We start from the raw sequence: 288,358 nt of genomic DNA, 5'->3' as shown, positions 1-288,358 counted from the left end.
AATGTCCTTTTAGCTTCTCAGTATGCTTTTTCCCTCCTGTCACATCTTGCTGTCTCCATTCTGCTTTGGGTTTCAGCAATTGTAAATTCCCTGGCATAGAGTAAGCCCTCCTAGCAGAACCAGTGTGGCTCCGGACTGTTCTATCCCCATTCGGCACAGGGAAGAAGACAAAGCTGGTCTTGTTCCCAGCCAGATAGGCTGCAGGTTTAGGACACAGGGACTTCAAATCTTTCCACGATTTTGTTTTGGCACCAGTACGTCTGTGTTTAATTCTGTGTCTCCTGCCAGACTTGGGAAGCCGAAGGGATAATATCAGCGTGTGGAGAGACGGAGCACACAGCATGCCATCGACGGGGTCGCCAGGGGTCGCCATCTTATTCTGCTCAGGGCTGGGGGATCACTCGAGCACACCCAGACACACACTCATAAGGACACACTCTTGTACATATGGATACACAAACATAGACTCACTCACACTCAACCACTCACACACACTCATCCGCTCACACACACCCATCCACTCACACATGCACTCATCCACTCACACACACTCATCCACTCACACACACACTCATCTGCTCACACTCATCCACTCACACACACACTCATCTGCTCACACACACACTCATCCACTCACACACACACTCATCCACTCACACACACTCATCCGCTCACATACTCATCCACTCACACACGCACTCATCCACTCACACACTCATCCACACACGCACTCATCCGCTCACACACGCACTCATCCGCTCACACACACTCATCCGCTCACACACACTCATCTGCTCACACCCATTCATCCGCTCACACCCACTCATCCGCTCACACCCACACATCCGCTCACACCCACTCATCCGCTCACACCCACTCATCCGCTCACACCCACACATCCACTCTCACACACTCATCCACACACACTCATCCACTCACACACACTCATCCGCTCACACCCACACATTCGTTCACACATGCACTCATCCGCTGACACACGCACTCATCCACTCACACACGCATTCATCCACTCATACACACACTCATCCACTCACGCACTCACCCGCTCACACACACTCATCCGCTCACACTCATCCACTCACACACACACTCATCCGCTCACGCACACACTCATCCACTCACACACACTCATCCACTCACATACTCATCCACTCCCATACACACTCATCTGCTCACACACACCCATCCACTCACACACACACTCATCCACTCACACACGCACTCATCCACTCACACACGCACTCATCCACTCACACACGCACTCATCCACTCACACACGTACTCATCCACTCACACACACACTCATCCGCTCACACCCACTCATCCGCTCACAACCACACATCCGCTCACACCCACTCATCCGCTCACACCCACACATCCGTTCACACACGCACTCATCTGCTGACACACACTCATCCACACACACACTCATCCGCTCACACCCACTCATCCGCTCACACACACTCATCCGCTCACACCCACTCATCCGCTCACACCCACACATCCGCTCACCCACACTCATCCGCTCACACACTCATCCATTCACACACACACTCATCCATTCACACACGCACTCATCCATTCACACACACACTCACACACACACTCATCCGCTCACACGCACACTCATCCATTCACATGCACACTCACCCATTTACACACATACTCATCCACAGAAATGCACATACTCACACTCATCCACTCACACACACATACTCGCACTCATACATGCATACACACACTCAACATTTGCCCATGCACACAGACACACGTGTGCATATAAGACAAACACTGACACATCCTCACAAACACAGTCACACTCACACGTAAAGACACAATCTCACACTCATGCATGGACACAGACATGTATACTCACACCCAAATACACACACATACGGGCACACAACTGCACACGCTGATACATATTCACACATAATCACGCAAGCACACAGATACACACAGACATCCACCCATGTGGAGACACATGCTCACAGCTACACAGAGACACACATCTGCATACACTGATACAGTCACACACTCACACTCAACCACACATACATGCTCACCTATGTACACACACACATGCATAGACTAATACACTCTCATAGACACACAGTCACACTCACACACACAGACACGCAATCACAAACTCACCAGTGCAGAGACATCCCGCTGCATACACAGAACCATTCACATATACAGATGCCCACGTGTGCACACTGACATACATATTTCCAGAAACACACACCCTCGCACCCAACCACTCACACACTCATCCACATACAGTCAGAGACACACTCAACATGCAGGCACACATGTGCACTGACATACACACTCACAGACACAGAGCCTCACACACACACAGACACATTCACCCACCGCAAACACAGAGGCACAACTCAATATGCAGACACACGTGCACACACTGATACAAACTGACACACACTCGCACACACACAGACAGGAAAAGAAAGAAGTAGGGGCCCTGTGCTGTGCACAGCAAGAGGGCAGTAATATCCCAGGGTAGAGAAAGACCCCTACCCTCCAGACCTGAGAAAACAGCTCTGATCACAAGGCCTCTCCAGGAGGGCCCATTAGAAAGTTCAACCAATTAAGCAGACAGTTTCCATGGACACATTCACTTTTCTCAGCTCTGAAGTTGAGCAGTGCCTCTGTCCTGGCACAAGCGCTGGTCATCTGTGGCAAACTGAGGGGCCACTAATCTCTTCAGATTACTCTCCACAGATAACCAAGTCGCCTTAAAGAGAGAGAGAAACATGGGCGTGAGATGGCATCACCTGACCTGCAGCACATGACAGCTGCCCAGATCCGATTAGCAAGGACCCCCAGGAAGGCTACTTCCCCAAATGTGAGGTCATCCTGAGGGCCTGCCCTGAGTCAGACATGCCCAGGCCCTAGGTGCCCCTCTGTGATCCAAAGACAGAATGCTTGTCCTTCTGGATCCTATATGCCCAAAGGAGGTGATTGTCAATCCAACAGTCACACAAGAGGATGTAAAAGGACAAGTGGGATAAGAGCTTCATTCCTGCACAGAGTAAGTTCAGATAACCACACCCTGCCTCATCCTACTGTGGGGAGGCTGGGCGTGAGGTGAGTGTGGACCAGAAGTATCTGCAGACAGCCTGGCCCACAACAGGGACTCCCTAAGTAAGCTTCGTTATTGTTGCTGCTGTTTTCTGGCCTCTGATACCAGGATCCTGGAGAGAAGGAGATTCAGACCATCTAAAAACTCATGCTCAACACATATGCCTACTTGGGGTGTGTGTGCACACGCGTATGCATTCGTGTGTGTGTGCATACATGTCCGTGCATCTGTGTGTATGCACGTATGTGTTCATGTGCATGCACACGTGTGTGCATGTATCATGCCGGTATGTGTTCATGCATGCATATGTGTGCGTGCACGCATGCATGTGACTGTGTTCGTGTGTGTGTGTGCTTATGTGTGCACACATATGCCTTCGTGTGTTCACGCATGTGTGCATTCATGTGTGTGCATGTGCATGTATGTGTTGAGGGGGTGGGCAGTAGGAGAAAGGGATGGATAAATAAAGCCACCCCAGGTGTCCCACATGCTGATGACACAGGGCAGACCACCCCACAGCCCCTATGCTTGGTTCTAAGTTTCTCCTGTTCCAGTATCTGCAAGCTCAGGACACACCAGTTGTTGAGCAGGAATGCTATCTTTCTTACTGATCAGGTCAAACAGAAGTTTCTCCCAGGGTCACTTTTTTTTTCTTAATAAACATATTCCATTCGATGCCGTACAATCAAAATGGAATTCAAATGATCTTTTGCAATGGTCATTTAAAACTTATTAATTGCTGTAAATTATTTTGACATCTAAGTGAAAAGTCCTCTGTAATGCTTTTAGAATCCCATTTTCATTAACGTTAATTAAAGGCCACTAACCGTTAAGTATTAATGACATCCAATTCCCAAAAAGTGGCTCCCAATGGACAGACTTCGGCTCTCAGCGAGTTATGAGACTCTGAGCAAAACACAGGCCATAATGAGATTTTAACCATGGAAATGTAATCAGCAAGATGACGATAAAGAGAGGGCATCTCACAGGAAGATAATACGTAGTTTCAATAATGAATTTTATGATCATCATTAGCCTATGTCCAGAAGTCTGGGAGAATTATGGCTGTTTAGCAAAAGCGTTTCAAATGAAACAACTTTACGGGCACACTATATCATTGTTTAGTGGCTCTATATGATTATCCTGTAAGTGTCAGACCCAGGGTACATGCTGGGGGCCAAGGGTCCCAGCAGGGGTCCCTGGGTAGTGCAAATGATTAAGCTCTAAGCTACTAATTGAAAGGTTGGAAATTCAAACTGACCCAGAGACACCTCAGAAGAAAGACCTAGTGGTCTGCTTCCAAAAAATCAGCCATTGAAAACCCTATGGTTTACCCTGGTTCTACTCTGACACCCACAGGGTTGCCATGAGTGAGAATCAACTCCATGGCAACTGGCTTTTTAAAGCATGTCTAGTAAGGTGCTAAGTACGCGGTAAGCATTGATAGATGTTTGCTAGTATTGTGATTGTTACCCTTCCAACCTTCTCTTAAGACATGATTGGATCCCCTTTTACAAGGGATTACAAGCCTCAGTGAGTACAGGCTACCAGTCACCCAAATCATTTCCCATCTTATTTCCAGGAGCTACTGGGAGCACATTATGCAAATTAAGGAATACAACCACAGTCGTGCGTTAATGTGGTAAAGAATAATGGCAAGGGATGCTTTTACCCAGTGTCTTCCAGAGCACAATGGAAATGACAAATCTTCTACTAAAGTCTGCCTAGCTATACCATGATAAAAAAAAAAAAAAAAAATTTAATGGTAGCTGAGGGTAATCATCTGGCCTCGATTTCTTCATTTTACTGTGGCAGAAATAATGCTAGGTGCTCACCAAGCCTTTTTCTCTTCCTAGTCAGCACACAAAAGCTGCATTCCCAACATCCTTTGCAGCTTGGTTGGGACCACATAACTGCTGGTGCCATCTTCTGTGCTTCAGCTCTCTCTCTCTCTCTCTTCCTCTCCCAGGTTGGAAGCATAGACCCTAAGGTGAAATCATACAATGAAGGAAGCTTGGGTCACAGCCCGGAGAAGAGGCTGTCTTCCCAGTAGAGGCACCAGACTAGGGACAACGATATTAGACTTTGTGTGTGCAAGCATTACAAGTTTCTTGTGCTAAGCCCCTGAAATTTGGGGGAGGGGGGTATGCTTATTAAAGCAACTAGTATGACATATACTAGTTAATACAGTTACCTTTTCTGCTAAATTTTAAGACAACTTCCAACTTGAAAGAAACCACTTCAGATATGAAAAACCCAGGTAGAGAGGTAGAGTTAGAGAAGACCCAGGCAAGGTCCCTGTCATGGATTAAATTGTGTCCCCCAGAATATGTGTCAACGTGGCTAGGCCATGATTCCCAGTATTGTGTGATTGTCCATCATTTTGTCATCTGATGTGATCTTCCCATGTGTAGCAAATTCTAGCTCTATGATGTTAATGAGGCGGGATTAGAGGCAGCTATGTTAATGAGGCAGGACTCAATCTACAAGATTAACTTTTGTTTTAAATCAATCTCTTTTAAGATATAAAAGAGAGAAGCGAGCAGAGAGACAGGTGGGGGGACCTCATACCACCAAGAAAGTAGTGCCAGGAGCAGAGCATATCCTTTGGACCCAGGGTCCCTGTGCTGAGAAGCTCCTAGTCCAGGGGAAGATTGATGACAAGAACCTTCCTCCAGAGCCCACAGAGACAGAAAGCCCTCCCCTGGAGCTGACGCCCTGAATTTGCACTTCTAGCCTACCAGACTGTGAGAGAACAAACTTCTGTTTGTTAAAGCCATCCTCTTGCGGTATTTCTGTTACAGCAGCACCAGATAGCCGAGACAACCTGCGATGTTCACCCTCTAAAGCAACCGGGAGCTCTAAGGCAATTCTGCTTCTGGTCTGCTGAGAAGCATTGGATGAGTAGAGAATGGTGGGTATCTCTGCAGATGGGTATCCAAACCAGTTTCGCAAGTAGTTCAGGTAAAGATATCGATCCTAGAAACTTAATTTTAGAGCCAGGAATGAGCCTTAGAATCACCGGAAGCACGGAGATGGGGGCACTGAAGTCCAGCGAAATTGAAGTGACATATCTGAGGCCACTCACCAGTTAAGCCTGGGGGCGAGGACCTGGGCCTTCATCTCCCCATACAAATCAGTTCCGCCCTTTCCTTTATAGACTGAAGAACTAAAACCCAGACCCTTAAGTGAGGGAAAGAAGGTAGACTCAGATCTCTTCATTTCTACTTCAGGCCCCAGGTGGCTCCAGGGGATTCTTCATGAACCGAACACTTTCAAACTCATTTAATGCTTGATTCAGGACTGTCGGACCTTGACTTAAACCAAAGAAAAGTCAATAAATAAAGTGATGACGGAAACAAACAAAAGGGAAAGCTTCTGCAAAGCAGCTGCCCACCTTGCATCTGGCGTATTAGGATTTCAGCGCTAAAATGACCCCGACTTGACACAGAACAAATAAGAACCACCTTTGCAAAAGAAAAGGATATTCTTTCCCACCACCTGTCTGCCAGTTTGTCATACTGTGGTGGCTCGTGTGTTGCTATGATGCTGGAAGCTATGTCACCAGTATTTCAAATACCAGCAGGGTCACCTATGGTGGACAGGTTTCAGTGGAGCTTCCAGACTAAGACCGGGAAGAAAGGCCTGATAACTCACTTCTAAAAATTAGCCAGTGAAAACCTATGAATCATAACAGAATATTGTCTGATATAGACATGCCACCAGGAAAGACCAATTGCTAGAAAAGGACGTCATGTTTGGTAAAGCAGAGGGCCAGCAAAAACGAGGGAAAACCTCAGTGAAATGAATTGACGCCATACCTGCAACAATGGACATAAACATACCAACAATCGTGAAGATGGTGCAGAACCAGGCAACGCTTCGTTCTGTTATACGTAAGTTCGTCACGAGTCAGAGCCAACTCAAAGGCAACTAACGAGAACAACCTCATTATTTGTTTTTTAATGCCTAGACTTTAGTTCACAGGCTGGCGTAAATAAAAAGGCATTTCCCAAATTGTCTGTATATAAATAATTAATACATTATTAAGTAATAAATTATTAAGTAAGGAGGCATTTTTTTCAGTTGCATATTCACAAGTAGTTAGCAACTAATGTGGATGTTTGCCTCTGTCCCTCAGGGAAAAGGCTCCATGTTAAAACAAGTAGCATAGACTGGAAACAAAAGGAAAAGTCAAAACCATGCTTCTCCTCTTTGTGAATGGGGAAGAGTGTGTGGGATGGGAGGGAGGGGGCCTGAGACGGTCCTGGTCCTTCACCACCAACTTGGCAGAACCAAATTCCTGTTCAACCAAAAGCCATAAACCTCAGAAAACCAGACTGCTTCTCTCAACCCAGCCACCTTCTGCAGAACTCAGGTTGGGGGAATGTCTTAGTTATCTAGTGCTGTTATGGCAGAAATACCACAAGCAGGTGGCTTTAAGGAACAGAAATTGTCTCACAGTTTAGGAGGCTAGAAGCCCAAATTCAGGACATCGGCTCTAGTGGAAGGCTTTCTCTCTCTGTGGGCTCAGGGGATGTTCCTTGTCGCTTTAGCTTCTGTTCTTTGGCTCCGTAGTGATCTTCATGTGGTGTGGTATCTCTCTTCCCCCGTTTCTGCTTCCTAGCTTGCTTGTTTAATCTCTTTTCTATCTCAAAAGAGATTGACTCAAAATACTCTCCGCTAATCCTACCTCCTTAACATAACAAAGACAACTCATTCCTAAATGAGATTATAAGCACAGGCATAAAGGTTAGGATTTGCAACACATATTTTGGGAGGACATGGTTCAATCCATAACACTCCCCAAGAGCCTTCAGAGGGAGAACAGCCCTGCCAACATCTTGATTTCAGACTTCTGGCATCCAGGACTGTGAGAGAATACATTTCTGTTGTCTTAAGCCACCAAATGTGCGGTAATTTGTTACAGCAGTCACAGGAAATTAATACAGGGAGCTGCTGGGCGAGAAGGTCTGTTGAGTATCTCTCAACCTCCTCAACTCAAACCAGGAAGCCCCAGCTTCATCTCTTCGTACAGGCATTGAGAGACACGAATCAAAGATATGTTTATTTATTCATTCGACAATCATTTCCTGAGCACAATTAATAATGGCAAATGTTTTGGTACATGTATATTTGGCACAATTTTCTTTTAAAATCTGCTGATCAAGACATCTCTTTACCCTCAACTAGTTCGTAGTTTAGTGGGAGAGGCGGGCTTGTGAAGAAATACTGAGTAGAGTGAGGCAAACATCAAGAGTGATAGAAAATGTATGAAAGCCTGGAGTGGGGTTCTCAGTCTCCAAAAAATGGAGTGTTCACTTTTCTCATCTGAAATCCCACTAGGAACGGAGTTTTTCTGACCCAAGGATTCCAGTGTTGTGAGCAATATGCTTACTACGTCTTTTTACACCTTCTCTTCCCTCCCTCCCTAAATCTGGGTAGGGCAGGAGGGGTGAAGGATGTCAAGGCAGATTACAAGGTGGTCTCTGTAGGACAGGACAAGTCTTCGGTTCTCCCAAAATTCTCTCCCAAGTCTTGGGTTGCGACCACAACTCCGCTTGGCATGGTAAACCAAACAGAAACCAAATCAGTTGCCGTAAAGGCAACTCCAGCTTATGGCGACCCCGTGTGTGCAGAGTAGAACTGAGCTCCATAGGGTTTTCAAGGCTGTGACCTTTGGGAAGATCTCCTGAAGCACCTCTGAGTGGACGTCAACCTCCAACCTTCAGTTAGCAACCACTCACGTTAACCATTTGTACTACCAGGGACTCTGTTGCATGGTACACCCAGTGCCCAGTGCCATCGAGTCGAATCCGACTCATAGCGACCTGATAAGACAGAGTAGAACTGCCCCATAGAGTTTCCAAGGAGCGCCATTGTAGCCACTCCTAATACCTGTAATTTCACACGGTCAAAGAAGGATTCTGTCCAACAGTATTTAGAGCACGAGCACCTATACCAGCAAGGGCCACTATGAGCAAGCCTTCCATCTGAGCTCCATCTTTTCCAGCCCTAGATTAAACATGAGGGGCAAAAAGGAATAAAAATCCCCCAGAAAACCCACACTTTCCACTTGGTTTTCTTTGAATTAAAAAATGAAAGGCTAGTGATAATCTAGTAAAAATAAACTGTTGGGAGAATTTATAGATTCTGCGTGTGGAAGATCAAATGTTGCAATCGAAGGAAATGAGGATGTTTAATCTAAGCGGAAAAGAAAGCTCCACATTGCAAAAACACCCAGAATCCACTGAGTCTGTGCTTCTCGGACAGGAAACCACCAAGTTTAACATTAGAAATGTTCATTCCGAAACCCAAATTCTTGGTTTTTCATGGCTTGGGTCCTTCAAAAATAATGGCAGGAGCTGGACCAGTGCTGAGTGGAGGCTGCAGAGCTGAGAGCAGACGAGACAGAGATAGAATGCGGGCACATGCCCACATGACATCCAGAGTCAAATTCAAATAGGAGCTAGGGTAAGAGACCCCAGATGAAATCCTACAACTTGTCAGCAACCTTTGACTGAAATCAGTTCTGGGAAAGAGACAGTCCCCCTGGCAATGTTTATTAACACATACTGGCTCCATCCTTCTCTGCTCTCCAAGGAGGACTGAATCCATTCTGCTCAACGCAGCATTTTTTAGACAATGTGGGTTTTATGGTTTTCGTGAAACAGAGGGAGGAATGAATTGCAAAACCAAATATAGCTGGAAATGTCTTTGTAATTTCTAAACAAAATAAATGAAAACAGTTCAGACCAAGGATTGCCCTCCAAGAGTGGAAACCCAAACACAATCATTTTCTGCTGAAATATGGGGGAAGGAGCAGAAGTGAACCCAAAGGGACTGAGATCCAAAACTTAAACCCAATAATTTCAGTGGTAGGAATTACATACAAATTATTAAAATCTTACCAGCCCTAGAGGCTAGGGGTAACACAAAAAAATCTACTGTCTGTTCAAATTTTTATGAGCGAGCATCAAATTTAGATTTTAAAGGTTTCCTGCTGTGGTGAGACTACAGATGTTTACGTTGTGAGAAGCAGTTCTATCCCAGCAATCCTGTGTCCACTAACAAAAGAACCGAATGAACTGCAAACGGTTTGTAAATTCACCACCAAGACAAGTCTCAGAGTTATCCAAATTGTTTCCCACAGCTGCAAATAAGTCTTCTTCTAGCAGGACAAGTGTAGGTATAAAATCTGGGGATCCTATATGTGCTCAACCTGTCTAAATGTCCACAAAGAGAATAGCCAGGTAAATATAAAATTGCCGCATAATAAGATAATATGCAGCCCTTTAGGGGATGGTTATCAAGCCTGTATTACCCATATAAAAAATAAAGGCCTGCTTATTATATAAAGTTAAATGAAAAGCAAGCTTACATATACACTATTATTTATTAAAAGTGTATAAACAATATTATTAATAAAAAAAAAAATAACACATTAAAATCCGTAAGAAAGGAGCCACACCAAAATAACAGGATTTGTCTTTGGGTGTTAGGATCAGGTATGTTTTTTTATTCTCTATTTTGCAAATTTACTAATGTGATTATAATGAAGCAACATGAAACATGATGGATGGACGGATGGATGGATGGTTGTACAGATGGACAGATAATTACACAGACAGAGTAAAGCTTTATAGAAACTCCTAGAAAAATGTGATCCTAAATTATTCTGTTAGATGTCGTCTTTCTCCTAAAGATGTCAGATGACAATTTAAAAAAATTGATTTTGCTATATGCTCACTTGTCTTTTGAGTGCTATTTCATATCTTTGCTTATAGATGTATAATCATTTGAGGAGGTCAAAAAAAAAGCATCAACTTAACTGAGTTCTATTAGCATAATCATTTTGTGGATCTACTTTTTCCTTTAAAGGTTTTATCTGCAAGTCTTCCATGCAGTGGCTATGTATTATCTTCAATTTGACGTAATTGTTTAAGCGTAATGAGTTACAACCACAAAACAAAATAAATGTAGAAAAAGACGGGGAAACAGGAAATAAAAGTGAAGACTCAGAACAATAAAAGAACTTGAATGAAATGAAAAATAAATAAATACAGATGCCAGGTGAGAAGTGTAACAGAGTTAAAATGAGGAGTTATTTCTTACTCTGAACTCTCTTCTGTTCGGCTCCCTGGGGACCAAGTTTGGAGGAAACTGGGAGTCTTGTTTTAGACACTTTGAGTCTGGGGTGTCCATGAGACAAGCAAGTGGCAACGCCAATTGAGTAGCTGAGTCCATAAATCTACAATGAAGATAATTCTTTTTACTTAAAATATTACAACCAGGTGACTATCCAAGGGGAGAAAAATATCTTCAATCTTCAGTTAATGCTTCTTTTGATCATTGTTAGTATATATGCAATTATAATACAATAAAAGAACCTGGGCAACCTTTCAGATCTCACTATAATGCATCTTGAGTTTATCTTTAAGGTTCCATCCAACTGAAATGCTAATGATTCTAAGACAAACATAAATAAACATCCTGAGACAGAATTGTTGTTTGCAAGTAGTCAAAGCCAACAAGAGGTAAGTTAAGCAAAAAGAGACATCATTGGGAAGATAAAGGTGAGCACACAGAAGTGAAGAAAGGGGTGAAATACCAGGCATCAGAGAATAAAGAACCAGAGAAACTTCAAAAGTCAGATTAGCAGGAAATAATGACAATGTCTTTAGGGGCAACTGTCAAGAAGAATCAGCTCCAAGTGCTTCCATCCTGGTAGTCAACACGCAGAATCCAGGAGAAAGAATTCTGATTGTCTATGCTTGATCATGTGCCCATATCTTGGCCAAGAGAGGTCAGGGCATCTCAATTGGCAGTGCCACCAAGACTGCACAGAAGGTAGGAAGGGTGTCACCAAAGCTGGAGAAACAGATGCCAGGCAGGAAGGTAACCAACGTCCCTCTCACATTCCAAGCCTGAGAGCATGGACTTTATGCATGGTGTTTAACGTCGATGTCGTACGGAAAGAAAACATGAGCGACACTTACCGTTGGATCAGTGGAAGTTTCTCTGGGCTACGGCCCATGTGTGCAACCACTGACACATGGATCACCTCGACTGGCGACTTCAAGTACACATACCGCGCACCAAATCCATGACTCAGAGCTATAGAAAAATAAACATGGAATTAATGACAAAGACAGTGACTTTTCCAGTTACATTTATAAGCAAATAGTTCAAAAATAAATGAGCCAAATAGTGGCGGTGGGCGGTGGTGGGGGGTTCTTTTGAGCTAAATGCCTTGAACAGTAAAATTAACAACAGAAAAGATCTCATTGTACCATTAGGCTGTTTTATTGACTTGTTTTCTAACTCTGCTTTGAACACAATGAAAGTTGTGTGTTCTTTAAAGAAAGCAAATATTTATTTTCCTTTCCCAATACTGCATAGAAACCTCCAGGGCAAAGTAAAATAAAACCTCATTATTTCAGATTCCACTCATTCCAGAATTATAATAATTTGGTTTGGGCTTCATTGAAGCCTGCCTTTGTACTCTCTTTGAGTAATGGTTTTACTAAACAAATCAATAATATAAACAAGATTGCTGGGAGTCCTGTTTAACCAGCTCAAGAGGCGCTTCAGCACGCAGTTTACATGGTTGCTTGTTAAAAAGGCGTCTTTATCGTTCATGAAATCAAAACTGGCAGGGCTTCTTAGCAACTAGTTCACATTGCTACAGTTGGTGCAAACGGTTATCACCAGCTCTACTACTAACCAAAAGGTTGCAGGCTTGAGTCCCCCCACAGGCACCTTGAAAGAAAGTCCTGGCAATCTATTTCTAAAAGATGACAGCCACTGAAAACCCTAGGGAGAGTGGTTCTACTCTGACACACGTAGGGTCATCATGAATCGGAGTCGAATCAACAGCAACCCGTTACAGTTGAATTCTACCACTCCTTCCAACGTGTTTTCACTCTTAGTCTGATCAAATGGCGTTTGACCCCACCGTTTAGGCACAAAAGGTAGAAACGGAAGAACCTGTCCACCATCCAGCCTTGGAAAAAAGTCGCAGACACTGTGTCTACTTCAAATTGAAACCAAAAACCAAACCCGTTGCCGTCGAGTCAATTTCAGCTCATAGTGACCCTATAGGGCAGAGTAGAACTGCCCCATAGGGTTTCCAAGGAGTGACTTATGGATTTGAACTGCCAGCCTTTTGGTTAGCAGCCAAGCTCTTAACCACTGTGCCTCACTTCAAAGTGAGGCAACAGTATAAAACGATCTTTAAGTACAAACGCCCACAAACATATTTAAATCAGCACGTCTTGCATATAAAGAACCTTGAAAACCAGAATTGTATAAAATGGAAACCTGTCAGAGAAGGAAAACTCATTTATTTTCCTCCACTAAAACAAGTGATAGAAAAGTGGTAAGACTGCACCCTGTCAAAGGTGGGAAACTTGTGACACCAGGAAAAGCAAGGCAGTCCCGCTGAGTTCTGGCTCTGTTGGTTTTCACAGTATAAAGTAATATAATCCCGTTATAAACAACATATTAGAAGGCGCTTTAATCTGTTACCTCATTTGAGCATTAGGAAATATGCGTGAGCCACACATGGCAAAGACAGAAAGTCCTTGCCAATACTTCATGTGATCCCCGTGTTCCCAGCCTTGCAAGAGACACATGACTCCTGTGGACGGTGAGCAGAGATGATGAGGGTCAGTTCCAGGTCAGGGCTGTAAAGATCCAGTGTGCCTCCTCCTCACCTTCTCTTCCCCTATCGTGATAATTTTGGAAGGCCCTGATTGAGATGGCAAGGATAAGATGAAGAGAGCTTGGAACCTGGAGCACCAGGTAGAAGAGACCCAGAAGACCAGCACCAGGCGTTCTAGAATTAAATTTTGGTTAGATTAAGCCACAAAGATCAGAGGTTGTATTGGCTACTGCAACATAGGTTAGCCTGTTCTGACTGACACACTAGGTAATATTGTTTCCATCCTGCAGTCAAGAAAACAGAGACTCAAAAAGGACATATGACATGCCAAAAATGATATTGACTATAAGGTCCAGGGCCCAGAATCTAATACAAACCTTCTAATTCCAACTTCGGTGCTCTTTCCCCTAAGACCCGCTTGTTGGCATGTTTCCTGAATGCCTAAATTCACGACCAGCTGGTATTCAACGACAATCTCTGCAATTCATATGCAATGCCACTCCTGACTTGTTCGTTGAATCCAGCGTCTCTGCACCTTCTTCACTTACAGGCTTTGGAGAGGAGAGAAGTGCTATCCTCAATGATGCTTAGAACATGCCATGGACCTCGGTCACATTTTGTGCTTTTTTGAAAGGGCAGCTTAATAAAATCAAAAGAGTACTGTTGGGGACAAATACTCAGAATGGCCTTGGGAACAAAAAAGGTAAACATAAGTCCAATTTTTCATTCTGCCACATTCAAATGAACACCATTTTAATGACCTGGCAGCCCCCACAAAGTCAGCAGCCACCAGTTAAATAAAAAGCCCATTCATTTAAGAGAAGTGTCAACACAGGCATTTAGCATAAGTCAGGTCAATAGCAGAGTGACCCTGTGTAGGTCAACAGGCACAAGTGGGCTGGGATTAGCTAAACAGCATCACTTGAAATAAATGCAAGGAACCTCCTTTCTATTCTGGATCCAACTCATACACCATCCCAGGGACAGATGCCCTTATAACTATGGGGAACTTAGTTGGGATTTTCGAAGGTCTCCAAAATTTATCAATCTGGGAGGTCATGCCTCCACCAGTGTCCATGAGATAATAAAAAGAACTGACTACCACCTTTTCTTGGTAAGAAATATAAATTGGCACAGACTATCTCGAACAATCCAGAGTAGATCTCATAAAACTACAAAGCTCCTAACAGAAATCTGAGGAGTATACCTTCAGGACATTGGGGTAGGCAAAGATTATTTAGAGAGTATACAGGAAGCACTAAACATCAAAAAAAAAAAAAAAAAAAGGAAAGGGAAAAGAAAGGAAGGAAGGAGGAATTATTGAACAAAGTCAAAATTAAAAAAGATGCTGTTGAGAAAATGCATAGGCAAGCCACAGACTGGGAGAAAACATTTGCAACACATAATATCTGACAAAGAGCTTGATTCTGAAATATGTAAAGAACTTTTATAACTCAATAATAAAAAGACAACCCAATAAAAATGGGCAAAAGATATCACAAAAGAATACATTCCAGTGGCCAACAGACACATAAAGAAGAGCTCAACATCATTAGTCACCAGGTAAATGCAAATTAAAACTATAATGAAATCCTATTGAAAAACCACCAGAATGGCTAAAGTGATAAAAACTGGTAACACCAAAGATTGGCAAGGATACCAGAACTCCCACACGCTGCTGGTGGAACTAAAAAATGTTACAACCCCTTTTGTTATATAGTTATATATACTTCTATCCTATGACCCAGCAATTCATCTGCTAGGTATTTACCCAAGAGAAATAAAAACATGTGTCTACATAAAGTCTTATTCATAGCAGCTTTATTCGTGATAGCTAAACATTGGAACCCACCCAGATACCCATCGACAGGAGAATGGATAAAGAAACTGTAGTAGATTCATACAACGGAATACTAAACAGCAATAAAAAAGGGACAAACTGAATACACTTGCAAAAATATGGGTGAATTTAAAAAATATGCTGAGTGGAAGAAGCCAGACACAAAATAATACATAGTGTATGATTCCATCAACGTGGCATTTTTAGAGCTGAAAAAATTAATATGCAGTGTTAGAAATCAGAGCAGTGATTGTTTCCAGGCTGTGGGGTAATGACTAAGAAGGGGCACAAGGATCCCTTCTGGGGTGATGAAAATATTCTGTTTCTTGATAAAGGTGTGGGTTATTCAAATATACGCATTTTTTTTTTCAAAATTGAAAGAAAAAAACACTTAATATGTGTGCATTTTACTATTTGTAAATTATACTTCAATTTTTTTTAAACCACTGAAAAAATAGTATCCTTTCTATTTCAGGCCACAACCAAGGATGGACCTCTAAAAAAGCTCTCAAAACATTAGAGGACAAAATCCCACCAGAGAACAAGGACCTCATCTAAACCACAGGATGCAGCAGGGTGGTTCTCTTCTCCTATCGACCCATTTGCAGTCTTGGACCAAGATAGGATATAAGGGTGGAATTAACCAACACACAAATCTACGGTAAACGTAGACCTTAAATGGCATTAGTTAGACTAAGGCTGGTATCAAACACCTCCTGGGTACTGTCTTAAACCTTCTTGGCCAACCTTTTGCTCCTGGCACTGCTGTGGTGACGAGCTCAACACAGGCTTTGTCCAGCTTCACTCTAGAACAGCTTAAGGGTACCTACTTTGCCCTGTACCTCACATCTCTCACTTTCTGCCCTAAAGCTTCTCTGATGCCTTGGGGTGGGACCTGGGATGGCCATGTGCATCCAGGGGATACAGTGATATAGAGCCCTTGGGGTTAGCCATGGCCAGTTTCAGGCGGGGGCTGGGGGCCAATGCGTCTTTCTGCATTGCTTGGACAGCCATTTCTGAGATGCACATCCTAAGGCTCCTTAGAAGGTCCCTTGGGATGCAGCACTCCTTGGCCACCAAAAAAAACCAAAAACCCATTGCCGTAGCTTTTGGTTAGCAGCCGGAGCTCTTAACCACTACGCCACCAGGGTTTCCTCCTTGCCCACACAGTGTTCAATTCTACAACACATCCTTATACCACCACCTTGTGCTCCTTTCTTCTTTCCCTTTCTCCATTCCTCACTCTTGCTCCCTGGGATCACTCCCAAGTAAACCCCCTGCACACAAGCCTTTGTCTCAGGCTCTGTTTTCAGAGGAACTGAGACTACGGAAAGGTTTGTGAATATGTATGTACGGGAATACACGTCTCCATACACCAGTGCTCCCCTGGGTGCCAAAACCTTGTATAACACAGACCCCCATTCCCCTGGCTTCTTGCCTGGAATGCTGTCCCTCGTATAAACTGGGAAGAGATCGATGGCTGCCTGCTAACAGAGTCAGCTCATGCTAAGATACACACCTTGATAGGAAACATAACCAGAATCATTACCCAGCACCCAGAACCTCTGCCTTTCTACGTAAATAACAAATCTGTCCCTGGGCTGTATTCAGCCCACGAGTATTTCATCACTGGCGCTGTCCGTTGAGTCTACCACCAATGACCAAAAACCACGTGATGGGTGGGATAACATCACTTCCGAACCAAAAAATCCAACCCCACTGTCGTCGAGTTGATTCCAACTCATAGCAACTCTATAGGACAGAATAGAACCATGCGGCTTCAGAAAAACACTCTCAAACCAGGAATTTTGCGTTTTGTATTTCTGTCTTTCTCCTGGGCAATAACTCACCTTTTTGGCTTAGAAAGATACTAGTTAGCGAAAGACATAGTGTCAATCCGAGAAAACTCCTTCAGTGAGGATAGTTCATTAAAATCACATGGCTTGTTACAACAGGTTTTCAACTGAATTGCTTAGTGTATGTTTTATAAAACTTTACAAGGCATCTGCCAACGTTTAACCGGAGTGGCGGGTTGGTGTGTTGGTTTTTCTCTGCAGGGAAGATTCAAGAAAACGGTAATGGGATGTGAACACAATACTTAGAAGCATGCTGATGAAGATGGGAAAAATAAGTGAGGAGCTATTAAATCTGCTGGAATCGTGGCCAGGCTCTATACTCAAAGACAGGCAGGATTGGGCTCCGTCAAGGCATGTTGAGATCAAGGCTGTGAAGAATTTGTCAGCTTCCATCATAATTACAGCCACTGCTAAGAGTTCCACATAGCTTTCCCCCAACCCCAGCCCCAAATACAGGCAGAAACAGAAACCCAGAGCATCCTGACAGAACTTTTGGGGTTCGTATTTTGGAATTCTCGTGTGTTTGGAGGGGGGAGAATGAAACGTATCCTGACTTTGATTGTGTTTTCTCTAGTTTACACAACAGCCTAAAGGAGACTCTGGGCTTCGTTACAGGCAAAAGGAGTACAACTCTCTGCTGGGAGGAAAACCTGCCATGCAGGACTTGCTATTGTTGTTGTTAGCTGCTGTCGAGTTAGCCCCTGACTCATGGCGACCCCATGCACAACAGAAGAAAACGCTGCCCGGTCCTGAGCTATACCCATGATGGGGTGCAGATTGGTACCTTTGTGACCCATAGTGTTTCCACTGGCTGATTTTCAGAAGAAGAACGCCAGGCCTTTCTTCTAGTCCATCTTAGTCTGGAAGCTCTGCTGAAACCTGTTCAGCATCAGAGCAACACACAAGGGTCCAGTGACAGACAAGTGGTAGCTGCGCATGAGATGCGCCGGCTGGGAATAGAACCTGGGTCTCCTGTATGGAAAACGAGAATTCTACCACCGAACCACTACTGCGCCTCCATTCATGCCTTAAGCCACCCAAATTTAAATAGTAAGAAATGTTGGTGAGTGTGGCCTCTGAGGCCATTCACTGTCTGGTCCCTGCTACCTCTCCAGCCACCTTCACCAAAATAAGCATGCATGCCAGTCTTTCGGAGCCACCTGCTGCTCCCTGAACACACCAGGTGGCTCATGCGCCCATGTTTTTCTCGTCCTGCCATTACACTCCGCAATTCCACTTCTTGTCTCCAGGTTGACAGCAAAGCATCTCTCATGACACAGCTCTGGGTCGGCTTCTCTGGGAAACCCAAGGTTTTCCACTTTAAACTAGACTTGTCTCCTTCCTCTTTGCCATTCCCACTATACTAAGCCCATCCTTCCATCTTTGATCCCAGAATTTTGGAGAGCAAATTCTTTGGGGGCAGGTGCTATGGCTGATTCACTCGTGTATCTTCACTGCTTAACTCAGTATTGAACACATAGCATGTTTTATGGCTAAAGGAATTAATATTCTATAAGACAAGCTGATCGCCTTACTCGTGAGAGTGAGAAAATGTTGGAAGCTTGCTGCCTTGAAAAACATTTGGGAGTATTCAGGGCTGAGTCCAACTATAGACTCCAGAATACTACATGCAAAGCCCTGATAAAGCCATAGAGAAAACACAGTCTGCGAAATCACAAAGGCCTCCCTACGCAGCCAGCCAATGTTGATGCAGCCTTAATCCACAAGCTTCAGCTATGCCACTTCTCATTTCCCTGACTAAAATGCACACCGCATTTCAAAAAGGAAAAACACGTTGGGACGGAGGAGTGAGGAAGATGAGGGGATAGCACACAACGAAGGCTCTCGGAGCTTGGACTTCTCCAACTTGTTGTGAACGTATTTCTTCTGGAAGGGCCTTTCCAAGAGAAGTGCACTTTGATCCTAAGCACAACCTCATTTGGAACCCAAAGGGTGGTGTTTGAAACCTCAGAGTTCCTAATAACCCACAATCCACAGAACCCTTACTGATATTTCCACTTCCTCCTGTCATCTTCTGAACCAGACAATCATGATGCAACAAGGCTTATTCAAAGCACAAAAAATGTACTGTGAGCAAAATTCAGGGGTAAAGTAGGGAAGAATCTAGCACAGAGAAGAGAATGTAATTCAGAAAAAATTTCTCCTACCGATTATTTCACCACATAAAAACAATCGTTTCTTGCAATGCATCAAGGAGAGAAATCTGGACACTCCAGCTCTTCATTACATCCCTGCTCTGGTAAACCTCGAAGGACAATGGCAGCCAAATTTCTGAGCAGGCAAAGGGATTTGGGCTGTGGACTCCACGGAGGAGGGAAGGCTAATCACCCGGGAAAGGTGAAGCCAGACCGCTGGGTAAGCAGAGTGCAGATGAGCGTGGGTAATTCGAACTCCCAATACAGCTGGACCAACCACTGAACTGTCACCTCATATCCAGCTTGTAACTGAGAAACCACAATTACCCATTTGAGCACATTTACGAGGAAAAGCAGGGAGCCGAAGGCATTATGGGGAGACTGTTTAGAGCAGAAGAATTGGGGCAATGAGCAGGGATGATCACATGTGCTTCCCTGCGGGAGCTTGGAAGGGAAGCCAGAAGGCCAGCTCCGGGGTAGCCCTTCGTATGAAAGGCAAAGAGAAGAGGAGAGGCAGGACTGAAAAGGAGAAGGAAAAAAAATCAGGATGGAGGGAGGCAAGCCACAACCACCGATTTATTTAGAAGCAACAACTCCCAAACTCTAATACTGATAAGGCTTTGAGGTCAAAGAGGTGTTCCTACAGGGATAGAAAAGCCTTGTGTTTATTTTTTGGTTTTTGTCGTTTGTTTTTATTTTCTTTTTTCCTTGCACAGGAAAAATTAGAAAAAAAAAAAAAAAGAACCTGTTGCCTTCTAAATCAATTCTGACTCATAGCTACCTTACAGGACAGAGTAGAACTGCCCCACAGGGTTTCCAAGGCTGTAATCTTTGGAGAAGCAGACTGCCACATCTTTCTTCTGCGGAGAAGCTAGTGGGCTTAAATCACTGACCTTTTAGTTAGCAGCCAAGTGCTTAGCCACTCTGCAATCAGGGCTCCTTACAGAAGAAGCACCCCCAACTAAATCTGACTCTCCCCCCTCCTTTCCATTTCTAAGCCTCAGGCAGCAACACATGCAGTTTTATTTACAGCGCCATTCAATATTCAAACCCAAGCTCAGAATCTGATATGGATTGCTGACACTTGCTGACATGTTTTGGATCATTAAGGCAATACATCCTTTACATTCTGCAAATTCCTTCAAAACTTTTCCAAAGAAATAATTCCTGCACACTACCCCCCAGTTCTGGAAGCACACACAGGTCCTGTCTCAACTTGTCTCCAAGTCCTTCGATTCCACTTTTGACCGCTAATCAAGCAGTGAAAATCTCTGCTGCTTTCACCACAGTGGGCTTTCCTTGCAGTGACTCTACTGTGCCTGCTTAGAAGCGCCGGTCCGGGAGGATCCCACAGGTTTCACTTGGATCTTAAATACTTTTTGGGGGGAGGGGGCAACACTGAACTTGGGAGATTGACACACCAGGCCTCTGGTTCATTTTACAGAACCTGAGGCCTCAAATGCAGGGCATTTTGGGGGCATGGCAAAAGAATTGGGTGCCAGATTCTACAAATGAAATCAGACATTAAATATTTACAAATGTCAGCTATTAAAAAACTCAGGTGATGGGGTTGGGGGACCATGGTTTCAGGGGACATCTAATTCAATTGGCATAATAAAATCTGTTAAGAAAACATTCTGCGTCCCACTTTGGAGAGTGGCGTCGGGGTCTTAAATGCTAGCAAGCAGCCATCTAAGATACATCAATTGGTCTCAACCCACCTGGATCAAAGGAGAATGAAGAACACCAAGGACACAAGGTAATTATGAGCCCAAGAGACAGAAAGGGCCACATAAACCAGAGACTACATCAGCCTGAGACCAGAAGAACTAGATGGTGCCCGGCTACAACCAATGACTGCCCTGACAGGGAACACAACAGAGACCCCTGAGGGAGCAGGAGAGCAGTGGGATGCAGACCCCATAGTCTCATAAAAAGACCAGACTTAATAGTCTGACTGAGACTAGAAGGACCCCAGTGGTCATGGCCCCCAGAACTTCTGTTAGCCCAGGACAGAAACCATTCCCAAAGCTAACTCATCAGAGAGGGATTGGACTGGACAATGGGATAGAAAAAGATGCCGGTGAATAATGAGCTTCTTGGATCAAGTAGACAGTTGAGACTATGTTGGCAACTCCTAACTGGAGGGGAGATGAGAAGGCAGAGGGGGTTAAAAGCTGGCGGAATGGACATGAAAAGAGAGAGTGGAGGGAGGGAGCCAGTCGTCTCATTAGGGGGAGAGCAATTAGGAGTATATAGCAAGGTGTATATAAATGTTTATATGAGAGACTGACTTGATTTGTAAACTTTCACTTAAAGCACAATAAAAATTTTTTAAAAAATAAAGAAAAAAAAATCAGGTGACAGGAGGAGAGTTAAGTTCTAAGAGTGTGTCACAGAATCAGCCAACCACAGGGACAGGAGAAATTTCTATTGATTGGTGAATGCTGACCCTCAAGGCAGAATAACAAGGTACAAAGAAGGCAGGAAGAAGAGATCATAGAATTAAGAAAATGGTGCAGTACCAACCCCAGGACCCTATCCCCAGAGAGCCATGAGTGTGACATTGAACCTCTTCCTTGTCCAACTGTTCTTACTTAGCTCTTCTGGGAAATTTCGTTTTTAAGGTAATTCTGTCTCTGACTTGACAGTGGAGATCAGCCAGCAAATAGGATTCATTTTTACAGAGATTGCTTTGTTGGAATGCATCTATTCCATGAAGCCGGGAATGTCTGTTTTCACATTTCAAACAACAACAGAGGATTTTCCTTTAATAAGATGGCTCCCCCTTTAAATGGGACAAGAGAATTGAAATATTACGTCCAGCATGTTTGGCCCCCTTCCTGCATCATCTAGGTCCCTGGGTAGCATGAACAGTTTGCGCTCGACTACTGACCTAAAGGTTGGCAGTTCAAACCCACCCAGCAGCATCATGGAAGAAGGGCCTGGCGATCTGCTTCCGTGAAGATTATAAACAAAAAAACCCCGTGAAGCAGCTCTACTCTATAACACATGGGGTTGCCATGAGTCAGAATCAACTCTTCAGCAACACGTTTGGCTTGGTTTTTCCTTTTATCTGTATCAGTGGTTTTCACGATGTGATCCTTGGACCCACAGTATCAGTATCATCTGAGAACTTACTAGAAATCCAAATTTTCAGGGCCCACCCAGGCCTTCTGAGTCAGCAGCTCTGAGGGTGGTCGGCAACACTTCAATAAACCTTCCCAATGATTCTGGTGCTTACTAAGGAATGGTCACGACTCCTTCTTTCAAATTTCCCTGTCTACTACCTGTAAGCTAATTCTTGCTGTAATGGGGCAAACTGGGATATCTCTCCATAATACAGGGAAACCTGCGAAAGCCGGAAACTGTGTAAGGCAGAAACCTGTCAGAGAAGGAAAACTCAAATCTTTTCCACTGATAGAGAGCGATAGAAAAATGGTAAGACTGTACTCTGTCAAAGGCGGGAAACTTGGGAGACCCAGAAAAACGAGGCAGTCCCACCCAGTTCCAGCTCTCACAGGTTTCACACTGTTAGGTAAATGCTAACAACTGGGTTTCCCTCTTGGTCTGTTACAGGTTGGCTTTATTCTTCCCATTTCTTTGATGTGTATATGTTTAACCTAGAACGATATTTCTCTATAAACAACATCAGCATCTTGCACTTACTTTGAAAAAACTTTTAGCCATTTCAGGTAACAATCCCCCACGTGGCTTATAGCACCCAGAACTCTGGTGAATGTTATGAGTATTTTGCAGCCAGGAAGTGAGTGCAACATTAACACTGTCCAGAAGTGACTGGTGATAAACTCCGGCGCTGCTACACAAAGGAAAAACCAGGCTCCGAGATGCAGGCACTCGCAGGATACATTCTGCAGTCGAGAGGAAAAACCCACACAAACTCCAAACAAAACCAGTTCAAATAAACCTTGTTCCTTGCCATCTATAAACAGAGTCAAGTTCAAGAGAGAATCTTTTGGCCCCAGCAAGAGCTATGGAATGAGATAAGATGTTTTCGCCTTGATTTCAGTGTGCGGACTGCATCGACGCCCCATTATAGAGGCATTTCAAATATCCATTAATGATTTAATTGACTAAGTCTCATTCTTCCCGGGCTACCATATTGGGCTTATCTGTACAGAACTTCCTGCTATTATCTTAAGTCTCTGGCAGCTTAATGAAGGCTGTATGTCAGCAAACACTATTTTTTTTTTAATTGGAGGATAAACTTACAAGGAGTAAATGCTCCCTTAGATGCTGAGAGGTCATACTTGCCCCAACTTGACGTGAATGTCTGACAGCTGCTTCAAGGAGTCCACGTGGCCCTGGGCAATGGAGCTGTTTAATCATGTTCACGTAGGACACTCTTCTTAGGGCTGGAAAGACAAGTCAGTTAATGAATTTACCTTCCTCACATCCCAGGTACCTACCGGTCAGAAGACGAAACGTGAAAATCTTCACACTGTCTATTTTCAAGTCCATGTCATACTGAACGTCTACAGGGAAGTCAGTGCTTTGTTTCGTTGCTTTTAAAAAGGAATGCTAGCTTTCCAGTTTGTGGTGACATCTCTGAACTGCGAGACCTGGTGGTGTTTTTCAGGAGCAGTCATTGAAATTCGCTCTAACCCAACCAAACTCCTTTTAACGAGTTCAGGGGAATCGGGGTGTTTGTGTTGGCTTGCTGGGCCTTCGAGACTCCCAGATTTAGCCGGCTGAGGCACAAACCAGCAGCCGGAGAAGGCATTAGTCTCCCCCCACACCCACATATCTACCCTGTAAGCCAATGGCCAAGAGCAATGCCAAGGAGTTCAAGCAATTACTTATTTTAGGGAAACAAAAGCCAACAACCCAAAAATCAACGTCCCCGGGAAAAGGTCAATAGACCTCAGTACTTTAATGGATGTAACAAATATTTAAATAAGGATAATATAAAAATGCATTTGGTCATTTTGATTCATTTCCAGTGACTTGGCTCCTACTCCACTGAGCGGTTCCCAAAATCAGGCTGGATTTCTGCTGACATATTCAGCCATGCCACTTCTGTTTTCTCTCCTTCTGCGTGCCTTTCAATCTTACGTCAGACTCTTCCAAAAGGACCGCAAAGTACAACACCAAAGAGATCCTCAGTCTATCAAGTGACTACTACATATTAAGTGGCTTTATAAAGCAGGGCACCCCACCAAGCTTCCCTCACAATGCTCTAGGAGATTGGTCTGGGCCACGGTGGCACCCAGGTCCTGATCAATCCCAACCATCAGAGCAACCTTTTCCCTTTTCAAAGCTAGAGCCCCACAGGGATGAAGACAACCTTCCCTGAATTCTAAATTCAAGACCCAGTCAATATCCAATCTATAGGAAGAATATTAGGTTCATCAGAAAAACTACTGTTGTTGTTAGGTGCCTTTGAGTCAGTTCCCACTCATAGTGACACCATGTACAACAGAACAAAACACTGCCTGCTTGTGCACCATCTTCACAATCATTTTTATGCTTGAGCCCATTGTTGCAGCCACTGTGTCAATCTACCTCATTGAGAGTCTTCCTCTTTTTCTCTGACCCTCTACTCCACCAAGCATGACATCCTTCTTCAGCGACTGATCCCTCCTAATAACCTCTCCAAAGTATGTGAGACGAAGTCTCGCCATCCTTGCTTCTAAGGAGCATTCCGGGTGTACTTCTTCCAAGGTAAACTATAGCTATGACAAATTCCATTTGTGCCCATAATAACAAAATGGGCTGTTGTTAGGAAATCTGCTAAACACCTAGAGTCACAACCTTCCATGGTGACACCATCATCAGAAATGTGGCTATCACAGAAATTGATTAGGGAGAGAAATGAGGACTACTTGGGGAACTATTAACAGGTTTTAGGTTCATGAGCATTTATTGAACAAAGAATATTCTCCAGATGCTGTGTCTAATAACTAAAGCCAAAATCTGTGGCGTGAAGGAAGTGAGATTGCTATAAAATGGGAACTCCCTGATGAAGGAGCCAAATAGAGATGGGAGAAGTATGATGACCAAGGGTTTTCTGGACATAAGTCCAATACCACCAGGACAACTTAGATAAAACCTAAGCTCAAGGCATGGGTTAGATGAGCTGGCCTACCTGGGGCCCTATCATTATTTATTTGTTACCGTAGAAGGGGAAAATAGCCCCCTCAAAAAAGAGAGTCCCTGACATTCAATTAATCTGCTCCGTACCATGTTACAAATAAAATTTAAGGAATCTAACACCTCTTAATGAAAAAAATAAATCTTCAGAAGTTATTGTCTGGGAAACCTGGACATTGTCTGAGGACCTGGTTGCCTGTGACAACCTACATTTGCCTGGTGGGATTGCCAGGGGATCAAATACCAGCCCATAAAGTTGCTAATATAATTGATGCCGGTGATGGGAGGAAAAGCATTCATCAGTTAGAAAGCCTGTGTAGGCAAAACAGAGGCGGGGGTGGGGTGCCTTTTCTGAAGACTTGATTCTGAAAACAGAAGGTCTCTGAGGAATTTTCTCTAGGCTACAACTGGAGGCCAAGTAAAACCAGGTGCGCAGAACAGGTGATGAGCCCTAGACTAGACCTTCCTCAATTACAGATGGAGACCACCCGTTTCCTCCAAATCACAGCAACCGGAAATTTAGTTCTTCCTTTCAATGGTGACCTCAAAGTTTAAAACCACTCATGCTAAGTTGACTGTGTTTGGTGGCAAACAAGAAAATAAAGCCCCAACACATGGACAGCATCGTATAAATATGAAGTTATTTTGCCTTTTTTTCTGAATCTCAGGAGCAGACAGTTGAGTTAATCTTATGCCTCGGTTCCTGGCCTGTGATCGTCATCAGCCCAAGCAAGACTTCTCTTTAGTTTATTTTGTTTTATTTTATTGACTTCTTTCTTTCTTTTTCTTCTCATTCCCACTCCTGCCCCCATCCCCTCACAGACAGCAGTTCTAATGCATTTAATATACATCCTCGAATTTGTAAGTATCTCTGTAAAATGTAGTATTGTATGTTTATACCAGGGCTTCAGACAGGTTTGTTCTGCTTCGAACCCCTGCTGAGAATTTACATTTTCTAACAAGTTTCCAACAATGCTTATGCTGCTGGTTAGGGACTAATTCTGAGGACAGCAGTGGTTCTCAAAATTTATTATTCATAAGAGTTGACTGGGGATCTCATTAAAGAGATCTCATTAAACTGTAGATTCTGATTCACTATATCTGGGGTGGAAATGCAGATTCTCAGCAGGGGCACAAACTGGAATGAACTGGTTTGAAGCCCTGATACATACATTTCAATGTACATAAGGGGTATTAAGGAATGGACCTTTTTTTTTTTAACCCAGCAATGTTTTAAAGATCTATCCCACAATCATGAGAATGTAATCAGTCACTAATTATGCATGTAGAAATGTGTATGTTGACAATACTCAATACATAGAAGGTCAGCTCAACTGGACTGGACCAAAAGCAAAGAAGTTTCCGGGATAAATGGAATGCTTCATAGATCAGTGGAGCAAGGGCGGGGGTTTGGGGACTAGGGCTTAAGGGGACTTCTAAGTCAATTGGCAAAATCATTCTATTATGAAAACATTCTGCATCCCACTTTGAAATGTGGCGTCTGGGGTCTTAAATGCTAACAAGCGGCCATCTAAGATGCATCAATTGGTCTCAACCCACCTGGATCAAAGGAGAATGAAGAACACCAAGGTCCCATGATAACTATGAGCCCAAGAGACAGAAGGGGCCACGTGAACCAGAGACTTACATTGTCCTGAGACCAAAAGAACTAGATTGTGCCCAGCCACAACCGATGACTGCCCTGACAAGGAGCACAACAGAGAACTCCTGAGGGAGCAGGAGATCAGTGGGATGCAGACCCCAAATTCTCATAAAAAGACCAGACTTAATGGTGTCTGACTGAGACTAGAGGAATCCCGGCAGTCATGGTCCCCAAACCTTCTGTTGGCCCAGGACAGGAACCATTCCTGGAGACAACTCATCAGACATGGAAGGGACTGGACAATGGGTGGGAGAGAGATGCTGACGAAGAGTGAGTTACTTGTATCAGGTGGGCACTTGAGACTGTGTTGGCATCTTCTGTCTGGAGGGGAGATAGGAGGGTAGAGAGGGTTAGAAACTGGCAAAATTGACACAAAAGGAGAGACCGGAAGGAGGGAGCAGGCTGACTCATTAGGGGGAGAGTAAGTGGGAGTATGGAGTAAGGTATATATAAGCTTATATGTGAGAGACTGACTTGATTTGTAAACTTTTGCTTAAAGCACAATAAAAATTATTAAAAAAAAAGAAATTGTGTATGTTGAGTTTCAGCAGATATGTAGAATTGTCATGTTTTGTATATTTTCACCACAGTAATAATGATGATAAAATCTATCCCTGTCACAACCTGCATTATGCAGATGACACAACATCGCTTGCCGAAAGTGAAGAGAACTTGAAGCACTTACTGATGAAGATCAAAAACCACAGCCTTCAATGTGGATTGCAGCTCAACATAAAGAAAACAAAAATCCTCACAACTGGACCAATATGCAACATTATGATAAAAGGAGAAAAGATTGACTTTTGTCAAGGATTTCATTTTACCTGGGTCCACAATCAACACCCATGGAAGCAGCAGTCAAGAAATCAAAAGATACATTGCATTGAGCAAATTTGCTGCAAAAGACCTCTTTAAAGAGTTGAAAAGCAATAAAGTCACCTTGAAGACCAAGGTGCACCTAACCCAAGGCATGGTGTTTTCAATTACCTCATATGCATGCGAAAGGTGGAAGATGAATAAGGAGACCAAAGAAGAATTGATGCATTTGAACTGTGCTGTTGGGGAAGAATATAGAATATACCATGGACTGCTAAAAGAAGGAACAAATCTGTCTTGAAAGAAGTTCAACCAGAACTCTCCTGAGAAGCAAGGATGGCGGGACTATATGTCACATACTGTGATGGTTAAGATTGTGTGTCAACTTGATTGGACCATGATCCTCAGTGTTTATTTGTGATCACTCCAATGATTGAATCTGCTGTGAGTAGCCAATCAGTTGAAAGGGAGTTTCCTTGGGGGTGTGGCCTGCATCTGAATATAAGCAGACTTTCCAGTTTTTTTGCGCACTCTGGGTCCTGTGGCTGCCTCCTATTCGTCTGACCTCTAGCTCTTGGGACTTGAGATCTTAGAATTCATTGATCTTCACAGACTGAGAGCAGGAACCCTGTTGTCTGACCTGCCAATTCTGGGCTCGCCAGCCCCTGAGGCTACATGAATGGAGAGAAGCCTCTATCCCGATCCAAGGACTTGGGATATTCCAGCCTCTACAATCACGTGAGCCGTTTCCTTGGTATAAATATGTATGTATTTATTTATTTATTTATATGCTTTACTTCTCTAGAGAACCCAGCCTAAGACACATATTTTGGACATGTTATCAGGAGGGATCAGTCCCTGGAGAAGGACATGATGCTTGGTAAAGTAGAGAGTCAGTGAAAAAGAAGAAGACTCTCAACAAGATGGGTTGACACAGTGGCTTCATGAATGGGCTCAAGCATGACAAAGATTGTGAAAACAGAGCAGGACCAAGCGGTGTTTCATTTTGTTGTATATAGGGTCACTATGGGTCAGAACCAACTTGACGGTACCCAACAACATCCCTGTAACTATGAGCATGCCAAATCTGTGGCCTCTAACTACTGCACAGTGTCCCATGATGCCCATCCACCACATTTCACTGCATATGTCCCCTGCAATTGACACTCTGGCTGCCTCTGTTTCCCTCACAACACAAACTGCAAGCAGCAAACATTTGTATCTATGCCTTCCTCTGGGTTCACGCAAAAACATTTTTCTGAGATTACCAATGAGTGGGATTCTGCACCCCTGTGTAAACACATGCTTTGTCTGGGTAAGCCCTACCCCAATTTCTCTCCTGGGTGTCTGATTAGTTCATATTCCCTCCAGGAGAACACAGGGGTTCCTGCTATTCCACCTCCTGCCAACCCATGCATTATCCAAGTCTCTAATTTTTGCCAATAAAGATAAGTAAGAAAAAATGAATAAGGAAGACTGAAGAAGAATTGATGCATTTGAATTATGGTGTTTGCGAAGAATATTAAATATACTATGGACTGCCAGAAGAACAAACAAGTCTGTCTTGGAAGAAGTAAAGCCAGAATGCTCTTTAGAAGTGAGGATGGTGAGACTTAGTCTCGAGTACTCTGGACACGTTATCAGGAGGGATCAGTTGCTGGAGAAGGACATCACACTTGGCAAAGTAAAGGGTCAGTGAAATAGAGGAAGACTCTCAACAAGATGGATTGACACAGTGGCTGCAACACTGGGCTCGAACTTAGCAACGATCATGAGGATGGCGCAGTACTGGGGATTCGTTCTGTTGTGCGTATGGTTGCTATAAGTCAGAACCTACTCAACAGCACATAACAACAACGACAAGGTGCAAACGGTTAAGGGCATTACAGCTAGCCGAAAAGTTGGCGGTTCAAGCTCACCCACCGGCTCTGCAGGAGGAAGACCTGGCGATCTGCTTCCATAAAGATTACAGCCAACAAAATCCTATGGGGCAGTTGTATTCTGTCACATGGGATCACTACAGTCAGAATCGACTTGAAGGCACCTAACAACAAAGTGCTATCCCATTCTTATTTTAATTTGCAGTTCTCTGAATATTACTGAATTTGAGCATTTTTCATCTATCTGTTAGCCATTCAGGTTTCCTCTTCTGTGACTTGCTAATCATGTCCTGCATCCATTTTTTTTCCATGGAGTTGTCTGACTTTTTCTTGTTAATCCAGAGTTCCTTGTCTTAGATATTGCAAATATGTTTTCCTAATCTCTCATTTGTCTGTTTACTTTGCCTATGTTGTTTTCGTTAAGCATAAAAAAGCATAGCTCTTTAATTTTTACATAATCAGAACCATCAATTATTCACCTAATGATTTATCCATTTGAGGTCATGTTTAAGAAGTCCTTCCTCTTTCCTGTCAACGCTCTCCTTTTATTTTCACGTTTAGTTTTCCTTCCATCCAGAGTCCACCTTTCATATGGTGTAAGGTAGGGATCTAGCTTTGTGTTTCTCTGTATACTTGTTACCGTCAAGCTGGTTCCAACTCACGGAGACCCTATATGGCAAGGTAGAACTACCCCACAGAGTTTCCAAAGCTGTAATCTTTACAGAAGCAGACTGCCACATAGTCTGCTTCCGTAAAGTTTATAGCCTTGGAAGCTCTATGGGGCAGTTCTGCCAGTATATTTTCTTTTGTTTAGTTCTAAGTATTTCATAATTTCCCTTATGTTTTCTCATTTTATTAATCCTATTCAGTTGGTGTATTTGTCTGTTCTTGTTCAAATAGCATGGTTTTGTTTCTATTGCTTTGTAATATATCTTAATATCTAGTAGTGGATGTCTGTCTTCTTTTTTAAAAGTAATTTAGCTATTCATGGACCTACACTCTTCACTACATAAAATAAATCTGAAATATTCTGGAAAAAAAAAATCCAAAGGGAATTTTGTTTTGGATCACACTGAAATTATGGATTAGTTTGGAGAGAATTAATATCTTTATAATTTTAAACCATCCCATTCATAAGCACGGAGTCGTTGTTAGGTGTCATCGAGGCAGTTCCCACTATACTGACTCTAAGAATGGAGTAGCTTTCCTTTTATCCATATTTTCTTAAAATGTTATCCATAGGTATTATATTTTTATTAATTCCTGGATAATTTATAGTTTTTTTGTTGCCATAATGAAGGCATATGGTGTTCCATTTTATTTTCTGATTGCTTACTGCTGGTATGGAGAAACTATCGATTTTCCTGAGTTGATCTGTGTCTTGCAAATTTCCTGAACTCTGTAATTGTTTTCTGTTGATTCCGATAGTTTTCTGTTTAGACCATATCATGGGCAAATGACAGTTTAATATCCTCCCTCCCTATCGTCACACTGGCTCTGTTTTGTTTTCTTTTACCGCATAGAGCTGGCCAGGATCTTTGATACTATATTAAAGAGCAGTTATGTTTCTAACCTGAAAGGGAATGAGTCCAAAGTTTCTGCGAAGTATATCGTCTTCTGTAGGCCTGGGGCATAAAGCTTCATCACAATAAGGAAGTTCTTTTCTATACGTAGTTTGCTAAGAGGTTTTATCAAAAATGGATGTCAAACTTTATATAAAAATGCTTTCTGTATATATATTGAGATGATCGAGTGTTTTTCTCCTTTAGATTAATGTAATAACACATTTTCTGAGGTTGAACCATCTTTGCTTTTCTGGGCTAAACCCTCTGTGTCTTTTGATTTTTATGTCCATATATTCGAAGGAGCCCTGGTGGCATAGTGATTAAGAGTTACATATTCAAAAGTCAAATGAGGAGCAAGGGCGGGGGTCTGGGGACCATGGTTTGAGGGGACTTCTAAGTCAATTGGCAAAATAATTCTATTATGAAAACATTCTGCATCCCACTTTGAAATGTGGCGTCTGGGGTCTTAAATGCTAACAAGCGGCCATCTAAGATGCATCAATTGGTCTCAACCCTCCTGGAGCAAAGGAAAATGAAGAACACCAAGGTCACATGACAACTAAGAGCCCAAGAGACAGAAAGGGCCACATGAACCAGAGACCTACATCATCCTGAGACCAGAAGAACTAGTTGGTGCCTGGCCACAATCGATAACTGCCTGACAGGGAGCACAACAGAGAATTCCTAAGGGAGCAGGAGATCAGTGGGATGCAGACCCCAAATTCTCATAAAAAGACCAGACTTAATGGTCTGACTGAGACTAGAGGAATCCCGGCAGCCATGGTCCCCAGACCTTCCGTTGGCACAGGACAGGAACCATCCCCGAAGACAACTCATCAGACATGAAAGGGACTGGACAGTGGAGGGGAGAGAGATGCTGATGAAGAGTGAGCTAATTATATCAGGTGGACACTTGAGATTGTGTTGGCATCTCTTGTCTGGAGGGGGAATGGGAGGATAGAGAGAGAGGGAAGCTGGCAAAATTGTCACGAAAGGAGAGACTGAAAGGGCTGACTCATTAGGGGGAGAGCAAGTGGGAGTACGGAGTAAGATGTATGTAAAATTATATGTGACAGACTGATTGGCTTTGTAAACGTTCACTTGAAGCTTAATAAAAGTTAATAAAAAATAAAATAAAAAAAGACAAGCTAAAGACTGGGAGAAAATATCTACACACCACAAACTCAGCAAAGGACTAGTATCTAGAATACATAAAGAACTCTCAAAACTCAACTGTAAAATAAACAATTCAATTAGAAATGAACAAAAGACACAACAGGCATCTCACAGAAGAGAATATACAGATGGCAAACAAGCACAGAAAAAAGATGTTCAACATCATTAGCCATTAGCAAAACACAAATTAAAACCACGGTGAGATATCAAGATATCACTACACACTTATCAGAATGGCTAAAATAAAAAATAATGACAACACCAAAGGCTGGTGAGAATACAGAGAAACTGGATCACTCAGACATTGTTGATAGGAATGTAAAATGGAAAACACTTTGACAGTTTCTTAAAAAAATAAACATGCAGCTACCGTATGACGCAGCAATTGTGCTCTTGGGTATTTATCCCAAAGAAATGAAAGCTTATGTTCACACAAAAACCCATACACAAATTTTTGTAGCAACTTTATTCATGAGAGGCAAAAACTGGAAACAATCCAGGTATCCTTCAATGGGTGAATGGTTAAACAAACCATGGTACATCCACACTACAAAATACTACTCAGCAATAAAAAGGAACGAACTACCGGTACCTGCAACAATGCAGATGACTCTCCAGAGAATTTCGCTGACTGAAGAAAGCCAATTCTAAAAGGCTATGTACTGTATGATTCCATTTATATAAGATTTTTGAAATGACAACATTATAGAAATAGAGAACAGACTAGTGGTTGCCACAGGTTAAGAAGGGGGTGGAGGTGGGAGGGAAGTAGGTGTGGCTATAAAAAGGCAACATGAGTGATCCTTGTGGCACTAGACATGTTCTGTATCTCGACTGTATCAATGTTGATATCCTGATTGTGATATTATACTATAGGTTTGCAAGAAGTTACCATTGGCAGTAAGTGGTTAAAGGGGATACAGGATCTGTAGGTATTATTTCTTACAAATGCATGTGAAATTTACAATGATCTCAAAATAAAAAGTTTATTTAAACTTCCATAAAAAAAAAAAAGTCAAATGATCCTTTTGTCCTGCCTTCCATTGCTGGAATCAAGAATACACTAGTCTCATAAGATGACTTCTAATAGTTTCACTCTTTTTTCTGTTTCCCAGAATTTTCTATTTCTTAAAGTGTTGGTAGAACTTACCTATGAAACCATTGGACCTGGGACATTTGCAGAAGAAGAAAGCTTGATTACCATTTTAATTTCGTTATTGCTTATTGGTCTATTTAATGTTTTCATTTCTTCTTATGCCAATTTGGACATTTTATATTTTTCCAGAAATGTACCCATTTCATGTAAATTTTCAAATCTATTAATGGATAGTTGTTCTTAATATTCTTTCACAATTTTTTTCTAAGTGTCTATTTTATTTCCGTCTTTCCTTCTATACATTTGTTCTTTGTTTTGTCCGTTTTTCCCCTGATCAGTCTTGCCAATTGGTGTTTTCCAATTACCACATTTTGGGTTTAATCTTCTCTATTATTTTTAGTTTCTCTTAAATTTCTTATCTTAAAAAAGTATTGTTTCCCTCCTTCTTGTTTCTTCGGGTTGTTCTTTTTCCAACTTCTTGATTTGGACCCTTAGAACATTTGTTTTCAAAGGAATGTGTCTAAAGCTGTAATTTCCCTCTGAGTGCTAAGTTAGGTGTGTCTTGTAGCTTAAGGAAAACATGGGTAGTGTATTTACTTTTGTTTAGTTCTAAGTATTTCATAATTTCCCTTATGTTTTCTCATTTTATTGCATTTTGATCAGAGAACATATCCTGTATTCAGTGGGATTCTTTGGAATACAGAAGCTTCCTCTGTGATCTAATAAATGGTCATTCTCATAAATAATGTGGTTTTATTGTTGCTGGTTATAGAATTCTATATGTATTTATTAATTTTTTAACTTAATGTATTATTCAGACCTTTTATATCTTTTCCTACCTGTAGTCTGCTCAACCTATCACTTCACGACAACTGTTTTAAAATTCCTGACCACAATTGTTGACTTATCCATTTCTTCCCATACAAAAAACCAGACCAAACCCGTTGCTGTAGAGCCGATTCCCACTCATAGCAACCCTTAAGACAGAGCAGAACTGCTGCATAGGGTTTCCAAGGAGCGCCTGGAGGATTTGAACTGCCGGCCTTTTGGTTAACAGCCATAGCTCTTGCCCACTACACTACCAGGGTTTCCATTTCTTTCTATAGTGCTGCCAATTATTGTTTTATCCATTTTGAAGATGAAATTAGATAAATTTATGTTCATTATGACTATGTATGTGTTTGTATGTATTTTTGCCTTTAATTCTATTTTTCCATATATTAATATTGCTATTCCAGCTTTTTTTTTTTTTTTTTTTTTGGCTCACATGTGCCTAACCAAAAAACCAGCCTAGTACAGATATTTTCATCCTCTTGCTGTTAACCTAACCAAATTCTTTTCTTTCACTACTCTTTTATTCACAAAATATTGCAAGATGTTATATTCTGTATCCAATCTGAGTACTTTTGTCTTTGATTGGTGAGTTTCTATGTATTATAATTACTATTACATTTGGGTTCATTTCTGCCATCTCATTTTCTTTTTTTTCCACTATTTACTGTATTTTTTCTTCTCCTTTCCTGCCTTCCATTGGATAGATCAAATTCTTCAACTGTTTAAAGGCTATGTTTTCTATTTTTGTGTTCTGATAGTTGCTCCTAACTTATTAACTTGGTACCTTCTGCTCATGAAACCACCTGAGGAAGGTATGCCAGCAGGGTCCATAATTGTTCCCCCCTCCTCCCCATGCATTTCTTAAATATAGCAACACTTACATTGCAATGAACAAGCCAAGGGCATTGGCACACCTTCACCTGCTTCTAGTCTCCCCTGCACCTCCTTGTCCATCATCACTGGGTTCATTATGGCTCCAATTTGAGTTCTGAATTGTTCTGGATGTCAACACTGGTAGTATTGGGGACATGCATAAGTCTCTCTTCTGGAGGTTGATGGCTTCAGCAACACTTCTCTGGGCACTTCTTTCTCTACAGAAAGAAATGTTAAAGTGCGTTCTTTGGAGAATGAGCTGCCTTCTCCTGGTAGAGTATGTTGTGGTGGTTGACTCCCAGGCAATTAACAAAAATAAACTTTACCACATGGATGAACATCACATTACCACAAACAGCACTTCAGCCTTGGAAACCTCATGAGTGAGAAGGGAATATTTCACCATTGTCCCACAGACAAGCAATCCCACCTCATTGCTTGAGAATAGCTAAGAGTGTTGTTTGCCCAAAGTTCCAGGCCACCCTTTTCAGAACCTATGCTTATAAAGGCACCTATGTTTATAAAGGGCTGTAAATAGAAGGTGCGTCTAAAGCGAGTATACATAAACCAAGTCATGCCCATAGTACATGATTTCGCACATGTATATAAACCATTGCAATCAAATCAATTCCAACTCATAGAAACCCTATCGGACAGAGTAGAACATAGGGTTTCCAAGGAGCGGCTGGTGGATTCAAACCACCGACCTTTTGGTTAGCAGCTGAGTTCTTAACCAGTGTGCCCCCGGGGCTCCTCACATATGTATACTATAGTATAAAACAAAAACCAATCCCGTTGCCATTGAGTTGGATCCAATACTATAAAAAAAAAAAAAAAATAGATATACCTAAATGGTAATTATCTGCGTGTTTCCACACACACACGTTTTAAGCTATACCTTTGCTGCAGAATACAGCAGTTAAACCAAACCATCCTAGCTTCATGTCTTAATGTAACATTGAACGGTACTGCTAACACTGAGATTTAATAGTGAATGAAAGCTGCCCTGCCCAAGGGAGTACCAACTCCTAACCTTAAGAACCCTCTTCCTGAGGTGCTGCTGCACAGATCTTCAAGTCAGCCCACCTGTCTACCCCCATTCTGCCCTTCCATGTGTCCTTTGAATCCTTCCTTACGTCCTCCTGTAACTGCAATTTCCCCAGGCTTCAGAAGCCTTTGGATATAAAGGAGGTCTTATCAAATTAAGGCCCAAATTATGGTGGCTCTTCAACTGTTACCTGCTTATCTGCAAGAAACCAGCCCTTTGCTTGGTCTTCCCTGGTTACTTCCGGGAGACCCTAGGGGCATGTCACCTGCTTCCTACTCTAGTCTTCCACTGATACCTTCTGCCTACTAAGCCACCTGAGGAAGATGCGCCAACGTGGCCATTCCTCCTCCTTCACAGCCAGGATGCTGTTATTTGGTGCTGTAAAACCCTCAAGGAGCCACACCCGCTTTGATAGGATCACACTGTGTATCTGAGGAGGAATGAGGAAGCGGCTACTCATCTTCACTCCATGGTGCTCTATCCTCCTCTAGGCATCCAAGCTACCCTACTTAGATGCAGAATTGTACAAAGTACTTTGTTGAAAAAACTCCTTCAGCCCTTCATTTATAAATTTCTCCCTCCTCAGTGCTCAGGCCCCTTGGTCCACAGGGACAGGTGACTATAGGTTCCATCTCTCCTCCCAGGGCCATACATACAAAAGTCTTCGTAGCGTTTCCACCCCACAGGCTTCTCTGATACAGAGAGATATTATAGATACATGAACACTTATTACATGTAATGTGTCCCAGAAGGGGCTCAAAATAAATGTGGATCACAAGAAGATGGTAATACACTCAAAGACACAAGAGGCACATGTGATATGATGGAACAAGGCTAGGTAGCATCTGAGACAATAGGGCAATCAAAGGTTTTCATACTGCGTTCTGTTAAACCCAAGCAGCCCATGAAAGTCTGGTCTAGATTTGTTTAAATGTATTTTAACTATTTTTAAAACTGTCATAAAAAGCAACACAATCCCTCAGATGTCTTCCATAACCTGGCACGCAGAGGATCAAAAACGCACGGGTTTACATTGGGTTCTAGGAACAAAGCTTCTTCTGCCATCCCTGAGTATGTATTTGAGTGTCTTATAGAGTGGCATTAATTAGGAGGGTGGAGCTTCATGCTCATCTCTTTTAAAACAGAGTGTTTTCCTGCATATAATTGTACAAGTTGAGGTTCTGAAGCCTAGGGGACAGTGGTTTACATTAATGGTGGTGAAATAATTTGGAAAAGGCTAGTGAGAATGGTTGTCAAACTTGAAGAATGCAACCAATGTCACTAAATTGTACACGTGGAATTTCCCAAGTTGGTGTATGTTTTGCTATGTATATCTTCACCAAAAAAACAAAAGTATGTATACATACTTTTTAAAAGATTCTGTACAACATTGGACAAAATCCTTTCCCTCACTCTCAGGTTCCTCACCAGTAAAACTGGAGGAAAAAATCATAGGATTGTTGGGAGGATTAAATGGCCTACCACTGTTACTATTAGGTGCTGTCAAGTTAGTTCCAACTCATAGTCGGTCCCTACGTATAAACAGAAAAAAATGCTGCCATTCTCACAATCATTGTTACGTTTGAGCCCATTGTTGCAGCCACTATGTCAATCCATCTCATCGAGGGTCTTCCTCATTTTCACTGACCCTCTACTTTACCAAGCATGAAGTCCTTCTCCAGGGACTGATCCCTCCTGGTAATATGTCCCAAGTACGTGAGATGCAGTCTCGCCATTCTTGCTTCTAAGGAGCATTCTTCCAAGACAGAACTGTTGGTTCTTCTGGCAGTCCATGGTACATCCAATATTCTTCGCCAACACCGTAATTCAAAGGCGTCAATTCTTCTTTGGCCTTCCTTATCCATTGTCCAGCTTTTACACGCATATGAGGCTTATTGAAAACGATATGGATTGGGTCAGGAGCACCTTAGTCCTTAAAGTGACATCTTTGCTTTTTAACACTTTAAAGAGGTCTTTTGCAGCAGATTTGCCCAAGGCAATTTGCCCGTGGGTGTTGGTTGTGGATTCAGGTAAAATGAAATCCTTGACAACTTCAATCTTTTCTCCATTTATCATGATGTTGCTTATTGGTCCAGTTGTGAGGATTTTTGTTTTCATTATTTTGAGCTGTAATCCATACTGAAGGCTGTGGTCTTTGATCTTCACCAGTAAGTGCTTCAAAGTGCTCCTCTTCACCTTCTTAAGCAAGTTTTGTCATGTGCATATTGCAGGTTGTTAATGAGTCTTCCTCCAATCCTGACTCCCCATTCTTCTTCATATAGTCCATCTTCTAGGACGATTTGCTCAGCATACAGATTGAATAGGTATGGTGAAAGGATACAACCCTGACGCACACCTTTTCTGACTTTAAACCACGCAGTTTCCCCTTGCTCTGTTCGAATGACTGCCTCTTGTACAGGTTCCCCATGAGCACAATTAAGTGTTCTGGAATTCACATGCTTAGCAATGTTATCCATAATTTAGCGTGCTGACTGGCACATAGTTAAAAATAATAATAATAAAACTAAACGGTTGACATCCAGTCAATTCTGACTCACGGCAACCCCATTTGTGTCAGAAAAGAACTGCTCCATGGGGTTTTCGACGACTGATTTTTCTAAAGCAGATCACCAGGACCTTCTTCCAAGGTGTCTCTGGGTAAACGCAAACCAACCTTTCAGTTAGCAACCAAGACTGTTAACCACTTGCACTGCCCAGGGACTCCTGGTACAGTAAGAGCTCAGTAAACATTAGTTTGCTGTTTTTGTTTTTGTTTTTTTAATTACACTAGCTCCAGCCTATCCTACTCACTCAACCTTGTAGGAAGATTCATACCCCCAAAACAAACCAAGCTTTTTCACATTTCCATACTTTTACCTGGGTTGCTCCCGCTACCTGGAACACACTCCCTTCTTCTTCAATATCCTGCATGAGTGAGGCCACCTCCTTGGAGAATCATATTCTCCCCATTTCTTGCAGACAGGGCAGTCTCTCCCCGGCATGTTCACCCAGTGCTGGGACGCCCCTCTCCATTTCTTACAGGCCTTATAAAGTGCAGAACGGTAATGGGCTTTCATATCGACCTTCCTCTCCAGACTGTGAGCTTCTCATCAGTGGGGTGCACCCCTCCTTCTCTGGACCTTCAGTGCAAAGGGCAGCCCCTGGTACACAGCAGACACTCCAGGAAAAAAAAAAAAAAAAAAAGCCCTACTGTTTTAAAAACAGACTGAATGAAGGAAAGGCTTTAAGGACATGAGTAAAGAAAAACCCAAACGATTCTCACAGATCATAGGAGCTGTGAGAAAGCCAGGTGTCATTGAGTTGGCTCGAACTTGTGGATATCTGTGTATGTCAGAGTCGGCCTGTGCTTCATAGGGTTTTCAGTAGCTGATTTCTTTTCTTTTTTTTTTTTGATACCTTGGATCACTGGGACTTTCTTGCTAGGTGCCTCTGGGTGGGCTTGAACCTCAACCTTCCAGTTAGCAGCTGAGAATGTCAACTGTTTGCAGTATCCAGGGACTCCGGAACCTGCAAGAACCAGGATGGAAAGGACGAGTCAGGTGGAAAGACTGTACGGATGAGGTAAGAGTTATGATGGGACTTGAAGAATGAGCAGAATTTGATTCTAGGTCCCCGTGTCCTCATTTTGTCTCCATCTATCTGTTCATTCACCCATGCAGAAACAGGAACTGAGTGTGATTACGTCGTGTTAGGAGCTCTCCTGGGCCCCCATATGTTTGAGATGGGGGTGTCTGCCCGAGAGACCTCACACCTGCCTTTGGTCCTCGCCCTCCTGCAACCCCCTCCCAGTGTCCTGGTCTATAGCTGCTCCTCATCAACAGATGCTTCTCTCCCCATGGAGGGAGCTGTTTATCATCCCAAGCTGATGGGCCTGTAATACGTGGAAATGAGAACAATATGAGGGTCTCAAAGTACTTTGTTGGCTTACGGGGTTCAAAGCCACATCAGATCTAAAGCTGTTGTAGATTTGTTCTCATCTTAGTTTTCGTGCCTTTGGTCACAATCTGCTTCCCACCATCTTCCAAACACACTCCCCAAGAGTGGGAGCTGAAAAATTAGCCCCGGCATTTTTTCTTTGATTAGTCAATTAAATACCCCTAGGAATTTTCAAGGATGTTAAAATTCTTATTTCCTGAGTCTTTATAACTACAGCTCTCAATAATGATCCTCAGCTCATCATTGTCATCAATAAGAGCTAGAATAAAAAAAAATTTGCAAACACTTTTGAGTGTGCAAATTCCTTTTGAAAACATGATCTCTTTTGATCTTCTCAAAAACCTGTGAGTTGTACACTATTACTCCCAGTTTGCAGCCAAGTAAACTAAGGCCCAGAGAAGTAAAATGGCTTGCCCAAGCTCAGATGTTCATAATTTATGGAGTCAAGATTATATCTTAGCCCTTTTATTTCCCAAGCTTCTGATATTTCTACTCATCTGTAAGAGCTTTACCAAAATCATGGCATAGGAACAAGTTATATATTATTAATGTGATTGAATTACTCAACAATATTATTCGCCAACAGGTTAGTAATGGTTAAAATTTGGTGAGCAGAGCCCCCTGCCTTGGTTTCTAATTCTCTTTTAACTTTTTTCATATTTAATTTCTTGGACGCCAACTACTTGGCAAGCGATCCAAACAAAATTTCAAACCAAAGCTGTACCCTTGATGAAATGACTCTTTTCCCAAAATAGCACACGGGCAAACTGTTACACGTTGTGCTCAATGACCAGGGACACAGCTGGTGAAAAGCTCCATATAAAGTTCTTCTATTTGCTGAGATGTTTTTGTGATTGGTCCTTGTGGATTGCGCTTAATAATTTAGTCACGCAAACTTAGGCAGTATATTGCTTCCACGATGCTAATTTAAACCATGTCGGTGTGCTTGCAATATGACTGACAATAGCCCAAATTTAAAAAACAAACAAAAAAAAAGAATCCATTCTTCAAATTAAATGTACTATCCATCTGTGAACATCAAGCTTGAGTTGCTAGTTAAAAATTTTCTCTCTCCCTGTCTCCGTTTCTCTCTTCTCGGTCTCTCTCTCTCTCTCTCACCATCTTTCTCCTCCTTCCTTCCTCTCTCCATTTCTCTCTCCTCTCTCCCTCCCTCACTATCTCCCTCTTCCTTTCCTCCTGTCTCTCCCTCTTCTCTCTCCCCCTCTTTCACACGCACACACAATGCCTGCTGGATAACTTCCAAGCGTCTAACATACACTTTACTGAAACAGGCTGGATTGGACCACACACACAATAGCAAATTGCCTAAATAAGTCAGATGCATAAGCAACAGCCACTCAAGTGCAGAGAATGTTTAAACTTCAGAGGGGGAAAAAAAAACAATAAATTGAGGCACAACCTTCCTTCCTAAGTGATTCCTTATTGAGGCTTCTGCTCTGAGTTAGGAGAGGGATGTCGGAGAGCCGTACATAACTGGGGCCCATCCTGAATTCTCCCTTTCTCCAGGACAACTACAGTGGCTCCCTGGGAAGGTCAGCCCTGGGTGACAGAGAGGCCATACTCTGCACCAGGGGAAGGGCCAGAAGCTGGGTTACATCGTCCTTCAACGTACTAGAGTATCCTTGAGACCCCTGAGAAAGACCAGCCTCCAGGTTTCAAGGCTATTCTCATGCCCTCCCATTTGTTCTTCATTACCTGCCAGGCAACAGATATCAGACACAGCCAGAGACAGGCGGTCCCACTCTTGTTCCTTCTCTTTATTGGAATCTAGACTTGAATGGCACCTACTCTAGGTGTTTCCCAAGCTCTCTGTGGAGGACCAGACTGTGGTTCCCAATGCTCTGTTCCCTGGTAGTAGGATCTCCCATCCACACCCTCGCCAGGTGACATCCTCTCCCTTCTGATGTCAGCTTGGGGACTTGCTATGGTCAGTGGAATGGAGACATAAGTGAGAGTGGGCCAGTTCCAAGCTCAGCTCCTGAGCTAGTACATGTTTATTCTCACCCTCTTGCTTCACTGTGAGCCACCACAAGAAGAACATGCCCAGATTATCCCTGGTCCAAGGTGAATGAAGAGCCCTATTGGTAGCCTGGAGCCTGGCCAGGTTAATCCCATAAGTGAAAAAACTCAATCTTTTTTCGTTGTAAGTCACTGAGATTTTACAGTTGCTTGTTATAGAGCCAAAAAAAAAAAAAAACTAATACACTAATCTAAAATAGCCCATCAGGCTTTCTATTACAGAATGAAAACTTTTGTATTTGTAGAATGTTTTTTCTGATTTACTTATCTATTGCCCACTTTCTTCCACTATGATATAAGCTCCATGAGGGCACTGTATTCCCTGCTCTTAACAGTTCCTGACACATAGCAGACACTCAAAAATTTTTCTTAAGTGAATTAATGGAATCCCCTTTCTTAACATTTGAAAGGATTTGTATGTTCTGCAACCTGAAGGCTCAAATCCTCTGAGGTCTGACACAAAAACCCTATATTTTCTTTTGGTTTTTTTTTTGGTTTTAAAATCAGCCAGCGGTATTTCAGGCAAACTCATCAGAAATATAGACGCTCCCATGAAACCAATAACCAAATGGTTACGTACTATAATAGGAAAATATCAACTGGTCTTATTGTGACACCAGGGTTAAGATTATCATGATGATGATGGTGGTAGCGATGGTGATGATGGTGGTGATACTGATGATTGTGATGGCAGTGATAGTGTTGATGGTGATGGTGGTGGTGGTGGTGATGGAAAAAACCATGACAAGTATAATAGATGGTGGTTACTGTGGTTGCTGATACTCAGAGAAATGGGCTGCGGGACCTGTTTCAGACCCAGGCTGGGCACAGCAGCTCAGTGTGAATTAAGACCTCAATCCCAACTCCTTTTAGCAGCCATGGAATTCCAGAAAAACACTGAAGTTACGTCAACATGTACACAGCAAAGTGCCACATTAAAGCAATTAACTGGGTGATGTAGGCATTAATTCTCAATTCTCTGATATGTCACTCAAACGAGGCAGATAATTTATTTGAACTATGTGGCCTCATGAAAAAAAATGACTGTCGAACCAGAAAGAAGGACTTTGATTTCTAGTCCTGCCTCTTCCTAGCACTATAGCCATGGGCAAGTCACTTAACTTCTGGGACCCTCGGAGTTCTTAGAAGTAAAGCGGAGATAACTGACTGGAAAAAGTAGTTCCCTCTAGTCACTATTTATTGCTGTGTCTTCCTTCTTAGTGCTTCTCACTGCTTAAACCTATCTTATTCCTTTCACTTGTTTTTAACTGAACACCTTCCCCAACAAGACCGAAGTTTCATGAAGGCAGGAAAACCTCAAGGGTCCTACTCATGGATATATCTGCAGGGCCTGGTACATAGCAGAGATGCAATGAGTATTTGTGGGACAAAAGAGCAAAGGACTGAATAAATCTCATTAAACGCATTAATCCTATTTTGTAGCTGCAGTATCCAAGGCCCACAGAGATGAAAGACTTGTTTACTGTCACACTTGGTAGGAGGTGGAGGAGATTCAAACCAAGGTCTGTTTGATTCTGAAGCCCATGATTTTTTGAGGACACCACTCGGTCTACCAGGAGAAATCAGTAGCCTATGTGTCTGTGAAAGGCACAGCATCGCTCAGGGAAAAAAGAAAAAAAAAAAAAAAGCAGGATCCTATAAGGCCTAGAAGGTCCTGCCTGCTTTAGCCCCGCTTCTTTTTTCACCTCTTCTCATACCACGCTCCTCACTCATTAACTTCCGGGTGCATCAGCCTTCTCTCTGTCCCTTAAACACACAGAACTTGTTCCTACCTCTGGGCCTTTGCCCTGGCTTTTGTCTATACCTGGAGTATTCTTGTCCCAGGTCTTCCCAGGTGTGGCATTTTCTTATCACTTGATTTTCAGTTCAAATAGCAGGTTCTCAAAAAGGCATTCCCTGATGACATCACCTACAGGAGCCTCTTACCTCCACCTGTCCCCTCACGTATTTTCTGGCTCTCACCTGTTTTAATTTCTTCACAGCATTTTCAATACCTGAACTGATCTGATGTGTTCTTACACGTGTATTGTCTGAGCTTGCCTTCCCAGCAGAATAAAAGACTCTCGAGAGACAGATGCATCTGCAGCACTGGGGGCCTCACCCAGCACATAGTAGGTGCTCAGTTACCACTTACTGTGTGACTAGTACTATACCACAAATCTACTGCAAGCCAATTTCTGCTCTAGATTTTAAAGAGAAAAAGTCCTTCCTCACAAGCAGTCGCTGTATGTTGAAACCATAAAAAATGGATTTAAAAGGCTGCCGTCAAGTCAATTTTCGACTCATGGCAACCCCTCGTGACACAGCAGAACTGCCCTCATAGGGTTTTCTAGGCTTTTTTCTTAATCTTTATGGGACCAGATTACCAGGTCTTTCCCCTACAGAGTTGCTGGGTGGGTTCGAACTATCAACCTTTTAGCCAGCAGCTAAGCACTTAACCATTGTGTCACGAGGGCTCCTTCAAAAAGTTGTTACTAAGGCCCAAATGAAACAGCACTTCCTTATAATTTTTATCCAAAATCCAGATTACCACAGTGACATCATTCATGCTTTTGTCTATCCAAAAAAGATTGACTGCACACTTACTGTGTCCTGGGGCAGAAGTTATGGCAATGAAAAGATAGTTACTGCCCTCATAGAACTTGGAGCCAAAGGCAGAGGTGGGACCACGTGATTATGAGAAAACGGGGCATGGCCGTGACGGGAAAAGCTGTGGCAGCACAGAGCAGGGCCACCTAATCTGACACAGGAGTCAGGGAAAGTCAGAGGTGGAGGATGACATTGAAGCTGAGAACTCACAGAAGTCATAAGGAGGTTTACTTCAGGTAGAGGGGACATGCGTGTGAAGATGACAAACAATGAATCCAGCGGCCCTGGGAGCACTGCAAATGAGCCTGGGCGTCAGGTGTCCGCATTCGAAACACAGAGCCATGTTCTTCACTCCACACTTTTGTTACGTATACAGCCATCTGGGTAATTTTCTATATTTCCATTTTTGATAAAGACATGACTGCAGAGATAGTTCTCTCCTCTAAGAAAAACAGCAGCAATATGACACATTACAAATGGACACGCAGTCTCGGGGCAGGGAGGACCATAGGGAGTGGTGTGGACTGTGGATTCGGGTGAGCACGGGCTCTGTCTAAAGGCAGCATCTGATTATTGCCATGTGGGGATGCAAACCCAGTGTTGCCAGAGCTTTTGAGTTTTCAAGAGAATCTAGAAATCCAGACTCTTATGTGAAAATCTCTTTTTTATGTTAACTCAGAAAGTATTTAAACAGTATATACAAACCAAACAAATCACATTTATAGGCAGCATCAGGCCTGTGGACCCATAAAATGGGATACAAAATTAAAAAATTCGGAACACGCTCATTTTGAATTTGATAGGATTGATAATGTTTGAAACTACCATTCCCCACCTTGAAAATGTCTACCAGTTACCAGTTGCTATTGAGTTGACTCCAACTCGTGGTGACCCCATGTGTGTCAGAGTCGAACTCTGCTCCACAGGGTTTTCAGTGGCTGATATTTTGGAAGTAGATCACCAGACCTTTCATCCGAGGCACCCCTGGGTAGACTCAGACCTCAACCTCTCAGCAGCAGAGGATGTTAACCTTTTGCACCACCCTGAAAGTGCCTACCGGACAGTAACAACAATAACCTACTCTACAATAGAAAGTAGGTAACAAGGATTTTACCACAAGCTTAAATAATGGCATAATACTGATAACATATTTTTTTCAGAATTACTATAATTATTATTATTATTACTATAATTATTACTTAGGTATGAACTAAGTTGAATGGACAATTGCTAGGGTTCTAAGTGCAAAAACGTGTTCATTTTTTAAATTTATCATTGCAAAAATGTAGATTTACAGGAAACCTGATGAGGTTAATGTGAAATGTATCAGCCTAGCATCACAAATTTAAATGTGATACGGAATGCCGCAAGAAAATAATGTAAACCCCTCCCTGCCTTCTTAGCCTGGGGGTGGTCTTTTCTTATATATTTTCCCCCATTTTGCAAGTAAGAAATCCACTGAGCAAATGGTTTTCGTTCAACTGTCCAACTCAAACACCCTTGTCATTCTTCAGCAAGAGCTTTATTTAGAAGTTCCCAGAGAAATGAAAGTGAGAAAACCCAGTTCAGAAAGGGACTGGATAGAAAGAGCTCCATTAACACAGCTGCTGGGCCTGGAAAGTCAACAAAGCCTGAGAATGTGTTTTATTTGGACCTATCCTCTACTGCGCGCGGGTGATAAGGAGGCACTCGAAGCTCAGACGCTCCCTGTGCTACCCGTATCCAGCCCCTTGGTGACTCTGAAACAATGCTCCCTTTCAGATCACACAAGCTTAAGTGAATAATAATGAGGCAATACAGGGCGAAGACGGGATGTACTTCAAGCACAAGGAGGGAAGACAGTAGGGCTTTATTTCAGGTACTGCTCACCGCCCTTGTTGAGTTATTTCGGTGAACTCATTAAACCTCACTGTACCCTTGTTTCCCTGTTTGGAAAGTGGGTCTGGAGCAGTTGCTTGCAGCCATGAGACTTCTATACATCTGCCTGAGGACCTCTGTTAGATTGGAGTTGTTGTCATATGGAAAGTTTGGTGGCCAGTCTTCATACAGCCCATGCAGGCAACAGCCAGTTTCAGAATCAGATTTGGAAGGATATCAACAGTCACGCAGTCCTGCCTTGGGTATCATAACCAGAATTTGCTCCAGGATCCCTCCAATGGCTTCCATGACCTGACCCCAGTCTGCAAAGACCATGACTCGACTGCCATCATCTCTGCAGTTCACGTCTCACTGTTTCTGCAGCCGCTCTGGGCTTTGGCAATCTCATTCCTGCCTCTGCACTTTGCACTTGCTATTCCCTGTGCCTGGAACACTCTTCCCACAGAGTGTCACAGGGCTCAGCTCAAGGTCACCCTCACAGTGACCTTCCCTCACCATCCTGTGCAATGTCCTTCCCCAGTCATCCGCTACTACAATGCTGTAGTTTAGGTGCCATCGAGTCAGTTCTGACTTATAGTGACCCTATGTACAACAGAAGGAAACTCTGTCCAGTCCTTCACCAGCCTTACAATCCTTGTTTTGCTTGAGCCCATTGTTGCAGCCACTGTGTCAACCCATCTCATTGACAGTCTCCCTCCTTTTTGCTGACCCCACATTAAAAAACGAAAAACAAACATGGCCATTGAGTTGATTCTGACACATAGCAACCCTGTAGGACAGAGTAGAACTTTCCTATAGGTTTCCAAGGAGTAGCCGGTAGAGTCCAACTACCGACCTTTCAGTTAGCAGGTGAGCTCTTAAGCACTGTGCCACCAGGGCTTTTCTATCACATTGCCCTCTCTTCTTTTCTATAGAGCATACATCACTATCAGAAACCATCTTGCAGATTATTTGTTGGGCTGCTGAGTTTCCATCTCTTCTCCTAGCTTCATGAGGGCAGGGGTCTTGTCTGTCTTACTCACTTTTATGTGTCCCCAGTGCCTGGAACTATGTCTGGTAGAAACACAAACGGCTTCAGACGTCAGGCAAGCAGCATCAAGGACGGATGACAACCAGGTGTGAGGCAAGAGAAGGAGCGTGGACTTGTGTGAACCGGTGAGTCTATGATGGACTAAAACCACCCAGTATTTAAACCCAGTGTTTAAATCATGGTGCAGGTGACAATAGAACACACAAGAGGTGGAACGCCATCTCTGCCAGCAGCTCCAGCTGGGCAAAGGTTATCTTCAAACACAGGTCCCAGTATGGTACCTGACACATTAGACGATGTCTGACAAACCTGGAACAGACTGGCACTCTTTCTCCTTGGGATCCAGAGCCCTCCTGGTTTTTTGGGCTTTCTTTATCGTTGACTGTGTCTCACCATTACCAAATATTATATTCAGTGAAAGACCCAGTGGGGTTTGCTTCCAAACTTGCCCCCAAAACACAACTACTTCCATTCAGAAAATAAAATACAACTAGAATTTTAAATCAAATTTTAATTAAGAGAGCTCAAGAATGAGAACAGAAAGAAGTCAAGAATAGCAGCTGGGAGGGGGCAGAATGTATTCCCTGGTTATTTTTCAGCATAATTTCTCCTCTGAATCCCATCTGGTTTAAGCTAGCCATGGAAAGAAATTTCTTTCCCTGCATCTTGGAGTGCATGCTGGCTGACACACGCCGCCCAGCAGCAGACAATCCATGTCAACTGGGAGTCAGCATTTTGCTGTAAGTAACCTGCAATCAGTGTAGCCCCATGGAGACCTCTGCAATAAACTTCTATAATCACCAGGAGCAGCAAAACCCCCAGAGATAAGAAATTCTTGGCTCTCAAGCAAATTTCAAGCAGGTCTAAATTATTCTTTTTGAGGTTGGAAAATTCAGGCATTTCTCTAGCTGGGGAAAAAAAAATAATAATTGAGAAGTAGAAGTATATGCCTGCAGAAAGACTGTTTATTCTGGGCGTTCTGTTCGATCCAAACCAAAAAGCTATGGAAACACATCAGAAAGAGGGCTATATGTTTCATCCCAATTTCCAATGCGGTTGGGTACTTTCAGCCTTTCAAGTCCCAGGATCGACTTCTCCAAAGAAAGCAAAACCTCTGTGGCTCTCCCATCACTAACCGTTAGAATACATGAATGGAATTCATCGGAAACTTCAGTTCTCCACATTTCTCAAATCAGAAATGGATGCGAAGGGAGAAAAGCTAAACTTGCTGAAAATCAAAACACTGACTACCCAACAGCGTACCCCATCGCTCCCAAATACTTTGGTTGGGAGAACTTGGGAGAGTCAGCTCTTTAACAGGAACGATTTGGGTACTACCTAGCCCTCTTGTAATTTCCCCAACGTAGAGTGATGACTAAAAGTATTTGTGATGTGCAGACTTCAGTCACCTTCAAAGCAATACCCTTAGTAGCCTGGGACGGCCAATGGGGCACAGCCAGCCATCTCCAAGTCTTTCAGAGAAAATCAGAAACTCCTGAGATCATGACGCCTCTCACTGACAAAAGTATCAACCCATTTCAAGTGGCCCAACGTTGTTACTCTATCTACACTGAGACCCCCTCCCTTCGACCCCGTTCTTCGGTCTGGAACCAAGACTTCCAGCAGAAATGTAACAGCCCTGGCGAAGCTGCGGGGATTTGGGCATTCCCACAACTTCATTGTTTGGCCCAATTGCGGAAGTCAGAAGAGGAGAGCTGGGGGGGGGGGGGGGGCCGGGTTCTGAGTGAGGAAGCCACAGCCCATTGTTGCCAGGGCTGGCTCAGTCTCTCCTCCCCTCTGAAGTGGCAGTCCCCAAGGCCCCCTGCCCACCCTCAGCTCTGTTTCACATAATGCCGTAGGGGGAGCGTTTAGGCTCCGGAGACAAACAGCTCCACGCCCTCTCTCCAGGACTGAACATCAAACAAGAAAAGGGCCAGCCTGTCTCAAAGCCCCTGTCCTGCTGGCAGACTTTTAAATAAAGTCCTCTGGTGTCACTGTCCCTTTGGACCTGTTTAATCAAATGGGTTAACCGTTGGTAGTGACTCTATTACTGCGCTGTGCTGTCCTGGGCGCATCCTGGAGGGAAAGGTGGGGCCTCTCAATGCCGCTGCCCGTTACCTCCCCTCGTGTCCGGAGCTGCAAATCCTGACCTGGAGAAAGACATCTGAAGTCGACACAGCCTCCCATTGTCCCTTCAGGAGCTTCTAAGAAAGCAGCCAGCTCAGCGCAATTTGAAAGGAATGAATCCCAGCCTGCGGGAAGGGGAGACAAACCGTTGCAAAGCCATAAAGCCTTCTCTTGGTTGTAGATTATAAAAAGAGGGCACATTTAGGGGTCTCCTTGGCAGGGGCTTTGTGAAGATTCATGTTGGGTCTGCGGCAGATGGTTGGCAGTTAGGTTGAGTTTTTACAATTTACAGGATGGAATAGTCAATGAGTCCTGAAAACATTCCAAACCCCCTTGTTAACTGGGAATAGATGTATTATTGAGTCTCAGGCACTTCTCTCCAACAAAGACGTCTTTATTAGAGGAAAAATACAAGTATATTTTACATATACATGTACACACACGCACCAAACAATTCCCTTGCCGTCAAGCCGATCCCAACTCACAGCGACCCCATGTGTTACAGAGTGGAACTGCTCCATAGGGTTTTCTTGGCTGTAATTTTTATGGAAGCCGATCTCTAGGCCTTTCTTTTGTAGCGCCGCTGGGTGTGTCCGAACCTACAACCTTTAGGTTAGTCGTCGAGCACAAACTGTTTGTTACAAAAATTTTGCTGATTCTAAAAAAAAGTAGTCAATATGCTTTAACCGATTACCCAGAAAAATGATGGCGGAAGGGAGCACTCGCTGTCAGGCTGACCCAAGGCTGTCTGACTCCTTCGCCCAGATACTCCACAAAAAGTGCCAACCTGTCTTACTTTGTTTGGGACTGACCCCAAGATAGTGACACCAGGGTGACCTCTGGGAAGTTTCCTGCAGTGTGAATGGACATGAGTCTGTGAAAGACCCCCAGGGGCCTTTTCTCTGGACGGTCCCCTGCTGTGACCCATTCTGCCTCTAAATGATACAGGAGGCCAGCTGATGACACAAAAACGGGCGAGATAGGAAAGGGAGAGCAAGAGCCAAGAGGAGCTCAAGACACCGGCTCCTCTGTGCATGTCTGCTGCCACAGAGCAGCTGAAATCGAGTCCGGAGCGCTGTAAATCAGGTACAGAGATGCCGCTCAGGAGAAGGCGAGTCAAAATGATCAAAAGCAGAAGGACTTAATACCAATGGACACCTTGATAAAACAACTGTAAAATCTGAGCCGCTGCCAGGAACGTAGAGGTATCTGAGGATCTATCTACGTTTATAGTTAGAACCTGACTAACCCTGTGAACCCAGTGCCGTCGAGTCGATTCCGACTCATAGTGACCTGAACCTGAAGTGCAGGCAATAAAGCTGGTTTTGTTTTTTTCGTTGTGGTTTTCAATCCAGCCTGTGACAAAAAAAAAAAAAAGAAAGAAAAAAAAAATTTTTTTTTTTTTAATTCTACATTGATTCATCTTTAAATCTCGGAGAATCAGCCAGCAAAATAGAACGTGCTCAAGCCTCTCCTGATTCTTAAGGTTCATTCCACATATAATTAGTAGCATTATAGAAATCAGGAAAGGTGTGCATCAGGCTTGTATCCTTTCCCCATACTTATTCAATCTGTACACTGAGCAAATAATCCGAGAAACTGAGCTATATGAAGGACACAGCATCAGGATTGGAAAAAGACTCATCTAACAACTTGCAATATGCGGATGACACAGCCTTGCCTGCAGAAAAGTGAAGAGGACTTGAAGCACTTACTGATGAAGATCAAAGACCACAGCCTTCAGTATGGATTACACCTCAACGTAAAGAAAACAAAAAATCCTCACAAGTGGACCAATAAGCAATATCATGATAAACAGAGAAAAGATTGAATTTGTCAAGGATTTCATTTTACTTGGATCCACAATCAACATCTATGGACGCAGCAGTCAAGAAATCGAACCACATATTGGGCAAATCTGCTGCAAACGACCTCTTTAAAGTGTTAAAAAGCAAAGATGTCACCTTGAGGACTAAGGTATGCCTGGCCCAAGACTTGGTATTTTCAATCACCTCATATGCATGGGAAAGCTGGGCAACGAATAAGGGAGACCAAAGAAGAACTGATGTCTTTGAATTATGGTGTTGGTGAAGAATGTTGAATATACCACAGACTGCTAGAAGAATGGACAAATCTGTCTTGGAAGAAGTACAGCCAGAACATTCCTTAGAAGCAAGGATAGCAAGACTTCATCTCGTGGTACTTGGGAAATGTTATCAGAAGGGATCAGTACCTGGAGAAGGACATCATGCTTGGTAGAGGGTCATAAAAAAAAGACGACCCTCAATGAGATGGATTGACAGAGTGGCTGCAACAATGGGCTCAAACATAGCAACAATTGTGGGCATGGTGTAGTACCAGGCAGTGTTTCGTTCTGCTGTTCATAAGGTCACTACGAGTTGGAACTGATTCGACTGCACCTAGTAACAACAACAACATCATTACAGAGAATCAGGTACTTGAATTACGGAAGATGAACACACGAAACAATCATTTCTTTTAATTATCTGAATATTGGGTGTTTTCCAGAAGGGAAGAGGTAGGAAAGAGGGGCACTGGCAACCACCTAAAGCCCTAGTGACAGATGAGTTTGACTCTGTTCTGAGTTCAGGCAGGCACTTCCGGGAAAGAAGCTGCTCAACCATGTGAGATGAATTAACTGTTTAGAGCAAAGGAACCTGATACTGTTAGTTTCTTCTCACACCGGAGCGGGACTGCCAAATTGGAGTTGAGGGCAAGGCAATGAACCATATGATTTAGAGATGGGGGTGGGGAGCTTGTTTGGATGCATGCTTTAAGGCTAAAGACCATACAAAGGCTACTGTCCAAGGTAGGCTGAAACAACCAGAAATGAATGAGTGAGGAATGTTCTGTGCAGCCTTCTCTTTGGGCAGATAATTATTTCTTTAAGGAAAATATAATCTGTTGATTGGAGACCTCAGCACTTGAGAATGATGACTCAGCCTGCTAATTTTAAGATTGTAATCTGCTTCTAGGAAGACAGACGGATCTTCACATCCTTATGATGGCTAGTGTCCTTAAAAAGGAGCCGAATGGCAAAGCCAGTCATCTCTTGGTTTGCTGGGAGACAACACCATGGAGATAGAATATTGGGTATGTAGGGAGCAGGCATCTTGTTTTTCATTTCCAGGTACACGACTCTACTAGACCATATTTACTGATGACCTACTTATACTTTGCTGAATTTCCCATTTAAAACTGGTGGTGCTTTTGCAAGTCTCTGCTGGAAAGCAAAGTTTATAAAGCCTGGCCTGTGCCTACTCCTCCTTCTCCACTGGGCACAAGCTTGCCTATTTCTCCTTCGAATCCCAATGCAAGTCTCACTTCCTTGGAGGGGTCTTCCCTGACTAGTTTCATATCCCTGTCCCTAACAGAATGAACACACTCTCTTCTGTACCCTTATATTACTATTAGCAATAGCTCGTCACTGTATCTTTCTGAGCCTCAGTTTCTTCATCTGTAGAATGGAGATCAAGCCTTACAGTGGTAATACAAGGAAAGCATACCACATGGCAGACACTGAACACACCATCTAGTGCATAGCAGGCATTCGATAAATGTGGTTTATTCCTACCTTCTATCCATATCACTAAGTATTATAGAATATATGCTTTTATTATTTTACCTGTTCCCCAACATATAAGATTAGTTTCCTGAGGGCAAAGGGCATGTCTTATTCATTTTTCTATACCCAGAATCTAGTATAAAGTCTAGAACATAGTAGGTGTACAGCAACTGGTTTATGAATAAATTACAAAATGGTAGCAAGTAAATAAATTTATTTAGCAAATATTTATTTAGCACCTATTACGCACCGGGCAGTTCCCTAGGGATGGGAGATACAGTGGTGAATAAGACAGAGATAGTCCATACTCTCATGGAATTTATATCCTAAGGGATAGATGGGAGGGTTGGTAAGGACATTAAATAAGCAAATATACAACAATACTTTCATTTAGGAAGCGAATTATCATATACAGTGTTCAGAGGTGGATGGATGGGTGGATGGATGGATGGATGAGTGGGTGGGCGGGTGGGTGAGTAGGTGGAAAGATGGAGAGGTGGATGGAGAGAGGGAGGGAGGGATGGAAGAGATGCAAGGATGTACAACGAATGGAGGGACGAATGGCAAATGGCACTGTTCGAGTGAAGTTAAGAACAAATCTACTGGTAATCTCAACTAGACTCAGACAAAAATTACCTGTAAATCTGGATCTTCACTTGCTGCTCATTGGCAATTACTAACACAATTTATACTTCTGCCTTTAAAGATCATGGTTCACGCAAAAGCCTTTCTGGTAATAAAGGAAAGTGCTCCAGTCTTGACTGCTGCCTGTGGTCTCAACCTTCCTCCCTGCCCAGACCTTGGGGTGGCCTTCAACATACTTTCCAGCTCTCCTTGCTTAAGCAGTCCTCTTGCCTTTATCCCAGAACCCTTTTCAGAATCCAACACCCATCTTCATCACCTCGTCCAGTTTGAATAATGTGGGTAACACCTAAAATAAAAGGTGATGGAGATGAAATTTCCTGGGTGTCAACATAGTTCTCTCCTATTTGGCTTTCACTCATCAGATGCTAAAGAGGAACTCGCTGCCAGAGAATAGTTTCTTTCAATTCACCACAAAATCACAGCCTCAAATAAAATGAGAATCGCTTTATTTTTAAATAAAAGAAGTGTCTTTTAAGTCCAGATTTCTAAGTTCTCTTAGAACATGTCATATTTCTCCCTCCTCTTAAAGCCTTTTGTTAGAAAGGAAGAAGAGTAAAGCAAAGCGGCTCGAACAACAGTTGGTGTCCTTGGCAGACCCCAAAGAGGAGGAAGACCCAGAATGCTCAGTCCAATAAGCCCTTACAAAAGCCATGCCTGTAACTCAATTTCTGACTCAAGACCCTCCTAGATCCAGCTCCATCCTGCTTTTCTGGGCTTGTGCGCCATTTTGCTTTTGTCTGGTCTCACGTTGCATTCTACTCTTTCAGGAGCTCCATGCTGCAGTCAAATGGGAGTAGCCATCATTCCTCAAGCAGACCATAATCTGTCTACTCTCTTGCTACTTCCATACTTTGTTATTTCCTTCACATAAAATGCCCTTTCTCATCTGTACCTATCGAAGGGCCACCTACCTTTCGAAGGCTAACTATACTATCATCACTTTTTCTGTAATATCTTTTCTAATTTCTCCAGCAAGTAAGCACCTTTACCCTTTATGTAGAATTTGTTGCACTACTTGTAGGGTTGCTATGACTTGGAATTGATTCAACAGCAATGGGTTTGGTTTTCTTGTTTGTTTGTTTTTGTTTAATTACAGGCCTATTCCTATCTGCTTTGTATTGATACTACTAATTTATGTGCTTTGAATTCTCAATAGGAGCCCCAATGTCAAAAACTGTCTCTTACAGTCTTTGTATCAATGGAGCTTAGTGTGGAGCAAGACAGACACCGCAGAGTAAATGCTAATGCATGAATGAATGGGTAAATGAATGACTCAGTCATTGTTTGGTGATGGGGAAGCCTCTTCTTTAGCACAGGCCTTTCTCCATCACAAATCTAGTCACCAAAAAGATGAGAGAGTTAATTTTCTTTTAATCTTTGAGGTTTAATTCAAGAAAGGAGAGCCAGGAGTGAAATGTGTCCTTTGGACCCAGGGTCCCTGCGCTAAGAACCTCCTAGGCCCAGAAGACAGAGTGAGAGAGAGCTGTAACACTGAAGACAGCAGAAGACAGTGAGAAGCAGCAGCAGAGAAATGGTGGCAGCAGAACAAGGGGATTGGCAAGAGATGGCATGGTGGGCTTCCCAGAAAGGCAGCTACAGTGGACATGCTGACCCACAGAGTGAGACAGGTGAGAGCCTTCAGGCAGGAGTCTCCCTGGCAGAGTGGGGTTCCTCTGGGCACTTGTTAGGTGAGCTAGGCTTGCCAACCCACAGAGTGGAGCAAGAGAGCTGAACACCTTCAGCTTACTGGCAGAGTAGGGGTGTCTCTGGGCACTTATCCACAGAGCTAAAGAGCTTTGTAACACTTGCCCAAGCAGGACAGAGGCCAGACCTGAGTGGGGCCAAGAGCCTAGAGAAGAGTCTGTCCTAAAGGGTCCAAGAGGAGCCCTGCATGGCCAAGAGGAGCTGAGAGAGCTGTCCTGCCCTGAAGGACGGAGACTTTGCCTACATGCTTCCTGATCCCAATCCTGAGTTGTAGCCTGTTGATCCTGATCCTGAGTTGTAGCCTGTTACTTCACCAGTAGACTCCATAATCGTGATTATTCTGTGAGTTGTGTGTGGCCATTGTAACTAATTATTGAACCCAGCAGAGAAGTAGAGAGTGCCATGAGAGGAATGGCTAGTGGCAGAACTGGTAAAATGGTTGGAGGGTAGAGGCATGTTTGACCTCCACCTCATAGGAATCAGCCTTGGGCTGATGTTGGTGATTGTCCCTCCCCCATGAAGTTGACAAGGAGGTTAGCCAATGCACCCACGCCATTTTTATAGTGGCACATGGTAAGCATTCACTACATACTTGCCACCACCACTTGTCTGTCAGTTGGTCATGCTGTGGTAGCTTCCATGTTGCTGTGATACTGAAATCTATGCCATTGGTATTTCAAATACCAGCAGAGTCACCTATGGTAGACAGGTTTCAGCAGTGCCTCCAAACTAAAACTAGGAAGAAAGGCCTAGCAATCTATTTCCAAAAATTAGACCTACAGATCATAACAGAATATTGTTCAATACAGTGCTGGGAGATGAGTGTCACAGGTCAGAAGGCACTGCACAATAGCTGCAACAAGGCACTCAAACATACCAACAATCATGAAGATGACACAGGACTGGGCACTATTTTGTTCTCTTATAATTAAGGTCGCCGTGAGTCAGGGTTGACTTGACACCAACTAACAACATACTTGTCAAATGAACAACGAACTCATTTTTTCCCCTAAAAAGTATGTGTGTGGCTATGTGTTAATTGCACATATATGTGTAAGTAAATGTATCCAAATGCCTTGCTGACAGTCATCATCTAAGAACACAAGGATTATGGGCTATTCTTTTTCTAGATCATTTCCCTTATTTTCCCTATTTCCATATTTTATATGCAAGCATTCACTATGTACTTGTCAAATGGACAAATGAAAAGGAGTTATCTGCAAGCCAAGTTTTGTGCTCCTTTAAAAATCATTTTGCCCTAATACATGGCATAAACACAATACGAACCATAACTAACAATGCACAAACACCGGAAGATAAACTAGATAACTGTGAGCTCCTAAAAATCAAACACTGATGTTCATCAAAAGACTTCACCAAAAGAGGAAAAAGACAACCTACAGACTGGGAAAAATTTTTTAGCTATGATATATCTGATAATGGTCTAATTTCTAAAATCTATAATACTGTAACACCATAACAACAAATAATCCGATTAAAAAATGGCAAAAGATATGAACAGACACTTCACTGGAGAGACATTCAGGTGGCTAACAGACACATGAGGAGATGCTCGTGATCATTAGTCATTAGAGAAATGCACATCAAAACTACAGTGAGGTAACATCTCACCCCGACATGACTGGCACAAATCAAAAAAACAGAAAATAACAAATGTTGGAAAGGTTGTGGGAGATTGGAACTCTTATGCACTGCTGGTGGGGATATAAAATGGTACAACCACTATGGAAAATGATACGGCATCTCCTTAAAAAGCTAGAAATAGAAATACCATACAATCTGGCAAGCCCACTCCTAGGACTATATCCTAGAGATATAAGACCAGTTACACGAATAGACATATGCACATCCATGTTCATTGCAGGATTGTTCACGATAGCAAAAAGATGGAAAAACCTAAGTGTACATCAACAGACGAATAGATAAATTATGGTACATACGCACAATGGAATATTACGCAAGGATAAAGAACAACGATGAATCCAAAAAACATCTCACAATATGGATGAATTTGGAGGGCATTATGCTGAGTGAAATAAGTCAATCACAAAAGGACAAATACTGTATGAGACGACTATTATAAAAACACAAGAAAAGGTTTACACACAGAAAAAAAAAATCTTTGATGGTTATGAAGAACAGGAGGAAGGAGGAGAGGAAATCACTAACTAGATAGTAAACTAGTGTCAACTTTAGTGAAGAGAAAGACAACACATTATAAGGGAAGTTGGCACAACTTGGCCAAGGCAAAGTCAAAGACATTTCCTAGACACATTCAAACACCTTAAGGGATAGAGTTACTGGGCTGAAGACCATGGTCTCTGGGACATCTAGGTCAATTGGCATAATACAGTTTATAAAGAAAAATTTTACATCCTACTTTGGCGAGTAGTGTCTAGGGTCTTACGAGCAGCCATCCAAGATACATCTATTGGCCCCATCCCATCTGGAGCAAAGGAAAATATTAGTCCAAAGGACTAAGAGACCACATGAACCACACCCTCCATGAGCCTGAGCCCAGAAGAACTAGGTGGTGCCCAGCTACCACTGACCTCTCTGAGAAGGATCACAATAGAGGGTTCTGGACAGAGTGGGAGAAAAAAAGTAGAACAGAATTCAAATTCACAAAAAAAAGACCAGACTTACTGGTCTGACAAAGACTGGAGAAACCAGGAAGACTATGGCCCCTGGACACCCTGCTGACTCAGAACTGAAGCCACTCCCAAAGTCTACCTTTCAGCCAAAGATTAGACAGGCCTATAAAGCAAAGCAAACAACAACACATGTGAGGAACGTGCTTCTTAGTTCAATCAAGTTTATGAGACCAAATGAGCAACACCTGCCCAAGAGCAAAGCCAAGAAAGCAGGAAGGGACAGGAAAACTGGAAGAATGGACACAGGGAACCCAGGGTGTAAAGGCAAAGGGGGAGAGTGCTAACACAATGGGAGGATTGCAACCAATGTCACAAAACAATTTGTGTACAAATTTTTTGAATGAGAAACTAATTTGTGCTGTAAACTTTTATGTAAGCACAATAAATTTTTTTTTAATTTTTTAAAAATTATTTTGGAAGGAAGTCTGGCAGAGTCAAATTTTCTTTGGGTCTGGTCACTAGGAGACTTGGGTCAGACCACTTCCCTCTTTATTTCTCAGTGATTTCTCCTCCCAGGCTGACCTGGCCACCTTCCCAGTGGACCTGGCCAAAACGGTGGGAGAGGTATATTTGGAGCTGTATTTTGTTCCCACTTTCTCACTTAGGATCTCCTTGTTAATGGTATCAATGACAGCTTCTGTCTGAAAAGTTTGAATATGGTATTGGCCCTGAGATTTGAACAAGAAGGAAAAAAAAAGCTTTTTTTTTTTCTAAAAGCTGTGGATTTCAAACTAACTAAAGGAATATTGATAGAGATTTACTGACAAAAGAAAGTAAATAAAAATAAAAAGCCAAGTAGGTACAATGCAAATCTTCCCAGAGGACCAACTCCAACAAGGGTCTTCTTCCTTTTTAGACTACTAAGTTATAATCAACCATGGACATGGGAGTACTGGAACAATAAGACAGAAATCCCACCCACACACTCTACAAAGTAATTTCTATCAGCAATAGGTTTGGAATTCATATTTCAATACAATAGAGAAAGGAATATTTTTATTAACTTGCCTGAAGAACATTTTATTTTCTGAAGTTAAACCAGAACCTTCACAGAAACAGAAAGGTGGTTCCATCCTATTTCTTATGAAGTATGGAAAAATTGGGGCTCTCTCCTTGAGACAGACTCACTGTTCACACTGATTCTGCCATCCTGGCCCACGCCCTCTCCAGCCTGCCTTACCCACTCTCTGACTCTCTCCCTCTGGTTCCAGCCAAGTCCTTCAACCAATCAAGTTCTTTCCTACATCAGGGTCTCCACACATGCCCTTCTCAATGCCTACAAAAGTTCTTTCCTCTCTCCTTCCCTGGCTAACTCTTACTACAGGTACCAATTTAAGTGTTACTTCCGGGGGGGGGGGCAGAGGACCTCCCTAATCAATTCCCCCCATCCCCAACTCTGGCAGTCTAAATAAAGTTCCCCAGTTTCACTCCCTTACAGCTTCCTTTGCTTAATTTTCACTACAGTTATCATGATTTGGAATGATACGTTCATATGATTATTTATCTGGTCTGTCACCCCAGCTAGAGTGTGAAGTTAGTGAAAACTGGGAGTCAGCCTACTTCGCTCATCCCAGGGGCTGGCGCATAGGAGGTGTCTAGTAAATATCTGTAGAAAGGAAGAATCAGGGACAGCCTTCCAAACCTGGCCTTGAGACAATATGACCCTGTTCTTTCCTCTAGCCTGCTCTCTCACTTACTTACCAAGCAAGTCATTTCTGATCATGTCAGTTCCCTAATCTGCACATTTCAGAAGGGACAACTTTAGCCCGCGTTCCATGGGCATTGCACAGGCGTGTTCATGTTTACTAGGAAACTCTGAGACGTGCATTATGAGCTAAGTTATTATTCGTGTGCTTTCCAAATTTCCCAGAGAAAAATATGATCACACCAATGTGTATGTCGTAGCAGGAGCACTTTCCCTGGTGTCTGTTTATTTCCCGAAAATTTTACGGTTCTTTTTTTTTTTTTTGGAAATGCTAAACGAGCAGTGAATTGAATGTGGAAATGGCTGCTCTGTTGGCATCTGCCAGAGGAAACACATCAACTTTGTAATGAGTACAGGGACAGCTCAATGCTCTAACTGTAACTAAAAATTCAAGATGGCAGCCTCGGGAAGGCCAGGCTGAAGCTATTAGAAGATTAGAAGCTGGCTTTTAAGTGTTTCTTTTTTTATGGATCATTGTATTTCTGGCTCCCTGTCATTCACTAGATCTCAAGTAAATAATTCCTGGACATCTGCTGTTAACAGTTCAATATTCCCTCTGATAACATCCTCAGGTGTCAACAGATACAGCATTGAAGCTTTGATCTCAATATAGCGATTGCCATCGGCTGCCACATTTTGGAGACATTCCCCTTGGAAACCCATCCAACAAATCTGAACATTTAAAGGACGAGTATTTCAAATGTGGTCAGACTCTAAGGCCCCTGCCTAAAAATGAGCCTCAATGGCTTCTACTGAATAATGCCAGATTCCTGACCAAAAAAAAAAAAAAATTACCCCATCCCATTTGCTTCCCTCCTTCCTCAATCTGTACCCTCATCCTTCAAAAAAAAAAAAAAAGAAAGAAAGAAAAAGGTTGCAGCACTGCCAAAGTCTTTTAAGAACCATTCCAAGAAGCCTTGAACAACCCTAGCTCTCTAAAAGGATACCATTGTAAAAGGCAAGCTCTCATATTTCAATGACATACGTATATGTCTCATAGAAACCAAGGTTTATGTGTCTCAAGATTTCTCCTTAGTTAACCACAATTGCAGTGAAATGGCAAAACGTTCATACAGTTAAATGTGGTAGCAATTACTTTGCTGGCAAAAGAGAAGGAGGGTCTTGAAGGCCTAAGTCCTCCGAGTCAGGATTAAATAAACTTGTCTTTTAGAGTTACAATGATAACTTTGAACACTCTCTTGGTGCTGTTTGATGGGGCAGCTGCTGCAGGAACCAGCATTGCTCATTGTGAAGCCCCTTCTGACCTGGCCAGAAGAGATGTGAACAATTTCAGAATAAAAATCAGTTTAGTGGAGAAAAAATAATATGCATACGTGTGTGTACACACAGATACACATGCACGCAAACATTGACTGAGAAAATGACTCCGACATAATCTTGAACTTGCAGATTATTAAATGCTTTCAAGTATCAGGAAATAACTTGAAAATTGCTTTTCTGTATCATATTTACTAAAATGGTGCTATCGCATACTTTAGGGAAGGAAAGATATGGGTCGGGTAACCCGAGCATTGTTTAATGGTCACTGATTTTACTAATGGCCAGCCAGTCTCTTTTGGATTTCATTAGAACACAAGAATGAGATAAGATTCCTGTGAGTACGATAATACTAGATGGCCATTTTCAAATGGAGTATGGTTTATGTTTAAGGTCCCAATTCCAGTTGGGACAGAAAATGACTCCCTATCTTTTCCCCAGTGGCTAGAATACCTACATACAACTGATTTAGACAAAGAGCTTCATGAGTCAAAACAATATAAACAGAAATATAGATCCCCGTGCTGCTTCTACGGCTAAAATGCACCAACTCCTGGAGTGGAACATGGAGGCTGTGTATAATAGGGCACAGCAGTAGAGCAAGACAGGAAGCAAGCATTGTTCCAGCATGGGAGATGGGAGAGAAGCCAGAAGTTGTCCTCTAATTGGCTACAGCACAGATACTGAGTTCAGAAATCCAATAATCCCACAAATTCACCAGCGTGGTACAAAAATTATTAAGTGGGAACCTAATTTGCTGTGTAAACGTTCACCTAAAATACAATAATATTTAAAAAAAAAATTTTTTTTTCAGCAATGTGTCACAGCTTTTGCCAGCCAGCCCGATGTTGAAAAGCAATCCCCAAGAAGAATGTCCCAAAGGAAATAATGAGGTGGTGAGAGGGGAAATAAGAAGTGAGTATAAGAAACCAAAAAACGAAACCCAGTGCCGTCGAGTCGGTTCCGACTCATAACGACCCTATAGGACAGAGTAGAACTGCCCCATAGAGTTTCCAAGGAGTGCCTGGTGGATTCAAACTGCAGTCCCTTTGTTTAGCAGCCGTAGAACTTAACCACTGACACCACCAGGGTTTCCAAAGTGAGTATAGACCAGAGAAAAATTCTTAAAGAAAAAAAAAATCCTAGAAGAGAAACATATCAGACAGATAAGTGAAGATAGAAATGTTAGCTTGACCTAAGAATGTATCCTAGAGAAATACAAGCCACCATACGAGTACACATATACATACTCATGTTTGTTACAGCACTGTTCACAATATCAAAAAGATAGAAACCTAAATGCCCATCAACAGATGAATGGATAAACAAATTATGATACATACACACAATGGAATACTATGTAATGATAAAGAACAATGATGAATCCATGAAATATCTCACAACATAGATGAATCTGGAAGGCATTATGCTGAGTGAAATGTCAGGCACAAAAGGACAAATATTATATGAGACCACTCTTAAAAGAACTCAAGAAAAGATTTACACACAGAAACAAAAACATTCTTTGATGGTTACAAGGGTGGGGAGGGTGGGGAAAGGGAAATCACTAATCAGATAGGAGACAAGTGTCAACTTCAGTGAAGGGAAGGACAACACACAATACAAGGGAAGCCAGCACAACTGGACCAAAGGAAAAGCACAGAAGTTTCCTACACACATTTTGAGGGACCAAGTAGCTGGGGCTGGGGCCTGGGGACCATAGTCTCAGGGAACATTTAGGTCATTTGGCATAACATAGTTCATAAAGAAAATCTTCTACATCCCTCTTTGCTAAGTAGTGTCTAGGGTCTTAAAAGCTTGCGAGCAGCCATCTAAGATATGTCTATTGGTTCCATCCCACCCAGAGCAAAGAATGAAGAAAACAAAAGACACAAGCAAAATATTAGCCCAAAGGACTAAAGGACCACATGAATCAGAGATTCTACCGGCCTAAGACCAGAACTAGATGGTGTTCAGCTACCACACACGACTGCCCTGACAGGGATCACAACAGAGAGTCCTGTGGAACAGAATTCAAATTCATATAAAAAGACTAGACTTACTGGTCTGAGACTAGAGCAACCTGAAAAACTATGGCCCCTGGATGCTTTGCTAACCTAGGCTGAAACTGTTCCCAAAGCCCACTGTTTTAGTTATCTAGTGCTGCTATAACAGAAATACCACAAGTGGATGGCTTTAAGAAAGAGAAATTTATTCTCCCACAGCCTAGGAGGTTAGAAGTCCGAAATCAGGGTGCCAGCTCTGTCTCTTTTGGCTCTTGGGGGAGAGGTCCTTGTCATCAATCTTCCCCTGGCAGAGGAGCTTCTCAGTGTATGGACCCAGGGTCCAAAGGACACGCTATTCTCCTGGCTCTTGCTTCTTGGTGGTATGAGGTCCCCATGTCTTTCTGCTCGCTTCTCTCTTTTATATCTCAAAAGAAATTAGTTTAAGACACAGCCTAATCTCGTAGATTGAGTCCTGCTTCATTAACTGCCTCTAATCCCACCTCATTAACATCATAGAGGTAGGATTTCCAGTACATACTAGAATCACATCAAATGACAAAATGGTGGACAATCACACAATACTGGGAGTCATGGCTTAGCCAAGTTGACATACATTTTTGGGGGACACAATTCAATCCATGACACTCACTTTTCAGACGAAGATTAGACAGTGGTTAAGAGCTACGGCTGCTAACCAAAAGGTTGGCAGTTCAAATTCACCAGGCTCTCCTTTGAAACTCTACGGGGCAGTTATACTCTCTCCTATAGAGTCACTATAAGTCCGAATTGACTCAACAAAAATGGATTTGGTTTTTGTTTTTATAAAACAAACAATAACATATGTGAGGAACGTGCTTCTTAGTTCAATCAAACATACCAGAACAAATGGGCAGCTTCTGTCCAAAAGCAAAACAAGAAGACAGGAAGGACAGGAACTGGACGAATGGCCACCTCCGGGCTTACTTGTGTGGTTGTTGGCCTAAGACCTCTCTTCCTCACCAAGTGGACCTCTCCATACACTGCCCGAGTGTTCTCATGATGTGGCAGCTGCTCCCCCCACCCCAGAGCAAGTGATCTGAGAGATCGAGAACACACCCACGATGGACCGCAGTCTTTTTATCACCTAATCTTGGAAGTGGCGTACTACCACTTTTGCCATTCATTATTGGTCCCACAGACCCATCTTGTTACAGAGTGGGAGGAGCTGGCACAAGGATGTCAACACCAGGAGCTGGGACAATGGGGGCAACTATTCCACTGTCGTGAGGATTTGGGCCACCAGATTTGGCCCAGAGGAGAGCCTCAATAAATACTTTCAGAACAAAGGAAGAGATGGAGGGAATGCGGAAGGATCAAGGATCACTGGGAATCATGGAGCTCCATTAGTCCAACTCTACTTTCCTTGCCTAAAAGTTACTTCTTTTGGCCTTCAAATGGCCTTTTTGCCTCAAATGGCCATTTCCCCAACTTCTCTGCAAGAAATCAGTCTTAGACTTGGGCGTGGAATACCTTTTCCTAGCTACCCTCACACCATCCCTCAAAACTACTATTCGCCCCCGCCCCAGTCCAGCTCAAATGTCCCATGCTCCCCTCTATGAATAATTCCCCAGCTCCTAAACCCATTTGTCATTGTGCTCCTAGTTACTACACCACTCTGGTATTTTTCATATTGTAACTATTTGAGGTTTTACTTTTTTTGCTCCCTTACCGAGTATCCAGAAGTCCCTGGGTGGCCAAACAGTTCAGCACTGAACCACTAACCAAAACGTTAGCAGTTTGAACACTCCTAGAGGCACCTTGGAAGAAAGTTCTGGCAATCCACTTCCAAAAGGCCACAGACTTGAAAACCCTATGGAGCAGTTCTACTCTGTACACATGGGGTTGCCATGAGTCAGAACCGACTTGATGGCAACTAAGAACAAGACAACTGAATACCCAGTGACAAAGTTCAGCTCTGGAGTAACAGTGCTGACAAAACCATGGAGCACTTCACAACTGAGCGGTGACATTATCATGAATGGAGTCCATGGGTGGTACACACAGTTAACACACTCAGCTGCTAACCGAAAGGTAGGAGGTTCAAGTCCACCAAGAGTCACCTTGGAACAAAGGCCTGGTGATTACTTCTGAAAAATCAGGCATTGAAAACCCTACAGAACACAGTCCTATTCTGACATACGTGGGGTCGCCATGAGTTGGGGTCAGCAAGACAGCAACTAGTTTGAGCTTTTTTGTTTTTAATCATGAATACTATTCTCCAGTGAGGCCTTCTCTACATGGGGCTCTCTTGTCCACCCCCACCCCAACCTCTCCTTCTGCCATCCATTGGGTACCCTCCCCTCTGCTCAAAACCCAGTCTCCTTAGCCAGCTCAAAAGTGCAGAAAATCTCAGAAGCCATTTGAGAGCTTTCAGTAGAGACAAGCCCAGCCTGGCCCCGCCCTGGTGCCATGGAAGAAATTTTAGCCTAAATAAGAAAAATTAAATTTCCTTTTCCCTCAAATTCCCTTCTATCTAGCCCTGCAACCCTCTTCCCTAAATCACACTGGTAAGCAACTTCAAACCTCCTGTGAGTCTCAGAAAAGTGTCTCTATATTTATCTACATCAAAGACCACACTCTCTAGAACGTGTGCTGCAGGACTGCCACAAAAACACGGGCTGATGGTAGGAGCCATTTTACGGCACGTAACACTTCTTTTCTCTACAGCCTTTGGATAGCCTTTTGGATATACAGTCACTTAAACACTTTGTTCTTCCCCCTTTTAAAAGGATAATTTCTCCCCCAGTATGGCAACTGACTGTAACAATATACGGAATCCACAGGGAAAACAGTTGAAACGTTTATTGATTCTCTACTTATTCTCTATTTTATTATATTCATAAAATCTATTCTAATTGTACATAAAATCTCGGACAACTTACGGCCACAACTGTCTACTTAGCAGTTAATAAATCATGTCTTATTTCTGAGGATTGCTCAACATAAGTACCATGTCCACGGAAGCATGACCATCGTAAGTTGCCGTCAAGATAAAGCATAGCTTTTGCTGGTGCCTCACGTCCCGGCTGAGAGGCAATAGAATGCAGATCCTGTTTCTAAGAGCCGAGTCACATCTGGTTCTGGTTGTTAGTGGCCCACAGTGGCCCACGTTCATTACCACCTAATAGCCGCTTGGCCTGTGTCGGGGCTGCCTAGGGCGAAGACTGAGCCTGACACCCACATCTGTGAGCCTCTCCCTGGCAGCCAGTATCAAATGCCACAGAAGGTCAAACACCGGTCATCTGACCTAAGAGTCACAGACGTTGGTGCTGAACAGGCTGCTGGAGATCACAGGTGGAACTCCGAGGAGGTTGAAGCTGGGGTGATGACTCCAGGCTCATGGAAAACAAGCAGCCAGGAGGAAAGGGTCTTTCCTGGGGAGGGGCTGCAAATCCTGGGGGTGGGAACACAGACTCAAGCCAGACTGCTTGGGTGGGGGTGCCAGGTCTATCCCGAACCCACTCACTAACTTCTCAGTGCCTCAGTTTCCTCATTTGTAAAATGGAGACAGTAGTATCTACCTCTATGGGTGGTTGTGAGGCTTAAATGAGTTTATATTTGTAATGCCCTTAGAATGGAGTCTAGAAAGTAAGTGGGTAGGTAGATAGATGGACAGATGGATAATCTTTTCAATATATGAGAGTGGTTTTGAATTTTTCTTTTTTGAAGCCAAGAAATTCTTCCTTAAAATGAAATCATAGAAGCCACATGTACATGCGTATTGTTGTTAGTTGGTGTTGAGCCGGCTCCAACTCATGGCGAGCACAGGTACAACAGAATGAAACATTGCCCAGTCCTGTGCATCTTCACAGCCTTCACCTACACTTCAGTCCACTGTTGAGGCCGCTGTGTCCTCGGAGTGCCTTCCAATCTAGGGGGCTCATCTTCCAGCCCTATACTGGACAGTATTCTGTTGTGATTCATAGGGCTTTCATTGGCTAATTTTCAGAAGTAGATCACCAAGTCTTTTTCCTAGTCTGTCTTTGTCTGGCAGTTCTACTGCAACTTGTCTGCCATGAGTGACCCTCAACCAAGCCAAAACAAATCCATTGCCATTGAGTCAATTCTGCCTCATAGCAACCATAAAGGACAGAGTAGAACTGCCCCATAAGGTTTCCAAGGCTTTAATCTTTACGGACACAGACCACCACATCTTCCTCTACATAGCAACTGGTGGGTTTGAATCACCAACCTTTCAGTTAGTGGTCAAGCACTTAACCAGTGTGCCACCAGGGATCCTTGGGTGACCCTATACCCGCTGTTGTCAAGTCGATTCCAGCTCACAGCAACCCTGGGTGACCCTGCTAGTATTTAAATATCGGTGACATAGCCTTAGCTTCATAGCCACACTCAGGCCACCACAGTATGACAAACTGATGGATGGGTGGTGGATACACCTGTGTAAATACTTCAAAATCTGTGTGTGTGATGAAGATTTTTACAATTATTAAAATCAGGTATACTATACAATACTGGGGAGTCCCTGTGTGGTACAATGGTTAATGTGCTACTAACCAAAAGGTTGGAGGTTCAAGTCCACCCAGAGGCATCTCGAAAAAAGATCTGGCAATCTACTTCTGAAAACTCAGCCACTAAAAACCCTATAGGGCATGGTTCTGCTCTGACACATGTGGGTTCGCCATGAGTCAGAATCAATTTGACAGAAACCGGTTTGTATAATGCTGTAGGAGATTCACTCTACTGTGCCAGGTGAAGACAAAGATCCTCCAGTTACGGTGGCTAGCCTGGGACAGCTCGAGGCTGAGGTCTCTTATGGAAACCCCGCACCATTACCTCCCAAGCCTGAAAGGGCTGAGGATGCGGGGCTGGCCCAGCAGTCAGGAGATGGAGCAGCTGATTCATGTGGGCTATGACCAGGCCAGCTCAGAAAAATTCTGAGGCAATGACCACTTGGCCTGGCACCCTTGGCCCTCTAGAATTTCCATAGACAACACTAGAAGGATTGGCTTCTATCTTGTTAGCCTCTAAGCCAATATGGCTGCTCAAGAGAGGGAGCGGAGAGTTTACCCCATGTCTATGAGCCTGCCATCGAGGTCACAACTGACCCCAGTGGAGTCTGAGTGGAGGCTTGAACCAGCCTGTCTTCCTGGTGACAGGACAGTCTCAGAACAGGCAGTCATCATGTAAGGCGTCTGAGGAATTTCCTGCCAGACTTAGAAAAATAGATGGGGGGGTGCACTTTGATCTCAGAGGTGGTCAGCACAGAACCTTGAGGAAGCCATACATTCCTTCTTTCTCATTCTCTTGAATGGAATATAAAAGGAAAAACACATACTTTTTTTTTAGTCAAAGATTGTAGAAGGGAAAAACTCCAGAACCACTTTGTTGTTGTTGTTGTTGTTGTTTGGTCTTTTTAAGGTTATAAGTATTTTTCCTCCTCACCCTTTGACGATGGGTTGTGTTTGTTTTATGTTTTAGACATGATAAAATGTCTTCACTTTGGATCCTACTTGCTAAGAATTCATGATAATTCAGACAGAAAGGTGACTGAGATTAATTTGCACATCATTTGCTGGAAAGGGTACGTGCTCAGCAGATGCAGGAATTACTGCCAGGTCCATAATTCACACTACTGCTGGGTCTTTCACTGGTGGGGCTTTATAGATGGTAGTGATCCGCGTCGCAGACCACCCAATATGAAAATAAACTCAACCAATTCTTTCAACACATGACCAAACTGAATGAAACCCACGGTTACAGGAGGGAGGCCCACTCTATACCACCATAGAGAGGCAACAACGTGCTTGTTGAATTTCCCTGTGGTTGACTTTCTGCCTCTCCAGACCCAGGACAAAGGCAGCCCCTTAAAGGCAGACAGAAAGCTTGGGTCCAGTTCAAGCCTTTGTCACTTTAGTTGTTAAGACTATCCTTCGTCTTTAGAGGTAACAATCCATTTATGCAACATCTATTTGGCAGATTATTCAATGGTCATTCAACAAACATTTTCTGAGCACCTAAGAAGTTCAAAATGAAGATTAAAAAAAAATTTTCCTTCTCTAAAGAGTCCCCAATCCTAGACTGACACTTACCAAGCTAAGAAGCAGCTCATAAGTGCTCAAATTTGAGGTAAGATTGATCTCAAAAGAACACACAAGGAGGAAGAGAATGTAGGACAGCTCAGAGTAAGTGATGTTTAAAAGCTGAGTCTTAAGGGATAGGAAGAATTCATTTAATGGAGAAGTTAGGGAAGAACATTCTAGATAGAGGAAACAATAAATACTTGTTAAACTTGTTGCTGTTGAGTTGATTCCAACTCATAGTGACCCTATAGGACAGAGTAGAACCGTCCCATAGAATTTCCAAGGAGTGCCTGGTGGATTCGAAATGTCAACCTTTTGGTTAGCAGCCATAGCACTTAACCACTACGCCACCAGGGTTTCCTCATAGCACACAGTAGGCTCAAAACATCTCTGTCAAATAAATATCAAAAAGCACATTCTTCCCTTATCAGCCAGGGAACCTCCCAGTATTCGGAAGCTTTGAGAACCCAGAACATTCATTGAAAATGATAAATCAATATCTGAAAAAATGTGACTCAATGAAGCTTTATCAGAGAAACTTTTGTAAATGTTGCCCACCAAGATTAAAAACTGAATGTGGGTTCCACCTTATCGTTGTCTAATCGGAGATTTAAACTGAATGTAGACCAGAGAAAGCAAGCCTTTAGACCCCAGAAAACATCCCATAACTGTCCTAGCAGACAAGCTTACATAAGGCCCACAGGATAAAACATGATGCCTGTCAATTTAGAATAGAGTTTCTTATGGATACATTTGATTAGGAAGTTTGAAAGACAAAGTTAAAAAAAAAAAAGTAACAGGAATGGTGGAAAAGCCATTATATAAGGAATAATGTTAGAACAAGTAAAAATAAAATTAAAAAAAAATTTTTTTTAAAGGAGTTAGTTTCACCCAGCAAATTTCATTATAAAATTAAAAAGTCACTGGACCATAGATCTCTTAAGAGTCAGCACTTGTCCCTAGCACATGCTAGACCATTGTCCTCTCGGAAGAGAAAGCATGTAACATAGGGTCAGTCACTCCCCACAGCCAGCATTGTAACTGAAGTCTATTCCCCATTGCCTTTGAGTCAATTCCTACTCACAGCAACCCTATAGGACAGAGTAGAACTGCCCCATAGGGGTTCCAAGGCTGTAAATCTTTAAGGAAGCAGACTGCCACATCTTTTCTCCCGTAGAGCAGCTGGCGGGTTTGAACCACCAACCTGTCGGTTATAAGCCAATTAGCAGCCAAGCACTTAACCACTGCACGACCAGGGCTCCTTAGGTCTCCTTGAAAATACTCATTGGAAGTCCTAAGAGGACTGGGAAACAAAGTACAGCTGGTACCCAGGATCTTACTTGGGGGCCATTGCTTGGCAGAAGGGGGTGCACCTCTCTCAGGTGGAATAAGAGAAGGCCCCGCCCCCGACCCGTGTACTGAAGCATAACCATCCCCAGAATTCTTTGCCCAAGATTTGAAATGAACCCAAGCAAAAAAAATTGCGATTCAAAAACTCTGGCTTCCCTCTTTTTATTTTATTCTTTAGCTCTGCACATCACTGCTTCCCTGTTCCGGCCCAGCCCTGCCAAAACACACACAGAGGCCTGTTCTCACGGTGCTGCCCGCCACCAGGAGCAGAAGTTCCAGGAAGCCTTCTTGTGAAATCAAAGCTGCATTTGCATACCCAAGAGATTTAGAGAAAGGTCATGTGATGTCCTCAAGGTTTAGGTGCCCGGTTTTACATCTAAGAGAGATTTATCTGAGTTTGTGAGGACCTTCTGCTCTAGAGGCCTCTGGGCACAGCCCTGACTTCCCTCCACCTCCTTCAGCAGCATCAAGAGGTCTTTAATAAGGGCCTCAAAATGACTTGGAGTCCCTGGGTGGTGCTATCCAAAGGGTTGGAAGTTCGAGTCTACCCAGAGATGCCTCAGAAGAAAGGCCTAATCATCTGCTTTCACGACAGCCATTGAAAACCCTATGGAGGTCAGTTCTACTCAGACACACATGGGGTCGCCATGAGTCAGGGCTGATTCGGCAGCGACTGGTTAAAAATGACTTCCTAGAACTTTGAATCACTAGACCCCAGCTAACTCCAATTCTCAATTTTTGACAGGTCTTTGGTTTGTTCCTATTCGACCCCACCCCACACCCATGGAATTTGCATTTCTACCCCAGATATACTGAATCAGAATCTACATTTTAACAATACATAGCTTATGATTCAGTATATCTGGGGTGGAAATGCAAATTCTCAGCAGTGGGTTGAACTGGACTGAATCCAGTTTGAAGCCCTGATTTTCAAACCTTCTAGCTTGTATATCGATTTAAATTAAAAAGGAGGTTTGGGGGTGACAAATAGCAACAAGCCAATAATAAAAGCAGGAGTGTTGCTGAGCACCTACCCTGTACCCACCAGTGTTCTAAGCATTGGACATGGACTATCTGAGTTAATTGTCACGGCAACCCTTCAAGATTGCCACTATTATTATCGCCATTTTACAAACGAGGAAATTGAAACTTAAAGAGGTCCCTGGGTGGCATAAATGGTTTGTGCTCATCTACTAATCTAAATGTTGGCGGTTTGAACCCACCGAGCTGCACCTCAGAAACTTAAAGAGGTTACAAGCAACTTGCCAAAGATGCACAGTCAGGGGCAGAGTCAAAATTCTAAGCGTTTATCCATAGACTAGAGCAGAAGCTGGGTTTGTCCAAAAAGAGTATACCAGTCATATCTAACACACTCTGTATTTATGGAGCTATAAGAATGGAAGTACATAAGGTCATATTAAGGCCACGTTGTTGGTGGTTTGTTTGTCTTTAATTATTATTATTTCATTATGGCAGGAAACCCTGGTGGCGTAGTGGTTAAGTGCTACGGCTGCTAACCAAAGGGTCGCCAGTTTGAATCTGCCAGGCGCTCCTTGGATTTTGGGGGGATTTCATTATGTTCATTATGGAGCCCTGGTGGCACAGTGGTTAAGAGCTCAGCTGCTAACCAAAAGGTCGGCAGTTCGAATCCACCAGCCAGTCCATGGAAACCCTATGGGGCAGTTCTACTCTGTCCTATAGGGTCGCTATGAGTCGGAGTTGACTCGACGGCAAAGGGTTTGGTTTTTTGGGGTTTTTTTCCTGTTATACTGTGCCATCAGGAAAGAGATTCAATGATCATAAAACAATTTTCCAACAAGAATTAAAATTGCGTAGACGTCCTTGCTGACCCTTGGAAGACTAAATTAACAAGATCCCCGGCGTCCCAAGCCCACCCATTCAGAGGCTTGAGTCTTTCTCAGGCCTTCACGGTGATCATTTCCATGTGACTGAATTTCACACGCCGGCCAACAAGTTCTGACCTCTGTTCCCAAACGAGGGCTTGTCTTCTAGGAATTAGCACAGCAGCAGAGGCATCTGAAATGTAATCACCCAGAGTATAAATGCACAACTAGGATTTTCTGTTTTATGGGACCTGAAATACAAGGCCCAGTTTTCTCAGGCCATCATTTTTTTGTACGTGATCCAGAGTATAACATCCTGGTATCATTTTGAGAAACTGTGCTAGGGAGTCAGAGAAACCTGGCCCTGCATCCCAGCCAGCAGCACGAGTCTGTTCCCAGGGTAATCCTATTCAGGTAAGGAGGAAGAGACACAAAGCATTGGCTAATAGGATTGCCCACCACCTGTCTGTCAGTTTGTCACACTGTCACAGCCTACTTGTTGCTATGGTGCTGGAAGCTATGCCAGGTATTTCAAATATCAGCAGGATCACCCATGGTGGACAGGTTTCAGACTAGAAAGAAACGCCTGGTAATCTACTGCTGAAAAGTAGGCAATGAAAACCCTGTGGAGCACAACAGAATATTGTCTAATATGGTTCTGGAAGATGAGCGCACTAGGCTGGAAGGCCCTCAAAATACAGTGGCTGCAAAAGTAGACTTGAGCACATTAGTGACAGTGAAGATGGTATGGGATCGGGCAGCGTTTCATCCTGTTGTACATGGGGTCGCCACGAGTCAGAGCCAACTCAACGGCAGCTGACGACTACAACCGTATGATTGTGGGACAGGAAAAGATTTGGGAGCGGTGAAGCCTCTCTTCTTCCTTCCCCATCTGTTCCCATCATGGAACTGATAGCACAAGACAGGCTGGGGCTGCTATGAGCAGAGAAAGGATCGTAGATCTAGAACTGGACAGAATGGGTTTTTTTAGTCCATCGGGAATCTTTAGGCATCTGACTTCTTACACATTTCTTGGTGGTGGTGGTGTTTATCCTGTTGAGGGCTTACTGAAGGGGTCTTTGCTTATTAGAGTTTATAGTATTTGGAAGCCTTTGCACGTATGAGATTATTAGAATTCCTGGCAGAGGTGAGGGGTTATCTTCCTGCCCCTAGAGCTACCTCAATATTGTAAAATCCCAGTTTCTAGAGTCCTTAAAAATAATTCTTTACCAGATGTGTGAAGTACTCACACACATCACACATAGACAAAAGCCACAACAAATGGACAATAGGCTTCTATTGGAAGAACTCAGGAGTACCTGTTTGTTGCAAACTGTTAAAGCTCTTGGCTGCTAACCTCTACCCAGAGTTGCCTGAGAAGAAAGACCTGATGATCTACTTCCCAAAAATCAGCCGCTGGAAATCTTGCAGAGCACAGCTCTACTCTGCCACACGTGGGGTCGCCACGGGTTGGAACTGACTTTCGGACAACTGGTTTTTGTTTTTAACTGGAACATCTCAGGTGGCTCCCACTATGGAAGGGCCACTACCTGGAGGCATCGCTTTCCTTTGGTGTATTGAGATTGGTCTCCCCGTAGCTTCCACCCACTTCTCCTGGTATGCCCTTTGGTACCACCGTAAATGAAGAAATCCAGTCCCTCAGTCAGAGTGTTGGTTCTTGGTCTGTCTTTCCATGGAAAGTCAGCCCATCTGGCTGTGAAGGTATCTTTGGTTCAAATCAGATAGGAAGGACAGTTTTGCAAATAAACTATTGAGGAAAGAAACCACTCACTTATCTACCACAAATCACTCACCTTCTCCTCCTACAGAAACCACAAGACAAAAGGACTTGGTGAAGTTTCTTATCTTCTCACATTCCTAACTGATTAGGTTCTTCTTTAGCCCATCAAGGTGTTCCTCAGAACATTAGAATATCAGAGCTGGAAGGAGCAAGCACAGAGGCCTTATACTGGGAGGGAATACTAAGGCTCAAGGATGTCAAATGCCTTGCCCAAAGTTATATCCGCAGGGGTCAACAAAGCTGTGGACAGAATCCAGGCCTCCTGTCCCCCAGGCCCAGGCTCTTTTCTTTCTCTTACGTTGCTGTCTCTTCAGTCAAAATGGCACACTGGTCCAGAATTTTATTTTCTATAACGGGTATGGAATTTTCCTATGTACCTGTGATGACCATATTTCCTGAACCAAAATAGGGACACGTTGTCTCCCAAGTATGAGTGAGCCTCGGGAGGCGATGGAGAATATTTGACGCTGGAACTGTTCCAAATAAATTGCGCTGTATACTTACACTGCAGGAGGAAGACAAGGAAATATGCTTTGTCTATATAACAAGGAAAGGACTCAGTGAGATGGATTGGCATAAAAGCCACAACAATGGACTCAAACTCACCAACGATCTTAAAGATGGCATGGGACCAGGCAACATTTTGTTCCGCTTTTAATTTTTTTTTTTTATACACAAGGTCACCATGAGCTGGAGCCAACTCGGCAGTAACAAACTAACAACAACAACATACCTCAAGGAACTGATACAAGTACAGGAGATAATATGAGAAAATGTGAAATAAATTGTGAAGCACCATTTCCTGTGCCTGATGGCTCATTTGCTTTTCTCAGGCTGTTCCTTGTACCTGGAGCGTCCTCTTCCGCTTCAGCGGGTTTCACATGCTCAGAGCACAAGGCTTGGTCTGAATGCCAGAGCAGGAGTTTGGAGTCAGTCTTGACCTGGGTCAAATCTTGGCTTTGACTTTTGACCTAAAACATTCCCTTTCTGGCTCTTGGTTTCTTCATCTATACAGCAGGGATAATAATTGCTGCTATTAAGAGCTAAACTAGCAAATCCAAAAGTTATGTAGAATGCATTGATATCATTCAATAGATTATTTTCCTAGTTACATCTTATCTGGACTAGTACTATATTGTTTTACAAAAATTATTCAAAGGGAGAGTGATTAATATCATGGTAAGCTAAGAGGCAGAAATCAAGAGACCAGAATTAAAGAGTAGGTAAGGAATTTTATACTGAATCAAAAAAATTAAAATGAGCCATCAAGCCCCACATTATTGAACAATATTATCAAGTGGGAATCGCCAGAAATTCAATCCGAATTTAGAAGAGGATGTGGAATGAAGAATATCGTTGCCGATGTCAGATGGATCTTGGCTGAAAGTGATGAACACCAGAAGATGTTTACCTGTGTTTTATTGACCATACAAAGGCATTTGACTGTGTGGATCATAACAAATTATGAATAACATTTCTAAGAATGGAAATTCCACAACACTTAATTGTGCTCATGTGGAACAGGTACAAAGACCAAGAGGCAGTTGTTCGACAGAACAGGGGACACTCCATGGTTTAAAGTCATGGAAGTCATGCATCAGGGTTGTATGCGTTTACCATATTTATTCAATCTTTATGCTGAGCAAATAATCCAAGAAGCTGGACTATATGAAGAAGAACGGGGCATCAGGATTGGAGGAAGACTCATTAACAACCTGCAATATGCACATGACACAACATTGCTTACTGAAAGCAGAAAGGACTTGAAGCACTTACTGATGAAGATCAAAGACTATACCTCAACATAAAGAAACCAAAATCCTCACAACTGGACCAATAAGCAACATTATGATAAACAGAGAAAAGATTGAAGTTGTCAAGGACTTCACTTTACTTGGATCCACGATCAACACGCCATGGAAGCAGCAGTCGAGAAATCAAAAGACACATTGCATTGGGCAAATCTGCTGCAAAAGACCTCTTTAAAGTGTTAAAAAGCAAAAATGTCACTTTAAGGATTAAGGTGCACCTGACCCAAGCCATGGTATTTCATATGCATGTGAAAGCTGGACAATGAATGAGGAAAACAGAAAAAGAATTGATGCCTTTGAATTATGGTGTTGGCGAAGAATATTGGATATACTATGGACTGCCAGAAGAACAAACCTGTCTTGGAAAAAATACAGCCAGAATGCTTTTTAGAAGTAAGGATGATGAGACTTCGTCTCATATACTTTGGACATGTTATCAGAAGGGACCAGTTCCTGGAGAAGGACATCATGCTTGGTAAGGTAGAAGGTCAGTGAAAAAGAAGGCCCTCAATGAGATAGATTGACACAGTGGCTGCAACGATGGGCTCAGACATAGCAAGGATTATGAGGATGGTGCAGGAACAGACAGTGTTTCATTCTGTTGGACACAGGGACACTATGAGTCAGAACTGACTCTATAGCACCTAACAACAACAACATTGAGCCCCACATTCTGGGATGTGTGTGTGCTTGTGTGTGCATGCGTGTGTGTGCATGTGTATCCATGCATGAACCCATGTGCGTGCATGCAACCCTTTAAGATGTGGGAAGGCATGGTGTCCTCGGAGAGAAGTGAATGAGCCCCAGAGTTTTTGGTGTAGACCTTCCAGGTTGCCCTTACCTGAAGCTATTTGTATCTCCAGTCCATACTAAACCAAGTCCTGCATTCCTGGCAGAGGCAGACGTTCCTTTCAAAATTCAATGAAATATTAAATATTGACATTCAAGTTTGTCTGAGATAAGAGCCACTCAGATCACAATAAGGGTGACTGAGATGATAGGGAACTTAAGCTGGTCGAATTAGCTGCACAAACACAAATCACACCAGAACGTTGCTCTTTGCCTTTACTTTCTCAGCTACTTACTTGTGATTTTGGTTCAGGTCCTGCCTTCAGACTTCTCTCTCTTGGGCAGTTAATACCCTCTGAGTGAGCACAGAAGGATCACAGGCAGGCAGGAGCAAAAGGAAAGAATAAAATCAATGAATGAGTGAAGGAGTAAACGAATGAAAAAAGAAAAAAAAACTTACCTCTGTACCTCCAGAGCCTGGCACATAGTAGGAACTTAAAAAAATGTTCTTTATATTAACAGAATAAAAGCTGAAAATCAAATGTATGGGACAGAATGGAAAGGGGAGGGTGAGGCAGATGGATCCAGAGAAGAGAAGGCAATTTAGCTGAGTTTTCACAACTGACTGGGCCTACCCCAATAGGATAGTTGGGGATGGGGTCTGGAAGTTTCTTCACGGAACCATAAGAGTAGAGGATGAGAATATATAAAGGCCTGGCTTCACATTCAGATGGCTTCACGCTTCATTTAATGATCTGCTATTGTCACCTTGGAAACCCTGGTAGCACAGGGGTTAAGAGCTGCAGCTGCTGACCAAAAGGCCACCAGTTTAAATCCACCGGCCACTCCTTGGAAACACTATGGGGCAGTTCTACTCTGTCCTATAGGGTCAATATGAGCCAGAATTGACTCAACAGCAATGGGTTTTATTGTCATCTTGAGCGCCTTAATACTCATGAATGAGGGGCCCTACATTTTGCATTAGGGCCTGCAAATTACGTAGCCAGTCCCGAATATACGACTGTGCTTTTCCCACTTACCCTAGAAAAACATACATATTCGTTCAAACAACTGAGCTATTTCTAGAGGCGAGTCACTCCCCAGATTGAGTAAATTGATTGAAGTAACCCTTAGCCGTGAAACCATAACTCTGAGGGTGAGGGGTGAGTGACGGGGGAGGGAAAGAAGCTTAAATCTGATTTTCCTGGAAAGGCCCCTTTGGGCAGGAAAACAGTTTGTACCAGGTGACAACTGAGCTATTTATTATAAGCTGGGATAAAGCAGAAATGCCTGTCATGGGATGAAAGCCACAGGGTTAGTTATGTGGTGGCATTCCAAGATATCTTAAAAGGAAGGTCACTCAAATGCCCAGAATCCAAGGAGTTAACTTTTTTTCCGTACAGAACAGTAGGGTCTCAAAGAAGTTTTACATTGAACAAAACATATATATACAATATGACAGCAAGGGGGGCCGGCTTTCAAGTCTCTGTGTAAACATCACGGCTGGCTCTGGGGTTCTGGAACTCTTACGACCGAAAATCTTATATTTTATTTTCAAATGGCATCCCCCCTGCCAAGAAGTTACATTTTTTCCCTTCTTTAAATAAGCAGCAAGGGTAATGGCATGATGAACAAATTTCACTTCTTCTGCTCAGTTTTTTCCATCCTGGACCGGCCTCCATGAGGCCAGATGGCACCACGGCAATTGCTAGTAAGTCAATACATCTGGCGACATTCCTGAAATGACGGGTCTGATGGAGCCACATCCAGCTCCTGCACAAAGCCTCTTTTCAGACCATTTTCACTGGTACATGTCTACTAGGAGGACCGTATGTGTGAAAACAAAATAAAATCGAGCTCTCTCACTGCCCTGCGCTGGAGTTTCGTTTTTCCTGCTTTTGCTAATGTGGCACTCTCCTGCCCCGCTGCTGCCTCTCAGCCTGAATCCCATGGCCATGCTCTGCCTGACGCTGAATGCCTGCTGCTCCATGGCCTCCAAGTGCTGGCTGTGCTGGAGCTGCTCAGAGTTCAAAGAAGACTACAATAACCACATCAGTCTTTGCACTGTGAGCTGCAAGCTACTTTAGGGAATTCTCTGCAGAAAAGGACCAGTGAGAGCAGTGAGCATGGAAGGAATTGTAACCTGCCCCCAAGCCAATCTTTCACCGGTGGAGTTTATAAGTTAGGCCCCATGAGTGACCTCTGACCCTCCACAGGACAGCAATCTGTTAGAGAGCTGTTGGCATGACCACCAAAACCAATGGGACATAGCCACACCTTCCTCGGACAAACGAGGCTTTGCTTTCAAACTCAGAGTGGAAAAAAAAGAGGTCTGCTGGAACCTGGGGATTTGTAAAACTTCAAGTCACTTCCCCAGAACCATTCAGGCCAGTCTGCCCCATTCAACCAGTGGCCTATTTTCAACACCATCCTCAAGGGAAGTCTTAAGCTGGATGAAAATGGTCATCTGGTCTACCTCATTTAGCCAACCTTTTTTCATAATTCCATTCAACTCAAATTTATTGAGTGCCAACTAGGTGTCAGGCTCCAGAATCTAGTAATAAGCAAGACAGACATGGTTTCTATTCTGGAAGCTTCCAGTCTAGCAGGAGACAGATGATAAATAAGAAACAAGGGAATATACTAGACTGTCCTGGTAGGAAGAACCATAATGAAGAAAATAAAAAGGGTAATGTGACAGAAAGAGAATGACCGGGGTAGTAAAGTGGTGTCTTTAGAAAAAGAGATCAAGGCAGGCTTCTGTTTTGAGCCTAAAGGTTAAGAAGGAGCCAGTTATGCAAAGATCTGAGTAAGGAGCCCTGTTCGTCTGAGTAGAGGCCCTAAGGAAGGATTCAGCTAGATGCAAAGAAGGGAGAGGGCTGCGTGGCTGGGGTGTAATGAGCCCAGGAGAAAGTTGGAGGAAACACCAAAGAGGATGCTAAGGGTTTTGTTTGGCCATGGAAAGGAGTTTAAATATTACTCTAAGTCAGTGGTTCTTAACTGGAGGTGATTTTGTCCCCCAGGAGATGTTTGGTGATGTCTGGAGACATTTTTGTTCGTCACAACTTGGAGGGAGATGCTACCAGCATCTGCTGGTAAACATCCTACAATGCACAGAACAGCCCCCACAGCAAAGAAGTGTCTGGTCCAAGTGTTAACAGTGCCAGTGTTCAGAAAACTTACTCCAACTGTAGTGGCAAAACAGTGGAGAAGTGGCATGATACGACAAAAAGAAAATTCTGGAAAGCAAAATATGACATGAAACTCACCATCAATCACCCTGAAATGTTAGCTACCGAAGAGAATATTTGTTCTCCTTCTGGAAGAAAGCCAATAAATATCTCAGTACCACATTCCCACCCCCAAAATGTCCCCAAGCGCAAGTACGACCAAAGAACAAACCTCCTGGACCGGCGGTCAGCTTGGTGGAGGAGCTCCATTTCTTGTCCTCGTTGGCCATCTTTCTGGGGCAAATATGACTTTCCTTTCAAATTCCACCTGACATTTGATCTCCATGTGAGTTGCCTAAAACTGTTGAAAACATAAATGACCGCACTTTCTTTCAAGTTTACAACTTGGTCCTGGGGATGAGCTCAGATGCCCTGGCAGAAATTTATGGGCAGGAAGGCTGTCCCAGGATTGAAGGCAAGTTAAAAAATTTCAGCCATGCGCAGCCCATTCTTAGTAAAAGAAGGCAAGAATCACTCTGAAATGCAATTAACACCTTTCTTCAGGAATTTAAAGTTTTAGCGTAATTCAGCATGACCAGGACCACTTAATAAACTGAAGTGAACGTAATAAATAGTATTTCCCATTATGCTATGTGAGTTCCCTTCTATGGCTATTAATTTCCTACAAGATCCTCTACCCTGCCTCCGTATTCCTTATTTCCTCTGCCATAAAATATAGAAAATGTCCTCTACATACTGGCTAAGATATCCCTGTGAAGTTTTTACTTAATCATTTCATGCTGAACAATCTATCACCCACAACTGAATTATAAATTCCTTAGAACTAAGAACATTATCTAGCCTTCTTTGAAATGCTTTCCCTCTCTCTGGATTCTTCCTACCAGCTGTGTTCTCCCCGTTGGCCGTGAAAGGGTTAAACTCTTTGTCTAGTCTGGATTTGTTTCATTACTATGAAGTGTTTCTCTCACAGAAGAATTTAAGGAACCCTGGTGCTGCAGTGGTTAAGGGCCCGGCTGCTAACTGTAAAGATGACAGCTTTGGAAACCCTATAGGGAGTTCTACTCTGTCCTATAGGGTCACTGAGTCAGAATTGACACTTCACGGTGGTGGGTTTGTTTTTTTGGTTTTATGGAATATTTAGCATCTTAGCTCGGTATCTGGCTGTTTCTTTTGTTGTTTCCTGTGCTCTTGTTTCTGTTGAAAGGTATACCTAATAAAGTTTTCAAGTGTTTTAAAAGCCCAAAGTAAGTCAAGTTTTAAAAGTAAAATGCTGCTGTTTCACAGTCCCGAAACAAAGAGATCACTTCCACTGATTATTTCCGGTTCCCAAGTCACCTCAGCCCCAAATTCCATAAATTATCATATTGACCCCTGCAACAGCTTGTCACCTCTACCTGAGAACTAATGTAGAAAGCCCAATCATCAATTCTCAAGTTGGCTCAGTCAAAAAAATAGGTGATTTGTTGAAAAGGCATGTGAGAAAACGTAAAACCTGGATTTCCTTTTGGTCTGACTTTTCAAAACCACAGTGAGCGAATGCTCCCTCTAAAGATGTATACCTATGATCCAGGCTCCTGGGGAATAATAACCCCGAGAGTAATATTAACACCTTCACCCACCTGCACGAGCCGAGCACCCGATATGTGCCAGGCTTTGGTCTCATGCTTTAACTTCATACCTACGTGAGCCTCCCACCAGATGGGGAAGGTCCTAGAACTATCCCTTTATCATAGATGGGGAAACTAAGACATGGGGAGATTAAGTAGCTTGCCCAGGGTCGCACAGCTATGAAGGGCAGCAGAATCCAAGTGATGCTTGTGTCAGACAGTTAACCAGAAAACCCCTCATCCCTTCCATTCACACTAAGCCACAATTAAATAGGTGAAAACTGTCAACTAGATTCTTTAATAGTTTATCTGTCAAAATACTATAAAACATTGTCAAAACCAAGGATTTGAGCTCTGGTATACTGCCACTGGCCAGTCCTTACTGCCAGCATTTGGAGCACAGGTTTGCTCTTCTCCCAACCATTTCCAGACTTGGATCTAGATCAGCACGAGGTTTAGGCACTGTGGCTTGGTAAGGGAAAGGATAGAAGGACAGCGCCCCTCCTAAGGCATCAGAAGGCAGAGCAGTGATAGAAAGGAAACAAGTCACAATTGGTAATCCAGATGATGTCATGCTATAGTGCCACGTGACCCGCTGGAAATGCATAAGCAGTCGCCGTAGTAGTCAGACTACAATCGCTCCAGATGATGACAGAGATGAGGACCAGACCCTGCCTGCCCTCACCTTGTATGGCCTTGCAAACAGTAAGAATAGCTACCATTTAACAGGTTGTTGGAAATCCTGGTGGCATAGTGGTTAAGAGTTCAGCTGTTAACCCAAAGGTTGGCAGTTCAAATCCACCAGGCGCTCCTTGGAAACCCTATGGGGCAGTTCTACTCTGTCCTATATGGTTGACTATGAGTTGGAATTGACCCAACAGCAAAGGGTTTTTGCTGTTGTTAGTTGACCTCAAGTTGTCTCTGACTCATGGTGACCCCATGTACAACAGAACGAAGCATTGCCCTATCCTGTGCCATCTCCACAATCATTGGTATGCTCAAGTCCACTGTGTATTTTGAGGGCCTTCCCACCTAGGGGGTTCATCTTCCAGTGCTATATCAGACAAAATTCTGTTGTGATCCATAGGCTTTTCGTTGGCTAATTTTCAGAAGTAGGTCTCCAGGCCTTTCTTCCTAGTCTTAGGCTGGAAGCTCTACTGAAACCTGTCTGCCATGGTTGACCCTGCTGATATTTGAAATGCCAGTGGCATAGCCTCCAGCAACGTAGTACCATACAAGCCACCACAGTACAACACACTGACTGACGTGTGGTGGTTACTTCTCTTAATCATAATACAAAGATCCATGAATTCTGCATCCTTATTTTTGAATCCTAGATGAAAAATTACAGCGTGTGAGGTTAACTCATTTGCCAGAATAGCAAAGCTGGAATTTGCATCTGTTGCTCTAATTCCAAAAGGACGTTCCTTCTGCCACACCTTACTGCCTCTACTTTGCAAGGTACCCAACTGCTCCTGGGCCTGGAACTTTAAAAGTTTTATCAAGAAATTATACAGACAACCATTGAAGGAAGCATCCAGCTGAACAATTTAAGTCCCAACTGGCTGTTGACAATGCCAATAATTTTGCTCTTCAAACTCTCCAAGGCAAGGGAGAAGACAACAGGCAGGGCGCATTTCACAAACAGCCTGCAACTTCTGCACAAGAGAGCTACAATCAGTTACAGCTCGGGGCTCTATTTTCAAGAAATAACACAGAATGGCAAAGGCCAGGCAACTGGTGTGAAAAAAAAGTTTGATTTACGAGGCTGTCTGGTAAGATGCATCATGGACCCAATACGGCCCTCTCATGCCCTCCCCTCTCCAGGCCAAAAGGGGGAAAGACGCAGTTTTCTGTAAGCACTCTGACATTTTCTTCACTGCAGTTTCTAAAGTTTTCATAGTCGCAATACTTTTAGAGGGTCTTTGAATTCCAGCAAACCCACATGTTTAAACATCACTGTTTGGCGCTGAGTTCCAAGTTGTCAAAAGAAAATGCAAGATGAGTCTGGCTTCCAGGGCCAGACTGTGAGGCCCAGTTGGAATTCTCTCCTAAGTTTTAAAAAAAAAAAGCAGTTCAAGTCAGCCCAAGCTTTCCCTCCGTTGGGCCTGGGTTATCACTGCAATGACAATCATTAAGTCTCATGGAGAACAGCCTTCTGGGGCCAGCCTGCAAGATAAAGCCATCAGAAATGGGCTCAGCAGCAACCGCTGTCACTTGTTATAACAGCAGAAATTGTGTTTGTATAGTCTAAACACTTTTAAAATTAGTGTCTTCTTGACATTTTCTTATATCCTCAATGAGGTGCCTGGTTATTGAGTGGGAGAATCTTTAACTACATTCAAGCTGAGCACAATGTTTTTGCACCCACAATAGACTCAGGTGAGGTTTCTAAATGAGAAAACATGGTTGTCGGAAGATATTTCAGGGACATCCCAAAAATCAAGAGACACAATGCTTTTTCCGAAACTCTACTTCACTGAAACCATTTCTTTCATATCAAATATTCTATCAAGCCTCATGTTAAATTTATACAGCCTTATCGAACGTTCTAGGAGCCCTGATGGTACAGTGGTCAAGCACTCAGCTGCTAACCAAAAGGTTGACAGTATGAATCCACCAGCCTCTCCCTGGAAACCTTATGGAGCAGTTCTACTCTGTCCTGCAGGGTCCGTATGAGTTGGAATTGACTCAACAGCAGCGGGTTTGGTTTACTGAATGGTCTACATACATTAGGATACATCTAGAGAGTTGGGCTTGTCCCACAGCCAGTAGGGCTCCCACAGTTGCCATGAGTCAGTCCAAACTCTAATTCTCTGTATTTGCAACCTAGAGCTCTCTCCTTCTGGACCGTTCCTAATACTCACACAAACCAGTTGCCTTCGTGTAGATTCCGACTCATGGCGACTCCATGTGTGTCAGAGTAGAACTGTCCTCCACAGGATCTTCAACAGCTGATTTTTTCCAAGATGCCTCTGGGAAGACTCAAACCCCCAGCCTTTAAGTAGAAGCCCAGCACGTTAACGGTTTGCACCATCCAGGAACTCCCTACCCACACAAGTCCTGCTGATTCCATCTTCCACCCGCTAGAATCAACCAAAACCGTTACTGGTCTTGACTTATGCGATGTCTGCTATGCGCAGCGGTGGCTGACCACCACACCTCTGTCCCCATTCTCACACTCCTTGGTCTAGAGAAAGGCTCAAGCCAGCTGTGGAGACTCCAGGGGATCTAAGTCAAGCCCACAGAGTTCATGGAGTCCATGAACTTGAGTGGGAAAAACATTGCCTCTGTTACCTTCCTCAACCTTACTGAAATCTCGCATTTCCTGTGGTTAGGAAAGCAGGCAACAAATGGCGGTCATGTGACTAATATTAGGTATCTAAAATATTTCATATGACATTACAGTTGTGGCAAATCTCAAAATATCATTTACACTCATCACTATTGAAAAAGTTCCTTAGTGATTAGACCTGCCTCTAGCTGTTTTTGTTTAACGTCCTAATAAAAAGAATACCACATACCACAACTTTTAAAATATATTTTGGTAATTATATTTCAATACACTCTGTTTCCTTTATCATTCAATGTACCTTATTTCATGCGATTAAAAACATTATTCTGAGACACGGTCCATAGGTTTCCCCAGGGCAACAAGGGGGTCAACAGCACAAAAAATAGGTTAAGAGCCCCTGTTCCAAGCAGACCCACCACCCAGCCTCTGCTGTACAGGCAAGAGCGGTTCCCTCAGGCTCTTCGTTGGCTCCATGGGACTCTCCAGGAAAGCCACGCGGTACTCCCCCCGGCCCACTCCCTTGATCTCAAACTGAGCCCCACTCCCTCTGTAGAACCCCCTTCCCCAATCAGGAAGACATGCCAAATCCACTCCCCAACTCTAGCCCCAGAATGTAGCGTTTTACTTTCTGTTGTTTGTATCATTAAAACAATCAAAATGTCTTCTGTTTTCAATATATAAAATTATATCATGATATTGAAAATGCTGTTTTAAAATACCCATGGCCCTCTCCCCGAAGATTCTCTCGCAGCCCCCTCCTCCCAAGGAAGAATGTCCCCTACTTACACCTATCTTAGGCTCCTTCCAAACCTACCACCTGAACTCCACCCCACTGCACCCGGCACCAGGCTGTCCCTTCTATTCCATCAACACCCCCCCGTGAGAACTGTCTCCACACCACTTCCACTGCAAGACACTGAGACGGCCCCCACAGTAACCTCACCACACAGCCCACCTCACCTCCATCACTCCAACGTCAGCCCTTCCCATCAAAGATCTCATCATTCTCTGCTGCACCACCACACTGCCTACAGAACAAGACAGAGATGGCTTAGGAGGGTAGTCAAGGCCTTCAGTAATTCACACAGGGCCTCCCTCCACCTGTACCTATGCTCTCCCACACCTGCATCCTACAGCCACTGTCAGCATCCTCCTGAACCTTCTCCTAAACCGGCCCCACCTGCGTCTTCCCTAGCCTCTAACTGGAATCCGCCCACCTGTCCTCCAAGGCCCGGCTCCCATCTCTGCTGTTCCAAAAAGACTGCCCCCAATGCTCTTGGTTGGAATTAATCCCTCCTTTTTTTCTCCTCTCCACTTTACCAAGCATGATGCCTGTCTCCAGGGACTGGTCCCTCCTGGTAACATCCAAAGTATGTGAGACAAAGTCTTGTCATCCTCGCTTCTAAGGAGCATCCTGGCTGTGCTGCTTCTAAGACGGCGGTCCATGGTGTATTCAATATTCTTCGCCAACACCATAATTCAAAGGCATCAATTCTTCTTCAGTCTTCCTCATTCATTGTCCAGCTTTCACATGCATATGAGGCAATTGAAAATACCATGGCTTGGGTCAGGCACACCTTAGTCTTCAAAGTGACATCTTTACTTTTTAACACAAAAGAGGTCTTTTGTAGCAGATTTGCCCGATGCAATAGAGCATTGGATTTAACTGCTGCTTCCATGGGCGTTGATTATGGATCCAAGCAAAATGAAATCCTTGACAACTTCAACCTTTTCTCCGTTTATCACGAACATAAATATAAACCTTCTAAAAACACTGTGGATTACGTACATCCTGACCAAGAACATCATCATCCATCTGATTCGACCGTCAACTTTCTAAAAATCTCAAACCCGACATTCCACTCCCCCCCGGGGCATCATAATAAGAATTAGAATTTCTCGATAAATATACTGATGAAGCTTGGCATCGATGTCTCCTTCGAAGTTTTGAACTCATTTGTTAACCTAGGTTCTCTGTTACCTCCTCGCTGCCTTGAAAACTGCCAGTCCTCATTTGTTTCAAGCCTCTGGCCCAAAAGCAAGGCTGCCTAAATACCAATCGAAGTGAAAGACACACACTACATTAATTGAAAAAGGAAATGAGTTTTACACAAAGTGCCTGCTGTAGGCCTTGAGGTGCCTCTGCACTCTGAGCATTTCAAAGGATGAAGCAGAAAATTGGAAAAGATCAATATCAAGACAACCATGATCTGCAGCAGTAATAAATAAAGACGTCTTTCAAGGCCCATTATCCACTAATCACATCTTGGATCAAAACTATCAGAACAGCTCCCGGCTGTTTGAAGGGGCTGCCATCATCAGGCTCATCCTGAAAATCAAGATGAGGGAGCCCTGAATTTCTTTCATGTTGATAAAACCTCCATTGTTTTTCTTGCTGACTGGGGGGGAGGGGGAGTGGCAGGTTTTCTAAAGGCCCGAGGACGTGCTCCCCACTCGGAACTGGATGACTTAAAGTCCCTCCCAGCCCCGTAATTCTGTGGCTTATGCAACAAAACCTGTCAAAGTCAGAACCTGTGTAAGGTGGACACCTGTCAAAGAAGGAAAACTCAAATGTTTTCCGCTAACACAGAGTGATAGAAAAGTGTCAAGACTGTACCCTGTCAGAGGAGGAAAACTTCTGAGGTCCGGAAAAACCAGGCAGTCCCATCGAATTCTGGCTCCCACAGGTTTCACAGCAATACTGCAGCTTTTGCAGAGAGAAATAACAAGAGGGAACAGGACAGGTATCATTCCTGAAGAGAGCTCGCTGGCCGCACCAGTGTGGATTACATAGTGGAGCTACAACGTGCTGTGGAGTTGGATTTCAAGGACTTGAGCCATAGCCCCAGGCCTCAAGGGCACAACCTTCCCTGGCTTTTGGAAAAAAAAAAAAAAGTTCACGGCTTTAGGGAAGGGTCCTCTAGCCCTCATGGCTACCATTCAGTTTGTCAGAATAGCTGATGCTATTCAACACCTTCACAAAGGCACTTTCTGGAATGTTCTCAGCCTTGCTACTCAAAGTGTGGTCCGTGGATCAGAAGCACCTGCCTCAGCTGGGAGCCTGTTAGAAATGCAGAATCCCAGGTCCCACTACAGACCAGCCGAGTCGCAAGCTACATGTTGACAAGATTCCTGGCTGTCCTGTTGGCACATTGAAGTGTGTGGCTCAGAGCGGCTGTAGAGTCACCTGGGGAGTTGCTGCTGTTGAATATTGCCATCAGGGCTGCAACCCCAGAGATTCTAACCGAACTTGAGTGAGGTGCAGGCATCCCATTTAAAAAAAAAAATGCCTGGAAGATAACGAGCGCTGATAAATGTTTGCTGAATGAACGGGAAGAATGACCTAATTGAACAACGTATTCAATATTCTCACCGAAACTCTGCCTGGGTCCCTAATTTAGTGGAGGAGGAAGTGGAAAATTATTAGAGGATTGAGAAGGGCTTTAAAGAACACTGGTTTTCAAGTGCAGAGATCAAATTTTCTTTTTTTTTTTTTTGTAAAGAAAAGCTCAACATATATTCTTAGAGCTCTAAACCCAGACTTAGAGACTGAAAGTTTAAAAAAAAAAACTTTAAATCCTCCCTGTCTCAAATCCACTAATCTCCTTTAGCCTCAGTTTCTCACCTACACACAAGAAATGCATCTACTCTATAGGAACAGCTCTTATCATCATCAAAAGCCAAATACCTTCAATTTCAGTGCCTGAGCCCCCTCCAAGGCTGTACTTTGGGGTTCCTCGGTGAGCATTTGTAGATTGTATGCAGCTACTCACGGAATGAGTAACTAGGAGGCTGTTGCAAAAATCAATTATAAATAGTTGGGTTTGTGGTTTACCTGGCCAGGTAGACTATCACATGAATCTCATGAAATACTGAGTGGTGCCAACTATTTCTTCTTCAATGGCCTAATCCAGACTGTTGATGGCCTACCCAGAGGCCTAAACTGAGGTTAAAAGGGGTTAATATTGGGTGTGTGCAAAGGCTTTCTCACTGTGATTTAAAACTAGAGGCAATAAAACACTGTGTTCATAAAAGTAAAAAAAAAAAAACACTTGCTTATGGTGTTCTTTATCATGCAAAGTCAGCTGACAAACTGGGAACAAATTAGTCATGACATATTCCATAGACAAGGAGCTAATACCTTTAGCAGATAAAGTCTCTTAAAATTTGAGGGACAAAGGATTAAAACCCAATAGAAAAAAAGAGGAAAAGTCATGAACAGACAATTCCCCAAAAAGGACCTAATGATGGCCCTCCATCAAATGAAAAAAATGTTCAAATTCACTCATAATTAGAGAAATTCATATTCAAACAAACCCGAGATACCAGTTCTCACCTATCAGGGAAAAGGCTTAGAGACGGTCTAATCCAATGGTTTTCAACTTGGAGTAGTGGGCTTCACGAATCCGCTCCAGGAGAGTATTTTCTGTCTTCACTTCAACAATCTCTAACAAAAAGCTACCGTTAACTCAGAAACTGAATTAATTTGTACTTTGATTCCTGAAAGCATACGTTTGATAACTACTGGGTGCCGTCAAGTCAGCTCCGACTCATGGCGACCCCACGCGTGTCAGAGCAGGACTGCGCTCCCAAGGGTTTTCAATGGCTGATTTTTTGGAAGTAGATCACCAAGCCTTTCTTCCTAGGTGCTGGGTGGACTTGACCTGCCAACCTTTTCGTTACTAGTGAGTGCCTTAACCATTCGCACCACTCAGGGACTCTTATTTGATAACCAGTAATATACCTGTGAAGGAGCCCTGGTGCCACAGTGATTAAGCACTCAGCTGCCAACCGAAAGGTCAGCGGTTCAAACCCACCAGCCGCTCTGCAGGAGAAAGGTGTGACAGTCTCCTACCATAAAGATTACAGCCTTGAAAACCCTATGGAGCAGTTCTACTCTATGGAGTCACTATGAGCTGGAATCGACTCAGCGGCAACGAGTTTAATAAATGTGAACAGACACACACACGCATGCATACATATATATGTATGTTGTTGGTGTTAGGTGTCGTTGAGTCAATTCTGGCTCATAGTGACCCTATATGACAGAGTAGAACTGCCCCATAAGGTTTTTTAGGCTGTAATCTTTACAGGAGCAGATCACCAGGTCTTTCTCTCACAGAGCCACGAGGTGGATTCGAACCACCAACCTTTCGGTTAGTAGTCAAGGGCTTAACCATCTGGGCCACCAGGGCTTCTCATTTTACATACATACACACACAAGTTGGTGTGCATATGAATTCAAAGATTCTTTCATTAACCCCAAGACCCTCCACCACCCCCCCAGACCTCCCAGCTCCCACACATGGAGGCTCTGATCTTCATGATATGAACGAGGAATGTAAAACATCAAGAAAATTCACCCAGTGAATTTTGGGGGTGTCATCCCCAAACTAGCACATCCATAGCTCCACTTAGGACACCTGTAGGTAACTTTCTTTGGAGAAAAAGCAAAAGGAAAGAAACCAGACGCCATGTTTTCCCTTCTGTGAGAGGGGGATGGTCCGGGGTAGTTTTGCTTTTGGCTGGAGCACCAGAGTGGAGAAGTACCTGATGCAATTCATAAACAGTTTCTGATTTCTGGCACAGAAAATGAGCTATTGCTACCCTGAGACTGTAACATATGCTCCATTCTTCCCTCAGAGATATTTCCAGTTTTATTAACTATGCATTTTGCCACAGGATAGCCAAAAGTGCTCCCTCTTTTGCCAACAGCCAAATCATTGCTCTGAAAGCACCTAGTCCCTGGGCTGTGTGAGGTAGCGTGCCTCACTGACAAGGAGCCCTGATCCTTGCACCTTATTCAATAAAACATTTTGGGCAGCTTGCTCTGAATAAAGACGAGAACACCCAGGGATCAAAGTGGTGCGGATCAGGGTCTGTGCACTGAATTGAAGCACCAGGGTCTCACCTGAGGAGTCCCTGGGAGGTGCACACGGTTAAGGTACTCAGCTGCTAACTGAAGGTTAGAGGTTCTGGTCCACACAGAGGCATCTCAGAAGAAAGACCCGCCGAGCCGCCTCTGCAAAATCAACCACTGAAAATTGTATGAAACACAGTTCTGTTCTGACACACATGGGGTTGCCACGAGTCACAACAAATGGCAACTGTTTTTTGTAGTCTCACCTGAAATGTCTATAAAAAGGAACTTGGCTCTTTCTCAAGCTGGCTCATGGGTTTAGGGACATGAGCTCAGGGAACATTCATGTTATAAATGTTCTTTTGTTTGTATTTTATATTTGATTTTTCAATTTTTCTTTAAAAACAGTGAAACAACACCAAACAACAACAAAAAAAATAACCAAGAAAGGAAATGACATCTCTACATGGCAAAGTAATTGCTCAAAGACACAGGGTTAGTGAAAACTGGTGAATCATCGTAACGAATAAAAATGGTTCTGACGGTAACTGCCTGTCTGTTCAAATATCAGGAGGCAGAGCACTCAGCAGGTGGTTGATGTTTTGAACTATGTAGCAACACAGCTGCAGCAGTACATGGACAGGCAACTGCCAGAACTTCAAGCCAGACTCAGAAGTGGACGTGGAACCAGGGGTTTATCACTGCTGATGTCAGGTGGATCTTGGCTGAAAGCAGAGAATGCCAGAAAGATGTTTACCTGTGTTTTATGGACTATGTAGAGGCATTTGGCTGTGTGGATCATAACAAATTATGGATAAGTTGTGAATAGTGGAAATTCTAGAACGCTTAATTGTGCTCATGAGGAACCTGTGCATAGATCAAGAGGCAGTTGTTCAAAGAGAACAAGGGAATACTGCATGGTTTAAAGGTGTATGTGAGAGTTGTATCTTTTCACCATACTTATTCAATCTGTATGCTGAGCAAATAATCTGAGAAGCTGGACTTTATGAAGAAAAACACTGCATCGGGACTGGCGGAAGGCTCATTAACAACCTGCGATATGCAGATGATGCAATCTTGCTTGCTGAAAGTGAAGAGGACTTGAAGCACTTACTGATGAAGATCAAAGACTACAGCCTTCAGTACGGAAACACACCTCAACACAAAGAAAACAAAAATCCTCACAACTGGACCAATAACCAACACCATGACAAATGGAGAAAAGATTGAAGTTGTCAAGGATTTCATCTTACTTGGATCCACAATCAACGTCTTTGGTAGCAGCAGTCAAGAAGTCAAACACTGTATTGCATTGGGCAAATCTGCTGCAAAAGACTTCTTTCAAGTGTTAAAAAGAAAAGATGTCACTTTGAGGACTAAGGTGGGCCTGACTCAAGCAATGATATTTTCAATCACCTCATATGCATATGAAAGCTGGACAGTGAATAAGGAAGGCTGAAGAAGAATTGATGTCTTTGAATTGTGGTGTTGACAAAGAATATTGAATATACCATGGACTGCCAAAAGAATGAACAGATCTGTCTTGGAAGAAATATGCCCAGAGTGCTCCTTGGAAGTGAGGATGGTGAGACTTCATCTCACATTATTTGGACACATTATTAGAAGGGACCAGTCCCTGGAGAAAGACATCATGCTTGGTAACGTAGAAAAAAAAAAATTTTTTTTTTTTTTTAGAGGGTCAGCAAAAAAGAGAAAGACCCTTAATGAGATGGATTGGCAGGGCAGCTACAAAAACAGTCTCTATTTGGATGGATTGTGAGGATGGCACAGTGCCGGACAGTGTTTTGTTCTGTTGTACATAGGGTTGCTATGAGTCAGAACCAACTCTATGGCGCCTAACAACAATGACATTTCAGCAGTGTCAGAAAACTGACCTAAAGCCTACTTTTCTTTCTTATGCTAAGTCTCAAGAAAAAAAAACCTTGATCAGTGATTTGTTATAAAGATGAAATTATACAAAGCATGTAAAATAATTAGCATAGTATACAGGAAATGTGTAACAATTGATAGTATTATTATAGTTCTTCCACCCACCTATTAGTTTTTCATACTTTAGTGGCTTATGCGTTGTTGATGCTGGAAGATACACCGCCAGTATTTCAAATACCAGCAGGATCACTTTGGTAGACAGATTTCTGTGCAGGTTCCAGAGTAAGACAGGCTAGGAAGACCTGGTAATCTATTTCTAAAAATTAGCCAGTGAAAACCTTATGAATTACAACAGAACATTGTCCAACTCACTTGCTTTGTACACGTCATCAGGAGGGATCAATCGCTGGAGAAGAAGGTCATCAAGTTTGGTGAAGTAGAGAGCCAGCGAGGGCGAGGGGGACCCTCAGTGAGACGGATTGGCACAACAGCCACAACAATGGACTCGAACATGATGGTGATCGTGAGGATGGCACAGGACCAAGCAATGTTTCCATCCTATATACACATACATACACACACATACTTTAGTTTCCTCTCCGACATACATAAGGTCACCATGAGTTAGAGTCAACTTTATGTCAGCTATCTATCTCTCTATTATTACAGTTATCAGGAGTTCTAAGTTGAGAGAGTCAGTATATAAAAATCACTAGTGCTAGTTTGTAGTTGCTATGATTTTTGTTTTTTAAACTTACCAGCGTTCACTGCTCAGCCCAGACTTACTAGTGAATCAGAATCCCCCAAGTAGAGATCTGACCATGTAAACTTTTTTTTTTTTTTAACTCTAGAAATGTTTCAGTCAAGATAGAGTAACGGGAACTAGATTTACTCTCTCGTCTGACACAACCAAAAACCCAGAGAAGATATATGAAATAACAGTTTTCAAGATACTAGGGAAGAGGCAACAAAGAACAGGCAACCCTGAGGTGAGCCCTGTGATTGCCCCAGCTTACTGCCATGGCAGTTTCCAGAATGCTCACAAGAAGAGGAAACTGAAGCAGAGCTTCACGGACTCCTTGAGTTGAGTAGACAGAGCTAAGAGTCCAAGGACACCAAGGCAGCTAGAGTTAACAGGACAGAATAAGGGAGAGCTTCACAGAGAGAAAACCCCAGAGGTCTGTAGAGGGTCCCCATCAAGGATTCAGCAGAATAATAATCAGTACCTGGTGTAAGAAAACTACCAGAGGTCAGGGAAAGTCCCATGCAAAAGTATTACAAGGAATTGTGCCTGGCACCCACACAGGGTCAGGTATAGTGCCTGTTTTCATCACTGGACTGAAAAGCTCATAATTCACAGACATTGTGTACAGTACTCAGGAAGGTCTTGCCTCAGTAGTGAGGAATAATTAACCTTAGCCTGAGCACTGCTCCAAACCAGCCTAAAAAATTATAAACACAAGACTCAAAAGCATTAAACTGTTTCCACGTAATTTAAGCTCATCCCAGAATAAAGCTCCAGGAATATTTATAGTAACACAAAAATATACAGCACCGACAAGGTAAAATCACAATGTCTCACATCCAATCAAAGATTACCAGGCACACAAAAAGGCAGGAAAACACGACCAATGTGAGAATAATAAGTCAATTGAAACTGATCCAAAACTGAGACAAGCTCAAGCGAAGCCCATTGCCATCCAGTCAATTCCAACTCATAGCGACCCTATAGGACACAGTAGAACTACCCCATAAAGTTTCCAAGGAGCAGCTAGTAGTGAACTGCTGATCTTTCGGTTAGCAGCTGTAACACTTAAGCACTACACCACCAGGGCTTCCAAAAATTGAGACAGATGTTAGAATTAGCAGAAAAGGATAATAAAACACTTATTTTAACTTTATAAACATATGAAATATAGTTAAGTAGGGACAAGAAAATATTTTTTTAATCCCAAATTAAACTTCTATAGATGAAAAATACCCTGGATGAGATTAATGGCAGATTAGAAATTGAAGAAGAAAAAATTAGTAAAATATATAGCAACAGAAAGTGTCCAAAATAAAAACACACAGTGAAAAAAGAATTCTAAAAATTAGTGAATCGGTGTGCTGTGTGACAATTACAAAAAGCCCTAATATATGGATAATTGGAGTCCCAGCAATCAAAAAGAATGAATTATTGATACACACAACAACATGGATGAATTTCAAAATAACTACACCCTATGAAAAAAGCAAGCAAAGAATATTACATCTATAAGTATATTAAACTTATAAAATACAAACTAATCCGTAGGAACAGAAAGCAGATCAATCACTGTGGGGGTGGGGGGCAGGGAGGGACTAAAGTGGCACAAGCTGTCTTTCTTGTGGTGGATATGTTATAGTGAAGGTTTCAGGGGTGCATACATTTGTCAAACATCAAATTTTGTACTTGAAATATATTGTATGCTTGTAATTTATTGTACGTCCATTATAGCTAAAGCTGTTTAGAAAAAAGAAAATATCATTTTTTTCGTTAAAATGTGTTAATACATGCTGGTTGATTACAGTTATCTTTAAATAAATAAATATGTTAAACATTTCTCAGTTTTTACCTCTAATATAATACATATTGATAGATACAGCCCACAAACTAAGCTCTTCGAGGTCCTCAATTTTTAAGAGTACAAAGGATCCTCAGACCAAAAATGCTGAGAATCCCTGTCCAAGGGAAGAGAGAGCATATCTCTATCTTTCTGGGCATCATCAGCACATGGTGGGCACATGGGTAGCTCCAGTGGGTGTCTGTACTGTGAAGTGACTGCATCAATGTATCCAGCAGTCATTTAATCATTGTATTTCCTTCGCTGGCTGGGGAAATATTTGCACCAAGCGTGGAACCCTACCTCCTCTTACAGTGAAGAAGAGATGCTCTTTGAAGTCAATTCTCAGGTTCTAGCCCTCCTGGAAGGAACCTGTGGGCCTGGTTTCTGGAAAGTTCTCCCCAGTGCTTGCTGAGGACAAATGGACTCTCCTACCATAAAGCCCCCTAGAAGTAGACCAGAAAAACCAATCCCTTTGCTATCGAGTCGATACCAACTCATAGCAACCCTACAGGGTGAGTACAGCTGCCTCATGGGGTTTCCAAGGAGCGGCTGATGGATTTGAACTGCTGACCTTTTGGTTAGCAGCTGAGCTCTTAACCACGGTGCTGCCAGGGCTCCTCTAGAAGTACTGGACCGATGACATTGAGGGAAGCTCTCCGTGAGATGGATTGACACAATGGCCACAACAATGGATTCAAACCTACAAATGAGCATGAAGATGTCACAGGACCAAGCAATGTTACGTCTTACTATACACTAGGTAGCCATGAGTCGGAGTCGACTTAACGGCAGCTGCCAACAACACCGTAAGTCAGATGCCCTGCCCAGGCCAACACAAGGGCACGGCAGCTTTAAGGGACATCAAAACTTCAAAGGAAACCCATGGCAGGGTTTGTGAGAAGAAGCCCGATCCTGGTGGCACCAGGCCTGGAAGCCCCAAGACACTCCAGTCCCCCTCACCTGCCTCCTTTGGGAGAGTAGCGGCCTCCCTGGCTTTTCCCCCAGGCTTCCTCCCCATCAAACCAGACCTGTCTCTTGAACACATAGCTGCACCAGGGCTCCAGTGCTCAGGCTCACCTGGCCCAAGAAAAACAGTAAGGAAGAGTGGGCGTATTGCCTGAAGATTGTGAACTGCTCACAGATAAGCCCAACACTAACAAAGAGGGCCTTATGCTCTGCAGGGAGAACACCTTTGACATTTACTGCTTTTGAGCACAGGCTAAGTTGGGTTGACTCTGGAAGCCTCTGTGATTACTATGAGATCAGCTCTCTTAACCCAGTGGCTCTTGGGCCACAGATCTGGATGGGTGGCAAATTATCTACTCTGGGTACGCTCTTAACCCCAGGAGGAGAAACACCAAAGACAGACAACTAACTCTTCCGTATGTATTCAAGGCCATATGCTCTCAAGACATACAATCGTGTTTAAATCTCTTTTCCAGATCGTATCACGTATACCCTCTTAAAACCTGTAGCACACCAACAAATGCTGGTGCCTGTGCCCCTGAGTCCGTGAAGTCCCCAGGTTGTGACCTCTGTAGCCCGGAGCATGCCACCCCCCACCTCCACCTTTCCCCGGACTCCGGCTCACGTACCTGAGCAAGGCTCTAGAAGTGCCTCCTCGAACACGATCTCCTGTGACCTCTACGCGTGCAAAGAGGAGCTAGCTGGGTCCTGGGGACCTGGGCCAGCCCCAGCCAGAACCCCCCTGAGTGGGAGTGGGGATTCAACTCCATCAGAACCCACCGTGCCTGACCCCAGGGTGATGGCCAAAGAAAGAAAACCACAAGCAAAGCCCACTGCAGAAGCAGGTATCTTCTTCAGGAAAGCCAGTCTACGCTTCCCCTGGATTCTGACGTCACCCGGCAGCAGGGAAGACAGCGGACAGACACTTGTCCAGCCGCTTTACAGGAAATGACAGGGTCCCCATGCTCGTGGGGAAAGACTGAGGTTAAGGGTGGAAAAGTAGAGGAAGAAACTGAGAAAAGCAAGTTTCCTGGAGAAAAGTGACTTTGCTTGAGGGCTGCGGTTCACAGAGTGTGGTCTTGAACTGGCAGCAGCAGTACCTGGAGACTTTTCAGAAATGTAAATTCTCAGCCCCAGCCCAGATGCCAAATGGGCGACTCGGGGGCTGGGGCCCACCATTTGTGTTTAAGCAGACCTCCAGCTCAACTTGGAGCGTGGACAGTCGTTCACAACCCGGGCTACACATTGGAGCCACCTGGCGAGGTTTACAAACCAAAATGGTGATGCCTGGGCCTCAGCCTGAGGTTCTGATGTAAAGGGGCCAGGGTATGGCCTGAGCATCAGGGTTTTAAACCTGGTATAGGGTCGCCGTGAGTCAGAATCCACTCGATGGCAACAGGTTTGGTTTTTTTGGTATGTATCTGGTATGTGAGAAGATTAAAAAAATATCATTGCTGGGCCCTCCCCCAGGACTTCATGAATCGGAAGCTCCAGGCGGGACCAGGCATTGTATTTCTGACAAGTACCTCCCACCCCAGTTAAGCCCACCCCAGGTGACCCAACCCCAAGTGATCTCACCCTGGATGATTCTCCCAGGTGATCACCCCAGGTGATTCCACCCCAGTGAATCCACCTCAGGTGATCTTACTTCAGGTGACTCTCCCAGTTTATCCGCCCCCCAGGTGATTCTGCCCCAGGTGATTCTAATGTACCCACTGGTTTTGAAAACTATTACCTTAGGAATTTGCCCAAAAGATTGGCTCTTCCCAGACTTGCCAAACAGGTCCAAGTTTCTGAGGTAACCCACAACCCCATTCAACCAACATGGCATTCATTCTTTCCATCAACAAATAACATATCAGTGCCTACTCAGCCCCATGCACTGACCTCTGAAGAAACAAAAAGGAGCAAAATGAAAGCACAAGTTGGCCGTGTTTTATAACCAGTGTGGAGGTTGGAAAAAGACTGAGAGGAAAGGGGGCGGAGAAGGAAGAATTGGAGAGGTGACTTTTCCTAATACAATGGGGACAATGAAATAAGGTGAGTTAGTCAGGCATCTATTTGGAAATACCCAGGGAGGTCTGCCCACAGGGACAGAATGAGTGCTTCCCTTCCCACACCACCCCTGCCCCACTCATTTCTGAGGAGGTTAAACAATTTGTTTTGTCTTTTGAAAAAAAGGGGTGTAGAAGTCCATGCGGGGGGGGTAAATGTAAATAGCCGTTAGCCAGCTGAGAAGTTTCCAGCAAAGATAAAGGCCAAAACCAGAGTGCAGACGAGGATCTAGAGGAGGTGATGACGGAGGTTAACCTGTAAGGAGCCTGCCCGCTGGGCTGTGAGGGTGAGGCCCAAGATGCAGGCGGCAAGAGCCAGGGGAGAGCTGACTCCTGAGCCACACTCCAAGTCAACGGCTCTGTGAGCGTGGAGCTGGAGGAGGGGGGCCTCAGTAAGAGCAGCATTGTCACCACTGGCTTGCATGTCATTCTGCTCTGCTAGACAATGGCTCTGAAGGGCTAGGACTGCTATCATCTCCCCCATGGCTCCCCAGCATCTGGCACAGACCACCTGGCAGGAACCGCCTGGCCTATGACTCTATAAGACATTTTCTGAGTCCATTTCTTAGAGGGAATCGGGTAAGTTGTATAAAAATCCCAAGCAAGTCAACCTGCGTCCGGGTGGCAGAGGTGGAAAAGGGAGCTTCCATTCTCTGAGAGCCCAGCACTGTGCTAGGAATGGTACATGCATTTCAGCTTTAATCCACAACAACCCTGAAAGGTAGATGTTACTTCTCAGGACTTGTTGTTGTTAGCTGCCCTGACTCACGCAACCCCATATACAACAGAACAAAGCATTGCCCAGTCCTGCACCATCTTTAGGATCATTGGTATGATCAAGTCCATTACTGTGGCCACTGTGTGTTCTGAGTGTCTTCCAACCTAGGGGCTCACCATCCAGCACTACCCAAAAACCAAAAAGCAAACCCGCTGCTGTCGAGTTGATTCGGATTCATAACGACCCTATAGGATAAGTAGAACCGCCCCATACAGTTTCCAAGGAGCACCTGGTAGATTTGAACTGCTGAACTTTTGGTTAACAGCTGTAATTCTTAACCACTATGCAACCAGGGCTTCCCTCCAGTGCCGTATGTCAGACAGTATTCTGTGGCACTCAACGGGGTTTTCGTTGGCTAATTTCCGGAAGTAAAAAAAAAAAAATTTTTTTTTTTTTAGATCACCAGACCTTTCTTCCTAGTCTGTCTTAGTATGGAAACTGCTGAAACCTGTCCACCATGGGTGACCTCGCTGGCATTGGAAATACCAGTGGCATGGCTTCCAGCACCACAGCAACACACAAGCCACCACAGTACACAAACTGGCAGCCCATGGTGGCCCCCTGACTTACGGGGGAGGGAGGAAGGCTCAGAGTAGCTAAGAGTATCGGTCAAGTCGATGTAGCTGGAAGCAGGAATCAAAGAGTCATTGCTTTCCTACTCCAGTGAAAAACAATTCCAAACTACGAAAAAGGAAATCTACGAGGCGACAAGGACAGAAAACAGCCTAGATGGGCGCAGTCTCGTCAGCCACCTGAACTGAGAAGCACCAGCAATTATAAACCCGGCCGCACCAGCAGACACAGCTTCTCAGGGCAACGCTGTCTCAGGCATTCCCGAGGACTCCACTGTTTATAAGGAAAGCCTCACCTTTTCAACTACAAAGCCTTGGAGAGACAGGACACGTAATGAAAAGGAACACATGAAAGGGGGAGACACATATGCTAACCATAATGTGCTATTTCTACTTACAGAAGGAGAAAAAATCGTCTACATTTTTCTAGGGTAAATGTGTCATGATTCTGTTTCAAGATGATGGTAAAGGGCTACTTGCCTCTGACACAAGCATGTTAAGATCTTAAGAAGGCAAGAACGTAATAACGGAGACATTAAAAAAATATAAAAACCTTCTTTCATTCTTGTTCTTGTTGGCACTCTCTTTGAAGAGTATTTAAAGTGGCTAAAACACTGAAAAATATGGGCTCCCATATTTGGAATTCCTCTTCTTCTCCCACATAATAGAAAACACTTAAAACTATAAGCGACATTCCGACTTGCCCCCAAGGTTGTCTTGAAAGATTTTCAAGCTCCTGAAATATAATGGATGAAAAAAAGAAATAATCCCGCTTGTCAAAGAACCTGTTTCTCCATCTCCCCTTCTGTGCATGAAATTGGAGAAACCCCCATTTAGCATTCAGGATACTGGGGTGGTGAAGCTACTTTAAACCCCAGCTCTCTGACATAGGCAACGGTGAAAGCCTTTTATTTTTAAATATTTATTTAAATTGCACTTCTGTGTATTGTGGACATTCCTTTCCCCTTATCCCCTGGCTTATAGCATCTGTCACCTCTTCCATGAAGTCTTCTCTGATGCAGGAGCATTAACGGCAATGAACAGTTAACAGCGGTGGGCTATAAAGGACCAGGAGACAAATCAGATGGCGGTTTGGGAGTAGGGTGGCCAGATTTAGCAGATAAAAACACACGATGCCCAGTTCACTTGAATTTCAGATAAATAACAAATAATTTTTAGTATAAGTATGTCCCAAATATCACATGGGATATACTTACACTAAAAAATTACCAGTTTCAACAGATAAACGGTAACTTTGGCATCGGGTGAGATAGTACACAATACTGGAGAAGTCAGAACAACTTGACCAAGGCAAAGTCATAGAAGCTTCACAGACACATCTATACTCCCTGAGGGACCGAGTTACCAGATTGAGAACTGGGGACCGTGGTCTCAGGGGACATCTAACTCAGTTGGCATAACATAGTTTATAAAGAAAATGTTCTACATCTGACTTTGGTGAGTGAGCAGCCATCTAAGGTACATCTATTGGTCCCACCCTATCTGGAGCAAGGGAGAATGAAGAAAACTCTAGACACAAGGGAAAGATTTGTTCAAAGGACTAATGGACCACAACTACCACAGCCTCCACCAGACTGAATCTAGCACAACTAGATGATGCCTGGCTACCACCACTAACTGCTCTGATGGGAATCACAACAGAGGGTCCTAGACAGAGCTGGAGAAAAATGTAGAACAAAATTCTAACTCACAAAAAAAAAAAAAAAAAAAAGACCAGACTTACTGGTCTGACAGAGACTAAAGAAACCCTGAGAATATGGCCCCCAGACACCTATGAACTCATTACTGAAGTCACTCTTGAGGTTTACCCTTCAGCCAAAGATTAGACAGGCCCATAAAACAAACAATAATACACATAGTTCAACCATGTATACAAGGCTAAAGGGGCACACCAGCCGAGGGGCAAGGGAGAGAAGGCAGGAAGAGACAGGAAAGCTGGTAATAGGGGAACCCACGGTCAAGAAGGGAGAGTGTTGACAGGTCATGGGGTTGGCAACCAATGTCACAAAACAATATGTGTATTAACTGTTTAGTGAGAAACCAGTTTGCTCTGTGAACCTTCATCTGAAGCACAATAAAAAATAATAATCGGTTCCTTCTGCTTACCTTAACTCACTTTCAGAAAGGGGTGACTCCATTTTCCACCAGTGACTGCCCCCTGCCCTAGAGCAACAAAGGCTCTAAAGTGCTGGAGAACTTTCTGAACCTAAGAGGAACCAATATCTAGTAGTTGCATGAAGGGTGTTGGCCAAGCATGCATGCTGATACCACTGAGACATCCTGTTTAAAAGATGCAAAATACCCTGTTCTCCACCCTCTTAGAGAAGTGCAGCTGATGGCATGCTGGTCACGTGGGCGTGATTGTCTCATTAAATGCTCAAAACAACCCCCATTGGGACAGGTGAGGAAACAGGCTCAGGCACGGTGACCACTTAGCTTACACAGACATTAGCGAATAACATCTGGAATTTGAACTCTGATCATTCTGACTCTAACATGTTTTCCCTTTTCAGTCCTCATCAGTGGGGTGTCTGATGTGGTCAGGCTCAAAACCCCGAGTCCCCTGGAGCAGGGCTGACCAGGCTCCCCCAGGCCCACCGCACATGAGGTGACTTGGACCGAGAAGCCAGCAGCACCCCCCCAGAGAACATGGCCAGTCCCAGAAGAGCAGGTGGTGCCAGGCCAAGTTTCTCTTCAGGGCCAATGGAACAGGAGGGGTCTATGTGTCTCTCTCTCACTCAGGTTTTAAATGTCATCAAGAAATGTGCCTGGAGCACTCCAGGGGTGGACACCAGGGACTGGGAGGGGACAGGAAGGGGCCTGGGTAAAGGGTCACAGCCAGGGCCCTGGTCCCCAGGCTCAGCAGGCTCCTGCCAACCCTGGCAAGGACCACAGGAAGGGGAGGAGATTCCAGGGGTCAGAGAGAGGTAAGACATGTCCCTGTCTCCAGTTCTCACCCACTGTTCTCTGCCAGGACAACCAGGGATCACCTCCCTCCACCCACTCCTCTTCTCCTGCATCTTGGTCCAGAGCCAATGTCCCCATTTGGGGTGAAACCATATACTCTTCCAAGGAAATCAACTTTGATTTTCAAATTTAACTGGCATACATTTATGGGTTATGTATTTTAGACTCTCCAAATGGATTTGTCGAATTTCATCATGTACAAATTCAGATTTTGGAAGGAAATAAGTCTTGCTGGGACCTTTGGGGGCACTCTCCCTTTTATTGTTGGACTTGAACAATGGAAGCTGTGGGCCTGAAGCTGATGACAGCCCTTTTGGGACCACATGGACATGAAACTAACTAAAAGAAAAGCAGAACTGAGCGATGGAAAGGGACTATGACTTAACATCAGCAAGCCCCTGGATCAAGCCATACCTGAGGCTCACATTTCCCACTTGTCACTACTGAATCAATAAATCCTTGTTGAGTTTTTCAGTTGCAACCAAAATATCCTCGATTAGTATAAGAAGTTCCTTCAATTTTTCAGTAATGCTTTTGTCTTAGTTACCTAGTGCTGTTGTAACACAAATACCACAATTGAGTGGCTTTAAACGACAGGAATCTTTCTCACAGCTCAGGAGGGTAGAAATCTAAATTCAGGCCATGGCTCTGGAGGAAATCCATCCTCGTCAGAAGTCCTGTGAAGTTCTTGACATTCCTTGGTCTCTGGCTTCTCCCTGTGTCTCTGTGTCTATCCTGATCTTTTTATAACTCAGAAGTGGTTAGGTTTAGGATCTACCCTATACTGACGTCATTAACATAACGGAAGAAAACCCCCTATTTCCAAACAGGGTCATATTTACAAACGCACAGGTTAGGGTTTCAACACGTATCTTGCGGAGCCCTGGTGGAGCAGTGATTAAGAGCTTGGCTGCTAACCAGAAGGTTGGCAGTTCAAATCCATCAGCCACTCTTTGAAAACACTATGGGGCAGTTCTGATCTGTCTTACTATGAGTCAAAATCAACTTGATGGCATTCAGTTTGGTTTTTGGTTTGGAACATGAGTTTGTGAATATGGAATTAACCAAGGTCTCAGATCACATCCTTCATGAATATCGAGATCGATGCTTCTTTCAAGGAATTAGTCACTCTTCGTCTTGTTCTTTACTAATTAACAATTACTCAGTTATGAATGCTTTCAGCTTTAAGTAACAGAATGCCAACTGAAAATGGCTTAAACCATTAGGCTCCCACATCAATTGGGCTGGAGGTTGGCAGTACCACGGTTGGTCAGGCGGTTCAAAAATGCCACCAAAGACCCCAGCTCTTTCTTTTTTCCCTGCCATCTTTGCCTGTTAGTGTGTGTCCCCTCATGGTTACAAGATGATTGCTGCAGCACCAAGCACCGCTACATGACAGCATCCTATCCCAGCACGAAGGAAGAGGGTGGAGCAAAAGAGCTTTCCCCTGTTAATGCTCTCTAACTTTTATCAAGGAGGTAAATCTTCCCCGGAATTGCTCACAAACTCTCCCTCAGGGGCCAGGACTGTGCTATAGGGTTCCCCAAACCGCTCACCAGAAAGGGAGAGTGGGATTTCCATGGAAATTGCAAGGAAGAAGGGGGAACAACTCTCAGGGAGAAAATGAGCAGGATCAACCACAGAGGCCTCATTACCCTACCTGCGTGCAACCAGGACCAGCACCGGCTTGTTAAGGAGAAAAAAAACGAGGCAGGTGAATTCCAATTTTACCCAAACCAAGCTCAGCGTTCTTCTTTGCCCTTAAAATAATATCAGAATGAGCAGAGGGAAAGGCACTGATGTGAAAACTATATTTGGATCCCCTAGAGCTGGAAGAGGCAAGCATAAGCTGGAGGGTTGGGCCTGGCCTATGTACAACTTCATCTGCCCCTGGCAATGAACTCTAAATATATAGACCTTTGACAGTCTTCTATTTTAAACAGCAAAATCCACATATATCATCTCCATTCCTTCCTTGCTACAAATTAATTTTTCATGATGGAGAAAGAAATGACAGATACATTTTGTTTTAGCAGAACAAGTAAAGGTGATGTCGTGACTCTCCGAGCTAGTATTTCTTAGTTGTGTGGCCTTGGGCAAACCATTCCTCTTCTCTATGCCTCAGTTTCCTTATTTGTAATATGAAGATATTAACAATATCTCTTATAGGCCAGGGTTAGAGACTGACCCAAGTCAATTCGGCCATTCCCAATTATTAGGTTCTTTTTGGTAAGTATCAATAAAAAAAAAAAAATTTTTTTTTTTATCAATAGTGTCCACCAATTTTAGATGTAGATGGAACATGGTCTCCTTCCCACAACTTCTCTTCTAGGCAACAAGGAAAGTTAGTTTCAGACTGAATTCTGCCCCAGATGCAGCATTCATTAGCAGCCTGGCGCAAAAAACAGTCACACAACCTGTTGTACAAACTCGAGGAAGTCCTGGCTCTCTGTCCTTTTAGGAAAAGGTCACTCAAGGTCAACATGACAATATTTGAGCTTTGGATCGCAGGCAGCAAGAATTCCCAAAGCACCAGCTCGACGTAGATAGTTCAGAATCCGGGCTGCGGGTGTTCATTCCGAAGGGTATGGGCTGTTGAGTTCCCTCTAGATTCCAATACCGGCTCACCCAGGTGGGAGGTACCATATAATACCGGGGGTCAGTCCACACACACAGAACACATATGTCATCAATGGAAAGTAATTTCCCTCATCTGTTATGCTATTAACAAAAGCCTCAGGTTGTGACTGGAGATAAGGATTGCTAAAGCCTGCAGAAGCCACCCCTGGAGAGTGCCCTTTGGAATAACCTCTCCAAGTCCAGCTAATCACCTCCAAATAGAACAATTGATTGCTCTGAGTTGGAATCGACTCGATGGCATTGGGGTTAGCGTGTAGGTTATAACTAACCAGTCCACACACTCTGGGCTGGGCTGAAGTTTTTAAATTATATTACAGACCACAAAGGAGGGTTATTCGATGAGGAATAAGAAACTGCCAACACATCAACAGGAAGAAAGGACGGAGGGCCGGGAGGCCCAGAGCCCCCCCCTCCCTCTCGTCCTCCCATGTCCACCCTGGATTCTAGTTCAGGTCTTCGTCTTCATGCTACCTGACTACGTATTGAACACTGGAGTACAGTAAGTCTTCCTAAATAAAACTGGCATTAATTGTATGCTCCTCCTCCTCAGAAACCATCTCAGGCTCCATTTAGCTTCTTGTTCAAGATTTCCCACAATTGGATCCAGCTGGATCTCCCACTCCCCCACATCAGCCAGAGAACTACCCTGCCTTTGCTTGTATCATTTCCTTATTTCCTTTACCTACAATGCCTTCGCACGCCCAGACCAGAAGTCTGCCTAGCCTTCAGATACCACCTCCTCTGAGGAGCTCTCCTTGGTCACTCAGCCCAGGCAGCATTGAGAGCACAGCTTCTCTTAACAGCTATGTTCCTCTTCAGGAGACTACTTACTCGCCACCCATTCCTCTGCTCTCCACCCTCCCCACAACTCTACCTGAGTGGACTGTTGTTACCTCTGTCCCTAAAGGTGGGAGGGCCCTTCTCATGGTCTCTCTTCCCAGCCCACCTGTCCTACACTGCCTTCTAAGGGCACAGCTATGTTTGTGCCACACCCTTGTCACAACTGCCATGGCTCCCCGCTGCCTCCTGAATGAAGTTCTAACTCTCTCAAGACACAGCCTTCCGTACTAAATTATGAGTATCTTGAGGACAGGGAAATTGGGTCTTCTTTATTTCTCTAGTACTTGCCATAAACATATGTAAAATACATTGCAAAATGGGTGTCCTAGAATTCTAGTCTTCAAATATACGAGACCCAAATGTCCACCAGGCATAGAATAAGAAAAAAAGAAACCAAACCCGTTGCCATTGAGTTGATTCTGACTCATAGCAACCTGAAGGACAGAGTAGAACTGCCCCATAGGGTTTCCAAGGTCCAGCTGGTGGATCTGAACTATTGACCTCTTGATTAGCAGCCGAGCTCTTAACCACTGAGCCTCTACGACCCCAAAGCATAGAATAAGCTAGAGCAAAAAGAAAAACAGAAATAAGCAATTTAGCAGGTTTTTCCTCATGGTTTTTGTTGCTGTTAAGTTTTTTTGGAGGGTGGTTATTTATTTTGGGGTTTTTGATGATTTATTTATTCATTAGCTACTGAAATCTTTGCTCAGTCAAAATCTAGTACAGACACCCAAAATGTAGGGCCTCTTCATGAAGGCAGGGTGAAGGCATCCTCGCTTGGCATCCTTTCCCCCATGCCTTCTGGCAGAAGAGGAACTCCTCCTTGGCAGTCTTTGTTGTTGTTGGAAGGTTGAGTCAATTTTCGACTCATAGTGACCCCATGTGACAGAGTAGAGCTGCCCTGTAGCATCTTCTAGGCTGTAGTTTTTACAGGGGCAGACTGTGCTGTCTTTCTCCTGTGGAGCTGCTGAGTGAATTCAAACTGCCAACTTTTCAGTTAGCAGCCAAGCACTTAACCATTGCGCCACCCGGGCAACTTAGTACTCATAGGTCCCAAGAACTGAAACCCTACACTCCAAAAATAAGTGCCTTATGTGTGAAGACCTTTCTGGACTAAACATAGCACACATTATCTAACAAGTATGATTGCACTTTTAAGGGTAATTAAAAAAGAAAAAACTGTTGAGTCAATTCCGACTCATAGTGACCCTATAGGACAGAGTAGAACTGCCCCATAGGATTTCCAAGAAGCAGCTCGTGGATTTTGTTAACCTCTTGTTTAGAGCCAAACTCTCAACCACTGAGCCACCAGGGATCCTTAAGAGTAATGTTGTTGTTCTTAGGCACCGTCAAGTCGGCTCTGACTCATAGCGGCCCTATAGGACAGAGTAGAACTAACTGTCCCATAGGGTTTCCACGGATCGGCTGGTGGGTTTGAACTGCCAACCATTTGATGAGCAGCCGAACTCGTAACCGCTACGCCATCAGGGCTCCACTAAAGGTAATACCAACCAAACTAAACCTGTTGCCATCCAGTCAATTCCGACTCATACCAACCCTATAGGACAGAGTAGAACTGGTCCATAGAGTTTTCAAGGAGCGCCTGGTGGGTTCAAACCGCCAACCTTTTGGTTAGCAGCCATACCACTTAACCATTATACCACCAGGTTTTCCATTAAGGGTAATAGGAGAGAATATTTTAATTCAGGACTAGCCTTTTTTAAAAATCCAAGACATATGGAGTGCATATACGGAGCCGTTCCTCTCCAAGTAATCTTCAACCACTCCAGGATGGTTGACCCCATGACCCCTGTTGATCCTGGTTCCCAAGGTCAACTCACATATCATTAAAAAGGGTCAGTCTTCAGTAATGGGCACTTTCCCCTAAAGACTCAATATTCGTTTGCCATTAACATGATGTGTTGTTTGGAATCCTCTGGGCTTACTGGAATTTCTCTGAAGCTCTTCGGATACCTAAGGAATAATGTTAAGACATCAGAATTTTTCGTAACAACTTCAGGAGAGATTTTCTGGTGCTGGGTCTGCTCCCCAGCCCTAGTCTGGACCCTAAAGCAGCTTGTCCTAATATTCTGCAGCAAACTATCAACTCCCATCTAAGGAAGGATGACCAGGTCGGCTGCTACTTCCTCCCCTGCTGCTTGACATCAAAGCCAAAGAAGCAACAACTGGCCCAGCTGTTTAAGCAAAGCTGTGTTGACGCCGGCTTGCACCAGCTCACGAGAACCCAATTTGCCCATCTCTTCCAACTCTGTGTTCACTGACATCACGTTAGCAGCTCAAAATCAGCCACAATGGGAGTATTACACCATGGCAAGCTGCAAACACTGCAGATCCCGGCTTTCTGCCACCCGCCACCCCCAGAGCCAGTTGTTAAACAGTTGCCAGCGCCACCCTGTCTATTTGACAACAAGCTGCAGTTTTTTCACCTCTACTGCATCACTAATACATAGAAACAAACTGCCCATGAGTTTTGCTCTGCTGCACTTACAGTAAAACTTTCGTGAATTCCAACAAATTAAGGAAGCATGACCTCTCCTGTCGAGAGCTTGGGCCGCCTTCTTTTTATCGAGCTCTGTCCTCCAGAACCATCTCTCATTTCATCCACTAAGGCACTTCCTAAGCCTTTCCCCTCTAAATGTGCAATAAAACAAACCGGTCTTTATTGCTGTCTCTCTCCAGGCCCCCTTGAAATTACATTTTCCAGTCTATAGCGATCTCCTCCGCCCCGAGGAAGCCGGTGAGAGGAGTGCCAGGTTTGATCAAGTTTCACTCTGTATTTTCATTTGCAGTCTTGCATGGACTCACATTCAAGAATGACTTTGCTTTCCATCCCCTAAAACCCTCCAGTGCTTGTGCGGGCTTGCCTCGAGCCCATCAGGAGGCCACATTGCTTGATGAATTCCCAGCCGCTGAGACTGGTAATTTTTTAGTATCAAGGAGGCACTCTCCTATTTCCAAATCAAGGGCACTGAAAAAGCTAAATGTGTGCCTAAAATTCACGGTCTGGACCTGGGAGCAGGCCAGTCTGGAACTGTGCACCTTCTTTCTTGCAACCAGGAAATCAGAACGCCGAGTAGTAAACAGGCAAGAAACCAGGGCTGAGGTAGAGGCTGAACATCTCTGGCCTCCGTCCTCCCTGAGGAGAATCTGCAAGCTCTCAGCCTATGGGAGACTGTTTTGATCTGAAACCAGTGCTTCTCTGTGTCCCTGTTTATCTGGAAGCATGATGCTTGTTGCAATACTAAAGTTCACCTTCCCCACAGCTGTTAAGAAGCAAAAGTCTTTGGCGCCCAGCCACCGCCTCCCAGAGGCAGCTCTGCTCCCCCTTTCTGTATGCTTCCACCCTCTCTGCAGGCTTCTCACAGGCTGTTGTCTAATCTCCACTAGGTATTAGCACATGAAGGCTTAAACACATACCAGCGATCATGAAGATGGCGCAGGACCTGGCAATGTTTCGTTCTGTTGTAGGTATGGTCTCCACGAGTTGAGCCAGCTGGAGGGCAACTAACAACAACAGCAACGTGCCCTTTACAAGGAAGCCCTAAACCAAACTTATTGCCATTGAGTTGATTCTGACTCAGAGCTACCCTTTAGGACAGAGTAGAACTGCCCCATGGGGTTTCCAAGGCTATAATCTTTAGGGAGGAGCCCTGGTGGCAAAGTGGTTAAGAGCCCAGCTGTAACCGAAAGGTTGGTGGTTCGAACCCACCAGCCACACCTCAGGAGAAAGATGTGGCAGCCTGCTTCCACAAAGATTTATAGCCTGGAAAACCCTATGGTGCATTTCTACTCTGTCCTGTAAGGTCACTGAGTTGGAATCAACTTGACGGCAACGGGTTTGGTTTGGTTGGGATCTTTACGGAAGCAGACTGCCACATCTTTCTCCCACAAAGTGGCTGGTGGATTCAAACCACTGACCTTTTGGTTAGCAGCCAAGTGCTTGATCATTGCACCACCAGGGCTCCTAAGGAATGCCTGGTGACCACAAACCTTCACGATCCATAGGAATGGCTTTCAGCAGGTGGACATTTTGTCACTGTGAAAAATGAGGGTGAAATGGAAGAAGGGAGATAGATTTGGGATCCAGGCACCCCCTACCCCTCAACTCATACAAGACAGGAATCATCTCCTCCAGCTCCATGGGTGATCAGCCCCAGTTAAAGACGCTGTGTGGTCAGAATTAATTCTTAAAGTCCTAGCAGGGAGGAAACAGGACCACTTCTATCCGTCAAACTTTGGGGCTAGAAGGAAACCCATAGGACCGTCATCTTCCACGTTTTCCCAATCAGCAGGTGTGGACCAGGCCAGCTGTGACTCCTTTCCCCTGGTGGGCAGACATGGTGGTAGCTGGGGCAGGGAGATGTTGGCAGCTGGCATGTGTCTGTGCACACATGTGCAGGTGTATACACGTGTAAACATGCATGCTAACGTGCTTGTGTGCTGAGGCAGGGAACACGTGGGATGGTTTGCTATGACAGGGGCTGAGCCGATGGGTGGATAAAAGGAGACGAAGAAGTCCCCTGGCTCCACAGGGAATCATCAGAAGTTCCAACTGCGTCACCAGCCGACAGAGGTTAGAAACCTCTAAAGCAGCGAAAGCCACAGAGAGTTTAAGCCTCGCTGGAAACCAGCTTTTCGGTTAATCCTCCTGCACTCACTTGTCCCTCCCTGAACAGTATCCAGCCCCATTTTTTCCATTCAAAGAATTTTAAAACCATGTTCTTTTGCAAACGTTATGTGGACGCGTATATTGTATGTGTGTGATGCGCAGTTGGGGCTCGGGGGGCAGAGCTTTCTGGGTATGTGTGTGCGTGGGTGCGCCTGTATGTGTTTGAAATCCCAAAGCTTGGCCTTTTTCTGTGCTTGAAGCAACCTTTTACGGGCATAAGTACACAAGCCAAGTCCCAGTTTGGCAGCCCCAAGAAACAGCTTTGCCCCGCCATGTACCCACCCAGCTCAGTTCTGCACCACCAGAAAGAAAGCTCTGCAGCCCAGTGATGGGCTTTGGGATGAAAGCAAGAATTCCGACTCACACAGTACAGCCTCCAAACCACAATGCCAACCACACAGGCGACAGAAGCAGATAGAGAAACTTGGTTGAACATCCTCAGTTGTTTGAGAAAAAAAAAAAATTAGATTTCTAATGGCCAGAAGAACAGCCTAGGCCCTAAATATCATTACTGCTGCAAAGCTGTTTGAAAGAGCTTGGATAACACAGAGTTCCGGTATTTTAACAGCTTTGGCCTAGAGCTGTTGAGGTTTTCTGTCCATGGTGGTTATATCTAGAGTCACCATGTTAGAGCTGAGAGGGGCTTCAAAAACAATTTAGGCCACAGTGGGAGAAAGGGGAACAATGATCACAAGGGGGAGCCAGGGGGGCTTCCAAGGTGCTGGCATTGTTCTATTTCTTGGCCTGAGTGGTATTGACACCCACAAACCCGTGTTAGCTTCATGGGAACTTACATGCTGTGTGCACCTGTCCGTATGTGTGTTATATTTATTTATTTTTAATAATTATGTAGTCCCTTCCCGTCATAGCACAGAGGTCCAAACTGAGGCCCACACGGCCAAGTTAAAGGAGCAGACCAAAGATTAGAATCAGACATCATCATCAGTTTAGCTCTCTGTCTACCAGAATTTAGTGCTTAAAACATGGTCTCTGCATTACATGGGTCAGTTGCATGTTTCAAAATGGATTACAAACCACATCATATCATTAAGGGCTGCGTCTTGTGCGTCATGTTACTTATAGCTCCCTGTCCCCCCTACACACACACACACACACACACACACACACGGTGCTAAGATCACAGTGGACACTCCTGATTGATCCCTGGCCTGTGAACCAAGCTGCTCACCTACTCTCAGGTTAGCATAAAAGAGCAAACCTGTTCCAGAAAAGCACCCAGGCCCTGCCCTTTGAGGGGTTGCTGTCTTCTTGCTCCCATTGCCCAGCCCTCCAGATTTCAGCCTTCACCATCTGTGGAGGTTCCTTTGTTTGGACCTGCAGGTTTCTGCTTTGTCCCTCTGTCCACTGAACCTTCTGGCAGTCCTTGCTGCCCTGGGTGAGAAACCACTCACGCTGTTCAGGCCCTACCTGTCCAGCTGAGATCCTCCATCTCTGCGAGTAGGCGTGAGTGGAGGCAGAAGACATAGAGGAGAAGATCTAGTCAAGGGATGGGCCCAGAACTGGGGACTAATGAGACTAGGTTAAGACTGCTGTACATTTAACCTGGATAGCTCCAGAGCTAACTGAGGAAAATGTCCAAGATGTTGTATCACTGGGAACATCTTCTCAGGATTCTGCTGGTTGCAAGGCCAGAAAATAGAGCACAGCTTAAGAAAGAAAGAAAGAAAAAATGATAGATGGGCTGGGGTGGGAAGAATTGGCCGATCTGAAGACCCCAGAGTCCAGGAAGAGATGAGCTGCGTGGACTGTCATCCAAGAGGGAAGGAGCCCAACCAGCATGAACAATCAGATGACCATCAGGAGTCCCTTCTCTACTCAGGCTCTCCTGGGCTGGCTTCATTCTCCAACAGCCACTCGCCAACTAGGGAATTGGTCTCCTCTGGCCTTTGGGATCTTCTTAACCCATCTAATAAAACAGTGAACACCATGAGCAACCAAGAAAATGTGCCATCCCTGGAGAAAAGTTTTTCCCCCAGTCTGGAGGGCTTCACACCCCTAATGGGTGGATTTCTGGAGATCCAAGAAAGACCATTCATGTCAAATGCAGAAGGAAGCTGACTGCCACAATCCTTGAGTCTGGGTATATAAATAGTTTCATATGAACCCCCATCAGACTTTTGTGTGTTCAGGGTTTCTTAAAATGAAGCTTACCTGTACTTAGGAAGGCCACTTAGGCTGCTAGGTGTCCTTAAACAGAATCTGAATGTTGACAGCCCTTATGCGTTGGTCTTTGTATGCATATTCAGCTTTTTTAAATGGCTCTAGTTCCTTGAACCACCATGCATCTGTCAATTTATTGTACTGCAGTGGCTTACATGTTGCTGTGAGTGCTGGAAGCTGTAACCATCGATATTTAAATGCCATCAGGGTCACCCATTGTGGACAGGTTTCAGCAAAGCTTCCAGACTAGGACAAATTAGGAAGAAAGGCCTGGTGATCTACATCTGAAAATTACCCAAAGAAACCCTTATGGCTCACTACCGAATATCGCCCAATATGGTGCTGGAGGCTGAGCCCCCTAGATTAGAAGGCACTCAAACCACACAGTGGTGATGACAGTGGACTTGAGCACACCAGTGGTCACAAAGATGGCAGGAGACGGGCAACATTTTGTTCTCTTGTAGACGGGATCACCATGAGTCAGAGCCGACTTAGTGGCCACTAACAACATTCCTTTGAAATGTCGATTAATAGAATCCAGGAATTCACACCTGACTTCTACAGAGCAAAAGACCAAGGGCTCAATTCTGGCCTGGGTGCCAACAGTCAAATTCTGATTCGGCGCTGACACTCTGGATAGCTACTTCTACTTTGTTTTTTTTAACAATGAAACCCACAAATCTTCCATTTCTGAACCTTTTCCCAGTGTGGGGAGCTGAGCCTTCAAGCTGAACTTTATCCCATGAGGGTTAACAGATTGGAATCCAAATATAGCAGTTCTCTATACCTATGGAGATTTATTACCTATTTATGTTCACGTTTGCACTGACACAGTTTTAATAGTCTTGGCTTTACCAGAAACCATGCAGACCCAGATACTGTGGTTTTGACAACGTTGATATTGAAAAGAAATATGCTATTTCTCCAAAATTGCTCTGGAATGAGTGACCACATGTAAGCCTGTTTCTTATAAATTTAGAGGTTGCTAAGTGTGAAGAGGGGCCTCATTCAGCCCCCTCCTTTTACAAGAGTGAAAGCATGCCCACATCACACTTGTCAGCAGCAAATGGCAGCAGACCTTGACCCAAGAGCCTTGTGCAATGCTGTATTGCCCCCTGAGAAGGGTGTTAAGAACAGTGAGATGTGCAGAGAATGAAGTGCACAAAAGGGTGTGTTCTGGAGGGTAGGGCTTGCACAGGAGCCATCTTCACAGACCAGTGGGAAGGAGAGGAGGGTCCAGGAGTTTAACATCACCTGTGCCCACACTCTGCTCCTCGCCGGAGCACCCACTAACCTCATAGAGAACATCAGCAGCTCCATTCAGCATCCTATAGATTGCCCTCTCTGTGGGGCAACCCTGGAGTCCTTGGGTGGTACTAACAGTTAATGCACTCAGCTGCCAACTGATAGGTTGCTGGTTCTAGTCCACCCAGACTTGGCTCAGAAGAAAGGCTTGCCACTGAAATGCTATGGAGCACAGTTCTACTTGGATATATGTGAGGTCACTGTGAGTTGAAAACAACTCGATGGCGACTGGTTTTTATGTGGCAACCTCATATGGTGGCTTGGGCATGCTGGTGGCCAACATCCATTCAACTCCTCTCTTTGCATGTCTGAGTTGCAGCAGCTGAAAAGCTTAAGAACTCCATTTCCCATATGTCCCTGCAACTGGGATTCTGGATGTGATTGGGCCTCAGCCAATCAGACGCAAGCACATGAGATTTTTTTTCGGAAGGCGGAAGTAATGCAGAAGCAATACCTCTGCTGACTGTCTTCAGAGACAGTTGACAAACATGGCGGTGGAGGCACCTAACTTCTCTGCGGCAGCATTTGCCCACAGCTTCGAGGGTGTGTCACCAGGGAGGGTGCAGGGTATCCATCTTGCTGGTGTTGTCAAGCAGGTATGGCTTGTTTCCGGAGCTGGTACAAGTACGGGTGGCCTCCTTGGTGGCTTCCAGATTGCAGGAGCTAGCAGCTTCCCTTTTGTAGAAGAGCCCACTCCTTCCTTCTCAGGTCTGCATACTCTAGATTTGAAGCCTATTCCGGGATGCTCAGCCCATTTCTTCAGCCTTTCCAACAACCCTGTAGGCCACTTAACACCTTCAGGGAAATAAAAATAAAACGAAACAAAACCCGTTTTGGGTAAACGACTTGGGACTGGTTCTGTTCTCTGCAGCCGGAACTTAACTGGCACACCTGCAGAGGAGGCCAAGGCCAGAGCACCGTCATCATGGAGCCCTCGCCAGGAGCCAGGAACTGAAATTGGCAATTTACCTGTCTCATTTCGTCCTTAAAGAACAGTTGTCACTGAGTCAACTTCCAACTCATGGCGACCCCTTGTGTGTCAGAGTAGCACTGTGCTCCATGTTTTCAACAGCTAATTTTTCATACGTTCGTCACCAGGCCTTTCTTCTGAGGCATCTCTGGCTGGACTTGAACCTCTAACCATGGAGTTAGCAACCACGCTTGTTAACCAGTTGTACCACCCAGGAACTCACATTTAGTCCTTACAATTGGAAAAAATTAAAGTCAAAGAGATGAATAAAACCCCGCCGCTGCTATTATCACGGGGGCGGGGACGGGGCAGTGAGATGCACCCCATTCCCAGCCTGGCATCAGAATCATCATTAAACACTGACATGGCAGAGTGCGGGGACTCTCAGGCCCACTGCCTGGGCTTCTAATCCCAACACTGCTGCTTGGTAGCAAGCTGCTGAATTTCTCCATATCTCAGTTTCCTTGCCTGTAAAATGGGGAGAAAATTATCCATATCCTTCAGGATTGCTGGAAGGATTAAAGAAGCTAACATACATAAAATACTGTTACTGTTGCTAGTTGCCGTCAAGTCAATTTCAACTCATAGCGACCCTAGGTGACAGAGGAGAACTGCCTCAAAGGGTTTTCTTGGCTGTCATCTTTACAGGAGCAGATTGCCAGGTCCTTCTTCCATGGAGCCACTGGGTGGGTTCGAACTGCTAACCTTTTGATTAGCAGCTGAGTGCTTAACCATTGTACGACTAGGTCCATGGTGCATGGAAAATGTAGAGAAGCACTAGCTGCCTCTAAGTCTTTCCCTTCTGAAAAGGGGAAAATTGGGTTTTAAGAAATGAGCATAACAACAACAAACAACCTACTGCTGTTGAGTCAATTTCAACTCATAGTGACCCTCTAGGACAGAGTAGAACTGCCCCATAGGGTTTCCAAGGAGCTGCTGGTACATTCAAACAGCCAACCTTTTGGTTAGCAACCTGATCTCTTACCTACTGCACCACCAAGGCTGGTCTATTAACCCTTCAGGGCATGCTAATGTGCAGAAGGAGTTCCATTCCATTGCCATCGAGTCAATTCCAACTCATGGTGACCCTATCGGATAGACTGGAACTGCCCCATAGGGCTTCCAAGGCTGTAATCTTTACAGAAGCAGACTGCCACATTTCTCCCTTGGAGTGGCTGGTGGGTTCAAACCACCAACCCTTCGGTTAGCAGCAGAGAGCTTAAGCACTGCGCCACCAGGGCTCCTACCTGGCCTTTTGCCACCGGACCTCTTACCACCATTAAATCTACTTGAAACTGAGAACTTAGCTGAATAATGAAATTCACCCTTTTGAACACTTGAGTTGATGGCCCACCTCGCAGAGAACTGGGACCTTCTCTACAGGCTGGGCAAAGGGGAAGGAGACCAAATGAGAAGGAAATTTCCTAGCTCTCCCAAGTGAATCAAAGCAGGAAAGTTATTTTTCCTAGATTCGCATACAGAAACTACATTAAGGAAAAAAAAAAAAGTTGCCATGGAGTCAATTCCTACTCATGGCGACCTCGTGAGGGTCAGAGCAGAACTGTGTTCCATAGGGTTTTCAATGGCTGGTTTTTTGGACGCAGATCACCAGGTTTTCTTCTGAGGCATCTTTGAGTGGCCTTGAGCCTTCAACCTCATTCAGCCAAGCTCATTAATGGTTTACACCACCCAGGGACTCCAGAGAAACCACATAGGAGCCTCTTAAAGCAACAGGGAGGGTCAGTGCTTAGCTTTGAGGGCTCTTTTCTTTTCCTACCAAATTAGTGCTAATACTTATTGGGTGTCAGGGAATGCTGACGGCTGGGGGAGGAGCGCGTTATCTGGGGGAGATAAGGCAGAGCGTGAGAAAGTGGAGATAGAGCAGGTGCTGGAGACAGTTTGGAGGGAGATGACCTCTACAGCTCGCCCTTCTCTCCCGGCCGGGATACTGGCCCAGGCCACAGTGGCCAGAGTCTTACCCTGTGCCCGGGGCCACCAGCCAGGAGGGATCCCAGCCCCTAATCCAGTCACCGGTTCCTGGGTGGCAGAAATGGCTAAGCACTGGACTACTAGCTGAAAGGTTGGTGATTCAAACCCACCCAGAGGCGCCTCAGAAGACAGGCCTGGCAACCTACTTCTGAAAGGTCACAGCCATGAAAACCCTAAGGAGCACAGTTCTAGTCTGCGTACATGGAGTCGCCACGAGTCAGAATCGACTAGACAGCAACTAACAACAAGAAGCCACAGCCAGTCTGAGAACAGAGTTTCATGCCGGTAGGGAGCCAAATTCTAGGGAGCCAGACGACGCAGGCCTCTCACCTCCCCAGGGCCAGTTTTAAGCCTGGGCACTCTGAGCCCTGAGCTGGTGAGGCCTCTGGCTTCTGGGCCGCAGGAAGAACCCGGGGCCGTTTAGGGCAGGAGAACTAGGCCTCGGCACTAATGAGTCACGCGGTGCTGGGCAGGTTACTCAGCCTTCAGAGTCTGTTTTTCTCTCCTGGAACACTGCTGGGAAGAACAGGAGAGAGTGACATAGATCGAAGCCGATTATCGGCATCGTGCCTTTGAGCTAAGCTCTGATTCTATTTCAGACACCAGCCCAGGCCTTGCCACCCTCACTCCACGTCTGCAGGAGTTTGTTCCATTGTCCAAGACATGTCTCTGCTCCGCATCTGGGAGTTAGTCTGTGCCCAAAGAAAGTCACACAGGAGTCTGTCCCCTGTGTCCACCCTCCCAGCCACCCAGGAGGTGAGGTTGCCTTTTGTCTCTACCCCTTACTGTCTGTTATCCGGGCCAAGCAGACACGGATAGTCTTTTCTGAGGTTACATTGATTAGAAGGTCTATTCCTCTCTCCTGAGAAAGGGACAGGAGTGAGACACAACCTTGGAAACGGACGTTGAATCAAAATGAGACAAAATCAAATTTGATGGTCCCAGCAGATGAAAACAATTCCCCTAGCAAATAAGTTCCTTTTTCTCTTAGAAGAGTCAAGGTGACACAAATACCTTCCCTGGGTTTGGGCAATTCATTAGCTCGACCTGCAGAGCCTGAAGTTCTTGTCTGCTTCCTCTATGATGTGAAAAATCAGTAAAGAATCAACAGCTTAGCTCCCAGCCCTCCTTGGCAGGCAGAGGGGTATTAGTGAGACTCATGACTGGGGATCAGGGGCCCTGAATGTCATCCTGATTCCAACCTCAAAGCCCAACATGAGAGGACAGGCTTTGAGACAATCCTTTCCCGAGTCTCCTTCTTGAAAGCCCTATGGGGTAGTTCTACTCTGCATGCGTGGGGCCGCCATGAGTCAGAATCAGCTCAATGGCCACTCAACAATAGCAGCAGCACGTGTGGTAAACCTGTGCTCTTTCCACTTGGAAATCTCGCTCACGCTGGGGTTTGGAATTTTTTGTTTCTAACCCTCAGACAGCAACTCTACCAAAAATTCACACCAGCACAAGGCTCCTCTTTTGGCAAGCCCGTGAACTGATTCCATGCCAATTGACTCAGTCTGCTAAAAGTTGCTATTCTGCGATGGTCTAACACCCAGTATATTAACATTGGGGCTAATTTCTTTTCAAGGGAGTTTAAAGCCGCCAGAACTTAGATTCTGGGGTTAATTGGTCTGTTTGCCACTGTTTGTCAGAACTGTCTTTAAAACACATCTTCGAAGACTGTTCTGATACCAGCTCCCGCCTGGTCTGAAATGCTTCAAATGTCTCTATCAATGCCAAAAATGGAGCTAGGGAAAGGGCTTTTGGCTTAATTATTTCTGAACACCAAAACGAGGATTCCATGTAGACAGATAATGAGATTTGACACAGTGAAATTAAAATGCACGTTCAGGCAAGGAAAGCCAGAAAGCTGAACTTCTGACTGGAGGAAGCAAGCACATAGAAGCTTGTTCTGTCTGCCCCAGCCCACCGCTTAGGGGCAGGCGTGGAGGCTTGGTTTCCTTGTGTCTTGGAGTCAGTTCCATCTTAAAACTTGGGTTGATTGGGTCTCACAGGTTGCTTAGCAACCCACAGACCAATAGTATTTGGCTTTAAAATGCCAACATCTGCACCACATTCAATGTATGATTTTTAATTCAAAAACTCAAGTCTGCAGACAGGGAAGAATATGTTTCTTTCAAGGATAAAATTAAATTGTATTCCTTCATACTGTTTCCCCTCACCCGGAGCAATCCATGGGTTACATTGTCGGTTTTCACTGCCTCCCGTCTACACTTATGTTTCCCCTTCCTTTTTTGGGTAGGCTGAGTAGAAAGGAGGAACAAACTGGAACATTTCTTCCACGTGGCCAGGAGAACAGCACAAAAGTACGCATTCCATTTAAAACATAATTAGGGATGCTTCAGAACAGAAGGGAAAAATATTTTGTTCCCCATTTTATTGAAAGCGATGGTTATTGTGGATCCAAGATTCCACCCAAGTCAGATAAGAATCGGGATATGTCTGTTGACAACCATCCCAGGATGGGGTATTCAGTCTATGCTAAGACATGATTCGTTGCATCTGGAGAAGCCAAGACTACTTTCTTCCCCAGAAAATAACTGAACTGCAGCCCCAAAATGAAATTGGAGGAACCAGCTAGCACAGAAATCCCAACACCCAACACCCGATAAATACGGGGTTAAGGTCGTGAACTCTCACCAGAGATCACATTTTGTAGATCTTGGTCACCATTCCTTCAAACCCCTACCCACCTGGGAGATGTTTTTCCCTGGCGCACCTGGGCAGTCCCCACTTCCAGTTCTTGCCACTGTAAATTCCCAAGTACCAATATATTTGCATGTTGCTTGGGTAAAAAGGCAACAGAAACCCCCACAGGGAAATCAGATTTGGAAAGAGTGAGGGCAGCTCCAGAACAACACCTTTCTTTTAAAAAATCCAAATGGCATTGCAAACTGATGCTATCGTTCGACTGGCCTGTGCTTGAGTGAACACCTTAGTCTTAACGCCTTCCAGCCAGAAGAGGTCAAATTACCTGCTGGAAAGCAGAGGAAACTCTAAATCACTAGATCTAAGAAAAAATAGCCAAGAGAATTTGAGCAAGGAGGAGGACATTAGATCTCTGGGGTAAACCCATTGCCGCCAAGCCATTTCATCTGACAGACCCCATGTGTTACAGAATAGAGCACAGGGGGGTTTTTTGTTTTTTGACTGTAATCTTTACAGAGCAGATGGCCAAGCCTTCCTTCCACAGTGTCTCTGGGTGAGTTCGAACTGTCAACCTTTCAAGGCTAGTAGTCGAGCACTTAACCATTTGCACTGCCCGGGGATTTCTCCACCTGGAGGGGTTGTTGTTCGTTGCCGTCAAGTCGATTCCAACTCTTAGTGACCCATGTGTTGCAGATTAGAACTGCACTCCACAACAGGGTTTTCAAGGCTGTGACCTTTCAGAAACTGATCACCAGGCCTGACTTTCAAGGCATTTCTGGGTGGGTTCGAACCACCAATCTTTCCGTTAGTAGTCAAATGCTTAACCATTTGCGCCACTCAGGGACTTCTCTGTTTACGATAGGTCCCTTTAAGGGGACAATGTCTGAAGGGGCTTTAACCAGGAGAGACCCTGTGGCAGAAAAAGTGCTTGGTGCTTTGATAAAACAAAAACACTTAAACATATCCCCTCACCTCTCAACATAACACCCCAGCCGGTTGAGGTTTTGGCCACTCTCCTTGCCCAGAGCATGAGGTCTGATTACCGCTATCTTCGCTTGCATAACTACAAATGTTATCATTACCACTGGACTGATAGGGCTCTGTTTTACAAACACAATGGAAGGCTGTGTGTGTGTGTGCTTGCCCTCTCACCAGAAGGGCTGGTTTAAAAGAAAAAAAAAAGGAGAAGGGGAAGAGGGGGGCTGGGGACCCAGAGGGCCGGGCCTGCTGAATGAGCCTTTCAGAAAGAATTAAGTGACAGGTTTTGTGTGTGTGCTTTTTTAAAAACGCGGCTGCCAAAGCTAAGAATTGAAAAGTATTCAATGGGCATCATGTCAGAAACACAATGATTTATTTTGCTGGTTCATTTTCAAACAAGAGCTTTCTCCTTATTTCCTGAAATGTGTTTTGGGCCCGAATCTTCAAAATGTGGGGAACAGAAGTTAGGCAGGAGCCGGGTCTGATTCAAGATAAACAAGTGTTAGATTATAAATATGACAGTGGCGGATCCCTGGCCTCCAAAGAGCCCCGTCTGTTTACCGAGTCTGCAGACTTCGTCCAGAACACACAGGGGGAGAAGGGGGTCCCTTGGGGCTGCCCTTCCAGCACGGGGCGTGGTTTAGTAGTCTTTCTGCTGTCACTATCCTCGACAGAGTAGGTAGCCTCGTCATATAACCCTGCTAACTCCGTAGCCATCAAGTCCATCCCGACACGTGGCGACTCCAGGTGTGTCAGAGTAGAACTGCTCCATGGGGTTTTCAGTGGCTGATTTTTCAGAAATAGATCACCAGGCCTTTCTTCAGGGGCACGTCTGGAGGGATTCAAACCACCAACCATTCAGTTAGAAGCCATTAAGTCAGAGCTTTTGCGCGCATAGCAGGTTTCAATCTCAGTCCCTGGTCCATCCCACAAGGCAGAAAAATCTCATCCTAGACAATTTCCATTGGGTTTCCCGCTCTTTCTCCAGGATTGCACCCAAGTTCCCGGAGGCCCACCCAGGCCTGGGTATGGGAAGCTGGCAGGGGGTTGGGGAAGCCGTGATGTGGTCCTCAGGGACCACTGTCCATGCTGTCACTAGCAGACCTTTCCTCTGCCTGGTCTGCTGTCCACTCAGCTCCAGGGTCGCGGGGGCTCACAGAGGGTCCGCTTCCCAGAGAGGCTGAGGAAGTGAAGCGTCTGCTGCGAGCCCTCTTCCCATGGACCCCATCCCGAGCCCTGTACTGAATTGTTTTAAAATAATATATATATATTATTTTTTTATTGGGATATAATTCACATCCCATAAAATTCACCCTTTGAAAGTGTACAAATCCTTTGGTTTTTAGTATATTCACCAAGTTGTATAACCATCCTCACTCTTTAACTCCAGAACATTTCCATCCCCCGACAAAGAAACCCCGCCTACACCTAATTTGAAATTCATCCTTTTGGATTCTCTTCTCTGAGATGAGTCCCTAAACTGTATAAGCTTCAAGCCCCATAAAAAATCCACCCCTGGATTCCAGGACGTCTGGCAAAGCCGCCTCAGGCCTGCCTGCTGAGCTGGCCGCACAGCCCCAACCAGCTGCCCTAGGTGGGAGAGGCACAGATTCCCTGGAACTCAGACCCCTCCAAAGCTGCCTGGGGTTTCTGGTTCTGCCGCCCCTTACCCTAGGGCTTTGGGGCCCTAGGAGGTCCCTTTGGGAAGACTCACCAAGACCTGATCTGCTTTGTTCCCTGGAGTCCTGAGAACCTCGGGGCAGAGCAGCCTATCTCTTCATCTATTTCTCCTTTAAATTCAAAAGACAAGAGAATTTGACTCTTGTCCTTTGAACATCCCTTCCCTGAGGCTAGTTAGAGAAAGCAGCAGCTGCCTCATGAAAGGTCATAAAATCACAAAGTAATTTAGTGGTAGAACTCTCACCTCTCACACAGGAGCTGCACGTTCAATTCTTGGCCCATGCACCTCACGTGCAGCCACTACTCGTGACAGTGGGGGCTTTGTGTGTGGCTCTGATGCTGAACAGGTTTCAGCAGAGCTTCCAGACTAAGATATACTAGGAAGAAGGGCCTGGGAAGCTACTTCCAAAAATCAAGTCAGTGAAAACCCTATGACCACAAAGGTTCAAACTGCTACCTGTCGTGGGGATGTTGCAGGACCGGGCAGCATATTGTTCTGTTGTTCATGGTGTCACACTGTCAACTAGCAACAACAAAGGGGTACCTAAACTCCACTTGGGTTAATTCATCCAATTACTCTTTTGATGCACACCTGACAACACAGCTTCTCAGTGGCTTCTCAGACAGAGGTGATACCAGGTAACCTTGTGGCAGGGGCTGACTCAAGACAGATGCTCTTCCCCAAGAAGGGAAGTGGCCTTATTAGCCATCTTAGACAAACAAACAAAAATAAAGTCCAAGAACCCCACCCCCGACACACACAATCCCAGGAGATAGTAGGGCTGGGGCTATGGTCGGATACTGCTTAGGGAGTCAGAGTCTGGATCCTGATCTACCCCTGAATCATTCATTTTGGGTTATTTGCTTCCTCTGAACTTCAGTTTAAAATAAACCAAAAAACAGTTGCCGTTCTAGTTGATTCCAACTCATGGCGACCTCATGTGTGTCCAAGTAGAACTGTGCTCCATGAGGCTTTCACTGGCTGCTATTTTGGAAGTAGATCTCCAGGTCTTCCTTCCGAGGCAACTCTGGGTGGACTCGAACTGCCAACCTTTCCGTTATCAGCCGGGGCATTAACCATTTGTACTTCCCAGGGACTCCGGACCTCTGTTTAGCATCTGAAAAATGAGAGGGTTGAGCTTGACTGCCAAGCTTACTCTGGTTCTAGTTTTCTAGGACTTCTCAGTGCCAGCCCTTGGTGAGATCTCATTTCCCTTCAGTGTGTACTTAATTTGTGTTTTTATTTGATTTTACGTAATTAAAAACTTTGAGAAATGGATAGGGCACAAAATAAGAGCAGAATTCCCATAAGATGGCCCAGGCCAGACACCCAGGGGTCACAGCTCCCCTGGAAATTATGGGGCCTGTCCGGGTAGAACAGCCCCAGCTCAGATCACTGACCTGAGAAGGTGGAAAGGAGGTGGCATATTCCGAAATCCAGGCTTTTCTATGTCAGAAAGGGCAAACCCGAGAGTGCAGCCATCACAAAGTATCCAGATAATGGTGATGATGATGACGGTGTCTGCAGCTCCCTGTGTTTGGTACTTACCAGGCACTACGGTGAGCAATTTATATACAGGACTATTTATATACAGGACTTCTCATCACCATTCAATGAGATAAGTATTGTGTTATCCCCATCTTGCCGGCCAGGAAAATGCATGTTAGAGAGGTTGAAAATTTTGACCAGGGCCATACAGGTAGGTATTGAGACAGCTAGCATCTCTACCCTGTCTACCTGCCTCCAGAGCCTTGCTCTTAACCACAACTCCGTGCTTCCTTACGCAGGGAAAGCCAAGAATGGGTTACCCTCTGGTTCCAGTGCTCAGAATTGCCTCTCCCAGCCTGGACCAAGCACTGAAGTGGGTTTGGGCTTCCTCTGACTCAGGATTGAACATGTATCGCTTTGTTTGCTGTGGGAAAAAGACAATATCTGACTAAAAGCAGTGACCTCAATTATCTAAGGAGAAAAAGAATCCCAACCTCACATCTTATAGCCTTGTAAATTCCAGCTGTATCAAACATTAAACAATAAACTGAAATTCAGAAACACACACAAAAAGTATTATAGAATTGAAATGGGGAAGGCTATTATAAGTAGCTATTTAATGTAAAAGTCTTAAAAAGAAAGATTGAAGAATTTGATTGTGTGAATTTTTTTCTGCTAAAAAAAAAATTCACACAATCAAATTCTTCAATCTTTCTTAATACTGCTAATAAAGCTGAAAGGTAAATGACAAACATATTACAGACATGGGCTAACTTGCTGCATCGGTATCTCCTGCAAACAAAACAAAGACCAAGAACCCAACAGAAGACACGGGCAAAGGTTATGAACAGTTCATAGCAAAAAAAAATTACAGATGGTTCTTAAACATATTAAAGTGTTCAAATCTTGCTCATAATAAGAGAATTCCAAATTGAAACTACCCATCCAACTGGCCAAGATCTACAAGGCTCAGCAAAGGTATAGGAAACACATTCTCACCCTGTGCTGGAGGGCGTACACCTCCACCAAGACTCCATGGAGAGCAGTTAGGCAACCCAGCTTTGATCCAGCTAGTCCACATTTAGGAATTTAACTTTCAAACATGCCTACATATGTAGGAAGCGGTTATGTACAAGAATATTTACTGTATCATTGTTTACAGCAGTAAAAGGTTGGAAAACACCGTCTTTAACAGTAAAAGGTTGGAAGCAACCCAAGTATCTGAGTGGGAAACTGGTTAAGTAAATTATGGAACAGAATGCTCTGCAGACGTAATTGACGATGAGCCACATGAAAAGAACGAAGTTGGACCCTTACATCATACACGAAAATTAACTCGCAATGTGTAAACAATTTCAATGTAAGAGCTAAAACTATAAAACCCTCAGAAGAAAGCATGGGAGTAAACGTCCATGACCTTGGATATGGCAATGGATTTTTAGATATGACCCCAAAAGCGTAAGCAACAAGAGAAAAAATAGATAAAGTAGACTTCCTCAAAATAAAAAACTTTTAACCCCGAGAATATGGCTCCTGGATACCCTTTTAACTCAGAACTGAAGTCACTCCCAAAGTTCACTCTTCAGCCAAAGATTAGACAGGCCTATAAAATGAGCAATAACACATGTGAGGAATGTACTTCGTAGTTCAGTCATGTATACGAGACTAAAGGGGCACAACTGCCCAAAAGCAATGATGAGAAGGCAGGAAGGAACAGGAAAACTGGACAAATGGAAATAGCAAACCAGGGTGGAGAAGGGGAGAGTGTTGATCTATCACAGGGTTGGTAACCAATGTCACAGAATAATTTGTGTATCAGTTGTTGAATGAAAAACTAATTTGTTCTGTAAACTTTCACCTAAAGCACAGTAAAAAAAAAAATTAAAAAACTTTTGTGCATCAAGGGACACTATCAAGAACATAAAAAGACAACACACAAAATGGGAGAAAATATTTGCAAATCGTATCTCTGACAAGGGGCTTATATCCAGACTATGCAAAGAACTCTTAAAACTCAACAACAAAAACACAACCCAAAGAGAAAATGGGCAAAGGACTTGATTAGACATTTATCCAAATCAGGGCTGATTCGAACCCCTGCTGAGACTTCGCATTTCTAACAAGTTCCCAGGTGATCTAACGCTGCTAATTAGGGACCAATTCTGAGAATCACTAGTAGAGCAGTGGTTCTCAACTTGATAATACATAAGAATCACCTGGAGATCTTGTTAAAATGTAGGTTCTGATTCAGTATATCTGGGGTAGAAATGAAATGAACTGGTTTGAAAGCCTGATCCAAAGAGAGAAACAAATGACCAATAAGCGTGTAAAAAGATGATCAACATCCTTAGCCATCATGAATATGCAAATCAAAACCACATTATACCACTTCATTAGGATGGCTATAATTTTTTTTTAAATGGAAAATATGAAGTGTTTGCAAGGATGTGGATAAATTAGAACGCTTATACATTGTCAATGGCGTGTAAAATGGTATAGCTGCTGTGGAAAACAGTTTGGTGGTTCCTCAAAAAGTTAAACATGGAATTACCCATCAAACCTACTTTTAGGTACATATCCAAAAGAATTGAAAGCAGGTGTTCAAACAAAAACTTGTACGTGAATGTTCAGAGCAGCATTATTCATAGTTACCAAAAAGTGGAAAGAACCAAAAGCCCATCGACTGATGAGTGGTTAAGCAAAACGTGGCATACCCATACGATGGAACATTATTCAGCAATAAAAAAGGATGAAGTGCTGATAAGGCTACAACATGGATGAACCTTATGCTATGTGAACGATACGCTACGTGAAAGAAGCCAGACACAGAGAGGCCACCTATCATATGATTCCATTTATATCAAACTTCCAGAATAGGCAAAGCCATAGAGACAGAAGGCAGATCAGTGATGGGGGTGGGAGGCCTACAGTGGAAAGGATGGTGAGGGACTGCTTAAGAGGTGCGTGGCTTCCTTTTGGGGTGCTGAAAATGCACTGGAAATAGCTAGTGCTGATGGCAGCACAACGCTACTCTAAAATGGTTACAATTGTGAATTTTCTGTTATATGAATCCTACCTCAGATGAAAAAAAAAAGAAGATGAGGGAATTCCTTATGAATCAATAAAGAATAATCCCCAAGACATATTGTTAGGTAAAAAAAAATAAGTGCACCACTGCAGAGCAATGGATATATATGCTGCCATTTATGTCCTTTTATAACACATTTGTTGACCAAGTTTGAATATAACTTACCTCCCCAGGCTTGGAGGGAGAAGCACACCCTTTTGCAAAGGGGGTGTCACTGTCGGGCGAGCACTTGGCCTTGCTTACCCAGGGTGCAAAATCAGTTACCCTCCTGCTGAGCCCAAGGTGACCTGGTTTGCGCTGGGGGCCCTGGGCAAGCTGAGCAGTATGCAGTCCTGTCGTGTGTGTGCACCCAAAGCTGGGCTCCCAAGACAGCTAGTCTGATCCACTGCTGTTGCTTCAGCTCAGAGGAGTTGCAAAATCAACTCCAGAGTCGTCGAGAGAGAGAAAACGTGGAGTTCCTTCCACCTGCCCACCAATTCAGCGAGCACCATTCCACGTGTGAGCATCTCACCATGCCCAGTGTCAGGTCAGCCTTAAAAGGTAAGCATTCTTCTTAGAACATGACCCATAAATGCAAGGCAACTACTTCATCTGGTGCTCCACTGAGGAAAAAAAAGCTATCAGTTCCAACACTAAAGGAGAAACTGGCTGCAAAGAGCTACTTGAGAGAGAGAACCATACTGCATTTTATGGGCCATTTCAGGGATTTTCAAGTGTAATTTTGACCATATGTGATTCTTGCTTCATGTGACTGCACTGAAGCCCCAACAGGGTACAACCTACTTCGTGTGTAGAAAGGGAGAAATGGGACACAGGGCAGTAATATACGTGCTACCCAAAGTGTCCCTAAATATCCCTGACCATCCTCTCTGTAACTACGTACTGGTCACGGTCGTGATGCAGGTAGCACAGAGAAAGCCTGCCACGTATTCAAAACTGACTATGTGCCCAGTGCTCCACATACAAATCTCATCTAAAGCTCACAATATCATTTAAAAAAAAAAAAAATTGTCCTCAGGTCAACTGCAACTCACGGTGACCCCCATGTATGTCAGCGCCGAGCTGTGCTCTGCAGGGATTTCAACCACTGATTTTTCAAAGTAGATTACCAAGCCTTTCTTCCAAGGCACCTCTGGGTGGGCTTGAACCTCCAGCCTTTGGGTTAGCAGCTGAATGCATTAGCAGTTTGCATCACCCAGAGACCCCACCAAGTCTATTAAAAAAAAAAAAAAAAAAAAAACCCCGTTGCTGTCGAGTCAATTACGACTCATAGAATCAAACTCATTCTGTCGGTAGGAAAACAGGCTCAGAAAGGCCGAGTCATTAACCCAAGACAAGTGGCAGAGGCAGTGGCGGCCCCTGATCTGAGATCAAAGCCCAAGTTCTACCTCCACTTCTCTGCCTTCCAACTCGGGCCAAGTCACACCCATGACCTCAGCTCACCTGCTCTTTATCCTACGTGCTAATTTACTCTTCAATTTATATCCAATCTAGTCCCTTGTCGTACAGGGTCGCTATGAGCCGGAATCGACTCGATGGCACTGGGTTTGGTTTCTGGGGGTTCTAGTCCCTTGGAAATCCTGGTTAGGTTTAGTCCCTTGTACTCAGGTGGCTTCTTGTCTGCAAATACCCACGTGGGGAGCTCGCAAGAGTACACCTACTCAGAAATATGCTACCTTCACATGCCCAAGCCAACCTATGGGGTCCCTGAAACTGAGCCATCGCATAAGGGATCACTTTCTCTGGGCGCTTCCTTACCATTCCACCAGCATTTCTAGTCTCTTTTTAACCCCATGGTATTCCAAATGCGGCTTGCTTCCAAGACTACCTGCAGTTCTTATTACTTTCCTGTCATTGATTTCGTGCTGGGCTTTCTAACTACCCAACACACATCCCATACTTTCATTTCTTTCTCTGTCCTTGGAATCCAAAATCTCTCCCAATTTACTACCATCTGTTACCTTAATTAATAGGCTGTTTACCTCCCCTGTAAGACCTTGCCTCCATTCTCTTGGCCTCCATTCCTAACTTGGTACGCATTGCAGGCTCTCATTAGTCTTGGTTTATAATCCAGCTTTCAATCTATTTGACAGCTCTCATCTCCAAGCCAATTTGAATTACATTTTTCTCATAAGATCTCATACGACGCAAATACGCTTTATTCAAGCCTGGAACAAATTACATCTACTACATTGCCTCTGTCCACTCCTTTCATAATTCGAAGGGAACAAAAAAAGAAAAAACATCACTCTGGTTTGTCTGATAAATTCACTGGTTCTTTCTCTGCAATTAAGTCTCTGTTCTGCAACATTATCTCCACGGATTCCTCCTTTCGATGTACCATGATGGGGTGCCTTCCTCCAACCACCTGACACCTCGCCACCCTCATCAGCAGATTTGTACCGCATAGACTGCATAACCAAAAATATACAGTGAGTGGCTTTATAACCTACACTGCCGACATCGTTTACAATAAGAGAGATGGCTTATTTGTTGTTCAGAATAGAAAACAATCCATTGTGGGGATTTTTGTTGTTGTCACACGAAACGGTCATTGTTGCAAGCAGTTTTTAAAGTGCAGTCGTCCTCTGTTCCTTCATAATAGATACAGCATAGAGAAGTGAAAGTGGGAAAGGGAAGATTTACATTTATTACATTCTGTCTTAGTTATCTAGTGCTGCTATAACAAAAACATCACAAGTGGATGGCTTTCACAAACAGAAATTTATTCTCTCATAGTCCAGGAGGCAACAAGTCCAAATTCAGGGTGCCAGCTCCCAGAGAAGGCTTTCTGTTTCCATCAGTTCTGTGGGGAGGTCCTCGTCCTCAATCCTCCCCTGGTCTTGGAGCTTCTCAGCACAGGGACCTCAGGGTCCAAAGGACATGCTCCACTCCCTGAACTTCTTTTTTAGTGGTATGAAGTCCTTCTTCTCTCTGCTCGAATCTCTTTTTTATATTTCAAAAGAGATTGACTCAAGATACAACCTAATCCTGTAGATTGAGTCCTGCCTCATTAACTGCCTCTTTTAATCCTGCCTTATTAATATCATAGAGATTAGGATTTACAACACATAGGATAATCACATCAGATCACAAAATGGAGGACAACCACACAATACTGGAAATCACGGCCTAGCCAAGCTGACAAGCATTTTGGGGGACACAATTCAAACCATAACACACTCCTATTGTATATCAAGGCCTGAGTTAGGGCTTGACTTTATAGGTTTGATTTCAGTGATGAGTTTTAGATCCGGCTTCATCAGCACCAGGAGTCCCTGGGTGGTACAAATAGTTAACTTGCTCAGCTGCTAACTGAAAGGTTGGCAGTTCGAGTCCACCCAGAGGCACATCAGAAAAAAGCCCCGGTAATCTTTTGAAAAATCAGCCATTGAAAACCCACTGGAGCACAATTCCACTCTGATACATGTGAGGTTGCCATGAGTAGGAATTGACTCAGTGGCAACTGGTTTTGGATGGCTTCTCCTCTAAGAAAGAGAAAGAAATCCTCCGATCTTGAAAAAATGTTGTGTACCAATTTGACCAAATGATAAGTTTTCCTTTGGGAATGAAGCATCTGATCTGAGAATCAGGGTGGCCAGCAGAGACGATGCTAAGACCCCTTATGGCTCCAGCTGAGAACAAGAGATTAGGGAGAGAGAATTCTGGAAAAATTCATCCTTGTGTTAAATTTGGTATGGGAGTTATTTGGGGCCATTTTGTCCTCCTCTGTGTTATTCTGGATGATTTATGTCTTCAGGGAAAACATGATTGCACCCTCCAGATGAAAAACACTGAGAAGAGACGCCCGTAAAAGACTTCAGGCACAGCGAAGCAATGGCATGCATGCTTCCTGCAATCAGTTCTTTGAAAAGAAGAACAGAGCAAGATCTCTCATGCAAACCCAGCATTTAATTCTAATAAACCAGTTGCCTTCCAGTCGATTCTGATTCAAGGTATAGGGTAGAACTGTGTTCCATAAGGTTTTCAGGGCTGTGACCTTTTGGAAGTAGATAGCTAGACCTTTCTTCCAAGGGGCTTCTGGGTGGATTCGAACCTCCAACCTTTTGGTTAACAGTAGAGCGCTTAACCAATAGCACCACCCAGGGACTCCCTTAGTCCTAATCGAGGGAGTTATCAGTTGAAGAAGAACAATGATTATGGGTCCCCTTCTATTGTTTTTTCTATTGTATACAAGACCTGGTGGCACAGCGGTTAAACACTTGGCTGCTAACTGAAAGGTCAGCAATTCCAACCCATCAGCCGCTCTATGGAAGAAAGATGTGTCAGTCTGCTTCTGTAAAGATTTACAGCCTTGGAAACCCTATGCGGCAGTTCTACTCTGTCCTATAGGGTTGCTATGAGTCAGAATCAATTCGACAGCATTGGGTTTGGCTCTATGGAATGGTTGCGAGCCTACTTGATTGCAGTGGACTTTGTGGTGAAGGACATCCACTCTGGAGTTGGAAGATGAGCAAGTGAATTTAACATCACAGTGAGATAAAGCACGGTTAATCTAGGCCCAGAAGTGAATCCGCATTGGATCTGAGAGCCAGGCAAGGAGAGTTAAGGCTTACAGCAAGATCTGCCGAGGTGGCAGGAATGGTGTACGCTTTAAATAAGCTTCGGGTTTTGTTAGAAATACTTTTTGTCCTCTTTTAATAGTTAACCTGACTCCAGCTCCAGAATCCAAGAGACTGAGTAGTTTATTGTGCACCTGGAGAAAACCTTCAAAACCTTAATTACTCCTAATCTTGGTTTCAGCAATCATCTCAGTAAGGCTGGTAGAACCCTCCTCCTTTACAGCTCCCAGATGCTCCAAACCAACACATATCTTATCTCTGGCAGGAGACTCTGTTTTTTTATGATTTTAAAACATAGCTTGAAAACGTCTCCGTCTTATCTCGGAGCAGAAGTGGTGTCACTTGCCCGTCCAAATACTGGAGTCCAAGTTTGCCCTCTCCAGACGCTGCCACAGCTGGCTGGTCCCACCCAGCCAGGCTCTTGCTGAGATAAAAATGCAACTCATTTAGGTCAATGATTAAATGGAAAGTTATAATATTACCAATTAAGTTGGAGCAAAGAGAGAACCACCGACAACCCCCGCCCCCCCAAAAAACCCCACAAATTCTTCAGAGGGTCACTGCCGTGTCTGTCCTCAGCAACGGCACGTCCGCCACCCCCATCTTGAAAGTGGAAAATCTTATGAAAGCACTTGAGAGCCACCCCCCCCACACACACACACACACCTTGTCACTAAGGTCTCAGCTTTCAATCTCAGAACAACTACTTATTGTCTCTTAAGCAGGTTTTTATCTGAGAGTCTCTGTGCTCGCTGGGCTGGGGAAGAAACCTTTCAGAGTCAAGCATATTTCTCAAGCCTGCCAGCCCCCAAGGAGATGAGGAAGATGCATGCTGGGAGAAAAAACCCAGGGCTCCACATGGACGGTCATTGACAGTGTGTGTAGCTCAGGTGTGGTGAAGACAGGTAACACCTCTGGAGATTAAAATAGCTATCAAGGTAAGGCATATTGTAGGCCAGGGCCAAGACTAGGGTGAGGCAAGTGAGGCATCCAAGGCACAGCAAGTGAGGCACCTAGGGTACAAAATATAAGGAGGACCTCACTTTCTAGTGCATGAGCCCGAGAGCGAGCGCCTCCTTAAAATTTATACCCCACACGCCTCCCTCGCCTCACCCTGGTCCTGGCCCTGTGGTCCACAGATCCCTGAGAGTGGCAATAACAGGCTCCCTTCCCCTAGCTTGGCTGTGTTTAAACTATGACTTAGTGGAGGAGGGCATTATACAAGCCAATGCTCATCTGCCTGAGCTGGAAAGCTGCTAACAGTTCGCACACCTCCGCCTGCCATGTCTTCTGACCCACCCACCACCTCCAAACATCTGCCTGTTGACGTGCCTGCCCCTGCCGACCAAAGGAAACCAGTCCCAAGTGGCTTGGACAGAAGCAGGGGCTCCCTCCCAGACGTCCCCAGAGTAGCTCCCCCAGCCTTAGAGAGTGGCAGAGGGTCTTGCTTCCTTGTGCATTAGAGGGCCAATTATCCCCCTGATGATGGGCAGATAGTTCTCAAGTAATTAAACAACGCCAGGAGTCTTTCAAACAATCCTCTAATTACTAGTCTCACCACGGGAATTACACCCTCCAAATCCTAGTTTATGCTACTGTAGACTTTGGGGAGCTAAAGGCTGTGGGAGAAAGATCCCAAGAAAACACCTCATTTGGGGCCATCACGTGTTAGTCGGTCCATTTCCCAGAATAAAAGCACAGACTGGACCAAGGTTGGAGGGTTTCCACTGGACTCACCCAGCCCCAAAACCACCAAAGGCCCTCTGGCTAAGCCCCAAGCTGGCAGTGATGTATTTTGATCCCCAGTTTGCTAGAGACATTTATGTACGTCTCTCTTTTGCCCCTGAAAATAATGGCGGTGATGTTTAAGTTATAGGATCACCATAAAGCCGAGCTAGCAAATCCTCATGAAACCTGGTGGGGAACACGGAGTGCCTTCTGTGTCCCCTGCAGAATGTGGAAAATGCAGGCTACTCACTGGGTGTCTTAGCCATCTAGTGCTGCTATAACAGAAATACCACAAGTTGATGGTCTTAACAAACCAATTTATTTTCTCACAGTTCAGGAGGCTAAGAGTTCAAATTCAAGGCACCGGCTCTAGGAGAAGCCTTTCTCTCTCTGTTAGCTCTGGGGGAAGGTCCTTGTTCCCAGGTTCCTCGGTGACCTTCATGTGCTGTGGCCTCTATCTTCCCCCATCTCTGCTTCCTTGCTTGTCCTAACCTGCTCTTTTTATGTCTCAAAGATGATTAGCTTAAAACACACCCTACACTGATACAGCCACTTAACATTACAAGAAAATCCATTCCCAAATGGGATTGCAACCACAGACATACCAAACCAAAAAAACAAACCTACTGCTGCTGAGTCGATTCCGACTCATAGTGACCCTGTAACAGAGTACAACTGCCCTATAGGGTTTCCAAGGCTGTGGTCTTTATGGAAGCAGACCGTCACCAGCCATACCTTTCTCCCAAGGACCGGCTGGTGGGTTTGAAATTTCTATCTTTCGGTTAGCAGCTGAGCTCTTTAACCACTGCACCACCAGGGCTCCTTACCACAGGTATAGGGGTCAGGATTTACAACACGTATTTTGGGGGGGGAACTCTGGTGGTGTAGTGGGTAAGCGCTAGGGCTGCTAACCAAAAGGTCTGCAGTTCGAATCTACCAGGCGCTCCTTGGAAACTCTATGGGGCAGTTCTACTCTGTCCTATAGGGTCACTATGAGTCGGAATCCACTTGATGGCAACAGGAGTTTTAGTTTTCGGGGACAGAATTCAATCCATAACACTGGACTGGACCATAAGGCAGCCTCTCTCCAGGATCTCAGCAGCAGAGCCAAGCGCATGGGCTACTCTTCCTGGCAGAAAAGAATGTCTGCAGAGTGCTAATGTGTCCTTCTTGTATGTTATCCAGCAATGAAAGCACCTACATAAGGTCCAGACTGTGCTGAAGAGGACAAACAAGAAGTGCTAGGAAACTGTGAGACTGTAAAGACAAGACCAAGCTGATCAGCTTAGAGCAGTGGCTCACAAATTATGGTTCAGGCACTCCTGGGGTTCCCCAAGACCCATTCAAGGATGCAGGAGGTCAATTTATTTCCTTCACTATACTAAAAAGTTGCTTGCTTTTTTCACTCTGATTCTCTCAAAAGTGTATAGCGGAGTTTTCCAGAAGCCACATGATATGTAATATCACAATCATTGAATGCAGAAGCAAATATGAGTCCAGCTATCTTCTATATAAAAAAAAAAACCAAACCCAGTGCCATCAAGCCAGACTAAATAGCTTTCACTAGTTTTTTTTTTTTTGGAAAATACTGTTAATTTTCATTTAAAAAAATGTTGTGTATGTAAGTGATGGGTTTATTGTTGTTTTACATGAAATACTTTTAAGTTTTTCTAAGTTTTCATTTCTAATACAGTAAACATTGATAGCTATAACCCACACGAACGAAGGCTGTTGGGGGTCCTCAATAATTTTTAAGAGTATAAAGGGCTCCTGAACCCAAAGAGTTTGAGAACCTCTGACTTCGAGCAAAGGATTTGGAGTCAGACACACCTAAGTTGAAAACCCAACTCTGAGCTACTTAATCCGCTAAAGCCTCCTCTTCTTTACCTGTATAATGTTGATAACAATGTATACCTCATAGGGTGTTTGCAAACATTAATGACCTGACATCTATAAAAGCACCCTGCATAGATAAGGCAGTCAATAAACAGAAGAAAAAGAAGAGGAGGAAGAAGGCAGAGCACCTATTCTCAAAATGCATATGATAGATTACTCTGCTGTGCATGAAACAATGTCAGATAGCCCAAGGGCATGTGATTAATTGCTGGCCATGCCCCTCTCCTTCCATAAGAAAGGGTTTAGGGCTGAAGTGGCTGGACCTTGAAAGGTGGCAGACATTTACATAAGCAGAAGGAAAGGGTCTTCCTCTTCTGTCCTTGCAGGAGAACAGCACGAATGAAGACTTGGAAGGGGGAGTGAGCACGGTCCTGCACAGGACACTGAGTAGTCTACACCTGTTTGTGCACACACTCACACGCATGCACAGCCATGCACACCTATCCGCGTGTATATATGAGTATATATACACCTAAAAGTGACCATACCCAAAATCAAACTTCTCCTGCCCTTATACCATAATTAACAGGACCTGGGGCCATCACTCACCTTGACCCTATAGGACAGAGTAGGACTGCCCCATAGGGTTTACAAAGAGCAGCTGGTGGATTCAAATTGCTGACTTTTTGGTTAGAAGCTATAGCACGCCGTAGCCTTAACCACATCCAAATCAACTTGACGGCAATGGGTTTTTTTTTTTTTTTTTTTTTTGGTGGTGTTGGGGAGGCATCACAACAGATTGCCAAGGCTTTCTCCCACAGAGCAGCTGGGTGGATTTGAATGGCCAACCTTTCGGTTAGGAGCTGAGCGCTTAATCATTGCACCACCACGTTTCCTTTGGATATGGGGTTAAAATCCTAACAGCGCTTTGTTGATATGGTCCACCGGAAATAGAAGAAGCTGAAGAACCCAAGTCTAAATGCCTAAATGTCCCCCCTACCCCACCTTCACCCATTTAATGGGCAAAATTCTCTCTGCATCACCCCTCCCCCAGGTGGCCTCCCAGCCTCCGTCAACTCCTTGGTGGGTGGAAGCTCAGTATCCCTGAGGCTTCGCATTCTTTCTGGGGACATCTCCGCCTGCCACAGTGTGTTCACAGCACCGAGCCCTTGGTCTCCCCATTGTTCTCCATCCTTGGACCACAGAGAACTGGGCCAACCCCCTTTCTATGACAGCCTCCTTTCATGTATTTAAAGCATGACCACGTGTATGGAGAAAACGACATTTTTTCAATGCCCCGTCCTGCTCCTGGGACCAGTGAGTTTCTTAAAAGGAAGGCAAAGTTCTTCGCGCTTCCCCACCTGGCTTCAATCCGCAGTTTCTGCCTCAGGGGTCTGGATTGGGAGCCTGTCTCCATTGCCTTCCTCTGCAGCAGGCATGCCCTGAAGATAACATCAACCAGGCAACAGCTCTGCCAGGTTCTTCTGTGGGTGGGGGAGACACACACAGAAAGGTCAACACTGGCTTTGTTTGAGACCTGTGATAAAGTATGCCCACCTTCCTGGAAAGGACTCACAGACCCCCTGGGGGAATTTATCTAGCAAGTTCAAGTTTCCCAGGACCTCCTTCTTGGGTTGTAACTTCATTTTTAAGAGAAAACAAAAATGACCATGTTGTTGTTGTTGTTAGGTGCCACTGAGTTGGTTCAGACTCACTGTGACCCCTATGTACAACAGAGCGAAACACTGCCTGGTCCTGTGCCATCCCCACAATCGTTGCTATGTTTTAGCCCATTGTTGCAGCCACTGTGTCAATCCATCTCATTGAGGGTCTTCCTTTGCAAATACCAGCAGGGTCAACCATGGTGGACAGGTTTCAGCAGAGCTTCCAGGCTAAGACAGACCAGGAAGAAGGACCTAGAGGTATACTTCTGAAAAAAAACGGCCAGTGAGAACCTAATGAATAGCAGTGGGAACACAGCAACAATTGTGAGGATGGCACAGGGCCAGGAAGTGATTCATTCTGTTACATATCAAGTCGCTATGAGTCGGAACCAACTGGACGGCACCTAACAACAACTACTTTACCAGGCATGATGTCTTTCTCCAGGGACTGGTCCTTCCTGATAACATGTCCAAAGTATGGGAGGTAAGTCTCACTATCCTTGCCTCTAAGAACCATTCTGGCTGTACTTCTTCCCAGATTTGTTCATTCTTCTGGCAGTCCATGGTATATTCAATATTCTTCGCCAGCACCATAATTCAAAGACATCAGTTTTTCTTCAGTCTTCCTTATTCATCATCCAACTTTTGTGTGCACATGAGGTGACTGAAAACACCGTGGCTTGGGTCAGGTACACCTTAGTCCTGAAGGCGGCATCTTTGCTTTTTAATGCTTTACGGAGGTCTTTTGCAGCCGATTTGTCCAAGAAATCAAACCGACTTCCGCTTCTATGGGCGTTGATTGTGCTTTGATAGATTACTAGATTTCTGTTTTTCTTTTTTTCGTAAAGATTCAGTCCAGATACTAAGATTTGAACTCGTCTAACTTTTTTCAAATGGATCATATCAGTGTGTAACCATAATAGCTAGTATTTGCCTAGTACTTTGAGACTTAGGAAGCACTTTCGTATATACGATTGTATGATTCTTGGAGCCCCAGTGGCACAGTGGTTAAGTGCTCAGTCACTAACTGAAAGGTTGGTGGTTAGAACCCACCAGCTGCTCCATGGGAGAAAGGCGTGGCAGTCTTCTTCCATAAAGATTTACAGCCTTGGAAACCCTGTGGGGCGGTTCTACTCTGTCCTATAGGGTAGTTATGGGTTTGGTTATTTGATTCTCATGACCTTCTAATGAGATATGCATCAGTATTCTATCTATTTTACAGACCAGTAAACTAAGGCTTAGAGCCTCCGGATGGTACAAATGGTTAACAAGCTTGGCTACTAGCCAAAATGTTAGTGGTTTAAGTCTACCCTGAGGTAACTCTGAAGAAAGGCCTGGCAAGCCACTTCTGAAAAGCCAGTCATTGAAAAACGCTACGGAGCACAGTTCTACTATGACACACAGGGGTTACCATGAGTTGGAAACAACTCAACGTCAACTAATGTTTTAACCTAAGGCTTAGAGAAGATCAGTAGTTGGCCCAATGTCACACAGCCTTTAAATTCGAAAGCTGGGGCTTGAACTTCATTCAAGTTCAAAGTCATCATACTACTACTGCCACTATGTGGTTGCCAAATTCCACTTCAAGGAAGCCTAGTTCCCACTTTTTATAATTTTGTGACTTCAGCATGGAACCGTGGCGGTTCACCCAGCAAGTGTCTGAAGGCTTTCTGAACAGGTGTAGTTGGGGAGTTAGCCTAGAGAGGAAAAGCAGGTTGGTGAAACCAGGGGTCTTACGGAAGGAGGGGGTGAGTCATCATTTAGTCTTCATTTATCCAGGGCTTGCTGGGTCCTCGCTGAATGCTAAGTGGCCCTACTGATGAGCCAAATCCCCGGCTGGGTCCCCAGGCATTTTATTCTCTAGCTGCAGAGAGGGGACTCCTGGGGTGCACAGGAAAGCTTTCCGGTAGGAACTGGTGGACATGCCTTTTGTCCTGGGGCTGGAGGACTCAGAGGAGGGTGAAGGCAGGCACAAAGGAAGGAACCTGAGCTGATGGCCAAGGAAGCGGCCAGAGCCCAGGTGGTAATGTCACTTCCCTGGGGATTTTTGAATTCTTAATTCCAAAAACCTTTGGCTAAGAACATGAGAACACACGACACCAGAAGGCACCATGAATATCCCTCCTCCTCCACTAAGAAACCCAGCTCCCAGCAGCACCTGCCAGTAGGGAAAAGAGAAAGAGGACCTGACCTGAGACCTCAGCCATACACGCATGCGCCCACCCGCCAACTTCCCTCAGCCTGCCTGTGGCATGGTCTCTTTTGAATATTCTAGCTTGACCCTTTTGTTTGGCCCTTCTCTGCCCTCTTCCCTTTTTCTGTGGAGGCAGGTGTAAGCTCTCAGAGCCATCAAAGCCAAAGAGAGGGGAGAAGGTACCTGCCTGATGCCCTGGGGTAACACCCTCCCATACAGCCTTTTATTGTCATTTTCTTCTTTCTTTCCCATTAGCTTGTGACCTCCCTGAGGGTAGGGACCAGGTTTCATTAGTCCTAGTGTGCCCATAGAGCCTAGCACATAGCTGTTGTTAGCTGCCATTGAACCGAGCCCCTACTCAGCATGACCCCATGCACAATAGAACATAACGCTGCCCAGTCCCATGCCATCCCCATGATTGGCTGTGGATCAGTCCACTGTGATCCATAGTTTTTGCTGGGTGATTTTTGGAAGGCGATCGCCAGGCCTTTCTTCCTACTCCGTCTTAGTCTGGAAACTTCACTGAAATCTATTCAGTATCATAACAACACGCAAGCCTCTGCTGACAGGTGGTAGCTGTACATTAGTTGTATCAGCTGGGAATTGAACCTGGGTCTCCTGCATGGAACAGAGAATTCTACCACTGACCCACCAGTGTCTCCCAGCACACAGTAGGCACTCAATAAATGGCGGTTAGTTGACTGAATGGAAGAGTGGACAGCCAAAGGGGTGGCCTGACTAGTCAGGTGACCCAGGGTCCCCTCCCAGTAGGTCAGTCATCAGTCAATGGGACAATCTAGGGCACCTTCTCCTCTTCAGCCTCAGTTTCCCCTGTAAACTAAAAGGGTTGGCATGGGTCATCTCTGCGACCCAGCTCAGCTGAGACTGTTGAGCACTCCAGTGTTCCCTTCATCCCTCCTCATCCCAGGGGCGTTTCTGGGCAGGCTGAGGGAGAGTCCGTTCTGCTCAGCTCCCTCGTTATCTGCCGGCCTTCTCTGCCCCAGAGCTTCCAGGTTTGGGGAGTGAGCAGGTGGGTGAGATAATTGGGGAGAATGGCCAACCCAGTGCTGCCCCTGGCTGTCCCTGGACCCCTCAGGCCGCAGGAGGGCAGGGTTGAGAGCTTCACAGGCCCGAGAGCGCAAGCTCAGGCAGGCTGTGCTCTGCAGGAGGCACGTGAGTCACAGCTCAGCCTCGTTATCATGCTGGCCATCTCTTCAGCCGCATCTCAGATGACCGCTTGGCCGGGTCTGCTGCACCTACACATGGTCCCTGACTGTCAGACCTCAGAGCAGCTCACCCACGTCCAGCAGATCAGAAGGCCTCCCTCAGTCCCCACCAGACACCCATTTTCACATGCAGGTCTGACTTTCTGGCCCCCCAGCCCAGGATCCACTCTCTTCCTATCTTTCAGGAAGAGCATCCTGACTTCCTTTTGGGGAATGACCTCTTTCCCACTTGGATACGGTGCGATGGGGCCATCATTCAAGTTGCCCTGCAGTCCCCAAGGTGAGAGTTGGGCACCCAACCCCAGATGGGCGGACTGCACACCCTTCCCCTGGAATCTGAACCCTGAACAAAGAAACAACAAGTCAGGAATCGACTGGTGGTTCTTGTACCAGTGGCAGACCCTGGAGAGACAAACCTTCCATCCACTTCTGCCAGAGACCCTCAGAGCAGCCAGGCTCCTGTCCTTTGCCCTCACTCTTCCTCCTGCTCTGATTCTTTAAGCTGCCCCTTCACTTTCGAGTTCCTATTCTGCTGCCCACAAAACCCTAACTGATTCACCCTCCAAATTCCGGAGCAGAGAGGGGGAGACCACACTCCTCCATTATCTTGGGGAAGCCAAGCCAGATCCTGCCTCTTCCTGAGATTCAGGACCACCACAGCCGTGAAACCATGGGCGGGACCTGAGCACCAGCCCTGACACCACCTCTCAGCTGCCCAGCCTTGGGGTCAAGACTTGGCCTTTCTGAACCTCAGTTTCCTCATCTCTAAAATGGGAATATTTGCCTGCCTTATGGGACTGGGGTGTGGATTTATATGATCAGGCACACAGAGTGCCTAGCATGAGGCTGGGTATGTGTGGGATACTCAAGAACGGTAGATACCACAACTGTTGTTACGGTTGTTGTCATCACCGCAAGCTCTGCTCTTTGCTTCTCGTCCACGGAGCCCAGGATGCAGCTGACAAACACAATCGGCTTCTTTCCGACTCCCATGCACTGAAATCACCACGTTGCCTTTCGGGTGTACAAAACGTGGGGTCGCCAAGAAAAGCCTTCCAAAGCCCCCTTCAGGAAAGGCTTTCTTTTCCTGACTTGAAACAAGGAGTCATTTGCCAAACTGAAATAGCACATAAACCTTAGAACCAACAGATTTAAGCGAATTCTAATCTTGGCCCAAACTGGCAGGAGGGGTGCGGGGGAGGGGGAGGATGAGTCAGAGATTCCACCCTTCAAAGGGGGCAGCCTAATATGGCATTGGGGAGCCACAAGAGACGACTTAGGTATGCCTGGACTTCCAGACTGGAGCCACGGCTCTGGCCAGGAACCAGCTGGGCCCCCCCACCCCCACATACACATGGAGTGGAGCCTTGGGGTGGCAAACCAAAACTGGGGCTCAGACGAGAGCCTAGCAGCTCGAATCCAAAAGTGATGGCAGCCCACCTTCCTTCCAGCGTGCCCTGGGACTTGGGTCAAATTGGGCCTTGCTGACTCTCAGGTCTCCTCACACACCTGACATGGAGGCTGTGTGACAGGCACGTAAACCTGTAAGAAGGAGGCCTCGCCCTGTATAACTCAGAGCAGATGAAGTTTATCCTCAACCCTGGAGAAAAGCACCCAGGTGGGAGAGGAACTTCAAAAGGTGAGAAGCAATTTCTGTTGCTAGAATAATTTTACAACTTAATGAAAACACAAATAAATGACTCTTAAATGGTGGGGGTGGTTTTCAATCGGGAGGAAAAGCTGAGTTCTAGTCCTGGCTTGGCTGCTAACCAGCTATGTGACTTTGGACTGGTCACTTTACTTCTCAGGGCCTGTTTTTTTATCATCTGTACATTGAATGAGCAGAGAAGTGGTTCTCAGGCTGAAGCTATTCATTAGAATCATCCAGAGGGCTTGTTTCCTGGCCCCAGCTCAGAGATTTTAATGCAGTAGGTCTCGGGTTAAAAAAACAAACAAACAAAAAAACCCCAAACCAGCTGCTGTTGAGTCAATTCCATCTCATGGCAACTCCAAGTGCTTCGGGGTAGAACTGTGCTCCATAGGGTTTTCAATGGCTGTGATCTTTCAGCAGTTGATTGCCAGGCCTTTCTTCCAATGCACCTGTGGGTAGATTTGAACCACTAACTTTTCAGGTAGTTTGCATCATCCAGGGACAACTCAGTCTGGGTAGAGCCCAAGAGCCTGCATTTCTAACAGGCCCCCAGGGCTACCAGGATTCCTCATCTGTATTTGGAGGGAAAAGAATCTCATTGCCCTGTGTTCCAGCAAAAGTCCTCTGATTGGACCAACTTAGGTCACATGCCCACTCCTGACCAATGGCTGCAGTTAGGAGGGCCAGAATATTGCTGATTGGCCTGGCCAAGGTCATGTGCTCCATCCCTGGCACCAGGAGGAGAATCAGCTTCCCCAGAATCCATAGATCATCAAAACAGAGATTGGGAGTCGTTGGGAAAGGCCAAGGGAGGCAATAATGCTGGGAAGGAAGAAAAGAGGCCTGCCTGGTGGCCGAGTCGGCACTTGAACCCAGGTGAGGCATTCCTCAGTCCCCGCTCTTTCCACCATGCTTGGCCATTTCCATTTAGGCCTTCTAGTTTAGAAGGTCAACTCTTGGTGTCATTTGCCCAATCCAGGCTCCTCTGGCCAGGTGGGCAGTGTTCAGGTCCTGCATCCAGGGAAGACTGTACCTAAACCATGCCAGACAGATGCATTCCATCCAAATCCTCAGAGAAGTGAATCGTTACCTGGGTTCTCCGGCCTGGTGTTCCTGCGGAGAGTGCAGCCACACAGTCCACTCACGCTGGTCATTCATGTACAAGCTTGCGCTCAGTGACAAACACACTGAATATTACAGCCCGTTCTTGGGTGTGCAGAATTGTATGAAGTCTATTTTCTGACTTTAAAGAGGCCCCCAGACGATGAGGGTGATGATGAAGAAGATGATGATGATGGGGCCCACGTGTTTGCCTTTGTTCCTGAGGCTTCAACACCTTCCATAAAGCGTTTCTTTAGGTCAGGAATGCAGGTTATAAGTGATTAGCTCACAAAGGCAGGCCAGCAACCTATCAGCCTTCCTCCCCAAGCCTTCTAGGGCCTTTTGGCTCACCCAGGTCTGGGGGCTGAGGAGGTGAAGACCAGAGATAAATCTTTCGGTCCACAGCGTGAGAATATAATCTCAGGGCCAGAAATGGATCTTGGCCTTTGGGTTGCTCCTGTGACCCTCCCCTTCAATCTACCCCAAGGCTGACCAGGGCTCTTGACTTGGAACTCATTTACTGAAAAACAGAATAATGTAGGAACTCGACCATCAGGCTCTGAACTCAGTCAACCTGAATCGAATTCCAGGTGTATGACCTTGGGCAACTCACATAACCTCTCTGTGCCTCTATTTTCTCACCAGCAAATGGGATTCTAAGGGTGCTTATACCTCAAAGATGGCTGTGAAAATTAAAATGTGTAAAGCACTTGAAACTGTGCCTGGAGCATGATAAGTACTTATAAGTGTAAGCTTCGATTATTCAGTTCCTAAGGCGTTGATGGAATACATTTTACAGGTCAGATGCTGTTATTCGGTGACATAAAATCAGAGATCAATAAAAATCCAGAACTTATCTCCAAAGTGCTCATCATCTAGGGGAAGATAAGACTCAAAGAATGATAAACCACAATGTTGCTGTTAAGTTGGCGTTGCGTAGGCCCCGACTCATGGCGACTTCAAGTATAACAGAACAAAACATTGCCTGGTCCTGCACCATCTTCATGATCACTGGAATGTTTGAGTCCATTGATGTGGCTATTATGTCAATCCATCTCATTGAAGGTTTCTCTCATTTTCACTGACCCTCTACTTTACCAAGTATAACCTCCTTTTCTAGAGATGGTCTTTCCTGATGACATGTCCAAAGTAAGCTGTACCACAGCGCATTGTGATAAATGCTATTGCTGAGCTTTGAACAAAAGTGCTAACTCCACCAGGAAGGGACCAAGAAACCCTTCTAAGAGACATGATGTTTGACCTGGACCTTGAATGAATTTGCCAAAGAAAGCTGTCTGGGGCAAGCTTTTCTAGATACAGAGAGCAGAATGTGTTACGAAAGGGCCTGGTTGTCCACAAAACCATGGGCTCGGTGTGATAGGAACATGAGGTTCTCAGGCGGAGAGAGACGGAATGGTGTACCATAGGCCTGGGAAGTTAGTGCCTCAGGCTGCTGGTTTGAACTTTATCTGGAGGCAGCTGGAGCCGACAGAAGTTTTTAAAGGAAGAGTGAAATGGGATGACATGTGACTTTTTTTGGACTAAAACTGATAGCAGGGTGGAGGAGGGCCTGGATGGGGAGAGACTGGAACGCAGGCCAGTTGGGAGGCTAAGCCCAGGCAAGAGATGTTGAGGACACAGACCAAGGCCGTGGCAGTGGGGATGAGAAAGATGGGACAGATCCTCAACAAATAGGAAGTAGTGGCAAACTGGATATTGGAGAAGAGAGGAAGGGCGGAGTCAAGGCCAACTCTAGAGTCTCTGGCCTAGGAGACTAACTGGATGGTATTGACCAAGTTACAGAAGGGAGGAAGAGCAGCAACCTTGAGTAGGTAAGTGTGATGGAGCGAACTCCACGTTGGGCGAGCAAAGCTTGCATTTCCTGTGAGTCATCCCTTCACACTTAAAATGCCTAGTAATTCTCCAAGAAAAAAGTGGGTCACACAGAGTGGATTTTCAAATTTTTCCCCAAGACCAGTCATATCATGCTTGGAGTTGTGTTTCCCAAAAATAAAAACAATCAAAATGACCATAAATACCTCTAAATGTAAGCGAGGCAAGGGTCCAAACAAAAGTAACAAACAAAACACTGTTGGAAATGCAAGCCCCTCAACCTATGATTGAAACATGTCCACTTACATGTGTTGGTTAAAATAAATTAACTCACTTAAAAGACAACCACTGTAGGATTCTGCCAAGGGCCCTAGGTAAGTCTGCATTCCAACTGGGAATGACAAAGTCTCTTTTTATGCCACCCCCTCTTCACAGAAGAAGAAGAAAATACCAATTTTAACCATGGAAATAAATATCAAGAGATGAGGGCTTGAAAATTAAAGGTTGGGAAAATGTCAGGCATCAAAATCCAAAACCCCAGACATGGCCTAAGGAGCCACAGACCACATATATTTGCACTTCAAGAGTGAATGATGTTTTGAAAGAGAGCCTTGAAATAAAGATTCCCAGGTTCGGCTGTGGAAGGACCAATTTTCACCCAAGACACATCTTTCTAGCCCAGGAAAGTGTTCCTCATGGAAATGCTGACCAGCCTCTTCACATACCACACCAGCAATATCTCAGTTCTTTAAGAAAACAAGACTTCCCTTTGCAACTAGGTCAACTGCGAAGGAAAGCAAGAGTTTCTTCTGGAAAGTTTGGGGTTTCCAAATGGATGTTAGGAAAATAACTCCATTATGGAATAGATTATTTTCTTGCTTTCAGTTTTACTTGAAGTCTAAAGGAGAAAACAAAACAGAGATCACCTCTTGTCCAGACAAGTTGTCTGACTAATTGAGGAAAATTGCTATCCTGGATAACTAAGCTCTACTGAGAAATTATGAGGATATTGGTGGTTCAGTGGTAGAATTCTCACCTTTCATGCTGGAGACCCAGGTTGATTCCTGGCCAATGGACCTCCTGTGCAGCCACCACCTGTCCCTTACTGGAGGCTTGTGTATTGCTATGGTGTTGAACAGATTTCATCAGAGTTTTCAGACTAAGGTAGACTAGGAAGAAAGGCTTGGTGACCTACTTCTGAAAATCAACCCATGAAAAGTCTGTGGATCACAGTGGTCCAACCCATAACCTTCATGGTGATGACACAGGGTCAGGCAGCATTTCATTTAGTTGTGCACAGGGTCGCCGTGAGTTGGAGGCCAACTCTACAGCAGGTAACAACTCAGACATCACAGGCTGGTGCCCACAGAGCCCAACCAGATACATGGAGGAGTGAAGCTGACCAGGTAGGGACTGACCAGGCAGTGCAATGTGCCTCGTTTAAAGGGAATAGATGCTAATCTGCTGTAGCTACTTGTGACCATGCGAGAATGTGGGCCAGTGCCACCAACATCTCAATTTCTAAGGGAATCTTGAAATCTACATGCTCTGTGCAATCTCCTGAATATTAACCTTGGGAACCAATTCAAAAAAAATTTAAACACAGCAGAGGCCAATCAAAGCACAGCAGCTTGGCACCATTTGAGGTCTGTGCTGTCCTGTCCAAACATTATCAAGCCAGAATTTCAACACGTCAAGAGGAGAGAAAAGAAAGGGCCCATTAGTCATGCAGCATCATGATACTGGAAGTCAAGAGACTTAAGTCCCTGTCACAGCAGTTTTTTTTGTTTTGTTTTTATATTAAAACAAGAGAAATTTATCCTTTCAAAGTTCTGAAGGCCAGAAGTCTGAAACCAAGGTGTTGACAGCAATGTTCCCTTAGAAGGCTCTTCCTTACCACTTCCAGTTTCTGGTGGCTCAAGGCACTCCTTGGCTTACGGCTGCAAAACTCCAGTCTCTGCTGCCATTTTCATATGGCCTCCTCCTACTAGTCCCTCTCTGTCTGTATCTTCTCCTTTTCTGGTGCTTATAAGGACATCGTCATTGGATTTAGGGCCAATCTTTTTTTTTTTTTTTTCTGTTAATTGATTTTATTGTGCTTTAAGTGAAAGTTTACACTTCAAGTCAGTTTCTCATACAAAAACTTATAAACACATTGTTACGTGACCCAAGTTGCTCTCCCTATAATGTGTCAGCGCTCTTCCTCTCCACCCTGTATTTCCCATGTCCACTCAGCCAGCTCCTGACCCCCTCTGCCTTCTGATCGCACCTCTGCCTGCCACAGCACTTTTACAGACTCCCGTGTCATTGGGTCAGTCCCCCGACTGCTTCTCTGAGCCTTAGTCCCCCATTTGTGTAAAAAGGGGGTAGGACAAGGCAAACTCTAAGGGCCTATCTGGAGTCCCTGGGTGGTACAAATGGTCAGCCTGCTCAGCTCCTAACCAAAAGGTTGGAGGTTCGAGTTTACCCAGAGGCACCTAGAAAGGAAGACCTGGTGATGTACTTTTGAAAAATCAGCCACTGAAAATCCTGCGGAGGACAGTTCTACTCTGACATACATAGGGCTGCCATGAGTCGGAGTAAACATGTAAGCTTGTGCTTACTAGGTAACCCCTCCCTGTCAGGGACTGTACATTCGAAAAAAGGCTTTGATTCTGTAGGAAGGTGCTATGGGGTTGGGAGAGAGATAGATACCAGCCATACTTAGAAGCAGAATCTCTGATGTGGTGAAAAAACGTGAAATTGTTCACTACAGATGATCTGGTAAGCAAGGTAAGCACTGTGCTTACCTTTCCTATTATATAATCCACCCCAATTTTTTTTTTTTTTTAACAATAGGTCCTGGTGAGGGCTTATCCACAATTGTTGCTATGTTTGAACCCACTGTTGCAGCCACTGTGTCAATCCATCTTGTTGAGGGTCTTTTTCGCTGACCCTCTACTTTACCAAGCATGATGTCCTTCTCCAGAGACTAGCCCCTTCTGATAACAAGTCCAAAGTACATAAGACCAAGTCTCGCCGTTCTCTCTTTTAAGGAAGATTCTGGCTGTACTTCTTCCAAGACAGATTTGTTTGTTCTTCTGGCAGTCCATGGTATATTCAATATTCTTTGCCAACACCATAATTTAAAGGCATCAATTCTTTTTTGGTCTTCCTTATTCATTGTCCAGCTTTCCCATACATATGAGGCTATTGAAAATACCATGGCTTGAGTCAGGCACACCTTCATTCTCAAGGTGACATCTTTGCTTTTTAACACTTTCAAGAGGTCTTTTGCACCATGATCTTAGAGCAGCCTAAACCAATTGGAGAGCCTCCTAACACTGTGCCATGGCAGACAGCCACTGCCCGTGGCGTGCGCACCAGGCCCTAAGATGTGGCACCCTTGTGCCTGGAGCTCAGACATGAACCTGGGCAGAGATATTTCTGGGGTCCAGTGTGGGTGGCTTCTTATTTGCAGACAACCTCAGTTACCCTTTAGACATCTTCAGTGCTTTGACTCTTACCCAGGGCTTTCCCAAAGCTGCCTGACCACAGCTGTGTCGAGAAGGTGGGTTGGGACTATAACACTGCCGTTGTTTTACGGATCAGAAAATGGAGGCTCAAAGGGACTAAGAGGTTTGTCCAAGGCCATCTGGCTGGTAAGGGCTGAACTGGGCTTCTGGCCTTCACTGGGCTTGGCCACATTGTCACCCCTTCTGGTGCTTATTGAAGGCCACTGAGGGGCTCCTTGTGGTCCATACAGTGAGGACCATCAGGAGATGGCACTGCTGTGAAGCCTATGGCCACTCAGAAGCCACACCACTGGTCTGGAGAGAAAGAGTTAGTACCCACAGCCCCCAGCTGTGTCTGTGGCAGAATTGAGCCTGGTGTCCCCAAGGGGCAATGTTAGAAAGTTGGACAGGAGACCAGGATACAAGACAGGGCAGGGAAGGGATAAGGCAGACATGGACGAAGAGAGAGAAAGAACAGAGCTGAGGGTGACCAGCCACCACCAGGATGCATCACACACCCTCGTTTTCCATCCCCTAAACCCTCCCTAAAAAACTCTTCCATCCCACAGAGCCCTGGGCTCAGGGCAGCCCCACTCAGATCAGGGGACTTTTTTCCCTTAAATCTTACCTTCACATAAGCAGATTTTCTCATTGTCTCCCTCCCACACGGGCTTATTCCTATTTCTGTTGCCCACTAAGAAATGATCCTCAAGTCTTCCTCTGGGCTGGCTCAACCTCATTCACCTTCATCAGGCTGTTCTTGCCTCCAAGAAGGTGAGCTGTGGATCCCCAACTCACCTGAAGCTCACCCATCAGGTGGAAAGTACCATGATGTTGCCAGAAGTGCCGGCATTGAGCAAACACCCCCCACACAGAGGATACGCCATCTTGGTTTGGATCCCAGTTCTCCCTCATGGCAACTGTGTAATCTTGAAGTTCATTGGCCTCCTTGCACCTATCTCAGATGAAAGTTTGTGAAGATGAAACGAGAGAAGATGCCAGGAAGGCCCAACCCAGGTGAGTCCCCTTCTTTCTGGGTGAATCCCTAAAGGCAGAGGATGGGTCCAGGGCTTCAAATCGATTCATTTCAATTAGACCCCTTGCTGAGAATTTGCATTTCCACCCTAGGTATACTGACTCAAATCTACATTTTAACAAGATCCACAGGTACTTCTTATGGATCCCCAATCAATTCTTATGTATACATAAGAGTCACCTGGGGGTCTTGTTAATACATAGATTCTGATTTAGTATATCTAGGGTAGAAATGCAAATTCTCAGCAGGGGTTCAAACCAAAACAACCCAGAGCTGGTCTTAATCACCTCTGTTATCTAACCAGTATCTGCATACCACATACTGCCCTTAGGTAAAATGAAAGCTTCCCAGCAAATTATTTCATGAGTTCCAGCTTTGTTCTCCACCAACCTGATTGTACAATTACTCGAGCGGGCCACCAAGCTCAAATCTCCCACCATCCACTTCTGTAGTGAGTTGAATGGTGGCCCCTAAAAAGATACACCCACATCCTAATGCCCAGAACCTGTGAATGTGACCTTTTTTGGAAACAGGGTCTTTCCAGATGTCATTAAGGATCTTCCAAGAATATCCAGGTAGACCTTAAACCCAATGACAAGCATTCTTATAAGAGACACACAGAGGAAACCCCAAGAGTATGGCCCCTGGACACCCTTTTAGCTCAGTAATGAGGTCACTCCTGAGGTTCACTCTTCAGCCAAAGATTAGACAGGCCCATAAAACAAAACAAGACTAAATGGGCACACCAGCCCAGGGTCAAGGATGAGAAGGCAGAGGGGACAGGAAAGACAATGGGAAACCCAAGGTTGACAAGAGGAGAGTGTTGACATGTCCTCGGGTTGGCAACCAATGTCACAAAACAATATGTGTATTAATTATTTAATGAGAAACTAATTTGCTCTGTAAACCTTCATCTGAAACACAATAGGAAACAAAAGACAGAGAGGACACACACGTGGAGGAGAATGCCATGTGGAGATGGAGATAGACTGAAGTGACGCAGCCACAAGCCAAGTCACCAGAAGCTGGAAGAGGCAAGGAAGATTCTCTAACAGAAACTTCAGAGGCCACAGCCTTCCGTCCTCCAGAACTAAGGGAATAAATTTCTGTCGTTTTAAGACACCAAGTTGGTGGTAACTTGTTGGAAAAGGAAGCTAGTACAACATCCGCTGCCTAGCGCAGTGCAGGGTCCATGGTACAGCTCCGGAAATAACTAGTGACTGGCTGGCTTGCTTGGTGGGAGGTGGGAGGATGAGACTAGAAATTGTCCCAGAGGTCTTTTCCTAAAAAGCAACCTTGCAAACTTGCTTTGGGACAGGCAAAAAGGGTCCTCTCTGAAGGCACCATCTCCTCTTTCTCCTCACCCAATGCCAAGTCTACCCAGCCTTCCATCCTCACTAACAGGTGTGACTACCTGTCTCTAGAATGCAATGTGACCCTTGGCTCTGCCAAATGTCAAGGCATTTGCCTCATGGGACCTAAGTTAATCAGCCCACCCTAGCCTTTTTTTGCACAAACTCTGAGAGCCTTTCAGCTTTGCAGAACAGACGGAATGCCATGTTCATCACACAGGGCTGGATTGATCAGCTGAGTGCTCTGGACAGCTCAACCAATAAGACACAACTTCTTCGAGGCAGGAAAGAGGAGCCCTGTTGGCACAATGATTAAAGCACTCGGCTGCTAACTGAAGAGTCAGCAGTTCGAACCCACCAGCCACTCCTCAGGAGAAAGATGTGGCAGTTTGCTTCTGAAAAGTTTTACAACTTTGGAAACCCTATGGGGTAGTTCTATTCTGCAGGATCGTGATGAGTCAGAATGGACTCAACAGCAACAGGTTTTGGTTGGCTGTTCAAGAGAGGAAGGATACTCCATGCTACTTTCTACCGGAGAGGGTGGAAGAGTAGATGTCAGGAGTAGTTAGAACGTTGGTCTGGTGGACTGCTTGAGTGAAGGGCTACTAAATAAATGAAACCGCTCAGGCTAATTCAACATTGTGGTAACTGCAGGCTGGGGTTTTCTGTGCTTCCTGACCAATCAACAGACCCTAAAATTCAACCCCAGCTCCACTTGATTTACATAAAAGCAGTGTATGTGCTATGCAAAAGCAGCTCCAAGTCAATTTCCCAGATCCCCTTCCATGATGACTACAGACCTTCAACTCGTGAAGAAATTCTGGAACCATCTATGCCCTCCCCCTCCCAATAGCTGGTGTGCTGTTCTGTAGATGTGGACACACCTGAACTCCCCTTCCAAGATGCATTGGGTTGTGTTGGAGATCTTAAGTACCCAGAAGACCCTGCCCAGTTGGCCCAACAGAGGAACTCTGAATGTGTTCATTGTTCTGAGAGCTGTGAAGCCTCCTCCACAATGGTCCCTGGGCACACACTCATGTGACTGCTAATACCCGCCCAGCCACTGGCCCAGGAGCCCCTTCTCAGGTTCTCCGAGGTCTACAGGTGCCATGTAAACCAGGTCAGGCCAACAATGTGTACCTTTCAGGGGGCACCACTTACATCCTTGCCTTCTCCCTCACACCCGCCCCAGTCTTTGAAAAGAGTCTAGGCTTTCACCCTGGGGACCTGCCAGGAGCTTGGCTTCCCCAGAGCAGCAACACTCACGCCCAGGGTTTCCTTTTTCAGGGGTCCCCTTCAGCTCACATCTCCTGCACTTGACTAAACTCACCTGCTTTCGGGTCAGAAAAATAAGGGGTTAGTGCTTGATTTGCTTCCGCAGACAAGGGAAAAGCCGAAACCAGATCCCAGCACTTTATCCCCAGTTCCCATGACCTGGACACATTTATTATATATGTAGATTTTTTTCCAGATCTGCTTACATGGGGGAGTTACGTGCTGATTCATGGAGCAAAAACTGTCATTTCAAGCCTTCAGTAATCGGAGCTTTGTTGTTGTTTGTTGTCATCGAGCCAGCCCCAACTCAGGGTAACCCCATGCACGACAGGATGAAACACTGCCCAGTCCTGCACCACCCCCAGGATTGGTTGAGGATCAGACCATTGTGAGCCATGAAGTTTTCGTTGGCTGATTTTCAGAAGTAGATCATCAGGCCTTTCTTCCTAGTCTGTCTTAGTCTGGAAGCTCCACTGAAACTTGTTCAACATCCTAGCAACACAAGCCTCCACTGACGGAGGGGTGGTAGCCTGCGCATGAGGTGCATTGGCTGGGAATCCAAACCAGGGCTAGGAATGTTCAAAACTCTAGTTATTGAAATTCTGTTCTGCATTTTCCCCCTTTTGATCAAATTCTCATGGAATCCAGACTTTATGGAGCTATGGATGCTGGATGAACTCCTGAAACTATTGCCATGAGACCATTTTTAAACTTTAAACCAAAAATATCTCCCAACGTCTTCTTAGAAGCAATAATAATTTATCTTACCTAGTAAAGAACGGGAAACCCTGGTGGCGTAGTGGTTCAGTGCTACAGCTGCTAACTAAAGGGTCAGCAGTTCGAATCCACCAGGCGCTCCTTAGAAACTCTATGGGGCAGTTCTACTCTGTTCTATAGGGTCTCTATGAGTTGGAATTGACTCGACAGCATTGGGTTTGGTTTGGTAGTAAAGAATGTCTGCCTTGACCACTGTCCTCTTTTAAGAGCTATTTATTCAGAATCAAATTGAAAACAGTGACTTAAAAGTTTAGATAGGAACCTTAGGGGGCAGTGAGTTTATGCTAAAGAGGAAGGGACAACTTGGAAAAGGACAGTGAGAATGGCCGCACAACTCAAAGAATGTAAGCAATGTCACTGAGTTTTACGTGTAGAAATTTTGAATTGGTGTATATTCTGCTGTATATATTTTCAACAAGAAAAATAAATTATTTTTTAAAACCTCTAGTTATTGGATGCAAATAGAAGTAGCAGTCAGCTGTGTGTCCAGGCAAACTAAGGTGTCTTCAACACCATTCTGTCCCGGGATTACCTTTGTAGATCAAGAGGAGTGCCAACCAGGCTTGTGCTCACCATCTCTTCCATGAAAATCTTAATGCACACAAGAACACTAGCAAGGTGGAAAATAAAACCCAGCCAACAAGATCACAGACATGAGGGCCATCCTGTCGCCTGAACTCAGTGTCCCAGCCCTGTGGAGGGACACAGAAGGTTATGGTACAAAGGTGCTCCCAGCTGGGAGAGATCAGATTCACTTCCTGCCAAACAGCCGTCATTCAAATGCGAATGTCAACCTCTCACTTTCTTCCTGGAAGGGCCACCTTGTTTATTTAGCCTTTGGTTTATGGATCTCTGTGGCAACCTTGTTTGGAAGGGCACTGGGCATGTTGCTACACAGAGCTCCAGGAGAGAAATGGTGCCAGCAGAGCTCGTTCAGACAGATTGCGTTGGCCACTTACCGTCTGCAGAGGATCATCAAACATCCCACCCGGTTGAAGGGCCTTTTTCATGACTTTCATCCCCACCCCTACGCGCCTCTTCCAAGTGGACCCTGTTCTTAAAAGCATCACCGATTTTCAAGACCTCATTGTCTGCAGCTATTCTTACCCCCAGCCACTGAATGGACCTGACATCCGAGTGGGACATCATCACGTAAGCCAGGGGTTGGCAAACTTTTTTGTAAAGGACATCAGATCATAAATACATACAGCTTTTGTGGGCTATCCTCTGCCATTTGAGCACTAAAGCAACCATAGAAAATATTTATGCATTCCTAATAGGTAAATGCCATCACCCATCTGTCAGCCTGGCAGTTTGTGCTTACGTGTTGCTGTGATGCTGGAAGCTATACCACCAGAATTTCAAATACCAGCAGGGTGTCCCATGGTGGACAGGTTTCTGCAGAGCTTCCAGACTAAGACAGACTACGAAGAAAGGGCTGACAACCTATTTCTGAAATATAGCCAACGAAAGCCTCATGGATCACAACAAAACTTTGTCTGAGTCACTTGCTTTGGACACATCATCGGGAGGGTTGGGTTGCTGGAGGAGGCCATGATATTTGGTGAAGCAGACTGTCAACAAGGGTGTGGGAGACCTTCAGTGAGACAGGTTGGCACAATAGCCACAGTGATGGTCTTGAACATGCCAGTGATCGTGAAGATGAGACAGAACCAGACAGAATTTCGTTCTGTTGTACATAATAAGGTCGTCATCAGTTGGAGTCAACTCAATGGCAGCTATCTATCTGTTTATCTAATACATGAATGAATGTGGCTGTGTTCCAATAAGACTTTATTTATGGACACTGAATTTCATATAATCTCCACGTCACAAAACATTATTCTTCTTTTGAATTTTCTCAAATACTTAAAAATGTAAAAACCATTCTCAGCTGATAGGTAGTACAAAAGCAGGTGGTGGGATGAATCTGGCTGACCCCTGATCGAAGTGACTAAAGAACAAGCTTCTCCCCTACCCACACCCCATCAGCCGAGGCAGTATCACTGCCGGTCTGTGTCTGATGTTTTGACTTTGCCTTTTTCCTTCACAGCTCTGCTGGCCCTGGGTAAGGGCCAGCAGAGAATGAGGAGCTTGGGCATTTTAGTTAAACCTAAACCCAGCAGAAGGCAGCCAAAGGATAGTCTTACGGGGTGTATAGACGATGCCAGGAAAGGAAGTCGCTTTTCCAGTTTCCTCTCCTGCTCTGACGATGTGCGCAAAGATACACTTCACCTTGTTCCAGAAAAGGTGCCAAGTCTTGTCACAGAGCAATATGAAAAGGCAGCCCCAAGACTGCTCAAACCCCTCAGTGTCTTCTCCTGTCTTACCTCTGTAGGATGTGCTGGGATCCACTCATGGATGACTGGAACTGTGATGAATTTCCTTGCGGACCAAACAGAGTTTATTTCCACCTCTTTTTTATCCTGCCAGGTGACCTGTGCTAATTTCACAACTCCTGAAGATTCAGCGGGGTGGCCCCTGAACAATGCATGATCACAACACTTGGAGAACATGAGACCAGGTCTTCCCTACTTTGCCCGGGTGATATTTCCTTTTGTCACGGTACCCATTTTGATTTGCTTGTAACAACACCATGGGCAGGCCAAAGGGAAGCTTCCCTTGCAAACACCCTACCAGCTCTTGCTCCTGTTCTGGTCTGCCTTTTTGTCCTTAGTACTTAAACCACTCAGCAGATTGGTCTGTACCATTCTAAAAGCTTGTAATTGTCCCGTAAAGATCTTACAGTGCATTCCTGGCTAGTGTTTATGGAGCAAATGTTTGTTTAAAAAGGGGAACATAACAGGTTGAAGATGCTGTGAATATAATTCATGATTAAAAAAAAAAATTCTGATCATTTTTTTCATTGATTTAAAACTTATGCAATGTTTCTTTGTTTAAAAACAGGGGAGAGGGGAGATAACCCTAGTAGTATTCTCAACCGGCTAGCAATTTCATAAATAAGTTTCTTCAGTCATAATAAAATTATAATATTTTATCTTTGCGTCTGTATATAGCTCTATATCTTTATCTGTCTAAGGAGCCTTGGGGATGCAAAGGTGGGCAGCTAATCAAAAGGTTGAGGGTTCAAACCCACCCAGTGGCTTTGCAGGAGAAAGACCTGGTGAGCTGCTCCTGTAAAGAATACAGCCCTTAAAACTGTATGGGGCAGTTCTGCTCTGTCACGTGGGGTCACTATGAGTTGAAATTGACTTAACGGCACACAACATCTATCTATCATCTAAATATATCAGTGAATATTTGAGTGCTATGTAGCAGGCACTGTGCTTGGTGCTTCCCAGGGTAAATCTCATTTAATCCCCACAGTGATCATTTGAGAAAGGGACCAGGTGCTACAAACTTATCTTCCTTTAGTCTTAATTTATAAATCCATCAGCCTTCTCTGTCCCACCTACAGGCAGTCCTCAGGTTACAAGCAAGATCCATTCCTAACTGTGTCTTTCAGTCTTTAAGTCGAATTTGTAAGTTGAAACAAGTGCACACAGTTCTTATTCAGCCTTACTTTAGTGCAAAAGGAGACCCTGGTGGCACAGTGGTTAAAGCAACTGACTGCTAACCAAAAGGCTGGCAGTTTGAAAGCACCAGCCGCACCACGAGAGAAAGGTGTAGCAGTCTACTTCCATAGAGATTTACCTCTTTGGAAACCTTATGGGGTCGCTATAAGTAGAAATCGACCTGAAGGCAGTGGGTGGGTTTTGATTAGTGCAAAAGGCTGAAGCCCTTTTCAGTGACGTAAAAGCTGCACATGAAACAAGTGAAAGCGATCGTTATGAAGGATTTGTTGCCCTCGTTTCAAACCGAGGGCTAATTTACGTAACATTAAAGGGCAAATACGAGCTGTCTGTAAGTCTGACATCCGTAACCTGGGGACTTACTGTACACTGTGCTATGGATTTTGATTTGCACAGGACCCAGGCACTGCTCAGTTATATTCCCTCAACTGAAGAATTAAAAGGAAAAGCAGAGTAAAAAGACACACTCTTGAAGAAGGCACTGTATTAGGCACAGAAGGAAAAATCATGTCCTCACATAGGTATTTTAGGCTAAATCCTGTCACTGCACTCTCCATGCTCTGGGGTTCAGCTTCGCAAGCTGGCAGGAACCCACCACTTTTACTTCAAAGGTCCCGAGAGGATGGCGAGGCAGCTGGAGTTTCTAGGTAGTGGATGCTGGCGGTCCTCACGTCCCCTGCCTTCCACCCACTTCCTGTGACCTGACCTCGAGCAATTCTGAGTAGTCCATCAAAACCTCCAGAAACCCTGAGGAAAACAAGGTACAAAAGGGCCTCATGCCAGAACGTCAGGGAAGGCGTCTGCCATCCCTGCCCGAGGTACTCAGCCAAGTCATTCCAAGGCTTCCTGGGGATGAAAAGAAAGAGAAGGTAAACTCTGCTTTCATCTTTAAAAGAATCAAAAAATAAATAACATCAAATGCAGGCTGGGCAAGGACTCCTATGTGCACATGTAAGGGTTGGTTGGTATGTTAACCAGTGCCGGGGGGTGCACAAGCTTCATTTGGTATAAAACTTAGGGTGTGGGGACCAAGATGATTCAAGGATTTCAGCCAGGAAAGTCTCTCCTCTTGCATCACGTGGGAGTACTTCCTTCCTCTCCCAACCAGGATGAAAGAGATCAAACTGGTCAGTTTCTGAATCTTTCCATTCCATGAGGGTTCCACAGAGGCCACTCAGCTATCTCAGCCGTTTTATAAGTGCAGAAGCTGGGTCAGTTACAGTGAAACCTGTGAGAGCTGGAACTCTCCATAAGGATGGCCTTATTTTTCCGAGGCTCACAAGTTTTCTGCCTCGGACAGGGTGGTCTTACCACTTTTCTATTGCTCGTTTTAGTGGAAAATATTTGAGTTTTCCTTCTCTGACAGGTTTCTGCCTTACAGTTTCTGGTTTTTGCAGATTTTACTGTACTTGAAGTATGTCAAGATAACCCAGTAAGTTATTATGTATCTTTGAACCATGATCAGACTGCTATCTCCTCAGCTATTAAATTCTCAGGAAGAAACCTCACATCCACTAAGATGGCTATAATAAAAAACTTGGAGAATAACAAGTGTTGGCAAGGCTGTAGACAAACTGAAACTCATACATTGCTGATGGGAACGTAAAATGGCACAGCAATTCCACTCCTAGGTATATACCAAAGAGAAATGAAAACATATGACCATGAAAAACTTGTACGTGCACGTTCGTAACAACATTATTTATAATGGTCCAAGGTGGAAACAACCCAAATGTTCATCAACCAATGAATGGATAAGCAAAATGTGGTACAATCATGCAATGGAATATTATTAAGTCAAAAAAAGAAAAGTAGTACTGACACATGCTACAACACAGATGAACCTTGAAAACGTTCTGCTGAGCCAAAGAAGACACAAAAGGCCACACATTTCATGATTCTATCTTATGTGAAATGTCCAGAATAGGCAAGGTGCTAGAGGCAGGAAATAGATTCGTGGCTGCCCACAGGGCAGAATTAGGAGTGACTGCTAAAGGGTATGGGGTTTCTCTTTAGCATGATAAAAATGTTCTCAAATTAGACAGCAGTGATGGTTGTGCAATTTTATGAATATCCTAAAAATCGCTGAAATGTTAAAAAGCTCAGTTTTACAGCTGAGGAAAGGAAGGTCCAGGCAGATCTGTGACTTGCTCAACACTACCCAGCTGTTAGAAATATATTCATCTATCCAACCAAACCATCTACCATCTTTCTCCTGTATTGCCCAAGGCCAGTCTTGTTTACTTAGACCATTTCCCAGCCTTGTGACCTTCAGGAACCTCAGGCTAAGCCTCAATTCCCTAATCTATCACAGAAGAGTCTTCTGGACCCAAGCCGGTCTAGAGCTTTAATTATACAGCACAAGCCAGAAGACCAATTTTTTGTTTTCAGAATGGTTGTTGGCTTAGTAATCCATGGCTGTTCCAAGCCTGTCAGCCATTTTCCTGTAACTACACATTTTAGTTTACTGTCTGTGGGGTCAAGGTCCTTCACACAAGATGGGGTGGAGACAAGATCCCCAAGGTGAGGGGACTGGAGTGGCTGTGGTGGATGAGGGTGGACCCTGTTCCACAGGAATTCACAGACCTCTCCTAAGGGTGCCGCTTTTCTGCCCTGCTTCTTGATCCGCCCTGTCCTGCCAGAGGCTACCAAGCCGGGTTTCAGAGGTAGTCCTTGAATATACCCTTCCTAGTTTAGTTGGTGGTGGCTATCCCTCCGTCGTGATCATTGGTGATTCAGTGGTAGAATTCTCCCCTTCCATGTGGGAGGCCAGGGTTCTAGTCCCACCCAGGGCACCTCATGTGCAGCAAACACTCATCTGTCAGTGGAGGCTTGCGTGTTGCTATGATGCTGAACAGGTTTCAGCAGAGCTTCCAACTAAGACTGACAAAGAGGGAAGGCCTGGCGATCTAGTCCCCAAAATCGGCCAGTGAAAACACTACAGATCACCATGGTCTGATCTGCAACTGATCATGCTGATGGGGCAGGACCAGGCAGTGTCTCCATGCCGCACGTTTTGCATGAGGTTGCCATGCGTTGGGGGCTGACTCAAGGCAGCTAACAATATCAATCACTCCCTCACCAAGAACCCTGAAATCTCTTGATTCTTAGCAAATGAACAGATCTCACTATTCCAGGGCAATCACTGATTGTCACTAATCAACCAATTTCCCATTGGATGGGGTTGCCATGAGTCCGAATCAACAGCAACTAACAATAGGTGGGCAAGAAAACCCAAAAGTTCCATGATTCTTATCAAGTTCTGCCTGTATAAGTTTATTTGGGGCAGTTCTCAAAAAAAAAAAACCCAAGATATTTTCCCTCTCATGGACCACATTTTTTTTCCCTTGATGACAAATGTCCCTCAAAATAATTCTAAATATAAAATGACAAACCACTGGCTTAGGATTCTTGCCTGCCCAGCTCGCTGAAATGGGCAAAAAGATCAGCACTTGCATTCTTGCATTATAATTTCCGTTGTCTACTAAAAACCATAAATTGCCCGTCAGTCTCAAAAGCATAGAATGTGGACATTGTTCTTCACAACGTGAATCTGTGGATCCTGGAGCCTCCCGTTGGAGATACTCCCGCTACCGGCACATCCCTTCCATCCTCCACCCTGGCATGGGGATTCTACAAGTGCGAACGCCCCGAGGACTTCACTCACCACCCTGGGAACACCTGCTTCACAGGTGACACTTCTTCCTGACTGCTTTTGCCTACCTGAGTTTTTTCATCACATTCTTTGGGGTGGAATTAAAGCCCTGCTCTTCTGATAAAGACATGGAAGCACAGATGACAAATGTAGAACCAGGACAGTCGCCCACCCTCCCGATTCCCCATGAGACCCTCGCTCCCCCACTTCCAGCCTCCAACCCAACAAAGACCCTGAAGACAGTGCTTTATAACGACCAAGGGCTCCAGAAGATTCCAAGAGCTTGGGTGAAGTTCAGAAGTCGGTCTGCTTTCTTCTCCTCTCCTGGTGCTGATGAGGCTGGCCAGGAGAGATCACGAAATCTCAAGGATCATAGAGTCACTTTTGGTAACAGACAGGCAAAACTCCATTTCCCTCTTCAGATTATTGGTGGTATGACTATAAATAGTTTAAATTGTCCAAGTGGAGGATTTACTTTGAAATTTCACAAAGTGTACTTGGACAATTTAAACTAATTATTTATAGTCATACCACCAAAAAGCCTGTCTAGAAGGCTTCAAGACCCCCAGGTTCCAGATCTCCTGAACATCTCCCATCTTCGACAACTCCCATCCCTGCACCTCCCTGCTTGCAAAGCTCTCATTTAACTTTTTCTCACTTGCTCCCCAGTGAGCAGCTTGGACCCAGAAAGGAAGAATGACCCCACAGAGGTCCCAGTAGGCAAGCAAACCAGGGCTTGGACCAATCTCTTCTATTTTTCCATCAGATCAACCTGCCCCAAGTACTACCGGCCAAGGCCGAGCCCTCTGGCACGTCCCCTTGTTTGCAGCAAACCAAGAATCTTCCCAGCTCTGCCTTTCATGCAACCATGCCGAAGAGCAGTGAGTCCAGACCTCCAAGCACAGGAAACCATTTGGTAGGACACGAGTATTAAAAAAATAAGCTGCGTGATGTTTATTTTGTCTTGTTAACATTAATATCAGTAGAAACATTTTATTGTCAGTATAAAAATTAACAGGTTTTATTAAATACTTTCTCCAATTTCTGAACACATAAGATCAGTGTAATCTGCATTCATGTTGCACGGCTATAGCAAGGTGAGTGGATGTTTCAGAAGCAAAACACAATACTTTGATACAGAACGTACAATATGGCGATGCTTTGTCTGATGTCGTCGGTATCTGGCCGATCTTTTCAAGAGGTTCTGCCAGAATGAGATGGAAGCAATCCCTTAAAAGATGGAAGGATCCCCAAAACTATCAGCAGAACAACTCTGGGTTTCAACTTCCAATTGCAGGACTTGAAGATCCCAAAAGGCTTCCCGAAGAACAAAGAATCTGGAAGCCATTATTCACTGAAGGGAATACAGGCTAATCGGATTAACGTGCAACTTGGGGGCAGAAGACCAGCTGCCAGCAAAGAAGTACATTCTGCTGTCATCTCAACTAAGCTGCGTCCTAGAGCAGCTTCTTAAGAAGACACTGGTGCTATTTGTCCTGGGAAGTACAGTTAGACGTTACACAGGCCCAGTGACAGAGCTGCACATGGAAGCAAAACACCTTCTCCTTGACAGGTTCTTTCAGGATGGGCATTCAGCTGGTTAAGAACAACGACCTGACAGCAGAGTGTCAACGCAAATAAATTCAAACTTCATTCCCCCCTCCAAATTAGTCAGATACTGTCAATATTTCTCTTTTCAAAGGATCTGGCAACTAGTTAAGTCTGAGCAACAGATTAACCAGCCCACATCTTGCCCGCATAGGAATGCCACTTAAATTACAAAAACAAAAACTATAAATGATTAATTGTTTTGTATATTACCGATTCATTAATAAATTAATGTTATACCATTTTCCCTGAAAGCAAAAGTATTTCTTCCACCTCTGCTCGGTGAAAATTAAGAAATTCTGTGTCAGAACAGCATTTTAGCAAATAGTTATTTAAAAAAAAAAAAAAAGACCAATTTTCTAGGTGCATTGGGACATCCATTTAAAATCAATACAAAAAATAATTCATTGTAAATATATAATATATATTTATACATAATTTGAATATATTTACATACATCCAGCACCTATATACTGCATTTGTGCTCTATTAAGTGTGTGCTGACATATATTTTCTCCAATTATTACAAAATTAACAAGGAAGGCAGAACACGCGTTCGCCTTGAGTCCAATGGGTCCACAGCCAGTACCCATCCATCGCCTGGTGGCGGTGGGTCCGAGGGGCCGTGTGGTGGGCCCGAGGCAGTCCATCGTCCCATAAACATTCTTCTCTTCTGGTGAAGATTACAAATTCTCAACTGTATAGCTCCTTACACGTGTGCCGATTACTTTTCCAATTATTTACTCCTCTGATCCATATATACAAGTAGAGACAACAAGTCCCCGTGCTTAGTGTAGGTAGGTTCCTGGTGGTGTCCTGTTTGGAGACAGGGGGACACCTGCATTCATGTTTTAACACTGCCATTTATGTGTGGATACTGAGGAAGGCATGGTTCATAAGGCATGGGATCCGGAGAGAAAACAGAGTCATCTCCTGAAGAACAAGAGCTCCTTGTGTCAGGATAACTAGGTGAATACTGTTCAAGAGGCTGCGTGAGGTCCAAGTAGTCCTGAAAGAAGGGGAGAGAGACGTTTTATTTCATCTCGGGTCAGGATAACAAGGTGAATACGGTTCAAGAGGCTGCGTGAGGTCCAAGTAGTCCTGAAAGAAGGGGAGAGAAGAGTTTTATTTCAAACGCAGGCTCTTGAGATGCTGATATCAGAGTTGAGACAAGACAGGGCTCCCCTTGAAGCTTTAAAGAGACCCAGCCCATGCCAGCTCTTCAAAGAGACCTCCCCAAGTCCCTGACTTTATTTACCCTAGGCAACCCTTAACTTATCTTTTATAACCTCTTAGGAATAAACTAATGGCAGCAGAGAATAATAAAATCTTGTTGGACTGTGGGTGTTGGGCAGTCAACTCGACTTAAACTAGTTGCCACTGAGTTGACTCCAACTTATGACCACCCCATGTGTGTCAGAGTAGAACTGCTTTTCAGAGGATCTTCAATCGCTGATTGCTTTGGAAGTAGACTGCCAGGCCTTTCTTCCAAGGGTGCCTCTGGGTGGACTTGAACCTCCAAGCTTTCGGTTACCAGCCAAATCTGTTAACCATTTGCACCACCCAGGGTCTCCCCAGCCCAACTTACTCAGACCTAGATTGACTTGCTCTCTATACATACACTTCTTCCAACAGTACATGGTTCAAGTTCAAGCCCCAGCAAAAGTCAAAGACATAAGGTGTTGTGGGTGCCCAGGCCCTCTTTAAACAGCTGAGATTATGAGTTACATTTTAGTATCGTAGTGCCTAGGATGATTCAAGGGAAGGCTCCCTTAGTCAGTGGGTAATTTAACAGATGTAATTCATTACTCTCAGAAACTCTCCAATTTGAAAATGCAAACAGGTTCAAAAAGGCTCGGAAATACTCATGTATGTTGAATCCATAATGGGCTGTTAAAGAGAAGTTCAGGAAAATGGAGGTTAAGTTTCAAAGTCCTGAAGGTTTGATATTCAGAAAGTGCTACTCTGCTCTCCAGAGCACCCCTCGGTGTGGCTGTGGGGGACGAGCCCACTGACTTAGGACAGGGAGAGAGATGCCTGGGTAGCTTTAGAGGAGGGGTCAGCAAACCACAGCCTACATGCCAAACCAACCGAATCTGGCCTACCGCCTGTACCACCCATGAGCCAAGAATGGGTTTTACATTTTTAAATGGCTGAAAAGCATCAAAAGAAGAAGAATATCTCAGGACATTAAAATTATATAAAATTATAAAAATTCATAGACACATAACAGTCAAAGCTCAGGGTCCATAAATAAAGTTCTACTGGAATACACAGGCTCATTGATTTAAAGTCCGCGGCTGCTTTTGCACTACAATGGCAAGGTAGCATCAGTAGGACAAAGACCGAGTGGCCTGTTAAACTGAAGATATTGGTTCTCCAGCCTTTTACAGTGTGCTGACCCCTGCTCCAGAGCTACAAAAGATGTCTAACCTGGGGAACTTCTAGAGCTCCCCGGCCCAACTGAGCGGGCATGTTGGGGTGGTTCTGCTCACATAGCCCCAAAAACCAGTGACTATCCTATGACATGTGGTTTTGCTGAGAAGGGGGCAAAAAGTGCAGACCACAGCACAAAGAGCCTCAGTGTTATCACAAAGGAGCCCGTGCAGAATGTTGGCGACCATACGTTTCTAAAAGGCAAGAGAAAAAAAAAACCTCACTATAATTCATCACCAGGGTTGGCAAGAGACGAGGTCCCTATCCAAGACGGGGGTTGTGTCAGTTCCAACAACATCAGCATTGCCCACACGACTGGAAACAAACACGCCCACCACATCAAAAGACAGCTTTTTGCTTACAATGATAAAAATGAAATTTTGTCCTAAATGGAACCATTTTTCTCGAGCATGTGGTAATGATTTTCAGAAGGAAAAGAAACTTCGACTTTTATATCCTTTAGACAATATGGCATTCTGCACTTTGCATTTTAGGATACTAGATACAAATTTCAGTCTGAACGGACCCACTTTACACATAAGTATATAAGTAAACAGCCCTGAACAGGGCCACGGGATCATTAAAACGGAACTTTGGTTGTTTTTTCCCAGTTTCCAAAATGAAGCCATAAACCTTCAGATCTGATAGGAAAAAATAGGGGTATCTGTGGATTCCAAGTCTAGGGTTAAAGGAACTTATAGTAGAAACAATAATTTTGGCAGGAGAAGAAAGTTTGCTTTTTTTTTTTTTTTTTTCCCCTTTTCCCCTTTCTTGAACTGTTCCTTTCCTTTCAACTTCTGAAGGTCGGCTGTATTCATTTAAACTCACCCTCCCCCTGTATCCAGCACAACCAGGGTCAGGCTCAGGAGATAAAGTTGCTGGGTTGAGGCTTCCTAGCACCACATATAATTTTTTTTTTTTAATCACTCTAAAGTTATTTTCTAAGTCAGAAATTAAATGTATTATTTCCCTTAGTCTAGAACCTTTGGGATCGTATTTTAACTTTAGTTGTTGTTAAGACAATTTTTTTTTTCCTTCTGTTTGAAGAAATACAGCTCTGCATTTTCACTAAATATCTCAAATTGATTTTTCTCTCTCATGGGGCTTTATTGGACTTCATCAGTTTACTGTCTGTCTGATATGAGCAGACTAACTTTTATGTCCTTCAGAGCACCACTACCACCATCAGTTGCCATTGACTTGGCTCTGACTCAAGGCGACCCCATGTGTGTCAAAGTAGAACTGTGCTCCACAGGGTTTTTAATGGCTGATTTTTCAGAAGTAGATGGCCAGGCCTTTCTTCTGAGGCACCTCTAGGTGGGCCTGACCCTCCAACCGTTCGGTTAGCAGTTGAACGTGTTAACCGTTTGCATCACACAGGGACTCCCCCCTTTGGAGCACGCTCTTTCCACAACCATAAAGGCATGATGAAGCGGCCATCGAAACGGGCGAATTCAGGCAGGAGTGACGAAGTGTTTCTTTAGTTGGTAAAGACTGCAAAGGCCTTATCATAACAAAAGGTGCACATCTTCACTTAAGAAAACATGTAAGCCATTTGTTATAGGAAACTGTGTGTACCATTACATACATGTAGAAACAGTCCACAAGCCACACTGCATGATCACCTGTGACCATGCAGAATGGTGCCATGTGCTATGTAAGCTGAACTTACAGCTTCTGGTACCCAGTCAGGCTAATCTGTACTGGGGTATGTGCAGGCCTCACGCCCACGAGCAGGGCACAGGCTCAAACCAGCCATACACCCTGCACCCCCCTCCAACGCAAACCCAAACGCTGCATTTGAACACTCCCCCACTCTCCACTCTCCTATACACACACACCCTGGACCCGCCACCCGCCTACCCCAAAGCCACAGTGAGGTGTAGCCTCGGGCACGTCCTTCTGTCTGGTTTTGTGAGTCAGAATGGACAAAATGCAGTTCCGAGAAATCAGGGCTTGATGGGAACACACAGCTTAACTCTGTCTGACCCCTGAGAGAAAATGATAAACTCCACCACAGACCCCAACACGGCAGGCTGCGTGTAAAAAGCTGGGCTTGTCTCCCAAGCCAGGCAAGGACGGCAGGCTTCCGGAATGAGGTTCTTTCTTACCTCATTGGTTGTGAGAGTGAGAATTCGATCCAGGTCTTCCACCAACTGCTTGAAGGTTGGTCTCTGTGAGGGCACCGCATGCCAGCAGTCCCTCATCATCATGTACCTGCAAAACATTGGTTTCCCTGGTGAATTAACCTTGCAGGGACCGGGGGCAAGGCTACAGACAGGTTTAATAGGCAATATGGAGATGTGCCCTAAATTACAGGAATGTATCTCGAACTTTCCATGCAGCGAAGTTAGGTATTCATGTTCCCTAAGGACTCACTGCCAGGTTGATTTAAAAAACACCCCTTTACACAAAACACATTAGGAACACACCTACACCACGGAGAAAGACACGTTTATAGGTTTTCCCCACTGGCTTCTGGTATCTCGGTTACAAAGTGACATATCACAAATGGGATCAATAAACCCACAACTTTAAGGCAATTCTGAGGTCATGGGAAGAGTCACATTTGAGCGGGCTGGCCTTCAGGTCACCAGCATGCAACCTGTGTCAACTGAAGTGGCTTTACCTTATCGGCCTGACACTTCGGGTTTTAAGATTTTAGCTGACAAAGATTCCTCAGTTTAAAAAAACGTAGTAACAAAGCCTGGAAACCACAACTTTAGGGTATGGTTCTGATGAATTAATTCACCATTACCAGGCTGCATAGGAACTTCCTGATTAACCCTACGTTCCCAGGCCTTATCTGGACTATGGGTTTCGACAGGCCCTCTATGTTAGAAAAGCAACAGGAATGGCAAGGGACACAATCAATGCCTTTATATAATAGACTACAAAATGTGGCCATTCATCCGATGTCTACTGTACACTGAGAAGCACTCATGGGATTATGGATATAAAATCCCCATGAAATGATACACAATAGTCTCCAGTCTTGGGGACAATCGCTCTTCTTAGTTAATCCTGGCGGGGGAGGGAGGGAGCAGAGAGACTTCTTCTTAAAGCCACGATTTTACTGCACAAGACACACGCCACAAACACAACATAATTTCACTTCGGGTAGGGGGTATGCTTTCCTAGAAGCCAGCTAATGGTTTTATACTCCGATCTGGTGTTCTGAGGATAACAACTGAACTAAGTTTTAATTCTCTGTGCTAAAATATGGGTAAAATATTAATAACCGGGTACTAGTTCAGTCACATGGAGGATAGGTAGTTGATATCAAGCTAGAAATTTTCAATGGTCAAAGGGAGGTTCCAGAAATATCCCTACTCCACTCACCATGCCAAGGCCAAGCACAAACACCAAGGACAAGGGTCACTGGTCCTTTAATCCTACACTCTACAGGGGCAGCCCAATGGCTTTCTAGCTTGTTTGCTGACCTGTGTGTAAGGGACAGCAACATATATCTCCTGTCATTCTGAGGAGAGACAGCAGCACAGACAGCAGCAGAGGGAGACACCCTGGCTCAGCCTGGAATGCGGGAGCCTCTGACGGGCAGCCTGACTCCCTCTGTGATTTAAAGTCAGGCTCCATACACCTCAGGATGATGTTACTTCTTTTGGACAAGCAATGGCTGTCAGTGTAGCTATCTATCTCAGTTCTGGGAACGAGCCCAGAAAAGCTCAGCCATTCCTCTTCTTCTCAGAGTGTGTTTAGATAGTCGAGCCCTAGAGAGCCGAGATAGAAGGCGCGTCACTGGCATGGCCACGCCACAGCGGCCCCAGCGGGGAGACAGGTCCTTACAGCTCACTGGTGCAGTTGGCCGGCTTATCCATCCGGTGCCCTTCCTTAAGCAGCTTAAAAAGTTCCTCCACGGGAATCCCTGGGTAGGGTGAACCCCCTAGAGTAAAGATCTCCCACATCAGTACCCCAAAGGACCAGCTGCAAAGAGGAGAAAAAAACATAGCATTACTTACTGATCCTAATCACAGACCGGTTAAGAAAACAAACACCCACTTGCTTCTTATGCTCAAAGACAAATGACTCAAGCCTTCCCACAGTCCACTCTGTGTGCCCTTGCCTGCCCCCAGGAGGATCCCCCAAGCCACGAGGACATAGGGATGTTCCAAGGGAATGTTCCATCAGTATTCAAAAAGGCAAACCTCAGCATCGCTCTTCCACAAAGGTGTTCTCCTCAAAAGCAGCATTGCCCGTGTGAGGACTGCAACACTCAAGCTTCAAAGGCCTTACACGTTCTCGCCCGACTGTCGCACCTCCCAGTGTGCCTGACTCAAGGGTCGTGAGCTACCCCGGGCAGCTGACAGAATAAGGCCAGCCAGCTCAGTCTGGGAGATAACAGGGCCCTGCTTGGCTGGTGAGGCCTCCAGGCACTAAGGGTTTGGGGCTGGCTGAGGTCACAAAGGGAGTTAGCAGAGGGCTGGGATGAGGATGGAAGAATTGGTGCCCCCAGGCAGATGAGTTTCATTCACCAGAAACTAAAAAGGTCTCACTGGGCAGCATTTACACTGGTCCTTTCAGAGAGTCCCCCCGGAACATCCTGAGCCTGGTTCAGGAGAGTCACACCCCCAGGAGAATCAGGCAGAGAACTCTGAAGGCACCCATGTGCTGTAGCCATGGAAACACACACTGTTTATTAAGGAGCCCCAGTGGTGCAACAGTGAAGTGTATGGCTGCTAATCAAAAGGCGGGTGATTCAAACCCATCCAGGAGCTCTGCAGAAAGACCTGGAGATCTGCTCCCATAGAGACTACAGCTGAGGAAACCCAATGAGGCAGTTCGACACTTACATGAGATCGCTAACAGTCAAAAATTGACTTGATGGCACCCCACAACATTCTGGGGGACAGGATGAAAGTGTCCCCCAGTTTTCTGCAGAGCAGAAGAGGCAGCAGGATACAGGCAGAAACAGCCTCTGTGCCTCAGTTTACTCACTGCAAACATGAGAATCACACTGCCTTCCTCCTTGGGCTTTGAGAGCACCCACTTGCTAGCATGGAATCTGTGCCTACTGAATAAAAAATGACTCAACCGATTTTTTCTTCCTTTTTATTGTGTTTTAGGTGAAAGTTTACAGTGCAAATTGTTTTTTCATTCAAAAATTTATACTCAAATTGCTTTGTGACCCTGGTTGCATTCCCCGCAATGTGTCAGCACTCTCCCCCTTTTCCTCCCCACCCTGGGTTCTCCGTGTCCATTCGTCCAGTTTTCCTGTCCGTTCCTGCCTTCTCATCTTTGCTTTTGGGCAGGTGTTGCCCATTTGGTGTCAAATACTTGTTTGAACTAAGAAACACATTCCTCACGTGTATTACTGTTTGTTTTACAGGACTGTCTGAACTTTGGCTGAAAGCTGGACTTCAGGAGCGGCTTCAGTTCTGAGTTAGCAGAGTGTCAGGGGACCATAGTCTCGGGGGTTCCTCCAGTCTCTGCCAGACCAGTAAGTCTGGTCTGTTTTTTTCGTAAATTTGAATTTTGTTCTGCATTTTTCTCCTGCTCTGTCTGGGACTCTCTACTGTGATCCTCAATTTTTTTTTTACTTTTTCTTTAAAGCTTTCTGTTTTGCAATAATTACAGACTCATAGGAAATTGCAAAAACAATATAGAGAGGTACCAGGTACCTTTCGTCTGGCTTTCCCCAATGGTAACATCTTTCAATTGAATTTCCAAGTCTAAACTTCTAAAGCATCAGTACACCATGAGAGAAACATTCTATAATTTGTGCTGGATTTCTCTGATGTTACCAAGGGCGCTGAGCAAGACCAGAATGTGAACCACAGCGAGCTGGCCCCATGGAAGTCACCTAAGCTGACCATGTTTCACCCAACTCTGCCCTCTAAGAACAAGCCCAGGCTGGAGAGGGGAACAAAACAAACCACTATCAAGTAGGAAACATTTTGGGGTTACTTCTTTAAGGCAGTGAAGAGCACGCCTACAGCTTGGTAAGTTAGATAGCAGCTTCGTAGCTGCACATCCTTGAATGAGTTTGTGGGGGGGCAGGGGGAGTGGACACTTCCACTCTGGCAGAAGGAGGTTAGTGGTCCCACCTCCCCTGTGCTTTGAAGCCAGGCAAATTAGTAACAGAGCATTGGTTGCCAGCCTACCATAAAACCCGTCCTTTCTAAGGCTGGCTCCCGCACCCTCTATGAATGCGTGAGATGCGGCAGGCAGCGAAGGCTGAAGAAAGGACAAGAATGTACAAGATTTTTGCAGCTCCACCCGATGAAGAAACCAGAGAAAAAGGGAGTCACTTACACATCGCTCTGATGGGTGTAGACTCTATCAAAGAGGGCTTCAGGGGCCATCCACTTGACTGGAAGTCGCCCCTGCAAACGTGGAAGAACACGTGAAAACCAAGAGATTAAAAACGAGTTTATTTAGCAGGTACAACAGGGTTATTTTTACAGTTGCCACTCTAATCGTTTTCACTGGTCCTTCAACAGGGCAGAAATAAGGTCCCCTAAACCCGCTGCTGTCGAGTGGGCTCTAAATCATAGTGATCCCATGGGACAGGATAGAACTGTCCCACAGGGCTTCCAAGGCCGTAATCTTTACAGGAGCAGACTGCCCCGTCTTTCCCCTATGGAGCAACTGGAGGGTTTGAACCGCCAACCTTTTGGTTAGCAGCCAAGCACTTAACCATTGCACAACCAAGGCTCTTTTCACTCATAATTACCCAGTGCTGTCAAGTCAATTCTGACTAACAGTGACCCTACAGGACAAAGCAGAACTGCCCCATAGGGTTTTCCAGGCTGTAATCTTTATGGAAGCAGACTGTCACATTTTTCTCCTGTGGAGCAGCTGGTGGGTTCAAATCGCTGACCTTTTGGTTAGCAGCTGAGTGCTTAACCACTGTGCCACCAGGGCTCCTTCCACAACAGGGTTGAGGCCTGATTATTTTAAGAATTGTGACTCTACTGGTTTTTACTGGTCCTTCAAGAGAGGACTACAGAGTGATGTGCGCAGATTCGGGCACATTAATGACATGCCATTGCCTTGGTTTCTTGTTGTCATATCTCTGCCGCACACAGACACACCCTGACCAGCTTCCCAGCACTTGCCATAAAAGTCATCAATGAAGGGCCTTATGAAAAGCAGAGACTGCTGACTATTACATATACAAGAATGTTTCACCTTTATTAACAGTACCCTAAACACAGCCCGCACCACGCGTCTGTCAGATTGTTGTACCGTGGTGGCTTGTGTGTTGCTGTGATGCTGGAAGCTATGCCACCAGTATTGCAAATACCAGCAGGGTCATCCATGGTGGACAGGTTTCATTGGAGCTTCCAGACTAAGACAGATTAGAAAGAAAGGCCTGGCGACATCTACTTCTAAAAATCAGCCAATGAAAGCCTTACGGATCACGAGAGCGTATTGTCCGCGTAGCGCTGGAAGATAAGCCCCTGGGGTGAGAGGCACTCCACAACGGCCCCAAGAGTAGACTCAAACACATAACCGTGAAGATGGCGCAGGACTGGGCAACACTTAGCTGTTATGCATAAGGTCACCACGAGTAGGCGCCAACTCGATGGCAAGTAATGACAAAATACAGGCTAAGACTGCTTGTTGAGAAGGTGACAAAGAGTAAGCAAAAGAATAAAAATAAAGGGCGGAGCCATGCAGCCTTGTCAGTACCTTCCAGCTCTGAAAATCTACAATCTTTTATCCGGAACGCTCTGCCCGCCCCCTCACCACACTCCCACCATAGACTTACATTCGTGGTCTTTTTGTAGTAGTCTATATTGTTGATGTCTCTGGCCAGTCCGAAGTCTGCTATTTTCATCACATTGTTTTCTGTTACCAAAACATTTCTGGCTGCTAAGTCTCGATGAATACACTGAAATCAAGAAAGACGGGAAAGAAAGAACCCATTTCAAAAAGCTCCGTGAATAAATAGGAAATGCACTCCTATCTTATACTGCAGATAGAAAACGCATCCTAAGTCAAAAACGGGTGTTTCGTTTCCAAAATAGAGGCCCCCATCATTTCAAACACCAAAAAAGCCAAACTCGCTGCCGTCGAGTAGATTCCGACTCATAGCAACCCTATAGGACAGAGAACTGCCCCACAGAGTTTCCAAGGAGCGCCTGGTGGATTCGAACTGCCGACCTTTTGGTTAGCAGCCTCAGCACTTAACCACTATGCTACCAGGGTTTCCTCAAAGAGCAAAGGTGGACAGAATCAGTGTGTCCCCTTTCATCCGCAGAGCGACCCAACAATACTGGTGTCTCCCTCTGCTGCACACCCAAATGGCATTAGACCACCCTAAAATCTTTGATCTCAACACCTGCTCTCTTCCCCTCAACTTTCGAATAGTTGGTTCAACCCAGCTGTCCCTTCTTCTTCACATCCTGGACCTACTCCTCAAATACTCTATTTCCTACCCTGCCTCTCTTAGAAAGTTTATGAAACCAACCAGCGGCCGTCAAGTCAATTACGACTCATGGCGACCAGAGCAGAGTAGAACTGTGTGTCCGAGTAAAACTGTGCCTCGTAAGATTTTCAAGGACTGATTTTTCAGACGTAGATCACCAGGCCTTTCTTCTGAGGTGCCTCTGGGTGGACTCAAACCTCCAACCTTGCCATTAGCAGCCAAGCGCATTAACCATTCGCACCACACAGGGACGCCAAACAAAGTTTATGAAGAACCTCTTAACTGTCAGGCCCCGGCGGTGTCTTCTAAACACTCATTTTTTCCTCTCTGCAGCTTCTGGGACACTGCTGATTTCTTCCTCATTTTTGAAAACCATCTTTGTGTTGAGTTCTAACCCATCCCTACTCTTTTGGCTCACTCTCTCTTTACCCCTCAGCCTTTTGCTGGTTCCTCTCACCCTCTGTTCCTTAAAACAGAAGCAGCATTCCCTTAATTGTCTACGTTTCCATATTCTCATGGCTCCAACTCTCCAAAACACAAAAGATCTGCAAGTTCACATCTCCACCCTGGCCTCTCTCCCCAGATCCACGTTCTTGATGGGACATGTCCCCTTAAAGCCCCAAATTCAAGGTCCCAATTCCCCTAATTCTTCTCTTCATCTCTCTTCATTGGAGTCCCTCAATAGTACAAATGGTTAACTGAAAGGCTGGCAGTTCAAGTCCACCTGGAGGTACCTCAGAAGAAAGGGCTGGCAATCTACTTCCAAAAAATCAGACACTGAAAACCCTATGGAGCACAGTTCAACTCTGATATATATGGGGTTACTAAGGAAAAAAAAAAAATTTTTTTTTCCTTATAAGAGAATCGACTGGATGGCAAATGGTTGGTTACTCCCCGAATTCTCCCCTTTGGCTCTTTAATTAGGGAGATACACAGTTGGAATTCTCTACTCATTCCTTTCAAGTCCTGTTGGTTACAACTCCAAAGTGCCTCTCCACTTTGTCCACCTTACTCCCTTCCCACTGCTAATTCCACAGTGCAGACCCTCATCACCACCCAGACCCCTCCTCGTCCCCACACGTGGCCACATTGCCTGCCTACCAGATCTCCATGCTTCTAAGCTCGGCCCATTTCATCTTCCATGCTTCCCACAAATTGTATGTCTGGAAGAACTGATGGTGTCCTTTCCTGGCTTACATCATGGCTAATTCGACTATGAGTGTGTCCACAATCTCAGCCTAGTTCTAGGGCAGCACCTGACCCACACAAAGGGGTCAACCTCTGGGTGCCCACTCAACATCTGCATAGGGGCTGACGTATCTGCTACAGGGCAGCTGACTTACAGCCCTGCTACTCATTCTATGGCCTTCAAAAGGTCAAGTTATTGTACCAGCTATTTCTTTCTTTTCTACAAATAATGTGCTTTTGTAAACTGTTAGAAGTGTTTTCACTGTATTGTTAATATAACAAGATTTCATCATGATACATGTTAACTTGGATCCAAAATCATCGCCCCCTATTTTTGGAAGAGGTAAGATATAAAGAAGCAAACAAACATCCCCAAAAAACGCTTGTACACAGGTCATTGGCGAAGGTTAACTATTATATGGAGGATAGCGTGCTATCAATCCACCTGGTGAAGCTGAAACGGGGCTGGGCTCTGATGGACACTGCAAAAGTCAATTCCAGAAAGGGGCAAGCCAAACTATCTCTGCAGTATAAAAGAGAAATAGTTTCATTCCAGCCTCCCATCTCCTGATCATTTCTTGTTTCCCTCTGTTTGCTTCCGTGCCCCTCTGGACTGGCTAAGATAGAAATGGGAAAGAGGAAAACCACACAAATGTGCCCGTTTCTGGCCAGACAGGAAGCGGGGAATGTGAGAACTGCTCCCAGAAGCTGGCTGTTCCCTGCGATCTCCGGCGGCCGGATCTGGAAGGGGCTGGAGCCCTGTTCCCGCTTTTGGAGGCCTCTTCAAATTGAACTTCCAAGCCCTGGGCCAAGCTCTCCTGGTGATGTGCTCCCTGCAGACTCCAGCCCTGTGTGTCTGGCAAGCTGTGTGGTCAGGACATTCTGGCTTCCCATGCACTCGGCTCCGACCACACATCAGGGCCCAACGGACAGACGCCATCGACGTCACCTCCACCATCTTCTCGGCCGGAGCCCGAGTCCAGCACAAACCCCCTCCTCTCAGGGTGCTAGGAAACACCACAGCCCACTTCCCAGGCTGAACAAGAAAAGACTTGGAGCCACCACCCGAGAAAAAGAAAGCAATTCAAGCCAAGCCAAATTCCTATCATCTGCAGAAATCAAGAGTTGTTCCCCAGCACAGAGGACTGACAATTTTACACTATTAGGACCCTGGGACTGTTTGCAATTCCATTTTTCAACTAGCTGAAGGCATTGGGTCTCTAAGGACTAAAAGCCCGGTGACCCAGACATTGTGCTGGGCACCTTCGCATACCTGATCACATTTAATTCCCATGGCAACTTTATGACGTGGGTAATATTGCACCCATTTTACAGATGGGGAAGATGAGGCTTGCTTTAAAGAAAAAAAACTGTTCAAGGCTAACACCTAGGAGGTTTAACTTTTGGGATTTGGTTAAAAAAGAAACTTAGGAAGTTTTGAGCTAAAGCTAGCAAAGCTTTCACAAGTACACATGAGGCTCACGTATGCCATAACCTAACTGTGTCACTGGGTGCATCTCAGGGTCTCTTCACTTGTCTGTTGCCCCCATGCACCTGAGAGCAGCTTGTGGGCAGGTACTACATGTTCATCTCTATATTTCCAGCACTTGGCACAGAGCCTGACTCATACACGTTTACTGAACTGAATTCATAATTATAATACATCAGCAATCAGCCCACTCGACAGCCCTCTGCCCTTTCCTTCCAGGAGGCAGGTCTGCAGCAAGCTCACTGCTACCCATTGTGGGGGTCTGGTGGGGATTAAAAAAAAAAAGATAGGCCAGGATAAAAGGGACCTGACCCTTTCCCTGCTTCTTCACTTCATTTTCCATCTTCATGAGCAAGCCTTCCATTTTTGGAAGCCGGCTCCTCCCAAGGAGAGCATTCTTAAGATCTTCATCTACTACCGGTTTAAACCTGCTCCAGGTCCTTATTTCCAGGTGGCCTTTGAATCATGAAATGTCCTAAGGACACACTCTTTCCTTCCTTTCATCCTGGGCTGTTATGCAAAGTAGCAGTAATGACCCCACAATGCATTAAACCTATTTCCATCTAGTCAATTCCAACTCATAGCAACCCTATGGGAAAGAGCAAAACTGCCCCATAGGGTTTCGGAAGAGTGGCTGGTAGATTTGAACTGCTGACCTTTTGGTTGGCAGCCAAGCTTTTAACCACTGTGCCACCAGGGCTCCCACGCTGCATTAAGTAGTAATAAAGGCCTTTGGCACACACCCATCTCATTGGCCCTCCCCTAAGAGACAGGTAGGGCTGATCGTGCCCCCTTAATAAAGAAAAATTAAAAAAAGAAAAAAAACGGCTCAGGTCTAACACCTAGGGGTTTAACTGCGTTTGGGATTTGGCTAAAAAAGAAACTTAGTGCAGTTTTGAGCTAAAAATAGCAAAGCTTTTACAAGTAGATGGAGGCTCACCAATGCCGTCACCTAACTACATTTCTGTGTACATCCCAGGGTTTCTTCGCTTGTCTGCACCCCACACACTTACATGGGAAACTGAGGGCAGGAGAATGGGGCGCAGTTTGGTGGAGAGCCCTGGAGGCCTGCGCATAGGACCAGCCCCTTTGCTCCGTGAACCTGCGTGTCCCCATACTGGAAATGAGGACAGTGATTCCGACAAGCCTGGGCTCCAATCTTTCCTGTCACCTCCTCACAGTCCTCAGCATCCTTATCCATGAAATGGGGATTCCAGCCACACCTATTCCAGAGTTGTTCTGAGGGACATTGTAAGATACTGGATGTAAAATACTTGCCACAGTGCCCAGCACTCAAAAAGGGGTACCGTACCTGTACCTGCTGCCGTCAAGGTGATCCCTACTCATAGCGACCTCATAGGACAGAGTAGAACTGCCCCCATAGGGTTTCCAAGGAGCAGCTGGTAGATTCGAACTGCCAACCTTCTGGTTAGCAGAACTCTTAACCACTGCAACACCAGGGCTCCCAAAAAGGGGTAGTGATTAATAACAACAATAATCACTATTATCACAACGCCATCAATAAGGGTACGTCCATTCTGGAATGCTAAAAGGACATTTCGTCCATTCCATGGAGTTCATTGGACTCTTAGTTCTCTTTCAGTGGACCCAGCAGCTCCAAAATGCGGAAGATCCCTGAGTGCCCAGGGCTGGCAGTGGACAGTGAGACCCGCCAGGCCCCCATGTGCCAGACCCAAAGTCCACGCCTCTATCGCCTGCACTTCCAGCCAATCTCTAGATTCTGAAGTTTCTTGGTTTTGACTCCAAGCTTCCATCCTCCCTCTCAGTCTGCCCAGGTGGCCTCATCCATCCCGTGACTTTAAATTACCCCTTCTTTTGCTGGCTACAAACTAACTCCGCCCAGACCTCAGGGCTGAGCTTCAGCCTGTAGCTCCAACTTCCTGGCTGATGTCTCACCTTGATGATCTCTGTAAAGACATGTACAAGATGAGCTCTTGATTTCCCACCAAGGCCTATTTCTCCCCCAGTCGCCCTCATTTGGGAAACGGTGCCACCAGCTAATTTCTCAAGATGGAAATCCAGGAGTCATTCTTGATCTTTCTCCCCCCAACGCCCAATATCTGGTCAATCCACTACCTGTCCTAATATAAACATATATCCCAAAGCAATCTGTTTTTCCACATCTTCTGCACAATAATTCTGGTCCAAATTACATCCCCTTTCTCATGGACTCACTCGCTTCCAATCTGTTGAACAAGCGGCACCAAGAGCAACATCCACACTCCCTGCCTGGGTCTTGATGGGCCAGCATAACCAGGTCTCTGCCTCATCTCCAGCCATTCCTCATGCTCTTCTCTCTCTGCACCATTTCCCTCCCTAGACTCTACACACACTGTACCCCTCTGCCCTGACCACCCGAGTTCCCCTCCCTGACCACCCGAGTGCCCCTCCCCTGACCACCCGAGTTCCCCCACTATCCCCAATAATGTACCACTGGTTTCCTCCACAGTGCCTTTCTCTACTTACATGTTTTTTTTAATGGTGGTAAAATATATATAACACTTGCTGTTTCAACCATTTTTATGTGTACAATCCAGTGACACTGACTACACACACCAAGCTGTGCGACCATCACCATTATCTGTGTCCAAATAACACTGATTCCTTATTCCACATGCACTGTCAATCCCTCCTACTGTCGCCCCGTGGTTCCTGCCCCAAGAGGTCAAGGACTCTATGTCCATTTGTCTGTCTCACCTCAGTGCCTGCCCAACTGTGGGCCTGAGACATCAGAGGTGCTCAGGGAGTTTTTGTTGAAGGAATGAATAAAAGAGCCAAGCTAGCCCTCCCACTACCTTTGTATTAGTAGCAACGCCCTGGGTGGTGCAGTGAACGTGCTCAGCTGCTAACCTAAAGGTTGGAGGTTCAAGTCCACCCAGAGGCACCTCGGAAGAAAGGCCTGGCAATCCACTTCCGAAAATTCAAGTCACTGGAAACCCTATGGAGCACAGCTCTGCTCTGACACACATGGAGTCACCATGAGTCAGAGTCAACGTGACTACAACTGGTTTAACAATACTCTCCTGGGCATAAAAAATCCTTCCCCTCTCCCACAGAGGAAAAGCATAGAGTGGCCATGACCAGAGGCTCAAAACGAGCAGCCTACAGATAGACTGCTACCAGCTCTTGCTTTAGGAACATTCTAAAGCTACAGAAAAGGTGAAACAGTGTACTAGATAGCCATGTCTGTCAGATTTACTTTTTATGCGTGCTCTCTCTCCACACCCACACCCCCCTTCCATACGTCTTAGGGCTGAACCATCTGAAAGCAAGCCACAGATATCACTAATAATTCACGAAACACTTCAGCACGTGTTTCTCACCTTAACACCATCCCATGACCACCAGCCCCCAAAGTTAACAATGACACAGTAATATTATCTAATCTACAGTGCATAATCAAGTTTTAATTGTTCATAAATGTTTATAAAGGCTGCCCTCCACAGTCTGGCCCTATCCGGGACCCCATCCAGGGTCAAACGTTACATTCAGTTCCCAGGTTCTCTTTAAACCAAAAAAACCCATAACTGTCAAGTCAATTCCGACTCATAGCAACCCTAGAGGACAGAGTAGAGCTGCCCCATAAGGTTTCTAAGGCTGTTTAAGTCTTGACGGGAGCAGGCTGCCACAGCTTTGTCCTGTGGAGCAGCTGGTGGGTTTGAACCGCTGCCCTTTCAGATAGCAGCCAAGCGCTTTAACTGCTGTGCTACCAAGGGCTCCTCAGGTTCTCTTTAGTCCCCTTTAATCTGAAACGATCTCCCCACCATCTTTTGTCATTCATGACACTGATATTCTGAAGCAATGTCTTGTAGAGCATGTCACATGCAGGATCTGTCTCATCGTTGCCTCGTGATTAAGGCGTTGTTGATTGGCAAACCCCACTGTGTACGTGCGCACAGGCACACACAACCACGCAACTCAAAACTGGTTTTTAATTAGTTTCCAAAATCTATAAAGCGGGAGATGTTACAAGAAAATCCGACAAAGTCTTTTGTTTTGTTTTCCCATCACCGCCCTCCATTTCCAAGAGCTTTTCATCACCCCATACAGAAACTTGTTGCCTGTTCGTCAATGACTCCTGCTCCCCTCTCCCTCCCACCCAGGTAACCAATAACAAACCTTGGTCTCTATGCACTTGCCTATTCTAGGTAGTCCATCTAAATGGGATCATACAATATTTGTCCTTTTGTGTCTGACTTACGTCACTCAGCATAGTGTTTTCAGGTTCATTCGTATCAGAGCATATACCAGAATTTCATTTCTATTTAAAACTGAGTAATATTTCATGATAAGTATACACCACGTGAAAAAGTCTTAAACTTCAGACTCTCTTGGGAAAAAAATAGAACAGAAAATGTCGTGACTCGGGGCTCGGTTTCTGCGTGGCCATAGGCACTGTGCTGCCCGCGAATCCTCCACTCAGCGGGATCTGATGGGGCTGCCTGGCTCCTTCTGCCAGGGCCCCTGTGGGGACCTGAGTCTGTAACCCTGTCCCAGATTCAGGCAGCAGAGGTCCCCGGGTGGGAGGGGCTACGCCCCCTCCCCCCAGGGCTCTCACCTTTTCAGGGACCTGAGAAATTCCTGCCACTGTATCCAGGTGTCCAGGTACAGACGAGCTGACCTTGCCTCTGCCTAAGGAGAGACTTCTGTACCTCCCTCTCCCAGAATGGGGCTGAGAGAGGGTGTCTTTGGTTCTCAACGCCCCGGAGGACATCTGGACACCTGTCTAACTGCTTTCAGAATACCTCACATGTTTGAAGTTCCACTGTAAGAGACAAGCTTGGAATGCCTGCGATTCACCTCAGGGGACCTGGCTGACTTCTAACCGTGGAGGGTCACCCACTGAATCAGACGAAATAAACCCTAGTACTCAGGACTCAATGTTCTAAAATTTTCCTTCACATCATCTTCAGTCTTAGAATACAGAACGCCATTTCAAACTCAAAACCCTAAACACAAGACCCAATGTCTGTGGCCAAAACCTTCATAGCCTCAACACAAATGATGCCAGAAAACCATCAGAGTTAGACGGCATGCCACCTAAACCCGTGGTTCTCCACCTCCGGAGAGCCGAGTTGGAGGAGGGCCACACCCGGCCCTGTTCTCAGGGAAGAGTCATCTTTTCTGCCCACGTCTGAAGTGCTGCTATAGGTTACGAGGCTGTTTGGCTTTTAAGGAGTTCATTAAACCCTAACGTGAATAATGCAACAAATATTTTCCAGGTTGTACAAGACATGTGAGGGCTTGATTCAGTGAATAAGCACATCCCAACTGCCTACATTCTTCAAAGACATTTTTAGCTGGATCACACCCAGCCAAGTCGAATGTGAAGGACTCACTTTTTGGGAAGCCAAGTACTCCATGCCTCTGGCCAGCTGGTATGTGCACGACACCAAGTCCTTGAAGGTCATCTGTTCCTCAGGAACGCGGTTGATGTCGTAGGAGTACTCCATCCCAGGGGGCCTGCGGGCACGCAGGTACTCGCGGAGGTTACCCTTCGAGGCGTACTCCACTATGACAAAGAGTGGGCCTGTTGATGGAGAAGACAGCTCCCTAAGGCAGGGAACCTAGGATCTGCCCATGGGCAGCTCAGCAAGTGATTCTTAGTTATTATAGCCCAGTACTCTTTGTTTGGTTCTTCTAAATATTTAACATGTGGAGAAGCACACAAACTTAGAATACTCGCATTGTAAGCTCCCCAAATGATAATCAACACTTCATCATGACAGCCTCAAAAGTCTTCAAAAAATAAAGCAAAGATACAGTTGGCATGGTCTTTCACCACCATTCCCACACTCTCACCAGTACCCTCCTCAAAAGCAGCTGCCATCATAAATTGGATCCCACCAGTATGTCCTTCCAATTCATTTTAAATATTTTTACACCCAGACATGTATTCTTTTTAATCACATAAGTGAATGAGATACAGCTCTGTAACACTTTTTGCCCACCTAGTATCCTTGTAGAACTCAGTTAGGCTGAGAAAATAAATCCAGATGTTTCTATTATATAAACACACCACACTGGGTTGACCCATTCCCCTACTCACGGGCACTTACACGGCTTGCAGTTTGGGGCTACAGACAACAGTGCACAGTGAACACTCCTGTACAGGTTTCCTTATACACATGTGCAATCAGCTCTCCATGGTAGAGACAAGAGGCTGGCAAACTACAGCCACAGGCCAAATCCGGCCCACGGCCTGTTACTGTAAATACATTTTTTGGGAACACGGCCAGGCCCGTTCACTTATGGATTGCCTATGGCTGGTTTCTCACTACATCAGCAGAGATCAGTCGCTGTGACAAAGACCGTCTGGCCTGCAAAGCCTAAAATATTTACTTTCTGGCCCTTTACATAAAAAGTTTGCCAGCCCCGATAACAGGCCTAAAACGAAAAGCTACTAAGTAAAAGACAGGCATTTTGGAGTTTATTAATGACTATTGGATTGTTTCTCAAAGCGCCAGTAAGTACAACAATGAGAGAAGCTGGGGTCTCTCTCCCCTAAGGAAGATAATAAGCTCCTTCCTACCACTGTCCCCTCTTTTTACCCTACTCTTGGAAGCTTGGCCATCGTTTGCCCTTAGCAAGATGTCAATGCCTCTACCCCCATAGGGAGGGAGGAAAGACCCCTGCAACCAAAACATAGGGTCTGATTTGGAAGACCGCCCTCGGCACATATAAAACAAAAGGGCGGGTCAGGGGACGGCCTTTTCCAATCCACACTTGTGGTCCTGACCTAGAAACGCCAGACTCCTCCAGCCCCCACAGCCCTCTTTGTGCTTGTGGCTGGATACCTCTTCCCCAGGGGATTTAAAAGGAAGTGTAAGCAAGCGTTTGAGGTGCCCCGGGCGCGGGTTCCAAAAGCCCAACAGTTTCTAAAATGATTCTAACATTACACCGCGGAGTGTTTGCAGGAAAGCACTTCTCCCTCCTACTCACCATCCTGCGTACAGGCTCCCAGGAGATTGATGATGTTTTTGTGTTTTCCAATCATCTTCATCATCTCCATCTCTGACACCAGATCGGAAAGGTCTTTCTCTGTGGCATCATCTGCAAACATCAGGAAGTTAAAAATCAGTTCATTTCCTTGAGCTCATCGGCCATCACTGTTGTTATCAGCTGCTGTCGAGCCAGCCCCCGCCTCATGGCGACCCCACACACAACGGGGATGGACCACCACTGTGATCCACAGTTTTCACTGGCTGATTTTTGGAATTGGATCACCAGTCCTTTCTCCCTAGTCTGTCTTAGTCTGGAAGCCCCACTGAAATCTGTTCAGCATGACAGCAACACAAGCCTCTAGTGAGGCTCCAGGTGGCTGTGCTTATGGTGCACTGGCCAGGAACTGAACCCAGGTCTCCCGAGTAGAAGGCAAGAATTCTACCAGTGAACTACCACTGCTTCTCTCCCATCACTTTAAAAAAAAAAACACTGTTATTGAGTCATTTCCGACTCAGAGTGACTCTACAGGACAGAGCAGAGCTGCCCCATGGGGTTTCCAGGCTGTAATCTTTACAGAAGCAGACTGCCACATCTTTCTCCCGCGGAGCGGCTGGTGAGTTCAAAGTGCCAACCATTTGGTCAGCAGCTGAGCACTTAACCATTATGCCATCAGGGCTCCTTTTGCCACCGCTATTAGATGCTAAGAACCTGGTTAAAACGGTGTGAAGCAGAAATGACTTTCCCAATTTTCTAGCCTCACCTCCATCAATTATCAGCGAAGGGAGAAAGGTCCAACAGGACTCTGAGCCGCTCCATGTCAAGCAGCTGATTTGGGGTCAGTGGGGTCCAGCCCTCTGATGCTAAGGCCAGTTCTTTTCCAGCAAACTTCACAAATGGGAGCATGCTTCCCCCTATCATAAAATGGTCCTATTCTCTGGCATATCTGAAGTGCCTTGGGAAACCACATCCCACACGGTGCCTGAAAGCAACACCGAGAACATGGAGAGAAAAGGACCAAGATGGGAGCATCTCAAATCTCTACCCAATTTCTCCAAGAGTTCCTGCCTGCCCCGAACCCGCTCGGCCCTGTAAGCATTCACAGATAGGCTCAGGGCCCACCCTGTGACTGTGAGCAAACTGAGTGCGTACAGGTGCATTCGAAGGGGACGGAGATCCATGGTTTCCACTGGCTTCTCAAAGGGGCTGCGATTCTCATCCTAAGAAAAAGTTTATAAACCTCTCTTTATCATTTCCAGCAGGAATGGCTTACGTCCAACGCCATGGGCTCACAGCTAGCTTCTAATAAGGCAAGACTCTTCCCATATGCCCCTCTTCAAGCTAATTCAACACGGAAAAGACCTGGGCATATTTAAAAAAAATGAAATAGGGACACAAACAGGAACCACGTTGAAAAGAAAGGTGTTTTCAGCTTCACAAAACCTACACTGATGGTCTTAGACAATGAGCCTCCTGCCACGCAGGGGGAGGCTCACCGGTGGATCCACCTCTCCACATGTCCTCCTCTCTTGAGGCTCTCAGCAGCAAAAAAAAAAAAAACAACACGCCACAGGGCTCTGAGGCTAAGGGCTTACTACGTCCTAAAGGGGAAAGCCAGTCTTGGCGTCACAGGACAGGCATAACTCCCAGATCCCCCTTTCTGCAATCTGAGCACCCCAAACGAAAATCAGAAGTTCTGCTCAAAGAGAAGCAAAGGCGGGGTCTCCTTGCACCTACCCCTAGTATGCGGCCAGGGTCTGCCGGCTGGTGCTGCCCAACAGAGCCACCGGGTACAGCCCACACCACACTGTCATGTACGAAGGCAAGGGGAGAAGAGAAAAGAAAGGTCCAGGCCACACAGGGTGGGCACAGGGGGCTGCCTCTGTCGGTGGTACCAAGGCACCTGGGCGAGAGCGCAGAGTTCTCTCCTCGCCATCAAACTCCAAGATGGGGACCACCTCAAAACATCCTAGTTTTCCTTGGGACATATCATAGCTTGGTAGCTGAAAGATCTACTTCTCTTCGGAAGAGATGACTATCCCAGGAGAACCCACGGAGGAAAGGAACAGTGTACCTACAATGTGTCAGGTACCCCACCTCCCATAGACAGATCTCTCTATTGGGTATGTGGGAAAATGTGGCTTAGGGCTGGGATCTCCTTTCCTGAGGTTCCTACAACAGGATTTATGATGTGACCGTTCCCTATAACGCCTCTTGTAAAAGAATACCGAGGGAAGAATAAGTTAATGGTTAAAAGTCCTTTAAGTTTCTTGGATGTGGGTATGAAGCAGGATTGAAGGGTTAATACAGAAACATTCAGACTTCCATGAAAGCAACCTGACGTCTACATCTCAGGATAACTGTTTTACATGTTCCAGAAGGTTCTGCACCAACACCAATCCTGTTAGTTCCTTTTCAGCTTTCTAAGTGACTCTCCCAGACCAGTGTCACATCTGCTTTGCTCCTCCCAGAAGAGACGCCATGGCCTCCATTCCCCTAAGCCTCCTTATTGTAGTCGTTAGGTCCTGTGGAGCTGGCTCCAGTTATGGCATCCTTATGTATAACAGAACAAAACATTGCCCAGTACTGTGCCATCTCCATGAGCTTAGATATGGTTCAGTCCGTTTTCGAGGCTATTTGTGTCAATCCATCTCATTGAGGATCTTCCCCATTTTCGCTGACCCTCTACTTTACTAAACATGATGTCCTTTTTTTTAGCGATTGGTCTTTCCTGATGGCATGTCCAAAACAAGCAAGACAAAGCTTCGCTATCCTCGCTTCTAGGGAACATTCCCGTTGTGTGTCTTCTAAGACGACAAGCCTCCTTGCTCCCTCCAAAAATGCCAATTTTCCAACTTAGAAAATTAAGTAGATCCATCATGCCAATCCCCACCTACCCTAACCAATCCTATGTGAGTGAACTTTCTAAGCACACAGAATATGGGAGGAATGAAGACACAGAGTCATCTACAAGAAGTCAAAGCACAACAGAATCCAGGAGGCTACCACTTTCTAACAACACTGGCTTTTCTTTTTTGTAAGCACACGCAGCTCAAGATAAATAGTCTGTCCAAGATGCTGATTTATTCTGAAAACTTCTCAACCTCGAGGTCAACTATGTGCTCTCTGACCCCCTGCCATGATAGAGCTCAAATACCAGCAGAGGGACATTCTTGATAAGATGGTCCACCTTTCCCAACCCCCACTCACCTTTCAACATCTTCACAGCCACAGTGACTGCTTCCTTGGGCTTCTCTTTGTCGATTCCCACTGCTTCAGCCATGACAACTTGCCCAAAGCAACCTTCCCCCAGGGGTTTGCCCAGCGTCAGCCTAAACATGTAAATAGGGGATTAGCACACAGCATCTGGCTGAGGGGTGCAGAGAGTGGAATTCCAGAACTAAATATAAAAATCTTTCAGCGGCTTGCTGAAGCATGGAGCGTTTATCATATGGAACTAATGAGACCTGAGGTACACGCGTGCGTGCGTATTTTCTTAGTGACGTTTTAGAGAATGTCAATTACTGGTTGAACAGCTATTATATTTCACGTAGGTATTCTCGATTTATTTTCTTTACGGAAGGCATCCTTGCTAGTGAGGTGGTCAGCTTTCCCAAATGTCAACAACAAGGAGTTTTGATCTTGGGCCAATGAAATATGCATAATTTAGAATGTCTCAAAAGAAAAAACTTAAAGCAATTCTTATTTTTCATCCCTGTGAACTGGAGGCTTTAAAATCACTACTATTCAAATACCAGTGGATTTTACGGTCACATTTCCTGCCAAGTGACATGATATGAATCTTAAACACATTTTCCAGGAACCTCTAATTTTTCACGAAAGAAAAAACAAAAAGCTGGAAGATGGGAGGTAGTACTTTTGTGAAATAATGTTTCAGAAATCCTACGACAACCCACAATTAATAATGAAGAAAACCCGAACTGAATCCAACAAGTATCCTAAATTTCCAAGCGCGGAAAATCTCTTCACGTCATACTAATAGCCACGTGTTGTCCTAAGGTGTTCTAGGACACCAACAGAACGGAGACGTCTTTGGAATACTTATGAGTGTAGTTTTGTAACTTAAGTACAACATAGCCCAATATTGAGCTACCATCAGTAAACAGCATTTAAGGTAAGTACACACCAGTTTGAAAAGGTTCAACATTAAGACTGAGGGCAGCGTATGCTATGCTGAGGTCATTCCATTTCTACCTAGAGCTAAAATTAAATTTAACGTCTTGGCAGAAAATAAACATTTGCATTGGAAAAGCGGCTAATTTATGTCCTACTGCCCCGCTACACAAGCCTGACAATCCTTCCTTTGTGTAACTTTTGCCCCAATCTAATAAACTGCTTCTAAATAGCCTTCATTCATTGGAAATTTGCTCCACCTACGTTTGTACTGAACGCTGTTTTGAAATGTTTAGCACTCAGATTTTCCACACTCCGGGAACCCCTCGGGTGGGAGCTAATGGTTCAGCGCACACAGACGCCCACTGTTGACTGAGGTGTCACAGGTGGCAAAAGCTATGGGCTGAACCTGGGAAAGGCAACAGCTCCCCAATTCAGTCATATACAGCAGGAATGTACAAATGAGCTGACCTGCTTGTATAATCAGCCACATGAGCTGGGAGGGCTCATGAGAAACACTCCTTTTTTCTCTCCACATTCTACAGGTAAAGAAACAATTCTTTGTGTTTTCTCCGGGGCCTCACCAGTAAGTCCCCAATAAACATGTCTTGAATCAATGGAAGGATGGACGGATAGATGCATGGTCTTTTCACTACAGTACACAAATAAACTGGAAATTACATCAATTAATGCTTTAACTGAATGAGAACCGGACAATGACTCGGTTCTAGCTTATGGTATATGTTCATGTCTCTAAACTGGCCACTGGGAAACACACTGGTGCAGCATATATGGTGTATGCCCTGTGGTGTATATAGGCGCAGTGTACAAAGATGCTGTGTTGTATGAAGCAAAACTGCAAGCTACCTCTCCTCCCAAACACAGTTGGCCCTATCCAGGGTCTGGGAAAGCTTATCTTTGATTTCCAAACTTACATATGAGCTCCTTTTGTAGTAACTACACAATTCTTTAACATAACCTCTGAGACCCATTACCCACTGTCATCGAGTTGATTCTGACTCATAGTGACCCTACAGAACAGAGTTGAACTGCCCTATAGGGTTTTCAAGGAACAGCTGGGGGATTTGAACTGTCAACCATTTGGTCAGCAGCCATAGCTCACTGTAGCTCTTAACCACTGTGCCACCGGGGCTCCTAACCTCTGAGAGATACTGCAAATATCAAAGCAAAGAGGCGAGCTGTATAAAAAAGCAAGTCGAGAGTTTATTCCAGTTTATAGGGTGCAGAAATACAGTTAGTATTTCCATATTCTATTACTCTAAGATATTTGGACTCTAATTCCTATAAGAGATACCCCAGAAGTGAGCTGAGGGCCCTTCAATGACCATCCCATCTTATCTCAGGGGTGGGTCTGGGGGATGCTTCCTGTCTAGAGGATGGTGGGCTCATAGCCAAGATCTGCTCACTCCCTCTGTGACCAGCACAACCATTCTCCTGGGGCCTGCAGTCCAGAGCTCCCAGGTTACCAGTACATGACACGAAGGGAAAAGGAAACGCATAGAAGCCAAGAAGCATGCTCGCTCCTGAGAGGTACCATGACCCTCAGTTTACAGGGCTGAAGACCAAAAATCAGGAGACTCACCCAAGGCTGCCCAGCTACTGGCTGGCAACATGACAGAGCCGAAAGCAAGTGGGCGTCAAGCCAGAGCAGAGATCCACAAGTCCACACCACCACCTTCTGCAGAGCTCAGGCAGCCAGGCTCAGGCTGAATACCTGATGATACCTCTGTATCATCCAACAAGGAAAATATTATGGACCACTGGAAACGAGGTGTCAGGCGACAATTTGAAGCTTCGCGGCTTGATATTACATTGATAACCTTTGAAAACAGCAACACTGGGGGATGTTTCACTAGGCAATTTACTTTCTACACCTAATTCTCCACAGAAGTCAACTATACAAGAGTCATGTTCTCGTAACCAAGAGATTGAATGTCAGGTGTGTTTTATAAATTGGATAACTCCAAGTTTATTCCACTTGACTGAGTTTGAATGGTCTAGAAATTACAAAAATGCTAGCCAGATAGCATCCTCTTAGGGGGCCAGCCATGGCTCCACAGCTCTCCTTTAAGAAAGTTATCAAAACAAAAAAGGAATCAATTCTTCTATTTTCCAGGAGTTGGCTATTTAGAAACACAATCTCACTCACTCGTGTTGACATTGTCCAAGCAAGACCTTTGCAGCTGAAGGTCGTAAAATGAAAATGTCAATCCAATACACCCATGTGTATCCAAGTCTCCACTAGGAGATGTTCCCAGGAGAGGTACTCACTTATCTCTTGGAAACTCCCATTTTGGATCCTCTGGCAATTCGTACTCAGAGACCCCTGCCAACATGGGCGTGTCTGCTGTTGAGGAGAGGCGTGTTGTTATCCTCACCAGTGGGGTGTTGGAGTTCATGGAGGAGCTGGACTCGGCAGAAACCTGGATACAAAATGCAAAGCCACAGATGTAATCCTGGCTCCACCTCTGATGGTTAGAAACCCACAGGAGCCCAGCCAGAGACTCAATGATGAGAAAGGAGGGTGGGGGCTGGTCAAAGCCATGAGCTTGGGCCAAAATGAAAATCACTGGATTCCAAAGCCTCTGTCCTTCCCTCCTACGCAGTAGTAGATTCAAATTATATGGTCCTAAGGTCAAATTTTCAAACAAAATTTTTATACAGTTTTTGATCAAAATGTCAGTCTTCTTCCTGTCCTAATTCTTCATGACTGTCACTTGTGGGCATGTGGACAGACCTCAATGGTGTCATTATTGCCTTTTTACCTGTACATCAATGATAATCAATCTGCCATTAGATCCACTCAGATCACTGATCAATACCAGGCTTCTGAAATTTGATGAAAACTTTCAGAAAATCAGCTCTCTAATACTTGGTTTTTCTTTTTGAATTAAAGTAGAATATCTCAAGATCTAGGGTTTGAAGGTAAAAGGCAGGTAGGAACTGATCCGTTTTTCTCCAAGTCCTTTTATTCACGGCAACCTGAGACCCAAGTGCTGGGAGCCATTCTCTGATTAATGACATCGAACGCTTCCAACCGGAAACACAACTCTTGCTCTTCTCCCCAGCCCTTCTGGGAACTTAGATGTCCATGTTGGGAGGTGAAAATGGGCCACCATTTGTCAACTCTGGTTTCAAAAACCAGTGAATCGAAGTGGGACAAAGAGTTAAGGGAAAGAAACATACATCTTTATTCAGTCATGTGGGAGAGTTCCTGTCCCACCTGGCAGCATGCGGGGCTTCATCGGGTTATTTCCTGGTTTTCCCTGACCCATTCGGTTCCGTATCCAACAAATTGGTTATTTCTCAAATATACTATCTTTCCTTTGCTAGCGTCTGTGGATGGAAACCACATGAGAGCCTTCCTGAAGGCCACTTCTGAGGATTAGATTATACACAACCTCGGTCAGATTGCAGGTTGCTGGAACAAAGCCTTATTCTAAGCCACAAACAAGAGAGTTACAACATGAGGTCAAATATGACCCATCAAAGCAGCTCACTAGCCCACCTTTGGTTCTGCCCCCACCTGACTGCCCAGCTCATTAGTACTTCCCAGCTACGCTTACAAACACCTTTTAAACCAAGGTGGCTAAAAATGAGTAGAGATGAATACACTTAGTTGAGGTGAGCTTGTACCAGGCGGAACCTGGACTATCCTCAGGGGAATCAGATGACCCGTGCTTCTCTGGATACTTCTTATTTGGAAAACCTCGATTCTCCCTTTTGTGAACCCAGCTGAATATGAAACCTGAAAAGATGCCTGTTCGTCTGGGGTCTTAAATGCTAACAAGCAGCCAGCTGAGTATGAAACCTGAAAAGATGCCTGTTCGTCTGGGGTCTTAAATGCTAACAAGCAGCCATCTAAGATGCATCAATTGCTTTCAACCCAGCTGGATCAAAGAAGAATGAAGAACACCAAGGTCACACGATAACTATGAGCCTAAGAGACAGAAAGGGCCACATGAACCAGAGACTTACATCATCCTGAGACCAGAAGAACTAGATGGTGCCCGGCCACAACCGATGACTGCCCTGACCGGGAGCACGACAGAGAACCCGAGGGAGCAGGAGAACAGTGGGATGCAGACCCCAAATTCTCATAAAAAGACCAGACTTAATGGTCTGACTGAGACTAGAAGAATCCCAGCGGTCATGGTCCCCAAACCTTCTGTTGGCCCAGGACAGGAACCATTCCCGAAGACAACTCATCAGACATGGAAGGGACTGGACAATGGGTGGGAGAGAGATGCTGATGAAGAGTGAGCTACCTGGATCAGGTGGACACTTGAGACTGTGTTGGCATCTCCTGTCTGGAGGGGAGATGGGAGCATAGAGAGGGTTAGAAATTGGCAAAACGGTCACGATAGGAGAGGCTGGAAGGAGGGAGCGGGCTGACTCATTACGGGGAGAGTAAGTGGGAGTATGGAATAAGGTGTATATAAGCTTATAGGTGACAGACTGACTTGATTTGTAAACTTTCACTTAAAGCACAATAAAAATTATTTAAAAAAAAAAAAGATGCCTGTTATGGATTGAACTGTGTCCCCCAAAATGGTATGCTGAAGTACTAACCCCCAATACCTTTGAATGTGACCTTATTTGGAAATAGGGTCCTTGCAAATGTAATCAAGTCAAGATTAGATCATGAGGGTGGGCGCTAATCCAATAGGACTGGTGTCCTTACAAGGGAAAATAGAAGAGACAGACAGGGAGAGCACCATGTGACAATGACGGACACAGGTCTTAGAGCAATACATCTACAAGCCAAGGAACACCAAGGACTGCCGGCAATGCCCAAAGCTAAGAGAAGGGGATGGAGCCTTCAGATAGCATGGCCCTGCCAACACCTGGATTTTGGACTTCTAGCCCCCAGAACCGTGAGACAATAAACCTATATTGGTTACAGCCACCCAGTTTGCAGCAATTTGTTATAGCAGCCCTGGGATACAAATACAGTACTTAAGAACGAATTGGGGAAAAAAAATATTTTTTTAGGACTAGGAAGTTGGTTTCAATACTAAAATGGAGCAGGCAATTTTCAACAGAATTTCCGTTCTCTTTTGCGGCTGAGGGTCTCACACCCAAGGGTCTGAGTCACATGGGCAAATGGAGAAGCAAGCAGAAAAAGACAAGAAGGAAAATGTGTGAACTCATGTAGGGGATATCCACCCCCTCTCCCGCCACTGATGAGAAGGACTAGGCTGGAATACCCTGAGGCAAAATAGACACCAATCTCAAAGTCCCCGTCACAGAGTCCACGTGCTGTCCAACCTCACCATCAGGACACATCAGAGACCAAAGACTTTCAGATGGCATCTCCAAGATTTCCACTGGCCATGTATACACTCTGAGCGCCATCATGGAGAAGGGCATCAGAAAGACTCCGCCATGGGTTTGACCAAAGATGCCTTCCCAAATCCTAATGCCCATCGAGTTCCTTCTGTATCTAGGCCATGAGCTATGGATGCAAAAGGTCTCTGGGAGGCTACTGTTTTCAAAGACAAGAAGGTCTTCTGGGAAGTTCTTCCACATGAACAGGTAAAAAACACCACTAAGCACAGTGGGAGCTTGTGCTTGAAGATCACGAACAAGAAGACTCAGCCAAAAGAATAAAGACTGGCCTAGCAGTGGGTGAAGCAGTCCAGGCCCAACATGGCTGAGGCAGGCAGACTCCACACCCGGGACTCCTCTGTATGCCAGCAGCGTACATAGCCCATAATTACCGGCCCGGCAGAGTTCGCAGAACTCCACCATTGAGGTGCGTGGCGTACTGGAATTGATGGAGAAGAAATGGACTGGAAAATCATTGGGGGAACAGTTCCGGGTGAAGTTAACACAACCAGAAAGCAGAGGGCTCTCCAAGCTTCTGTGCCTTGTCCCTGCAAACCCATCGCTCTCATCAATGAGCTTACAGAATATGATAGGAGAAAGCGGCCCTCCCACGGTGAGAACACACACCTTTAAAATAAGTGTCTGAAGGATATATAAGAGACTTAGCAGCGGTAACCTTTGGGGAGAGAGATTAGGGGTTAGGGAAGAGGAAAGAAAATATTTCTTATTTCAGAACTTTCTAGACCATCTGAATTTTATTGCTGCGTATACGTATTCCTTACGTTTTTGAAAAAGTACTTTCTTTAAAAATAGCAGTATCTTTTTTTTTTTTTTTTAAGATAATAAGGCTCTGAATGGAGGCATGGCATGGGGGGAAGGAAACGGAGGGTCTTATGTCTTACTAGAAGTAAAATATACCGACTTCTAAAATGAGTTTAAAACTACAAGACTTTTGCCTTTATCCCTCCTTCTGCTACCAGGCTGGGTTTTCTGGCATCTCTGCATCATTTGACACGGGTACTCCTGTGACTAAAACCAGGTGCCATGAAGTCCACCCCAGCTCACGGCAACCCCACATGTGTTACAGTAGAACTGTGCTCCCTAGGGTTTTCAATGGCTGAGTTTTCAGAAGTAGATCACCAGACCTTTCTCCCAAGGTACCGCTGGGTGGACGCAAACCACCAAACTTTTAGTCAGCAACCAAGCGTGTTAACCATTTGCACCACCCAGGGACTCCCAAATATGGCTTAACCAAAAACAAAAAAACCCTGTTGTCATCGAGTCCATTAGCGACCCAGAACAACCCTAGAGGACAGAGTAGAACGTCCCCCTAGTGTTTCCAAGGCGCGACTGGTCGATTTGAACTGCTGACCTTTTGGTTAGCACCCATATCACTTAACCACTGCACTACCAGGGCTTCAAATATGACTTAGGGGTTGTGTAAGAACAGAAAAACTTAATGTTCAGCCTACAGTTAACTGCTCTGCCATTAACCTACGACCCGAAAAGAATCTTTACCCACAAACCCTGGACAAAAGTTCACACGGACACACTTTCCCCCAGAGTATTCCAACAAAGTTTTAACGTGAACGCTTTTAAAGTGGAAACCCTTTACAAACTTTGTTGTTATTAAAAGTAATTGTATTTACAAAAAGGATAACTTATGGAAATTCTTGTGCACATTAAAAGCAGAGCCTCAGATTAAATGTACAAATCTGGAAAAGATTTTTGTAAAAACACAAAGGGAAAAGGGTAAGAAAATGCCAAAAGTATAAGAAACTACATAATTCTATCATTCTGTCTATTGAGGTACATCTTAATTTTCCCTCCATGCATTTTTACTATGCTTTTAAAATCCTCTCTGGGACTGGCTTTCTCATCACCGTGTCTTACCCTGAGCGCTAACCTGTTCTGAGGCCTGGCGCTGTGCCTTGCAGGCAATCCCTCCACACAACGCCACATTTCACCCAAGTCCCTTCCCCAATGCCACAACCCTCCAGAAATTTCCACTGCCAATCTCCGAGAGCCTTCTCATTTAAACTACCACTTTCTTCCCTTTTGTACAAAGCCATCATCTTCCCTCTTAGATATTCTTCTTCAATTCTGAGTTTTCCTTTTTTACTAATTTGAAAATATTCCACTGATCGAAATACATAAGTTATTTATAAATGCGAAACGCTAACACTGTAATCAACTATTTTCCCTCTTCCAAATCCTGACAAGCATTGTTTTTTCAAAGGCACTTATTTTTACCGTCTCTAATGCAGCTTCCTCACTTTCAGGAATCTCTTTCGTACATTTCCACAGTACATGTGGGAGACTAAGAAAGGCAGTGTTTTCCCCCCCTTTGTTTTTAAAGGGCCACCAAGAAAGAGTGTTATCTCTTTATACTAGATTAGATTTCTAAACCCAGAGGAGGCTTCGCAGAGAACAGAGCAAGCAAAAGCAAAGATGCCTCAGGGGACAGTGATTACTATTTGTATGTTTATTCCTGAGGACTGGGCCACAGTTTAACAAACCCTGTGACTATTAGTTAGGCTGTGGGTCAAGTTCCTGGTCTAAACCAGAAAATGAGGCCCTGGAGTTAAGGTCCTTCTGCTACAAGCCCTGCCCCCTGCTCTCCTATGGCCAAACAAAATGCTTGCGCCACCTTAGGCTGGGAGGCTAAGATAAAGGCTCCCGGCTTCTGAGTTGGGTTTAATTTTTTTACTCCATAACGAAATGTAGGTAATTAGGCAAGGCTGTTAACGGGATAATCACTCTTCTCCCTCAGCAAGTTTTCACTTCCCGAAAGCTCCCCCCAGGACCCCGTGAATGAACCTGTCAGAGCGAAGACAGTCCTGAGTGAGCTGGTTTGACTAGAGGATCTCAGTCAGGCCAGGCAGCCTTGTCTGTGGGAGGAGGCAGAGAGAAGAGAAGGACAAAGTGGGGGCAGGGGACGGTAAGCTGCCACATGAAAGGGCAGATTCCAGTGAAGCCATCCATGACCACTCCAATTTCCCAAATGTTTTCTGGAACCAGTGAGGTTTCATTAGACCATTTGATTGACCAAAACACAGAGAACGTTCCGAGATCATGGTGTTCAACCTGCTAGGTGGTAAACGAGCTTCTAGAAGTGGGGCTTCCCTTCCTGGAATTGGACGTGTTTGGTGAACATTAATTCATGGCCCCAGGGCCCAGCTCGTGACTCCCCCGAGCCCCCCTCATCTTCGTCGATTCATGACGTCCTTGGGAACATGCCATTGCCTTAAAGACACTGTTACCAAAGATGACCTTGAGTGCCTTTGACTTTTCTCTAGGTGTCAATCTACCTGTATCCGAGGCTGGGATGTTAAAACTGAAGTCTGAGAAAAATACCTGTGGCACCTTCTGGGGGAAGAGGGTGTGTCTCCCCACCCAGGAGATGTATCTGGACGGAGCCAACACAGAAGACAGTGTAAACCTCCATCCTGCCCTATGGAAGCTTCTGGATCCAAAGAAAGAACCCAATGTACTTGCTGAAAAACCCATTCAACAAAGGCAGCAACTCCACACACCTCCTTAACAAGCATTGCCCATTTCCTTTGTCTCCTTAAAACCCCCCCCACCCCCAACTGATTTGTGGAAAATTCATAAAAGTAAGCCCTCTCTTTGGAGCCCTCGTGGTGCAGTGGTTAAGAGCTTGACTGCCAACCAAAAAGCTGGCAGTTCGAATCCACCAGTGGTTCCTTCAAAACCCTACAGGGCAGTTCTACTCTGTCCTAGAGAGTCATTATAAGATGGAATTGACTCGACAGCAATGGATTTGGTTTGGTTTTTGGTTAAGCCCTTTCTTTAACTCAGGGATGTGGCAGAGGCTGCTCTTCAATGGCCCATGGCTGTCCAGGAGCAGCTGTGGCGACTTGTATAAGAACCAACAAGGTCACGAAGGTGCACCCTGCGGGCTGGCTGTCACCGGTCCCATTTAACACACCGGGCATCAAAGGAGCACAAGTAGATGGCCAGTGCCTAGCGTGATACCTAAGACCCAGCAAAGCAAGGAATGAGCCCCTGTCGAGGAAAACAGGAAAGGTTGTGTCATCCTCTCTCCCCACAAAAAGTTATATCTCTTTCTCCAAGTCTCAAAGAAACTGATGGGTAACGGGAAATGATCACAAAAAATTTCTCCTTTGGTACGGGAGAAAAATATTTCTATCTCATAAAACAAAAACTCATATGCTGAAATGTCCATCTTAAACCAGTAAACCCAGTGCAGATGAATAAATGTCAAGAAGCAAAAACTCATGACTGGATCAAAAACAGCCTCCCTTGTTCTAAAAAGAGAACAGTGATTGACAAATTGTGTGAAAGGCCGTGTCAGCTGGGGGAAGGGCGAAGGTCGGGGCCAAGAAGGCAAAATTCAGACTCCATCTTAAAGATGCTGAGTGCTACCTGCGTTACAGTGGAGGCTGGACCACAGCAGAACGAAAAGTGGTCTCATAAATGCCTATGAATAACCCACCCTTGAGACATCTAATTACAGGCTCACCTGTCACCAAGTAAAGGCACGCTTGGCATACCTATGGCATTTTCTCTGTCATCAACGTATCTGCAGGCCTTTCTGGGGCTTGTCATTCCAGCCACCGTCCAATAACCCTCTTTTATCCAGGTACCTGATAGGCATCTCCTTCTCCACCAAAGGGGCAGTGCATACTGACGAGGCACTCATCGTGACGAACAAATAAGCCATCCCATTTGGACGTATATGAAGAGCTGTGGTATGTCAACATTCCTGAAGTAAGTTAATCTCTCAGAGATTTATTTTCCCAGGGGAAGTGGCATTTGCCAACTTTCCCCTATTTCTCTCATACTCTTTGAGTCTACTGAAATACAAGGCAGTTACATTTCCAATAATGGCCCCGGAATACCTTCGGAGTACTTCCAGTGGGAGAAAGTCACAGGCCGTGTCTTACCTGGAACCTGGGTTAGACAAAGTACTCAGTAAATTATGATGGAATTGCATTATAAATTATGAAGAAGGGAGGGAGGAGGAAGGGAAGAAAGAAGGAAGGAACAACTCCATTACACGGTGGAAGTATGAAAAAAATGACCAACTTAAGTGGAGAAGGACAATGAAGAAAGGCTGAGGCCAGTGAAAAAGGAAAACATAACAACCATGGCTGAGGTCAAGGGGATTTTAGGGGCATCTGCCTCATGTATATCAAGAAAAAGAAAGATTCACTCCTAGGTAGGTACCCAAAAGAACTGAAATCAGGGCTTCAAACAGACACCTGTACACCAATGTTTACTGCAGCACTATTCACAGTAACCGAAGGTGGCAACAACCCAAATGTCCACCAACAGATGCATCGAGAAATAAAATGTGGTCTAGCCACAGAGTGGAGTATGATTCAGCCACACAGAGAAATGAAGTTCATGCTATAACGTGGATGAACCTTGAAAACATTCTGCTGTATTGACAAATCCACATTTTTGCAACAGACTTAAAAGAGTACCTTTATCATGTACTAAATTTTCATGTTTGGTTTTATTAGCTTATCTTTTATTTCTGCACCAACATCACAGTGTGTTTATAACTGCAGCTTTATAATACCCACTGACTGGACGGAGCTAGTCTTTCCTTCTCACTTTCTGATTTTACTCTCATATATTTTCCCAAAATAATTTTAGGGCCCTTTTATGAAATTCTAAATAGACTATTTTGATTGGGAGTGCACTGCATTTTAAAAAAATACTCAGGAAGCCTTCATATCTGTATAATGCTAAATTTTTAGTTCAAGAAGTCTTTCCATTTTAGCCACTTTCGTGCCTCTTATAGTTTTAAAATTTATATATTATTTTGCAAATACCTCCTCATGTGGTGACTCTCCAAATAGATTAAAAAAAAAAAACAGAAAGCATCATGCTGACTGAAATAAGTCGGACACAAAAGGACAAATACTGTATGATCCCACTTATATGAAATATATAGAATAGGCAAATACATAGAGACCAAAAGTAGATTAGTGCCTGAGAGGAGGGGAATGATGATGAGTTATTGCTTAAGGGGTACTGGTTTTGTTTGGGGTGATAAAGAGTTTCAGAAATAGATAGTGATGAAAAAACCAAAATAAAAGCAAAGGAAAAAGAACATTGTAACAGTTGCAAGGAAAAAAAAAAATAAGATAATGAAATGATTAAGGGACAATGGCCTGCCTAGTTAAGCCAAATTATAGGTTTGCTCCAGAAAGCAGCATTTTTCCCTCTTATAAAAAAATAACAGCGATAGGAACACACCACTCCCTTTTACAACTCCCTAAGGCTAGATGGTGGCCATAAGGATGCTGCCCAGAGGTAACTGGGAAGCAGGTAGGGAGCACCTGAAGGTCACAGCACTACCTGGCTCGACTCTCTCAGACTGGACTCTCTCAGAAACTGGCTCCATCATGGCCCCAGGAATAGCAGTGGGGTCATTTTAAATGACAGCAGCGTGCTTGATGATAAGGGTGACCCAATGGTCCCTTTTTTCCTTGCTCTTAGAACAATTTGGTCAATCGCCAGCACCTAACACACACTCTAAATTCTCTCCTCTCCTCCCCCTCCACGAAAACAGACCTGCCTGCAACATTGGCTTCAAGGAAATATACAAGGACCCATTCAGGCCAGGCTTTGGAGCTGGTTGAGAACAGCCAGATTCATGCCAAGATCATGGCTGACCAAGTCGTTCCTAATCCTTCGTAATTAATGCCTTGTCCAGAAAATGGCATCGCTACCTGAAGTCCCGGGAGAGGCAAGACTGGGATGAACCCCGTATTCCTCAAAGGGCATTTTAGAATCTAGAATCCTCTGAGGGACTTGTTTAAAATGCACACTCCCAACCCTACCCAGACCTACTGAACCAGAATCTCTGGCACTGGGACAAAGAATCGGCCATTTTTATAAGCATCTAGTAAAGTTTACTAAGTACACACTCAAACACAGCCAGCGACTTAGCCATTTTTATTTGCTGTTTCCAAAACATAACTTTGTAGGAACCAAGTTCCAAACACTTTTGTGGCTTTGCACTCACACTTGCCTTCCATCGGCGCTCCGTGAAGGCCTTTCTCAGGAGGAAAGGGTCAAAACACCTCTTCTCCACTCACCTTGGCAGGGCCTTGGCTTATAGCGTAAGTGGAGGCTCTATCTGGCACCATCTCCCCAAAGGAAAATTAAACCAACCAGGAGCCACACATAAGCAAAAAGTAACCATCAAAGACCAAGGCCAAGGTTATAAACACAATCTGCTGTCAGAGCTCCATATAAAAATCATTCCATCCCTCAATGCATGGCCACACCCGTGAATTACTGGTAGACAACAAAATATATGCATCAAATTCTATTTTCAGAATTAGAGGAACTGAGCTAACAATTCTGATTTTGAGAAATCCATCATGGACTGGTTTTAATTAAGCAGTAGTCCAGGTTCATCTCTGGAGTGCAGGTTCTGACCTTGATTTAAAAAATTAAGTCAAGAGAGCTAGCATCTTTGCCCTATATACTAGTGGCACCAACCCCAGCTGGATATTCCTGTCTACCTAGGAAAAAAAAAAAAAGGATTAAGTCTCAGGGGACAAAAGCAGTCCATGCTACCAAGACATCCACTGGATTTGAGCTTCATCCAACACACACAGAGGCATTTCCGGTCCTGCTGATGAACTCTCTGGATTCTCACACCCTCATCCTTTCTTGCCCTTGGAGCTAGACTCAGGTTGATCACAGCAATGCACCAAGACTTGACTTTGCAAGCTCCTAACACTAACTGGACTGCCACCCAAGCAGCACACTGGAGTCACTTTTGTCTTGAAGCTCACAGGAATGGATCAAATCCAAGCAAAGGAGAAGTTCTCAGGGCTGGCTGGGTCATGGGGGAAAAGTAAATTTCTTTAAACTCTTTATCTACTTTCTGTTACCTGTCTCCGCAGAGGGATGCGCTTGGTCAGCTTGTGCACAGCCGGCTGGCTGCTAAAGTCTGGCTTCTTGGTCGTTGTCTTCATTCGGCACAGGATGACTGTCACCACCATACAGGCAATTAAGAAGACCCCTATGCAGTAAATGGCTATCTCCAGGTAGTCTGGGGAAGCGGTAATGTCCTTTTCTCTTACAGGAGCTGGATTGTAGATCACAGGGTAGGGGGACAGATAAGCAGGCCACAGAGTTAGGACACTGGACTGATGCATCATACCACGACTACAGGAATCAAGAGGAGCTGACCAATGCCCAAGACGAGACAGGCTTCCCAAAAACTCACTGCAATGTGGAAGGGCAGGAGCCATAGGCCTGCCATGTGCCTCTTCCCTGTGCCTCTTCCTAACAAAGGGGAAAAACTAAGGGCTTCTCACTTTCCCACCAGGGCCCCAGCGGTCACTGTATCTAGTTTCAGCGGGCATCGGCAATCCAGTAAGCGGCTGCCACCACGTTACAAAGGGCAGGCTTTGAGGCCACATTCTGTTAGACATTGGGGTGGAGCAGGACAAGAGACCACACCCACAGCAAAAGGATTGTCTCTCATGACAATCTCTGATGCAAACCAAATTAAACATTCTTAAGTGGGACCAATGGCCACTTTAATTACTGAAGACACAGTGCTTCAGTTTTATTTGGACAGGCTCTTCCAAATGAAGACATGACAAGATGAATTACCCCACAAGAACACAGTTCCACATGAAATGAAATAAATATTCATTCAGTAGGCTGGTCCAAAAAAGTTTTGAATTCTTAATATACTCTAGCATATTATTCAATTAAACAAACAAATGCATTCAATATAAAAACTGCATAGAATTCATAATGTCCGTAATACAGAAAGTTTCCTTAATCAACGACCATTTACATTTTTGTGCATCTGGTTATGCTGATAAGTCACTATGGCTTTTCTCTTAAAAAAAAGTAAATGGCATGTATGTATACATACAATTACTTAATTTAGCACATTCTTATATAAAGTTCCAATAATGCCTTCTCCTTAGTTCTCAATGGTCAAGCTAAAAGCAGTGTATTTCCAAGTAGTATTTTATTTTTCTTAAGCTGCATTCTTTGTTAATGTGCTAGTACTCTCAGGCAAATTGGTTATAAAGTGCCAATCAAATACTTGCAGAATGCAACACTGCGGGTAACGCAAGCTCAATGTAAGAGGCATCTAACTGTTTCAAAGCAAATATTCACGGTGCAGATTCACAACAAAAGAAAAAAAAATGGATGCAATGGTATTACTTAAAGCTTATACATTTTAATCAGAAAAAAATATGTGCAAGATAGTCCAAACTCTGAGCAGCACAGCACAAAATGAAACAATCAATATATTTTACTAGATATAAAAGAAGCATGCAGGGAGGCACCGTACTGAAAATAAGGAATTAATAACTGGAGTGGAACATCGGAGCTAGCAAACCATAGTCTATGCAGGCAAACCATGGTCTATGCAGTCTCACAAAGGAAACGGCAAAGAGGCAGACACATAGAGCAGACAGCGACTATTTAGAAAGTTCAACTAGGACAGAGACACTGGTTGAAGATTCAGAGGCAGCCACATTTAGGCAATAGAGCTTCTCTGATGTTGATTTCTCTGTAGGGCAGAAATAACATCGAGCCCAAGATGGCAGGAGCATGCTTGGCAGTAAAAGCAAACTGAGAGTCCACTCTATGGCAACATGCAACGAGCCACCGATTCCCAAGGAAGGTAACACACTGCTTCTGTACACCTGCCGGAGACGTGTTTCCCCAGGTACCTCAACACGCCGCCATCAATTTACATCTCATTAAAAATAGAAAGTGGGGCGCAACAAATACAAAGAGATAGGGGACATTAGCAAACACGGGATCTGGAGTGAAAAAAAATTACTTTGATGCGTACAAAGCAATTTCAACTTCTTCCTTAAGAGACGGGGTTCACACATAGACTCAATGACTCACCAATTCATACATTGACTCAATGACTCGATAAAAATACGAGAAGATCCCTTCAGGTTTCAAGAGTGAAATTTTACTTGGTCATAAATTTGAGAATGGGATCACATCATAAGTGAAATTTCCAAGGCAACTTTCTAATCCCTGGGGGATCATTTTAAACATCTTTTTTTTTCCCCTTTATCATTATGCAAGGATAAACAGGGCCATTTCTGAGAACAGAAGCTGTGTTAATTTTATAGCAATCAACCAAGAAAAGGGAAAAACCAGGAAAGAAAGAGCGGTATATACCTGGCAGAACTGTCAACCATGCAGAGTGAAAGGATATCCCAATAGAATTACCCGCCAAGCACGTATATTCCCCAGCATCCTCAAAAGTTACATTCCGAATATAGAGAACCTCAATCTCTTTGTCCGTGGTGTTAACACCGGCAGCCTAAAAAACAAGGGAAGCAAGAGAAAAGGCTAGACGACACAGGAATGATTGTGGAGGGGGCCTGGAACCCCGAGGCGTCGTGCCAGGGGCCTCGGCGGGTGCTGGACCACCAGGAGACTCCGACTGCAGCCCGTCCACAAAGCCCACAATGAGAGACATGGACCGACACTGACCAGCTCACCTCCACCGGCCCGTCACCACATGGCTTCACCTCCTAGACATGCATGCAATCAAATGCATGGAAAAATCAACCCACAGAGATTCGTTGTCTTTGCCTTCTCTTAATTTTTAGATTTTGGGTGGTTTTCCAAACACGTAGCACTCGAAAGGCTAAGCTGGGTTCTGGTCCTATTGGCTGCAGACTCCCACCTTGAAAAATTGCCTAAAGGGTTGTGTTGTAAAACAAAACATGGAAGATAAGCTCACGTGGAGACCCTGCAGGACTTCCTGACCCTGTGGGAACCAACCAGGGCAGAAGATGGTCTTGGCTACCACACCCTGGTTGTTTCTACTCTTGTATAACTACCCTGACTAACAGAGGACTGAAAGAAAACAGAAACTATGGCCTCGGTAGGAACAAAACTGGGCTTTTTTGTTTTGTTTTAACATAAGCATCTGAATGCGTGTTCTGACAAACCATGAAAGTCAACCTTCTGCCTTCAATAGCACCCAGTAGCATATTCATTTATTAACATGAACTACCCTCAAATCTCAGATAGCAAGGTCAAGGACAGTATCTCATAAATAGCAGTTATGCAACCAAGGAATGCTGCTTCGCTGGACAAATTCTATCATGCCAGTATTTCTCTAAAAATTTGGGGTAGAAGTAGGCATGAACTCTGCTGATAGGCAAATGCCGACAAGTCAATAGGCACGCATGTGCGCGCTTAAAATGGTGTTTGTGTGCAGTAATGGTGGGAAATAAGCAGCCCAAACAAGACAGGCCAGAACCCGTTGCTCTTCAGTCAATTCCGACTCATAGCAACCCTATAGGACAGAGCAGAGCTGCCCCATAGGGTTTCCAAAGCTGTAATCTTTAGAGGAGCAGATCATCAGGTCTTTCCTCCTGAGCAGCGGTTGGTGGGTTTGAACCACCAACCTTTTGGTTAGCAGCCAAGTGCAGAGCCACTGTGCCACCAGGGCTTCTCTATAAACTAGAAGGAATGACTTATAACCAAGGGGAGGTGGAACATAATCTTTATAAGAAATGAGAGCAAGCACTTTGAACATTGTGGGCATTTTTCCATGGCTGCTGGCATTGAACCAGCTGCATCACCAAAGAAAGATGATTATAAATATACCAAGGCCACCAGAGTTATCCTATAAGCTGCCTGCAGTCTCCCAAAGCACCAAGTCTTTTCAGCTTCTATATTCAGCTTTCTTAAAAAAATAAATAAATAAACAAAAGCAAAAACTTTGTTACCTTGCTTTTTTGGCAGGACAGTGAGCCAGGCAGACTGGTTGGCCTGCCCTATATAATTGGAGACCTTACATATATACTCCCCAGCATCCGCCTCAGTCACATTGAACAGAGCCAGCACTTCTGCATTGGAACTATTTATTCCCGAGTGCTGGAACAGACACAGGAGAACAATATAAAGGCCCACCAGGAAGGACTTCACACTGTCTATGGTCCCACCACCAACACACCACAAGAAAACAAACTCCATGATGTCTAAACAGCAGCAGTAAAGGGCTGTGGGTTTAAAAAAGAACCAAATAAGGCAACTGGAGGAAGACAATGCAAGTGACCCATGGAGAGGGGCAGAAGGGTATGATCAGGGCAGAATGGGTTGACAGTTCCCCATGTTGGTTAACTTTTTCCAGCTTTTCTCATCAAAAAAAAAAAAAAATTATGTATATTAGCTGGCAAGAACACTTCATGGATTGAAGAGTTCTCAGTTCAGCTACCTATGATCCCATTGGGAGACTGTTCTTTTAAAGGCCATTCTCTATGAGCAACTAAATGTGGGAGACATTGGTAGGGCTAAAAACTAATATACAGAAAGACCTTCTGCTTGATATTATCATCTTGAAGAGCAACTCAGCTTGGGGAAAAAAAGAGAGGCTGATGCTACTAAAATGGGGATTTTCAAGGAGCTAAACAAGAAATACAACAGCAAAGAAAATTTCCTTGTTCGACACTTCACTAGCACAGAACCTTTGCTAACACGTATTGCCTAAATTAAGTGCGAATAAATTTCAAAGGTTAAAGGATCTTCTTTTAAAAAAGAAAACCTCAATCTTTTTTAGAGGTGTCTACTAAAATTTGATGCTAACGTCATATTAACCAAAAACAACATCAGAGCAACAATAAACATTGGTACAATGGCTAGCATTTCCAAAGCTTTCTCGTGTACTCCATTCCATTTATTCTGCCTAACGGCCCTGTAAGGGGGATAGGATCATTACCCCCACTTTTGTACATGTGCAGCTAAGCCTAAATGTCTCATCCAAGATCTCAGGGCTGAGAAGTAGCTGAACAATGCCAACTCCAAGTCTACTACACCTTCCTCTGGCCCATAGTTCTCTCCTGGAATGTTATCAGCAGGCATAATGATCTGCCAATTCCGTAACATACTCTACCAGCCAATTAAATAAAGAGAGTCAACTCTTATGAAATTCAGCAGGAAGTAAGAGGATGTGTGGCCACTCCTACTGAGTAGACCCCCATTGAGGATTCCTTCGAATTCAGAAAGTCCTCACCTTGAGAACCTTAAGGTAGGGCAGCCCGTCGGGCCCGTATTTGCTGCCGTTCTTTTCAACATGCTTGATCCACTGGATGTGGGGCTGGGCATCGCTGTACACTTTGCAGACAAATTCCACGTCACCCCCGACCACGGTGGAGGCATTTGCCGGCAGTCCAGCTTGGAGGATGGGCCGGTGTGGGGACCGTTCTGATGGAGAAAGGGGAGAAAAGGGGAGCAGAGATGGGTGGCAGGGGAGGGGGAAGAGATGAATATATGAGTTATGTTGTCCAGAAGGCTGTTAGTGAACTCAAGCCAAAAAGGCCTCAAGTCTGCTGGCTGACTCCTTAGAAATAACACTGCTGCCCAATGCATAACAACGACTTCAAAGGGGACCGCTGGAGTGCTACCCTTGTAAAAAGAGACTTATTTCGAAAACTGAGAAACGAACTTATTATATTCCAAGTTGGCAGTTGTCCACGGCCACCTAATGAACAAGGGAAAGATCTTATTTTGATGATCCAACAGACAAATGGTGAGGCAGGGGTGTTCTTTACCCTTCCATTTAGAGTAATACCAAAAACTCATGTTGACCTTCTTAGCACCAGGGGCAATGGACACAACTAACTTCAAGGTCACCCTGGATAACAAAAATGATTCCTACAAGCACAGTGTCTCTCTGGACATTCCTAAAATGCTCTGAGGAGACCGACGGATGTTTAAAAAGCACATGAACTAAAAGCTAATGACTAAAGTCATACATGGGCCAAACTAATGACTGGATGCATCTCTTTACCACGGAGTTTATTCCATTCATTCACTCATTTTTTTTTTCACTCATCCATTCATTTATTTTGATATCTATCAAATGCTACTTTATGCAAGGACCCCTGATGGTGCAATGGTTAAGCAATCCACTGTTAACCAAAAGGTCAGCAGTTCGAACCCACCAGCCTCTCCGTGGGAGAAAAGACCTGGCAGTCTGCTTCTGTAAAGATTACAGCCTAGGAAACTCTATGGGGCAGTTCTACTCTGTCATATAGGGTTTGCTACCAGTCAGAATTGATTCACAGCACCCAACAACAGTACACCAAGGTCCCTGGTGGCACAAATAGTTTGTTCTTGGCTATGAACCCAAAGATTGCCAGTTCAAACCCACCGAATGGCTCCGTAGAAGAAAGTCCTGAGGATCTGCTTCTGTAAAGATTATGGCCGAGAAAACTCTATGGAACAGTTCTCCTCTGTAACACATAGTGTCACCATGATCAGAATTGACTCAACTACGATGACTTTATTGAACCCAGGTACTGGATGCACAAGTAGACACTCCTTAGCTTAGTCAGATGCACTGAAAGAAATACCTGGAAACACCAGTTCCCACATCCTGGTGATGCTGTAGTTTGGCTTAAAGTAGGTACCATGGATCACTTCTCGGCCCTTACTTGCCTCTTCCTCTAGGGAAAAGTTCTCGACAAAGGAGAGTGCCTCTTGTCTTAAGCCTGCAAAGGCTGCTCTCCAGTTAAGAGGTGGTCTCTGAGCAAATCCTATAGAGGCAACCTAGTGAAGGTGTGTGAGCAACTACACACAAGCTCTTCAAAGAATTAAGTAACAGACAACCTGCTGTGTCTCACACACAAAGGCACTATAATTACAGCAAGAGCCACACAAAACCCAATCATTGGCCCATTCCTAAATATAACTCTATCCCCACATACTGACCTTTCTCCCTATCTCCCTGCTGCCACTGTAGGTACCACTGCCTTTAACCTCCAGTTTACAAAATAGTCTAGGGAAATGAGGGGAACCCAGCTGCCCAACAGACCTCCATGCTGCACCTGAGTATCCCCCTGTACTGGGCTTGAAACAGCGAATGAGAATGCTAGGTACCTAAGCCTTTCTATATTGGGGCCTTCCAGATTAAAATGTCATTTATGTCATTTAGTGGAATTTGTTGGACAAGAGCCAGACTATGTGTAAATTGATTTTGCTGCATAAGCCTGTTGCTGGTCTTTAAAAACCTTTTAAAACGAAAAAGTCCTAGTGGTTCCCGTTGGCACACTGCATTCCGGCATCTCCCATCACTTCACAAACACCTACATTTTCACATTATAAAGATAAGAATTTCAGAGCCCCCAAAGAAGTAATTCATTTGCCCCAGTATCACCCACGTAGCCCGAGCAAAGAATCCAGACTCCTAGTTTTTTACGAGCAGCAAACCTCAAAGCTAGGATGCTGTTCAAGAATCACCAGAAATCCTCACTCTTTGGCTGATGTTGCAACCCACAGATGTGGGTCACGGAGAGCCTCCCCCTCGGGCCTGGCAGCCAGCCAGGTGCCATCGGTACCTGCTTGTAGCTGACAGTGGCCATGGTCTGGTTTAACCGTGCTGGCCCCACCCACATGTGAAGGATAGAGTTAAGCAGACATGTACACACACACACACACACACACACACACACACACACACACACCCCTTTTCTCTCCCCACCAGCCCTCCTACCAAGAGATTGAGCATCTCAAAGGAAAGTCATCTTCTGGGCTGGATACTGCCAGCCACACTCACAAACTACACCCTTTTAAGTAGCCCTGGTGGCACAGTGGTTAAGCACTCAGTTGCTAATTGAAAGGTCGGCGGTTCAAACCCACCAGCCGCTCTGTGAGAGAAAGATGCAGTAATCTGCTTCTGTAAAGATTATAGCCTTGGAAACCCTATGGGACTGTTCTACTCTGCCCTATAGGGTCTCTGTGAGTCAGAACCAACTTGATGGCAACAGCTTTGGAAGTTGTACTCTTTTATACAGAGAAGTGAACTTCAGGCATCAATTCATTCCTTGGCTCAGTTTTCCAGCTTTGCGCACGTGTGGTTACGTGTTTGTGTGTTTTAAGGTAAGTATTTACAGAGAACCAAAATATTTATTCTTAGAAACAAAGGCACTATAAAATCTGAAATGTCATAAGCCAGATCAACTGAATTTCAAACCAAGTCCTTGTTCTCAGGCATGCTTGTTTCTAATAAATCGTTTCACAAGCAAACATTGTACGTGTAATACAGAATAATGATGCCCCATTAACAATGGGCGCTTTCAGGTTCCAACATCTCTGGCCCCAGCCAGCCTTCCACGGGGAACTTAGTCACTGGGGCAACACTGGCAAGGGCCCCTACAGACCTGCAGTCTTGTTTTACTTGTGGTCATAGTGCTGAGGAACTTGAGTTATTAAGTTATTCCACTGCTATCTGGACTATTTTCACACACAAAAAAGGAAAAAGGCACCACTTTCCCAACGGTTTCATATTATTACATTTGCAAATTACAGCATACCAAATGTTCCCCGCTTGCAGTCTTGAATTCATCTTTTCAAATTTTCTCACCTTATACAAAATAACCTCTTAACCACCACCCCCAAATCCCCCTCGGCGCTTTCTCACTTTGGGCACAAAAACTGCAAGTGGAATCACCCTGTAATAGAAACCGTACACCGTCTTCCAAAACTTATTACAGCTGCCTTCAGTATCAAATGAAACCTTAGAGAATGTTATTTAAAATGTTTTTTAAAAGTCAGTAGGCCTCATGTTTCGTTTCTCCACATCAGGCTTTGATTTCCTTTGCAACCTTATTCCCTGCCCTTAAACAAGTCGGAGAACGAGGCCTGAAACTTCTTGGAAGGGGTCCCAGGATGCCAGCGCGGCACAGAGCCATGCTCCCCTTCACAAGTCTTTCGTGAGCGGTGTTCCCCTGGTGTCCGTCACACTCTGAAGAACAGTGACCCAGAAGTGGACAACAGCGCTTCGACTCCTGTTTTCACTTCTGAAAATCTGAGGCAAAGGCAGGGAAAAGATGGCGGCTGAGCAAGCAGGCTGGGCAGTGTAGACAGCGCCCCCTGTGGCCGGGCCCGGCAGGCACTGTGTGAAGAGGGCAGCGGGGTGACGCCTCTCCAGACAAAACCTCCCCAGAACCATGCCAGGCCTTGGGCAAAGGAACCACTCAGGTTTGCAACTTCTCAGCCACAAGCTGATATAGAAAAAGAATCCATCAATGAGTTATCTCTGGATGAAAGAATCAGGCCAAGTACTGGCTCCTCTCTTGTCCTCCTTTGTGATAACAAAAATCCTATCTTCTCCACCAGGCAGGATTTACAGTTTTACGCACAGCTTTCTTACAGCATGTTTAGTGCTCAGATATTATAGAAAACAGATTTTTCTTTGTACATGGGGAATGAAATAAATATATGGAAAACAGAAAAGGTGGCACACAGCTAACCTCTGATTTTTTATTGTGGTTTTTTTAAAAACATATATCCTGAGTTCAGCAGGTTACAGATATACAGCACAGGAACATGAAACAGAATGGGTGCCTTTAAAATGGTGATTCTAAGGGCCCTGTCTGGATTCTAAACCAAGACAGAATGCACAGCCGCCCGAGAGGGTGCGGCTGTGGCCCATGGAACAGTTGGCGGCACTGCTGGAATGAGGTTCCACCAAAAAATGCGTAGTAAACACAGACTGAAGTGCTTAAAAAAATACATCCTCTCCCCCTGGCTTTCTCTCTTTCTCACTTGTGCTCGCCCCCTTTTTTAAGTGCTCCAAATTAGTCCACTTTACAAAGCAGAAGGTTCAGCCCCTAAGAGTCCAAACGTTGTGGCTGATGCTCTCAAGTCCTGGTCTGTAGCTGGGTGCCCCAACTCAACTCAAGACTGCAGAAGGAAAACAGTGCCTGCTTCATTCCAAGAAGTAATTATCGAGAGAGAGAAAATACCTGAGTGACAAAGAATAAATCTTGGTTAATTGGCCACTGAAACTTTATAACATGCCAGTCCTCCTCTGGACATAATAATATGCTTGCTCCTCATAGATCTACAACTTTTTGCTCTGACGTGGCAAAGGCCATAAAAATTGTCCACCAAGCAGAGCGGCCTCAGGTCTGCAGGCTCCGTGAACATGCATCCCAAGGATCAGCAGACGACCCGGTTCTTAAATTACACCTATAAATTAATCAAGCCCAGAGTCATTGGTTTCCTAACACACAGGTCTCCTAAGTATTTCTCCCCAAACGTGAAGCCACACTTGCCACAAAGAACCATTGCAAATGCCACCTGCTCTGACAGCAAACCACGAAGAGACTCGAATCATGTTGAGTTCCCAGTATTGACCTGGAAGCCATCCGTCTCCTGCTCATTTAAGGAGCGTGGATAATCTCGCTGGTTCTGTCTTTAAATGAAAATCAAAATTTAATTGCCCTTCCTCCAAAATGACAGTTTCTTAGCAACTCTGAGGGGCTGGATACGGAAAGAACATCCTTTGGCTTGGAGGACAAGTGAAAACAACTGAGAATTCTTCTTTACTAAGAGCCTAGCCTAGCTTTTTTTTTTTTCTCAAGAGTAGGCGGTGGTTGCTTTTGTTGCATAAAAACACACTAAATCAGTTAGCATGAGGCATGGCTATTAGGAGGAGGAGGATCAAAGCCCTGTGAAGTCTAAGGAGCCCAATAACCCGCTAAAGACCTCACGCTAATTACAATTAGTAGAATGAGTTAGTTCATTGCCCCGTCAAGACTCTGCCTAATGCACCCAAACCCGACAGCCTACATTGAGTTAAGTCCTGAGTTTTGTTTTGTTTCCCTAAGCTTTCTGCAGGCTCTGGAGATCTGCACAAAAGAAAGTCAGAACTAACAAGGCTTGGTAGGAAAAGGTTAGGATGATGTTATAGGGTGAAGTTTGCCCTCCTCCCCAAAATATATGTTGTCAATCCTAACACTTACATCTGTGGAAAGGAGTCCTGTTGGCACAAAGGTTAAGTGTTCAGCTGCTGACCAAAAGGTTGGCAGTTCAAATCCACCCAGCGGCTCTGAGACAGAAAGACCTGGTGATCTGCTCCCCCAAAGATTACAGCCAAGGAAACCCTGTGGGGCAGTTCTACTCTGTTATGTGGGGTCGCTCTGAGTCGGCATCCACTTGATGGCAACAGTTATTAGTGTAGGGTGTGTCTTAAACTTAGCCACTTTTGAGAGATAAAAAGAGATCATGCCCAGAAGCAAGCACAAACCAAGGGGAAGATAAATGCCACATGGAGATCTCCAAGGAACGCTGAGAAGAAAGCTACAGAAGCTGAGACAAATTTTCCCCCAGAGCAGACAGAGAGAGCTTTCTCCTGCAGCCAGCGCCCTGAATGTGGACTTCTAGCCTCCTAAACTGTGAGAAAATATACTTGTTTGTTAAAGCCACCCACCACTGGTGGTATTTCTGTAACAGCAGCACTCAGAAGCTAAGACAGATGGGAAGGAGTACTACACTTTCAGAGAGCACCCAGGGGTTCATAAGAAGGTGTTCTGGCTTGTTGTCTTCTAGAACAGGCACTCTGGAATTACTTTAAAAAAATTTTTTTTAACTCGCATTTTTGGAGAAGGCGAATGGAAAAGTTTGCTGCCCTTCAAGCCTCCCAGATACAGCCTCTTGATTCTCTGACTTTGTTCTTTTCGCCCCTTTGCTGTGTGGTTACCCAAGTGTTAATGCCTTCTACTTGTAAATGAGACTCTGGAAAGTTTGTAGACTTGGGCTGGGATTCCAGCTCCCTCTAAAACACACACGTTTCTTCCCAGGGACAGCAAAGTCAGTGGACAGGAGCAAGCTCGTTCGGGGGGCAACAGGAAGAGTCTTCTCTCCAGCACCGAAGTCACAAAACGACTTAAGGAGGCTGCACCATGTGAAATGCGAGGAGCAAAACACCTCTAATTCCTTTGTCCTTGCTCAATGAGGTGGAGAAGTAGAGTGAGGAGCTGGCTGAGGCTCAGGGGCCTGGAAAGGCCCAAGCAGGTGGAGGCAGAGTGCCTTCCCTAATGAATGTCACGACGATATTATTTGGCTCAGGGTTGAATGGCTTCTACCAGCGGGGTGTCAATTTGGGTCTTGGGCAAATTACAGGAGCAGAGCTTTATGTTATTTACACCTCAAATGTTTAAGATGCCCTGAGCTCTGAGCCTTCAAAAAGTTCAAACCAAACTGAAGGCTTCAGCGACTACAAAGTTACGCCAAATTTGGGTTTGAAAATGCCTTTTCCTTTTCTTTTGTTAATAGAGGAGACATGGCAAAGGTCATATAGAGGGAGCAAGTCATGATATATTTTTTAAGGTTGTGGAAAACCTGCCTTCTCGATGAGCTAAGTATATTTATCTTGTCCAGTTTACTAAATGAGGGCTTTTCTCTCTCCTAGCACAAAGACGTTGCACAAGGTCCCTATATTATGCTTGAGTTTTGACACTGATGTAAAACTCAGACGTCAGTCTCCCCGGGCTCCCTCCTGAGGAGCTGGGGTAAACACAGCTGAGAACAATCACACTGGGGGAGCTACATCACAAGCTCAGCACCCCACCAATTGCCATAGGGTGCAACAGCTTTCAGGAATGCAAGATTATCAGCTGGTGTCTGCTCGGTTGGGTTTCCTTCGTGGGAAGGACATGCTGGAAAGTTTAAAAAGAAAATCCAGGAACTAAACATTAAACACACTCTCGTTACAAAAGCTGAGCTCCTAATTAGAAGATCTCCTCCAAATGATCTGTGAAGATGAAGCCAAAAAACAAACCACCAGGGAGCCCCCGGTCAAAGGCAGCTCCATTCAATACAAAGTTCCTTAGGTTTAAATGCTCTGCTGTCTATCCAAACGGGTTCCCGGGTGGTGGAAATGGTTAATGCACTTGGCTGCTAACCACTGCTACCCAAAAGGTTGGAAGTTCGAGTCCCCCCAGAAGCATCCCCGAAGAAAGGCCTGGCAATCTACTTCCAAAAAATCAGCCACTGAAAATCCTATGTAGCACCTTCCTACTCTGACACACATGGGGTCAACCATGAGTCAGAAGTAGCTTGATAGCAACTGGTTTTATTAATCAAAAAGGATCCAGCTAGTCCTCCTCTAGAAATCCTAGAAAAATATTCACACTGATAAATATATTCAAAGCCTGTCATTGCAGCTTTTTTTTTTTGGTCATTGGAAAACCAAAAAGAAGGATACAACTTAAACGTCCACCAGTAAGAGAATGATTATACAAATTATACTAGCCCTGGTGGCATAATGGTTAAGAGCTCGGCTGCTAACTAAAAGCTCAGTGGTTCAAATCCACCAGCCGCTCCTTGGAAACTCTATGGGGCAGTTTTACTCTGGCCTATAGGGTCACTATGAGTCGGAACTGACTCGATGGCACCTAACAACAACAGTATTACAGAAAAGCACAGCCATTAATAGCACTGAAGTAGATCAGTATGCACTGACATGGAAAGATGTCCACGGGTTTCATCAACTTCCACCATCTAAAAACTCTTTCTTCCGAATCTAGAAAAATCTATCATGCCAATCTTTCAAGATGGCTTGTTTTGCTCCTGGTGTGGTTCAAATAGAAGTAAAAGCTTTCGGCCCATGTGAGCAAACAAGAAATGCCTCCCTCTGGTATAAACATCATGGATGTTGAACAATAAATCCTGTTTAGTTTTCTTGGAGACAAAACTCAGACACTGAAAATACAGGCGATTCTAGATACTCCTTAGTACAGGCATCACCTAAAGAGATGAGTCCTCCCAAGTCACAAAAGGCTCAGATCAGAATTCCCTTTCTCTGTTCACTGCCCAAGCCTGATGAGATGCCTCAAACCAGCCTCCAACCAAACCCCTCCCACTGAACATTCAATGATGTTCCCACAGACAGCAGGTTCTCTTGATTCCAACCGGTCAAAGTATAAACTCTAAAGGACTAGTGTCTCTCATGTTTCTGTCTCAGCCCCGAGTATACGCCTAACCAAATAAAATGAGGACTTCCTCTTTCAAATAAGGTACAACTTATAAAAGATCCTTCCAGAATAAAATCCAGTGCTTGTCTCTTAACAGATCCCTTTCTTCCTAATATGATGGGGAATATATGTTTGGGCTACAATTTGATCTGTTGATTTGCACTTATTTGGGATGGGCAGAACTCCTGTAGGCCTCAATGGAGAGAATCTTACACATGGAGAGACTCTGGAAGTCTCCATTCCTATTTATCATCCTTACACCGTGGCAATTGGGGGTCTTTTCCCCTGTATAATGAGAACCCCAAGAGAACAAAGCCCACGTGTCTCCTCTCTCGGCCATGTACAGTCACTCTGACCCAGGTACTCCGTAGACGGAGGGTTGACTGACACACACAACAAACAGTCTCTCTGCTAGAGTGTGCTATGCTCCCATTTCCTCCCTCCAAACCAAGACAATGAAGTTCTCATCAGTTCGTCTCTCTCTTTTTAAAAGGAGAAATAGAATAACCTCCCTAGCGCAACACCAACGCCCTTGACCATCTCTACCCCCACCCCACCTGCATTTTTGCTGTCGAGTTGATTCCGACTCATAGAAACCCTGTAGGACTGAGTAGAACTGCTCCTAGGGTTTCTAAAGCTGTAATCTTATGGAAGCAGACTGCCACATCTTTCTCCTGCAGAACGGCTGGAGCCCAGCCGTTAGCAGCCCAGTGCTTAACCACTGCGCCACCAGGGTTCACTCAAAGGTACAGCACAAACTCTCAAAGTTGCCCTTCCAAATCTGAACCTGTTCCCTCAGCTGGGAACACATCCCTATTACCACATTAGGTCATTTCTGCCCTCCCTTCTTCTCCTTGACTATGAAAATGGACTGAACGTGAAGACTGTGACCACAGCTGTGGGATGTTCTAAGGGAGGAGGAATCCACAAAAACAAACCAGTGCATGTATCATTTAAAAGAGGAAGTGGACGATGGCATTTCTGCACTGCCATCCTGAGGCGACACGCATGAACGTCCATCCTGAGGGGACACACGCATGAATGTCCCGGCCGGGACCTTTCAGTTTGTTAACATAACCGTTCACTGAAGCTGTCTGCATAGGTGAGTTTACAGAGAAACTCGGCTGCTTTCTTGCTTCAGAATTTGCACTATGTAAAGAGCCACGGAACTCCGAATATAATACCTCATTAAACTCAGCACATACCACACGCTGAGAGAAATCTTGCTAAGTCCTGGCGCATTACCGGGCTCTGCGCACGCCATCAATGAGTTTATGTCTTCATGCCAAGCTTACTCACCCAGGCGACAGTAGCAACAGCTTTTCCCGGGGCCCACCCCACCTGAACCATCTCCAGATACAGGGAGGGGACCCTCTCTTTACAGAACCCTATATGGTATTGACTTGACAGTGACACTTCTACAGCCTCATTGCCCCCACCACAGGCTCAGCGCCAAAGATCAGACCAGAGATCAAATATCAGCCCACCTCCCAGCCACCTCAGCCAGGCCCCCTGCCAGAATCTAAAGCAATCAATAAGGTCTCCTTCTTCCTCCACGCTGGGGCAAAGGGCAATGGATGGCTTGCAGAGAACATGGCAAAAACACTGATAACTGCAAACTCCTAGCATGCTGTGTCCATACTGGCTCTGCCCGCTCCGACCCCTGGGACCGGGCACCACATAGGCACTGCCTGCTCTGGGTGCCTGAAAGGAGAAACTTCTTAGTGGGCCCAGGGCTGCAGAAAAGCATTGATCTGCCAGCCAGTCACATCTGGGGTGATCTAGCCACCCACTGACCAGTCCTCGCGTATTGGAGCCACCAGAAGCTCTGCAGCCACCAGAAGATCATTAAACAGTAGCTATCTCTGATAAAAAAAAAAAATTTTTTTTTATCAGAGAAAGTGATGAAATTTGTCCTTTATCAGGGATTGGCGGAGTGCATGTGCCTTGGCCTAGAAGTACAAGAGCAGCCATGTGACTGCCTAATAAAACCCACTACCATTCATGCGAAAGAGCCCTGGTGGTGCAGTGGTTAAGCGCTCAGCTGCTAACCAAAAGGGCAGCAGTTCGAATCCACCAGCCGCTCATGGAAGAAAGATATGGCAGTCTGCTTCCGCAAAGATTATAGCCTTGGAAACCCTATGAGGCAGTTCTGCTCTGTCCTATAGGGTCGCTATGAGTCACAACTGACTCAACGGCAATGGATTATCATTCATATGGTACTATTATTTAAGAAGCACTGCCCCACCACAACCTCATCCTCCCCACAGGAGGAAAGCATGTCATTATTCCCAGTTCACAGAGGAGGGAACTGGCGCCCAGAGGCCCCGTGACTTTTCCAAGGCCATAGAGCTGTCAAAGGATGCAATTCCCTCCAGAACCTCCAGAGGCGCTACCTGGGAAGAAATGGAGCGCTTTAAGGGTTGGCTGGGGTAGCACTGGTTTGGAAGAAAGAAATGGCCCCTGGCGCCACAAAAACAGCAACAGGAATTTGCTTCCTACTCAATTTCTACTCCACGACTCCGTGTGCACTAAAGAAGCCCACTTCTAACGGCACTCTCTGTGCCCCATCTATTACCTGGCAGGCCATCTCGATCCATTCTCAGTAGTGGGGCTTTCTGATTGCAAGATGGCACAACTCTAAAGCTGGAAGGTAACCAACCAGCTTCAGGAAAAACACAGGTCTTATATTCAGAGAAAGAAATGGCAAAGAATAATTTGGCAGCAAGATCATGAATCTGCAAAACTCAAATGAGACCTGGTCAGGAAGCCTCTGGGTCACAGAAGCTTCAAGTCCTGACCTTGAGGGGCTTATGGAGTGGAGGCTTGGGAGTACTGCCTAGAAAGTGAGAGCCAAGTGGCCAACGGGTTAGAATCCCTGAACAAGCGGCAGGGTGTAGCTTAAATGCCACCCCCACAGACAGCCCTCACCACATCCCTCGTCAAAAGGAAAAACAAACACTCCCTCCAGAAGTGTGATGGAAACCAGGACAGAGGTATGGTCTCCATCAAGAGCAGGTGAGCAAGAATGGTCCTCATTTTGACAGCTTCGATAATAAAATTATGAGCCAGGCCACCATGTATTCAACTACTTAAATGCTACTTTGTTCAAGCCCAAAAAGAAGTCCCATGTCACACTCAGAAAGTGTGGCTGGGGGGCCTCTGAGGTGCCCCAGCCCCATCCTGCCTTTTCACTTTGCTCGGCAATCACACCAGTGCCTTTGTCTTCCCAGGATGAAGCTGCCCCGAGCAGTAAACAATTTACATAATTTCTCCTTCTCCCACTGGGGACAGATGGCAAAAGCCTGGGGCCAGGTGTCAACTCCACCATCAGGCTTATCAGTCAGAGCTTGGATAAAGGCCTCTTCGTTCTTAACACATACCTCAGGCTGAGTAGCACCGGGGCGGATTCCTTCAGGTGTCAGGCCATGTTCCATCATGTCTAGGGCCCTGAACTCTCGGGAAATGCGATGAGTTAGAGTAGATTTATTATGTTACAGCCTTGTTGGCAGCACTGTGCTGGGCAAGTCGGGGCTGGTGGTGAGGTCAGGGTGACCCCCGCCCAGCCAGAAGGGGTGTCCATGATGGGCCCACTGTGCTACTCCCCACCTTGTTCAGCTCTCGCCCCAGGGGAGGACAAGTTTCTGGAAAGTTAAACTGATAGGGGAGAGGCCATGGCTGGCCTCGGCAACACAGAGGGCACCGTTTTCACCTCCCCACACTCCACTCTCCGAAAAAACAAATGCCAGGTGAAAAGCTCAATAGTTACCTGATGGTCTCTGGGGGTGCCGAACTGAACACTCAAAAGGAAGAAAAGGTCTTAAGTCAAAGCTAAATGCCAACATGAATGAGGGAGAGCAACCAGTCTTCTGAATCCTTCAATCTCAATCTATCTCCCTCCACTCTCATTTTTCCCCCAGCAAAGAACAGAAGAGTGGGGGTAACAGCAGCACCTTCTCAAGGGTCTGTTCCATCCATCAGTCACTGCTGGTCAACATCACAGTAAACACAAAATGAAGACGTCAGCATGTAGTACAAGGAACACTCATCTGAGAGTCGAGAAGAACCAGACGGAGTTCCCAGCGGCAGAGTGTTCCTTCTCCAAGTTCTTCAGCAAATCACTTACCCTCTCTGAGCCTAAATTTCCTCAACTAAAAGATGGGGTAGGGAACGGGAGTGGGGTAAAGAGCCCACTCAGTGACCTTCGAGCTCTAAAACTCTTATGATCTTCTGATTCTAGAAGTCCACAACCAAATCACTCTTGAGGCAGCTTGTATAACACCATCAATCAAACATGGAAATGTGAACGTCAGCCACTGGCCAATTCTGTTGGCTTCAAGATGGAATTTGGCTTGTTTAATAAAACTTCTCTGATTGAGTCCAATGAATGTTATTAAAGATGCCTGCTAACGCTCAAAGAAATCTGAGTTTAGAAAGGAAGAAACCAGCATTTGTTGCTGGTCACCTTAGAGCCAATGGGATGTTTTCACTGTTAATCTGATTGAAATCTCATGACCATAGTAATGGGTTGAATGGGACCCCAAAAAGGTAAGTTTATGTCCTAACCCCAGGAACCTGTGAATATGACCATATTTGGAGATAGGGCCTTTGTAGATGTAATTAAAGCTCTTGAGATCAGATCATCCTGGACTATCTGGGTGGGCCCTAAATCCACAGACAAATGACAGGGGTCCTTATAAGAGAAACGCAGCGGGGGATTTGAGATGTACAGAGGGGAAAGCCACATGAAGACAGAGACAGAGACTGGAGTTATGCTGCTCCAAGCCAAGGAATGCCAAGGATTGCCAGCAACCACCAGCTCCCTCAGAGCCTCCAAGAGGAGCCAGCCCTGCCAACACCTTGTTTTCTGGCTTCTAACCTCCCAAGCTGTGAGACAATAGATTTCTGTTTTTGTAAATCACCCAGTTTGGGGTAATTTGTTATGGCAGCCTTAGGACACTGTTACAACCATCGGAGGAATGAGGTAGATATCGCCATCCCAATATCAACGATGAGCAAACGGAGGCTGAAAAAACCTAAATAACTTGCCCAAATTCACTCGATGCCCCAGGGTGTCGGCTGACAGACCTGCTACTCTTCCCGGGATACTGGGTTGCCTTTTGCTAACACTCCTAAGTCTTGGCTCCTTCATTTTTAGACATGAGGAAAGTAAAATGAAAAAGTCAAATAACTTATCCTAGATTATAGCTTCTTGGATCCCAAGAAGGACCCCAGTCAGAATCCAGCGCTTCAGTACCATTCCTGGTGAACTTCTGACAAAGACTTCCCACCTCCCAGAGCCAGCCATTTCAGGGGAGCCCATTTTATCATCGCCACAATTACTGCAATGCAGGGCTTCACACTCATTTTCCCTCAAGAGTAAATGGCTGAAAAAGCAATGATGTCAATTTTAGTGAGGATCAAGTAAGACTCCTAAAGGGGCTCCCATAAACCAAGGCATTTCCCTCACACACAACAATGGCTTGCTTTTTAATTCCAGAACACAAGAACGTCACTTAAATTACACGGCTTTTACACTAAAGTGCTTATGGGAATGCCTTTCCGGGGCAGAATTTCAATAAAAAGATCTCATTTGATGCTTCATAATGTCTGAACCACAGACCTGTGTATCATAGCAACAAAAGGAAAACCTCAAAGAATGCGCAGAAGAGCAGGACATCACTGAGGAGAGTTTCTGGTGGTCCGTGATACATGGAGGTAGTTTTTATCGTGCAGGGATATGTTAAATTTGGACCTGACGGCTACCAAAAAGTTCTTGTCTAAGACTGAATCCTTCTTGTTTCAACTTGCAGAGATGTTCAGAGCGACTGTCTATCAACCAACCCTGTAAGCCTTCATGAGTCTCTTTAGCAGACTCCACTCTTATTTTATGAGGGTTTCTCAAAGCAATTACGAGAGCTTTGAGCAAAGATGAGAGAGTATTTCACACCTCCATCTTTACTGAAAATGTCTTATACTCTGCTGACTTTTGGCTTCTATTTATAAAAGAAGGTTCTGGGCTTGGAAAATTATTGAAGCTGAGCTTTAATGGATATTCCCAACCAGCATTGTGTCATTATTGGCCCATGTTTCGCTGGGCGATCTCCCAAATTTGTGACATAATCAGACCTTTCTCTGCATTACTCCATACACTCCACGCGCCTTCCACATTACACCAGTGAATCATCCACCCTTTTCAACAAGACTGATTGCCAGGGGATTAACATTAGACAGCACAATTCCATTATTCAGCAGCCCGATTCAAATCCCAACCCTAAACTCTAAGAGAGATTTCAGGGCTGCAGAGATGAGCTGCCAGAAAGCTCAAAGGGGAGGTGGGGTGAGGGGCTAGCGAATGTTTTACAACTCCACCTAAAACCTGCTGTAAGCAAGAGCCATGGCCAAAGTGGCCCAGAGATATGACATGGTGACTCCTTGGAACGGCCCCAACCCATCTTAACAATTTGAGAAGCCAAAGCCCCGAGGACTGCTATAGCATAATTATTTTATTCCTACAATAAATTATTTAATTATAAATTAGATACTGAGAACTTTTAGCCAAAATTCTAACTTTCTTTCCTTACGTGGAAACGCTTTCATGTTAAAGTCAGTATACATGAGGCCCAAAGTGAAATTAAAGTCGTGTGCTTTTCAATCAATGGATTTATGGTGCATCAGTGCCAAAAGAAATGCTAACTATTTTGTTCTCCTATTTGAAGGTTACTTCTCTTTGCATTTGTTTTATAAAATATCTGTACACAGTCATTCTCGCTAAGAAATACACCACAAATATCTCTATGAGAAAAGTGGGCTTAGAAGATCTTATGAATATTCCTTACAAGCTACATTATATAAAAGCCTATCAAATTTCACATCCAGGCTTCAAAAAGCAAAAATACGATGTTCATAAATAACAGGAGCCCTTTTCTCATTGAGTAAAACCCCACTGCCACTGAGTCAACTTTGACTCATAGCAACCCTATAGGACAGAGTAGAGCTGCCCCAGAGGGTTTCCAAAGCTGTAATCTTTACAGAAGCAGACTGCCACCTCTTTCTCCCATGGAGTGGCTGATGGGTTCAAATCACCAACCTTTCGGGTAGCAACCAAGCACTTACTCACTGTGCCACCAAGGCTCCTTTTTCATTGAGTACTTACGTACAAAGAAAGTAAAGTCTGTATCATGCTTACTAAGGCAGGGTGGATTGGGGATTTAATCGAATTGATCTTGATAGAAAATCAAATTGGTTTCTGCTTAATTTTCAGTTAGCCTAACATTTCACTTAACTAAATCCACGCAATTTGATTAGTCAAGATTTTGGAAAGTTTCTTAACGGCTCTTTAGGTAATTCAAATATCTATGGTGGTCCTTCTCTTCAAAGAGATTATACTTCATTGAGATAGAAGAAATGCCCACGTGTGAAATAATGCATATGGAATGATGGGTGAGAAACCTGGCTTAGAGATGCACGGTCGGTGGGTGTGTTTGTGGGGTTAGGAACAGTCACATTAAGACAAAATGAAGCAGGGTGAGCTTTGAGTTGAGTCTTAAACAAGAGTCAGCGAACTGTACGCAGAAAAGGGCAAACCAAACAGGTAACCGAAAGCAAGAGCTCAAGGACAGGGGGCGAGCTTGGGAATCGTGGCATATGGCTGGACAAAGGAAAGATGGCGCCTACATAGAAAAGGTCTTACCCTGCCATCTCTACAATAAGATGGTCTGCAGATAGACATGTCATAGGCATAGTTCCAATCCTCCAACCAGATAGAGAGACAAACCACCTTTCCTAATCAGTTACAAAAAACCCATCATAATAGGCAAGATTTGGGAAGAAATTTCAGAATTTCCAGGCCAACAGACTACATGGTCTTCATCTGTTTAATGAGAATGGCCAACTTGTCTGTGTGCCCTGGTAAAAAGTTCTTTGTAAGCTCATACTCACAGTTCTCTTTTCAGAGGAAATAACCTCCAGGAACATTTAACTTGTAGCTTCTAATGATTTTCTTCTAATGGAAGTGAAGGGTCCCTTGGTATCAACCTTCTTCCAGCCAGCCATGGGCTCAGTCATCAGAATACCTTTTCCTTTACTCTTCAGGCAGCATTATATGCTTGTCTCCCTTTAGAGAATGTTGCCTCTCTTATAAAAACATGTTGCTCCTATGACAACTCTGTACTCTTTCCCTGCACCCGCTAACATTTTCTGAGTAATCTCGGCTTCTGGAATGTCAGCACATTTCGTTCCACGTTCCCCTTACACAAGATGACGCTTGGGAACCAAGATGATCACACAAAACACATCAAACCTTGCTAATCAGGAAAGAAAGCACTGTCAAATGACAGAAGAGTTCTTCTCAAATGACAGCCTGTGCTTAGAAAGAATGAAAGCCAATCATCCCTTGTTAAACTTTGGGGAAAAACAAGGCTCACTTTCACAATTCCAAGTGAGTCGAGATAGAAGACGCTGCCTTGCGGCTGCCACACACAAAAAGTAAAACTCACCAACAACATCGAGGTGGTATGTGTGATTGATGGACCCGTATTCATTTTCCACCACGCAGGTATAATTTCCTTTGTCGGATGGGACCACACTCTCCATAATAAGGCTCCAGTGCTGGTTTCGTACCTGGAAAGATCAAAAAAACAGTGGTCATTTAGCAATCTCAGCACAGGCTACCAGGTACTCTGCTCCCTTGACTTGAAGTTGGAGGAATTGGGATGGCAGAGAAGAATCGCCAGAATTCTAAATTTTCCTCATAAGAAATACTCAGAATTGTGACAAACGAAAACAATAATTATCATCACAGTAGATAATTACCAAACGGATGTTGACGCGTTCAGAAAGGCAGGGGTGTGCGCCGGGCATCTGTCACTGTCGTGGTTTTGACGGTTCCTTCAGGAGAAGCCAAGCAGCCAGGGGGCCTAAACCTCAGCCTGGCACAGAATCAATGCCCTAGGGCAGGGGTCACCCAGGTCACCATAGCACCAATCCCTCTGCTTCCCCCTTTCACCTGGGACCATGTAGAAGAAATACTGTAGCTGTTGTTTGCCGCCTTGAATTGGCCCTTGACTCATGGCAATCCCATACACCATGAAACAAAACGCTGCCCGGTCCTGCGCCATCCCCACGTTCAGTTGCAGTCTGGACCATTTTAATACACAGGATTTCACTGGTTGATTTTTGGAAGTAGATGGCCAGGCCTTTCTCCCTAGGCCTTATTCTGGAAATTCCACTGAAACCTGTTCAGCATCATAGCAATATGCAAGCGTCCACTGACAGACTGGGTTGGGGGAGGGGGGTGGCTGTGCATGAGGTGCGTTGGCTGGGAATCAAACCCAGGTCTCCCACATTGAAGGTGAGAATTCTACCATGAACCACCACTGCCCCCCAAAACAAACAGTAGTGAGCACTTACTGTATCTGAGGCTTCCTTCCATCTTAGCTAATTTAATCTTCACAAGAAGCCCACGAGGTAGGCGCTATCATTGTTCCTGGAGCCCGTCATTTCTCGCCCTGTGGCCCTTAGTCCTGTCTGGAAGTCTCAAGAAGTTTCGGTTGGGAACATAGGTCTACCCCCTCCCATCTCTGGTGGTGACTAAACAGATGCTAGATATTCCTGAGAGATATTCCCAGAATTCCAAAAATGGGAGACACGAATCCTTACGAAGCTGAAGCTGTGTATCAATCTGTATACAAACCCCTTGAGACTTTTCAAAGGTAAGCAGCACATGTGAAAATAAGTTATTGTGATTCCTTCCCACAGTTTGGTCAACAGGTAAACAGACTAGCTTCTAAAGTTCCCACCTCGCTTTTAAAATATTTCAGCAGGCACAATTTTTCAGGCAGGCACGGTCTTCCCTTACTGGGGCAGAATGCAAATTTCACCTTTAGGGGTTCTAAGGCATTAACATTTCTCTCTGAATCCAAGTCATTCTTTGAAGGTATTCTGGACAGGGCATGCCCCAGAAACTGAAAGAAAAACAATTTCAAGCAGCCAGGGCCCACTAATCTTAACTATCATTTCAGAAGTTTCAACTGACCTTCTGAATGATACCCTGAACATTACAAGTGTTTTCTGCCTTAATCACATAAAAACCGATAATACACACGAGGCCTTAGCAAGCACACGAGTGATTCAAGGGCCTAAACGAGAGAATAAAGATCACCGTGTCGGGAATGCTCCATTATAAAAATGGGACAGCTGCTCCATCCACAGTGAAAAGCAGTGTCAGTGATGAGCCTGCCAAGAGAGGTAAGAGCGCATCGGAGCACGTGGTAGCACAACTATTTATGTCGGCTGTTGACTACCGGGCAGTTACTGATGCTAGGTGCAAGGCCAACATCACTACCCATCACTGACATGCTTATGAAGGATCACTGGGGTGGAGGCAGGACTCTGTCTTAGCAGGGTGTGAGCAGAGAGTTAGACTGGGTTCTAGACAGTCACTTTGCTCCAGCTGCTGCCTTTCAGCAACTCTCCCCAAGAACCAGGCAAGTTGTTTCAGAGTCTAGCATCGTGGGGCTGGTGATGGGAAACTGATTCTCATGGTTACAGATGAAACGTTTGGTGGTAAAATGAATCTGCTGGCATCTGATCAAGAGGGTGTGTACTCTACATCCGCAAAGACTCTCTTTCTGCTCTTGGCTTGGCCATGGACTTGGAGGAGAAGCCAATCAAGAGGCTAGGTGTCCTCTGGGGTCCTTGGGTAGCATAAACGCTTTATACTTGACTACTGATCTAGAGGTTGATGGTTCAAACCCACCAATGGCTCCGCAGAAGAAAGACCTGGTGATCTGCTTCCGTGAGGATGACCCTACGGAGCAGTTCTACTCTGTAACACGTGGGGTTGCCGCGAGTCAGAATCCACTCAACAAGAAGGAGTTTGGTAGTTTGGTTTAGCTGTCCTCGTAAGAGACATAAGCACCTCCCACGCCAAATGAGCAGAAGGGGTCTTCTGGAGTAGATCTAGACGCTCAATTTTCCAGTGCAGTGAGAATTTTCTATCTAAATCCTGCCCTCTGTGTGCCACGCTGGAGCTGCTGCATGGTAAGAACACAGGAGAGGAGGGTACTGGCACCCTGATTTAACTTAAGGCAGATGGGCCTACTAGGAGACACTATTCCCACCCCAAGCTCTCAGGGGTATCAGAAATGGAGCACAGGGCCAGGATTCCTGCCCCCCACATGGGAACCTCCTGGCCTCTGAGGAACCAGTCACATGGTGGGTAACTTAGGGATGAAGCCACAGGCCCCAATGTCCCCAAGTCATATAATCCAGCATTTAGTCCTGCTGTAAATATTCAGTTCTTTGAGCCCCCGCTCAAATGTCATGCCCATAAGCCCTTAATCATGGCTAGTGCCTGGCTCTGGACCTCATCCAAACCGTCAATGTCTTTCTTGGGCCTGGATCCACATTTGACACACGGCGTATTCCAAGTGGAGCTGAACCTGAACTACCCAGGGGAGGGAAACCGTCTGCCTCAGCCCCAAACATTACATCTTGGCATACGTAGCTCAGCGTGCACTGCCTTATGTAACCCCAGGGCATATGGTCAGCTCGAGTCCCTCATTGGGGCCCTCACATTCCATGTAAGAGCCCTCTCTCAAGGGCACATGCTCTCCAAATGTTTACTTCCTGCAGAGTCACTGCAAATATTAATAAGTTAACATTTGTAAAATGTTTCTACAACAAGACGTACATTTCCCAAACATGATGTTTCTGTCCTTCCAGAGACCTTGGTTCTCAATCAATACTGCCCCATGCAGTGCTGTGAATATTTATTTTCTTACACCATCGCTCCAGTATCTGATTCGTTCACATACCACCAATTCCAAATTTTATGAGCTGTGGCATTTTCTAAATGGATGTCCTTAGAAGCCGCCCACCGTGGGGCTGTTGGACATTTCTGGAGGGGATATCCTACCATTAGTTAGAGTTACTTAATGGCAAGCTCAGAGACTACACAGAGTAACTCTGTAAATATGGGAAACAAATGCACAAAGTATGATTTTTAGTGGCTGTTTCCACACCAAGGTTTACTAGAAAACTAAATTACCCTTCGAAAGATGTAAGACGACCCTGAAACATGCTTTTCTAAATTTCTGAGCTTTTTAGGGCTCCAATTTTTTTTTTTTCCCCAGTGAGGTCAAAAGCACCCTTGCTTTCATAGAAAAGGAATGCAAATATCCAATAAACACGTGATGAAAAGACACACAACCTCATTAAAGATGAGGAAATGCAAATTAAAATAACGAGACACCGTGATTCACTAGCTGATTAACAAAAATTAGAAGGATCAATGACATTCAGCGCTCAAACAGAGACTCAGACTAAGGATGGGAACATGAACTGAGAAAAACCTTTGTATAAAATAACTTGTTGGTACCTACTAAAATTAACAATATAGTTATTATTATTATTATATTTTTGTTATTTGGAGCCAGTTTCTTCTAGAATCTAGCCCATGGAAAATAGCATGATTACTTCAAGACGCAAGAACAAGGTTGCTCCCTCAAACACTGCCTGTAGCAACAAAACACTAGGCTTCATCAACAACAGAGCTGTTAATCCTCACAACAGACTAGTATACAGGTGTTAAAAAGAATGAGGTAGCTTCTTATGTTCATACCTGGAACAACTAACCCAATGCTGTCTAGTCGATCCTGACTCATGGTGACCCTATAGGACAGAGTGGAACTGCCCCATAAGGTTTCCAAGGCTGTAAATCTTGACAGAAACAGACTGCCACCTCTTTCTCCCACAGAGTAGCTGGTGGGTTTGAATCGCCAACCTTTTGGTTAGCAGCGAAGTACTTAACCACTGTGCCACCAGGGTTCCACATCTAGTAAGGTACCATTGTACAGTTATTAATAAATGAAAAAGTAGGTTGTGTCTTTATACATCCGACACTATGGATGAAACTTGAAAACATCATGATGGGTGACATCATAAAAGGAGAAATACTGCATGATCCCACTTAAAGGAAATATCTAGAACAGGCAAGTATGTACAGCTTAAGGTTCCCAGGCAGGGGCTGGAGGGAGGTGGGAAGGAAGACACAATGCTCAAGGACACTGAGCTCCTGTAAAGGGTGACTGTAACATTCAGGAACAGTTAACGGTGATGGCTAAACGACGTGAAGAACGTAATTAATGTCACTGGTCTGTACTTGTGAAGATTGTAGAAATAGCAAACGTTTTGGTACCTATGTATTTACCACAATTACAGCAATAAAAACAGAAAGAAATTTTTTAAAAAAATAAGCTGAGGATAAACATGTATATTTGACTCCATTTTGCAAAAAATATACATACACACTTGTCCATACAGACCCACATATACCTGAATCTATAAGCATGACTCTATACACAGAACTAAAACCAGAAGGAAAATAGACCAAATCGTTCATGTACTTTATATAATTCAGTGGTGAGATTATCAATGTTGGTTATTCTTTTCCCATTTTCACTTTGCAAATTTACACAAAAATCACACACACGATAAAAAAAAAGTAAAATAAAACAGCTTCATGTACATCCATGCAGTAGAAGGACCACTGCAGAAAAGACGACATTTGTAACCCTCTGGCAGACCAAACACAAAAGGCAGGGAGAGGAGAATCCTGCATCAACCAACACATGAACGATTCTTAATTTCATTCCTCCTGGTGGCAAAAGCTTGGTGGAATTCATCATAATTTTTCATCTGCCAAGTCACAGAATTAAAAAGCACGAGGCTTCAAAACTATGTTCACGACAGATTGTTTTTTTAAATAACATTTCAACACTGAAACAAAGCAGATTGAAGCTAATGGCCTAGACGCTCTCACGTGTAGTACAAACAGCAGATTCCACAAACATTCCACACCCTGGCAACGCACAGACAAAAGGTAGCCTGGACAGGTTTTTTCGGAATTCCTGTTACCTGACTAAATCTCCAGGGTGCATGTTAAACCCCCAGCTACCTCCAAGTGACAACAGGAATGTAGATTTCGTTTGTACAGCACCAAAACACCAAGGTGAAAGGTCAAAAACCCAGGCTGTCTGTCACCTGGATGTTTGGTTTGTTTACACATTGCAAAAAGAAAGAAAAATCCAGACATTTCCAAATACCCAGGTGTTAGATAACGTGGAATAAACATCCAAAAGTTGGACGGGAAGTTTTACCTTGTGCCCACCCGATGAATGCTGTCTACGCAATGTTGTTGTTAGTTGCCATCAAGTCAATTCTGACTCATGGAGACCCCGTGTGTGCGGAGTAGAACTGCCCCATAGCATTTGCAAGGCTGTGCAGAAGCAGATCACCAAGGCACCTCTGGGTGGGTTCGAACCGCCAACCTTCTGGCTAGTAATTGAGCACTTAGCCATTAGTGCCACTCAGCAATACCCCCATGCAATGATAAATACTCCTAAGACTTCCTTCTACCAATTTATCTGACTTCAGGGACAAATGTACCCAGAAAGACAACAATCCCTTTACAAGCTGGCCTTCATAAAGGCTCCCAGTGTAACATAGACCAGGCGACCAGTTATCATTAAGATGTGTACTATCTTGCTATCCCATTCCGACCCCCACTTCCAGCAGGCTCCTGGGGGCTCTAAACCACACCTTTTGGTTGTTTGCACAACCTGAGCTTCCATGTGTCAAGGGCCGGGGCACCCACTGCACCTTATCACCACACAGATGTGGAGGCAAACACCTGTTAACGCTTAAACTCCACGTCAATAGAGGAAGAAGTTTGCTTTTCAGGAGGAGTCGGGAGAATGGGGCCGGCCAAGCGCTGAGCCTCCAGGACCAGTGGCAGGAATTCTCCCCTCCTCTGCTCAGTAAACAGCCCGTGATCTCTCTCCAGAGGGCGCAGAAAGCGAATCACGAGCCACAAGGCTGTTCTCTTGAAGGCACCCACACAGCGCCGAGGGCAGGGAGCCAGCACCCAGCACCTCGTGAATTCAGCTCTTCAGACGCCTCACGACCCACACAGGTGCTAGTCTAGTTGGAAGCACGGCACCACCTCCCAGCTTTGCTCTGCTAGCATCCCATGGGCTGCTACCTGCTCTTTGGTCATGTTTCTCATTTATCACTAACAGTGCTCTTATAGAACATGGAGCCACATCTGAGGAAAATACGTTTAGTAAGAACGTGAAGTTTGCAGCAAAGCTGCCTGGCTCCCAATACCAGCTCTGCCCCTTATGAGCCATGTGACAAGCCCTCATCCACCTCTTCCGGCTTTGAGGGGGACTAAGTGACATGACCCGTGGGAGCCACTTGGCACAGTCCTGACGCAGGTAAGCAGTCAATAAATATTGGCTGACACGGCCGTCTACCTGCTTCCTCATTACACACTGCTTGAGCTGGGATCACAGCTGATAGATCCTGGCTGGAAAAAACCACAACAAAGTCTAAATATTTTAGTTAGTAAGCATATTAGTAGTGATTTTTCCGCCCTGAACACACTTTGGAGTTGAGCATAAAATTTGCATCAAAAGTCTTTAGAATACCAGGATGGGGAAGAGAGGCTCACTGCTTAGGGGATGCTGAGCTTCTGTTAAAAAGCCAAAAAAAAAAAAAACCCTGTTCTGTCCCGAGTCGATTCCGACTATAGGACAGAGCCCCACAGAGTTTCCAAGGACAGGGCAGAACTGCCTCATAGGGTTTCCAATGAGTGGCTGGTGGATTCAAACTGCTGACCTTCTGGTTAGCAGCCGAGCTGTTAATAACTGTGCCACTGGAGTTTCTGTTAAGGGTGATGGGAAAAATATGGCAATGGTTAATGGTGATGGTTGAACAGCACGATAAATGTAATTAATGTCATTGACTTGTACATATAAAAAGTGTTAAAATAGCAAACATTGTCTTTCATAAATATTTACAATAAACAAAAAAGTCTGTAGAATTACACCTAAGTAACCTCAAACCCCCTGGTGTCGAGTCGATTCCGACTCACAGCAACCCCACAGGACAGAGCAGAACTGACCCACTGAGTTTCCAAGGAGCGCCTGGTGGATTTGAACTGCCAACCCTTTGGTTAGCAGCCATAGCACTTAATCACTACGCTACCAGGGCTTCCCTAAGTAACCTAGAAAACATAAATCTAGTTAAGCTACCCATCAAGATGACCAGTTTAGTAGAGATTATAAGCAAACTTTTTTTTAAGTTGGCTCTTCTTAAATCTGAAATACACAGTACCTGGAAACTAAGAGTCCATATTCTACAATCCTTCCTGAGACGCTGCATGGGAATTTTAACCCCGAGGCGACGATTTCAGGACCAGGTCGAGGGAGCGCTTTATCCCTAGATCTCTCTCCGTCTCTGCACTTAGGCATTTACCAAGTGGTGTGAAAGACTGTTTTTAACAATCCACTTCTCCCCTGTGTCTAAGTCATTACACAAAAGCAAGTGAGAAACTCAGGTTAAAAAAAAAAAAAAAAAACCCCAATGCCGCGGAGTCGATTCGAGCAACCCCACAGGGCTTCCAAGGCTGTAAATCTCTACGAAAGCAGACTGCCACATCTTTCTCCAGAGGAGCCACTGGCGGTTTCGAACCGCCGACCTTTTGGTTACAGTCGATCTCTTTAACCTCTGCGTCACCAGGGCTCCATTTGAGGTGGCCTATTGATTATTTCAGCCATCTTCTGGCTCTTCTGCATTAACTTGCAATAACTGTTTGGAGATCTATGAAATATCTAGCCATAAAGGTAACCTCTTTTAAGAAAAAAAAATCTCAGCTTTGGAAGGTGGAAAATGGCTGACACTGCCTTATGCTCCCTCCATTAAAGCACAGCTTTAGAGCTGAAAGGGGCCAGACATTGAGGACGATCTATTCCACTTTCTTGTTTTAAGGATGGGGGCTTGAAGCACAGGAGAGCTTCAACAGCCTACCCGGGATCAATGCTGATGTAAAAACCTAGGAATAAGCACAATTAAGGAGATATAGTTATGGTTCAAGTCAAACTTTACCATTATAAATAACTTCATAACATCCGCCAGCCTTTGCCCACATACTAAGAAAATAAATTTGGCTCTTAATCACCTCAGGATGGCTCAGCATGGCTTCCTTGATAAATAAGACTGAACTACAGACTCCCGAGGAGTGCTGTTGGTCATTCTAATTAAAATGAGCTTTCTGCCTCCCATTTCATGATTCTCTTTGATTTCGTTTTAATTTTTATTTTTTCTTCTTCTCCCTTCATTGGCCATGATCACATAATCATTTCAAAACAAGCTGTAAAGCCGGTGGGTGGGGCCCAGGTGCCCAACTTGTAAACAGGTAACGGGAACTAAACTGGGACACCTGAGCTCCGCAGGGTTTATGGAAGAAGTAGATTTATGAAGAAGAAAAAAAAAATCAGAAATAAACATTAGTTTGCGGAAACTTTGAGGTCCTTGCTTTCTGGAAAACCTGACACTTTGCTTCTTCATTAAATAAAGTGGCAAAGGGCAGGCAGTCAGAGAAGAGGAAGATTGGGACGCTGGGCCCTTGGCCTTTCAATCAGGTCTCTCTTCTTCAGGGGAAGCACTGAGGAATGGAAACTACAAATTGGGCCACACAGTTCCCTCAGGCCAGATGCTGGCAGGCATACTTCTTTACAAGTTTATGTAAGTAACAAAGAAAATGTTGGAGAGAAAACCCAACATCAGGGACCGTGCTTCCCAAACTCTGCCCTGTCCAGGCACTGAGAGGCCCCCGTGAACTTAAAGCAGGCTGGAGCCAGCTAGAGAGCTTGGGTCAATGGCGGGATGGGTGCAGGTGGGTGATGGGCCTCTTCGACCTCCTGGGGTTGGTTCCCTGGTCGGGGGGAGGGTGCAAACAGTTAAAGCACTCAGCTGCTAACCAAGAGGTTGGAGCTTCAGACCCACCCGGAGGTGCCTTGGAAGAAAGGCCTGGCAATCTACTGCCAAAAAATCAGCTACTGAAAATCCTATGGAGCATAGTCCTACTCCGGCACACATGGGGGTTGCCATGGGTTGGAGTCAACTCAACAGCAACTCATTAAGCAAGGACTAAACTTTAGGAGGGTCCAGTCCCTGGAGAAGGACATCAGGCTTGGACATCAGGGTCAGTGAAAAAGGGGAAGACCTTCAATGAAATGGATTGACACAGTGGCTACAGCTATGGGCTCAAGCATAAAAATGACAGTGAGGATGGCAAAGAACTGAGCAATGTTTCATTCTGTTGTACACAGGCTCTGTATGAGTTGGAACTGACTCGACAGCACCTAACAACAACAAGCTTTAAGTAACCGAGTTTTCCCAAGAGATGAACAATTTCTGTCTTGCTCTTTTTTACAGTCCCAGAAGCCCCTGTGGCTTCATGAAATTTCTAAGAGTTCCCAGTATCCTCAAAATGAATGTAAAATGCCACAACTGTTGTGAAAATCCCTTACTCAATCCAGCTTGACCACCTGTGCATTTTGCAGGCTGACCTCCCAGGCCACCGGGCCCCAATGCCACCGCCTCTTTCTCCAACCCAGACAGGCCAGCAGGACAAGACACGTGTCCCTGGTTCCCGCCAGACACCACATTCCAAAGGCCCAGCTCTCCTCCCCACTCAGCTTTTTTTTTTTTTAAAGTAAAATATATTTTAGATTTTTGTTCCCATGCACTCAAATTCCATTTCTCTTTCACTCTAGAAACAGCTCAAATATGAAACAACAAAGACACTTTGGTCATCCTGTACTTCTGCAGGGACACACTAAAGGCATTTTGCCATGGGGGAGGCGAACCTCGTTTTGCTTCCAGAACGTGGGGGCCCCTGCATTTAGCAGGGTGTTGCCATGATTAATCAAAACTGAGCTGCACCTGTGAAAAATCAAGCAGCATTTTATCATTAGGCAGCCTTCACTTCCCTGCATATTTGTAATCACTAATTCAGATCTGCAAACAGCTCCTTAACGACCATGCTGGTTCCCAGTATTTTCTAACAAAGAATCTCTGGAGGCTCTTTGAGGCTCATCCACCCTTTGTCCTTCTTTACATGCCTGTCTGAATTGAGGAAATTAGTTAACCTCCAGGATTGTGACCACCATTCTTATACTTGAATTATATATAAATAAGCCATTGGAATTGCATCAATTATGTGAGCTTTCAGAAAGCACTTGGTGGTGAGAACAGTTCCAGGGGCCACAATTTTAGTGGCATAACTCTTCCCTTCCAATCCTTGTCTATTTATTCTAAAAAAAACCCAGTGCCGACACACAAAAAAGGCCAACTGTTATGGACTGAATTGTGTACCCCCCCCCAAAATATGTGTTGGAATCTTAACCCCTACACCTGTGAAACCCATTGCCATTGAGTCAATTCTGACTCATAACAATCCTACAGGACAGAGTATAACTGCCCCACAGAATTTCCAAGGAACACCTGGTAGATTCAAACTGCCAACCTTTTGGTTAATAGCTGAACTCTTAACCACTACACCACCAGGGTTTCCAATGCCTGTTAATGTGAATGTGATCCCATTTGAGAACAGGGTTCCTTTGTCATGTTAATGAGCCCATATCAGTGTAGGGTGGGTCCTAAACCTAATCATTCCTGAGTTATAAGAACAGCAGATGAGACACAGAAGGAAGCACAAATGGTGGAAGACAGATGCCAGTGCAGTTCGCCAAGGAACCAAGGAACACCAGGCTACAGACACTGCGACAAGATCTTCCCCCAGAGCTGACAGAGAGAGAGCCTTCCCCTAGAGCCGGTGTCTTGAATTTGGATTTCCACCTTCCTAAACCGAGAAAAAATAAATTTCTGTTCTCCAAAGCCTGCCACTTGTGGTATTTCTGTTACAGGAGCCCTAGGTAATGAAGACACCAACCTTCCAATCTCATTATACCTGGTGTGAGGGCTGAAAAGAGAACAAAGAAACAAATCACCCTCTTCCTCAACCAGTGAACATGAGCTCCGGAGGACAACTGAGGTATTTCTACTTGCACAGCTTCAAAGCACTCACCTTCCGGCAGATGGGCCTGACGTCTGCTCCACACATAATCTGTCCCATACGTGGTCTTAGAAATTCACTCTTAGACTCTATCTATCGTCCTCTGGGCTTTGACTTCTAGATACCACTTTTTAAATGTTAAAGAAAAAAAAAAAGTAAAAAATTTTTTGCAGAAATAATACTTAAAGGATGAGTAATTTTGTAAGGTGTTTTAGGAAGGGTTCCAGGGGACACTTGTGTGGAGAGAAAGCTCATTTAACCACAGCAGTGCCATCTAAAGTGATGCTAGTGTGTTTAGCACAGGTGAGAAGCATACCTAGAAAAGTCCCTCCAGGCATCCCACTGCTGCCACCTGTAAATCCTCCCCACCCGGTTTTTGGAGTCAGAGCTGGAGCCATCCTCTCTTTTATCTATTGTACAGGTTTCTAAGATGGCTCCCAGTGATGTCATATCTCCTGGAATTCATTCCCTTGAGGAATCTCTTCCTCTTGAGCGTGGGCTAGACCTGACGACTTGCATCTAACAACAGAATTCAGCAAAAATGATGGGGTGTCACTTCCATGACTAGGTCGCAAAAGACTGTGACTTCTGAATACCTCACACTCTTCCTCTCTGACTCTTCTCGTTCTCTCACTCTGATGAAGCAAGCTGCCATGTTGTAAGCCGCCATATTGGAAAGCCACACATACCAAGGAACTGAAGGCAGCCTCCAGCCAACAGCCAGTGCTGGAGCAAGCCCCTCAGTCCACCAGCCTGAGAGAAAGTGAATTCTGACAATAATCCCACAACTGATTTCTGGAAGTAGATCTATCTCCACTAGAGCCTTCAGACAATACCCCAGCCTGAACTAAGGCCTTAACTGCAACCTTTCAAGAGATCCAGAGACAGAAGACCTTGCTAAGCTATACCTGGATTCCTGACCCATGGAAACTGTGAGATAATAAGCATTGTTTTAAGTCACTACGTTTTGGGGTAATCTGTTATGCGGCCATAGATAACTTTTTTTCAGGAAGACCAACAATGAGATGGATGGACACTGTGGCTGCAACAATGGGCTCAAGCATAACGAGGACTGTGAGGATGGCACCGGACTGGGCAATGTTTCGTCGTGTTGTACATAATGAGTCGGAACCGACTCCACGGCACCTAACAATAGATAACGAATACACCCACTCATGTTCCAACTGTACCAGAAGATTTCATTACAAGGTTTCCTTAAGTCTTCCTCACATACTAAATTCCTAATGTCCTCTCCAGCCATGCTAAATCATTTGGAGATTCCATGTCTCTCTCTTTCTGGAACACCCTTCTTTCAAACTCAGCCCAGAATCCTTTCCTGGCCTTCTTTGCCCTCAGCCTCCCAAAGAGTCAATACCAACCTCTCCTTGCACATCTGCGAGACTCAGTGTGCTCTGCTGGCTTCACCCACGTCACAGTGTCCCTTGACGGCCAGCTCACGTGTCTCCCTGCCCAGCCAGACTAGGAGCCCCTGGGAGCTGGAGTTGTGCCTGGCCCTCTTCTTTTTCCCAGAGCCTAGGAGAGAGTGCCTACCACAAAGGTGCTCAACCAGCATCTGCTGATGGGCAAACAAGGCACGAACGAGCATTTGGTCTCCACGGCAGGCATCTCCAGGGAGAAGCTGTCAATTTCAACCTCCCCACTTTGTGATGAGGAGCCCTGGTGGCACAACAGTTAAGCGCTCAGCTTAACTGAACCCACTCAGTAGCTCCAGGGGAGAAAGACCTGGCAATCTGCTTCCGTAAAGATTACAGCCAAGAAAACCCTCCGGGGCAGTTCTACCATGTTACATGGGGTCGGTATGAGCCAGAATGGACTCCGAGGCACCTGATGACAACAGCAGCATTGTGTGAGACTGAGTTTCCCGACATTCTCTGACAGGCACTTCAGAATCCTGGAAGCTGGAGGACTGGGGCATTGCTTCTGTGATCTCTGAAGTACTTGCTCTTCATAGTATTTCATACTCCAGTCTCTAAGCCAAGCCAGGGACTGTTTTTTCAATTGCTGTGAATATATACGTAACACATTTGCCGATGCAACCTTTTTCAGGTATCCGATTTAGTGATAACAATTCCAGTCCAATGACTATGAACGCTGTTCAAACAGGGCAACCGCGCTTACGCTTCTCAAATTCTGCTCCGGTTTTCGTTTTATAGACCATAAAGCATATAGAAAACAGACTTTCAACTTTCGACCCTTCTGTTATTTAAACCTTTCTCATATAAAGAACAATGCAAGTGGGGACTGTAGTTTTAATATGACACGCAAGCCCAGGGTCATTTACAAAACCATTAAGTGCTGAACATTATCCGTTATGATAACAATCGACTTGTTAAAAAATATCTTCCTTCTAGCTCCTGCAGACACTTAGAAAAAGGAATAAATAAAAAACTTGAGAAATAAAAGCTGAGTTCTACCTTATAGCCACCAATGCGATGCTCCTGCTTAAATTCCTTCCCGTTCTTCAGCCACCTCATGGTGGGTGTCGGGTTCCCCCCAGCTGGGCAGCGGAACTTGACGGTATTGGCCGCGGGGACAGCATGCAGCCGCTTCTCCATCTTCTCCGTGTTGGTCCAGTATGGTGCTCCTGTTTTAGAAAATCACATTAAAGTGTATATAAATGGGGATCTTCCATCTCCACGACTGAACTCCAAACAGGTAAGATTATTTGGTTTCATGCGTGAAAGATCTGATTATCTGCCAAATCTTTAAATGAAAGGCAATTGGATAATGTTTACATTAAGAAAATATTTTCAAAAATCGAATCCAGCTGGCCTGGCAAAAGGCCCCTAAAGATGGACTATTTGTTGGTTTATGTCGATTAAGGAGGGGAAAGCATTTGAGGTGTTCTTCTCCCTCTTGTTCTTGGTGCTAGCAAATCATTTCGTGTTGAACCACGTTTGCAAACGTTAGTCTATACATGCAGTAACAACAGGTACAATTAGCAGGAGCTGAGTCCTCCAAAACATCCCATTTTTCGATCGTCTATCTATTCAGTGACCACATACACATCAACTTATCCACTGGAGTTTTACTTTCAATGGTAATAAATACTATAAATTATCATCCTAATATAAAATAATCCAGGGAGACACCACAGGTTTCCCAGCACCTTATATATGACAAACTGAAAAATCATAACACTAAATATATTTTAATTTTTTAAAGGGGGGGGAAGTATTTTTCTCTCCAATGATGGTTGGGAACGCTGTAATTCTACCACCATGCCTAAACTGATTAACTTCATAGGAGGCTACCAAGTAAACATTATGCAATGTGTATAACCTCCAAATAATACAAAGTCATAAATACAAGTGATTTTTTGAACACAACAAAAGAGTTACGATTTTAAATCACTACATGAAGGACATTTTATCTAAATAAAGCCACAGCATCATTCTGGAATACTGCTGTTAAATCTTTAGGCCTGCTACTAACGGCTAATGACCACTACTAACTGAACCAAAAAACCCACTGCTATTGAGTCGATTCCCACTCATAGCGACCCTAGAGGACAGAGCAACTGTTTCACAGGGCTTCCAAGGCTGTGAATCTTTACGGAAGCAGACTGCCACATTCTTTCTCCCGCGGAGCGGCTGGTGGGTTTGAACTGCCAACCTTTCTATTAGCAGCCAAGTGCTTTAACCACTGCACCACCAGGGCTCACTACTTACTGTGTCCTTCTTATTTGCCAAGCCCTGCTCTAAGTACTTTCAGGTTTAACCCATTAATCTTTGCAACAATTCAACAAGAAAGGCACTATTATAATCCCTACTTTACAGATGGGGAAATTGAGACACAGAGAAGTTAAATAACCTGCCCAAAGCCTTGCAGCTTGAAAGAAGGGCATCCAGGATTTGAGTCAAGGCAGCTTGACTCCAGAGCCCACCATCCTCACCCCAATTTTCCACTGCTGGTAAGAACCAACTCTCCACTCCAGCAGGTCGCGATCCACACTTTCAATCTCTCTGGTCTGATGGTCTCCACGAATGACTTACATTCAAGACTGGAGGCTGGCTGGCCAGCCTGGGCCACAGTCACACTGTCACGCTAAAACCTGAACAGCAATTTAACTTTTCACATTTCAGTTTCAACAAACCAGTAATCCAAACCCCTGTATTCGCCTAAAAGCACCCATCAATAGGTCCTTGAACATTCTTGAAGACCAGTTCACAACTGCTTTTATTTCTACTGAGGGTTAGACTGGTCAACAGCACACACACTCCACAAACCAGAGGGAAAACAGTCCTAGACAGGGTCATTGCCTCTGATGCAGATTCAGAAGGCTCCTTCTCTATTCTCCGATGGCACGGCATACTTCTAGGTGGGGGGACCATGCCCACTTAACAGCCAGACCTTCAGAGGGCAATTAGGAACGGGAATAACTGCATCTAAAACACCTTTCCCTCTTTGTCTCACCCTCACTCTGGAAATTGCTGTAAAAGGTAGAGCTGAGATTTCTTAACAAGGGCACCCTATATCATCTTTATCCTTGTGCTCATCACAGTGATGGGGGTGGGGGGGGATGGTGTCTACACGACATCAGGAGTCCCTGGGTGGTACAAATTGTTAATGCACTCAGCTACTAATCAAGAGGTTGGAGGTTCAAGTACACCCAGAGGAACCTCGGAAGAAAGATCAGGCAATCTACTTCCAAAAAATCAGCCACTGAAAACCCTATAGAGCACAATTCTACTACAACACACAAGTCAGAATCCACTCAATGGCAAATGGTGGTTTTGGTTACATGACACCAAGACAGTGGAAAGAAGGGCAAAACCGCTGTCGGTTATCACATATTCCAGAGACAGAGAGAAAGGCAAGGGGGAAGATGAGAGGTGGACAGAGAAGAGGTGTGGCTGCATTATCCCACCTGAATCCAGTGGCATTTGCAAAGAGTAGGCAGTCTAGTTAGCCATTTGGCTTTGGGTGTCAAATGCCTATAAACACACCTATTCTGTTAGGGTTCCCAAGGGAATATTTCATTCCTATTCATCACCAGCCTCCCACAGCCTAAAATACACTCATACAATTTTGGTAATCATTCATTTTTAAAGCTTCAACTTAGAAAAATCCATCTACATCCACAGCCACTGACAGCACAAAATAATGATCTTTGTCGCAAAACAAAGACATTCGCAAATCTGACCTAAATGAGAAGCATACCTCATGCTGTCAGGTGTCTTTTCTCCTGCCATTTGTTTAAATAAACACAACAGCCCATTCAGATGAATTAGCTAAATATTAATGTAGTCACTGTTTCAGACAGCATCAATTACAGCTGAGCAGATCCTTTGGCATGTCTCTTCATTTTACATAAAAGAAATCAACAGATCCGTGCTTAAATACCATCAGGCATGATTTTTAATGTTCCCTAAAATGTCAAAATTCTCACAGCTGGACCAGTAAGCAACATCCTGATAAATGGAGAAAATATTGAAGTTGTCAAGGATTTCATTTTATTTGGATCCACAATCAACACCCACGGAAGCAGGAGCTGCAAAGTACCTCTACAAAGTGTTAAAAAGCAAAGATGTCACCTTGAGTACCAAGGTGCACCTGACCCAAGCCATGGTATTTTCAATCACCTCATATGTACGTGAAAGCTGGACAATGAGTAAGGAAGACTGAAGAAGTACTGATGCCTTTGAATTATGGTGTTGGCGAAGAATAGTGAATATACTATGGACTGCCAGAATGCTCCTTAGAAGTGAGTATGGCAAGACTTCATCTCACATATTTAGGGCATGTTAGGAGGGACTGGTCCCTAGAGAAGGACATCATACTTGGCAAGGTAGAGGGCCAGTGAAAAAGAGGAAGGCCCTCAACAAGATGGATTGACACACTGGCAGCAACAATGGCCTCAAACACAGCAACGACTGTGATGATGGCACAGGACCAGGCAGTGTTTCGTCCTGTTGTACGCAGGGTCCCCGTGAGTTGGAACCAAATGGACAGCACCTAACAAGAACAACAAAATGTCAAAAAGTAGGACTTAGCTTACAGAACGAGGAATGTCATTTGGTTTCTCTCTGACAGGGCTAAGCCACTGGCAAGGCTGCAAGAAACACAAGGATTGCCTCGGACCACATGGATGTGTGCGGTCCTAACCAGTGACACTGGCACACTGGCAACCACTACCTTTGTCTTGGCGCCTAAGGAATGATTTAAGGACTAGGGTGAAAGAATGCTGCTGGAATTTCTGGCAGGTAATTTGCCCTGGGGTGACATCTCAACAGCCAAAACCACGCCACCTGTGGAATCTGATCACGCAAAACAGACAGAAGGCCTTGTAGGGCATAGGTGCAAGGCTTCTCATCCAAAATTCTTAAGATCCAAGGTGGGTGGGGCCACCATAAAATATAATCAACAAAGTAGAAACAGGTCACCTACATGGCTAAAGCTCAAAACCTGAATTTCACAACATTCCTATAAATCAGTGAGCCAACACAAAGGGCTATCAGGCTAATTCAGGGGTCCCCGTGTGGCAGCGATGGGCCACCCCTAACTCTCTGCTTCAGCTCCCATTTGTCCAGTGAACACTACTGTCACATAGATACAGCATTCTTTGGTGACTGGGTCTCCCTTTAGAAGGCAAGTTCATGAAATTTTTTTATAAGCAAGATGCTAGAGGGGAGGAAGTATTTCATTACGGTACAATGGCTCTTCCTGAAATGAACCAGCTTTATGTGAAGCCTGAAAGACTTGAAAAGCTTAGAAAAACAATTATACTGCAAGCACAGTCCTGCTGAGTCTCCTTCAGCAGCAGCCTCATGTCCTCTAAACACTCCTCCCTCCTTCAATAGGGACCGCCATTTTTGCAGCCTGGACAGATGGAAATCCCAGGACCCCCAATGAACTAAGACACAGCTGGAGAGAAACATGGACCAGGCCCCTGGAACCAACTCCTCTACTCAGAGGCCCCTTTCATACCAAAGTATATGAAGGGTTTTAACATCTTTCACTTAGAAAAGGAACTGGGGTAACAAATGAATAATCTGGGAACGCAGAAATGGTCCTTGCACACAGTAGGTGCTCAACACAGATGTTTATTCAACAACGTTCTTGAAATGGATCTGCAAGCCAAGAACATATCAGGTTGAAAGGGAACCCATGAGTATCTACTTTATTTACCTTCCCTGACATAACTACTTAGGGATGAGGATTTGAGGTCAATTAATGGAGGGGTAACTCCATTACCCCTCCGTGATGGAGGGGACCTCCGATGCCATAAAAAATGGTGTAAACCTCCAATGTCATAAAAAATGAGTTATGCTAAACCATCTGCAAAATAACCTGCTATTTCTGATCATAACATATCGCCATTGACCTAGATGATAGGTATGGTTCCTTCTGTTATTTCAGTTCTTCTGGTCAAATACGTATCAAAAGAATGATGCTCTCCTAACCATTAAATACTAATAATGAAGAGGTTAAAGGAACAGTAAGATTCAGCCACGATATAAATAAATACAAGTCCATTATCAAGGCATACCTACTCATTAATATTTTCTACACTGAAGCAGTTATTGCAGAGTAGTAACAACGATAGGTAATTAGAATTTCACTTTAATACAACAGAAGTCTCTTAAGATGCGGCTAGTTAAGTAGAGATTTATAACAGCATTGCAACTTCCCACAAAGTAGTGCATCGCGACCTTTCCTGACTGCCACCACTCCACAATGAGGAGTCCCCATTCTTCTTCTTCTTGCCTCTTCATCACTGAGGTATGTTTCCATCACCATGGGTGTCTTCGTACTGAAAAAATATTCCTTTCAGTGTCTGCTGATCAACAGGAGTGGAGCACCTGCCAAGTACAGTCTGAGCCTCCTTCAGCTTACGGAGTTGGCATTAGAGCGTTTATTGGATGGGTGGGTGGATGGGTGGGTGGGTGGATGGATGGACAGAACGACTATTAAAACCTTTAGCTATAAAATAAGGAAGTTGAACTGAATGTTTTGATAAGGCCCATCCGAGCTCTAACATTCTTTCCAGGTATCTGTGTTTTAGGCAGGTATTGATTCTGTCACCAGCGGATAGGATTATGTTGTTGTTAGGTGCCACTGAGTCAGTTCCGACTCATAACGACCCTATGTACAGCAGAACGAAATACTGTGCCATCCTCACAAACGTTGTTGCTATGTTCGCGCTCATTGTTGCAGCCACTGTGTCAATGCATCTTGCTGAGCATCCTTCTCTTTTTCGCTGACCCTAATTTATCAATCATGATGTCCTTCTCCAGGGATTGGTCCCTCCTGATAACATGGCCAAAAACCAGCATTATAGGGTTTCTTTTAATCCTGCAATTTAAACTTTTTAATGAGAAACCATAGGCTATTGAACCTACCCCCACAAAAACCTTTATATATATCCCAGTACTGACATCTAAGGTGTATGGTCTACTCCCTCTCTCTCTCGGGAACCAAAAGAAGAGTACACCCCAGTGGTTTAACGGGAAAACATGGAATCACATCACCTCAGCACCAAAAGGGACCTTGGGGACCATCTGGACCAATGCTGGGCTGATGTGATCAATGTCATCCAGAAAGGTTAAGTGATTTGCTCAAGGTCACACAGCCAGAGGCAAGGCCAGGGCCAGACCAGAGTCTCCAGCTCCCTAAGCAGTGTTCTTTCAACCACGCCACGCTGCCCTTTGAACTCTCCCATGGTAATTAAGTCAAAAGTTCAAGATTTATGTGAGCTACAGATGCTGATGACTGCCAACTGTATTTTTATTGATGCAAAAATAAAAAAGAAACAAACCACACAGCCTGTTTCAGCTCCTAGATTAAGTCTCCCAAACTCCCTAAAGCCCTACTAAGGCCTCTGTCTTAAGTCTATAATTAGGGCTTTTAAAAATATCACTAATCAGGACATTTGAATGTTTTGACCCCTGGCAGGGAAGAAAAAAAGTCTTTTAGAGCTACCCCTATCCTTGTAACTGACTTCAGTTCATCTGTTTTCGGTTTGGGGTATAAGCAAACAAATCTAACAAAATGCGGAGACGTGAGTGGGTGTGTGATTGAAAGGGTGAGGTGGAGGGGAGTGGTAGCTTTATATGAGAAACCCCATTACAACAACTTACTGACCATCGAGGCATTTCATCAGAAAGGTATTGAAACAAAGCCAGGAGGTACCCATATGTGAAATGCCCAGTCCCCCTGGCAGGGGGTCTCCACTGGAAGACCAGTTCCCCGTGGAGCTCCCAGTATCTGCCCTCAAAGCAAAACCCTCCAGTCAGATAGCCAGGCTGTCTGACTGGAGGGGAAGCAAGAAAAGAAAAGATACTGAATCGGGCCCACTCAATGGAGTACCATTGCTGGCCCTGGCCATACAAGGAGGTCCAAGCCAACTTATGATGAGATTTTCATTACAAAGGAATGTCAAAAAATTTAGGAAGCCTGCATGTTTTCTTTTGTTTGCCATTCCTGGAAACAAACACAACCAAGAAACCCACAGTTACCAACTCAGATACCATCTCTACCAAGTAAAAATTCCAATTAGAACAAAGGTAACTAGGAATTGTTATTATCAGCAGGTTAATCAATGAGATGAACTTGAAATCTCAGGCAGCCTGTCTTTGTTTTCCCTAGTTACTTCCAAATAAAACAGCCTTTCTCCCTGACATGTGGTGCAGACATCTGCAGATCTCAATGGGAATGAAACCAAAATAGAAAATTACCTTGTCTCTCTCTCCTCACTTAATAGAAAGAATGAGAACCTTGATACAACTGTCTTGCTATCACTTCACTCCAGTAAAGCAGCAGATCTCAACTTTGTGTCAATCAAGATCTTCCCAAGACCTAAGTCTGGAGCTCTCCCGAAACATTAATGGCTGAAACACAAGCTGGAGGTGATAAAAACTGACTCCATTAAACGTGTAGAAATGTCTACCCATTTGCTGCCAGGTAACACATTCAGGTACCTAGGTGTCTAAGAAAGGTAAAGACTAGTTAAGTTATAAGAAGCCCTGGTGGCATAAACACTTAAGTACTCACCTGCTAACTCAAAGGTTGCTGGTTTGAACCCAACCAGCGGCTCCATGGTAGAAAGACCTGGTTATCTCCGGAAAAGATTACAGCCAAGAAAACCCTATAGGGCAGTTCTACGCTATTACATGGGGTCGCTGAGTGAAAATCAACTCAAGGGTACCTAATGACACCAACTAAATCCCACTTTCCTATGCAAAAGTATCAATTCCACACCTTTCCAAGCCCTCAACTGGATCCATTTCAAAAATGAGCACTGGAAATTGCAACTTTCTGTCCGGAGGAAATGTGTTCCACTGAAGGGCCCATGAAGCAGTATTATTTCCTGGCAGCCGGGTTTGTAATGACATCACGGGGCTGTTCCACTCCTCAGAAAAGGGTAGAGGCAGTAAGCTGTGAGGTCATCAGCTACAGCTGCTCACATATGACCAGAAAACGCCCTGCACAGCTGGTATGGAAGAACTTGATTTAAAAGGGAAGCCAAGAAGAGTCAAATCCAAAAAAAAAAAAAAAATTGCCCATCGCAGGGTTTTTCAATGTGTGTGCAACAAACTGCTAACAAACGTTATGTTTTAAAAAGGGTCTTTGGGTCAATAAGTCTGGAAAACTGGGCAATGACAAAATAGATGTTTTACTACAGAACTTCTCAGCTTTATTATGCTGATCAACATGGTAAGTCTCCAAGAAAGGGGTCACAACGTGCAGTATTTTCCAAACGTATTTCAAAACACAATTCACTTTGGGCAGAGAATTACTACAGACTAAGGAGCCTCAGTGGCACAGCGGTAAAGCGCTCAGATGCTAACAGAAAGGTCGGCAGTTTGAATTCGCCAGCCACGCCACGGGAGAAGGATGTGGCAGTCTGCTTCGTAAAGATTACGGCCTTGGAAGCTCTTCTGGGGGAGATGCATCCCATCCTATAGGGTCACTATGAACCAGAATGGACTCGATGGCAACAGGTGGGGTTCCAAGGAACATGCTTTGGGAAACACAGCTTGTGTTCTTGGGGTACAGACCAGATCTGAACAATGCCCAGCGTGTAATGACACCCATAAACCCTAACTCTGCTCCACAGAAGGCATACGTGAGGACTGTAACTCAACAAGGCATTCACTCCACATCCAGTCTGGTCCTGGCCCTTGAGAAGTGAGCAGTCTGCTGGCAAAGGCAAGGCTGAGCTGTCTGTGATCTGCGATCACACAGAAGTCATGAACACCCAAAAACGAGGCCCCCTGGCCTGCATAAAGGAGGGTGGCCTTTAGAGAGAAGCCCACTTTTCAGCTAGGTCTGGGATAATGAGTCAGAGCTGAGGTCAACCTGAACACTGTAGAGCACTCCTATCAGTTCAAACGAGACCTTGATGTCAGCTTCACGGCCAGTGCATACCAGTTTCATGGTCAGAATTCAACAACTCTGTCCTAATTTTTTGTTATTTTTCTCGTTGTATTTGGCCAGCATGCTTTTTGTACTCTGTACAGAATCCAAGTAGAGCACTGCCAGGCAGACAAGCTGGCTTTCTTATATTTAACCATCGAAATGAGATAAACAATAACCTTGCATATGGACAGAAGGGAATAACCTGCAGTGTATCTTTCAAGCCAGAAGATGTAGAACTAGAATATGTGATGCCTCGACCCAAAAAGAATAAAAGCCCCCACGTCACTGTCGGCGCAGGGTCACTGAGCGTCGTCTGTCAACTCCGCTGAAGGGGAACATTCAAACACACCCCCGTGGAAATCCCAGACAAGCAGAAGGCACCGGAAGAATCAATCTGGACACCGGGGTGTTTTCCAGGTGGCTGAAAATGCAAAGAATTCGGTGCTTCGGCAATTTTCCCTATTAATCGGGTCAGGTATTTGACACTTGAGGTGGCAAAGAATTGTTTTAATGGCAACATCCCCTTTCCTGCCTTGCCAATTCCCCTGGCCACAGCATTCCTCTGGCCACACACACCACAGCTGCTTAATCTCAGCCACCCCAGGCTGCACCTGTGAATCAGACCAGCCTGATCACAGTAACAGATGGCAGAGGCCAAGCAGCCAGCTAAGAGCTGCTATCACTTTAAATACCATCTAATGTTTCACAGGCTCCGAACAGGGGCAGTTCCCGGCAGCAGTATCTCTCCGGTACAGCTAACACCCGCCTGTAAGCACTGTAGAGCACCCATTCCAGGGCAGAGTGGGTGTCATTCGAGAGCTAATTACCAAGAACCCTATTTGCAAGGTGACGATCTGGAGCCCACTATGGGCCAGCACGCACTGAAATGAGGCACTCGACCACCTGGCCTTCCACAGGTGCTAGGTGGTCAGGACCGGTGTTCACTGACATCACCTGGAGGTCCCTGGCAGGTAATCCTTCTGAATCAGCAGAGAAAGCGTCCGTTCACTCAGCCCAGTTGTTGCATAACCTCTACCTTGCCGTTGTAGTTTGACTTCACACATGCTCACAGTAACCTGCTAACAGGCAGGGTATTTGATCCCAGAACCATCCAGTTCCCGGGTATGCCAAACCAACGGCACGGATGCAACCTGATGTCCTGATCGACAGCAAAGGCAAATGAACGACTGCAAGTCAAAAGATTAGATAGGAATCGTAGGGGGCAGTGAGTTTGTATTAGTCGGGGAGGAAGAACTCAGAAAACGGGGGTGAGAATGGTTGCACAACTCAAAGAACGTAATCAGTGCCACTAAATGGTACGTGTAGAAACTACGGAATCGCTGTATGTTTTGCTGTGTATATCCTCAACAACAACAAAACACAAAATAAACAGCAAAGGCCGCCCACACGTGGGTGCCACTTTAGAGGTGAAAACTAAACACGCATTCTTACGCCACCCCCATCGTGAGCCTCGGACTTGGCAGAGGGGCCCCTTGACTCCGCATGAACAGGCCTGAGACTGAACGGCAGCTCCAGCTTTTGCCACTAAGTCGCCACTCCCCGATCGGTAAAACAGGGACAACTACTCTCCCACTTTCCGGAGTCTCTGGGGGCATGGACTGAGCCAGCACCCAGCATGGCGCGCAGAGCTTGGCCCAGAGCAGACCCGCAACGTTGTCCCCTCCCCTGCCAGCGACAAAGAACCAATAAGAAGTAAGCAACATCTTCTGAGATATCAGTGCATTATTATTAAACAATAATAACAACAACCTCTTCTGACAGTTGCTTCAAGTCATAGCGGAAGACCTTCTGCATGCTTACCCATCCCTCTATGGGCAAGACTCTAACAGTAAACTCCTGCTCAAGACAGATCTCCACACGTCAGCCCCTAAGCCGATGGCTCTCAACTTTAGCATACATCAGAATCACCCCAGAGTTTATGATTCAGTAGGGCTGGCTTGGAGCTTGAAAATTTTCATTTCTAATAAGTGGCCAGATGATGCTGATGCTGCCGGCCCAGGGAACTGCAGAAACCAGAATATTCCCCTTTTTTGCCCAAGCTGCTAGGGAACTTGGGGACAAATCCAATTCCCCACTTAAGTAATGCATTTATCCCAGGTGCTGGTAACATCTATTTTCTCTTGCTTTAAAAAGCTCTGTGCCTATTTCAGAAGCCCAGATGGAACAGTGGTTAAAGCACTCAGCTGCTAACCAAGAGGCTGGTGGTTCAAAACCATCAGCTGCTCCGTGGGAGAAAGACGTGGCAGTTGGCTTCTGTAAAGATTTACAGCCTTGAAAACCCTGTGGGTGGTTCTACTCTGCCCTACAGGGTCACTATGAGTCAGAATCAACTAGACAGCATTGAGTTTGGTTATTTTAACAACTAGTTGTCTTATTTTAGGCCTTGTTTAAATTTATTCAAATTTATTAAAACCCTTTTGAGAAAACGGACGCTATACCTCAACAAAAACCCCAATGACCCATGTACAGTCTCATTAGGACCATCCCTCCACGTCACTGGCAAACGTAACTAGCCTTGTCTTTTCTTTATTGAACCAACACTCACAAGCACTTTCTTCTGAGCACAGTAGAAATATTAACTCATCTCAGCCTCATAACTACCCATGAGATACTACTATTCCCATTTTACAGTTGAAGAAACCGAGGCATAGGGGTTAAATGACTTGTCCAAGGTCATCCAGCTCAGAAGTGGTAGACCAGGGTTTGAGCCCCGGTCACCCATTTACCCACCAAGTGTTTAGTGCTCAGTGTTAACTGCCTTTAAATTAGGAAACAACACTCACTGGCCCCTTTTCTGTAGCCATTGACAAGGAAGGCAATCTTCCTTATTTCCACTTAGCATGTGCTCCATGTTTTAGAAGGTCAGGGTTTTTCGACAATGGCACTATTGACATTTTGGACCCAGATAATGCTTTCTTGTAGGGGGCTGTCCTGTGCACTGTAGGATGTTTATCAGCAGCCTCCCTGGCCTCTACCCACTAGATGCCACTAGCACCCACCTCCGTTCTAAGAAGCAACGTTACCAAATGTCCCCAGGGGTTGGGGGAAGTTATCCCCAATTGAGAACTTCTGGTTAAGCCAAGCACCATCATCAGTTATAAAGAAAACCTCGGCCTTATACAGTCCTACTACTTTTATGTCTCCAAATAGTGAGAAGCCAAAAGGAAAAAGGGAAACCCAGGAAAGAGGAGTGGTAACTGCTTTGAAGGAAGGGAGACTACTGACACAAGAAGAAACAACACAGAGAGAAAGGTGTGCAGGACACTGGTTTATTCTCAGGTTTGAAGGTCAGACAGAGATAGTGGGGATAGGAGAGGGTGCAGGACACAGCAGCAAGCTGGAGAGTCGACAAGAAGACAGGCTAGAGGCGGCTCTTCCCACCAGGCTCTCCTCTTAGACCTTCCGAGTCCTGCATTACTTACTCTTGTTGTTACTGTTCTCACTGACAAAGTCCTCGGAGCCATCTGTGTCGTCCTCATCATCCCCAGATGAGATTGCATCTGTATTCAAAAGAACATATTCATGGATGTGTTTGCAAAGCAAGAGGTAGCAATTATGTACAATTGGGGCCTTCTGGGGATACAGTGAATCCAACAACTTAGGGTCCCAGGCAACAAGTCTGAGGCTGTGTTTAGTTAAGACGTTTTAATGGCTTAAATTTTCTCTCCGTAATGACAGTTGGCCTGTACTATGATTCCTGATGTTTTCTGCTTTCACGTTATTTAAACATGCTATAAAATTGGATATACTGCAACTGGGTTTTTAGTTTCAAACAGTATTCAAGTCCCAGATAAACTTAGTGATTACGTAATACCTAAAGATTCTTTCCAACACAACCTTTCAGTTTTTGGGGGTCCCCTTCAAGAAAGGAATCAGTGCCTAACAAAACTTTGCTCTTGTGTGGCCTTTGAACCATTTACTAATATTCTGAAAGCAAAACTTGAGAAGTTGGCCACAAAGGGGGCTTATGCAGTGCCCCTCCCTACACAAAAGAAAAATCAAGGAGAGAAACTCCAATTTTCACCAAAGAAATCAGAACTCTTGAGCACCCAATTTGCAATCCTGTAATCTATATGCCAAGGATACCAGTGGTATGGGGCGAGGGGTACGTTTTTACTCTATTAAAAAAAAAAAAGAAAATCATTATTTTACACACAAGAACTCTGTCATTCTTAATGACCAGTGTCCTGTGTGTACCAGGGGTCTCAGGGAAGACCTTCAAACCCAGGTCAGTAACAAGCTATGAAGCTGTGTGCCTGGCATCCGATTAGCAGATGTCAGTACGATTTCAATGGTACAATCAAATTTTTACCCACAAAACAGCTACAGAGAAGGGAGAGCCAAGGGCTCCCAGGCCCACTCACCTGTGACATTGACCATGAAGTACAAGGTCTCACTGTCTACACTCCTAGCAGCAGTACAAGCATACAGGCCGGAGTCTCTAGGCGTGGCGCCTTTTATCTGCAAGTACTCCCCAATAAGCACTGTCCTATTGTTGGGCCCCAAATGTACCCCATCCTTAGTCCAACTGATCATGGCGGCATCTTTCAACAGGCAGCCCAACTCTAGCGACTCCCCTGGCGTGGCCACGTACACTTCTGGTTGAGAGATTTGGTATTTGGTTGGCGGCTCTGCAGAAAGGTGGGAGAGAGAAGATGGAGACAGATGGGAAGGAGGAGATGGAGAGAAAGTCCAACAAAGGTCAGTGGAGGCCCATTGATTCCCAGGAGAGGCAGCTCTTGTTTTTGCAAATGGCCCCAGCAGGTGTCCGTCTCTCCCCCATGCCCCATGAAGCCAGGAAGGTGCCTTATGTGGAGAGGAGACTGAGCAAGTGTCTGAAACATCAACCTGGGAGAAGCACCAAGCAAAAGCTACCCCGCCTTCGTAGCCACATACAGCACAGCTTTAAAAACACACCACAACCCAGCTTGGAAGGACGCACTACAGGCAAACTTTTAAGTTGATCACCCACCAATGCAAAGCCGGCTCACACTGTAACACCCAGAATTCTATACTGCAGCACTTTTTATTTGTAAAAACATTGCATTTAACAATTTTTTTCATTCAACATGACTGGGTCTCTCACAGACACACGTACATGCCTGTATACACATATGTACATGAACACATGTACACACAAGTACACACATACACTTAATGGTCTATTTATCTGCGCTGTTGTCACAAGGTCAAGGTTCTTAGAATATGTCCTGACCACAAGAGAAATTAACCGATCCCCACACACTGTGTTGGAGCCCTGGTGGCACAGTGGTTGAGCACCAGGCTGCTAACGAAAAGGCGGGGGGTTGAACTCACCAGCTGCTCCGTGGGAGAAAGATGTGGCAGTCTGCTTCCATAAAGACTGGAGAGATTACTCTATTCCACAGGGTCGCTATGAATTGGAATCGACTCAATGGCAATGGCTTTGGCAACAGTTTTGTTTTGGTTTTTTACACCCTGTGTGCCATCTGAGTTCTCAGGAATGGATGGGTTCAGGTCAGTATCTCATCAGTCTGGAGAGTTAATTCCGTGCTGGGTAAACTGCGTGGGACGCAAAAGACTGGAGGCTCTAATACCAAATGCAAACACAACTCCACTGCACTGAGGCACGTCCTGAAAGGAGCCGCTGCCGCATGTTACAGAACTGGATCCCACCCCCCAACCCCATCAGCCCCCCGCCACACACATATGCTGGCTTTCTCAGCCTCCTCAGACCGCCTGTGCCTTTGTCTACTTTGGGGATACCCCTTCCTGCCACTCCTCCCAGTTAAATCCAGTGCGTCCTTGGAGACCCAAATCCAACAGCGCCTCCTTGATATGACCTCCCTCCGTATACCCCACTCCTTCTCCATCTGCACTCCACCCTCCTCCCAGCTCCTGGGGACAAGCCACTTTTCTTAGGAGCATGTCCTGTCTCTCTGAGATGTCAGCGTCCTAGAGGGAAGGCTCAGGTCTGGTGGCTCTCTGTGCCCCACCCCCAGGGCCCAACTTGGCCCACACATGGAGGGTGGACCATGTCAAACATGATCCCCGTCCCCAAGTCTACAGGGAACCATGGAACCCAAGCGGATCCAACCCACAGAGACCTCACCAAACAGAGGTAAGAAGGAATCACTTGCCTTCTAGGAGAACAGCCAGAGTCACTGGCCACGAGGGCCCATGAAACGGGCTTTCATTCCTCACAATGAGACCATGAATGGTACCCAGAGTCCCAGGCCCAGGAAACACAACGCCTCCCATCTCTAGCTTGGCTCCAAATCTGGGCAGCATCACAAGGCTATTGTTTTTCCAGACCACATTCAAATGGACAAATCTTCCCCACAAGATTGAAACAAAGTCTCTTCACGTGTCAGTCCCATTGCTGAAGGAACAGGGAGGGCGTGGGCATCTGGTATGAGAATCTGCTTCACCAACATCACCAACAGCCAATTCTGCAGAAAGCGGGGCACATGGAAGGCCAGGCTTCCCAGAGAAGCCCTCTCCCCAAAGGCACAGAAAGCCAAAGAAGGTCCAGACATGCAAACGCCTTTAACTGAACTGAGGACTCAGGACATTAACACAATGAGGTAACCACAACAAGAGGAAGAAAACAGAGGCAAATTTAACGTGGACAAACACGCCCACCCAAACAAGGGCAGAAGGCCCCAAGAGGCTGCATTGCTTTTCTCATTCAACAATTGCTTACTGAATGAACACCTACTTTGGGCCAAGCTTTGTTCTAGATGCTGGGAAGCAAACAGAACAAGATGGATTCCTGTATTTGTAGAGCTGTCATTACAGTGGGGCGACAGACAGTAAAGAAATCTACAGAAAATATAAAGTATGAGAGGTGTCTTAAGTGCCAGGAGGAAGAACGCGGCAAGATAGTGGGGCACACAGAGATAGTTTATGGGCTGGTGCTCTCGGTGTGGCAGGAGTTGGCAATCCATGGCCCACGGGCCCAATCCAACCGCCACCTGTTTCTGTAAACAAAGTTTTATTGGAACACAGCCATGGCTCGTTCATTGACGTATGGTCTATGACTGTTTTTGCACAGTTGCGACAGAGACCGTATGGCCTTCAAAGCTTAAAATATTTACCGTCTGGTATCCTTTACAGAAAGTTTGCCACCCATGTTGTACAGGATGATCAGAGAAGGCCTCTGAAGAGCAGCCATTTGAGCGGAGACATGAAGAACGGAGTCAATGTTGGAAAGGTGTTGCTAGAAATTTAGTTGAAAGGTTCTCAGGCCGGGTCTCCAAGGGCTCACGAAACCATAATGCAGCTGAACTGAACTGCTAATTGAAATACGTTGAACTCTGGATCCTGAGCAGAGAAGGGAGAAGAAAAGAAACACGGGAAAGAAGGGACGGAAAGGAGGGAGGAAAAGGAATTCCAGTTGGCCCCAAATTTCTGATCATCTCCCAGTTCCAGGGTCTTAGAGTCACAGATTCATACATCAAAACTTAAAGAGCCTACAGGCCACTGGGTTCAATCCCTTTTACAGCTGGTGAAACCAAGGGTCAGAGGTCATTTGGGTCCCACGTCTCCAACAACTAATTACTGAAACAGCACCCAAAAACGTGGGAATGAATTTACATTGGATTAGTCTTGGTCATAAAATAATCAATATTTATCATGACCATGTCGCACCAGTCAGCAAGTCACCAAGAACGCTATGCAATCTGCTTTCCTATGAGCCAGCGCTGGTCGTCAGGACATTACTGACAGACAAGCAGCTGGCCATACAGAGCAAAACTTCCCTCCCTTCAAGAGGAGAAGGGGACCCACACAGCAAAGGGCTTCCCTCGGCCCACAGATAAGGAGAAGTCATGTCCCTATTTAACGGATGCTGAGGAATGCTCTCAGACTGTTCAAAAAAAAAAGATAAGCAAAGCATTTGCAACTGTGATGCAGAAAATCTCTCCTGGCAAAGACAGAGTTACAATTTCTCTTTTTTAAAGCAAATTGTTTTCACTGGGAATCCCTTCCTTCACCTGAAAAAGGCAAACCACAAAGTCTTACAGAAACCTAGGGTGCTTGGGATGCTGCACCAATGGCACCCAAAGATAGCGCCACCTGGCGGGTGTAGAAGGATGAACACAGTACAGTGAGGCCTCAGGGGCAGGGACCACATCTTCAGGGCTGGGCACACAGGAGATATTGAATAAATTTTTTTTTTTTTTTTTTACCCCAGGTGGGAGGAGGAGGAAGCCCTAAGTTCCAACTCTACTCCTTTCCCGTTCAATGTTTCCACCTCAGGTTCCTTATCTAATGAAGAACAAGAATACACAAATGACAGGGCGTGGTTTGCGATGATCCAGTGAGTCAATAAATGTGAACCTGACCTTCCAAGTTGTGAAGACCTCAGCTGCTAACCAAAAGACTGGCAGTTCAAATCCACCAGCTGCTCCTTGGAAACCCCGTAGAGCAGTTCTACTCTGTCCTATAGGATCCCTATGGGTCAGAATCAACTCAACAGCAACGGGTTTGGTTTTTGGTTTTGACCTTCCAACGAGAATAGAAAAAAAAAAATTTTTTTTTTTGTTTTTTCTATTCTCTACACTGGGCCAATGACAGTCACTATCACTGTGATTACCAAGGCTGAGGGTGCTCACCATGATCTTAAGCACCTATTTTCTGAGGATAAACCAGGCGTTGTTGAGTCAGTGCCAACTCCTGGCAACACCATGCGTGTCAGAGTAGGACCGTGCTCTATAAGGTTTTCAACAAATGATTTTTTATTTTCAGAAGTAGATCACCAGGTCTTTCTTTCAACATGTTTCTGGGTGATCTGAACTCCCAACTTTTGGGTTCGTAGCTAAGCGTGTTTACCGTTTGTACCATCCAGGCACACATTTTCAGAGGGTGATCACGGCATATCTAGATTTGTATCTCTGGGTGCAAAATGTTATTACTGATGGGCTCCCATCTCAGTGGACCACTGACATGACTTGATGGAACAAAAAATGGTTTTTATTTCTAGTAAAACTAGGTCAAAGTTGTCATCTAGGTTTCCAGTGAGATGATAAGGTTCAAGGATAGTAAAATGACTCCCCCAAACACACCAACAAGGTAAAAATGTTCATCCATAAAGTGAATTCGGTCTTAAACCAGTAACTCCTGCCATGGTGAATTCAAAAAGCACACAATCTCTCCTCCTCTCCTCAAAAGAATCTTTCCCTAAAGGCCCATCTTGGGGGTCATCAGTGTCTTTGATGAACTCCAACAATATCCCTGGGTATCCCAGGAAGACTTCAAACACATCTTAGGGAGAAAGGAGAGTGGGCAAACAAAAAGCAAAAGAAAGGTTCAAGTGAAAGAAGAAAGAAGAGGAGAAGGAGTCAACATTATATTCAAGTTTCTCGAATTTCATCAGTAACAAGCCATCCACCTATAATCAACACTGCCATGTGTTACAGGAAATCCCACAATTTTCACCAGCAATTTATTTTTTCAATTGTTTTGTGTGAATTGTTTTACTTTTTGTTGTGATTTTACACTCTTTAACTGTTCAATAGGAGTCCTGGTGTCTCTGTGATTAAAGTGCTCAGCTGCTAAGTGAAAGGTCGGCGGTTCGAGCCCACCAGCCGCTCCACGGGAGAAAGATGTGGCACTCAGCTTCTGTAAAGATTTACAGCCTTCAAAACCCTATGGGGCTGTTCTACTCTGTCTTATAGAGTTGCTATGAGTCAGAATCGGTTCAACGGCAGTGGACTTGGTTTGGTTTAACTGTTCAACAAACACTTCCAACATATTAACAAAAATATTAAAGCAAAAGAGAAGAGGCTGGGGAGAAGCAACACTGAGAAGAGAAGGACGTGAGAGGAGGCAGGTGGAGGTGACACACCCTGGGTGGAGTGCCAAACCCATCACCTCCCAGGCCATCCGGCAGCTCCAGTGACCCAGCTTGTGGGTTCCTGATGACAAGGAGCACAGCAATGATGTCGCAGGCCAGGGTGCCAAGAACACGGGTAAAGCTTAGCCTGAAATCCCATCAGCTGGCTTGAGGGAGGCAACCCAGCTCCTGCTGGTTTGTTTTCTTAGGGGCTTTTACTTCTCTTGTGTGTTTGAACACCCCAGGTGACCTCACTGCCTGCTCCCTGCAAACCCCTGCTCCCCAGGCCTCTGTGCACATCTCCCCCAGCTATACTTATTCCACAGAGCCGAGACCATTTCCTAATCCCCGTGACATCACTGAGGCTGCATCTGCGATACCTGGCTGTGCCTTTCTCACTTTGATCACCTTCACTGACACAGGCCAGTCCCTCCCTCGGGGCTGCACCACACCGCACTGCTTGCTCTGTAAAATATGACAGTTGACACAGGGTGAAGTGTTCCCTGGGAAATTCAAACAATACCTTTTATAGTAATAGTAACATTTCCTGGATTTTTTTCTGGTGCTATGGCACGCTTTTAACCTTCCCTACACAGAAGGGGTAAAGAGCCACGCGGAGCGCACAGCCCATCAACGTTTTCCTTGTCTCTTCTTGCCAAAACACAATGGAGGGAAGGTTCCAGAAGCTGCTTTGCTGTGCACCAAAGTCTCTTGCAGATGCTTCCACAGACAGAAAACGTTTCCACCAATTTTTCATAACATCAACTAAAAGTCTAAAAAAAGCAAGACAGCTGGAGCAAACACACACGCATGTCTGGCAGTCTTTGTCACTGTTACCTACAACTGCTAAACAAACAAGGTGATGAGCTGAGTTTCTGGGAGGACTCGACACACTTGTCTCTACCTGGTGTGGCCGCATGGTCAGTGTGGACGGCCTTGCTGTGTGGATGTTTATTGATGCCATCGAGTCAACGATTCCAACTCATAGCAACTCTTTAGGGCAGAACAGAACTGCCCATAGGGATTCCAAGGCTGTAATCTCTACGGAAGCATCTTTCTCCCTCGGAGCGACTGGTGGGTTTGAACTGCCAATCTTTCGGTTAGCAGCCGAGTACTCACCCACTGCGCCACCAGAGCTCCTTGTGCAGATTTGGTATCATCAATTTAACTTTCTCCAGAAGTTTCAAACACTTGAGAAGAGCCAGCAGCGCATTATCACAGAGCTGACTACTCTGATATTTAAAAAAACAGAAATGGGCACTTCTACAGCTAGTCAAGGTGTGAACGGTATGAGTACCAACAGCCAACTGCTCCCTTTGTTGTTGCTAGCTGCCATGGCACAGCTCCTCCACACACTCATGGCAATGTCCTGCCCTGTCCTGCACCATCCCCATGATCAGGTGCAGACCGGGAAGCTGTGATCCGCAGGGTTTTCACTGGCTGATTTTTAGATGTAGATCACCAAGCCTTTCTTCCTCTTCTGTTGTAGCTTAGAAGCTCTGCTGGAATCTGTTCAGCATCACAGCAAGACGCCAGCCTCCAGAGACAGACAGCCAGCCAGTGGCTACCCATGAGGTGCACTGTCTGTGAATCGAACCCAGGTCTCCTGCACGGGAGGAGAGATTCTACCACTGAAGCCACCAACTGCTCAATGGTCTGCGTGTCGTCCCTGCCCTCAGGTGGGTGTTGGGAGCTGAGAGGAATTTAGAAGGAAGGAGCCTCCGACTGGGGAGAGAAGGAAACTGAGGCAGAAACTACCTGGCTCTTTCCAAGTCACTCCGCAAATGTGGCAGAGGTCATGACCTCTCAGAGTGACATCACAGGGATGTCCCTAACTACCAGCTGCATAATGAGTCTACCTCTCTGTAAATAAACAAAGGGGAAAATTCTTTGCATGTGAAAGGAGCCCCAGGCGGAGGGAGGGGAAGGTGTGTAAAAGTCAGAAAAAGATGCATTGTCCACGTCCAGCTGAATTATTCCTCACCTATGCCGTCGGGAGGGCTGTCTTGAGACATGAAATCATGAAGGAGGGTCCAAACAGTAAGCTATTTCAGGTAACACCAACTGTTGCCAACCCATCGATAGCAGCACTTGAGGCTGTCACTTTTTATAATGTTTGCCTATAAACCTTTCTTGTGTGGTTTTTGAAATGGCGCCCAAATGCAAACAGAACAGATGGGAAATCTGAAATCTTCCCCTGCCTGATCACTTCCTGGGGAACGGACGACAGAGTTACACGGGTTGGGAAGAAAAGAGCCACTGCTGCCAATGGGACACCATCGACGGCACAGTTGGCAAATGAGGTCCTCTCAGCAGCTTTCCCAGGACAGACTTTTCAAATGCCGAGATTATCACAGCCAAGAAAATGGAGCTCCAGTGTCAAGAATGCAGGGGTCACCCACAGAAGGCCGCTCAGTTGAGCTTCTCCTTCTGAGAAAGTCAGGGTGTCCCAATCCCTAAACAGGTTCCTCTAGAAAGTGGAAGATGGAGAGAAAGAAATCTCTGAACAGATCCCTCAGGAAGAGAGGGAGGGGAGACGGGAGAGAAGGAAAGAGAGAGGGGAAGCAGAAGCGGGGAGAGAAGGAAGAAAGGTGGGGAGGGAAAGAAGAGGAGGGGAAAGAGTAAGATGGGAGGGGGAGAGGGGTCATGGAGAGGAAAGGGAAGAGCAGGCAGGGCTGTGAGGTGGGTGTGGGCTGCAGGGATGAGCCTGAACCTCTCGGCACAGCTCCGGGATCCTGGGGGACCATAACATAAGGCCTTGTGGCCAGAGTAGTGGGAAAAAAAAGCCTTTGCCGTCCAGTCCGTTCTGACAAAGGACGACCTTATCGGAAAGAGCAGAGCTGCCTCGTAGGGTTTCCTAGGCTGAAATCTTTGCAGGAGCAGATTGCCAGGTCTTTTCTCTCACAGAGCAGCTGGTGGGTTCGGTTAGCAGCCAAGCACTTTAACCACTGTGCCACCAGGGCTCCTTAAGAGTAGTGAAATAGTTTTGGTTCCCTGGTGCCCTCGCCGACATTCAGCCACGCTGTTCGAGTGGAATAGATACCACTGATGTGGGACTGTCAAGTGTCTTGACAGAAGACACCCGCAGCATTGAGCTGCAAATATCACTGCAATGTCACAGTATCGGAAACACAAGGCAAGGAAGTGGTGGCAGCTCCTGTCCACTCTGATCGGCCTCTGCTTGTCCTCCTCATCTGTATGGAGTCCCATAGCGGCCACTCAGCGCCCCTGGGTGGTGCACACAGTTCACACGCTCAGCTGCTAACCAAAAGGATGAAGGTTCAAGTCTACCCAGGGATGCTGGCTCAAAAGAAAGGCCTGGCGATCTACTTCTGAAAAATCAGCCTTTGAAAATCCTGTGGAGCGCAGTTCTGCTCTGACACACACTGGGTTGCCGTGAGTCAGAATCAACTCAACGACAACTGGTTTTTTTTTTTTTTTTTGGTAGTGGCCACTCGAGAGTCCTGGTAAGAAGTGTTAACTGGCCGATATCAGATATTCTGTCCAAAGGAAAAGAAGGCAGAACCCCTCACACACACAGCACTTCTGAAGAATGTTTTACAAGCTCGAATGGGAGGGCGTTCGAACACAGACCCCTGGCATCTGCAGCACAGATTTCTAGTACCCCACGGTGTGGGTGACGACATGGGGGTTTGGGAGAGTGGAACCTCCCTTTGTCTCTGGCCCAGTCTCATTCTAGCTGGCATCAGACCTTATCAACCCAGAGATACAAGGCACCAGGGTCCTACCTGAGGCCCCACCGTGCTCGCCGTACCCTAAGGGCTCGCGCACACACAATGAGGGCGGCAGCATCAGCCAGGCCGGGCTAGCTGTTCCGGTTCAGACATCCTCAAAGATCTGTACAGCTTCCCCTTTACAAGAGCTGACTTGTAGGAAGACAAAAATCCTGCCATCCAAAGGCGGCCTTATAAGGCATAGGCACTACTTGTCCTTGAAAGGGGTGGGGGCAGGTGGGACCAACCCTCTGCAGAATATAAAGATGAAGGTCCTCTAGCTCAAGAAATACTGTCAGCACACATGAGGGACAAAAGAAGTCAAAGCAATAGAAAATAAATCCAAAAGCTGGCTGAAAGGCTACAGTTTTCTCTTTCCGAGCGGCTGTCGGGGTGTCTTATAGACACACGTTAGGACTTAGATGCTCCTTGCCAGTATCATGGGCGCTGGCTGGTAACAACCACTAATAGCTACCTCTGCTACGGAAGCTTGACTGTTCCAGAAGCTCTAGACTAGCTCACGTTCCTCACGACCTAATGAGACAGTGGCTACCGTTCCCAATATGGTAACCATTAAATATTATATATTTAGGCACAGCCTTCATATAATTTAGGTTTGTCTTTGAGAAACTCAGTGAACTGTTCCCCAAGTTGGAAAACAAACCATGCTGTCGCTTGTGAGAAAATAAAAATGTAAAGACAGTAAAGTACCTAAGAATAGACGCACTAAAGAGTTAATCATTATTATCACATGATACTTGGACCAAAAGGGGAAATATTCAGCCCCCGTGTCATCAACATCTGCTCTCCCTTGCAGTCCCAACATTAAAGGCTGTTAATTACAGGGTTCTCCAACAGGGAGGCATGAAGAGAAGGTTTTCCCTCTGGTAGTTATCTGCCATTAGTTGTTGCGGATTCAATTCTAACTCATGGTGTCCCCATGTGTTATAGGAGAACTGACCCACAGGGTTTTCAAGGCTCTGGGAGCAGATCGCCAGGCCTGTCTTCCAAGGTGCAAACCTTTCAGCTAGTAGCTGAGTGCTTAACCATTTGTACCACCAAGGGACTCCTCTGGTCATAATGCTTGCACCAAACCCTAACACTCCCCAGACCAAAATTTCCACCAGACACCTAGGACACAGGTACTCAATCGGTACTGCGTGTATAAAAACCTCAGATATCAGCTGCTTTGCTTGAGCAAGAACTTCAAATCTGAGCTCTCATTCGAAAAGTATTTCCCAAACAGACAGGCCTTTAGATCATATAGGGCCCAGGAAGTAGACACTTCCACTACAAATTACGTCAAAGTACCTCGTACTCCCCTGGCTTGGGAGTACAATGAGGAGTCTGTGTACACAGCCCATGTGTACAGTGAGGAGTCTGCGTACACAGCCCAGTCAATCTAAGCCTCATGGTGCACCCAAGTCATCTTGAGGCCCAGAGTCTCTGCCTTCCAGAAACACACTTGCCAGACATGGCCAAGGAAGCTGGCACTTCTGAACATCTTCAGGGCTTCTCCAGGCACCGTATTTTAGGGACTATCAAGTTACAAAAAAGCTGACCCTGGTGTCCAAAGACCACCAGGAAATCTCTCCCTTGCACAGCAGGAAGGACCAAGGTTGTGTATTCTCTGTACCTTCTGAAGCAGTAAGGGTGATGGGATGAACAGGGTTTGCCAAAGCTTTATCAACACAACCTTTAAGGTCAACAGCAGCCTTGTAAAATGAACACATGTCACATCTGGTTTTGAAAACCTAATCCTCTCCCCCAGAAACATTTCTGTCCCCTCGAGTCCCGACTAAAGCACCAGGCCCCAAGGAAGCCCTCTTCATTTTAGAAAGTGGCAAACCATCTCTCTTATCAAATGTTGTTTCAATTCACAGACAATACCCTGGGCCCTTCACTTCCTCAGAGTTAAGACCACGGTCTCATTCTTGATCACCATCTGCTGATTCTTCGGAAAAGGCGAGACTGAAGATGTTAAAAACTCAGACTTTGAACAGACTCCAGTCCCAACTCTGCCACTTACGCATTGTTGGACCTGCAAGCCAGGAACAGTGATAAATAAGCCAGCCCACAGACAGCACCTAGCGCAACGCCTGGCACTTAGTAAGGACTTGAAATATATCAGCCAGAAGAAAGGCCTTTCGGCTGAAATCATTGCTGCTCGGCCGCAGTAAGCGAAGGCAAAAAGAAAGAAAAGCCACTTGACCAGATCCTTTCGATGTGAAAGGATGGGATGGATATTAGAGAAGAGAAGGGAAGCCTTCCATTATAGTTCTGGAACCCCCTAACCCAGCTTAGTGCTTATCTACAGTATTGTTCTGTTTTCCATTGCTGTGTGGGTTACTTAGCCTTATATAGAAGGCACTTCTTAAGAACAGGAACATGTTTTGAAGGTCTTCCTGCCCTTCTAGGAACCCTCTCCTTCTCCATCCCTCCTGAATCCATGGACATGCTCAGAATTCCACTCTGGCTCTTCTGGTTCTTTCTCTTCATTCTGATCTCCTCTATCCCTGCAGCTTTCTCCACCCCCTGCATGCCGATCAATGGACAGCACTCAAATCCCTGCTTGCAGGTGCTTATTTCTACCTGCCTGAGGGAACACCTTATTACCTGGATGTCTACAGAGTTCCTCTCCAAACAAACATGTAACCTTCAGCCTGCTCTCCCCTCTCCCCTTCCACGCCTCCTCTGCCTCCTGCTGACTAGAGTTGTCCAGGTAAACGGCAACCCAAGCTCCAAGTCAGCTCTGAAAGCCCCTCTTCTCCCTCTTGTCTCTCATCCAACCCCCTCACCTCTTAACTCCATCTCTGAAAGAAAGCAAGGGCAAGATTTCACTCCCCCCAGGTCCACTCCAGGCCTCCTCCTTCTTCTCTCCAAAAGACCGCTGCCCGTAGCCCATCACCCATGCCCTCCTCTCATGTATCCACCACGGGGCGCCAGAATGATCTTCTAAAAAGCATATTGGACCTCCGGTTTGAAAAAGAAAAGGGCACGCCATAATTCTAACACAGTAAAGCCCAAAGGCTATATCATCTGCATGAGGGTGTTGGTTGCTCCAGGTTCCAGATCTCTCTCCACCCTTCTCCTTCACCCCTAGGCACACCTGTGCACAAAGGCACTGTTCCCTCTGCCTGGCAGGCTCCTATTCAGCCTTCAAAGCCCAGCTCAAACGTCATCTCTCTGTGAAACCCTGTGATGCCCATTAAGACAGACTGCATTGCTCTCATCCCCAGGACACCAGAGCCTTTCTCCATCTATCCCGTGTATACACAGCCAAATACAGCCAGCTTCCCCCATCCACCCTTGCCAACCAAGAGTTTCCTGAAGGGGGGACAGCGTACAGTGCTTCTCAGACTTAACTGAGCATAAAGACCCATTGGGGAGTTTGTTAAAATGCAGCTTCCTGGACCCCATTTCTGAAGATTTGGGGTCAGCCGGCTTGGCGTGGGGTAGCGATTCTGTATTTCCCACAGACTCCCAGGAAATGCAGTGGTGCTAGCCCAGGACCACATTGTGAGAAGCTCAGATCTAGTGTCCAAGGACAAGAGTGTAAGACCTGCTTCTGCCACAGAAAGGCCCCTGGGTGGCGCAGTTTGCACTAAACTACTAACCTAAAGTTGGCAGTTCAAACCCACCCAGCAGCCCCATGGATGAAAGGTCTGGCGATCTGCTTCCGTGAAGATTACAACCAAGCAAGCCCCGTGGACCACAGTCCTACTCTAACACACATACGGTATTAGAACAAGCCTCAGCAAGTACTTTCTAAATAAATGAATACTTTTAAAGTGGCCCCAGCTACAAAAGAAAGGGGGTGGGGGGAGGTTAAGAGTTACTCCCCCAGGGCAAGGCTGCTTTCAGCTAGTTCAACTCCAGACCTTCTGGGGGTATTGTTGAGCAAGTTTACTTAAGGGGCTCGGCCCTTCTTCTCGCGGCGGGACCCCACTTCCACAGCAGCTCTGAGGCTGCAGATGAGTCCGGGACTGGTCCTCTCTGTGGCATCCCATCTAATTGCAAAGGAAGGTACAGCAGCTGGAGCTGTAAACAGATGGCCTGCTCATTTGAATGGGTTTGATCTGGCTGTTCCAGTACAGCGAGGTGGGGCCTGGCCACGCTGGGCTCCTCGTGGCCCCAGGAGCCTCAGCTAGCAGCTGGATCCGAGTGACCTCGCTGGGCTCCTCGTGGCCCCAGGAGCCTCAGCCAGCAGCTGGATCAGAGTGACCTCGGCAGAGGCCCCCCTATATGGCATCTCCCGCAAAGGGGGCAGAGAGCCTGGAGCGGGCGGCCCCGCTCTTAGCCGGCTCTGCACCACAGGACGCGAGAAAAGCAGGCCTTGAGCCACAGGGATCCCTTTTCTCCGGTGTTTTGCAGAGAAAAGAAAAACTGCCCCTCTGGGGAGACCATGCTGAAGGACTGAAACTCACATTCATTCAGGAAATTCCAAATTAAGATTAGGCGCCACCATGGTTAACCTTCTTCCCCTGCCCTAAGCCACTTATTTGCATAGAGGTAAAGGCTTCCCCAAAACAAACTTTGAAGAGGCCTACCTCTCCGCAAAGCCCCTTTCAAAGCCTCTGAGACAGCTGAGCCTTGGCAGGGCTGTGCTGTGCCTGGCTCCTCCGTATCTTGGCTTCCCGTGGAAAGGGCTACCCGTCCCTCGTTAAACCAAGGCTGTGCGCCCCTTGAGGGAGAAGAAACCAATCAACCAACTTCTTGCTTCACAGTCCAACTCATGGCAACCCCGTGTGCGTCAGAGTAGAACTGAGCTCCAAAGGCTTTTCAGCGGCTGATTTTTTGGAAGTAGATCACCAGGCCTTTCTTCCAAAGTGCCTCTGGGTGGACTAGAACCTCCAACCTTTGGGTTACCAGTTGAGCATGTTAACAGTCCGCACCACACAAGGACTCCATGAGAGAGAAATGGGAGACTTATTTAACTGACTGTGTCCCCAGGCCAGGACACGACCAGGATTAGCGTCCCTGAAAGAGTCAAGGCCTGTCCCTGGCTCTCCTGGCAGCCTTGCCCTTCGGCCATCTCCTGCCTCCATGTTGGTCTAGCAAGAGACACAGCCAAGTGGTGGCAAGTCCAGAAAAGAGATGGTCAGGAGCAGGGTGAAATGACCACCTCATGCAAGTGGGGTTGCCAAGCCACACCCATGACCAGCCTCTGCCCTTGCCTCATCTTTAAGGGGGGCATCTGAGCACCTAGCTCCATGTGTTCACCAGCAGCCTCTGCTCCACCTCCATCAACAGGTGAAACCTGACTACAGCCAGCAGAGAGGCCTGGACATTACCAACCAGGCAGGAGCAGGCCTAGCAGGCAAGTCTGGCTGGTACAGACTAGGGCCAGTGCAGGGGGGATGTGCTGAAGCAGTCTTACAGAAAACCAGCCCCCCAGGACGCTGCAGAGCTGGAGCACCCAGAAGCTCCCTAACATGGCGCACACGCCCTCAGGTCTGACTCCGCGACTTCTGCAGTCTCATTTCACACCCCCTCCCACAGTGTCTGTACTCCTCCAGCCACACCACCTTCTCTGGGTTCCCCTCCACTTTCACAGCTGTGTTGCTCCTTCACAGCCCCTCCACCTTGGACTGGAACTAGCCACCACTCATTTTTGCGATTATTTGACAAATGCCTAACTCACCTGACTCAAAAGGACTTGACATTGTTTTCCGCTTGCCATTCTATCCCCATATCCCCACAGAACCTGGCACATGACAGGGTCTCAAAAATTATTTGGAGAATAAATGAATGAGCAAGGAGTCCCTGAACGGCACAAAGGAGCCCTAGCGGTGCAGTGGTTATGCACCTGGGTGCTAACCAAAAGGCTGACAGTTCAAACCCACAGTGGCCCCATAGGAGAGAGATGTGGCATCTGCTCCCGTGAAGATGACAGCCTCGGACACCCTATGGGGCGGGTGCTTCTGCTCTGTCCTACAGGGTCGCTATGAATTGGAATCAATTTGATGGCAATGGGTTTTGGTTTGGGTGGCACAAACAGTTAAGCACTTGACTATGAGATGAACCCAGAGGTGCCTCAGAAGGCAGAGCTGCTTCCAAAAGGTCGTAACCCTAAAAACCCTATGGAGCAATTCTATTCTGCACACGTGGGATCACCATGAGTCGGAATTAACCCGATGGCAACTAACAACAACAAACGAGTGAATGAACAAATTCAAAGAAGCCACGGCAATTCCTCTGCAATCTGAAAAGTGTGTCTATACCAACGCCTTTGTCTCTGCCAAGCTGAAAAGTTGTCACTGCATCCAGGGCCGCAAGCTTAGGATGGAAAGTTATTATTCAGCTTCCTTCCAATACTGAACTCCCACTTGGAAATGCCTGCGACCCTTGGGTGTTTTGCACGCACTGAGCAAGTGGCCAGTGCAAAGTGCAGCTGGCAATGGGGCCTCCATTCACCTCCTAGCATAACTGGAACCAATCGGCGTTCACGCACTATTTTTTTTTTTAACCACTAAACTGAACTTTGCTTGCTTTCCGAATGGGCTCCATTCTCTGGTCTTTCCCCCCCTCACGACCCGCTCCTTGGCCAAAGCTGGAGGAAGAGTAGGTGTTACTGCTTCTGCCTTTTTCTTCTTGGAGCTCCCCCTCCCCACCTCACCTTTTTTTTAACCTTTAGTGTTCTCTGCTCCTAGTCTCTGCAGGGAAGTAACAATTAGAAGGTCCACGCACACCTTAGTGTTTGTCATTTCCATGTACTGGGGTCTGTCTGTGCAGGAGGGACCTGATTTCCCACCCAATGGCAAATCACAAATACTGAGAAGGAAAACTTGTCATAATATCAAGTGACAACCAAAAAGGCAGGGGCAGATTGTCCAATAGGGAAGGTAAGCACGGTGCTTAGCAGATCATCTTTAAAACTGGTTGCCATCAAGTCAATTTCAACTCATAGCGAGCCTATAGGACAGAGTAGAACTGCCCCAGAAAGTTTGCAAGGAGTGGCTGGTGGATTGAACTGCTGACCTTTTGGTCAGCAGCCAAGCGCTTAACCACTGCACCACCAGGGCTCCAGATCACCTGTAGTGAGCAATTTCACATTTTTCCACCACATCAAAGGCTCTGCTTCTAGGTATGGCTGGCATCTGCCTCCCTTCCAAACCCCACAGCATTTCCTACAGAATCAAAGCCTCTTTTCAAATGCACGATCCCTGACAAAGGCAGATGACCCAGTAAGCAAAGTAAGCACAGGCTTACTTGTGCTTACTTACTAACCTGTAGTGAACAATTTCACCTGGGTTTCACCACATCTTTGATATGGTGAAACTCACGTAAAATTGTTCACTACAGGTGATACAGTAAGCAAAGTAAGCACCACACTTACCTTACCTATTGGACAATCTACCCCTGCAAAAACCGGAATAGATCAGTAGGGTCCTGGGTGAATCGCCAAAGGCATTTGGGAAAAGGAAAAACTAGGGATTGTCTCCGCTGCTGAGGTGGTTTACAAGTGAAATGGGCAAGTACCAGGCCAGCCCTTCTAAGCCTAGAGCTGCTGTCAAGTGACTCAGCCTGGGTCCCTGACTGGGACACAGAGCCATCTCCCTCTGTATTCCTTGGGCAACAGAAAGGAGTGACTTCTTATCAATACGCTATAGACCACCACAGGCCATTCAAAAAGAATCATAAGGCAGTAAATATTAGAACGTTTTTATTGAATGTACTTTGTCTTCAAATGGCTTTAGGGAAATATCAATTGCTGTTGAGTTACTCCAATTCATGGTGACCTCACGCGTGTCAGAGTAGAACTGAGCTCCAGAGGGTTTTCTGATCTGATTTTTTCTGGAGCAGATCTTCTGAGGTGCCTCTGGGTAAACCCGAACCTCCAACCATTCAGTTAGCAGCAAAGCATGTTAACCATTTGTACCACCCAGCAGTTTCCTTACAAATTTAATGGTCACATGACAGATTCTGGAAAGAACGAGAGGGCCATCACGGTGTTCCACAAAAGGTTCTCCTGCTCAGGAAAGAGGAAGTTTCAACTACGGAAGCTTTCTTGCACCGATAAATTCACCCAAAGGTCTCTGTCCAAGCTCCCTAACCAGGAGGCCTCAGAGGAATCATTTCATCTCCAAGAGTCTCCGACACCTCGTCCATACGATGGGAACAGCAAGACTTCCGATCTGCTGGATTATCAAGATTAGAGATAATTGATATAAAAGTACCTAGCACAGCATCCGACATGTGGCAGGTACTTAATAAATGGTAGGTGGAGGTATCATTGTCATTGTCATCATCATGGCAAGGGATGGGCCAAAGGCACATGACCTCACCCATCATCATGATCATGGCAAGGAATGGGCCAGAGGAACACGACTTCATCCATCATCATCATGGCAAGGACCAGGCCAAAGGAACGTAATCTCATCCACACTAACACACCACCACCCCCCAATCACTTAACCCCCACAGAGGTATAACACACAAAGAGTTGCAAGTGACTGCTCAGCACCTGCCCCACTGCAATCCTGTGGGCCCCCTAACAATTCCTTCAGTTCCCTTCCAGGTATCCTACCTGCACACATCAGACACACCCAGCAGGCTGATCAGGGAAAGTCAGCAGGCAGACAAGGCAGCCATGGATAGAGTAGGCTTGGGAGCTCCCACCACCCTCAAGGACAAAAGCAGAGCAAGCTGGACAACCATCCCAGCCACCCAATCCCATAACCTCTTGCCTACTATCTCTCACAACGCCTAATGACAACCCTTTGGAAGCCTCAAGCCAAACACTCTTTTTTTGCCAAAATACATTGTTCCTCCTGGAGTCGGTGTCCTACTGTTACCGCATAGATGCAACGGACTTTTCTCAACAGGGAAAAAAAAAATGTCAATCCTGAACCATGTGGACAGCAAGCACCAAGGTGATCACATTTCTACACTGCCAGGGACTTGCAAAAGCCCAAGATAACAGAAAAGGTTGAAGGAATCCAGGGCCCAAAGCTTGTTCTACATTTTAAGTAACGCAAATGTCTCTCATGAGAAGATTTATCCTTGACTATTGCAGGGTAAGCGTTCTATTGTTCCAGAAATACAGGTTTTAATTCTGTATCAGGTTTTTGTTTTGATTGTGAAGTGGGGGTGGAATAGAGGGGAAAGTAGCTTTACTGAACACCTACGATCCACTGGGAGCTGGTAGGGGCTTCCTTTGCCTTTAATCTCCACCATCAGCCTTCAAGATAGATTATCAGCCCCATTTCAGATAAGGAAAGGGAGGCTCCAGGTCTCATCAGCTCACTTCCCCAAGGTCACAAGAGCCTGTAGATACTGGAGAGATTCTAAGCAGATCTGCCTCGCTCCAAAGGCCACGTTCCTTCTGTGAGTAATGCCTCCAGAAAGCACATGATGTGCCATTCAAAATTTTTGTATTTCTTTATAGGAAGAAATGCCAGGTATAGAATTTAGGTTAAGAGTATCAGGGATTCTTGGTCTTTTAAACACGTCAGCGATTTTAAATTTGAAACATTTATAACATCTAGGATACACCATTCAACTGGGCACCTACCATGGTGGAAATCCAGGAGGCTTAGCAGGATGGGGGAGTCCCTGGGCGGCGCCAACAGCCAACACTGGACGACTAACTAACTGCAGGGTTGGCGGTTCGAACACAACCAGAGGAGCCTCAGAAGAAAAGCCTGGCCATCTGCTTCCGTAAGGGTCACAGCCTTGAAAACCCTGTGGAGTGCTGTTCTACTCCGCACACGTGGGGTCAGCCATGAGCTGGAACGGATCTGATGGCAAGTGGTTGGTAGCAGGATGGGAAGGAGCCGCCTTGAAGGGTGCCACACTCCTTCGGGATAAGCCCACTGTCAACTTCCAATTTGAAGGGTGAGGGTATTCAAAGAGTATAAACCTGACACTTGCCCACTGCAAAGATTATTATATTCATTTTACAGCGACTTCCCTCCCCCCATCCATACCCCGCTAATGCACACAGTTGCTCTTTCAGTATCTGGATACTTTTTAAACAGTACAATTGGTCTCCTATGGAAAAACTTTACAGTAAACTGTCATGTGTAAAATTATGCCACACCGTAATATAAAGGAGCGCTAGGGTTAGAAAACAATCAGACAATTTGAACAGCTCACTCCACTCACGTCAGAGCCCAGAATCGAGTTTTCTGAAGGCAAGGTGCTAAACAAATCGTGTAAATAAATACCTCCCCCTTCACCTGGTTCCTGAACCTATTGGCCTTTTCCTTATAAGCTATATTTTAACCTTCTCGTAAAACATGTCACTGTAACCTGAAACTCTATATACGTGTTCTCCGTTGAGGAATGACCTGGAAATTACCATTCTTTAGTTGGACAAAGGATTAAAAGAATGTACCACAGCTTAGCTCCCTGGCTCAGTACAATGAAAAAGAACTCAATTTTTAATATTTGTATGATGTGGCAAATTAGTCTAGAATGGGGTGTAATAACTTAGGATATTCCAAAGTGGAATAAATGACAACAACTCACCTTCGACATCTTAAAACTCCGTCATGGTACAAGTTTTCCGACATGGAAATTACTCACACCCTAAAGTGTGCCAATTTTTACTTGATACACACTCTTCAAGGATGACCACTGTTTGCCCCAATGGTTAAATACCCTGTTAGCATGAATATACAAATGGTAAAAACCTAAACAGAGGCCAGTGAAGGCTGCCACCACAACATACCACTGATGGGGCTACCATTTTGAATATTCTATCATGACCTTAAAATGAGTACTAAGGAATCAGAGCAAGGGGGGAGGCTTTTAAAAAGTGTGACCTTTGTTGACTTCAGAAGGAGACATCTGTATCTAAGACATAAAGGACCATCAGAGTGAACTATCCAGCCACTTGTTCAACAAGACTTCTCCTTCAAAGAACACAGCACCAGGTCCCCTTCCTTACCTCCTCAAATGCCTTAAGGCAAGAAAGCCAGAGCTATAGCCTGGCTGAGTCACCCCAGGTCTACCTGGGTAAGGAGGAAGAAGCAGACCGTTCATGCAGAACTTAAGGGTGCCAGATCCCATGAAGACAAACATTTTCCCCAAAATAGACCCCAAGTTATATATAGCTTAAAAAAAAAAAACTAAGGTTTAAAGGTCCCCCAACAGCGGCTCATACAGGAAGACCTGGCGAGCTGCTCCCATAAAGTTTACAGCCTACAAAACCCTATGGGGCAGTTCTACTCTGTCTGGGGTCACTATGAGTCAAAATAGACTCAACGGCACCCAACAACAACAACAAGCCAACAAAAACCCTATGGCTCACGAATGTAATCCAAGTCACTAAATGTACCTGAATCAGTGTGTGTTTTTGCTGTGTACATTCTCAACAACAAAAATAAATTATAGAAAAACAAATAAACATCTCTTAAAAGATTAAAAAAAAAAAACTCACAAAGGTCTGGTCATAACGGATTATGGGGATGGTACAGGACCAAGCAGCATCTGATTCTGCTGGGGATGGGGTCCCCGTGAGGCGGAGGCTAGCTCAACGGCAGCTAACAACAAGAAGTAGCCAAATCTGAGTTCTTAGAGGTTTGTGCTTCCTTGACAAAACTGTGTTGGGCATAACAATTCTCAGGCCTAATTGCTCAGAAATCCAGCTCTTTAGCTAAGGCCAACTTCCAGGCCTGACATCTGGCTTGCTATTTAGCCACTACAGCCTGCAAGATGATCACTGTCAGTTAAAAGAAATCACACGAAGAAGGCAAGCCAGGGAGATGGGGCCGTCAGGGTGTGGTATGCTGAAAAAGCAGGGCCATCTCTGAATCTCATTTGGGATATAGCAAAAGGAAAAAAAACCCTAGAGACGGCAAATCCTAGGGCTAAAGTCATCCCTCAGGGAAAAACAAAACAAAAAGACTGCGGATACGTTTGAACAGCCCTATAAAACCCTCTGGATCAGAACCATTTGTAGGATAGGCTGAAAAACTTTCAGAAAAATAATTTGAGTTGCCCACCAAGGTAAATCAAACAAAGACAAGGGGCGGGTCAGCCCACCAACTGTACTTCCTACCTAGTTTAACACGCTGGCTCCCCAAAGTAAATTTCCCACGTTTGCCTTTAAAGACTGAAACTAGACAGCGTAAATGGAAATGTGAAATTAAGCTAGACTCTGATTAACGTGGGGGGGGGGTGCCTTTTAACAATTACCTTCACTAAGTAAACACCCAAACAAGCCAGTCTGCAAGCTGGAGGGCTACTGGAGACATTTTATTGAGAATGTGAACCTTAAACAAAACTCTTTCTGTTTAAACACTGCCCCCGTTATTTCACGGCCGTGTAATTATTCATTAAGTCTGACATTGGAAACATCTCATATTGGATTGCTCTGGTTATTTGAATTCTCACCCTCAACTGGACTGGAAAGACTTGAAGGACTACGTTTTCGGTTACTGGTTTTTTTTTGGGGGGGGGGGTTGCATAGTAGGTACTCAATATTTTAACTGCTTAAAATACAAAGGCAAAAAAAAAAACACGATTCAGATCTGAGAGAGCCAGTATACAAATTATACAAACACTAATTCTCTAGGCTTGCCAGATTTTTGCTCTAGGAGTAATATTAAACACAACACTTTGTCTCCAAGTTGTGAAATACTTCATATACTAATGAAAAATGTGTACTTCACTGTGTATTTAACTGCTAAGCCTGCATTTGGTTTAATTGACCAAGAATAAGTCCTTGTTCCTAAGTTAACTATCAAGTTACAGTCAACTCTTAAATATTAACACTCATACGGAGGAACAAAGATGCAGATAATATAAAACAGAAGATTATTTTAAATCATTCACTCTTGGTATGCGGATGTATTCTTTTTTTTCTTTTCTTTTCACTTGCAATTAAACGCGTATAGCTGATACATTACGGCTTTACAGAATTTCTAACAAAGGACTTAGAGCACATTAGAACAGTCTGACTTGGGCAGGTCTCCAGGCCCATCCCTCGCTCCTCTCTGCTATCTGGACCAATGCACATTGATCCAGGACAGCATCACCTCACACAGGGTTGCCAAAAAAGGCCTGCAAACTACTTTTTCCCAGGTTGTTGTCTCTTCACAGTCCCACTCTGTAGAGGGTGGGAAAGTAATTAAGGGTCTTAGGTTGGAAAAGCCCTTTTATTTTAGCTCCTACTGGGCTGGTGTAAACAAAGGTGTCGTTAATGTCAACAAGGACTTAATTAACCAGAGTAGGTGACAATGTCAGGAAGAACTTGAAAGTAAGAGTCACCGCCTTCCCGGGGTAATCAAGCTTGATGATACTTGAAATAATTAGAATATTAATCAACATAACAGTCCCTGGCATTGAGGGTTACCCCCACCTTTGAGTCAATAAGCTGTATTCACATTGTTCAGCTGGTCGCCTACAACAATGAATGAATTGAAAAGATTCATTTTTAATCTAGAATATTAACAACCAAAATCTTCTAGAGGCCCATCAGCTACTTTTCTTTTCTTAAATCAGTTGAGTAGGCCCAACAAGAGGAGGTGTTTTCACTTCAGAAGAAGTGTCCAGAAGATGAAGGACGTGATATGACATAATATGATATGATACGATATGACAGTATACAAAGACATGAAGACAGAACATACACTTCCCATGGAAGGGCCATTTTCACGGTAGGGTCCAGGCTCTTTCCTGGAGCCTCTCAGGCACATATTCTCTGGACACATTTTCTTCTGCTCCAGCCCAATGAATTACTTAAACTGAACTTCCCAATCAGCAAACCACAAAGTCTTCCAAGATGAAGCCTTTTGCAAATAGGTCAAGGTTGAACTTATTGTTAACCAAAACTGTAGTTACATTAACTATGAAGTATGGACACACACACACACACCCCACCCTCCAACTGGTCAGGGCCAGGACCTAAGCTGGAGCTGCCCTACTCAGCTGGCTTCCAGTTGTTAAGAACTCCTTTCTCATCTATAATTAGATCACCTGCCTACTAACCTGGGGAAAGGAGAACACCTGTTCTGGCAGAACCTGTCTTGGGAATGACACACAGCTGCCTGGGAACACATAGAGCCTCCTTGGGCAGAAAACACTTTCTTCTCAACTGTCCCCAAGAGCATAGATGTTTCCTGACATGTGCAACTGGCATGACTCGCTTCCCAGAATGGGGAAGCCCATGTTCGGCTGGCTGGGGAATAATGATAGCATGCATTGAGTGCTTATTAGATGCCAGGCCCTGTGCTAATTGCTTTTTATGTCTGGGTCTAATTTATATCTCCTACCAACCCTTCGGAAACCCTGATGGCGTAGTGGTTAAGTGCTACGGCTGCTAACCAAAGGGTCAGCGGTTCAAATCCACCAGATGCTCCTTGGAAACTCTATGGGGCAGTTCTACTCTGTCCTATAGGGTCGGTATGAGTTGGAATCGACTTGATGGCACAGGGTTTTTGGTTTTGGTTACCAACCCTTTGGGAAACCCTGGTGGCGTAGTAAAGAGCTTGGCTGCTAACCAAGAGGTCAGCAGTTCGAATCCACTAGGTGCTCCCTGCAAACCCCATGGGGCAGTTCTACTCTGTACTATAGGGTCACCATGAGTCGGAATGGACTCGACGGCAATGAGTTTGGTTTGGTTGTTGGTTACCAACCCTCTGAGGTAGGTCATCAGAAGGCTTCTAAGGATATTGATAATCCTTTCATGTAAAAGCTGGAAGAGACCCTTATCAGACCTTTACATGGCAGAAAGAGGAACCAAGGCCCAGGGGCTTGTATGCTTTTCCAAAGCTACCCTTTGCAGGGTTTTACTCCCTCCTCTAAAAAACATTTTTTTTTTGGTCATAACCCTGGGCGTAAATCTCATGGAAGTGACAGACCCATAAAAACATACAAAAGAACATTCATAAAATATTACCTACAATTCCAGGGAGTTCACAGAGCACCCCACTCTCCCCCCAACTCCCGAGTGCACCTACAGATCCCAACCTGGGAAGACCTGTTGTTTTAGACAATATTCACATTGTCGGATACAAATTTCTACCTAAATACCCCTTTCGGGGACTTGAGCCCTTTCAACCGTGTTTTCCCTCTCTGCCTCAGCCCTCTCTTTCTGCATGTATTATATATGTTCTCTAGTAATTAAATACGGTCAAAGAAACCCTCCAGAGCCATTTTACACTTTATGTTGAAATAAACTCACAATAATGCTGTCCTGAACACACAAATGGAAAATGACAGTTTTTTCCAAACCTGGGCCCGCTCCTAAAGCCCACAATGTAAGAAATCCCAGCTCAGCTTCCCACGTCTGTGCTGAGCCAGGCACTCAGGGGAAAACCAGCAATTAGGGAAACATCCATTTGAATTATTAGCAAAATTAAAGAAGTACAGACATGACTTTCAGAACCCGGGGACCTTTTCTCTCACGTTAAGCCCTTTAAAAATGCAACATGACCGCAAATGACATTCATCTTATGTCACAGCACATGTCACAAGGAGGCAGTTCCTAAAAGCCTCACATACAAACTCCCACCAGACTCCCTCCCCCAGAGACGTGGAAGCCAGGTAATGCCACCACACCTGGCCATTACAAAGTTTCCACGCATGTGTGCAACAAAAAGGTCACCAGCCAAGCACACTCACACAATTGCTTCAGGTGGTAAGTGTCTCCACAAGAAAAAGATCTGCTGACATCTTTTAGTGACTCACGCCCAGGGTCCCATCTCTCAGTGTTCTCTTCTGGGGTGGGGACACAGCCTCCTTCCCGTCCCGTCCTCATGGGGCTAAGGAGGCTGGGCTTTCTTGTTCTCTTCCAGCCCACCCCTCTGGACGAGCTTCCCCAGAACAGCTGGGCTGACCCCAGACTACTCAGGACTGCGCCAGGCTCCCCAAGCCAAGCAGGCACCAGGTGGGCTCTCAACAAACAGGTTCATTAAGTGGCGATGAGAGCTGGGATCTGCTGTGTTGTTCTCGGATTACCACTCGAAAAATAACTCAGCTACCAATATTCCCTGCTGATGACAGATCTCAACGCTGCACCAAGTCAGGCCTTGGCTAATGCTGTCTCAGAAGGACCCGGGAGAGAGCCTCCAAATCTGCCCAGCTCTATCACACAAACGCTGTCATCCCTGCTCCTGGCCTTAAGCCTCTAAACTTCCATTCCCAAAGCTGGAACACCAACGCATGCCCCGTTCATCTGGAAGTCCTCATAAACGGAGAGACCCCCTGGCAAATTCCGCTCAAATTTACCTAAAATAGAATCAGAGACTCTATGAGGCATTTGCCACGAATCACAATGGCAAAAAAAACAAAACAAAACAAAACTAATATGTCAAGGCTCTCCATGCTGAACTTCAGAAGCTTCTTTTTCTCCTTAGACAATGAAAATAAAACGTCAGCATTTCAGAGGTTGGCAATTTCCTTTAATGGTTCCTTTTGTCAGAAAACAGCAATTCTTTTCCGCTGTAAGCAAGAATCTCACTCCTACAGGCATGCTATGCAGGAAGCTATGGGTGGTGGTCCTCTAGTAAGGCGGGTCCGTTCCCAGCTCTCCTTGGCAGTGGATAAAGGTGAACGGGTACCGCATCCCTCACCCAGCACAGAGAAACACAGAGAAACCACCACACTGAACCTGTCTGCCTGCATTGCTGCAACAAGGAACCTCCTCTGGGATCTCTCTGACTTGGGAGAACCAAAGCGACTGCTCTCAACTGCCCTCAGAGGACTTGTTTACAATGCAAGGGCAGCTGATTCTAAAACAGGCCTGACCCTAAGTGCCGCTTCCACAGACAAATCCCCAGACAAACTCGGTACCCTGCAAGTGGGATGAAACAGTCACTTACCTTCTGGCTCTAATGTGGTATCCTCGACTAAACTGAATGAGGGCCGGGCCAGGGACAAGGTTGCCATGGTGACCACGACCAGGCAGATGAAGCGAGCCCAGCTGACCATGGTTACGGTGCCAATGCCCAGTCCTCTTCCATATCTCCATGTGGACGTTAATCCCATCTGCACACTTCCACTACGAGCATGGACTGCCTGCAATGCCTTCAGCCTGCGGTGGGCTCAGGAACCAGGAGCTGCTGCAGCCGCTAGAGGAGAGAGATTCGGCGAGTCAGTGCCAGTCCACTCAAACCCAAGTGGGACAAAACCGCTGTTTAGCCTCTCAAAGATGTGAAAACAGAATTATTTTCCATCGTCCACAAATGCTTCCATCCTCACCTTGGGCTCCCAGGTATTTCCACAAGACTGTCTACAAAACATGTTAGGCTAATCTTTTCAAAAGCAGACTTTTAGGAGACACACATAGAGGAGTAGTTACAGGACACGGATCCGTGCGACCACTTCAGTAAGGCAAAGTGTGCCCTCTCCCACTGTCAGCTCACACCTCTACTGCCCCGAAAAACAGAAGGAACACGATCTTAGTTCCAAGGGCAACCACAAAAGCGAGCTCAAAATGCTCAGGATGGCATCACCAACCTCCTTACCTTCTCTTAGTCCAACCAAGCTTTAGAAAGCTGACTGGGGCGGGTGTCTGCTTTCAGCCCCATATTCCTGCTGGGCTGCAGCAAAGAGGTCTGTCCACTCTCCCTGAAGGTCTCAGGCAGAAAGGAGGCCAGCAAAGAAACAATCTTCCCAGGAAAGCTACAGAAAACTCCCACCGGTTTACACTTGTCAGGATTCATTTTCAAATGGAGGACTGTATTTCAATCTTTTGCCAAACAGCCACTTAGAAAAGACAAACGGAACCGTGCTACGTTCCCATCAGCTAAGCAAAAATGGGGCTGGAAACCTAAACCCCCTTCCACGTAACCCAGGTCTAGGAAATGTCTTCAACCTACAGAAGGTGGGTAAGAAACTGAGGAGATGCAAACTTGGGTTTCTAGGTGAATAACGCTGGTATCTATTACTAACGATGAGGATCATATGCAAATCATTGGCATGGTATGTGATTGGGCCAATAAGTTTCAATGTGTTCACTACTGGCTGAAATTTCAGAAGTTACAAGGGGGCGCTCAACTTACTATCCCGTTCCCACCCACGTGATCCTAACGTTTTAAAAGCAAAGATGATTTTCAAAGTGTAAAATATTCTAAATAACTTTAAATTCATCCAATTATTAAGTGTATCATCAAAATGAACAGAATTTGATTAAGGCAATCACCAAGAAGGGCGCATTAACCCAGACTTCAGATTCTGTGAACCACATTTTATAAGATTGGGCCTTAAATATAAAATCTCTAAATGCCTAAATAAGGAGCCCTGGTGGCAAATCGGTTAAGTGCTCAACCGCTAATTAAAAGGCTGCCGGATGGAACTCACGTAGTGGCTCCTAGGAAGAACGACCTGGCAGTCTGCTCGTGTAAAGATTACAGCATAGGAAACCCTACGGGGCAGTTTTACTCTATCACATGGGGTCGCTATGAGTCAAAAATCAGCTCGATGGCACCTAACAACAACAAGGTTCAAATGTTTGATGCTTGTTACAAGTTATGACACTGGATTTCAACACTCCAGTGGATTCCCAAAACTCTATGATGAAAACAGCTCTGTTTAGCCTTTACCAAGGATGAAAACCTGGTGGCGTAGTGGTTAAGAGCTCATCTGCTAACCAAAATGTTGCCAGTTCAAATCCACCAGCTGCCCCTTGGAGACCCTATGGGGCAGTTCTCCTCTGCCCTATAGGGTCGCTATTAGTTGGAATCTACTTGTTGGCAAGGGGTTTTGGGTTTTTTGAGGGTGAAAATAGTTGAGGGCAAAGAAGACCCGGCACCATTTTCAAAGGACAAATACAGAAAATCTCAGTTTCTAAGAAGCACACAGTGAAACCACAATTCACAGAAAAGCAAGAAAAGCGCACGCATGCCTATTTTCAGGTTACTTGACATTTTTTTCCCCTAGCATTTTTCCTCTTAAAGTTAAGGCCTCCAAAGATAACTCTGCATCTATTCCTACATGCACGTGGGAGGCAGGCACACAAACACTCAATGATTTACTAAGCAAGTCCAGAACGCATGGGAATGTTCTGCCTCTCACACAAGTTTGTCCACACTCTTGACTCCTAACAGGAGCCCGCGCTCCGGTTGCTCCCCCAGCCGCCTTGCCCATCTGCCCCTCCCTCCGAGAAGTCTCCTTAGCTCTGGGCAGGGAAAGGTTGGCAGTGCCCTCCACCAAACCTAAAGCCATTCACTCAGCCCATGTTTCCACCAGAACCCTGCACTTCCGCAGTTCCAGGTCCAGGCCCCACAGGAGCCCCCTCCCCAAATCCCGACAAAGTGGCGGCCTGGGGCGGCAGGTCCGAGCAGCTCCGCACCCGAGTGGACAAAAATACAGAGCGGCCCCCTACGCGGGATAATTAGGTCCCGAGCTCGGAGTTGGGAACACAGGCCCAGCACGCCGCTGGCGGCCACAATCCAGTTTCCTGCCTACAATACCATAATCCTTCCTGGAGCCTGAGCCCCAGTGAAAGCCCCGGCGTGTTTATTTTTCCCCTTGAAAGGGAACTGTCTTCTCAGCCTGCACGCGGGAGGAGTTGTCACTCTCCCTCTGACGGATGGGTCTTCGCGGCCACCCGCTCTCCCGGTCGATTCTCCCCTCAGCACGAGCCGGCCCCAAAGACAGGCAAAGAGACCACTGGGGAGAAAGGAACCACGGGAGTAGTCCCCAGGCCAGCGCTCAGCTCCCAAACTTCCCACAACAGTCCCAAACCCCTGCCCTCCAAGAAGGACGGCCAATGCCAGGGCCCGGCTTAGTGGACTGGCCCTTCTGTCCACTGCTGGTCACCCACACTGGGCTCTTGGGTGCTTGGCTCCTGGGTAGATTTCACATCTAGAAAGTCGACACTGCTCCACCAGGTTGGGGATGCCCCGCTGCCCCAAGGGGCACACGCACCTCCCGGCTCAAAGCCTCCTTACTGCTCCCCCTACACCCCAGAGCTGAGTAGGGCAGGAGCCAAGGTGTCAAGTCCGGGAGGAAAATTCCTCAACACACTGAAATCGCAAAAAATAAATACGGGTGGACTCAGGACAACAGTCCCCGCCCTGTGAACACTTGCAAGCCACCGAGATCTTGAGGGCAGTTTGAGGGTACTCCTCACCATCACCACCCCACTTCATGGTAGCATTTCTTTCATCAATTTGCTAGAATATCCCGTTTTTCTTCCCAGTCCTCCGCGCTAAAAAGCTGAAAAAATCTGCATTTTAATTGACATTCCTGGGAGAGGGGCGCCTGATTGCTTTTCTATTCAAACTAAACAGGCTTTTCAGATGAAAATGAGTCGAGACCGGTGGAAGATTTACAGGGATTTGGGACCAGGGGGACAATGGGGTTTTAAATGTTGATAGCATTTCACACCAAACACATAATGGGTGCCCCGAGTTTGAAAGCAGGTTCGCCGGGAAGAGTAGGTTCATTGAATCGGGCAAGAAGGATGGGCTGGAGGAGTTTGCGAGCGGGCAGTCTGAGCGGGGCGCGGTGGCTTGTCCGCCCGGGCCGGCTCCGTTCCGCAGAGCGCAGCCTGCGCTCGGCCCGCGGGCCGCAGTGGTCGGGCCGGCGCCTCGCAGAGCCCGCGGCCGGCTCCCCAGCGAGCCCCGCCTCTGGAAGAATGAGCGCGCAAGTCAGAACTCGCCGGCGCTTTCGACATCTGCGAGCGGCTGCAGGGCGGGCGAGCCGGGAAAAGTCGGTGCAGCCCGCCCCCTAGCCCCGGGCGCCGCGCTCCCTCCAGCCCTCGCCGCCTGCCCGGGCTGCAGCGCCGGCGGCGGAGGCGTACTCCGAAATCTGGGAACCCGAACAGTGCTCCTCCCCAAAGATGCCCCCCACCCGGCATCGCCATCACTAGAGGATGGCAACCGGGATGTCGGCGGTCCCACCCCAGCGGCTCCCTCCCGGGTAAGGGTCCACCGACGGAGCTTAGATGGAATGGGACGGGCGCTCCCCAGGCCCAGGGATGAAGCACCCCAAAGGTGCCCCGCAGGGCGCCCCGCCTGCGGGGCTGTGCCACCAGCAACCAGCCCCGCCGCCCACCCGCTCAGGGGTCGGAGGAACGGTGGGCTGAGCCAGCGGAATTTGACGGAGAGGGGGTGTCAACCCAAGAGGCAGATGTGAGCATCTGGACGGGGGTGGTGGAGGCAGGACTTCCCAAACGCCAGCCGCGAGCACGCACCCACCTTCCCCATCACCTAAGCAGCAAGAGGGAGGCCAGGGGCCCTCTTCCCAGTGGCATTCTCCCGCGCCTTCCCCCAGAGGTCAGTGGCCCGGCGTCCCGGGCCCCCACGACGCCCCTGTCCCGCTGGCGAGGCGTCCCGCTCTGTCCCGCTCAGCGATTACCTTGAATGGCAACGCGGCTCCGCGATCGGTCCTGTCCCCGCGGCCGGCGTGGGTAGGGATGGAGGGAGCGCCGAGCTCTGGGGTCCCTCGGTGGAAACTCCAGCCGAGTGTCGTCCTTGGATCCTTGGCAGTGCAGGGGCTTGGGCTTCACGCGCACCCGGGGCTGCGGAGTAGCGCGGGCATGACGCCCGCGGCTGCGCTCGGGTTTGGGGAGCGAGAGGAAGAAAGGACTCCGGCTCGGCGTCTCCGCCACCAAACTTTGCTCGCCACTTGCGAGAGGGGAGAGCGCGCACGGGAGCTGCGGCCTCCGGGCCCCGCCGGCCTGGAGAGGAGTTGCGGCGCCAGGCCGGGTCCGCCGCATGCAGCCCCGCGGCCCCGAGCTTTGTGCGGCCGCCGCCCGCTCCGCGCTCCGCGCTCCGCGCTCCGCACCCGCCGCCGCTCAGCTCTCCGCGGCGCTCTGCGCTCTCCACCGCCGCCGCCGCCCGCGCCACCGCCTCCTCCGGCGGGTCACGCCCCCGCTGAAACCCGAGCCGTTTCCTGGACGGCGGCGCCCGCTCTGCCAATCAGCGCGGCGCACTGGGGCCGCGCCGAGCCCTGAGCGGCCCCCGACGCCTTGGAGCGGCCCGGAGACCCCGGCCGGGCAGGCAAGGGGCCCGGGCGCGATCTGGACGGGGAGATGCAACTCTATCCTCCAGTAACAAGGCCGGTCTCCCCCAACCTGCGCCACCGCCTCCTTCCCTTCCCTTGGGAGGTCAACTGACCAACGTTTTACTAGGTGCCTGGGTGACGTTGTTTTGTTTCAAGTCAGAAAACAAATCACAGATTACCTGCTCTACCCTTAAAGGAACTTTGAAATGCGTAGGCGTGCTATTGGGAGGAGAAATTTAATGCAAATGAAACTTTTGAAGAAGGTGAGACAACTTGGAAATTTTGTAGGGGGTTGCTTTTTTTTTTTTCCCCTGGACTTCAATACCATAGAAGTGAGGGGGAAAACCTAATATTTTATGGAGGCCCCACCATGTGCCAGGAGTTCTGAATAAGTTATTCTATTTCATCGGCACAACCCCTCTGCAGAGCAATATTCCCAATTTCTGGAAAGGAAACTGAACATCAGAGAGGTTAAGTAATTTGCCCAGGGTCACACAGCTGGTTCCAGGCAGAGCTGACTTTGAACGTGGCCCTTTTTAAAAAAGTGAAAAACTGCAACAACAACAAATTGTTTCGTAATGTATATTTGGGTTACTAAAACATTTTTAAAATTCTAAAAAGTCAACTCTGCCACAAATAGCTTTTGGACCTTCAGAAAATCAGTTCTTTTCTGTGGATCTTAGATTCTCTGACTGCAAAACCAGGGAGTTGTATCTGATACGCTTTCAAGTTCCTATTTCCAGTCTACCTTTTTCACTAAGCTGTGTCCACAGGCTCATTTCTTTTTTACTGTACTTTTTCTCCCTCCTCACTTAGCCAGCTCCTAGGCAGTCTGCCTAAGTTCAAGGCAATACAGATAAAAAAACTTAATTATCTTTCTTTAGGAAAGGTCGTTAAACCAAGAAGTGACTTAAGAAGGCTTCTGAGGCCTAAAGACAGACAAACGGAGCAGTGAGTGCCACGCTGACCCGGAAAACCGACTTTGCCTGCATTTAGAAACAGAGTTGCACGTAGTTCCTGAACACTGTATTCTTCGCAACATTTATGAAAATATTTTTCCAAGGTGCCACCTTATTAGGAAATCTTTTTTTATTTGCAATACATCGTAGAAACCTTTCATACAAATTACTTAAAAGCCAGGAAAGAGTGCAAATCCATTAAATGATTCAGGCAAAACCAAAAACTAAACCCATGGCCATGTGAGGCGATTCCAACTCATAGCAACCCTATAGAGTAGAACTGCCCTGTAGGGTATCCAAGGAGTGACTGGTAGATTCGAACTGCCGACTTTTTGGTTAGCAGGCAGAGCTCTTAACCACTGATTGAGGCAAACAGCTCTGAAATTATACTTTGGAAATTTGGCAGCAAAAACTAGAGTCTGAGTCTCAGACGGAATTATCAGCCCATTGCTGAGAGGGAGGAAACAAAAAACCCGCTGCCGTCGAGTCGATTCCGACTCATAGCGACCCTATAGGACAGAGTAGAACTGCCCCAGACGGATATGCTTTTAATCAAGTCCTCTAACCTGGATCAGTCCCTGAATCTTTGAATTCAATGACGCCTCAGCCAGGTGTCCCTCAGCCAGTCATTCCCATCTAGATTGTTCTGTCCATACCAAAATGTTTTCAAGCTCTCAGACCTAGGGTCACCTCTGAATGTCAGTCTGCTGGGAGGTCGTCACTTACATCTTTATGTTCCCCACCAATGGGAAACCCGAGTGTCTCAGGGCAGATTCCTGTCTCATCCTGTACGGTATCCATCAGCCACCGAAAATGCTGTTCACACATTCTCACATAAATTAATGGTGCAGGAAACCCAAGTCCGTATCTCTCATTCATCAATAGCTTTATGTTCTCTGAATGGGAAGGAAGCCTTCCGCTGAAAATAACAAATAAGAACACCTTCTTTAACATCCAGACGCAGTTTCCAGAATTTATTCTTCATAGGGATGAAAAGACACCCATCCATCAAAAGCCCCTTATTCCCTCAAGAGTGCTCCTTTTTAAGTGAGTGAAGCCACAAGCCCACTGCAGCAAACGCTTCAGTTTTGAGAAAAGTAGAAGCATGTTTGGAATGTTTTATTACTATTTTTTTTTTTTAATCAATTCTGTCATCAAATTTAGACTTCAAGTGACCTCAGAGGGTCTAGGAAAGCTTTCACACCAGCGAGGCTTCTGAATGAGAAAATAATCTCTTTACAGTTTTTTCTCTTCCCTCTTGAGTGGCTGGAGCCCCTTTTGTCAATGGCCTCCCATGAATGGTGTTGCTAATAAGCCTATTAATGAGCTACCACGGCGGAGTGTGAATAGGTAAATAAGCCCCAATCTGTTGAGGTTCAGGGACGAGGGCAGAAAAGCCATCAAGAACTAAAGGTGACAGTTTGAACTGAACAAGGAGCGCCAGCACCAGGTTTCAGCTGAAAGAACCATCAGACAAGGCCACATTCACTGCCCTCCACCCCCTACTGAGGCTTCTTTTCTTCCCAATTTTCCCCCCTTTACAAAATGTCTTCAGTAGGCACTCTTTTTTTCCCCCCCCCAAAAAGCCCTCGAGACGCCCTTTTTTTTTTTCACTCTAGTAATGATACATCAATGGGAAGGAAGAAAAATGAGGACACTAGAACTCCGATGCCCCAGAAGTTTCTAGAAACAAATTGTGCTTCAAGCCCATTGGTTATGGGAAGAGAAAAGAGGAAGGGGTGGAGACCTTCACTGCCACAGGCCTTTCTTCTTCAAAGATTTGGGATTTTTCTTTTCATAATATGTTTTTTGGATGGGTGGCTGTTCCTTCGCCCTACAGAAAAGTTAGGTCAGGAAAAGGTCAATAACGTGCATAGCATAGACAAAGCAGTAGGAATGAGTACTGAATAGTCTAAGGACCATGCTAAGAGTACTTACTCCTGGAGGTGAGGGGAGAGGCCAAATCCCCAGACAGCAAGCACCCATTTTCAGGGAGCCTGTGGCATTTAACGGAAGCAAAATCATGGATCCACCACTGAACCTCACCAATGATTCTGAACTTAGAATTGGGCCTGAATTTCAAAGCTGAGACTTACCTGGAGAGAAAGTCCTTCTGGAAGTATCTCCTCACCTTCAGGTGAGGGAGCATTGCTACCCTAAATTGAGGGGATACAAGGCTTTGATTCCACAGTCAAGTTGTGGATCTGGTCACTCAATAGCTGTGTGACTTTGGGCAAGTTACGATCTCTGAGTCTTCTGTTTTCTTGTCTGCAAATTGATCAAAAGAATGGCAGCTATCTCACAGGGGGATCAACCTGGGTGGTGCACACGGTCAATGTGATTGCTCTGCTGCTAACGGAAAGGCCGAAGGTTCAAGTCTGCCCAGAGGCACTTCAGAAGAAAGGCCTGGCACTCTTCTTCTGAAAGGTCACAGCTATTGAAAACCCTACGGAGCACAGTTCTACTCTGACACACAAGGGGTAGCCACACATTGGAACTGACTCCCCAGCAACTGATACTGATAAATTGCATTAAAAACCCATTGCTGTTCCGTCAATTCGAGGTCATAGTGACCCTGCAGGGCAGAGTAGAACTGCCCCATAGTGTTTCTAAGGCTGTAAACCTTTGTTTAAACAGACTGCCACATCTTTCCTCCACAGAGTGGTTGATGGGTTCGAATGGCGGACCTTTCAGTTAGCAGCCGAGTGCCTAACCACTGCGCCACCAGGGATCCTGGTAAATGACATAGGATTACTAAAAGGATTAAATGCCTTAGGAGGTGACAAGCAGAACAGTGCCTGGCACATGGGAATTGCTAGCTATGTAAGCGTTACTTATGATTATTGTTATTGTTGTCACCGTGTGCCTGCCAGTCAGTTCTGACTCGTGGAGAACCCTCCTAGGACTATTGGGAGGGTTAAAGGAAATAGCTTAACCTGTAGAGCCACAATCTAGAAAAAAAAAAAATGGCCGTCAAGTTGATTCCGACTCATGGCAACCCTACAGGACAGAGTAGAGCTGCCACGTAGGGTTTCCAAGGCTGTAACCTTTACAGAAGCAGACTGCCGCATTTTACTCCCGCGGAGTAACTGTTGGGTGCGAACCTCTGACTTTTCAGTTAGCAGCCAAGCGCTTTAACCACCATGCCACCAGGGCTCCTTAGCACCACAATACCTGAGTATTAATACGGGCTTGGGTTTAACATATCCTTGAGTCATTTTGGCTGCTAAATTCCACAGCTCCCCCATCAAAAGGCCTGGCGGTGCCTACCCAAGACTCAACTGCGATGAAATGATGACACATGTCCTGGGCAGGCCATCTGAGTCCTACAAATGGCTTGAAATGGAAAGCATTGCAGTGCTCCTCGGTTCCCTCTGTTGCCCTTCCCAGTGGCAGTCCCTGGGGTGGCGATGGAGGCAGAGGAGGGGATACTGTGTAGCTTTGCATGTTTCACACTCGTGAGCACAATTAGTGTCAAAGAGTTTCTGCAAATCCATGGGTAGCATCTGAATAAAAAATGCCATTATGCCCTGTGATGAGGTTTAATGGATTTCCAGGTGTTCTGACTGTCACAGGTAGGCCTTCCTGAGACAATTGGGCCCAAAGGTGAGGAAGCGAATATTAAAGCCTAAAGACCCCATGGAGTTTGATCCCCACATTTTCGGGCACACACAGGGGATGTGACAGGCCCAAGGACGCCCCGCTGGTTAATGGCAGGGAGACCCAAAATTCTGCTCTCCTGACCAGCTGGGGTTTATCCCAGTGGCCACCAGGGCAAGCTGACCCCTCTCACCCATGCCAAGGGATTCCACACTTTCTAAATTATTCAGCTCAGTATGGAACTGAGTAGAATTCATTGACTCCCAAAATATTAATATCCCTCCCAAAATTTACCCAGCCCATTTCTGTTTCCTCAAGTGCTCCAAGAAGAGCAAGTTAGAGTCATTATTGCAGTTAATGTTTCAAAGAACCTTCAAGTTCAGGTGCATAAGATCGTTAGACCCCTTTTGTCACATTTTCAGCCGCTAAATTTGCATAGTCTTCAAAATAGGGGAAGAATTAAGGGCCGACATTTGTGGTTCATAGACTGATTCTTATAAACGATATTATAAATAGAAATGGAAAATTCTTAAGAATTGCTAAGGCTAACGTTTGAGATTTTGGAATTTAAAGATCTGCAACTGGATAATCAGAACACAATGGAGGGCCGTAACAATCAGAGGCAATATGGGATTTTGATTGCATCCTGGTTCAAAAAAGGCAGAAATTTCTGTAAAAGATAATCTGGGGGAGAAGTGGTAACTGGGGAAATTTTAATATGGACCCGATAGTAGCTGATATTAGGGGGTTGTTTTTAACTTACTTTTTTTTTTTTTTTTTAGGTAAGGTAATGACAGTTTGGTTTTGCAGGACAATTTCTGCGTTCTTAGGAGGTCTGTGCCAAAGATTAAGGGATGAAATATCTTGATGTTTGCAACCTACTTTCAAATGGTTCATGGGAAAAAAGGCACAAACACAAAGTTAGATAAAGCAAATATGGCAGATGTCAACTGTTCAGATAGGCAGTGCGTATACGGGTGTTCATTGCATTTTTCTTTCAAGTTTTCTGAATGTTGAATAATTTCATAATAAATAGCTGGGGGAAACCCCAGTGGAGGACTTTAGGGACTCTGGCCTCACCACTGCCCCCTCGTGCCACAACTACCTGTGGTTATGACTCAGGTTCCTAGCTTTGGAACCTGGCATCTGCCAGTCTGAACCTATCAAGGAAAATTGATCAGCCAATTTATTTGGTTGCCAAGCCAGCCAGATGAAATGTCTGCAGTGCTCAAAGCCCCAGGGTATTTGATGAGCAATGTGCTATGGTAGAAACAGCGTGGGGCCAGGGCACCAAAGAAGACCAGGGCCCCCTCCCCCAACATTGTCAAGCACTTTCTATGTGATTCTGGGGAGGTCATTGAGATGGCCCCCACCCCCACCTTTGGCTTCACCCTCTTTTGTGTAATTGCAGTGTCCTCCCTCTAGCTTAAAAGATACATCTTTCTACTATGGCCTGTCTCTCTGCACCTCTGACCATTCCCTGCCTCCATGACACGGTCCAAGGAAGCTGTGAACTTGTCATTTACCCGTCACTGAAGATCGTGCCTGGTGTTACGGGAAGCCAACACCCACTTTAGAGTATTTTGAAACTACAGTCTAGGAACCCAGCTGTTGACCCTGTATCTAATCCCTGGCCTGCGTCATTGCTTGGCAACAAGACTCCATCCCCTCCTATCACCCCTACCCGCCATATAACCACCCCCTCCACCACATCAAGGACTCTCAGCAGACTGTGCATAAAACATGCATGTGGGTTTAGCCAGTGTGGGGCAATTTAGGAAGAAATGAACCATGGTGCCCTTCTGCCCCCCACTCCAGTCCACCCACCATGTTTGCCTAGACCTGGATCATCCAAAATGGTAGCCCCTGGCCAGTGTGACTATTTAGATTAATTAAAATCAGACAAAATTTAAACTTCATTTCCCCAGGAGCACTAGCCACATTTCAAGTGCTTAATGGCCACATGTGGCTAATGACTACCGTATTGGACAGCGGACATCATAACATATTTTCACCATTGCAGAAAGGTCTATTGGACTGTGCCAGACAGCACCCTCTGCCCTCCACATCTCCAAACTAGTCAAACTCAACCCCTTCCTCCTCTGAGATCTCCTTCCTGTCACCAGAGGCTTCCTTAGTTTAGGGACAGGAACTCCATTCAGAATGAGAGCAGCATGGGATACACACAGGACTGGTCTCTGGCAGATACAATCTTACTCTTGACCGAATAAGAAAGATTGCCCATCACCTCCTGACTCTGGGGCCGGCTGGAGGCAGCTCCCTGGTCTTGGTGGAAGTTTCTATAGGTCTTCAATTCCTCTCTGTGAAGATTATAGCTCTCTCGAATTCTTGAATCCTTGGGAACACAGAGCTGTGAACCAGAGAGAGAAAAACCAGCAGAACCAAGATGGCCAGGCCCCTAGAGAAATCCCCGTGGAATTTGACCCTGAACAATTGGGGCAAATGATGAATTGGGGACCACTAAATTATAATACCCAGGAAGGCACAGCCTGTGCCTCCCATCTCTGAATTCTCTGGGCCTGGCACTGTCTAGAAGGAACCCTGGTAGTACACTGGTTAAGGGCTCAGCTTTTAACCAAAAGGTTGGCAGTTCGAACCTACCAGCCACTCCGAGGGAGAAAGATGTGGCAGTCTGCTCCTGTAAAGATTAAAAAACGCAGGCTTGGAAACCTTATGGGCAGTTCTACTGTGTCTTACAGGGCCACTATGAGTTGGAATTGACTCAACGGCAAGTTTTTTTTTTTTTTTAATGGCGCTGCCTG

At 45.3% G+C, this 288,358-nt stretch overlaps 1 protein-coding gene across 7 annotated transcripts; it reads right to left on the bottom strand.

Moving 5' to 3' along the window:
- Positions 1 to 161,849: 161,849 nt before the first annotated feature.
- FGFR2 (fibroblast growth factor receptor 2) lies at positions 161,850 to 280,723 on the bottom strand. 7 transcript variants are annotated; one of them, XM_064269221.1, is made up of 18 exons: positions 280,369 to 280,722; positions 275,886 to 276,134; positions 249,924 to 250,190; positions 248,982 to 249,059; positions 236,589 to 236,758; positions 222,725 to 222,848; positions 205,478 to 205,668; positions 204,195 to 204,342; positions 200,343 to 200,539; positions 189,376 to 189,527; positions 186,160 to 186,281; positions 182,950 to 183,060; positions 181,347 to 181,537; positions 172,650 to 172,772; positions 171,188 to 171,258; positions 168,722 to 168,859; positions 167,026 to 167,131; positions 161,850 to 163,487 (listed from the first exon to the last, which is right to left on the bottom strand). In XM_064269221.1, the coding sequence occupies exons 2-18, from the start codon at positions 276,049 to 276,051 to the stop codon at positions 163,323 to 163,325; spliced, it is 2,520 nt and encodes an 839-aa protein (XP_064125291.1). In that variant the 5' UTR covers positions 276,052 to 276,134; positions 280,369 to 280,722; the 3' UTR covers positions 161,850 to 163,322. The 7 variants fall into 7 exon arrangements, with proteins under 7 accessions (XP_064125291.1, XP_064125292.1, XP_064125294.1 ...); XM_064269222.1 differs by lacking the exon at positions 204,195 to 204,342 and adding an exon at positions 202,627 to 202,771 and having other exon boundaries at positions 280,369 to 280,721; XM_064269223.1 differs by having other exon boundaries at positions 163,372 to 163,579; positions 280,369 to 280,723.
- Positions 280,724 to 288,358: the final 7,635 nt, after the last annotated feature.

Source organism: Loxodonta africana, chromosome 16 (assembly GCF_030014295.1).
Source record: "Loxodonta africana isolate mLoxAfr1 chromosome 16, mLoxAfr1.hap2, whole genome shotgun sequence".
NCBI lineage: Eukaryota > Metazoa > Chordata > Mammalia > Proboscidea > Elephantidae > Loxodonta > Loxodonta africana.
This window is presented reverse-complemented; position numbering and strand designations above follow the sequence as displayed.

What these genes read in the sequence shown, in the direction of transcription:
- FGFR2 (XM_064269221.1), bottom strand. Translation starts at nt 276,051, where the DNA reads ATGGGATTAACGTCCACATGGAGATATGGAAGAGGACTGGGCATTGGC. An exon ending in ATCGCATTGGTGGCTATAAG is followed by an intron (nt 222,849 to 236,588) that starts GTAGAACTCAGC and finishes TGATCTTTCCAG; the next exon opens with GTACGAAACCAGCACTGGAG. An exon ending in AGTACTTGGCTTCCCAAAAA is followed by an intron (nt 172,773 to 181,346) that starts GTGAGTCCTTCA and finishes TCTTGATTTCAG; the next exon opens with TGTATTCATCGAGACTTAGC.